The sequence below is a fragment of the Amphiura filiformis genome, chromosome 2 (assembly GCF_039555335.1).
Source record: "Amphiura filiformis chromosome 2, Afil_fr2py, whole genome shotgun sequence".
In the NCBI taxonomy this organism is placed as follows: Eukaryota; Metazoa; Echinodermata; class Ophiuroidea; order Amphilepidida; family Amphiuridae; genus Amphiura; species Amphiura filiformis.
Genome location: NC_092629.1, coordinates 71157175 through 71399097, shown reverse-complemented (window position 1 = coordinate 71399097; position 241923 = coordinate 71157175). Strand labels below are relative to the sequence as shown.

Below are 241923 nucleotides of genomic sequence, written 5' to 3'. Positions count from 1 at the left end.
AGGTAACATCCATATAAATGAGTCCAAGCAGGCTTGTGTTCTTGGTCCAATCCTACCTTTGCAACGGCTTACGAGCTTTTCTAAAATTGTTTAGCCTTCGATGCTCAAATTCATCCACAAGAATGACTTGTTAGAATGCGTGCCCGTTGGGTATTACGGTTGAATACTAGAGAGAATCTCGGCTATCATGAGAATTTCCTGCTTCACGAAAAGGTCAAACCTTTACCCCGTTACGGATGTTATACTCCGTTTATAATAAACCTCAAACTGCATGTGGAACAACCACGGAGTAGACGTTGTATTTACATTTGCTTGAAGTGTGCTGTAATTTGTCACTAATAGAGAGGATGTTTTATCGCCAATTTTGTTTGGGTCGTATATTAAGTATATAGAAACCAACGACGCTTGGATATGAGATTGCTGCCTCATTCATGCGCAAATACAATTGGTAGTTTATTAAAAAATTCCTCGATTAATTTTGGCAATATATTTAACACTATCGTATATTGCCTGGCACACAGTCCCACAGCGTTGTTGTTGATTGCGGATACTAAATCCTAGATAGAATCAATTCACGAGCAATGCCTTCTCGAGTATATCTGTACTAAATATCGGGGATAAGCAGCCCCATGTTAAAGAATAACCACCAGACATTTGGCAAAAAATCAATGGAATGCGTGAACAAGATTCTGGCTACATGCTCCTGACAGAACTGCACAGTTTGCAACTTTACTCATTAACTACTCGTAACTACTTTATGCATTTACATAGTAAAAAGCTCTCATATCTGATGCGATCAAGCAAAATGAGTCACTTGCCGGTATTATTGATTTTGTGAGCTCACAACCACTCTGTTTTGACATACATTTCCGCGTTTGAAACGTATTCTACCTAAAGGTGTTATTTATACATGATTTTCTTGAAAGACGACAAATACGTATTTTAGATTCTTTAAATAAAAAATTCCATTGTGTATATGTTTGAAATAACCGGATATCTGAGAAAGCGAAAATGTTATTTATTGCAGAACTGCTGCAGAGCAAACATATGCCCTCATAATTATGGGCAAGCATTGTTAAGGACCAACATTTGTAAGATACCTGATAAAAATACAAACTAAAGTGAAAATAAAAATGATTAATCAGTTATTGCCTCTTGCAAGCTTTTCGTACATGTAATATTACCATGCCTTACCATGCTTACACTACGCTTTATCAAAATGAAACCACAAGCATGTCGAGATCAAACAAGCCATACAAATGACGTATTGTTTGTATGCAACAATTTATAATGAACTACTAACATGCAACAGGTTTCGTCGCTGGGCAAAGTGCAGTGTGATTAGCTCTACTAATACGAACAGATGATTAATTTGTAAATGTCAAGTGCTTTAAGTTCGTAACATTTGTTTAATACTACTTGTAGTTGGTTGTATCTTTAGGCATGACGTTTATTGCGCACCACAACGCAGACACACACATTATGAAAATTAACCTAGCCATAATTTGTTTTATTTGTCTCAGAAAGTCATTGTTATCTATAATGTTACTTTTAGTTTATTTAGCCACAATGTGCATCCTTTTTGATAGGTGTAGCTATTTCATACGAAGAACTTTCACAGTGCGTCTGACAGGGGAAATTCCAAGAAAAAAATGTAATATAATTATTTTTGTTTAGTGAAACGGAATTTATAGTTTTGTTTGATTGCAAAAACAACATCATATCATTGGCAAGCTAATATTATGAGGACAATGAAAATGACTCCTTTTTTTTTTGAGAAAATAAGACGTTTAAAATTGATATTCCGCAAAAACCAACTTAAGCGGTGAGTTCCTTCGAAGGAGACAGATTTGGCCTAGAAAAAAAGCGACCTCGTGAAATGAGATGTGCCCGCTTTGAGAAAAGGGACTATAAACGCTTTCAATAGACAGAACGTATACTGTTGTTGTTTACAGAAAAAAACCTCCAAATTAAGTATTACAAATTTAATGGTTTTTAAACATTATGGATAAAATCAGCCGCTTCTTTTTTTTTATATATTAGTAAATTGTGATATTAGGCCTAAAAAATAAATACATAATTTGAGCTTAGAATTTCACCTGAGACGAGTATAAACCGTGTTAAGTCCACAAACTCATGTATCTGATTTCCCTGTATATTGCAATGCTATAGTTATTCAGTTGGATGAAATATTACAAAGCAAACGCATAGTAACAATACTGTGCGGGCTTTGTTCCCGAAATGAGAACAATAGTCTGCATATTGTTATGCAGCATTGTTATGGTAAATGATAGTACAACTCATTGTTGCTAATGTCAAACTTGTCAAAGTGATTGTGATTGTATGATCATGATGGTGAGAGCATGATAATAGCGTCCGCTTTATTTACTTACGTCATCAGCCAAACGGGGGGAGAACACGTACGCTTCAAACGGGGGAAGAACACGTAAGAGGTTGAACTTTACCCACACCATTTCTCATTTTTCAGGAGAAATACGCATAAAAAATTGCAACAAGTGTCAACTTGTAATGTAATAATTATTCTCTTCGAATAGAGATCAACTTGTTTTTGCAATAAACCTGCCCTTTAAAGGATTTTAATTTTTAGAGTCAGCCCAATTGCGCTGTATTGTAAACCAAGTAACTGTACCTGGGTCTATATTACCTTTAAATTCACAGAAAACCATGCCATTTAACACCAAGACGTAATCGGAATATTGGACAAAAGTGATGAAAACATTGTAAATTGAAGAACTATTATATCCTGAGCATGTATTATAAATAAAGATTCATTATTATGGATGTAATATACTGTAAAATTCAATAGAAATTATGAAGCCCCTCCCACTCCATCTGTGAAAACCTGTAATCTGTGACCTAAATTACCTTCGCTAACCGCCTAAAATGAAGCAACATTGAAAAGAAATGGGTTTACCAAAAATATAATAACTGTAAGATTTATCTAAAACGTTTCTTTAATGACATTTTCAAATATCTTCAAAACACACTCTATGTTAATTGTAAGTGAATTATATACCTAATAATGATACGTATTCTACTGTACATGAAGGCGATGTGTTGATGAGACGATTACCGTTCAAATTCGTTAATACGCTGATGTGCTTATTGTTAAGGTAGTTTAATTTTTTTAATTTACCCAGATATTTTTTGATTAAAAGAAAAATTAAAGTTTAACCAACTACGGTTAAAATTTGTTCAGGTCCGAGCAGCTAGTAAATAGGCACATATGCTTATTAACGAATTTTACGGTATATAATTTAGGGGTCGTCAGTAAGAAAAACTACGAAATTAATATTCAGAAATAAAATTCAGTGTGTTTCAACGTTGGAGTTATGACACAAGAAAGCGCTGCATAATTTTAAGAGACAGTGACACAATATTTTTTTATCATACTATACCTAATCATAATTATGGTATAACATATGGCTATCACTGAATTTTCAGAGACAGTGTGTGACGAAACTCATTTTGTAGATACTTTGTCGCAATTCTGTTTTCTAATTTGTTCAAAGGTACGTCTATTCATCTCATCATATAATTAAATCGGAGGTTTCCAATTATGCATCATATTGACAGTACTATCATGTTCCTAATAATAGTCCGAAGTAAGGCGTGGATGTATATTTACCCCCGTTTACTCCGTAAACATTGGCTCATAAAATACGTATTCAGTGTTATTACATGCAGAACAGCCGTGAATTGTCAAATATTTGGCTAGCTGTACGGTATTTAGATACGGACCAAATCAAACCAGTCTATATCAATGTTGCCCATAATTATACTAGTGTCCATACTTGTGATATATAGCGTGCATTGCACATTAATGCCCCCTTTAATAAGTACCTGGTTTTGTACTATAACATCATAATTAATTAATTCATTTATTTATTCATTTATTTATTTATTTATTTATTTATTTATTTATTTATTTATTTATTTATTTATTTATTTATTTATTTATTTATTTATTTATTTATTTATTTATTTATTTATTTATTTATTTATTTATTTATTTATTTATTTATTTATTTATTTATTCATTCATTCATTCATTCATTCATTCATTCATTCAATCAATCAATCATTCATTCATTCATTCATTCTTCGTTTATTCATTCATTCATCTATTCATTCATTCATCCATTAGATCATTTCATATTCGATTTGTAGTGTGATTAATTTCAATTCAGCTTTCAATCTAAATCAATATTTGGTTTGTATTAGCAGTATTGACAAAGTTGAAGCTTCACTAAAATACATGTAGCTAATTTATATACTGTCAGTACATAAATTACAGATTCAAGTAAAATGCCTTATTTTGTCTTTTGGCTTAACCACTAGCAGGCTATGTTTGCACATCTATGACAATGACAAAGGTACCAAAATCTGAATGTTGATGATTTTTTTTCGATCGGTCGGATGAGCAAATCACTGAATGGGCCTTTAATGCAATACTCTACCGAATTCAGCATCGAAGTGGTTACGTAATTCTCTTGGTTACCGGATCACGCTACTTTGGTATGCCTTCGAGTGCCATATACTTTATGTGGTGATCATTTCGATCGTGGTTCATTACTCTAGCGCGTGATCCCGTTGACATAGTAACATTACGTAACTTCGATACTGAATAGACTCGAGACTATGACACTTGTGGTTCCTTTGGTCTGGTTGAAGATAATCCATCAATATCGCTCAGCGGATTCAGCTCATCACATGTGCTTCCACTCATACAAAAAGATGCGCGAGATGAAGTGGAAACAGTATACTTAAATTGGACAGAGGCGCTAGACGATCAAGTTTCTTATACGCTGGTGAAGTTATGTAATGGACTAACTACTACCATAGCAATAGGTAAAAACAATTGTTGAATATACCGCGGTGCACTGGTACGTTCACGCGGTACCTATGCATTCAACCATATCACGCTGATCACTCGCACCTGTAAGATTAGTATCCTTGAAAAGACCGGTATTGTATTCAATCTATGATTGCAGACATACACAGGTGATGAGTGCAACCTGCTTGTAGTGCAGCGCGATTTATTTAAAATTGTTTTCACCTATTGCTATGGTAGTATGTCTTAAGAGTTGACTCTTGACGTCATATGTGGATTGTTTTCATGGCATTTCTCAATGGTTATATAAACACTGTACCTTTGTCTTTCAAACAACACATGTCAAAATTATATCACACTCATGATTACGTAACAGCATTAGCATAAAATCAATAGTCTAGAGTCACCTGCTGAAATTGAGTCGTTTTTGTTAAGGGAAATAAGAGGCTGAAATGTGGTATTGTTGTATTTTTTATATTTTTTCGGGATTAAAGTATGGAAAATGCTGCCTTTTGGAACAGTAATAGAACACAAACTACCAGTTCATTAAACCATGTTTGTTGGGCTGTAAAGGTTTTAATTTATTTAAAATGCGTGGTCAAATATGTCTTATTTTTGACAAAAACAAGGCTTTCTTTCTATAAAAATCTTGATATTGCCAAAAATAGCAAACGTGGAAATTTACGTTTTTTGCCAGTTATGTTGAATAATCTCCAAACATTATAACGGGAGTCTCCCTAGAAATTCTCTCTTATTCTACTATTGTTACATTTATACAAAAAGTAGTGGTACAGAGAAAGAGAGGCCGTCTTTTGAATAAGAAATTTATTTTTAAAACTTTTCTGTTCAGTTTAGGTTGAGATCATCCATAAAAATTCATATGTATATTTAAATTACAATTTTCATAGCATTTTGTAATACAGACTTGACATTTAATATGGAATATTTTTTCGTAAAATTCCAAGACTGGTCTGGAAGGGGTCTGCATAAACCGCACGGGGTAAATATTAGAGGTGTGTCGGGAGATGTTGTAAAGTAATTGTTTGACAGAAAATGTACTTTCCATTAGTTTACATAATGGAGCTCATAATGTACTGAATTAGCCTAAAATGGCGGGTTTAAGGATACTGAATTTGATTTTGAGGGATAAAATATCTGAATTTGAGGAACATTATTCTGATATTATCAAATTTATTGAGGTTTGAGGTGATATTTACTGAACCTAAATACAATAAGTGTTCGTCAGACCTGAAATGCCCTTGTAATCTACCAGTTTTAAAAGTGGGAGGAGCTTTTAAAAATATGGCTCTGAAAAGTGTTACGCACTCAGACATTTTGAATAGCCACCTGGGGCCAAATGTTATTAACTTACTGTACACAAAGAAACAGCGTGAGTTCATTGGACAACCAAAAATCCACGCAGTTGTTTTGTACTGTAAGTTTATAATATTTGACCTCAGGGGGGCCATTCAAACTTTCTGAGTATGTAAAACTCTTATGAGCCACATTTTAAGCTCCTCCCATGTTCAAATAATTGGTACATTGCAAGTGTATTTCAGCTGTGATGAATGCCAATTGTTGACGAAGTTTACGAAATACCATCACTTCAAACCTCTATAAATTTGATAATAACAGAACAATGTTGCATAAAGTCCGAAATTGTGTTCCCCACAAAGCTCAGATTCAGCCTCCCTAAATCCGCCATTTTTGGCAAATTCGCTACATTGTGAGCACCATAATGTAAACTTATGAAAAGCAAATTTTCTATCAAACAATTATTTTACATCGTCTCCCGATACACACCAATTAAATTTAGCCCGCGCGGTTAATGCAGACCCCTTACAGTCCAGTCTTGGAATGTTACGAAAAAATATTCCATATTAAATGTCAAGTCTGTATTTTAGGCCCTATTTACATGGAATTTTGCAATTTTCGTGCATTTCCAGCAGGTTGTATCGGTCATCCTTCCTACGCATGCGCAGATTGTTGTTTGATTTGCACCAGTTATTATCGCACTGAGTACCATGCAGCTCTCACACGTGACCAGTCATTATATTTTAATCTGTTTCATTTTGGAGATAATTAATGTCATTTGTAATAACTGCTTTTTCATTTTTGCAGAATAATTTTGCTTCCATTCAAACCCTATAGTTATTGAAGTTTCCAGACGTCCCATTTCCACCCAAGTTTAATGGCAAGTCTCATATTTTACCAAAAGCAAACTGAGGACTGGTGTTTATTCTTGCCCTAAAACTAGCCATATGCACCTTGTACTTTTGCTGTTCTCGGACATTTTAAACACGTGTCTTTGCTGTAATTTAAAAGGCAGTGGCAGTGTGGCAGTGTGCCTAGTCTATGGATTTTATGCTAATGCTGTTACGTAATCATGTGTGTGATATGATGTTGACATGTGTACAGTGTTTATGTAATCATTGAGAAATGCCATGAAAACAATCCACATATGATGTCACGAGTCAACTCTTAAAACATACTGACTGACCCTCGTATTATCTTCTATTTCATGAGAGTGTATTGTGATTGGTGAGGTGACTTGTGATGGAAGATATGTCAGTGTCAAAACACATTCAATCCATGATTGCAGACATACACAGGTGATGAGTGCAACCTGCTTGTAGTGCAGCGCGATTTATTCAAAATATTTTTGTCAATTTTGTCCTGGTATTTCGAGCCAGGGGCAACTGTCCCCAATATCGCCAGTGGTTGGTACGGCACTGTTGTTGCTACTTCCACTACTACTTCAACTAAAGCTATTCCAATATTTCCACATAATATAACTTCCGCTACGGCAACCAACACACCGCCGTTTCAAGGTCAGATACTGTGTAATAGGGTGGGGCAAAAACCACTTTGTTTCTCGGATCGACTTGGAACTCTAGGAGAATTTTACTAGGGTACATACTACTATTGTGCTGAAATGTCAGTAAGATCGGAGCATGTTTCGCCCAGGCAGTAGATTTTCACAAAATCCCTACTTATTTGCTATTTCTTACTGTATAACTCTATATGGAGAAATCAGTGGGGTTAACCTGGGAAAAGTAGGCATTCAGATGACATCAAAGCCACTGTTAAACACTTTGGGTAGTTTGTTTAGACCCTCTAGAACATAACCAAATAGCAAGCAATCTCCATCAATATTTAATTAAATACAATATATTTAGCAAAAATAATGGTAACCAATTAGAGACTGCATGCTATTTGGTGGAGTTCTAGAGGGTCCAAACAAACTACCCAAGGTATTTAATGTTGGCTATGAATGATGCCATCTGAATGCCTACTTTTCCCTGGTTGTTCCTACTGATTTCGCTATATAGAGTATACAGTAAGAAATAGCAAATAAGTATGGATTTTGTGAAAATCTACTGTCTGGGTGAAACATGCTTCGATCTTACTAATATTTCAGTACAATACTAGTATGTACCCCAGTAAAATTCTCCGAGAGTTCCAAGTCGATCTGAGAAAAAAAAAGTGTTTTTCGCCCCACCCTACTGTGTAACGACTCTTACAGCAAAAAAGACATCGGTATATATTTATAATATTACGATAATTATAGCTTCGAATGTTAATCAGCTGAAGTCATAACAAGGTTAAATAAGATCTAAATGTTACGCCATAATATGTTACTAAAGGCATTTCACTATGTTTTGATGTTCATATTTTCTTCTCTGCTATTATTTTATGGCTCCTCTTACATGTCATAATTAAACCATCAATATTTCATAATTATATAACTTGCATGGATATCGGTGAAGCGCATTATAGAGTGTCATGATTTGCAGGTTTTTGTGAGATAGATTGCGATTGATTTAAAGATATCGGAATAGCCTTAGAGAAGCTTCGTAGAGTTTGTCTTGGCTTTGAGATATTAGTTTAGATCTATCATTAGGTTTTGATTAGGGTTGACAGGCACTTTGGTGTTATTACTTTGTTAAAGGTTGTGATCAATACAACCGGACATTTCTATGTTTACATTTCTCGACAATTTTTATATTCGTTTGAAATGTCTTGCTGTAAGTAGCCATCAAAAAAACATACATTCCTTATAAATACAATTAAGCATCGATTTTTGAAGAAAAAATTTATATGAAAATGTGAACATTAAGTGAATGGTATACTTTTTGTACGTGAAGCGAAAATTAACCCCCCCCCCACATGTCCCCACATACACAACATGTGAGGACATGAATTAGATCGGTGCACCAAAACGAGTTTTGTCCCTCATAGAATAGAAACCATCATGTCTTTAAAAATCTGACAACCCGCCTTTAAGTAATAATTAAGACAGAGATCCTTTAGGCAAGTCTTAGATGTCTTTGTCCATTTCGTATTAATGAAAAAATGCTTGAAATGGCGCCTGTGGCAACATTTTTATAGACAGCGTTACCTGTTACGTAGTTGAATAAAATATCTGCGGTTTTACATTTATGTAACAAACCGACATCCTTAGCGCAAATTCCTGCACAACTGAGTTCGCGCAGTTTCGTAATGTAGCAGAGGACGAAGTTCGCAGTGATAAAAAAAACCGCGAAAACTTCAATATTATAATAATATGGACACGAATTTTGGGGTGTCAAAAGTAATATTTATACATAAAATAACCAAAATGAAATGTACTTCTAAATGTTTGAAGGATTAGCATCGGTGCCATTTTCACCCAATTTTATAGAATGGTACAACTTATGTATTAAAGGCACGATATTGGACGACAGTTCGCCATCACAGTTGAGTCCAAAGTAGATTTTTGATCAGAGGTGAAATCAACACAACTTTCAACGAAGCAGGGATATAACCAGTTCAAAACGGCTCATTGATACTCTTCGTGATGGCGGGTAGGATCGAATCCAGCAGCATCTCAGTGAGATCCACGGTATAAGATTTTTTCGAAAACTCCATGTTCATCTTGTGAACTTCGTCCTCTGCTACATTACGAAACTGCGCGAACTCAGTTGTGCAGGAGTTTGCGCTAAGGATTTCGGTTTGTTACATAAATGTAAAACCGCAGAATATCAGGTTTGAAGGTACTTTGATCAAAGTATACAAAAGAAGTTTTTAAATTTCGCAGTGCAATATTCAGAATTCGAACAAGTCAATCTATAAAATTTGAAAGCGTGGGTTCGATTTCCGAATAAGCCCTAGCTTATTTCCTTGTGAACAAATATAGACCATCGAAATATTTAAACCGAGATTATAAAAGAATAGACACTTAAAGCCTACTCAAGTAAAATAATAATATCACAATAGCAATGGATGTTAAAATTATGTTATCGTTGATTTAAGACAATAAATTGGTTAATAAAACATTGAGATAAAAAAAATCAGGTGGTGCCCGGGTTTGAACTGGAGCAAAAAAAAATCAGAATTGGATTAGAAGACCATCGCTTTAACCGTGTGTGGTCCGGAAAGAATAAAAGAATTTTGAAAAACTTGATTTCTTGGCGAATGGTGTAGAGAATTTCGGTATCACAGGAAATGCTAAGGTATATTTGAAAGTGAATGTGAGAAAGTAGTGCCAAAGTAAGTGATTCCCAGGTAGAGCTGTAACCGTGTTCAAAAATTCTGGATATCAGTATTGTTGCCAATAATTTTGGTTATGAAACACCGCGTGAAATGAAGTAAGAATGTTTGTTTATCATCAAACCAATGATTGACTGTAGGATTGGCGTCACTTTTTGAATTAATGAGTTGTTGAAATATTATACTTTGGACAGTAAATAAGATTCAGCATGATTTTAGATATATTTTGTACCCAGCTAATAATATCATAAAATAATAGCGTTATTACTCTAATCCGAAACTTAGCATAATCGTGACATTAGGTTAAATTTGAATTTATTGCTCTATTACTTCGGTTGACCAATGAGGTAGTTTGAGAGTATGTTTTCTTTACGAGTTTATGGAGCAACATACATCAATATGTATTGGATGGGTTATCAATGCCGTGTTTCTCCGTTGGCTAAACGTAATATTGTAAACCTCGATTAACATTTCGCCCGGACTGGGAGGTCAAAGCATCAGCAACACTGACTGAGCGAGATGGGTTCAAATGTGACACAATCTGGTCCATGGGGGACCAAAGGCGGTAAATCTAAAACTGAGATAAAGGTAAAAATATGGAGTAAAAACAATGGAATACATAAAGAAATAGACATCAAGTATGCTAGACATTTGGTGTTTTCAATAATTAATAGCCTACTCAAAGTATAATGTAATAATTACAGTAACTCAATTTTCAAAAATGCCTCCTTTGGCCCCATGGACCAGATCGAGTCACAAATAAGGTTTTCTTGAGAGGTCAAGTAGATGAGCATTATGCACTCTTAGCGAATGTTGACAATTGAATTTGGATGATACCCAATACAGTCGGTAATTTTTTTGATTTGGGAAACATTCAATTGTATATTGTGAATATTCCAGGGAGATACAGTATTAAGTACCTCAGCACCTTTAATGTATAGAAGCATGAACCTATAGACGAATCCAACGAGCCAAGTGATGGTCAGAATTCAGTCGGCCATCACTGGGTCCCGTTTGCACCAAACTGGTGTTGTTACTGCTCAATTGGGTGGATTAAATCCGCTTACAATTCGATGTTGAATTGTATTGTGTTGTAAACTTTCATCATTCTTTTGTCTACGTGTAACACGGGTGATGGAATTCAGTTTAATATCCCCACCAAGGCCATATCATTTCACATTTTAGGTGGCCATGGCTGCCATTGAGGTGTATGAATGCGTGAAATTGGATTCGTCTATACAGTATTCATGACCATCCGCGGGTTTATTATAGAAATGATTGAGTAACGCAAACGCGTTTTGGAGGGAATGTGGTCTAATAGTGTTTGCACTCAAATATTGAGATGAATAAAGCTAGCAAACAAGAGGAATGGTATGGGTTCTATGATGATAAATGCTATTAATGGCTTCCTTGACTTATTTTCTATAATGTACTGCTTAATCTTAATATTAAGATAGTAATTGAGAAGTACACAGTAGTTTGTACGTCTGTGAATACGTTGCTCCAATTTGTTTGAACTAAACTCCAGCATGTTCAATTATTTCGGTCACGATCTAGATCAGTTGTATTAATCTATTAAGCGTAATAGGTAGACAGTCCATACACGATTGCCTTACTGTGGTAAGTTACCTGGCCCATGATTAGTTTGAGTATTTCAATTCAGGTATTGCTTAATGCAGGTAATTTGTCTAATACAAGGGTCATTCAAAACGTTGTGTGTTAGGTCTTGTAACTCGGGCTCTGCAAGGGCAGCGTATCAAAACGTAACATGATAACACATTGATTGTTATCCTACTATAATAATAAGGTGAACTTATATCAACAAAATGTACACGAGCTCAAAACAAAAACTTTTGGCACACCTAGAGTACAAGTGCTAAATACCAAATTTTGAAATTCTACTGAAGATTCAAGCTCAATGTCACAACCAACAAACAATCAACTAAACCAAACAAATCAACATGAACAAAACAAAACGAACACTGAATGCATAAATAAATAATTTTTTCACTCCATGTACTAATCAAAATACTACCCCTCCCAACAAATCGGGAAGAAATTTTGCCCAAAAATCAGACACACGTCGAATAGCTATAAATTCACTGAAAAAAATAGTTGGTGTAATTTTAACAGCAAAACTAGTGTCAAAAATGGGTCCTTAGGTCGCCACCTAAAGGTTTCTAATTTACTCTTTTATGTGTGTAAGAAATTGATACTTCTTTTGGGTGTCATGTTCATTTTGACACATAGGGTGGCCACCTGATGACTCGTTATCAAAAAAAGGCATTACACTCAAATGGGGTGTTAAATTGGCTCTCTAAGGTGTCATATTTTTGTCAATATTATCGAATCCATAAGTACCAAACTGCAAGATTTCCAGACAGTTTAGATAATAAGCATAATAACATGATAACTAATCCAAAATCACTCGAAACATCCATTGCATCAAGTCTTTATTGACGGTAAGTTAAAATAGGGTTTATTATAGATTTCTCTGATTTTAGCTACTGTATGTATGTATTCTTTATATGTATAATATTAGCGGTATGATCCGAAGAAATGTTAAAGTTTCTGTTGATCATAATCCAAAATCGAATAATTTGTAATTGCTTCACCATACATGTTTCTGGATATAATCATTTTACATTTGGATTTTGCAATACATAAAAAAGCACAATTTCACGATACAGTATATTCAATTTCACTGATGATTTCCTTTTAGATTTTGGGATTTCAAAAAAATATCACTTTTCGTGCAATTATGTCAAAGCTGTTAGGGCACAGTATCTTCGTAATACCAAGGCGATATCGCTTTATTATCATACTGCTGGGGCTTGATGATCAAATCAAATCTTTTGTAATAGTACCCCTCGTAGCTATTGTTTATGAAAACCGTAGATTGAGCTGTGGATATCAAACGATGTAACACAAATACTCAATTACAAATGGAAGAATTTAATAATCACTCTCTTTTTCCATATAACTACGATGTGAAGTGAACAACCAGTTGCTTGAAATATATTAACAGGTTATTTTAAAATAACTTTTCAGCAGCGTTTTGAAAGCCTTTAAACAGATTGTTTTTGTGAACACTCCAATCATAGTTCCCCAAAATGCTTCATTTCACCAGCGCTTTCCCTTGCTGCTGTTAAGCCTTAAAATACTCTAAAAGTGGAGTTAGATTACCTTGAGTGGACTTGTTTTTTTTTCATCTAATTCGCTATTTTTATCTTTCCTAAAAATAGAAAGTACAAAGTCATGCCACTTTCTACTCTTATGCTATGTTACTTTCTCATATTTTCATTACGGTGCATTACTTTGGACTTGCCCAATTGTATGCATGGTGATCTTGAAGATAAAAGCAAATATATGCAATGATACGCTTGTGAATAATAGAACGTGTTTTTCATTCTTTGCTTTTATATTTTTATCTTGTCCTTTTCTGACATTTACAAGTTGACTTTGATTGAAATTGTATTTTAGTGACACCTGCTGCAAAAGGATTTATAAAATTATATAAACTTTTCATACGATGTAATCCAACAAGGCCAAAAGCGACAATTGTGTACACCGAATGTAAATGCTTAGCGCAATACATGCGCCACTTGCCAACTTGATCACGTATTTTATGTTTTGTTGCTAAAATTATTTTTGAGTGTCAACCGCACAAGAGCTGCCTCTAACATACTTGGAGTATATCACAAATATATCGTTTAAGATGATTGTATGTTATGTTATGTTATGTTATCTTATCTTATCTTATCTTATCTTATCTTATCTTATCTTATCTTATCTTATTTTATCTTATCTTATCTTATCTTATCTTATCTTATCTTATCTTATCTTATCTTAGATAAAATACATGCAGCTAAAGGATAATGAAATTCATGGAGCCAAACATGAAATGTCCACCATACAACTTGAATATTGGGATATATCGATGGCAAAGAAAAATGGCTCTCCAATAGGTGCTTGCTGGGTTTTGAAGTCCCTGTTCTCTAGTATAGGATATACACTGTGCATTTGGTGAGCTTTGACATATGACCGGTAATTATACACACATCATTATTGTACATACGCTTGCTGTCTCTGAGCATCCCATTGCCTTTTTAAACAGACCGTGTTGTAAACTATTTTTGTAGAGGATTTTGTAGGATTAGGTAGCGGTAATCGGTAGGATTAAAGCCAGTAAACATGATATTGAAGATGCAAGCGTCAACTACTTTAAAAGATGCCGGATTAAAAGGACGTTACAATAGAAAATAATATAATCACATGTTAACGAAGCAAATTCAAGCAATACAAATAAATAATAAAAAAACAAAGAAAATAAATCGTTTTCGGGCAGAAAAACCTCGTATGTATTTCCAAAAGTAATATGCAAAACCTCATTTATACGATGAGTCGGCCTCTGTTGCATAAACCTCATATAAAACGATTTTGTCGTTTCGTAAGACGCAAAAACCGTTCCAAAGTAACAGGATTTACATAGAAAATGGTGTTGAATATTAGGTCATTTACAGACACTTATGTAGTTCACACTTACAGAGGAAGTATCAGAAGCTGTGCTGGGGCATTTTCTGCAAGTTGACATGCGCACAAAAAATTGTTTTGCCATCTGATCTCAACCTCAGACCAAAACAAACCTTTGCTCCACCTCGGACTAGACTGGTGTCAAGGGTGGAAAAGGAATGGTCAAAATAGTGAAGCAAAATTAATCTTATTATATAACTATATTTTATAGCTTATATAAACGAACGAATTTGTTAAATATTTCATCATATTTAATATTTACCTTCAAACTGGTAAATATTATTCTGTGAGCGAAAGACCACCGCAATGTCAACGAGAAATCTTTATAACACTGATGTGTGGGAATAGATGTGGGTATATTTTTCGTGAGTAATCCTTTCACATAAGGCTAAGTTTTGAACAAAATAATCCAGACATGGAGTCTTTATTAACTTTAAGTAATTAAACAAGAGCACACTCGGGCTTGAATGTATGTTTTTATTTGCGAAGTATGATGTTATATCATCGGTCTGATTCGAGATAAATATTCATGTTGATCATAATCTAAAATGATATGCAAATACTTAACCCTATATGCTTCTGGATTTTCACTTTTGCTTTTCGCAGTTCATGAATAAAAACCAAAGCAATGCACATTTCCCGACACAATTGTGAATATTCAAATTCCTTAATAGATTCCCTTTGAGATGTAAATGCCCATTTTGGGATTTAAAAACATTACTTTCCATGCAAGTATGTTAAAGCTATTTAACACCAGGACGATGGCGTGATTATACTGCAGGTACTTGATGATCAAAATAAGTAAGTCTCGAAGCTTGAATATTGCGTTTGAAAACCGTAGATTAAGCTATGGATATCAAACAATTCATCACAAAGACGCTTGTCAGCTCGTTCCACCTTCTTTTCTGACTGCCTACCAATCTTCCCACTGTTTTCCTCCTCCTACGTGCTCTCTTGGGGCTTTCTTTTTCTACCTGGTCACTCTCTTTTTTATAAATTATATCAAATCTCTTTTTTTCTGCCTGTCAATTTGGAGCTGAAAAGAATGTGCTATATTGCTTCATACAAATTTTGCCCAGACTCTCCTTATCAATTTATCATCAAGGATATCGTACTTCACAAGAAAGACCATGGACTTTACTCAAATCAATTGTTAGTAGCTAAAACTGTCAAAATACGTTTAAAGTAGATTGATCACCGTATTTTAAATGTTGAACGGGTCATTAAAAGATTTTAGTTCGCAAAGTGTGTTTTTATTGTGACCATACGCACCTAGAATTTTATTATATCGTTTAAATGGGATTGTAATTTGATTTCATGTTATTTTTCCATCATCAGAATGACCTTGAATACATTATTCACACAATACAAACCAATAAATATATATTAGTTTGAGTAACGCGTATAATCTGATGTAATATTATCAGATAATTTTTAAAAAAATCAGTAAATCATTCCAAGAAAACCAACACCCCTTAAAATGATACTGACCTTGATTGGAATAATATTTGAAAAGCTCCGAAAACATTTCGCATGTATTCGCTTTAGAATTACTGCACTGCTTGTAATCACCTTAATTTGTATCAGCTATATCCCATACCAGAATATTCGAAAATTCATTAAAATTCAGATTTTTGCCGTAGTAATAAAGTGACCAAATAACAAATTTAAAAGATATCTTATAAAGACAAAATATTTCATCAAATGAGTGGGAATGAGACCATCAAATTCAGACACCATGGTTAACATACGCAGGCTTGCAATCGACACTGAAGAGTACCATTTACACTTAAAGAACGAGTTATTTCAATGTTTTATGAATATTATAGATTATGTAAGAAATTATATAATATTTTATAATCAAATTGGCATATATGTAATTATTCATCGTTTTGATAATGACAAAATAGTTTGCAAAAACATCTCGGCAAATTCCTTTTAAGAAACAATACAGTTTGAAGCGTGTCCTTCAACATCCTTTCTCATCTGATTCGCTATAGTTAGAATCAGTTGTATCTTTCCATAAATAGTAAGTACATGTCACTTTTTACTCTTACGATATATTATTTTCATAGCTTGTCATTACGCTATATTAGTTTTCACACTCATTGCAATTGTATGCATGTCGGTATTGAACATAAAAGCAAATAAATACAATGCATGTAAGTAATACTAATAGTAATGCAGTTTTTGACTGTCAAGGCTGTATTTTTTGATACATATCTAAGGGGGTGTGAAATATAGAGCCGGGGTAAAATGTGCTTGCCCGCCTGCCATTTTCTGGCTACCAAAATTCTTTATCCATCTTTGTCTGGATCCCAATTTACCAACCTTAAATGGTCTAGAAATATTATTGCGATCCGAACGTAGCTAGCAAGAAAAATTTGCATATTTAAGCATTTCCGTACTGTTTCCTAAACCTTTTAAGGGCGTTTATTTTAGAGGCACCCCATAAATGTGTTCCAGAAATTGCTTTTCCCCTCATCTTGGCTTGCCAAAAATTGCTTGCACCCCCCCCCCCCACAAACACACACACACACACACACACCCACCCCTCGTAAGTATAGTGGTTCTGCCAAAAAGCCCTGTCTTGTAACATTAAAATCCTGTCTACAAATCCACGCACTCACAAAATGCAACATTTTCACATTCTAGTAAGGATTAAGATCTAAGATTGTAATGCATTCATGCATGTAAAATTTTGAATGACAAGCCGAGGGAGTTTACCAATATGCATTCCTAACGCAATGCTGCTGGTAATCGGATATATCCCATTGAATTACGTGTGGACAAAGTGATTTTCGACCCTCTGAGGTAAACTACTGCTTCGTTTCTCTCACTTTTTCTCCACATATTCTTAGCATTACTGTCAAGGTAAATAGATCAAGCTAGTAAGCTACTTAGCCGGGTTGAAACATCAGTAGGAAAATTCGGACTATTAATGAATGCTGGCAAAACAAAATTCATGACATTTAACCATAACAAAGCTATCACAATTAAGACAAAAAGTGGAACAGATATTGAGGAAGTCACAGATTTCAAGTACTTAGGGGCATGGATGCAAGCTCAGAAAAGGATGTAAAAATACGAAAAGCAGCAGCCTGGAGAGCTTGTAATGGAACGGCCAAGATCTGGAACTTATCACTCTCAGCAAGATTCAAGCAACGCTTATTTACAGCAGTACTGCTCTTTGGGTGTGAGGCATTGACAGCCACTTCCAAACTGGCAAACGAGCTGGACGGCTGCTATACCAGACTCTTGAGGTCAATGCGCAATGTTAACTGGAAACGGCATATGACAAACAAAGAGCTGTACCTTCCAAAGCTATCAGACAAGACCAGAGAAAGAAAGACTCGGTTTGCTGGTCACAGCTATAGAAGCAAGACAGAAACTATATCTAAACTGGATTTCAAAGCATGGGAAAACTGAAACAAAGTAGGGCTGCCCTAACATATGTCGACATTCTGAAACAAGACACAGGACTTGAAACAACTGACATAGCAACAGCAATGCAAGCCAGGAAGTTAGGGAGGGCCATCACAGTTCGAGGACATCACTGGAAAGAAAAATATTGAGAATAGCTGCTCTATTACTTCGAGAAATTAACCTTTCAAATTGGGTAAAGATCATTTTGGATCACCCTGTAAATACTGTAAATAATAGCAGATACTGCACTTGTGTTGAATCTGCTTATTTACCGTTTTCTCTCTATTTTCCTCCTCCTACCTATTCTCTTGGGCTTTTTCTTTCTACCTGGTAAGTCTCCCTTTGATCCCTAGTATCATATTGCTGTCTCGATGCTTGTAAATTTTCAGATGAAAACAAGGACTGCTGTTTTCATCATGCACATTTTGTGCAGGTTCTCTTGATCTATTTTTACCATCAAGGTTACCGTACTTCTCAAGAAAGACCTCGGACTCTGCTCAAAGCAATTTTAGTGGCTAAAAGTCTCAAAACACATTTTGTATAGATCGACCACCGTATTTGAAATGTTGAAGGAGTCATTCAGAGATTTTGAGTTGCAATTATTGTGTTTTATTGTGACCCTAAATACACACGTAGAATTTGTTTCTGACTCATCATGTTATTAATATTTTTGACTGCGTGATCTTTGATACAATATTCAGATAAGATAATTTTGACAAATAATTCGGCAGCTTTTCCAAATGATATAATAAATTGGTCAGAGTAAAGACGATGCATGCACAATTAAACTTTCCAACATCATTCGTATCAGAATATCCCCACCATCGCGCAGTATATGTACCCATTTTTAATGGATAAACATCAAACCAAGGTATTTAATATGAGGTGACACACCTATATCACATCATTCGTAGATGAATAGAACTTGCATTGATGTTTGAGGAATTGGGACAATTTTCTGAGGCCTGTAACAGGTGCCATGGATGCCATCCCATGATTCCCAGTCGAACAATGAGAGGACATTCCTGAACCTCGTTGACTTGGGGATGATTTGAAATGACCGCCACTTCAGATTGTCATGATTGTTTGATATTTTTGGCCAACAATGTGGTAAAAGAGACACATGTAGCAGCCGACATAAGGTACCTTTTGCTGTAACGGGTCATATTTGCGGAGCGAATTAAGTAACATTGTGGTGGGAAATGATTAGCTTGATTTGTGAAATGACTGCGATGTGCTTGTAATCACCTTAAATGGGATTATAAGCTATTTCCCGAACCAGAATTCTCAAAAATTCATCAAAATTTTAGATTTTTGGACCAAGCACAGCCGTGGTAATAAAGTGAAAAAATGACAAACTTAAAAGCAATCAAAGACAAAATCTTACCTCGAATGAGAATAGAATAAGTGTGATAGCGCGAGTGAGACCATCAAAATCGGAGAGCATGGTTAACACACGCACGCTTGCTATTGACACTGAGGATGTCCATTTAAAGAATGAGCAATTTCAATGTTTTATGTACCTCTAGGAGACGCTTAGTTTGAAGCACGCTCCTAACAACAGAAAGTACATGCCACATTTTTAATTTTACGATATGTTATTTTCTCATCTTGTCATGATGCTATATAAGTTCTAAGTTTCATTGGAATTGTAAGCATGGTGATCTTGAACATGAAAGCAAATATAATACGCTTTTGGAGACATCAGCGTACTTTATCTAATAATAGTACGTGTTTATTATTCTCTACTCTTACACTCTCGTGTATTTTATTTTGTCCTTTTCTGACATTTACAAGTTGACTTTGATTGCAATTGTATTTAAGTGACACCTGCTGCAAAAGTATTTATAAAATTATATAAACTTATCATACAACGTAATCCAACAAGGCCAAAAGGGACAATTGTGTACACCGAATGTAAGACTTAGATTAGAGAACGTAGTAGTAAATGTAAACACGTCACATAAAGAAAGTCTACCCTTTTTGTGTGGTCGTAAGTCTTAATGTGATTGTTAATCAGACACAAGCAACAATCTGGCGACAGAGTGAAAAGAGTGGTATGAGAAACAACCCTTTTGGGGCTGGTGAATGGAACCCTAACTGAAATAAGACATTTAGATTGTTCACCGGAAGGGTACTGAACTGATGTTCATCATTGGTCTTTCAGAAGTTGTGTCATTTGAAAGAAACCCGTGTCAGGTTTCACAGAACCACATATATTTCATTCCAGTTTCTAGATGCTACCTGACGTGAGTTCTTTTAATAGTCTCTATCTGCTAGTATGAATAAAAAGATATTTATGTTTTGTTGTCTACACATCTCTTATGTTAAAAGCACTGAGGGATGGTGAATCGCAAAACCTCAAAACTGCGTTTGATAGCAAATATTTAATTTTAAGTTTAACAAATAATGCAGGAAATCGTAAGAATTTTTTTCATAAATACCGTATTAGTTATCAAGATTATCAAGTTTTATTATAAATTAAATAATAATATATATGCAAAATTTATTCGAATTATTTCGAATCAATAATTTAACTTCAAGGTAGATGCCGCCTTCCCTATAAGATTTACTAACACTATAAGATAACGAATTAAAGGAATTTATTTCATGGTGCAGCCAAACAGGAACACAGAAATGTCTACCATATAACTTGTATACGATGTCACAGACAATGGCTCTCCAGTAGGTACTTGCTAGGTGTCGAAATCAATCCATTGTTTGTGATGAGTGCGTGCACTCGTATAGGATATACAGTGTGTATTAAATGAAATATTCCATCTGCCAGGTAATCATACGTTCAGCAGCTTTTGTGCATACGCCTTTATGTCTCTGAGTCATCTCGTTGCCCTTTTTATCAGACCGTGATGTGAACTATGTTGGTAGTAGATTTTGTAGTATTAGGTAGCTACAATTTGAGTAACCTGAGAATTAGTCAAATTAAAGCCAGTAAACACGGGCTTGACAATGCAAGCGTGAGCCACTTATTTTAAGATGCAAGATTAAAAGGACGTTAAATGTAAAATGGCATTATACTATATAAAAATAACACTTTAAACAAAACAACTCAATCGTCATATGTAATTTCAAAGGTCAAATACAAAACCTCACCTATAACAAGTGAGCCTCAGTTGCATAAACCTCATTGAAACGATTTTGTCATTTTGCGTAAGCCGCAAAAGTAACAGGATTTACATAGAAATTGGTGTTGTATATGTGGTCATTTACAGACACAATTTAATTTAGTTTGAGCGCATACAAAGAAGGGCAATTAGAACCATACTTGGTTACAAATACATCTCATATTCAAAGGCAATACAACAGTGCAATATTAAAACGCTAGCAGACAGCATTGCCGAACCTTTGCCAATGGACTGAGTGACAGTCTAAGAACCAGTCATTTATTACCCCCCCCCCCACCAGAATCTCGGTCCATGGCAGAGGTTTGCGCAATGCTCAAGATCATACACAACTCAGGGCTAACACAAAACGCTTTAAACAGAGCCCTGTCCCTTGCTTTTATCTAAATTCAATTTTTTCATAATGTTTTTATCCTGCTGGCAGGTTCAACTTTTGACTTTTATTGCCTTTTAACCAAATCTTTGATTTTTACATTGTAATTGGCCTATTTTTTGTGCAAATTTCATATCATTGTGTCCTTGTAATAATATATTTTCCATGTGTCATGTTTATTCATATATACTACCATGTGCAATACTTGTGTAATTATAAATGTTTTAAATTTTGGGTGTTATTCTAAGTATCTTTAATTATAATTATTTGTAATATTTCTCAGTATTTTGGCCCTTGGCCACGAATGTGAAATAAATATATATGAAATGATAAATGAATGAATGTGTGCAAAAATTAAACTTTCCAAATCCATTCATATCAGTCAAATATCCTCTCCACTGCGCAGTTTCTGTCGAAAAAACTGTAACGGATAAAAATCTAGCCAAAGTAGTTAATATGAGGTGACACACCTATATCACATCATCCGTAGATAAATAGAACCTGCATTGATGCTTGAGGAATTGGGACAAATTTCTGAGGCCTGTAACAGGTGTCATGGACGCCATCCCATGATCCCTAGTCGCGGTAGAATCGTTAAGATTTAAGAGGGGTGAGCATGTTTTGTATCGGCGAATTTTACTTGGCTATTTGAGCCCAAAGAGAGCGATACATTTTCAATGCCCGATTATTGTAGGCCAAAATGAAGGACAAATTTGTTATTTGATGGGCCATTGTGCGCACAAAATTTTGCAATATTTCCCCAAAAGACAATTGTTTTATATTTTATTGTACTGAATTAGGATTTTTAGGGGCGACGACCCGTCCCCCATAGAAAACTTTAATAGTTTTAGCATCTGCAAGTGTAAACACGGCATGCAAAGAGAGTCTACCCTTTTTTGAGTGGTCGTAATTCTTAATGTGATTGTTAATCAGACGCAAGTCGTAATATGACGACAGAGTGAAAAGAGTGCTGTAAGAGACATGTCTTATGGGAGTGGTGAATACATTTATTTTACATTGTTCACAGGAAGAGTAGAAGATTACCATCGCCGTATTTTTGAACTGATGTTCATCGTAATGGTGTTTCAGATTTTTTGTCCTTTGAAAGAAACACAGGTTTAACATATACAGAACCGCCAATATTTCATTCTAGTTTTTACAGATGTTACCTGACGTAAGTTCTTTTAATGGTCTCTATCTGCCAGTTTGAATCAAGATATATTTATGTTTTGTTGTCTGCACATCTCTTCTGTTAAGAGCAGTGAGGAATTGTGTATCACAAAACCTCATAAATGCGTTTGATAGTAAGTATTTAAATTCAAATGAACTTGCTTTCTAAAAAGGCATTGTTTGGTAAATGTTTTTATTTTGTTGTTGTTGTTGTTTTGTTTTTGTTTTTGTTTTGTTTGGTTTTTTTTGGTTTTTTGTTTGTTTTTGTTTTTGTTTTTGTTTTTGTTTTTGTTTTTGTTTTTGTTTTTGTTTTGTTTTTGATTCATAAATATTAGTTATCAAGATTATCAAGTTTTATTATAAATAAATTATAATATATATGCAAAATTGGTTCGAATTATTTCAAATCAATAATTCGAATTATTTAACCCTTACTGAAAACTATAACATAACGAATTTATAGGAATTTATTCCAAATATTTCTAGCAACTTATATGCGATGGCTCCCCAATTTTGTCACGCTTTAATTAGTTAAGCTTGAAGGGAATAAAAAGCATCATCTTATACTATAATGAATTTAAACGTACTTTCAAAAATCAGGAAATACCATAAAAAATAAACTATTTCTGATCGTATTATGTAGATACGTTATTTACTGCATCCTGAGAATACGGTTCATTATTTATAAATATTTTCCGAGCATATAGAGATAAATTAGAAATGAATCTGAAGTGTCACTGACAATGTTTACTTAAGCATCACCACATCATCGCACTTTTTAAGGGAATTTGATACATTGCACTAGCCAAATGCTGAGTGCTTCAAAGGTGAAACATAAGAACAATTCTGTTGTAGGGCTTTCCTTTTCATTTAATGCTCTGCGTACTAGCCATAAGCTTCAACATAAAAAGGTTTGCAATATCAAGAGCTATATAACCACTGAGCCAATACTAGGCTTGTTTGTACTCATTTAAATGCATTTAAAACTCAAATCTAATCATTAATAAAACTAGAGTTTTATGTTATCTTCATCAGGGACTAATTAGGGTATGCAAAGAGGTTAGCCATCCCTTATTATCACTGATCAATATGAAATCATCGTAAATATCTATGGCGATGTTTACTTTATGTATAAGTCTACCTCTTTTAGCTAGGGAATTGATACATTACCACAGCCCAAATATTATCATGTCGCATTCCGTTTGATGCTGATTTAAAGTACTCTTTTCTAAACCTTTCTAATAAAGTCAAAAGATACTTATTAACACATAAAATACAGCATTCAATTAAAGGAAACTGCAATGGATTTAAAAGGCACTTTAAGAATTGAAGACGATAAGCACGTTTTTACCCATATTATATCAATAAGATGCTTTTAAAGTGGTGTTGAAAAAAGCTCATATTGAAAATATGGAAACGATATGAAGACCTAGCGATAGTGGCAAATCAAATAGTAAAATTATTTGCTTGGAAAAAGGTTAATTTGTATTTTGTTAATCATGAATAATCCATTACAATGACCAGGAAATACCACAAGCAAAGCAGACTTCAAAACTGAATTGTATAGTACGTTGACATTTATGTACAGAGAGCTCAATCTAAAGTAGAAAAAGGACTGCCATTTCAAATAATCCAAAAGAGCTAAAATTGTTTATTTGACATTATTTAAAGATAAGTCGTACTTTTACACATCAATTATGAATCGTAGTATTTCTAGGGTGGTTTTCTAATTTTACCAGAACCTCACCTTGAGAAAAATACAATGATATACTAGAATTAATCTGCTCTTCAGACGTTCAATTTTATATCATCCTAATAATGGAGTTGGAGTATTCTGTACAAGTTTTACAGAAGTATTTACACACAAAAAGCCGGATAAAATATTTGTATGCTTCTGTATCAATGAGAATCGCATTGAGATCTACTGGTGCACTGTCTATAAACAGTGGTGTATGAGACTGAAAATAGCAAAAACAAAATAGTATGAAATGGATTCTCTCCAAAATCTTTCTGATTTTTATAATGTAACTGGTATCTAAATAAACAGATGTCAGCAATATGGTGATGAAGTATTTGTCACTACTGTGTACATTATTTACCTGATTACACTTTATACATCATGCGCAGATATATTTGATCTTAAATACGCGAAATGTTGTTCCAAATTTACTTTGATTTCTACGTGGTTTGGGAAGGTAAACGGAATTGTTTCTCGCACGGCTGGTAATTATACGCAATTATATGGAGCCGTTTGGTGGGTTTAGTGTTTGAACGTTTTTGGGCGACAGGAATAAAATCTAGAGGGTAGCATCTATAATGATAAATCTCCCAAATTGTTATGTGTAACTCAATACATACAAACATTACTTACGTAAAGCCGTATTAAATTATTATTTTGGTTGTCGTCCCCTCCCTCCTCAATATCTGGCATTAGTCAGATTTTTTAGGTTTTGCTAAAACAATGTATGATTTTGGAATGCTTTTAAAAAACTTTACATATGAGCGCTCCCTCGCAAAAAAAGTCTCTACATTGTTGTATGCTTGTTTTTTTTCTTCAATAGTTATTAATTTAACGTCTATGGCAAGCCAAGGGGTCCAAAAGCGTGGAACAGCTACGCGTAGCTTCTTTCTCGTTACGAGCAGCTGTTTGACCAATCAAAATAGTCAAATTTAATCACGTGGTTGGGTCGTTACCTGCGCGTAGTATAGTTATAGGTATCCTCTTTCACAATTATTATCTTGTAATTAATTTACGGAATTAGCATAGATAACGAACGGGTAAATGAGGCCAAATCACAGCACGTGTCAAGAGAACATGTTGCTAATGCCTGGCTAAAATGACACAAAGCATATTTATTTAGTGTTTCCAAGTTTACACCGTGTTTAATAGCAAGTAACTTTATACTCGGGCTGTATTAGCGGTGCAGGGATATGAAGGTCAAACAACAACTACTACTGATGTAAAGCGCTGTGTAAAGATATTGCAGGGAAAGCGATATCACATGCCACTGTGTAAATATGGAGAGAGTAAAATGGGTCATCATTTTTTTCGGAACGGGGGGGGGGGTTGCTAAATTTGCAAAAAGTTGGCGTCAATAAAATTGCGGCCCTCACTATATCGGCATCAAAATGTTATGACCCCCGACTCCCACCACCGATACACCTTACCCCTAGACAGGCTAAAATTGTATTGAAATCAGTCTTTTTGATTACAATAAACACACTATCTGTAGTCATCTTGTGACTCCCTACATTTTGTCATTATCAATTTATTACCCCTCCCCTTATTTTTCTTTCCAAAAAGTATGACCCCTATATTTGGGATCCCTTCCGAAGAAGAAAATGATAGCCCCTAAATATAGAACAATCATCATTCTGTTCAGATATTACTTTAATAGCAACTATACCATTTTTTGCTGATATACTACAGATATTTTCATTTACAAAAATTAACAACGTAATATTTGTGAGAGAGGATGTTTACATCAGCTCCACGTGTTTAAAACCGCGAATCTGATTGGTTAATAAGCTGCACGTAACGAGAAAGAAGCTACGCGTAGCAGTTCCACGCTTTTGGACCCCTTGGCTTGCCATAAACGTCGTGTCCCAAATGCACAAGGCTATAGTGTTTTTAAAGACTTTTTTTTTTAATGATATTTAAAATGTGGACTTGAAAATGTGAAATTTTAATTTAAAATGAGATTGAATGCTGTGAATTTTCGAGAGTATTCTCCAGATAGGATCAAACACTTCCTAGCGACAGGTGAGTATCGGTAAATTTTCCCTTAAATTGAAAGGTAATGATTACTTCATCCCAAGAGGAGATAGTACTTCGGAAAGTCCGTCGTGCCTTACGTGACATCGAACCAGTTGTGATGTTAGGCAAATTACAACGATCGCATTATGAGTAGCCTGTAAGGTTTATTAATACTAATAGTGTATTTATTGTAAGCAAATTATATCAGGAAGGAAGGAGAACTTATACAATGGAAACTATTTCGAAAAAGGCCTTTGTTGTAAAACGTGGTTATGCTCCTGTGATATTAGGTCGATGCAAGTTAAGTGTAAGTAGGTAAGTAGGTAGAAGTTTCGCGAGCTCCATTTTTTGTTTTAAAGTAAATCAATTTTATGACACCATTAACAAAAGTAACCAACGATTTGATTTTAAAATCCAGAAGTTATTTACAAACATTATTTGCAAATATACATTGTATTGTACAACGCATATCGTCAGCCTGCTACGCTAAATGCCTAAGTCATTGTTTGTAATTTTGAGAACAAAGAACAAAATGTGGTTCAAACATGCATCAGTTACGTAATCATCCTAATTATTTCGGTTTATTCCCTTGTATCATTATCATTTGTTTTTGTGTAAAGATTGGTGAATAAATTATGTATAAATCCATGTTTAAACCATATTTTGTAATTTGTTCTCAAAATTACAAAAATGACTTAGGCAATTAGCGTAGCAGGCTGACGATATTCTTTCGTTCAAGTTTATTCCAGAGTTTATTTGGTTTGTAATCAATGTCATCCGTGATTGCTTGACCTACTTCCGTACGGTATTAACATTAACACGTTCGTCAATATGTGTGTAAAGCCCTCGTCGATGTCATGACTTTCATCACAAGACAAAAATAATCACTTTGCTAAAGTCCTCATGTAGCAATTGATGTTCTGTTTGCACTTTTATATCCTTAGTAAACTGTTTCTGTCATGCAAAATGACAGTACGGTGCTTTTAATAATTACACGCCTTACCAATTCGCTATCCTCGCTATGAATCAGTGTTCGGTCGACCCAAATCCTCTGGTTGTTTACAAAGACGTAACATTGTACAAAACAAAGAGGCCGGTGTTTGTATGCGTGAAACTACTTGTTTGAATAAATATATTAAAAGTTCATTGGAAAAAGAGCAAATTTGTAATGTTTTTTAAAAGTCAATTCATTGTAATCATCCGGAAATTCAGATGTTTCTAATGACGTTTTTCACAGGAACTGTTAACCAAACATTAATGATTGCTAACTAGGCTCTCGTAATTTTGCTTCATTTGGGAAAAAATACAGAAATACAGGTTTTTAGAAGAGAGTTTAATGGCAAATACAGGGTGTATCAAAATGATTGGTACCGGGCTATGTGACATTTTCAAAAATATATCAAAAATATGAAATTGCTAATTAATATAGTTTTTGTACTATAAATGGAAAGGGGCATATGTTAACTTATTGATCTATTAATCTGAAGTTGATAGGTTGATGCATCTGGGAGCTATTGCCATTTAAACGAAGATCGACGTAATCATGGTTTGACTTACACAACACAGGATGAATAGGTTCACTGGTTGAACCATTTATTGCATACATACTCTTCAATATCTCACCTCAGAATATACATAACATAAAATTGCTTTACACATGCTTTTAGAAAGATAGTGCCTAGAAGAAGCCCTATCTTGAAAGAACTTAACACCTGCGATGGGTCCATTCTGTAACTGCCCATATCAAATTGTGAAGCATTGCAAGTTATAGCATGTTTGCATGGGATACGCCTTGCTCTTAGAAGCTGTCTCCTAAATCTTCTCTGCACTTCTCCATAGCTTTGTGTTGACCAGTGATTCTTAACTATGAATGCATACTGAAGTGTGGAATACTGTGGAGCCATTCCAATAAATTTTACCAGGTCTAAACTAACCTACACTCTCTACAGTCTATAGCCATTCTGCCACACCATCTACTTTTAATACAATTTAAATTACCGCCCTGGATGGTGTTGATACACAAACTTCTTTCACCCCACCTAAATTATTCAAGTCAATAATATTACTCTCAAGCAATAATTATTGATTATAACATTTCTATATATTATGAATGAAGAAATAGGCAAGGAAAATATTAAATATTTCCATGATTTTCAACAATATCATCCTCACAAGGTATTTGCAGTAAAATAGAGCTTTGAAAATGGTGCGCTACTGATCCAGCGTTACGATGAAAAGTGTAAAAACACCTACTTTCCTTTAGAATCATGTAACTTCTGAATAGAATGTGCTATCTTTCTAATCTAAAATTCTTAGAGAAGATAAAACTACTATAAGTACAAATATTTAAATAATTAGCCCCAAACTGGCACAAAAAATAGTAAAAAAATTCGGCAAAAAATGAGAAGTCTTCGGTACCAATCATTTTGATACACCCTGTATCGTGTCGACGCTGTCAAGATTGTAAGCATTGTAGCCCCGCACTCACATTTCCCAGCTATACGGGTATGTGCCGCGGCGACGACCCCCTTTTTCAGAGCCGCTGGCCGTTCTTTAGACCCTCTGAATTCATTGTTTGCCCGCTCTGAAGCCCCAAAATTTTTCTAGCCGTTCCATAGACCCTCAGATCATCGATTTCCGCTCTCATCGGCATCTTGAGAGGCGTGTTTTCTGTCCTATTATTTCAAGCCCAAAAGCAGACCCAAAAGCTACTTTTGCGAGCCCAAAAACTTTAAAGGGAATTTTCCATTAATTTCTTCCCCATTGAAACACATTGTAAAGTGAACTTTGGGCGGGATTTGGGGCTCCTTTTAGAGTGGCAACACTGGTTGACTGTTTATAAACATTGCAGCACTGCCGGCCGAGTGCCTGCCGACCGCGATGCCTCCAGCTGGTGAACATTTAGCTAGAAATAAATGATTTTGAGATCTCTTTTGGGAATAAAATTGCCAAATATGAGGAAAAGTACCTTTTATTATGTACACATCCTTGCAGCTCTCCATAAACAATGAATTAAAAGGTAATTTACGATCTACTGGTCTAGTGAAATCGGGAGTGGAATGGCTGTCAAATTCTGCACACTTCACTCTATGATCAATCTAAGCATGGCAGTTCAATGTTGTCTAAATGTTTTTCTTTTCGATTCGGCACTGAAAAAAATAATTCTTGTGGGTTTGTTTTTTATGGTGGGCTGCTGCTATAATTATCAGTAGGCTAATAGCATAGATTGTAGGTCTACAGGGTCTAGTAATTTTTGATTTGAATGCTGTTTTGCTTTGTTGAGGTTTCCATCGTAATAGGCCAAACCAGACCTATTTTGCATTAATGGTTTTCCTGATTAATAATTTAATGCACAATTCGAAGTGAAATCGATTCCTTCAAAAATCTGTGGCAAAAACGCAACAAAATTGAACCCTGGTTTGGCCTGCGGGTTTAGTTTCCGAGATTTTTCGGATTTCGGCGGCCGATCAGTTCCCAAGACCCCCTTTTGGTCGGTCGATCAGTTCCCATGACCCCCCTTTTGGTCGATCAATCAGTTCCCAAGACCCCCTTTTTGACCGGCCGATCAGTTCCCTAGACCCTCCTTTTGGCTGTCCGATCAGTTCCTTAGACCTCAAGTTCGAAACTGGCGGTGGCACACCCTACCAAAAAAATTTGAGTGCCCCCCTCCCCAATTGTAGCCCCAATCGATTCGGTTAAATGATGGTGCTGCCTTCAGTGATAACAACGAATTCAAACAGGCTTGTTGCCGCAGAATGGCCAACAAATAATGCCCTTCATTATTGCTATATTTCCCTCAGGGTTGCTTTAAATGCCCGAGGTCGCGATATTAGTGTCAAGAAGTCTATTTGCAATTGCTTGAACAAAATAGCTGAAATTCTTGATTAGAGTAGCTTAGTACGCTGCATGAGTAGAGGACAAGTATAGGATTTTTATTCGATGGGTAGCCACTAACCAGTGTCAGCAGATGTGACAATGTATTGAAAGATTTTTTAGACTTATGAAGAGTTACGAAGCGCGTTTTTATAAGTCTAATAAATGTTACAGAAATTTCTGGAAATGGGGCAAAAATAAAATCCGGACACGTAAGCCCTATCTTCATTCTTTTTCAGATTTTTTTTTCGCATGTAAGATACTTGATTTTGACTGAAAAAATTGAACAATTTTTTTAATCTAAAAAAAATCAAACATTTATGTAAGATACTGAAAACCCCTTTCTGACAGTTTGCACTGTTATTATTTCAGCATTTCAGCATTATGGCTTTAGGTGGGAAGAAATGCTGTAATGTGAAAATAGACCACTCGGCTCAAATATCTGGGCACTAAGTAAGGAAAGCTGAAACTAGATATACCCTCACCTTTACAATAAAGGGCCCACTTGGTTTCAATATTAGATATAGTCAAGTGGTTGCATTCAATATTCCATTTGACATATCACTAGCCTTTGCTTGCCACTTCTGTGGTGACTAGTATGCACTGAATTTTCCTCCGCAAGGCGTATAATATTTTCTTTTCCTGTTTGATATTACTGTCACTCCCTGCAAACAAATTACCGGTAAGGCGACGAAAAAATAAAACCCTTTCCTACGGGCTCAACCGACCGAAATTTTACCAAAATTGGGCAATATTTTGTTTTCTGTACAAATGAATGTCGACCCAAAATTTAGTAACAATATTTTTTTTTATTTCCCCAAATTTGCAAAACATTTAAAGTTTTTGGTAATTTTCGGGTCATTTGAAAAAAAAAGGCCCGCCCGATCGACCGACACTACTTGAAAGTTCCGCCCGACCGTCGAAAATGGTTTTTTTCCGTCGACTAATATCCAATATATAAAAATGACAGCTTTGCCAAAATTTCTCAATGGTGGGTTTTCGGAATGGTAAACTTCAATGGTTCCTGGATGTCGTCTATGACATCATAGAAGATAGTGGCCGCGTCGTCGTCGAACACGCGTGTCGAGACGCGCGCGTGTATCGCGTTGTATAGCGTTGTAAAGCGAAAATTGAAATGTGTCACGAAGCTCACGGTTAAGCTGTACTCTATCAAGCTTAATTCACTCGGTCGGACATCCGGGAACATTGTCCCCTTCGTCCCCTTTGCACAAGCGCGCGCATAGCAACCAGCTCGAGAAAGGGGAACTGCACATGCGTACACTGGTTTTACAAGGCTATTTCCCCTTTGTGACGTCAGCCCGACCAAGAGAATCCCAACAGAGGTATAATACGAATTAGTTCTCTGATAACACGGTACACCATCATACCATTCACATTATCAATAATTGATCATCCTGGCTTCGACAATAATCTCCTTATATTGGTCCTATCTTCCCTTTTGTGTTTCATTTCAAGCGGAGAGGCCGTAGTGACTTTCCATGGGGGCATTTGAGTCGCTTTATTTCGTACACTTGTTAAGCCTTGCAAATTTATTTCCTATTAAAATATTTATATTTATTGTTTGTTTAACATATCAATCATGAGTTCAATTTCCCAATAGTGCTTTTTCTATATTTCAATATCTTGTGTGGATTATTTGTAATATTATGAATAATTTATTTGTTAAACTTCTAATCAACTTGGGGTTCTCATATTAATATTCTCTTCTATTTGCATTGGTAGCAGCATCCGTATTAGCTAGTATTTTCCTTTGTGGTTAGATCCGATTACTATTTTCGATTCTATTTACAACTCTCTGTTGTTAGCTTACTCATGTGCCATATTGTTCCATACCATAGTATATATTACTTTATTTACATTTGACCCATATTTTATTTATATATCACTGTGTCCATGAATGTTTGTACCTGAATGAACAAACTGACTTGATTTTATTTGTTGCAATACTTACCAGTATTTTGATTCTTAAGTATAATAATTCAATTCAATGACAGGTCAAATATTTTAATATTATTTTGTTTAATATGGACTGCTTCACTTATTTTATATTGTAATTAAACAATGGTATCGTTATTATGATTACGTCCGTAAACATATGACAGGAAAATAAAGCAAATCCACTAATTGCAAATGTATACATTTATTGACAAGTGTCTATTTCATTCGTCTAGATGTCCTGCTTATGGCATGTAACATAAGAGTTCAGAATCAAAAAGCGATATAGGCCTATCCATTTTTCTCGATTTAAGACATAAGCAAATATAACTCATCAATATAAAGAACATAATAAGATTATAATGTGCTTAAAAAAATATATACATTGAATTTTAGAGTGTCAATTTAAAGCTGGCATTTATGGTTATATACCACTAATAGGCCTGGGCGATACATGGAAATACGACGAGTAACTATTTGTTTGCATGGCATCTGAAAAGACTGCATTAAAATCGCTGGAATTCACCAAGTTATATAAAGTACTTAGGTGCTTCAGAATGGTATATTTTCTCTCATTATATGACATTTTTGTTGTAATAGTACCAAAATTCGAGGGCGCACTGCCATTTTAAGGTGTTTACGGTTCAGCGCGTTAAAACAAGAAAAGTCTCAGGTCAACCTATGTTGAGTATTTGATCATTTGGCATCTTAAATCATATAGTTTCACCTCATATTAGTGGCATTTAACTGTGAGAGTTCTGAATATGAGACAGTTCCACCCGAAATTAGCCATGTTCCCATTGAAACCCGTGTAATACATAATTAGTGGTATAGTGAAAGTGAAATAGTAGCAGTGAAAGAAGAATTACGCATCGCACACTAGCACAATTCTCGCGATTCACAATACAATGCGCCTCCAACGGTTGCTCTTGCTAGTCCAAACTTTGACCTCCAGGGTCGACATCGCCTTCATAACCACCATTGGGTTTGTACGCGAGTGTGATAATAATAATGCTGAAAACAGTTCCACAAAGGATTCCGTGTGATCAATTGATCGGAAATGGATCTACTACAATTATTGTAAACTTCTGTTTAGTGTACATACGCGTGTGCCATAATTATATTGACATTTAAACACACATTGACATGTTCCTGTGTTGTATTCGTATTACGCGGGCTTTGGATGTCGACATTTGCCCATGATGCACTGCGTATTTTGGCCTTTCCCCATCGACCGCTGGAGGTGCATCGTATTGTGAATCGACCGAATTAAACATGAATTTACAAATGGCAACATGACAAAAGGGATTTGTTTGGACGCTTCCCCTAAAGTAAATTCATACACTCCTAGCTAGTGAGAACCAATTAGAGCAAACATTAGTAAATTACTAGCCGTGCATAAATATTGCACAATTTCATGGGCGCACACTCCGCGTAGTACGCGGAGTGCTTTCGAACAGGCTCATTTTTCTTGCGGGTGGATGTGACAAGTTTGTTATAAACATATAAAAAAATCAAGGGATTATTTTTCTCGTGTATGGAATAGGTTCATTACAACAAGTTGCAATAGTGACAAACGTTAATGAGCTGTGAGCGAGTGACAAACCCTAATGAGCTCTGACATCATCACCTAATTTACATCTCGACGTAATTTAATAGTGTATTTACTATGCAAATAACCACTTTCCTTTAATACCCCACAGTGTATTAAGCTAAATAGCAATCCCAATTTTACGTGTTGAAGGCCACTCTCTCTATACCTCAGTAAACATCAAAAGAGAAGCTACCTATTTCTAGCGCACTTGTGTATAATATTTGTGTAATGGTTTGCCAAATATGGTTATTGTAGTGTTGTATTTATGAATATTGCATGGTACCTGAAGGTGAAATACGTCCAAATGGCGTCCAAATTTGGCTCGAATATACCTTATGGTGGATACTATCGAGTGAGTTTGATATTTTTATGAATGAACTGTAGTATGAATGGTAGGACGCCGTCATCCACATCCACATTCACTACGAAACAGTGAAAATTGATATTTTGGCCTAAATACATTTGTTTAGCAAGATTCGTCTTTCAAAAGGAAGGGATATGTGCAATTGGCCTACACCCTTGAGTGTGTGATTATTACGTAGTCAATTCACCACACACTGGTGAATGGGAGATGTCCTCCAACTTTTTCTAATGTAATAATTGCGTATTTCTTGTTGTTCGAAAATTGTACAAAATAATGCACTTGTACTGAGATGTTTGTGCGTCGAATGCGGGGTCGAACACCCTCCCCCTTAATTGGCTCGTGCATTTCACTCCCAAAGAGTGATACTCATTTATTAACCTATAGCCGAGTACCTTCTTGTGATTGCCATTGCAAATTTGCAAATACTGCGTTTTTACGTTAGGTTAAAGCTTTATATTGCGTCATTTTTGTATTGACTCCTGTCAGCACCTAAGCCCACACGTTCATTACAGCACTAAACCTTTCGTACTGAATAAACCTGTTGAACAAAAGCATTTTGCTTCAAAGCACAAATTGCTACAATCCTATTTCCGACGTATACCTCAAGCAATTATTGATAATTGATAGAAACACAGTTCCCTGGCGACATGAGGAACTGACGTGTATTATCTCTGCATCTATACAGTTGAACAAATGATTTTCTTCAGGATTAATTCTTTGCATCAAATGAATTGCATTTTGTGAAGGCCTTAGTTGTAAATGTAGTAACGCTACAGATACCTGGGAACTTTAATATGTCAAAATTCAATATTATTTGATAACTAATTGTGAAAAAAAAGCAGCATTGCAATTTGACAAAAATATTATAAATCTTTATGTATATTATTGGGAAGTAATGACAAGTTCCTTGTGTCGAACAACCAGGTAAATGTTTTGTTCTTAATACAAGCCTGAAAGTACTGCTCGTTTCTTATAATTTCTTCCTCGAGATGTCCTGTCTTGCCAAATAGAATCTTGTTAGAAGACCCACAGAGGCTCTGACAACAGACCATTTTGTTCTTTTATTTTGTATTATTTCTAGAATGTCATGAGTGATTGTTTGACATACTTCCATAACATTAAAACGTTCGTCAATATTTGTGAAAAGCCCTTATCGATGTCATGACTTCCATCGTAAGACATCCAAGTAATATCATGTTACCTTGCTGAAGTCCTCGTCAATTCCTGTTCTGTTGAATTGACTCATGATGTATTCCACTTAAAGAACCATTATATCCACAGCATATCCCCAGACTATGTTTCATTCATGTAAAGAAATGATAGTACGGTGCTTTTCATAATAACACGCCTTGCCAATTCGCTATCTTCGCTATCAATCAGTGTTTGGTCGACCCAAATCCTCTTGTTGTGTTCCAAGATGCATACAGTGTACGAAACAAAGAGGCCAATGTTTATATGCGTCAAACTACTAGTTGAAATAAATCTATTGATAGTTTATAGTCAAAAAGACCAAAAGGGTTTATTAAAGTCTATTCATTGAAACCTTTCGGAAATGCCAATTGATCTTCGCTTAATATAATTTACTTTTATTTTATTGACATTGTCATGGAAACTTTGAACCAAACCCAAGTGGTTTCAACGATTTTGCATTATGGTAAACAAATGCAGGTTTTTTTAGAAAGATGGTTTAATGGCAAATTCGTACCGGTGCTGTGAAAGATGTTTAGGGGACCTTGATTAGGAGCTACCTGACATCAAAGTTGTCCCTATATGGCCAGTTATCAAGTACTTCCTCCATCAATATATCTGTTCCCTAGGGGTCAATATTGGGCCCGCTTTTGTTCTCTGTCTTCTTCATTGATGACCTTGGTAATGAGTGTGAAAACCAACTTTACTTCTACGCAGATGATTCCACCTTGGTTTATGAGGTTACATCTAGAGACACCCCTGAGGTCGTATTACTGCTAGCCTGAGACCTGTAGAAAATGAGGGCAGACAGATGGAAGGTGACCTTCGAGCCATCTAAATATAAGGCAATGATAATATCAAGAAAGACGGATCCAACCAAGCTGACTCTTCTGTTTGGTACCACCAAACTAGCTGAGAAGGAGAAGCTGGAGACATTGAGAGTCACAGTCGACAGCAAGCTGACCTGGACGTCTCATCGAGAGCAAGACAGAAACTGGGAGCTGTGAGGAGAGTTGCAAATAAACTTGATGTCAGAGGCAGAGTATTTACAAGGCACAAGTTCGCAGTCTGATGGAATACGCCTTACTGTCTTGGATGAGTGCCAGCACCACCATTCTAGGATTACTAGACTCTATCTAGAGGAAAGCCCTTCGAATCAGAGGCGTGAGCGAAGAGGAGGATAGTACAGAGCTGAACATCACATCTCTCCATCAAAGACGTTAAGTGACTGCAGCAACATTCCTCTACAAAATGCACACCAGATTCTCCCACCAGATCTGAAGGCACTGCTACTACAGCCATTTGTAGTTAGAAGAGCTACCCGCTCCAGCTTATCCATGCCTTGCCATGCTCTCACAGTACCAGTTTCTAGAACCATATCTATTGGCAGGACCTTCATCCACACTGCAGTTCACGTTTGGAATAGCCTACCAGATGGAGTAGTCGGAGACATATCTGACAATAGCGCACTATCCTTCAAGAGCAGAGTGCATAAACACCTTCTTTTATGCGTCTGATGCTTTACTCTACACTTTTAATCTTGTTGTTCCTAGACTGCTGTGAACCTCTGGTTGGGCCATGTGGTTTTCTTTTATAGTGCCGAGGTGCCTATATAAGTTCTTGACCTGTGTCGCTTCTCATGGGCTATATTTCACGCTGGCATTTTATATAAAAGTATGCACTCTCGTAAATGGATTGATTAAAAGTACTGTAAGATATAAGAAAAGTAAATAATTTTATAACGGAAATTAGTAAACGAATCCAAAATATCAACACAAATTTGGTTTATAAATAACAATTATGGAGAAAATCACGAAAAAAAAGCCTCGAATTTTGACTTTTGCGTCTTTCTTGTATTCTAGCCACTCCATTCCATTTTTTTGATATCGGCTTTTTATATTTTTGTCAAAGGATGTTTATAACAACAGTTGATGAACTTCAAAATGACAGAAAAATTAATAATTATCAAATTCGAAATTCAAATTGCCATGTTGTAATAGACATAGCAAGACGTAAGCTAGAAATGTAAGCGTCACTAAAAAAATTATGAACCTCACATACACCTGAAAACTACCCGTATTTTTCTTAACAACAAAAGGCTATAACGACAACATGACAGAGCAGACACCTGCTCTGCTTCCTTATCAAAACCATCCATGGCTGCCTTATAACATTTCTTACTTTATTAAATGTCAGAATGTTCTTTAATGGCTGCCGTATAACTTTTGTTTTCTTGTCAGATGAAAGAATGTTATTCCGTGGCTGCCGTATAACATTTGTTTCTTTATCAGATAACATTTTTCTTTGCTTTCATGGTTCATACAACATATAGATTGCATCAACAAATGCTTTAAACATCGAACAATTTTTAAAATGTCGTATTATCACATCTAGATGGAAAGATTGTCATCACAAAACATTTCTACTTATGCAATTCATTTTCTACTGAATTACTCACCAAAAAAAGAAGAAAAACTAGTCTAGTATATACCAGGGTTTAATGTGCATCCCCTTGGACGCTGCCAATCCAACTTTTTTAGCTTCCTTTCATGGTCCTATAACACATTCAAGATGTTAACAAAAAATAATTGCCGGCACTCCGGCCATATTCGAAGTCAAAGGTCAACACAGTGGTCAAATTTCAAAGTTGCTCAAATCAGGTTAAAAGGCATGCCAAATTATTCCTCTCATTTCAAGGACTCCGCAAAAGAATAGTTTGACCTACTGTGACATGCCTTTCTCTTGATTTATAAGCAAAAAAAGTCAAATCTTGGAGTTTTAAGGTTTTTTAGCCACACAGGGGCCAACAATTAAAAATGCTCCGATTTCAACGAAAATGGTCTCAAATTTCTCGTCATGTAAAAACAAGTCAAATAATGAATCACTTTATTTACGAAGCACTTTAGACAGTGTAAATGATTCCTTATTTTGACCATTTGCCCTTGAATATGGCCGGAGTGCCGGGAATCATTTCTGTTAACATCTTGAATGTGTTATAGGACCATAAAAGGAAGATAAAAGGTCTGTTTGGTAGAGTCCTGGGGGATGCACATTAAACCCCGGTATATATTGTACTAAACGTAATTAACAATAATTATCTAATTAATCAATCGATCACTTGAGAAATCATTGTGAATTAAATGTTACAGATCAATGTAGTACGAATAATAATATACAGGGAAGGGTTATAATTCATAATCGAAGTAAAAGAGGATGCATTGAGTTTGTTTGAAATTGTTGATGTATTGCTTTTTTGATTTTGCACATCCCAAAGGAAACTCTTTTTATAGCAATGCAGCTATAAAAAGAGGTTCCTTCAAAATGTTTATAGGCAAAAAGCAGCCGGTTTGACCGAAATCATTTCTTAACTTTGTTCACGTCGTTTATGCTGTTACAATGCGAATCTGAAATAAATGACCTAAAAACAACAGATGACATCTAAATTGTAACAGTTTCTTCTGCGGTGACGTTTTTGTTAGATAGATAGATAGATAGATCGGACTTTATATCACCGCTGACATTGTGACCTGTTTTAAAGCTAAAGTTGATTATGACAGGGATAAATAGGGAAACAAATCGACTTGCTATCTTGTGAGTAGGTCGGTGGGTGCCCTAATTTACCTATTAATGAGATCATTTGATCGTGTTACCGGAAAAAACCCAACTTATTTCGCTTTTAGTGACGGCAAAAACAGGAAGATCTATATTAACTGTAATGTGCGCTTCACGTACAACATAATTAAATGAAACATAGTGTTTAGTTGATATAAGCGATTTAATCAAAATTAAAAACATGTATTGTCGGTATTTTTAAGAACTTAGTAATTAAAAGTTTAATATTATTGTCCCATTTTTATCAGAGTAAAATAGTTGCATATGATGTGATAGTTGCTTTGTTCTTTATATTTTGGCCAATCATGCGGAAAAAATAATACCAATGAAATTCATGATATAATCAATTCATACACTCTCAGATAGCGAGAACCAATCAGAGTAAACGTTAGAAAAATGCGAAACATGCATTGATTGTGTATACGTATGTATATGTATACCGCGCACTCCGCGTACTACGTGCAGTGCTTTCGGACGCGTTCATTTTTCTTGTGGGTTAATGCACTTATATTTGCTTGTATGTCCAACATTTTAAGTGCCAATTTTGTTATAAAAATAGCAACAATCATGTATTTCTTTCTCGTGTGTGAAATAGGTTAATAAATTCGTATCACTGGTTGCTCGAGAAATTGTACAAAATAATTCACTTGTACTGAGATGTTGATCCGTCTAATGCACTCCCCTACCTCCCCCCTTTCGGGGCTCGTGCTAGACGCATCAACATCTCAGTACGCGTGCATTATTTTGAACAATTTCACTCCCAACAAGTGATACACATTTATTAACCTATAAATATTAGCGACTGATTTTTCTATCATTATCATTCCGCATCATCTACGGTGCACACCGTCGACGTCCTATACGATAAATATAAATTTAATACTCCGTTGGTGAGCGACGGGCGAGTGGTAGTGAGCGACAGGCGAGTGGTATTTCACTGAACGCAAGAAAAGGAGTTCTATCTGATTGGCTAGCAATCGATCGCTTAGGTCGCTCAGTAGTCAACTACAAACTCATGCATTCAATTCGATTGAAATCGATTATTCTATTATTGACGAAGACAAAGAGCGTGATAGTGTGTCAATAATGTACATTGTATTGCACCTGGCTTTACCAGCATTCCTTTATAAAATAATTTTCTCAAAGAGTTGAATATTATCAAAATTTTTACCCAGGATTTCAAATTTTTACCCGCAAATTGCAGTTAAACATATCCACAGCAAAATACCGGTCCTCACTAATTAGTACATTTAATTTCCAGTTAGTACATTTAAACGAAACCTGTGATTTACGTGACAACAAATAAAATTTTCTTACAATAGAAATATCATATGGGATACTGATATAGTAGGCCGCAACCGCCACAACGTGGAGCTGCTACGCGTAGCTGACTTTTTGTTCCGTGGAGCCAAATTGACCAATCATGTTAGAGTTTTTCATTACTCGGAGGTAAAACTGACCAATCAAGTACGACTTACTCATTACGTGAAGCGAATTTAGTCATTAAGAATTTGCCAGACGAGCTTCACGTAGTTGCAAGATATCCTCGGTCACGATAGTTATGATTCAAAAAGTAATTTATGAAAAGTACGAACCGACTTATTATTAAGATGGACATGCACTCACAAGAAACTCATACAGTATTGTACACAACTATATAGCTAGGCAGAGTGGTGGTAAACCATGCACACAATTCAGGCTGATTTGTACATCTTGCGCGGCGTGGCCTGCGGAATTCGACCTTCAGCAAACCAGTTCGGATTTACTTTATATACTAGTAGTAGGCCATACATACTGTAGTTACGGTACTGCCCGTTTTCCTATACACAATACTCAGTGCGCTCACCATTGACGCGTGACCTAGTGTATGTTAGAAGTATTATGCCATTGCCTATATGACGTCACTGTGTAAAAAATAACCAGTCAATATTTAAAGTATTCTCTGAAATTCTAGAAAATATAGTTTTGTAACATTTCCTAAATTTTTAGCTAATTTAGGTGTTTGGAAATATTGGTACTTTTGTGTTTTAGGAAGGATATGTAAACGACAGATAACACCAAAAAATATGAACAAATTATTTCTAAACCGTGTTAAGTCTGCAAACCATTATGCTTCTCATTTTCAAGAACGCTGGTTAACAATAAGCAGACTATTGTCTCATTTCGTAAACAAAAGCCCAGACAGTATTGTTACCTTGCGTTCGCTTTATAATCATTCACCCAACTGAAACTATAATACCAGCTCATTGTTCATTGCACAGGTAAAACAGACACAAGTGCAGTGTGTATTTAACCAGAGAAGATCTGATGTAACATAGTTGAGCTGTTTTCATTGAGTGTTATCTTGGTTTAATAGCTTTTAATGGGGTTTAAGTCCTTCAAAGGTCGTGGTGAATTCTACTGTAGACATGACTGCATCATGATTATTTTAAAGTCAACAACATTCAACAATATGATCACCGTGATAGTATGACAGTATCAGTACCGTGGGTGTCAGTGATCCTGGCCTGACACAGTAGACAAACAAACAAACACGCCACACACATGGCACATGCATGCAAGGTAACATTGACTATACACTAATCAAACAATGGTATTGATCCTGTACAACTGTTTGTGGTTTATTTACATTCGATTCATTTAAAATCCACATAGTAAACATTAATTTTGGCAAGAGTTTTCTCTCTGGAACGATGATGCATCAACTGGCTCCGCGTAATGAAAAGATCTAACATGATTGGTCAATTTAGCTCCGCGAAGCGAAAAGTAAGCTACGCGTAGCAGCTCCACGTTGTGGCGGTTACGGCCAGCCATATACTGATCATGCGAAAATCGTAAAACATAGAATAGAAACAGTGTGGCCGGCTCTCAAAATCTCAAATTGTATGCATAGCCTGAGTCGCACGGCCTATCTCAAACAAAATAGCTCAAAATCACCATGCGTAGTTGTTGAAAAACGTGATGATTTATCGTACTACCACGGCAATTTTTAACACGAAGATATAGGGATGTCGACGGTGTGCGGTGTCAATCTCCCAATAAAAGTTGTACATCGATATGTAAAACATTCCATATCACTCGACAACCATTATGCCTAGGGCTAGCTTTCCGATATCTACCGATATTAATCACTAATGCAGTGTAAATATATATCCTATTGGGACAGTAGCTATTACATCCATATATTCTATATGATAGGAAAATAAAAATGGAGGTGAAGGAAGCTAAATAATGCCCCTCGGTCTGGATTTTACTATTTTACTACATTGGGAAATCATCTCTACATGCTTGTCAACAAAATCTGTAAGAGTTTTGACCTGATTATATTTCCAAATGTAGGGCAGCGTTATATCGTAGATATATCTTCAGCACTTTGGTGTAAAATCAATAGCTTTAGATATTCGCCGTAGAAGTGATGATGTAACAAGATTAACTACAATATCAATTCGCCAGCGAAGTGGTTAAATAACTCCTTGGTAACTGGATCACGTACCTTTTGGAATTGGTAGTACATGCCATATACATTGTGTTGCGATCATTTCGATCGTGGTGCAGTGAAAAGTGTGATTTAGTTGACATAGTGATAATCGGATTACACGTAGCACTTCGGTGGCGAATAGGTTAAAACAACTTTTGAATATATCACCCGGCACTACAAACAGGTTGCACTCATCCCCTGGTTCGTTCACGTGGTATCTCTGCTTTAAACCATATCATGCTGATCGCTCGCACCTTTAAGATTAGGATCTTTGAACAGAGCGGTATTGTATGTAATCTATGATTGCAGACATATACTGGGGATGAGTGCAACCTGCTTGTAGTGTAGGGCGATATGTTAAACAAAATTTTAACCTATTGCTATGGTTGTCAGTCCTGTTCTTATGATATCTGTCACATTAGGCAAAAATCGCTGTATACTTTGAAATTAAATGCACACAATCGTGGTTTTTATTGCTCTCAATTTTTGTCAAAACACCATAAAGTATGGCTTTGAGCTGAGAAACCCTCAGAAACATGAACAGTTAAACAAATATCATGCGCCCTTGACATTTCTATTCTCATCAAAAATCAAATTAATCTGTCAAATAATCCTCACTCAATCTCAAACCAGGCAATATCAACGCTAAAACGCGTTATATAGGGTTTATCAAAATGATTGGTATCCATCAGTTTCCAGTGATTATGGACAAGACTACCACAAGAAATGCAGCATGAGAACAGTCGTGTCAACAAACACCAAAAACTGATGGGTACCAAACATTTTGATACAGTATGTATGCGAATACATGACTGCGCAGATCTACGACTTTACTTGAGAGGTAATAACTCAAACGAAGATGACTGTACCAGATAACAACATATACTAACTTTTAACTACTGCTTCAAAAGCCAAAAGCAAGTATCTGCTGGTACTTTACGATACAGATACATCTCATTTAGAAAGAAAAAGAAAAAGGTACACCAACTTGACGTGGGGAAACAAGTAAAATACAGACTAGACGGTACGCAGATGGGATACAAAAACAGCAAAATTCGAAAGCCAAAAATGGCTGAAGAAGTGCTAAACCTGTAAAAACAACATAAATATATGGGAATACAAAAGTGCACTGTAACAAGTGATGAAAATCACTATGCACATAAACAGATGCAATAAATTAAACAACCAATGTAGGCACAAAAATAGGCAAAGTTCGATGACCAAAAATTGCCAATCCAGAGCCAACATAAGTGTCAGGAAAACAGTATAAAATTACACTGAAAGTGATGAAAATCACTGTGCATATAGCAGAAAAACAAAACCATACAGACAAAAAACGATGTTTTGAGCAGATAAACTGCTCTTCTTCAGGGACAGACAACAAAATATAAAAGCAAACAACAAAAACTACATGCTGTAGTTTAAAAACAAATTACTATAAATATGATAACTGTTTAGAAGTAGGCTATGTATACCATAATATACTTTTAGTAACACACATCATGACCTATTTTTGTTTTATACGGTACACACTCTGGATATTGAGCGCATGTGATGAAAGGGGCTTCGAGGCAAGGAAGCCGTATGAGACAAAAACAATAGGTACAAAGTAAGAAGCCAATAAATACTCAATGTAGAAGCTGAGACCTTTTATGAGATGGGACGGAACGGCCAGGCATCGCAAGGGAATCGGATTGAATAAGGTGCAAACAGGTCTGGCCAAAGGGAAAAATAATAAAGCATCAGTAGAAATTAAACAATGTTTACAAGTAATGTAGGGAGTTAGGCCTAACTGTTTATTTTTGGAATGGATAATATGAAATATTATTGTGCTGACTATAACAATCAAGTTGAAACTTTATCAAAGGAGTTTTACGGTTTATATTGTAGATATTTGAACTGTCTAACATCCAAATGGAACAAACAGCCCTCTTCATTCAAGAAGAAAGCAGTACCTGCGTAATTTAAAACAGAGTCTTCATTTTATTTTAAGGCCCAGAATGCAGAATAAATGAAGCATTTGAAATGTAATTGCAACAAAACATAGCGTTTATAAATTTTTCATGATTTCTTTTTTTTTTTTCGTTTCAGTATTTTAACATCAACGAATGATCGATTGCATGCTTCGTTCTGTCTGGAAATGGAATATCAATAACGATGTTTTGAAATTAAATACAACCTGTTCTATAAAATACAACCTGTTGCCTCCAGCATATCAAATCCGCTCGAGAAATGGTAAGCTTGGTAAACAGCCTGGTTGATGATGTAGGTAATTCGGCATAAGATTCCTAGGGGGAGTTCTAATTTCCTTTTAGATATGGAGCACCCAAAGGAATAAGCTCTTTCCTCACTATCAGACAACACGCGCAAAATTAGATTGCTAGATGGTGATGGCTACAATTATTATAATAGTGCTCTTATTAATTTAAATAAGGTCTGTGCACACGTAAAGTGTTTTTTGTGTTTTTTACAGCAAGGTCGTTGGAGACATTGGAACTTGATATATTACACACAGGTATCTCTTTGCACACTAATGTAATCATGGACGAAAGAGATAACAGACACTTTCCAAACAGTCAAAAAGTCTCAGTGTCACCCTATAATGAGGGTCGATTGTTCCATGAAATGCGACATGCGAAACTGCTACGCTCGTACCGCGTATTTTTACGTAAACGCGAAGACACGCAAAGCTCTATCGCGCATACGCGAAATCACGCAACGCTGGCGTGACTGTTAGACACGGCACGATGGAAAAATCGGTCCTCATGAATATTCACAGCATACAAAACACGGGGACTTTGACTGGTTGTGAATGGTCTGTAGTAGCCTGTGAATTAGTCATAAAGCGAAGTATTTTAGGTTAGCCTATACATGGAGTTCCAATAATATCACTAAAATGTCACACAAAAATCGGGTGGAAAGTAATTACATTTTATTTTGTATTGTTTATTATCTATCAAATTGTAATCTGTTGCATATTTAAAATGTGAATCGATCCAAATAGATTCGGATCGATTGGGACCTTAATCTTTTCCGTATTAGCGAGTGTATCGAAGTATATACGTCTAGCCCTCTTCTTTTGTTCCATTATCTATTGTATTTCTTTTGTTCAAAGTCTGGTCAACTGTCGATTATATCAAGTAATGTGGACAGGTCAAGATAATCTGGACAGGTCAAGATAATCTGGACAGGTCAAGATAATCTTGGTCAGGTCAAGATAATCTTGGTCAGGTCAATAAATTTTGAACAAGAGAAGTACATGTTCATATTTAGAAACACTGGCCACATTATTTGACTTTTGGACATTTCAACAAACTTAAAATGCATCTAAGTTTAATATATTTTACACGATCAGCATAAATTATTATGCAAGTTTATGCATATTAGATTTCAATGAAGATGGTAAACAATACTTGTGTGTATTGAATGACACCAAGAACACCTTTATTGAATAATGCAAATTAGTTTGTATTATGAGGACGAGGATGTCAATCTACCTTTGTCCCCCCTCTCCCAAATAACGCAGATTCCGACAAAGTAGGTAACAAAACAAGAGCCATGAGGTCTTACAAATTAAGTTCAACCAAGGATATTTTGCACCTAAAATGCAGTACATTACAGGCCACAAGACTAGATGTAGAAAAACTACAACAATCTGCGGCCTAACCCCAACCAAAAAAGGTCGAGGAAGGTACCCAGGAATATGCGTTGATTTGGTTCAGTACATTTGTTCTATAAGTATATTAAAGATAAATATAAATTCTATGGTGTTAAATGAGTTACCGCCATGTCTATTTACTATTTACATATTCATTATTAATATTACGAATATGTATAATCGAGTGGGACATGACCACAAGTGAATTGAATAGAATCTCCGGTTAAAATCAATGCTGTATTGATTTGATTAAATCACTTTCAATTGACACTAGATAAGACTCGTAGACTCAAACGCAGGACACACGGGAAGAATATTACACTGTCTCGGTGTGTTTTTATTTTTGGAAAACCCTAAACTTACACAAGATAATCATATCAGCTTTTCCAGTTTGTCTTTTGAAAATGAATAAACCATAACAACAAATTCGTTTATTTTGGCTCACTGTATATGTAAGATAAACGGTTCAAAACAGACCATTACCATAGATAATCGATGTCTTGTTGAGGTATGGTTCGCATGTTAGTCGCTCAGAAGGCCCGGCCCCTTCGGGGTCTCGCCTTCCGAGCGACTAACATGCTCACCATACCTCAACAAGACACCGATTATCTATGGTAATGGTCTGTTTCTCACCCTTTATCTACTACATAATGCGTTTCAAATTCCATGCACTTTTGTGATTAAGGTTCAGAACCAGTTTTAATATCATAGACTGACCTCAAAGAATAGGAAAAACTCCACGTGTCTCTGCAAAACAACAATCAGTTAAAGTACACTTGGTAGTTTTTCAATGTTCTGCAAAGGGCAACATGTTATATAAATAACGTATCTAAATGTCATTGCTAACTATTCTATTATTTGTGCATTATGATATAGTATGTTTGGGTAGCGTAAAATTGTTATTCTGACATTTAAATTTTGGTCTTTTATTTTCAAAGCATGATGACGTTGAGATTATTGATTACATCAATAGATTAGACAAACGCGATTTGCTATAAAGAGAGGCATTTGTTTCAAAAATGATTTTTTTTTAAATAAACACTCCAATACAGGATATCTCATGTATACCAAGGCCATGATTTATTTCAATCAATTGAATGCCTGAATAGTAAGAGTGGCCCAAGTCTATTTAGAAAATTTGTTTTTGTCATCTCAAATGAAACTGAAGATGATATTGTTTCTAAAGGAAATTATTAGAATATCATAATCAGATAGTTGGCTATGATAAGCTAGTGGTTTGCTTTAAAATAATTAGCATCTTTGATTTCGTTTGAAATGGCAAAGACAAAATTCCAAAATGGACTTGGGAATTCTTATACTCAAGTATTCAATTTTACTATTGTTGCTTCAGCCTTGGCCACGGTAACGGTAGCCATATTGGATTTTTACATAAAGTTTTTGATTTACATACTCTTTTAATCTGTTTTAGTGCGTATCATATTTTTTCCAGTGTGTATCATCTCTTTTTCAGTGTGTATCCCGGGTGTGTATCATCTGTTTTTCAACGTGTGTCATCTGTTCGTCAGTGTGTATCACCTGTTTTTTCAGCTTGTATCATCTGTTTGCCAGTGTGTATCATCATGTGTATAGATCTAGAATACGTCAAAGTACGCACCTCTTCCAAGAAAGGAATTTATGTTATATTCTTCTGTAGACTTGCTGAAGTCTGGTTTATGAAACAACACATCTGTAAATATTAGTGGAAACAGAGCGAATAAGTACGCAGGCCTGTTGTCCTGAAGAAATTGTGTGAAAGGTGAAAAGTCATGTCCTATGCTACTCCTTTTGAGAGTCAGTGTCAAATAACTACCATTTCGTGCACGACTCCGCAGGTGGCAGTCAGTGGACTCCTTTTGAGAGTCTGCTAGTTTACTCCACTTTGACAGTCACTTGACTCTATTCTGGCTATCAGTGCATTTAATATTTTTCAAGGGTTTGTATTCTGTCTCCAAGAACTGGAGAATCAGCGAAAAATGTCACACAAAAATCGGGTGGAAAGTAATTACATTTTATTTTGTATTGTTTATTATCTATCAAATTGTAATCTGTTGCATATTTAAAATGTGAATCGATCCAAATAGATTCGGATCGATTGGGACCTTAATCTTTTCCGTATTAGCGAGTGTATCGAAGTATAATGCGTTTCAAATTCCATGCACTTTTTGTGATTAAGGTTCAGAATCAGTTTTAATATCATAGACTGACCTCAAAGAATAGGAAAAACTCCACGTGTCTCTGCAAAACAACAATCAGTTAAAGTACACTTGGTAGTTTTTCAATGTTCTGCAAAGGGCAACATGTTATATAAATAACGTATCTAAATGTCATTGCTAACTATTCTATTATTTGTGCATTATGATATAGTATGTTTGGGTAGCGTAAAATTGTTATTCTGACATTTAAATTTTGGTCTTTTATTTTCAAAGCATGATGACGTTGAGATTATTGATTACATCAATAGATTAGACAAACGCGATTTGCTATAAAGAGAGGCATTTGTTTCAAAAATGATTTTTTTTTAAATAAACACTCCAATTCAGGATATCTCATGTATACCAAGGCCATGATTTATTTCAATCAATTGAATGCCTGAATAGTAAGAGTGGCCCAAGTCTATTTAGAAAATTTGTTTTTGTCATCTCAAATGAAACTGAAGATGATATTGTTTCTAAAGGAAATTATTAGAATATCATAATCAGATAGTTGGCTATGATAAGCTAGTGGTTTGCTTTAAAATAATTAGCATCTTTGATTTCGTTTGAAATGGCAAAGACAAAATTCCAAAATGGACTTGGGAATTCTTATACTCAAGTATTCAATTTTACTATTGTTGCTTCAGCCTTGGCCACGGTAACGGTAGCCATATTGGATTTTTACATAAAGTTTTTGATTTACATACTCTTTTAATCTGTTTTAGTGCGTATCATATTTTTTCCAGTGTGTATCATCTCTTTTTCAGTGTGTATCCCGGGTGTGTATCATCTGTTTTTCAACGTGTGTCATCTGTTCGTCAGTGTGTATCACCTGTTTTTTCAGCTTGTATCATCTGTTTGCCAGTGTGTATCATCATGTGTATAGATCTAGAATACGTCAAAGTACGCACCTCTTCCAAGAAAGGAATTTATGTTATATTCTTCTGTAGACTTGCTGAAGTCTGGTTTATGAAACAACACATCTGTAAATATTAGTGGAAACAGAGCGAATAAGTACGCAGGCCTGTTGTCCTGAAGAAATTGTGTGAAAGGTGAAAAGTCATGTCCTATGCTACTCCTTTTGAGAGTCAGTGTCAAATAACTACCATTTCGTGCACGACTCCGCAGGTGGCAGTCAGTGGACTCCTTTTGAGAGTCTGCTAGTTTACTCCACTTTGACAGTCACTTGACTCTATTCTGGCTATCAGTGCATTTAATATTTTTCAAGGGTTTGTATTCTGTCTCCAAGAACTGGAGAATCAGCGACCGTGGTTTTTTTTTCAGATTTTTGGATCGGTCGATAAGGGCAAGTCAATTTATTCTTTTTAGCCTTAAACTCTGACTCCATTTATAGAGTCACCCTGACTCTATTACAGGGTCACTCCACACAAAATAATGATATATACATATAAATGCACATTAACAGGACATAAAATTCCATTATGAATTCCAGTGGGCTATTAACTCAAATTTAACACAAAATTTCCAGTAATTTGATGTGAACACGGTGAATACGCTGACACTTGTACTGGTTAGGTGAAGCATTCCCTTGGTTTTAGATAGAAAGGTGCCTTTGACCCCCCCCCCCCATATGTCTAGAGCTAGGGTTACTGACTAGTGAGGCGAAAATATCATGGTTCAAACAATTAACAGATTAAAGTTACAAAATTTAAGCTTACTATTGCCACCGTCAGGTTAAAATTGGACTCCGCAGGTTGAGTCAATTGACTCCACAGGTAGAGTGAACTGATCTTGTGACAGTCAGCCGACTCCTTTTGAGGGGTAGTGCTTATTTACTCCACTTTGAGACTCACTACTACATTCTGGCTATCAGTGATGAAAGTAAACATAATATGTAGATTTCATTTTGGATCGCGCCATTAAAATGTCATTCTAGAAATAACCCCACACATCGATCATCCGCGAAATAACGTGATTTTATTATTAGTTATCATTCCTTTAGGGTATTTGTTACTATTTTAGAATATGTTATGAAATTCTTTTTTTCACCCTTGCTTTAATTATATATTCTAGTCATCCGAACTGTGAAAAGCAATGCATACATTGTGAATAATACGTTATATCGCTATGAGAATTTTGAGATTAAAGGAAAATTTAAATTCTGTTTTTAATTTACACAAACTGATGATGTAATTGAAAGAAAAAAAACTGTCTGTAGAATAAATCGGAGATAAGACAAAATATAATGTTTCCTTTAATAAGCTAATTCTCGAGTATTGACAAAATATCCGCCATAAACAATTTGGCGCCTTGCTGTATAAGATATATTTGCCTTCGGGATTTATTCTAAAGCGTGATGAGTTAATACAAATGTAGATGCTTCACCCGAGAGATTTTGAATATTTTTATCATTCTTTTAATGGCTGAACTTTTTTTTAGAAAAGTAGCTATGTTTATATTGAACTATCGGTTAACTTTCTGTATTATTATGGTGTTCATTAAGGGATCTGGAATGAGCGTTTTGAGCGTTTCGACAGTATTTTTGTGGGACATGAGAGCACATCAGACATATCGAATTGCATTCTGAATACGAAGAATGTCTTTCTGATATCAAATAATTTTCATTTTTGAAATTCACGATATAATACTAATTTTATGACAAATTATTAAAATTTGCTATTTATCACATATTTGATATATAACAGTCCTCGAAGTAAATTTTATAAATCTAATGACATATTCTTAAAGTGAATGTAGCTGGGAGGAAAAGCCGACGATCAATTGAAAATTTTGACCTTTCATATTGAAGATATGGATTTTTCCCCAAAAATACCTTAATTTTTTTGGTGTTTTGGGAAAAAATCCATATCTTCAATACGAAAGGTTAAAAAACAAAAATGTGTATTACGTTGCGAATTTCAAAAAATTATTTGATTTCAGAAGGACATTCTTCGTATTCAGAATGCGATTCGATATGTCTGATGTGCTCTAATGTCCCACAATAAATACTGTCCAAACGTTCATACCCCTTCCCTCAATGGCTAGACTTTTTTTAGAAAAGTAGCTATGTTTATATTGAATTATCGGTTAACTTTCTGTTTTATTATGGTGTTCATTAAAGGGCCCAATTCTTGGACAGGCTAAATCGTATGTGGCTAGAAGTCAGTGCAGCGGTGGCAAGTCACGGGGAGGGGGGGGGTCACTCCCATTGTGGCCTGTACACCATCCGCGATAATCAACTTTTGAAAATCACCCTAAACAAGGATTTAACCCTTGGCTAAAACAATACCCTAAACAGGTGTTTTCACACCCTAAACAGCGATTTTATTCCTTGCATCAAATTTCATACCCTAAATTTCATTTCCACGTATTAGCAATTGCAATTTTGCTATCCTTTTTTCCAATATTTCCTGTTTTTGACACCCTAAACGCGTTACGCGCATATCGTGCCTACCCACGAAAAACTACCCTTTTACGCGTTTTCATTATCGCGGATGGTGTACAGGCCACAATGGGAGTGACCCCCCGGGCGAGTCACCCTACCATATTCAAAATATTCAGATGCAAGATAATATCCCACCATGTAGTATGACTTTCTACAGTATAATATGAACACCTCATGCACGGAAGATCAGCCCTGAACGAATAGGCATTGTGAGTAATGCTACTCAATTAAATGGGCATAAAAATGTAAATATTCCAGATTTTGTCCAAGCCATTAAGCGTAGTCATAGCAGCTTGGCAACAATTCTCTAAAAAGTGGTGTAGGGTTTTAGATGCTAGATGTGTTAGATAATGACCACATGGCGAATTTATTTGATTTGTAAAAAAAATGCGTTGAAATTGGAGCATTTTAATTTTAATTTTTCTAAATCCCTGAAATGAGAGGAATAATATGGTTTGATTTGAGAAACTTTTAAATTTGACCACTATGTTGACCTTTGACCTTGAATATGGCCGGAGTGCCAGAAATTACTTTTGTTAACACCTTGAATGTGTTTTGGTCCATAAAATAAAATGGTTGGTTTGATATCCTACGAGATGCACATTAAACCCCGTATATACTGGACTATATGCATATTGCTTGTAACATACATTTATGTAAACATTACTTCAATTAGACTTGGAACACGGGGACACATTACCTCAAATTAGTCCATTCAAGAACCTATTAGTATTAGTTTGCTAAATCAATTACGACAAATGGGAAGTAATTAGTCTGCGAGAAATGTCTGCCGTGGTGTATGACATGCAGACTACTGATTTGACTAATTAGTGCAAATATTAGCAAGTCTATTGTAACGTAGTTTGTAATGGACTGATTTGCTGACTTGGGAAAATGGTCTTTCATTACTATGTCAATTGGCGTATATTTCAGATGCAAACTATATATGCATGTTTCTGGATTTGAGATATAGGCAAATATAACTTGTCAAATATAAATAAATAACATAATAAGAAAATATTTTTAATTATTTTTCAAAAAAAAAATACATTCGATTTTTTAAATTCGAGTGTGCAGATGTTGGTTAGGGTGGGGTGTAAAACACTTTTTTCCTCGGATCGACTTGGAACTCTCGGAGAATTTTACTAGGATACATACTACTATTATGCTAAAATACCAGTAAGATCGGAGTACGTTTCACCCAGGCAGTAGATTTTCACAAAATCCATACTTATTTACTATTTCTTACTGTGTAACTAGAGAAATCAGTAGAAACAACCTGAGAAAAGTAGGCATTGAGATGACATCATAGCCAGTATTAAACAATTAGGGTAGTATGTTTAGATCCTCCAGAACATCACCAAATAGCAAGCAGTCTCCAATTATTTTTGGCTAAAGACTTGTATTTAGTTAAATATTGAGGTTAAATATCCTCAGATCTACTGAGTCAAATTTCACAATCTTGGCCTTTTCAGGTAGATATGAACTGCAAAAGTACAAACAATACATGAGATATGATTTTAGATCAGGTCTGACTTCACCAGGGGTTAAAGGGTCATGTAACGCCTGATTTGTAGTAATTTTCAAGGTTGTGTGATTCTTTTGACCTCTGGTCCAAACATAGATAGCCGAACATCATATATCATTTATTTTTGGCAAAGCTGCCGTTCATATCTATGCAACAATACCATATTTTGGACATTTGACTGTGTGGAACTGGGGAAATGCTCCATAATGCTACCCCTACCTCTTAATAATAGCAACTCTAATAACATTTATATTTAACTTAAAAGGGCATTTCCTGATAAACAGCCTCAATTTCGTTCTGGTGCACCAGAACGAAATAACAACGTATTGTCTATGAAGCAGTGTAATACACATAATCATGCATAACTCGCAAACGCAAAATCGGAATCAACTGATATTTTGGGAATATGCTTTTTTCGTGGATATGTACTGAAAAATGTCATAAAAAGAGGATGCTAGGATCACGAAATACTCCTTAAAATACGTGTCTTTAGCACAAATAATGGTAACCAATTGGAGACTGCTTGCTATTTGAAGATGGTCTAGAGGGTCCAAACAAACTATCCAAAGTTTTTAATATTGGTTAGGATGGCATCTGAATGCCTACTTTTCCCAGAGATTGTGTCTGCTGTTTTCTCTTTATAGAGTAATACAGTAAGAACTAGAGTCAATAGATTCTGGGTACAAGCCGCCGGCCAGGAATAACATTAATAATGGGTAAATTTTGACCAATTTCAAAATTTGACCTTTGAACCTGTTTAGAATGTCGTAAGAATTTATTCCTGTTGAATTTAAACTCGATTGGACCAATTTTAAATTTGACCTTTGACCCCTATAACTTGATCCCTGGGTCACAAATGTCATTAAATGCATTTTTCTCGTGTTTAGAGTGTCATAAAGTCCCCCAATCCAATATGTCGGTGATTTAACCTTTGACCTCTATAGCGTGACCTCTGGGTCACGGATGGGGTCAACTGCACTTGTTTTGTGTTTAGGATGTCACAAGGATTATTCCTGGTGAATTTCAGCTCAATCGGAGCTTATTTGTAGATTTTGACTTTTGACCTTGAACTTTGACTTATGGAGTCGAGACTATCACAGACCTCCCCTACCATTAATGTTGCATCACTGTAGCAATAATGGGCCCTATCCGTCTTCCATAGGCTGAGATACAGCCAATTTGGCTCAATTTTAAGCATTTTATCGAGTGCCAAAAAAGACCTTAGATGACCTTTGACCCCAAATCTGTGACTCCCCAGTAGACATCAGTCAATGGCCATGCATGTGTGCAAGTGACTTCACCTAGCTATTTCACACATAGCAGATATGAATTTTTGAAGTTCTTTAGACTTTGATCGGAAATGACCCCTTAATGCCCTTTGACCCCTTATCTGTGAACACCCTATATGCACCGACCAAAGTCGAGTCACATGACTTCGCCATGTCACCATCGCATGTTGTTTGTAGAAGAAGATACGTTTTAAAGCGAAATCACGTTTTTGACCATTGTAGCTAGGTCAAAGGTCACAGCCAGGTCAAAGTCAAATGGAAGGTTTGGCCTAGCCCAGTGGTCATTTGGGTCAAGTATGGTTGAAATCTGTCAATCCCTGGCGGAGCTAGCTCGTTGTTTGACATTTTACACATTTTGACCTTTTGACCCCAAAGTAAACATTGTACAAGGAGGTCACCATTAACTTTTTGTTTTGTCTCACTAAGGTCTATCATATGCAACACTAAGATTTGACATATCTTGTTGTTCAAATTTTTTTTGTATTGCATACGGGGTTAAAGGTCAAGCAATGGTCAAGCTGTGAACACCCTGAATGCCCATGCCAGTACTGAGTAACATGCATTAATAAGGGCTTTAGCGCATTTTGTTCGTAGAAGAAGAGGCAGATTGCCAGAAAGAAAGAATTAGCGTAAAACAGAACAAGCCGACTTTGTCGTCGGCTTGTAAATAGCAAAAAGTAGGGATTTTGTGAAAATCTACTGCCTGGGTAAAACATGCTTCGATCTTACTGATATTTCAGCACAATACTAGTGTACCCCAGTAAAATTCTCCGAGAGTTCCAAGTTGATTTGAGAAAAAAAAGTGTTTTTCGCCCCACCTTAATGTTGGTGTTATTAACGCAAAAAATTAGAAAGTGACGTTTTATCGCGTTTTGAATGTGAACTCTTTATTGTTAGTATAATTGGGCTATTCCAGATGTATTCCGCACCCCCCCCCCCATGGAAGACATTTAAAAAAAATACAATTCCAGCTGGAATTGAGATGTGTCTAGAATTTCAGCAGTCATTTTTAACACAGATTCCGGCTGGAGGGTATGGAATACATTGAGATTAGGTGAAATTCCGGCTGCTAAAATTAAAAAAACCAAGAGTGGGGATTGTGAAAGGCCATGATGTGCCTATGGAAGACATTTATATTTCTTAATATTCCGGCTGGAAAATGGTCAAAAATGCTCCAATTCCGGCAGGATCTTCACTTATGATCGCCATCTCGTTTAACCTATGAATGACATTTACAATTTGCTTGAATTCTGGCTGGAAACTGAAAAAATGTTCTAATTCCAGCTGGAACCCTATGGAAGACATTTACATTTACTTGAATTCCGGCTGGCCATATTACCACAATTCCGGCAGGGTCTTCCATAGGGTTTTCCTGACATGTGAATTCCGGCTGTCAATTTAGCCCCAAGTTCCGGAAGTGTCTTCCATGGGGGGGGGGGGGTGCGGAATACATCTGGATTAGCCCATTATGAAGAAAATAATTTTGCTCAGAACAATCTTATCATAGAAATTGAATTTGACTATTGTGTCAAAATTGTTTTCTAGTTTTGAAGCTGCTTTTGGTTCTTTTTTAAAGGAAATTTTAAATAGATTGAAGATAGTAACTGATTTAAAGACTGACAATATTGAAATATTAAGTATTACCGTACGTAACAGCGACATTGAAGGTTACTCGCTTATAGAAAGACTTTCATGTGGCACACAAACACGAGTTCATTCCTCTTTGGTAATATCAAATTTTACGTAAATTCGTAATATCGTTTTCTAGACACTTTTACAACTTCCCTTGAATTTTGTGTAGTAAATTACCAAACGAAAATAAAAAATATACATATAAAAGAAAAGAGAAAGACAATCTCTTATTCTATTCTCGAAAGAGGTTGAGATGGACAGAATGAAATAAAACTGACAGTTCTGAAAAATCAAGTCGTTCTCGAGGTTAAGAAAAGCTAATTGCCATTTTGATTTGACAGCAATCACACTGAAATATCAAAGGTTTATAGACATGATAGAAGGAACTGTCAACTGATGACCGTAACACAACACACCATGGGTATTCCTGAAAGCTATATATTTATGCATTGACAATATTTGTATATGAATGATGGTTTAATTACAAAATGTTATTAACTGTAGTCATTGCTCGGTACTCAATCGTTGCTGTTATTATTGATTTATGTATTTTATTTTTATAATATTCATATAATAGCGCTTTTGTGTATTTTAATGGAGTATAATTATCTACCTCCTAAGTCAAAAAGTATGTGCAAATAAATAACAAATAGGATATATCTAGCTAATTTAATTGGATGGCAGCGGGTGTCTTTGAATCAGTTCGGTCCCAAAGTCAAAGAGGCGTGTCTTTCATCATCATCATCAGTCGGCTGCGGACATATCATGGTTGTTGGATAGCATGTAAAATGTTGTAATTTTGAAGAAAAGTTGAACAATGATGGCGCTATTTATCTTAAATCTTGTAGGCATCTTTACAAGGGGTAGACATTTGTATTCTAGTATCAAAACATCACAAAAAACTAACAAATGGCAAGGAAATTTTCAAAAATCTATTATCATGAAATGTAAGTAATAACTCATTTTAATTGGAATTTAAATTTAAACATATGTAAATATCGCCCTCAATTTGAACACAAATGTGCTTACTTGCTTAATGTAAAGTTTAAAAAAGATGAATAATTTGATATAGAAACGAACTCTATGTTTAAAATAGCTCAAATAATAATGTGTACAGTATATTAGTGTGAAAGCTGTTGGTATTGTTCAATTGTTGGTATTGATACTACTACCATAAACTTCAAGTGCTGGAGTGTTACAGTTTGCAGTCATATTATCTGTCTTAGGTGCGCTGATGAAAAGACCTAGATCTGCTGCTGCAGTTGCAGTCATAGTAAGCTGTAACTGGGCCCGGGCAGAATGGAATATTATATACCTCATATATAGATTCCTCTCATCTGATTGGTTAAAAGTGGAGTCATTAAAATAGCTGTGCCCCCTTTTTCTATCAAGATGACGTCATACAACAACTGTGCCCCGGGCACAGTTGATTCTATGCCCGGAAAATAATTGGATATTCGCAACCCCGAATACACAGATCGCTCGTATACATTGCGCACCCACTATACGGCCGGCGTTGATTACGAGTGTTGAGACTATCGCGGTCACAGTTCGCAATGAATTTGACCTCTCCTTGACGACGATCTTTCACCGGCCGCCGTGAGTGCAGTGATTGTTTACAATCTGTTACATGTCAAGGATTTATACCTGCCAAATGTCACTTTTTAGACAAATTACTACGACCTGGAGACTCGGCAGTGTGTGATGTTAGCACAGAAACGGTAGGGTTGTTTTAGATATGAAATCGGTAGATATCGGTCCAAATTCTGCACCCTTGCTCTTGCATGCACTGTGTGCAAAGCTTGTAGGCCTTGTCAGTCAGGAAATCTTTTAACCAATCAAATGAGAAGAATCTATATTATTCGGTATATAAAACAAATATTGACTGCTTAATATTCGGGGCACAGTTTAAAATTATAGGCCCTCGGTGATGTCAAAACCATGACTATGCCCTCAGCTTCGCTTCGGGCATAGTCATGGTTTTGACATCACCGAGGGCCTATAATTTTAAACTGTGCCCCTCATAGCAGTCAATATTTGTATATTATAACAGGGCAATATCATTAGCGAAATCCAGGTCTTTCAGCTTCCCAGCAGGACACCTCCTTGACCAACGTGGGTAGGTAACAGTTCCAGCGTCAATTCCAGAAGGGAATTTCTCCAGAAGGTAGTCTACCAGGACAATGAACAGGAATCGTGCAAACACATCACTCTGAAGCACTCCAGTTGTTACTTGTTACCATGACGGCACAGTTGGAGTCCTCGTAGAGCACCTGAATGGCAGTGACCACAACCTGTTGTATTCCATAATGCCGCAGCCCCGAAGACATGACGGATCTGTTATTGGAGTCTAAAGGCCTTTTTGAAGTCAACAAAAGCGATTGTCAAGGGAAGGTTGTACTCCTTGAAGTCTTCCATGATTCTCGTCAATATATGTATTAATTTGCTGAGCACAGTTGCGTCCTGATCTAAAGAGACTGGTTGCTTCTCAGTAAAGGATCAATGTGAGGTCGAATCCTGTTGAGAAGAATCCGCTTCTTGTACACTTTTGCAACAATAGACATAAGCGAAATACCACGGTAGTTTGTCATGGGAGAGAGAGGTCACCTTTCTTTGTTAGAGGAATGTTGACCTTTGTGACCCATTGACGTGGTGGTGTCAGCGTTGAGAATACTTCCATACAGAATTAGAGAATCATATCTAATGTCATCATCAATCATTCTATCCCCTCCTCCTTGAAGTGTTTCAACAGTTATAGCACAGTACAATGTTGCTGCCTTGTTGGTCTGCAATGGCTGCTATTGCTTCGACTACTTCTTCACTTGCGCATGTAAATTAAAGGTGGGTAACCTGATTGAAAATCTCATCCCCCACTTTACCTCATCAAAATTCTGATTTTAGTTGGTATCAGAAGAAAGCTCATATTTTTCTCATAAACATATTGAAATTTGGCGTTCCAAATCGGTGTATTTCCGAAGAAATCATCAAAAAACTGCCGAATTAGTCATATACCATAGTTTAAACTAATTCGGCATTTTTTATTGATATCTTGGGAAATACACTGAGTTGGAACTTCTAATTTCAATATGTTTATGAGGGCCTTTCACTTGAAATCAATATATTACATGATCATGATGATTATCATTAATAAAAACACTGTAGACTACCAATATCACACTGTATAAATGTCGGTAATTCCATTAGGAATTAGTGTCATTTACAAAAAACATTTACATTTTTTTGCATGAGTGCTTGAAAGGGATGACATTTTATGTTATACTTAAGTTTTAAAGAATTTGATTTTCCAAATATATCAGGTCACCTTCCTTTAAAGAAATTAGGAAGCAATTGTCGCTGAAATAAATAGATATATATCAAAATATAACAATGAAACACAAAAATTGAATTGAATTGAATTGAATTGAATTGAATTGAATTGAATTGAAAAACGATCATATTATGTATGGCACTTGTCCAGTTGTTCTTGTGAAAACCAATTTGTTAAGAATTGAAAGATGTTTTGCACAATTGAGAAGCCAGCATCCGAAGCTTTAACACATAATTCGCGATATATCCCAAGAGCAAACCCTTATACAGCAACGCATCGACTTATGTTATTTTTATGTCACGAGAAAATATATTTATTCGGTTTCCTCGTGTTAACTTCATCTGGCCTATGGTAGAGTTATTTTTAGGTATCTTTGTTGTAAATCAAAGAAAGCGATTTTTCTTATGCCCCAAGGTATCACGACTTGGATCACTCATGTATAGGATAAGGAAACTACACATCAATATATTTCCTGCTTACATCCTTGTCCACCTTAATAAAGTAGTTCTTTTCAACAAGGTTTACAGTATTACATTTTCGGATCAGTTTTCTCATCGGAAAAGAAAAAAGTGTTATTACCATGCTTACACATTCGATAATACAAATGTCGCACTGTTGCAAAGAAAGATTGTCTCCATTTTCGCCGAGGGATTTCAATCGATCCTTTACAGTCGGCCATCCTGCGTCGTATCTCTACTCTCTTTTGTGTCACTATGCTCAACTTAATCATCATCAACATAATGTGGCATTGATTTCCAGGGATTGATTATTGAATACAATCTTCTACCGTAACATGAAACGAATTCGTGTATTTCCCGGTGCAGGGGTTTCCATTAACCATATACATACTGATCAACATTAACCCAGTCACCTTATTAAAACGCTATTTTTTAATCATCTATTGACGTCACAACCGCTTGTTTCGCGGTAACGCCGCAAGCGTGTCGGTGAACCGCCCTTGTACGCGTGCAATGTATATTCTGTGGATATAACCTTACCCATGCTATTCGATACTGCGACCAGCAAAATACGCGCCTACGTCATTACTGAGGTGAACCAACGCTTATAGTTTCTTGCAATGACAATGTGACCACATTTGTTTTGGCTGTGCACCACATCATGAGTATTCCATAGACCCCGCTAGTTACCTTCATATAAAACAAACACAAACCAACATTCTAAAACACACCGGTTGAGGTATCACTTAAATAGAGGATTTAGGCCCCTTGGTATATATTCTTGCTCTTGACTTTCTCTTTACGTGTCTCCTTAAGTAATACTTAACCGTAATCGGCAATTCAAAAATTACCACGTTAAAGTTAAGCGCCGTCTCGAAATAAACATATCAGAATTCAATCAGACATCAATGTAAATATAATACCGTCTACGTGGGTTCGATCATAGGTATAATACCTATGGTCCCACAGATAAAAACAAAATTAAATTTAAAAAAAATCTATAAAAAAATGCATTCCGCATTAGGTTTTTAACTTATGGGAAGGGCTTTGAGGCGAACTATTAAATTAAGATATCCTTACTTCTGCATAAACAATCGTTTACATCAAGGTAAAGTGAGTACGCGTATCCACATCACAAGTGGCAGTGGCAGATGTATGCGCAACCTCGTGACTTGCTCTGAGTAGAATGAGCAAACTTTATGCGTTCCATGCACATTATTTAAATAGTACTTTCACGTGACAACTCATAGTGCGTGATACTCGATTACCATACATCGCAGATCTATATGTTAAATCATGGTTTTTTTCTGAATCGCTATGACCAGCGGGAATTACTGTGGTTGGAGTTTGAACAAGAATTTGCAATGACACGTGAGCACATTTGTTTTGTTGGCTGTGTACCACAGGTGTATTCCATAGACCCCACTATAATTGAAGACCGAATTAAAAAGACTAGTTTACGTCTGACATCAAAGCAAAGTCGCGACGTGATTGGTTGCTGACCTGCGCAGTACGGCATTATTAGCCTAGTTGACAGGACGTCATACACAATTTGAAAGTAGTCTTTTTAATTCGATTACAGTTAACTTCATATAAAATAAAAGCAAACCGACAGTTTAAAACACACCGGTTGAAATATCACTTAAATAGCGGATTTATGCTTTTGATTTGCTCTTAACGTGTCTCCTTGGGTACCACTTAACTAACCGTAATCGGCAATTCAAAAATTACCACAGGGAAAACTGCGTTGATAAAAGGTTAAGCGCCGTCTCGAAATAAACAGATCGGAATTAAATTGCTTAACATCAATGTAAATATAATACCGTCTATACGTGGGTTCAATTATTGTAAAATGAACAGCTTCATTAAACCAGAAAAGATGAGAAAGATAATGTTGATAAAATATATTTTCTTGAATCGATGAGGATCGAAGATGGTTGTTGATAGGAAAGGTTTCAAACAATTGCGCTTTAAGTTAAATCCCTTGTTGAATTATCAAACGCTCCCCTGAGCACTAGATTTGATGTAAATAGGTTACAGTCTAGCCGGAATGCTACTAGTGGTGTGTATCTTGAGACTTATATACTAAGTGGTACTAGGAATATTATGTAAATGTCTGTCATTAATTGTTCTTATTTAAAATTGGAAAACAAATAAGGCCGCGAAGTTACATCGCTGTACGTTATTTTACTTTAAAATAAGTTTCGTCGACGTAGTCGTCAGCATTCTAAAAGTCAATAATTACTTGAGCACAATCTATGTAGAGCAATCTATGTAAGCTAACGTTTTGTTTCATGTTGTATTTTGTTTGTGTTGTGTTGTGTTGTTGATGTAAATGTTTAATGCAGCCAGAGGATGAAGCTGCGTCTAGCGTCTTTTATCGCACTCCTGACAAAATACTACACACTGTTAGAAATATTTCCGTCAAAAACTGCTGGCAACTGGGCTGCAAGAAATTGTCCGTTTTGTATAGATGAAATGAGATGGGACAGGCTGGCTGTTAAATGAAAAAACGACAACTTATTTTTACGAAGAAATGTCTGCAAAACAGGGGTAGTAAAGAGGGCATCAGGAGCTCATGTAATATACAAATGGGGTAAAACTATTTTTCTCGAGGTACTGGCTACAGGTCTGTAGTTGCCCTATTTCCCCAATATAAACCATCAACCATGTAGTATGTGTTTTATTACACCGAACTGGGGATGAGGTTGTCATGTAGATGGAGTACACCGAACTGGGGATGAGGTTGTTATGTAGATGGAGAAAACTATCGCAAGGTGAAATAGGTTATGTCGTTTGCGATTGACCATAAAGTTTGCATGATTTGCTCATGAATATTTATGTGGTGTAAATAACATTATATACCAAAATTAAAGTCTCATGTTTCAAAGGCTATTGGGCCATTTCTGTTTTGTCACAGCCCACTCAAATGCAAAGCAGATAATGTCTATTCATGTACATGTATGTATACCGATTTTGGAAGTGGCTTGTGTGTGAGTGATACTCTAAACGCTGGCTTGGTTGGTAATTAATTACACTGTTCGAATTATTGGCTAAGCTTGAAACCTCTTTCGTGTCAGCAATTTATTTATTTATTGTGTGATTACTTAGCCCTCATATCTGAGTGCACGGTATTGCAGCTGCACTAATGGTTTTACTCATAATTCACTTTGCAAATAAACGTTCAATACAGATTTTCATATTAGGCTTGAATTGTAGTATACATATTGCAACACAGCCCGGCATGCCCCATCCATTTTGCATGCATACCCCGGGGGGGGGCACTTCAATATGAAATGGATATAGGTGTAGGGCTGGCACTTTCGCACTAAGAGGCATTCGGTGAGAGCAAAATGTAAAAAATATAGTGTCATTGGGTGAGAGCATGATTTTTGGCATTCGGTGAGAGCAAAATGTAAAAAATATGGGGTCATTGGGTGAGAACATGACCTTTTTTTAAATGGAATCTTTGGGTGAGAGTCGAAACAGCGCCACAAAAACCTCGAAAATCGAATTTCTAGTTCTAAATGGCTTCAAATTTCATTGTTTTTCAAGTAACAAAAACAGTAATAAATGAAAGTTGCTGTTCAAATTGAACTTGTAAGGGTCTTTGGGTGACAGATCAAATGGAAATATAGGGGGTCTTTGGGTGACAGAGCATGTGTTCGTAAAAAATATGGGGTCTTTGGGTGACAGCGATGCTGAAAAAGGGGTCTTAACAGCCCTACATACGCGTCACCTCCAAAGTTGGAGTGCCCTCCCCGGATGCATACACTAGATTTTCAGTATAACGCACTCTGCACACCAACCCATCCCCACCCAAAAGAAACACAAACATCCAACGCCTACACACGATCATACACGTACTCACACATGGGGAATGATCTAACCTGTTTCTTAAAGTTTTTACATTTTAACAAAACAAATTTAATAAAAATGTACATTTTCCACATCCCGGGTCACCTTGCAAAAAATCTTGCATTATTTGATTGATATAATATTTTTCAATCACATAAGATTATTGCGCATTGTAGAAAGTCGCTGAACATACATCCAACTCTAATAGGACCACATGGAAAGGTAATAATTCATATTCAATGATAAAGCAGTTACATTCTGGGTAATAGTCCAAGAACAACATCATGCCTACTGACGTCAAGTGACGACATCTCAGGTACTAGGTCTACTCGCAAAGGCTTATGGGATTTACAGTCTCCGAAAGACGCCATAATGTCCTGATATGGATATTATGCTAACTTTTAATGCTATTATCGATACGCACCAAACTTCTATCGTCGCATCCAAGATGATAATCTTTTCATCTCTGAATGCTACATGGTCAATTAAATATTCTCTCGAGTGTCTAATGGTACGACTCATATCTTGATATGATATCTTTGGGGAGATAGTCATTTCTTTATTCCATGTTGATATAACATTCTTGCACTAATGAGATAATGACATGTGAATGTTGTTTTCAAGATAAAAAATAGAACAATTAAATTGACGATCAGAGGCTATTTGTAGATAATTATGTGCTTCTTCAATTCCATTCAACATTTTCGTCCCGGGGAATATTTAGAGAATAAAGGTATTGTTTTTAGCCCCTGGAGTGCATCTATCGTCTCATATAACACGGTCGACATCATTATTTTAAGTAAAACAACGAGGCGAAGCCGAGTTGTTTTACGCCAAAAATAATGATGTCGCCCGTGTTATATGAGACGATAGATGTACGACAGCGGCTAAAAACAATACCTTTATTCTTATTCTTAAACACTTCAATTCAAATAAAAATATTATACAAGTTTTAATCAAATTAAAACTAGGGCTTAAAATCGATCAGTCCCGTTGTTGCTGTGCGCCTCCGATTGGTCCAAATAGCGAGTACGCGTATCGCGTCGACGCATACGCGCTGACCCGTGTCATATCGTGTCATATCACACGGGTAAAGCTGGGTAAGAACCAATAAGATTGCAGGAACGTTCTCAAGTGTTTAAGAATATTCAGTAGACAATGGTAGAAGTGATTGGATGCTGACCTTTTATGCACTATTATCTACAGTGCGCAAAATAAGGTACCAGTTATGTTCACCCCTGTATCTTAAACAAAGACAGATATGTCATTTTTGCATGACATTGCATGACAACTGCATCTTTTAGGTCAGTCGTTGAAATGTTCACTCTCATCCAATACAGCCCTCTCTTAATACTGTAAGGTCAAGTCTCTCGAGTGTGACTAATATCTTGAAATGAGATCTTTGGAGAGACATTTCTTTCTACGTTTTGATGAAGATATTGTGTTGCCATCATAAAACAACGACATGTTAATGTTAGTTTCCATATTTCAAATAACCAAAATCATTTATCAATCAAGTGCGTTTACGTATAAGTGTACATGTCAGACCAGCAAACAGCATCATGGCGGTGGCAGAACTGAAATCACTTTTAAGCATTTTAGTCTCAGGTAATTGTTTTTTGAAAACATGATATCGATATAATATTGACTTTTGAAGCCTGGCATAAGCAACCTACGGCTCGGGGCCGGATGCATCCCCCAGCGAATCTTGTGCAGCCCTCGAGACTATGAAGAAGTTTTTGGACCACATCGGAGACCACAGCTATAGCTTTCAGCAAAATTGTTGTTAGTTTCAGAATAATTAATAGTGGGGATGAGACGTCCAAAAGTTTCACAACTTCTGAAAGTATTACTTGCAATATTTGATGTAAAGTTCAGTCAAGCCCGTTTAGTATTTTGTTATTTCTGACCTGCATAGTTAAAAAGGTTCCGCACTATTGTAATTTTGACACTCTGTCGATACTAATAGAAATGTCCATCCGTATCCAAGACAATAATCTTTCCATATCTCAATACTGTATGGTCATGTCTAGTTCTCTCGAGTGTGCTAAAGGTACCACTTATATCTTGAGATGAAATCTTTAAGGAGACAGTCATTTCGGTATTTATAATATTCTTGCCATCATGCAACAATGATATGTTAATTGCACCGGGGTGGATTGGCAGAGTTTGAAATCCCTGAAGTATATTCATCCCAAGTAATAGCCTTCAAGAGATGTGAACTTTGAAATACTTTACTGATACTAATAGAAACGTCCATTTGCATCCAAAGCAATAATATCTCAACACTATTGTTGTTTATTCTCTAGAGTTTTCTTCCTCGTAAATCAAGTGACATTTATCCACGCATTTTTGCACTAGAATGATATTCTGCGCAAGGTCCTTGGTGGAGCAAATCTCATCAATTAATGGGCATTCCAGCATGTGTTATTTGGGGCTCAGTGCCACACTCACAGGTATAGAAACCACAGTTGCTCATATCTGCTTTGGGTACTTGTTGGATGGTGGCTAGCCTTTCCACCCACATCTTGTGTCTTGCTGCTTCTTTAGTGGTCAACGTGAGGAAGCTCTTTCTGGATTTTTGGGGTGTGGCTATATAATATACGGAATATCTTTCATATGCCGGCAAATTTTCTCGAGTGTGCTAAGTGTACGACTCGTATCTTGAAACTCCTTGGGAAGATAGCTATATTTGGTATACATGTAATATCATGGCCATCATGTTAAATATGCCATCCCACTTTTGCTTGAAGTTCTAGGAAGTAAATCAGGGTTAAAATTTACCCATGAAATTATGTCGGTCATCAAAGGAACAGATGCAAGTCAGTTCCTTTGTGGCGACCTGGCTAAGTGGGGATGCCCCTTTAATGCTGTTTTTTAAGCTGCAAATAACACAATTCAATTAACAATAAGTTGCATTTTGTATAAGTGCTGCAGGATGGCTTGGTAGAGTTTCAAACCGCTTTTAAATCTGTTCTTCCAATGGAATACTCGTCAGGAAACGTGATACATGTAGTATACTGACCTTATGTGTACTCTATACAGTGGACTTCGGTTGTATATATAAATGCGCATATATAAATGCGCACGTGACCAGATGGCCAGTGCCATGTTCGTGTTACCTCACTGTCAATCACTGAAATTGCGACCACAGTTCCAGGTGGTGGCCGCATTGCATTCTCTAAATTCAGTAAATTTTCATCGTCAACCGTGTAATTGAATGGGATTATTTTGAAATTTTAAAACGCTTGAAATATCACAAACAAATAGGCCTATGTTGATAAATAATATAAATACAAGCTAAAACCGTTGGGGTTCGATAATGAACCCCACACGGCTCGATCATGTCATCCGCCGCCTGCACAGTTCTGACCTTAAAGCCAATCATGTCCCCTTTCATACTTTCATGCCGTTGCGACAAGAGGCATGACTTATCAGCCATTCACAAGTCTTGATTGTGTCTGTTTGTCTACAATGCGCGTGTGTCACGCCGCTCGGCGGCAAGCAGCATGATAGTATGAAACCAGCACTACGTCATAGATATGGCCAATTGGCACGCCTATTTAGCACGGAAATTATGAAATATAAGTTTATAAATCAGCTATATCTAGCTTTTCCGTAGTTAATTTTTTTTCCGTGATGGAAAACGTTAATAAAGAGTTTATCTTTCGGGTCAAGTTATTTTACCCTTTGCAATCAATGCCACTATTTTGCAAAAGCAATTTTCCTTGCGACCTGTCATTTTCCCTATACTTTTGCACGGGGAGTTTATGTACATCCGGGTACCTTATATCGTTTAATACGGTATGGCGACTTGTAGATGTCACGTGCGCATTTATATATGCGCATTTATATATACAACCGAAGTCCACTGCTATATCTATTTTCTACTGAAAGGTTCAGTCTCAACAGTCGATCCTGTAGTAAATTCACTCGAGTTTGCTGATGAACGACTATTGAAATTAAATCTTTAGGAAGACGATCATTACTACATTTTAGTGTAGATATTTTCTTGCCATTGTGAAATAATCACACGTTGATGTTAGTTTTCATGCTCAAACTATTAACAACATTCATTTACCAATCAAGGGCATTTGCAGGTAATTGTATGCAAGAAATTACCCTTTTCAAGACATTTTTGTTCCAGGTGTTTAGGAGACGTTATTATAATGCTGACCATTTCTCTACTTCTATCGATACTAACAGAAACATACATTCTCATTCAAGACAATAATCTTTTCATATCTCAATACTGTATGGTCATGTCTAGTTCTCTCGAGTGTGCTAATGGTACGACTCGTATCTTGATATGAAATCTTTGGCATGCAGTCATTTTTGCATTTTATGATGATATATATATTCTTGTCATCATGAAATCATGGTATTGTGAATCTTAGTTTTCAGGTTCGTAAGCTACAAATAACCAAATTTAATAGCAATTAGGCTTATACGTATTTTGTAGTTAAATCCCTTAAGCATTTTTGTCCTAGGTAATCGGCAATAGTCTTCAGGACATGTAATAGTAAACTGACCTTCTATGCACTTTAAATATATCCTACTGAAAGGTTCGCTCTCATCCAAGGCAATAATCTTTTCATCTCTAAATTCTCTCGAGTGTGCTAATGGTACGACTAATATCTTGAAATGAAATCTGTGGGGAGACAGTTATTTTTATATTTCATATAGATATGTTCGAACCAATGTGTAACCAAGATATGTTATATTAACATGAACATTAGTAGTAGATATTATAAAATTGTTCTTCCAGAAAGGAGGTGACATTTCTGTTTGTCTAGTTATACATAAATAGGACCTACCCTCTATATACGAAGCAATGTTTAAAGTGTCATTTTGCAGGTAAATCCCTTGCACATTTTCGCTCCAGGTTATCGTCTTCAGTAAAGTACAGACCTTTTATGCGCTAATAATATCTCCTACTGAGAGGTTCGCTCTCATCCAAGGCAATAATCTTTTCATCTCTAAATTCTCTCGAGTGTGCTAATGGTACGGCTAATATCTTGAAATGAGATCTTTGGGGAGAGAGTCACTTTTGTATTTCATGTTGATATATTCTTACCATTGTGCAACCAAGATATGTTATACAATAACATGAGCTTTTAGTAGATACTTTAAATTGTTGTTTCGGTTTGTATAGTTATACATATTGTTTAATGTCATTTTTTGGAACCATCGACATGGCAACAGTGCCAAAATTATTTTGTTTGTCACCTAACACTCCTTCAGACCCACCTTTAGCATAATAGTCCATAAACAGCAGGTTTTTGTTTTTAATCAGTGGCTTGGCTAGATGGTGCAGTGCCCGAAATTTTCATTTCTATCTTTTAAAAGTTAAAATAGTAATGTACAAGTACAAAATTTTCTTTTAATCAAAGTATATATCATTCTGCAAGAGTTGGGAGCTCATGAATAATTCGTCGGTCGCAAAACATAGTGGCATGAAGGACAAAATACGTTTCCGAGAAAAAGTGTTTTAAGGATATGTTACTAATGACGGAGTCGACAGCCACCCGATTCCATTTGAAAATTGAAGTTTACTAGGAATAACTATTATATGACATAGCTAGCTCTAAACTTATACGTCACTATGTGAAACGGAAAATGTTTGAAAATTCACTCTACGCCACTATGTGTTGCGACCGACGAATTTAATAATGACCTATGGCAAAATATAATTTAGTTGATTTTTATCATTTATTAATATGACGACTTCATAGAGTACATTGATTAATTTCGTATTTCCAAGCTTAAATATTTATATCTAATTGTACTATATTTTGTGATTTGGCGTTCAGTTTAGTGTGATTTGTGATGTAAAATTTGACCTAAAATGGCGCCCAAAATTGACTTATTATTATCTTAGTAAATTTCAGTCATTTTAGGGGTTTAAAGCACCAACATTAATATGAAATAATTAAATGTATTATTTAATGGATAATCCATCACAACAGGTTGGATTATTGTCATATGAAACATTGATTAATTCACCTTTGCTAATTTATTGAACCCATTTAAAGCCAAATACAAAACGTTTTTAAAACGATAAGCAGGTTACATTTTTTTAGTCTTGGTAAAAACGTTTTAATAACATTAAATATCGGGTTATATACAGGTCTTGAAAACGTTTTAAAACGTTTTATATGAAAACACACTGCTAAAATATGTTTTCAAAAATGTTATTGAAAAATATTTTCTACAAATATTTTGTCAACACTTTAAAAATGTTAGAATGTTTGCAGTAAGTTATCAAAAATGTTTTTGAATGTTATGAAAATGTTTTGTACCCTTTATATACCCTTGATATAACCCGACATTTAAACCTTTCCTGGCATCCTTTTCTAACCTTTTGTGAATGTTGTCGAAAACGTTTTGTGTTTGCTGGGTATGGCACTTTTGAATAGAATATGGTAGCCTACATGTTACACAAATGTATCAACAAAGTAATTGTGTTTGATAAAATCTGATACGTGAGTTTTGAGTGCATTGTGCAGAAGAACTTGCCGCTAATGATATCATGTTTCTCAAAATCGTGCTATCTATTTGGATATCTACTTGTAGATGTTCCATATTGGACTAATATCTGCATCCCCTGTGGAAGACATGGCCTTAATCTTTCACACAGGGAATGTGAATTTCAAATGAGGTTACCTGGATGGGCGAGGATAATGTTGTTTTCGTTGAGGGTGACACAGCTAGAAATTACAATTTAGGTCCGACGTGGTGTGCATAATCATTCTTATCTTCACGTTACCCTCGGCGAATCCCGCGGATATAGGAGGGTCAGTTCACGGTAATCTCTATAGTGTTTGTTGACTTACCGAAGCAATGGAGGGTCTCAGTGTCATACGGGTAATTGGTTTAGGTAATCAAAACCTGCAATAGTCATAACAAGATAATCTTGTAGATTACTATAGAGATTACCGTGAACTGACCCTCCCTATATCCGCGAGATTCGCCGAGCGCGTCCGGGGAACGTGTGAAGCAAGCATTCCAGAAACCCCAGAAACAGCTTTGTATTAGAAAAAGAAATCAAAACACAAAACCGGTTGCCAGTACTACAGAAGACAAAATAACCAGCATATCAATGTCATATTTATCATCAAAAGTATAACTACCTCACTAAGGCTGCGATCACATAGAAGTATTCTGTATACGGTTTATGCTTGTTTGCTATCGTTTTTGGAGCAACATTGTTTCTTTATAAGCCTGCGGCGCAACCTTGAACAATATTGTCTTTGAGATAACGCCCGTAGACACCCCAGCCAGCCCCATACCTCATTTCGATTTTTAACATACCAATATTCTGCTTTTTACATGTATATTCTATGGGGTCGCATATTACCTCAAATATTTCTTCACTACGTTGAAAATACGTACTAAAGTGAATTATGATCAACAGAGAGCGCTATTACTGTACTAAAGTACGTGGTATTTTGACAACGGGGTACACCGTGCCACACGTATGCTGTAATACAGAATATCCATCCCAGCACATCATTTACCGTGCCAATACAACCGTATTGACACAATATATTACGTGTACATATGTGTGTATCGGGTGAAAATCAAGGGTCTTTCTTGGCTTTCTGGCAGTGAAAATCGCCTGAAAAAACCAGAAATATATGAAGAATACGCAAATTTTGGGGTCTTTTAGAGCTGAAATTATCAAAATCAAGGGTCTTTCGGAGCCCTATATTTTAGTCAAATATAGGGGGTCTTTCGGAGCTGCGAAATCCAAAAAAGGGGGTCTTGCCGGGGGAACATACCCGTATGGTCACTTGTGTTAAGTGCCCCCCTCCCCGGGCCCCCTTTCGGGTCTTGTACCGGCCCGATATGATGTACATTCACAGAATGACCTTTGCCGGTACGAAAAATCATCCCCCAACTTGGGGTCACCTTTTGATCTATAATTATTGTTAAATGGAGGTTTGAATCAGTGAACTGAACCGCCGCAAGAGACCATAATTTTGGTCCATAGCATTTTATGCGCAACGTAAAGTAAAGCTAAATTTACCTTGTGTTGTGTTACCCGTATCCCGCCCCATATATCACTTTGTTATTGGAAAGCCAATGGCAGTGTGTTGAATCAACAGATCACATTGCAGGTTACATTTCACGTGTTAATTCAACAATAAAAAGACTTTATTTCCCTCGTGACCATTTTGTTATGGTATGGATGACTGTTTAAACAACGAGGACAAAAAGCTTTTGGCAAGAGATGTTTCCATTATTGTTTCTGTCTGAAATGTCTTGTTCCACTACGTTGGTTTCGGTTGTAGTATCGTGATCAGGTGGCTATTGATATCCATAGCCTACAGTATTTTGTATTAAAGCCATTAATGTTCGATCTTTTAAAATGAGTTTGGTAATTTTTTTAAACCTAATTTATTTTGGCATATTTGATATGCTTACACATGTCCAAACTTACAGCAAATCACAGTGTATTTAGGACAACAGCTAGAGCAAGTTTGAATAACTTTAAATCCCACATAGAACACCATAGTTAAGCGACTATATAGTTAGTGAGTTTTCTTTCATTTTATCTCAGTAGTTTGGCTTACATCACCATTAATCTCTCCTAACAGGTGTAACTAATAATATTTTATAATTTGGCAAAGAATAACCAAATTAAAATCTGACCGAAATCGTAGTACATAAGAAAGAAGGACATTACAGGTCCGGTATATTACATCCCGTACCAAGGCAGGACTGTAACCGGACAGTGCAAAGAATTTTATATTGGTGAAACTGAACGCTCTTTGAAAACACGGTTTAAGGAACATAGGAAGCCCAGCAGTACAACATCAGAGGTCTAAAACCACATTCGCATCGAGTCTCCTGGACATTTCGTGGACTTAGGAAAAGTTCACATACTCGACAGGGACAGCAGGTGGAGTCAAATAAGCAGTTCACATCAAAGCTAACCAACAATCTCTCAACAAAGACGGTGGCCAGTTCAAACTCTCAGGAGTCTACGAGTCTGTTATCAGGTCAAAGGTCAAACAGATTACGACCTGATACAGTCACTCACTCGCTGATGAAAGATGGAGTACCATCTGAAAATTCCGAGGTATAACTTAATTCCTTGTGTTTGGATCAAAAGTTCAATCAAAATCATAATAAGCAATATGATGACTTGCATACTGCAGTTACTGCCCGTTTTCCTATACACAATACACAGTGCTCTCACCATTGACGGACGCGTGACCTCTACAAATAGTGTGTCATTTCGTAAACAAAGGCGTACATAGTATTGTTACCTTGCGTTTGCTTTATAATCGGTTACCCAACTGAAACTATAATACCAGCTGATTGCAATACCGCACAGGTAAAACAGAAACATGTGTAGTGTGGATTTAACCAGAGAAGATCTGATTTAATCAGTTGAGCTGTTTTCAATGAGTGTTATTTTGGTTTAATAGCTTTTAATGGGGTTTAAGTCCTGCAAAGGTCGTGGTGAATTGTACTGTAGACATGACTGCATCATGGGGCTAATATTAGGATCATCATACATGCCTTAACATACGTGGCTCAGTGCCTTACAACCTCGATCAGCAACAAAGAGGCAGCACGCATGGTCTGCTTTAACTTCAGGAGATGGTTCGACCGTGTTTGCTCGTCTTCTACTCAAACTTACAGCTCTTGGCTTCTGTGCAACGCTCCACGGCTGGTTAAAAGACTACCTCAACAGCTGTCAACAGTCGTTCATTGAAGGTTGTCTTGAATGGAAAGTGGGGTGAGGTTATCAATGCTGGAGTATATCAGGGCTCCATATTAGGACCATTGCTGTTTGTCTTATTCATCGATGACATCTCAGTAAACCAATACCAACCAATCTATCATGTATGCTGATTGCGCCACCATCACTATCATTCAGAATAACCAGGGAAGAGAGAAGCTCAGCTGCCGCTTCACTCAAGATCAAGAAGAGATTGTACCAGAGCCGTGACACTCGTATTCAATCCCTGTATAAAAAGTGAAGTCACTTTACGGCAGTTTGATTAACTCCGGTTGCTAAGGAGTTTGGTACACCTAGTAACGCCATAGTAATGCTTAGCCTAAAATGTACGTACATGTGCACCACAACGTTGTGCGTACTACTTCAATAGTGAAACAGACTTATCCCGTAGTTGATTGACCGTTGGTGGGGAGTTTGGTACACCAGATTTTTCCAAGATGATTATTCGGACCCTTTCCAGCAAAAATACAGCTTATTTAGCCAAAGTCAACATGGGGTCATCGCAGATAATATTTTCCTAGCATATTGAGCTAACTCCTCAGCTACTTGGTTTTTCACAATATGATAGTAATGGAAAGAAATGACCAAATGTTCGACGTTTTTCGCCATTTAATTTTTTTGGAAACGATTACGTAAACATGCATCACCTCTTCCACAGGTAATACACTCCTACACAGCGCATGCCATCACATGCATCCCGCATTGGCTCTGTGACTGACTTCATGTGCGCAAACGTGTGGCTTATCCTATAGTATATTATTACTCGAGAATCTTTGATTGTACTTTAACATGGAATGTCCTGTTTGGAGCAGCAAAATTTAAAACAACGACAATATCAAAGTCTGTCGGAGACGGACAGCGTACATTTTGAGCCTCACTTAGTAAACTGTAATAAAATATCTCTATAATAAGATGTGGGCGAGGTTTTTACATCATCGGTTGCAGGTATGGGATGTTTGTCTGTGTTTGAGATTTCTCCTCCTCAGACGTAAAGTTAGACAGCACTGGTATTTTTTGTTGAATTCTTTATAATGTAGTACAGGGCGCTATGGGTTGGGATTTTATATTTCTACATTAGTGGAACCAATCTTTTTGGCATCCTTAAACCGGAAATGATAAAAATTTGATTGGATCCATTTTTTCTATGCCCCCTGTGGTCCCCACGAGGGGTCGAAGGTCACAGTAATTTAAGACAAATTTCGATTGCATTTTGGAGATTTGGCTTCTGTGCATGAGATATTTGACATTTGACCTTATTTACTGTATAACTCCTGAACTAAGCACCCTAGTGCAATATGATAATTATTGACTTTTTTTATTCCTAACAATTTGAGGCATATTACATCATGATAGAACGGATATTAACTTTTGGCCCCATTATGACCCCTCGTGTGAAGTATAGGGGTTCATAGAAAAACTGAAACCAATTCTAATTTTATCCTTTGAGGTGTAAGGATGCCAAAAACATTGGTTCCACTAACGTTGGAAAACTAGATGCTAACTCAAAGATCACCCAATAGCGCCTATACTAATGTGGGTGTTTTCAGCACCACTGTCAACTTATCAAAACCTTTAACTTGTTAATCGTGAACTTTGCACCAGTTTACTATAAACCGTAATACATAACCCATGAAGTGTCATCATATGGTGCCATACGCGCAATTTACCGAGCTCGGGATAGCGACGTTTTCACGTATTTATTGTGGGACCTGAGAGCACATCAGACATATCGAGTTGCATTTTGAAAACGAGGAATGTCCTTCTGATATCAAATAATTTAGATTTTTTGAAATTCGCGATATAATACACATTTTATGGCAAATGATTATTATTTTTAAAATTTGACACTCCTTAAAGTAAATTGTATAAATCTAATGATATGTTCTTAAAGTGTATGTGTAGCTGCGTCCATCATATGAAAATTTTAAGATATAGATTTAAAAAATAGGTCTTTTGGGGGAAAAAATGAATATCTGCAATATGAAAGGTCAAAATTATCAACTGATGGCCGTTTTTTCATCAGTAAAAACAGTAATGTCAAGTAATCTACTTCCTTTATTTTTATTTTTTAATTTCAAACTCTAATCGTGACCCGCAGGTCAAATTGCTAGAATTGTACATTAAATACACCTAAACAGACACAATGCAATTTGCAGGCAGCAGCTTAATCAGCGCCAATATTGCAACATTGAAACAAACAAGTATACAAACATCCAATCCAACCCAACCACATCCCCCAGTAGGCAATGAGGATAAAGTGCATTGCCCAAGGACACGGACGAACTCACAACCTATGTATTGTGAGTCGGGCGCCTTATCCACTCGGCCACACGTACTTCTACGGAGCGATGCCCCTCTCAAAAACTTGGAGCCGACCCTGGCTGATGTTCAAGTATATATTTAAGACGTGGTCATTATATCCTTGTGACTTTTATCATCTTGCGTGTTCGCGTGATTTGCTCAAACAAACATACAATATTTCAACTGATAGTAACACAGAGGGCGGAAGACGGGTAAATTAATGACGAGATTCTTATTTAAATCAAATGATGGCGCTGCGTTTACGATATTGACGAATTGCGTGTTGTTTGGTTTCAATTTACATGTATAATATAAACGTTCTGCCCTCCCAAGTCAAGATGCAGTAGGCCCTACCTATATTTTTAATTAAATTATATTATATTATATTATATTATATTATATTATATTATATTATATTATATTATATTATATTATATTATATTATATTATATTATATTCCTGTCACTTCCGGGTTTTTTTTGGTATCAATGATTATGCGTTGGTTTACCTATTAATGGGGGTTTTAGGCATGCAATATTTGGATAATTTGCTGAAACAATTAGTAGAAGCAGATACTGAGAGGCTGTGAAATACAAATCAAGATGGTCACAAATAAATTAATGATGATCTTATCAAATATCGAATGCGGGGCACTATAAATTGAGCTATCTTGGAATTCCCCTGGACAAGGAACTTAACTGATTGATTGTCTCGATCGGTTACTCGTACAGACAGCTGATCCTGGCTGCAATAGTTATTCTAGATATAGGCTGACTAGGATTCTGCCCCATAGAGCTGCGCCCTTGAATGATGCGAAGTGGTTAATTTTTTTGGGCAACAGCCGTTAGCAAATTCCTGTAAAGTGTGCTGAGGCTAACATTGGGCTAATGATAGTCGATGTTTCCCGGCATATATTTTTTGTCGAGTGAAACTGAAAGGTGACTCTTTCTTATTATTTGGCTGTATTTCATATTACCTATACTGTTGGTGTAAGACCATGACATAACATGGGTTAATGCTTAGATTATCTTTAAAGATAATATGCAACAGGTTGAGAAAAGAGTTGAATTTGTTTTTATTAAAATGAAAAGAAATTTGCAACTTTTGCATCTCATTTTTCAGATAATTGACTTTCATAGAAAATAATGAACGTTTTGGCAAAAATGAAAAGGTGCTGCGGACGGGTGACGGGAAACTTGGAATAAACTGTCATTAGCCTTATAGGGTAGATGTTGGTGACAAACCCATAATCAAGTGTAGGATGCTGTTACGACGCCCTTTTTCAGCATTGTTGTCACTAAGACACCAAAGACCTTGTACACAATGGTTTTGTGTGACTCAAATAAGAACTGTTTGAGATTATTCTGAGAGCTCTGTTTTGAAGCTTGTGTATTTTCATTACATGTTCTTTAGAGGCTTTTCCTCACAACACTATTCCATACGACAAATAAGGTAAAATAAGCGAGCAATATAATTGGTACAATTATTTTTTGGTAAGAAGTGTTTGACCTTATTTAGAACGCCCAGGTTTCTGAAACATGTTTTACGAATATTATGTATATAGGGCTTCCATGTCAAATTTTCATCTATAGTAATGCCAAGAAATTTAAGATCAGAAACTCGAGATAAGTTACAACCATCTAATTTAATAGAACGATTAATTTGAGCATTTTTGCTTTGTGGGGGGTCCCAATTAGCTTTAAGTTTGTTTTTGAAGCATTTAGGGATAATTTATTGCACTTGAACCAATTACACACTTCTTGTAGCTCAGTATTCATTGTATCATAAAGTACGTTGACATCTTTATCAGAATGGAACACAGTTGTGTCGTCAGCACAAAGAATAAACGACAACAATTTTGATTTACAACAAAATAATGTCATTCATATATAATGAAAAGTAAGGGTCCCGGTATTGAACCCTGGGGTACACCGCACATCACATTTTCATATTGAGATGTTACATTATCATAATATACATACTGTTTTCTACTTGAGAGGTAATTTGTAAACCATTTATGAGATATTCCACGAAAGCCATAGTGATATAATTTATCCAACAAGATATTGTAGTCTATCGTATCGAATGCCTTCGACAAATCCATGAAAATACCCAAAGTGAACATATTATTGTCTATAGCCTCACTTGTATCTTTAACGAAATCTAGGACAGCCATGTACGTTTTAAGTAAAACAATTATAGCATCTGTTGTGAACAATTCGTTCCAAAATATTGGCAAACGTCAGTAAAACTGATACAGGTCTATAATTACCAAATACTTCAGACTGTCCTTTTTATAGATAGGCACAACTTTCGCTACTTTCATAGCATCGGAACTATTCCACTACTAAGAGAAAGGTTAAACAAAATTTTGAGGGGATATGAAATTTCCTTTGCAGTTGTTTTAACAAGATCAGATTTGATGTTATCATGTCCTGGGCTTTTCTTACTCCCCATTCTACCAATAATCTCAAGAATTTCTTCTTCATAGTCGTAAAAACATGTTGCACCAAATTGAGTATTTTTTAGATAAGAATTGTAATCTTTTCCAGAGTGCTTAATACTAGCTGATAAAGATGAGCCTATATTGGCAAAATATTTATTGAACTCGTCAGCAATATCATTTGAATCAGTTACAGTTCTATCAATAGTGATAAACTTCTTGGAAAGGGGCTTTTTTGAAGGCCTAAGAATAGAATTTAAAATCTTCCAGGTGTTTCTCATATTGTGCTTTTCCTTATCCAGTAAACTGCTGAAGTAATGTTGCTTTGCTAAACGAAGCGAAACATCAAGTTTATTCCTCGCTGTTGTATTTCTCAATGATAATCTCTCTAAGGGTCGGTTCATAGTGAATATTCGAAGGCGAATATTCGTTGTCGAATACTTTTTGTGACGTCAAAATATATACGGCAACGAATAAAATATGAAGACACGCCGAGTTGAATCGGATTAAATATCGCGCAGAGCGTGTTTATAGTGAATATACCGCATTTTGAGTATACCGTACACGATAATCCTTGTATATGTACCGATACACTTGCTGTTTATAGTGGGACATTGCGGTACAATTTCTACCCGGTTATCCGGATACTTGCCCACTATAAACACTAGCAGTATATGTATGTACGGTACATCGATATCCTTCTCAACCGAAGGATATTGTGGCGAGATATTCCCACTATAAACACACCAGTATAAATTGTGTGCGGTATTACCGGAAGTATGAGCTTCTTCATGATGCGCAGGACATTTGGAACGAATCTCACCCCCAAGAGTTATCAAAACAGAAGCTACATGTTCACCGCCATGATCATATTGTTGAATGGGCTGTTTATAGAGAGTTCCCGTGTTTTGGGTTACCCGCCATCTTGGAGGGAAACCTAAACTCCGTTTACAATTTTCAGAATACCAACACTCGCGCAATAATTAGCAAATGTTATTTTGTAGAATGTAGCACCCATAGGGTCATTGACCAAATCAAAGGAATGAGGAATACGGCGGTGCGAATCACGTTATAAACACTATTGTAGTCCGTTCCGCTTAAAAACACGGGAACTCTCTATAGCTCGCGCCACAATATTTACACATTCCCCGTGTGACCTCGGGGTCATTGCAAATGTACGATAATGTTAGTTGGTATATAATTTGTGCGGTAACTGTGTCTCACTATAAACAGCAAGGGTATCGGTATATATACAAGGATTATCGTATACGGTACACTCAAAATGCGGTATATTCACTATAAACACGCTCTTTGATAGCTGATAATGCCCAGCCATTCAGCAAGTGGCTAATAACTGACCTTGATAGGCTTGAATGAATACTGTCATCTGCTACAAAACCATCACACTCTAGGACCTGGTCACTCCATATGCTACAGGGAGCACAGTAGATATTTGAAGGTTTCTTTGTACAAATCCAAATATTTGGGTTGATGTTACGTACCTCAATGACAGTTTCGTGCTACGACTTAGCACTTTCTCAAATTGACTGACCAATTCCTGCACATCGTCGGCTGCTACCGGATGGAGCTGGCGTAGATGGCGCTGTTAGGACTTGGTCGTAAATATGCGGCAGAAAGTAATTCCCCTCGTCTCTGTTGAGTGTCTTGGCCCCCTCTTTCTAATCAAGATGGCTTCTTTTATGTGTCTCCTCTTCCTGTTCTGTTCTCTGTCTTTGATTTGGGACTCCTCCCAACCGATTACATGGTTATGATCGGGCACGTGATCTGTGATAGCAGATTTATTCTCCTCCCCCGTAACGGAGGCCTGTCTTTGCGCTCTGGTATAAGCTTTCTTGGAAGCTTTGTCGGCTTCTGTTTTGTGTTCTTTGAGCCGTGTACCAAAGAGTCTCGATGTTTCTCCAATATATGATTTATCACAGTTAAGGCAGGGAATTTCGTAAACACAGTCAGATGTTTGCTTCACATCCCGCTTGTCCTTAGGATGGACCAGTATATTACGAAGAGTCTGGTGTGGCTTAAACGCGGTGTTGATGCCGTGTTTTTAAAGACTCGCCTCACCCGTTGTGAGAGACCTTCTTTGTACGGAAGGACTACCATTCCCCTGGATTTAGTCTCTGATTGTTCTTTGCGTTGCGATTTGCTTTTGCCACATAATTTTAGGGCCTCTTTGATTTTGATTTCTTCCTGAATTTTGTCTTCATCTTCTGTGATAACTTTATCTTTACGGTCCATTAATGTTCTTATGACACTGAGCTTGTGCTGCAATGGGTGATGGGAGTTAAAATGTAAATACTGATCAGTATGGGTCTTTTTGCGATATACCAAAAGCAAAAGCTTCAAAAGTGAATTTGATATTGTCCGTCTTATCAATTTGATTGATATGCGTGGTTAGTTGTTCTGCTGTATCTTTTTTCACAATCTCGAGCACATCGTCCACATATCTCTTCCATAAACGTGGCTTGATATCTAAAGGGGCTGATGCTATTGCTTCTTGTTCCAGCCATTCCATATAAAGGTTGGCTACGATGGGACTGACGGGGGAACCCATCGCAGTACCGAATTTTTGTTGATAGATTTGACCGCGGAATGAAAAATAGGTGGTAGTAAGGGCAAATTCTAACACTTCCATAACGTCATCAACTGTTAACTTGGTTCGCTCACTCAATGTTTTGTCCTTAATCAACCGTTGTCTTATGATTTCAAGTGACTTGTCAATTGGCGTATTTGTGAACAATGACACAACGTCATGGGAAATGAATTCTTCGCCTTCTTCAACCATGATCTCTGCGAGGTCATCCGCTAGATCTTTAGAGTTTTTAACGTGATGTTGAGTTTGACCGACTAAGGGGCCGAAAATTCTAGCGAGCTCTTTAGATGTTTCGTACATTATGGACCCACAGTAATCCACGATTGGTCTAAGTGGGGTACCAGCTTTGTGGATTTTGGGGGTACAATACATGCGAGGTGTATTTGCGGCTGTAGGATAGAGTTTCCAATACTCTCTTTCAGTAATTTTATTGACCTTTTCCCAACCGGTGAGAATGCTTATAAGTTTTCTCTTATAGCGCGCGGTGGGGTCATTTTTAAGTTTCTCGTAGGTCTTATCGTCATTTAACATGATGGTAACTTTCTCCTCGTACTCCTCTTTGTCCAGCACCACTGTCGCTTTCCCCTTATCCGCTGGTAAGATCATGATTGACTCCTCTTTTTTGAGGTCTCTGAGAGCCTTTTTCTCAACTTTGGTGAGATTAGGTTTTGCATTATTTGTTGATTTGAGAACTCCTACAACCTCCGCTCGCAACTGGGCTGCATCGCTCGCACTCAAGCCCACGCAAGCTTCCTCGGTAGCCACGATGTAATCATTGACTAACGCATTGTTGTTTTACGGCGCAACTGCATAATTCAACCCCTTCGCGAGCAACTGGGTTTGGGGAGTGGTCAATTCATGCTTTGATTTATTTATCACCCATTTTTTAAGTTGTGTACCGCTCAAGTCTATACCATTGTTACTATTGCTACTCACATTTTTATCCAAATGGGTACTCTTGTGAAATTTTCCTGGCTTTTCTTGCAAGCGTTCTAACTTCCGGGTTTGCCGACATCTTGTTTTGGTGAACTCACTCTCGCGAGATTTCGCGATATGTTCATCTACGTGTTGTTTTACGTTGTCGGGGAAACTCGATTGTATTTCTAGATTGCACGTTGATATATCAGATTCCAAAGTGTGGATTTCGTTGTTGATAACTCTCAAACGTTCGCGTAAAAGATCCTTTTGGGCTTTATTCACAATATCCCGTGCCTTGTTGGTGTTGATGGGACACTTAAGGCGCAAACTGGGGGGAGTTAAATCCAAATCGCGACATCGTAGAGTAAAAACGCGATGGTTCCGATATCGGGCCAATTTCCTCTCAGAATTTTCGTAGTTTCTTACTTTCAAAACCGCTGATTGTCCGTAATCTTTCGAAGATCCGCAAATAAGTTCATCAGGATTGTTGGTAAAATAGATATTTGAAGGTTTCTTTGTACAAATCCAAATATTTGGGTTGATGTTACGTACCTCAATGACAGTTTCGTGCTACGACTTAGCACTTTCTCAAATTGACTGACCAATTCCTGCACATCGTCGGCTGCTAGCCGGATGGAGCTGGCGTAGATGGAGTCTAACAGCGCCATCTAGCGCCAGCTCCATGAGGTACGTAACATCAACCCAAATATTTGGATTTGTACAAAGAAACCTTCAAATATCTATTTTACCAACAATCCTGATGAACTTATTTGCGGATGGAGCACAGTACTTTAACAATGGAGTGAAAGACTCATTATTGATACGCGCATATTTTAAAAGTACAGCTCCTGTGCGTGTATAGCAGCAAGTAAGTGCAGATGGTATAAGAAAATGTTTAGGGTTGAGATCAGGTGAAAAATACAACAAATGAGCATGAAACTTTTATGTTCAGAAAGGTGTCTATTCAACATGATTTGAAAGGTGTATGGAAATTGCAAAGGGAAGCTGGTGATTTAATTTTTAACTCGAGATCTACTTGTCTATTTTTTAAACCTTTTTACAGAGGGTATGATAGAGGTAATAACGACAACTCTGCCAAATTACAGCTCAGTAGGTCAAGGTTTTTACCTGATCTTATTCATCTGAATATTTTGTGCCATTCTGAGCAGTGCTGCCCTTGGCCACTGGCAATTAAGCGCACGGAGTTTTTTCCCAAACACTTGGACTTGTCCCCTCCCATCAGAACAAACAAAATAAAACACACACAAAAACACTTTTTTTGCGGTCAAATATGCAAAATTTTAGGCAAATATTGTGATTTTTCACTTCCCCACTCACCATCTTCCCAGGCATGATATTGATTCTTTGTAAAAAAAAATATGGAAACCAGGGTAAAACCGTGCTAAAAAGCCCCAAATCAAGCAGAAAATAATTAAAATGCGTAAATATTAGCTATAAAAAGTAGGAATTCTTATTTAAGGAATCGGATAGCAACGTTTGCACAGTATTTTGTCTGGGACGTGAGAGTACATCAGACATATCGAATTGGATTCTGAATACGAGGAATGTCCTTTTGATTTAGATTTTTTGAAATTCGCGATATAATACAAATTTTATGACAAATGTTTAATATTTAAAACAGTCCTCGAAGTAAACTTTATGAATATAATGACATGTACTTAAAGTGCATGTAGCTGGGAGGAAAAGCCGTCCATCATTTAAAAATGTTGACCTTTCGTATTGAATATAAGAATTTTCCCCAAAAAAGACTTAAAAGGAATTTACACCTTTTGCTATACAGCCTGTCTGAAAAAAAAAAATGTGCAAGTGGAAAGTGCCATCTTTGGAAATTAGAAAATACTGTTGTGACATGATGCTTACATCAACCTCAAGGGAGCAGTCCTAGCTTTCGTTTTTCAAATTTCGTTTGTTTCATTCATTTTGGTTTCGGTAATCCAGAGATCTGCTTCACTGAACACAAATGTATGAAAACCCTTTTGTGCCACTTTTTAGACAATTGAATAGAATGTTATATCCAAATATCTGTACACAGTGCAGTTTTGTCCACGGCAAATTCACCGTGACCTTTTCAGCCATAAACCCGCTTAGTGAAGATTAAACCGAAATATGCAGTACTAAACCATTATATAGTAATCGATGGTCCAATGCACATTTCATACCACGTGATAATATTAATCCAATGCGCGATCGAATTGTCCGCTACGGTCGACTAATCCAATCAATAATGACGCTATTGAAATGTACGGGTGGAGCTCCACTGACTGAGTTTTGGGGATTTTTCACTGGTTTACTGTAATTTACTCATCAAGGCGCTCCACCGTTATTATAAGGATTATGCTAATAATTTAAAAATTGACATGTAGAAAATAAACCATACTTGATTGACAGAAAGTACTAAATTTGTACCTATTACGGTTTGGTGGCACTCCTCTTCCAAATGCGACCAAGTCAGGGCGGCCCGGTGAAGCAAAATGTGCATTGGATTAACACGGGAGTTTGGATAAGATGGTAGATTTCCTTTCTCATACAAATGCATGCTCCCCCGTTATTAAAGCTTGTACCGGATTAAAAATTCAGATATTTTGAAAAGAATAAGTAATTGCTTTTATGCTTTTTGATATATGACGCTAACTAGTTCATCTCCTATACCCACAGCACAGCGCTACTAGTATGGGTCAATTACCTATGTGAGTGCCCCTGTGTTGTGTGCATACATGTAGTTAACAATAACTGCATGATGATAGTACAGTTAATAAAAGAACATTCATTTGAAAGATTAGAAATGATTATGTAACAATTGCTCAGTATGTAATTGTATTGAAGCCGTTGGGCAACAAGATACATTGCTACAGGCGGCGCGGTCGCGTAGGAGGGGCCTCTAAGTGACCATGTACAAGAACAATTAATGTTAAGACCAAACTGTAAAATGTACTAAACTGTTGATTTCAAGCAATATCGGATTCAGCTGCTGCACACTCGGAAATATTATAATTTGTACTTATGATTTGATGAAAGTCGTCAATGGGTTTTAAATTTTTAGTGCAATATTTCGTTGACATGATTTTAATTTTACAAAAGAGTATGCGATATTTCTTTGTCTTTTAACATATCTTGAGTGACAAAGAGAACAGTATTTACCATGATATAATCATTGATATGTACGTGTATTTAATTTTACAGCAGAATGTGTAATAATTATTTATCTTTTAATCTGTTTTTAGTGGTAAAAGAGAACCATTATACATGTATCATGATAAAACAGTAAAAACAATAAAAACAATTTTACTCTTGATAAACAGAGTGGTTGGGATGGCTCATGCTGTGGAGTGGCCTGCACGATCACCAGACCTCACACCACTTGATTTGTTTCCTTTGTGGCAAAATCCAAGATCTTTGCACACGTATTACTGAATGCATTTGCAAGTATCCGGCGCAAAAGGATGGTACGCAACGCAATTGATGCAATGAGGACCAGGGCTGAAACCTGTATTCGCCGAGGAGGCAACCAGGTAGAGGACAAAGCAGCACAGTAAACTCACTTTAGAAGAACTAAAGACAAACCAAACAGCCTTTTAGGGCTACCTTTTATCCTAAAAAGAGAAATGACTTATGTTGTAAATAAAAAAAGGAAGCAAGAAACAACAAAGCAAGAAAGTAAGAAACATAATAAAACAAAAAGGCATAAATAACCAAGAAAAAATAAGTATTGCAAGTAAAGCAAAAGAAGTCTCATTCGGCATCCATTTTACCCACAAATTAATGACACTATTAACAAAATCCATATTCATGCATGGTTTGAAGTAGCGAAACCTTCTCCGTGGACAGAGTGAAAAACGGGTACATTTCTTTAAAAGAGCATATCTTCAAAAGTTGTGAGCCGATTGATATAATTGTTTTGGTTTATCATGTTTATCAAAACTAACGACTCAAGGTTTCTTTACATACCAAAATATATTTGATCAACTTTTCAGAAATAGGAGAAAAAGAGGGCGCAATGAGGGGCCTCTTTTTTTTGGGACACCCTGTACATTGAATATAATATTTGTACAAAACGCTGAGTTTTGCCAAAATTATACAATATAGAACTTAAATACATCATAATTATACAAAATGGTGTGCGTTGTAGTGTAGTATTTGTATGATAACAACGCGTCCGGCATAAAGGAAACAGCAGCTGAAACAGCTTTTTGGGTGTGGGTGGGGGTGGGTGGGGGTGGGTGTGTGTGTGTCTTTAAGATTTTGTTTGAGCTGCAGCATCTATTAAAGCATTAATGTACGATATTTTTTCAGAATATACCTTTATTTTTTTCAAAACCGATTTTTTTTTTTTTGGCATATTTGTAATATTTACACATGTTCCAACTTAAATCTATGAGCAAACTGTCAAATTCGCCCTATTTGTAGTAAAATGGGATGACTTTCTGTTGGTCCGACATATTATCATAATTTTTAGATTATGATAATATGTCGGAACGATCTCAAATCGTAGTCTCCTATGAAGCCAGTTTGGTTACGCTCCCTCCACATGTAGAGGGAGCGTAACCAAACTGACTGCGTAGGAGACTAATTATGCATACTGCAGTTACTCTCCGTTTTCCAGATCCCTTAAGGCTTTAAGTCAGTAGCTGTCAGTGCCGCCGAGAGCCATTACGGGCCAGGGGTATACATTAACGCACGGGCCCTTTGATCAGCGATAACGTTGCAATAGTTCATAGGTGTGTGTGTGTGTGTTTAGGTGGGGGGGCAACAACAGTGGCGTAAATCTTTGTGATATGGGGGAGGGAGGTTGGTGTACAGATTTTTTTGAACGCATGTTGAAGCGGAGCGAAAGTAGCGTGTTTATCTGCCAATTATCAAATATGAATATTCAAGGAGATAAATGCGCGCAAAGCGCGCACAAAGTTGCAATGTTGAATTTTCACTCTTTGAGCTGTCGTCAAATGTTGAATTTTCACTGTTGTTTGAGCTGCAGCATCTATTAAGTCAGTGCCGCCGAGACCAATTACGGGCCCGGGGGGGTGAATGAACGAACTGGCCCCGTTGATCAGCGATGACGTTGCAAAACTTCATAAGTGTGTGTAGGGGGGGGGGCAACAACAGTGGTGTAAATATCTTTGTGATATGGATGGGGGAGGGAGGTTGGTGTACAGATTTTTGAACACACGTTGAAGCAGAGATTAAGTTTCTCTGAATAACTTCCGCGAGAAGTGCAAAGAATTTGCCAATTTCAATGCCAATTTGAAGCTAAAATTATCAAGTATGAACCGTTGAATTTTACAAATTTGTATTTCAAAAGTAGCGACTTTTGCTCCCCGATTGAACTTATTGGAACACGCTCCGCGCGAAGTTAAACTTGAAATTTTAAGCTAAATTATCAAATCATGATCATTGAAGGCACAATACGCTCGAAGCGCGCGAAAATTTGCAATTTGTGTTCCCACGATTAAGCTGCACTCCCTGATTTCTCGAAGTCTTCATTATATCGAGGATGATGATCATTGGGGCAAAAGCAGAGAGTAACATAATTCAAGTGAAGTATTTATTAGAAAGTGTGGGTCAAAGGCTATCTTGTATTGTTAATGCACGCCTCTTTTCTTTTTCTTTTTTTTTTTTGAGCCCGCTACTTTTGTTTGCTTTTTACGGGCCGTAAAAAAATGATACCTTATAATGGACACGTAAAGGCAAAGAAAGGAGACAGTAGTGGACACATAAAAACAAATACAAGATACCATGGGACCGTAAAAGGAAGAAAAGAGACCTTAGTGAGCATGTAAAAAGGCTTAATAAGCAAAGAAATGATACCTTAATGGAACCGTAAATAGGAAAAAAAGAGACAACGAAGGGCCCGTAAAGCAAAGCAAGCAAGAGATTCCTTAGGCCTAATGGATAAGAAAAGATACCTTATTAGTTGGCCCGTATAGTAAAGTAAAAAAAATGATACCTTAATGACAAGGTTTCTTTTTTAAAACTTTTTACGGGCCCCTGATGTCCCTTTTCTTTGCTTTACGGGTCCATAGTATAAAGTATGTTTTCTTTACTTTTTTACCCCCCTTGTGGGCGGCACTGTATTCAATCGTGTGTTCATCTATGCAGTTGTCTGTGCTTGCAGTTCTGGCCGCACCAACACCTCTCAATAAACACATCATTTTATTCTCTCCCTCTCGAGTAGGCCAAGGAAGACAATTTTTCATCCTTGACCAGGATTTGAACCTGAGACCACAGGGTATCTCCCGCGCTCTTACCACTGAGCTATCAAGAAAGGCAATGGCATCAAAGTGTTATATCCTACTACATTTATAGGCTCAAGGGTCAAAATCTTATTGCTTCCAAATTAATTAGAGAAAACGGGGTGACCGAGAGTTACTTAGTACTCGAGATTGATTGTACATGTATAGGCCTACATAATTTTAATCTCGAGCACTACGGAACTCTTAATCAGCTCTTGGTATAGTCAGGCAAATTGTGAATATTAAAGGAAGGTTTTATTTCAAACTCTAATGGAAGGTTTTATTTCAAACTCTAATGGTGACCCGCAGGTCAAATTGCTAGAATTGTACATTAAACACACCTATATACAGACACAATGCAATTTGCAGGCAGCAGCTTACTCAGCGCCAATATTGCAACATTGAAACAAACAAATATCCAATCCAACCCAACCCAACCCAACCCTGCTCCCGTAGGCAATGAGGATAAAGTGCCTTGCCCAAGGACACAACACGTTGGCACGAGCGGGGCTCGAACTCGCGCGGGGCTCGAACTCGCAACCTATGGATTATGAGTCGGGCGCCTTATCCACTCGGCCACACGTGCTCCCAAAAATTACTGAAAAGTGTTACTGAAAAGCCTGCATACAGCATGCAACCTATGGGCAGTATCTATAAAATGTAAATTAAATTTGGAATCCAAAGCATGACTTGAATTCCAGTAAAGAAAATACCATAAGGAGTAATTCATATTGGGAGAAGAGCGCTACACACCGACATCGCCTGGCTAATAATTACTTGGTACAGCAGAGATACTAAAATAAATACCCGGGATCGATACACGTGAATGTGCTATGAACGATGTTGATATTCAGACGAAAATCTTTGGATACCGGGGTAGAAAATGATGAATATCTCCCGTAAATGATTTTGTATAAAGAAGCCAGATGTGGTTCCTTGCACTTGAATATACATGTTGAACAGATATGATAGTCGTTAGCTAGCGTCTTGAGGAAGACGCTTGCGTCTTGAACTCAAAAACTGACAGTAATTCTGATTTTATATGTGCCGAATTATATAGCGCAGTGTATAGGTCAATCGTGGAGGTAGTCTAAAAGCAGTGACCTATGGCGTACCATGCTAACTCACACCATAGATTTTTGATAATCTATGCTCACACACAGCGAGGTCAGTAGCCTTAGTCAGATGTCCTTCGGCCCATTATGCGTCTCAAAACTATTAAACAGGTCGGAACAAAATGGCCATGCGTTGCGGTGGATTCAACCTACCATGCCGATTTCTGCCATGAAGATATCGAGGCGATGACACTGTGCGCTAGAATAGCAGTCGTTAAAGCTATGTAAGCCGCCATTTCCATGCCGTCGCGTATTTTGGAACACTGTGTCAGCACGCACAACATACACGCATGCAGACGCCTCTTCAGCATACATGGACGCATCCTCAGCATACAATGGTGATTTATATAGCGGTAACAGGGTGCTGAAGTGCAACCACATTAGGAATCATGTGGAAAACTGTAATGGGAAAAGTCGGCACATAGACCAGCAAAGTTGACTCTCAGAGCCGTGATGCCAGCTTTTGACTGCCAAGTGGTTTTGTTGAAATCGACAAATCTCATCTCATGGAATCATAATTTGCAGAATACTCCTGGATCTATGGTGGGGTTCGTGGCCATATCCGTTGTACTTTTAAGTATAAGTTTAAGCATTTAAAAAGGCTCATTCAGTGATTTGCTCCCCGGGATTTGCTCATCCGGACAATCGTAAAAATCATCAAAATTCAGATTTTGGTACCTTTGTCATTGTCATAGATGTGCTAACATTAATAGCCTGCGAGTGGTTCAGCCGAAAGCCATGTATAAGACAAAATAAGACATTTTACACAAATCTGTAATTATAGATACTGACAGTATCTAAATTAGCTACATGTATTTGAATGGGGTTTCAACTTCGTCAGTACTGCAGTTTTCTTTGTTTTTTGCCAAATTTGTCATTTCAAAAATACCAAATGACAATTTGAATGACTTATCCTTCACTTTTAAACAATTTATAAACAATTTTATTTTTTTACACTTCCGCTGGGATCACTGAATGGGTCTTTAATCAACCATTATTTTATTGTTGTATATGTCAAGGGCTTTCAGAAATACTTGGGTGATGAATCTGAATATGGCTTTTTCTGTAGAGGGCGCTTTTCAAAATGGCCACCAAATTAACTACTTTTGACTATATCTTAGCTCCAGAGGCTCATAGAGATATAATTTTGGTGTCTATACATATGTTTTCTAAACTAATAGTATAGACTTAGAATATGAATAACTTTTCTATTGGGAGCGCTTTTCTAAATGACTGCCAAGTTGACTACTTTTGACTTTATATCAGCTCCAGAGGTTCATAGAGACCGGACGTTGGTGTCTAAACATACGTTCTCAGGTCAAGGAACACCCCCCCCCCAATACTAGTTTAGCTAATAGAATATGATTCTTTTCTATTGAGGACGCTTTTCAAAATGGCCGCCAAATTGACTACTTTTGACTTTATCTTAGCGTTAGAGGTTCATAGACCTGACGTTGGTGTCTAAACATATGTTTTCAGGGTCAGCCAAACCAGAAAAGAGCCACCTTATTCGGGAATTAGAGGAAACCCTCAAGCCTGATGACTATTGCTACCGGCATAAAGATGATTCAGCCTTCCTGATTGACGTCAGCAATCCGCAGAGTGCCTCTATCATCAGGACTATCAGTATATATTATCTGCTCTCAAAGTTTGCAGAAATAACCTCTTTGTATCATCACCATGGCAGATGTGATTATATCTTTGACATTTACCATGACGACCCATCGGTGAAAGATACAGAGAGGTTGAGGAGATGCAGCACAACTGCAACTCCAGTGGTACTGAGCTCAATTGAGCTATCTACACCAATTCCAAAGGACATATCAACGTTCTGGCCGTCAAGCCAATATAAGCTGTTGCTGGAAACACTAGTGTATGCATTCTTGTGTGATAGGTCAATGGAAATGCATAAAGAGCTAACTGTTCTTAGCCAGCTATGCAGTAACAGTGACAAATGGAAGTGCATAAAGATCCATAATGGAACAGAATATATAACATGCAGCACCTGCAGATTCAAGTTGGAGAGGCAGATTTCCGTATACCCATGCATTTCCTAGATTGTGTCCGAGCTGGTCACAAAACATGCGTTGCAATATCCAACGATACTGATGTAAAAGTTGCCCTGCTGTTTTATATGGCTACCTTTCTTCACGAGGGTCTTCAGGAACCGTGGGTAAGAGCAGGGAGAGGCAACACTACTCGTTTTGTCCCTCTCCACATTCTGTATGCCAGATTGGCCCTCAGATGTGCACATTGCTTCCTGCACTACATAGCCTCACAGGATGTGACATCACCAGTAAAATAGGCACAAATTAAGAAAGCAGCCCTCAACTGTGGTTTTCTTGCAAGGATTTGGCGCAACAACTCCAATAGGTCCTTCTTCTATCCAGCAGGCAGAACAGTACTTGGTGCAAGTCATAGATGCTGGAAACAAGTCCAGTAATTTTCTGCATCTCAGAGCACATCAGTTTCACTTCTCAAAGTCAGCTTCACAACAGAGTCTGCCACCAACATCAAAATGTTTGGAACCTCATATCTACCGTGCATTCTTCAATGCATATACCAACATGCATGTTCTGGGTAGGCAACTCAACGTCCAAACAGCAGATCTAGATCCACTAGACTATGGTTTTCTACATGAGAATGGAAACCTTCTTCCTTCGACATCATGGAGATCATTGGAGCCATGTTGGAGTGTGGTGTGTCATTGCGGCAAATGTGGTCGTGTAACTTGTCCTTGCCGTGCAACAATCGTAAAATGCAGTGTATTCTGCAAGTGTCAGAATACAGATAGCTGTAAAAATCTCCACAACTGACCTGATAGACAATATTATATGAACTATTATTCCAGGCAATTATTAAAGATAATCAAGTTCCTTACAAATCAGATGGTAAATTGGTACGGATTTTTTTTCAATCACAACCTAAGTTTAACTGCGTAATGCCTAATAATGACAGTTTTGGAGGCTCCTGAGAAACTCTGTCAACCAGACGAAACTGTCAGGTTAATAGTCATGTGAGCTTAGGTCTGATTTGAATAGTACACCATTTAAAATGCATTTTAAGCATGGGAAAAATCATGTAGATATTAAACTTAATGAATAAGATATTCTTAATGCTCCCATTGGACACTATTAGACCTTACAAACAAAGTATAGCCACCAAAACTATAATTCTTTGCTTATAAATAAAGTTATAAATAACAATGTTAATTTTTGGCGGCCATTTTGAAATTCAAGATGGCTGCCTCAAAGGAGGTGCCAGTGACTAAACAACTGGTTTTATTGGATTCCTTGGTAGTAAAAACATAGGTATAGACACCAAAATCGTGTCTCTACGCACTCCAGAAACTGAGATATTGTCAAAAGTAATAATTTTGGCGTCCATTTGGAAAAACGCCCTCTATAGAAAAAGTTACAGATCAATCACCCAAGTTTTTCTGAAAGCCCTTGACTTGTACAGCAATTAAATCATGGTTGACTGAGTACAACAGAGATGGCAACGAACTCCCCCATACAGCCTAGAGTAGAAGGTCCTACTTGCTTTTACCAATCGAAGGGGATAAGAATGTGATGTAGCATATCAAAAAAAAAAAAAGGGGGGGGACTTTGCAGGTGAAGTCAATTTTGTGTTCAATATTTCTGCTTTGAAAGCATTTTGCCACTTTTAAAATGACACCACATTTGCTAAAATGGAAAAGCATCCCAAATTCTTATTATTTTCTTTATTTTTTTTTCTGTCTACTTTAATCTACACTACGCAAAAAAAGTTTCTTTATGGTTAGGAAATTTACCCACTATTAAAATCTAGCGACTAATGTTGTACGTTTGCTAAATAATCGCATGCGGGTGATTGTCCTGTGCATTTTGACACCTCAATCACTACCCTACGACACTCATGAGAAAGGATATGAATGTTTAAGTAACACAAGGTCGAAAAATAAAAATTGCAAAAAGTTTTCAGCATAAAATTAGAACACAAAAAACAACAAACATGCAGATAACATTTTTGTTTAATTGCTGAGCACATGGCTTCCCTTACAGCAGCCACGCGGCGTCTCATGCTTCTAATGAGGCGTCGAATGTTACCTTGCTCAATCCCGTTCCACTCGTTGATAACGATGCGACGCAATCCCAGCAGTTGTATCTGCCTTTATATTCTTGTTGACTCGTCTCTTGAGTTGATCCCAAAGTTTATCCAAGGGGTTAAGATCAGGGCTTCTGGAAGGCCACTCAAGTGTCTCAATTCCTTCTGTTTCCAGGAATGCAGCTGTCCTGGCTGCAGTAATCATGACCTGTTTTGAATCCCTTTTCCAAACCCATCTCTCAAAACGTAAATGTCTTAGTACCCACTCACTCACCTTTGTCCTTGATCATTCATCTGCACAATAAGCAAAGGATTATCCAACATGCATCAAGGAAAATGTTTTAAATTCAAGTTGAATAGGCGGGAATAATGAAACCATCTTGGATCAGTGAATAAGCTCTAAAACCATTGAATAGGCTTCTTTGCCATTTTTATTTGTCGACCTCTCGGTACTTAAACATTCATATCTTTTCTCACGAGTGTCGTATGGTAGTGTGTCAAAATGCGCAAGAAAATCCCCTGCATGCGATTACTTAGCAAACGTACAAAATTAGCTAAAATTAGTTGCTAGATTTTAATAGTGGGTAAATTTCCTAACTATAAAGAAACTTTTTTTGCGTAGTTTAAAAGCACTTCGCCGCAAAGTCCCCCCTTCAGATGCGCTGCATCACATTACATTAAGTAATTACGTAATCTGATTTATCGGGTTATTTTGAAATGCGTGTCAAGAACCACGACTCTTGAGACCTAGTAAACCGAGTACGTAATATTTATATTCCATCGAATATATATATTGATATTTTATAAATGCGATATTTGTATTACAGTCAGGAATAACCGAACGATTGATTAAGCCATATTTTTATTTATTGGTTATTTATTCAGGAAATTCCATCAATACAAATATACTGGTCTCCCTGGAAAACATGATGTATTATATGATAATAAGAATATAGAAATAGATATTAAACTAGTTCTGTTTATCTATGTATTTAATCTTTCTTTACCCAGTGTAGCCTCTTCATTATATACTGATCTCCAAAAAGGTCCTGTATAAACATACAAGTACTAGGAACTGATTAAACAAACTGAATATACATGTACATAAAAATATGAAAACAAACATGTTGAAATTACAGAAATCTAGTACCATACAGAAATTGATACTATAATTAAAACTTATCTCCCAATATGGGGAATAAACCTTCAAACACATAACTGAGTATGATGCAAATTTACGTCTCCACCCCAACATACGAGGGCCGGTCAAAAAATTCGTAGAACTCGGTATGCTACTTTGTCGCACGGTATTGAATTTGGTCTCATTTGAAAGCTTGTTCCTTCAAAACATTACTGCAAAGATATTATATTTTTGCATCACTGTATATGGGCAGGACACTCTTCAGAAGAAGCCTACCTCCATGAATTCACAGGTACTACCAGAAGTGAATACAGGGTCATCATGGAAATTTCTCCCAACGGTGGTGAAAACTCAAATAAACTTTAACAGTGTACAGTTGTTGTAAATGGTAATGAAGTCCTTGGTATTCAACAGCAATGAAATGGTTCTTAGAGTTCAAGAATGGAATGAGCGTCCTTGAAGATCATCCAAGGTCCAAAAGACTTGTTGACGTCACCACTAATGATATACGCGCTAGTGGCATTGATAATGAATAAGAGCCAAATAAGAAAGATGAGATAGCCACAAGATATGACAACTCTGATGAATGTGTTTTCAATATCAATCCATTACCATTTGGATATTCCAGGGTGTCTTCTAGATGGGGCCCTGGAATCTTCATGTACAAAATTGATACCAGTTGACATATTCAGGTCCACACCTTCTATACACTTAGGATGAGGACCAAGGCAAGTTTAATCTGTATGTGGCTAAAGGTGATAAGGCATACATTAATCACTGGAATTATGAGTGAATTTAGTGGAAGCACCTGGATCTCACGCCCCTAAGAAGATCATTACTCGGTCACCGTAGAGCATCGCCGTTTCTGAGATCCAGGGATAGTCTTGATGACAGATCATCTGCCAAATGAAAGTACAATCATAGGCATATATCATACAATTTTGATAGCAAATTGATGAGACAAGCCATCATGTGAAGGAGGTTGATGGTAGGAATGTGGCTGTTCTCTGATTTTGTCCTGTACGCTATTCTTAGTTTGTCAAGCTGCCATTCACGACAGAGGGGTCAGTTAATTAAAGTAACCATATTGTGGTTCAGGCATGGCCTCCAGGTAGTGAAACCTATTTTAGAATTTTAAGTCCTACCTTCATAATATCAGGTTTGCTGGTGATCAATGCTGGTGAGCCTTCACTGAAGAGTGGCTCAAGGAGCTATCGGAAGACTTCCATTTTGTTGACATATAGAAGGTTTCAAGAAAAATTTCGACGGGTACATTAAGGTATGTAGTGACCATGCTCAAGAGAGAGATAGAAAGAATTTGGCTAGTACTCTTTCAAGTAGCTTGTTCTACGAACTTATTGACCGCCCCTCGTACATATACATATATACACATATCACACCCAACTCACTCACACACCCACTTTTAAAGGCCTGCAAACCGTGGACCTGTTTTAGACCAGAAAACACCAAACCATGGACCCCACATACACGAACCAAAATTTATCGCGCAACCGAGGACACCCACCGACACACCAGACTTTACATTCCAATTGTAGACCCCATGCGAACATGGACATTGGTTTATATGGCGAGAATTACAAGCTGCTTTGCATCCTGACTGATTCCGGTAACCGTGGGCATCCTCATTTGCTAGAGTGTCCCCATTTTGGCAATTAAAAATCAATGCCCAAGGTTGCAGGACCCCCCCCCCCCAAAAAAAATCCATAATATTCATTAAAAGTTCCATATTTTTGTCATCAAACATTAATTTCCACTTGTTTTGTTATTTATCTCCTTTTGTTTCTACATGGAATATTCTGGAATGCTAATGATTAAAGTGAACAAAAAATTCGAATCTAGTTAAATGTAGAATATTCTGGAAACTCATTGGAGAATGCTAGTTACCGCTAGAATGATCATGATTCCCCCAGATGTTTCTAGAACATACTATGACAGTAATCATGGTACAGTACAGAGAGTAATGATTCTGATTGGTGGTTTGTGTTGAGGCAATGTGCTATATTTAGAAATGATTTACACATATTTATGATTGTAATTGGATTGTGGTGATCTAATGAGATATTTTTAGAAATGCTGCAATACCGTAAAACAGCCGTCTCTCAACACGCGGTATTCAAAATTCCCGGGCGCCGAAATTGTCCAGTGCAATGACGTCCCAGTAAAAGCTGACAGCAATTGAGCATAAGTAACCATGACGTCATTGTACTTAGACGCGGCGCGGGAGTTTTGAATATCGCGTGTTGGAAGCCGGCTGTTTTTATTCGTTTTTATGGTCAATATGAGTTTGTTTTAAATAAAACCATGCGATTCGTGCTTGATAATTACTTTTCTAACATATAAGGCATAATGTTGTGATTGCCGGAGACATCCTTTAAGATGTTAAAGGTGGGTAACTTGATTGAAAATCTCATCCCCCACTTTATCTGATCAAAATGCTGATTTTGGTATCAGAAGAAAGCTCATATTTTTCTCATAAACATAAACATAATTATTGAAATTTGGCGTTCCAAATCGGTGTATTTCCGAAGAAATCTTCAAAAAACTGCCGAATTAGTCAAAACTATGGTATACCATAGTTTTGACTAATTTGGCAGTTTTTTGATGATATCTTGGAAAATACACTGAGTTGGAACTTCGAATTTCAATGTTTATGAGAAAAATAGGGCCTTTCACTTGAAATCAATATATTACATGATCATGATGATTATAGTCAATAAAAACACTGTAGACTACCAATATCACACTGCATAAATGTCGGTAATTCCGGCGGTAATTCCATTAGGAATTAGTCACATTTACAAAAAACATTTACATTTTCTTTTTGCATGAGTGCTTGAAAGGGATGACATTTTATGTTATACGTAAGTTTTAAAGAATTTGATTTTCCAAATATATCAGGTCACTTACTACTACTACTACTACTACTACTACTACTACTACTACTACTACTACTACTACTACTACTACTACTACTACTACTACTACTACTACTACTTCTACTTCTACTACTACTACTACTACTACTACTACTACTACTACTACTACTACTACTACTACTACTACTACTACTACTAATACTACTACTACTACTACTAATAATAATAATAATAATAATAATAATAATAATAATAATAAATACAATTTATAAAGCGCCATAAGATGGAAAACAAACCCAAAGCGCTGAACAAGATTAAAACAAACTATATAAATATACACTTAAATAAAATAAAATAAAAGATATCAAAAATGATATGTCTCTACTCCTTACATAGTTATGTTGTTTTTTTTACATAAACACATGTATACATGCAATATTGTAAATATTATTATCAACGCACCAAGGATCTAAAACACTGAATTATATTAGCAACCTAGAATAAAATAATTACATGGGTGTCACAATTTTATACATGGATTACATAAGTCTTGCCAATATCTGTGATATATAAGCTAAGTAGCTAAGTGTTTCTCAATTTCAGGGCAACATCATCAGCTTGCCAGGTGGCTGGATCTCTCTCAAGGAATATAGGGGATACTCAAGTTTGGTTTTGGTAGGGACATGTCTGAATCTGAAAGTGGACCCATATTTATACACATTTTCCAAGGTAATTTGACCATTTGGATTTTTTACCTGGTGCTCAATTTTCTGGCCAGATTTAATAAATTCTATGAAAAGTGTCGAAGTTGGTTTTTTTTTACAAATTTGAGTTCCAGTTAGATTGTAGGTGAAATTGTGGGTATTTTAAAGTCAAAAAAGTCAATAGTGACTACCAGACAGGACAAATAATAATAATCTCCCGTTAACCAAAAATAAAAGCACTAGAAGTCCGTACAACATTTCCGTAGACAGCTTAAACAAAATCTTATCTCCAAGTACAATTATGCCTTTCTCGAGCACTGTCATGTGTCATGTCTGTTAGTCATGTTTTGTTTGTTTATATTTGATGGTTTCATAACATTTTTTTTCGTCAGTGAAAGGCAATTCTCAGGCCCTATTGGCCTTCCTGCCTTTTCTGCCATATATATTTTTTGTCTTTTGTATTGATATATTTCTTGATGTTGTTACACAGCCGTGACGTTAGTCACGGCTGTGTCTTTTTTCTTACAGGATCTTCTTCTTCTTCTTTCTTTCTTTCTTCTGTCGACCTTTACATTTGCTCTAGCACTGACATGCGTACACCGATTTTGACCTAACTTGGTCATAATCATCAATGACCATGCCCCTACATGTCACATGAAATTCGTGGGGTCAAAGGTCAAGTAGGGGTCACAGGGGTCAAAAACGTGATTTCAACTCAAAATGCTACTTCTCCCACAAATTTCGTAGGACAGTAACGCCACTTGCACACATGCATTGTTATTACCCAATGTCTGTAAATCATACACAGATTTGAGGTCAAAGGTCATTAAGGGGTCACTTCCGGTAAAAAACGAAATTCCTTCAAAAAATTTTTCAGCTAAGAAAAACATAGGAGAGTGACGGTATGTGCACACATGAATTGTGTCTATCCAATGTATATGTGGTATTTTTTTATTTGAGGTCAAAGGTCATTAAGGGGTCACTTCCGGTATAAAACGAAAAAGCTTCAAAATGCTACTTCTCCCACAAATTACGTAGGACGGTGATGCAACTTGGGCACATGCATTGCTATTACACAGTGTCTATGAATCATACACAGATTTGAGGTCAAAGGTCATTAAGGGGTCACTTCCGGTATAAAACCAAATTCCTTCAAAAAAATTTATTAGCTAAGAAAAACATAGCAGAGTGACGGTATGTGCACACATGAATTATGTTTACCTAATGTATATGTGGTATTTTTTTACTTGAGGTCAAAGGTCATTAAGGGTCACTTCCGGTATAAAACAAAATTCCTTCAAAAATTTTTATTAGCTAAGAAAAACATAGGAGAGTGACGGTATGTGCACACACGAATTACGTTTACCTAATGTATATGTGACATTTTTTTTATTTGGGGTCAAAGGTCATTAAGGGATCACTTCCGGTCCAAGACAAAAAACATTCAAAATGTCGCTTCTGTCACAAATAACATGGCAGAGTGATACTGTGTGTACACATGCATTGACATAAGCCAATGCCTATGGGGTTTTCGTAGATTTTGGGGTCAACGGTCATTAAGGGGTCACAACACGGCTGTGTTCGTGGTCTTAGACCACAGCTAAGTCTAGTTAAATATTTATGTACCTTACATGGAAATAAATGAATGATTGAATGATTGGTGATGAAATGAAATATACAAGACTACTGCATTGTCTCCATCTCGATGTAACAATTTGGATGAGTACGATGTACATAATGCTTTGACACACGATCTACAGTAGCATATAGAAATGGATTGATTACCGAATTGATTGGTAAAGCAAATGCTGTTATCCATGGGATCCATTCAGGAGGGAGTTCCTTTACTCCAGTCTGTGCTAGAATGCCTAAGATGACAATGGGAAGCCAACACATGAGATCAGTCAATGCGATGGCACCCATCTTTATAGCCATTTTGAAATCAGTTTTAAGCAGTGCAAATCCAGATTTCCAGATATTTATGAATAGGAGTGTATAACATATTGCAATTACCAAGCATAACAGAAAATTGAGTCCAAGAAAAAGACCAATTGAGAAATAGTTCCCTATTTGTGTGCCAATTACTCTAAATGTTTCTTTTGAGAGCCGGACATAGGGTTGATCAAAGTTGTCATATATTGTTTTGTTTTCATACTCGCTTTGGTATATTTTACTTCTTACCAATGGTAACCCAATGCATGCATCAGAAAATTGATATAATCTATCATCATTGAAGACTGTTGGTACAATGCTTAATGCAAGAGCAATAGCCCAAGCAAATGTTGCTAGCAATACTTGTGTTCTTTTACCAAAAAGCTTACGTGTAATAAAGATTTTTCTAAATGCCCAAAGTCTATCCACTGCTATAATGGTTAAAAAAAGAAGGGATGCTTCACTTGATAAGACTGACAGAAATCCAGCTACTTTGCATAACACACTGTTTCTCCAAAGATTAGCATAGGAAGGAAAGTACTCATTATAGTATTGATCAACTGATGCAATAACTAACAAATAAAGACCCATAAGTAAGTCTGCTAGAGCTAAATTTGTGATGAAAACAATTTGCTTCACTTCTTTTTCATCTGCTGGTGTAGACTTTATCTTTTGACAACCCCAAATAAAAACTAATGTGTTCGCAAACAAAGCAGAAAAGCCAAATATCCATGTACAGCACTTTACTCCAGTAGAGGGAAGAAGCTGCTTACATGTCAAGTAAGGAGATTTTTCATTTCTTGGAACACATTGAGACTGGTTTGATGGTTCAAGAAAGCAACACGTGGCAGGGTTGTCAACACTAAGGTAGCTGTTATTCTGTAGAATCATTCCTGTGAAAGAAGTTTTGGTAACCTTTGTTAAATTATTCTCATGAAGGAGTAGATATTTAAATTTGGTTAAACCAAACAGGGATCTACTCTGAATTTGATTCAAATTATTATGACTAAGGTCAAGAATTGTCAATCCTGTCAAATTTGCAAACTGGTATGGATACAGTTTGTTAATTTTGTTTGCATTAAGTGCTAATAGCTGTAATGACATTCCTTTAGACAATTGCAGATCTTTGAATACACCTGATGGTAATGATTGAATGATATTGTTGCCCAGATTTAATACCTTTAACTTTGGCAACCCATAGAAAAGGTCAGTTTGAATCATATTGAGGCTGTTGTTACTCAGACCAAGCTCTTGCAATACTTGCAGATCTTTGAATATACCTGATGGTAATGATTCAATGCTATTGTTGCCTAGAGCTAATTTCTCTAACTTTGTCAACCCATTGAAAAGGTCAGTTTGAATCGTATTCAGTCTGTTGTTATTCAGCCAAAGCTCTTGTAATATTTGCAGATCTTTGAATACACCTGATGGTAATGAGTCAATGCTATTGTTGCCCAGATATAATCTCTCTAACTTTGTCAACCCATTGAAAAGGTCAATTTGAGTCATATTTAGTCTGTTGTTACTCAGACCAAGCTTTTGCAATAATTGCAGATCTCTGAATACACCTGATGGTAATGATTCAATGCTATTGTTGCCTAGATGTAAAACCTGTAACTTTGTCAACCCATAAAAAAGATTAGTTTGAATCATCTTCAGTTTGTTGTTATTCAGACCAAGCTCTTGCAATAACTGCAGATCTCTGAATACACCTGATGGTAATGATTCAATGCCATTGTTGCCCAGATGTAATACTTTTAACTTTGTCAACCCATAGAAAAGGTCTGTTTGGATCATATTCAGTTTGTTATTATTCAGACCAAGTACTTGCAATAACTGCAGATTTCTGAATACAGCTGATGGTAATGAGTCGATGCTATTGTACTGCAGACCTAATATCTGTAACTTTGTCAACCCATAGAAAAGGTCAGTTTGAGTTATATTCAGTCTGAGTCTGTTGTTATTCAGACTAAGTTGTTGCAATAATTGCAGATCTCTGAATACACCTGATGGTAATGATTCAATGCTATTGTTGCCCAGATTTAATGCCAGTAATTTTTTCAATCCATAGAAAAGGTCAGTTTGAGTCATATTTAGTCTGTTGTTATTCAGAGCAAGATGTTGCAATAATTGCTGATCTTTGAATACACCTGATGGTAATGATTTAATACTATTGTTGCCCAGATTTAATATCTGTAACTTTGTCAATCCATAGAAAAGGTCAATTTGAATCATCTTCAGTCTGTTGTTATTGAGACGAAGACTTTGCAATAATTTCAGATCTCTGAATACACCTGATGGTAAAGGTTCAATGCTATTGTAACCCAGATCTAATATTTGCAACTTTGTCAACCCATAAAAAAGATCAGTTTGAATCATCTTTAGTTTGTTGTTATTCAGACCAAGCTCTTGCAATAATTGCAGATCTTTGAATACACCTGATGGTAATGATTCAATGTTATTTTTGCCCAGATTTAGTACCTGTAACTTTGTCAACCCATAGAAAAGGTGAGTTTCAATCATTTTGAGGCTGTTGTTATTCAGACCAAGTATTTGCAATAATTGCAGATCTCTGAATACACCTGATGGTAATGAGTCAATGCTATTGTAATGCAGATTTAATAGCTGTAACTTTGTCAACCCATAGAAAAGGTCAGTTTGAATCATCTTCAATCTGTTGTTATTCAGACCGAGAGTTTGCAATAATTGCATATTTTTGAATATACCGGATGGTAATGATTCAATGCTATTGTAACTCATATCTAACAGTTGTAACTTTGTCAACGCATAGAACATTTCAGTTTGAATCTTCTTCAATCTGTTGTTATTCAGACCGAGCTGTTGCAATGATTGCAGATCTTTGAATACACCTGATGGTAATGATTCAATGTTATTTTTGCCCAGATTTAGTACCTGTAACTTTGTCAATCCATAGAAAAGGTCAGTTTGAATCATTTTGAGGCTGTTGTTATTCAGACCAAGTATTTGCAATAATTGCAGATCTCTGAATACACCTGATGGTAATGAGTCAATGCTATTGTACTGCAGACCTAACAGCTCTAACTTTGTCATCCCATAGAAAAGGTCAGTTTGAATCTTCTTCAATCTGTTGTTATTCAGACCGAGCTGTTGCAATAATTCCAGATCTTTGAACACACCTGATGGTAATGATTCAATGCTATTGTAACTCATATCTAACAGTTGTAACTTTGTCAACCCATAGAAAAGGTCAATTGGAATTATCTTCAGTTTGTTGTTATCAAGCCAAAGATGTTGAAATAAAGGCTGATTTCTGAATACTACTGATGGCAATAATTCAATGCTATTGTAAGACATGGCTAATAGCTCTATCTTTGTCAAATTCTTGAACAGATCAATATGTATTTTCTCTATCATATTATAACTTAAGATTAGGTGTTTTAAACTATGAAGGTGACTGAACGTGTTATTTGGAATGGACACTATGTCATTGTTTGATAGGACTAGTGATATCAATGTGGATATGTCTTCAAATATTGTTTGGTTGAGGAGAGAAAGTGTATTGTTGTCAAATGACATGTGAGTCAAATTCTTTGGAAGATCCATTGGAAAATGTGAGAAATTGTTTGAGGATAGGTCCAACAAAAGCAGTCCACTGGGGAGCTTTTCAATTTGGGATAAATGGGAATCAGTTATTGACAAGACTTGTAAACTTTCTATGTCCGAAAATATGCCTGGTTCTACTTCGCCGATAGTATTACCACCTAAATACAGTACTTGTACATTGACTAAACCCTCTAACCAACTATGTGAGATATATGCCAATTTATTTACATTTACGAGTAACCGTTTTAATGTATACAATTGTGAGAATGAGCCTGTTTCTATTCTTGAAATTGGGTTAAAAGACAAATCCAGTGTATGAATATTTTGTAAACCTTGAAAAATACCTGGTTCTATGGTGCTAATGTTATTATGACTCAGGAACAAAATGATAACATCCGTCAGATTGGAGAAGGTGTTTGGTTTCACTTGAGTAATGTGTCTATTGGAGAGGTCTATTGCCGTTGAATTCACGAGAATCATATCAGCAGGAGGTTGATACACGAGCAGGGTGTTTTTGTTGGCTGGTATATCGGGACAGTTGGTGAAATACAACTGAAAGTTTAGGGAACAAAAACAGCCAATCGGACATAGTGGGAATTCAGCTAAAAGTATGTCATCTGGGAGGCCAAGTTCAAATCCAGGTAATTCTTCTGGTTTGAAGTGTTTATCACCTGTTAAAGTTATCTTGAGAGATGGGTTGAGCTCTTCTAGTACAGAATATGGAAATGGATATAAATATGGAATTTGAAACATTTCATCAAAGATTTTGACATTTTCGCACTGATGGAAGGTAATATTTTGGGACTTACGGATATTAGCTGGATCAAGCAATAAATATCCATATGATTGTGAAATACCCTCCTGTATTTCCGTTATAGATGAGGCTCTCATGTTGATATGCATGGTGCTACAGTTAAAAACTATTGTGCATGGCTCTTGAGAGGATCCAATCCAACCAAAAGATTGATTGAAGCATTCTTCTCCTGCTTCCTGTAGCGTGAAGTAGTCATAAATAGACCATGAGGACAAATGAAGAACATTCACTGTTATTCCTTGGTGATTGGATGAGGATACAGTAAAGTTACAAGTTTCATTATCATTATCATGCGTTTGAATTGTAATTTGATCATTCTGCCGGAGAATGAAGTCCTGCTGTGGACATCTGATAGTATCCTGGGTCACCTCAGATGGTGTGACTTCTACACAGATCATTCCGAGCGTAAACAATACAAGGCACTGATATGACCGGACTGCCTTCATAATGGGAGCAATATGTCCTGAACACAAAACAGGAAATACAATTATTCAAATTTGAATCAGGAGAACCTGATATCAATCTACTCCCGCTTCCAGTACAGAACTAATTATCTTGAAATAAAACAATATTAAGTTTTGCCAGATGAAAGATAACTCAATCATATATTCCCTTAGTTTGACCTAGGAATACAAGTAAGTTCAAATTTTATGACTAAAATATTTATTTTAGGGTATTTGACAGACAATATTGATTACTTCCACCAAGTTTTATGAAATCTTCCGAAGCAATTTTCTTTAAACCCTGCAGTACATATTTTAGGCATTTGCGTAAATCATGCAAATTTTTCACAGATTCTATGTGACCTTTGACCCAATGAATGGGATCCAATAATTGGAGGTCCTCCTTGAATATTTATTTTGGAACAACATTTTGAATGACTGTGCAGTAAATATGCAGTATCCCAGAGGGGTGAAATCTAAAAATGGTTTGCCAAAATTGCTCCCTCCTTTCATCTGGGCAAAATATCTTTACCCTCCCCCCTCCCTGTTTCAATGTGTCGAAAAATCTTTGCTTCCCCTTAGTACATGTGGCAGTTTTTCAGGAATGCAGAAAAATTGTCTAATCATGTGATGCGAGTACAGAGAGCATGAAACTGCATATTGGAATGTTTTGCTACCATTGTTCTACACTTTCACGGCATAATACCGAAAAGGAGCCCGATAAAACTGCTCAGAAAGATTTTGAACCCACATTGCATCACAAAATAGGCCCCAAATGTATAGGGCCTATAATCATGAGTGCAACATTTCAGATGATCAACTACTATTTATGAAAACAGATAAATTACAGGGGTTTAAGCAGATCTACATTTAAAGTTTGTACTTGTTACATTCTCATAAGTTTACACACAAAGGTATCGTGTGTAAGCCAATGTAGACAACTTGGATGTGAAATATAAAAACAAGCAAACATGTTTGATATTGTTGTCGCACAAAATTGAATCACACAACAATACTACTTTTATGTTATATGTTTTATAACACAGCATCTGAAGGGACTATCCCATCATGCATTGTAATGGATCTGCTTGCTCCATAGCCATTGTATACAAACAAGATATTAGTAGGAACTGCTTAGATAGTGAGAGCTATGAATAGTTTTACAATACTCTAGAGCAGGCTTCCTCAAATAGATTTGTTGAAGCGCCACATGAAATTTAAACAAGAAATGTCTTTAAAAAAGACGGCGCAGTGAATGAAGAAAAAATGTTGGATTTCACATTCACTGAGAGGACCTTTGGCTTAAAAATGAGCTTTTAGAAACGACACTGTAAAAAGGAGAATGATGTTTGTTTCCTTTATTTTATTTTGTCTTAAAACCCACAATGAGGGCACAAATTAATTTATATGCTGAGTACTTAGTTCATTTCTTGGTATACTTAATAACATATGATGACATTTACTTAAAATGAAGAACATATTCTAATTATTCTCAAGTTATGCATCTGAGCCTTATACGGCGCTAGGAATGATTATAAACATAATACTGTGGTATGGGGTAATAGCAATTCCTCATTGATAGTGGATAGAAAAAATGTTGGATTTCACATTCACTGAGAGGACCTTTGGCTTAAAAATGAGCTTTTAGAAACGACACTGTAAAAAGGAGAATGATGTTTGTTTCCTTTATTTTATTTTGTCTTAAAACCCACAATGAGGGCACAAATTAATTTATATGCTGAGGACTTAGTACATTTCTTGGTATACGTAATAACATATGATGACATTTACTTAAAATGAAGAACATATTCTCAAGTTTGTACTTAACATAAATGAGTTAAAAGTTGTATGCATCTGAGCCTTTAATAAGGCCTAGGAATGATTATAAACATAATACTGTGGTATGGGGTAATAGCAATTCCTCATTGATAGCATGGATAGTGTCTAAGTCTGATGACGAGTCTTCAGGTTCATATTGTGGTTTGGATATACCATTGACTGACATCGGGTATGGCCATTGTTTTCAATTTTGCGATGAATAGTTATATCATTTTATGAACCAATTACAGGTAGGCCTATTTCTGGAAAGCATTAAGAACAGAGATTAAACTGACCAAAATTCGAAATCAATATTCAGGGTGTACTAGACGATATACAGTGTGTAAAAATGAACTTTTAAGGAACATGTGGTATATTTTTCTTTTCAGGAATATTTTCTCAATCTGAGGACCACAAAATCAAACAGAGCTTGAATTGAAAAAGCCAACCAGAAATATACTTTATTTCGGGTGCGATGTTTGCTTCTATGTATACAGGGTGATCAAAATTTACTTCATTAACAGACCTAATTATTTATTCAAAAGGTTTAATTAGTGCTAATTAGCTGCTTAAACTGCTTTCAGTCATAAATACTCATTCCAAACCAGAGAATACAATATCTCTTTGTCACTTTTAGACTACACTTGCAATTCTGATAATTGACTGTTTTACATAGACCCCTATGAGGGGTGTAAGTATTCATTTTGAAAATATCATTATCATTTCATTTGTTCAAGAAAAATGTCACGCCGTCAGTCTTTTGGGAGTCTCAACTTATAACCGTATGGTCCTTTACACTGCGCCATTAGGCCTATCAATTTAATACCCAGACCGAATAGGCTATTAGTAATAAATAAAGCAACTTGAAACAAAATGATGGAGAAATTATCACTTTCGTAAAAACAAAATAGTATGGTCCACAACACAGAAGTCCTAAACAAACTGTAGGCCGAAACAACGGCCGAAAATTGCATAAAACTAGCTGACATGTACCACAATATCAAAAACTGCATTTGGTACATTTTACAGGTTCACTTTACCATGCTTACAGCACGGTGTGTCAATTGCGGGAAAATCCGTCAAGGTGTCCCGAAAAATAATCATTTACAGTTGAGTCACGGTCACCGGCCATCTCGTTTGCATATCCATATTAAACTACAGCGCCTCTAATGACGTGCATGCACTGTTACTGTGCGACTGAACAACCTTTGTTTATTACTTTAGACAGATCAGCACGCTGTGATTGGATGTACTATGTAAATAAGTAAGTTGTTGTTGTAATGGTAACCCCGGGATGGTAACACACCATACTTTGGTAACACGAAACTTCACCCATCCCATCCACATGTAATGACACGTGATACAGTTTTTGAAAGCTAACTCCCCAGGCTAAATCCATATTCCTCCGCCGGCAAAAATATAGCCCATGATAAAATTAATCATAGTTATAATTATTTTCTTCAAATGTGGTTGTCGGGTTCAGTATACCACAATTAATACAACAATAAAACAATTCCCACCAGATAATTACTTGATATGTAGGCCTATACTTTCTCAATCTAAACCTGAGGTATAATATGATTTCAGATCTAAACCAAAATCAGTACCACTGACGTCATCTCTGTCTACCAACCAAGTTATCAAAATTTGTCTATGGCATATGCAAGGTATTCTACCGGGGCAATACACTAGGATAAATTATTACTTGTGCTGTGATAGTTGCCATCTGCGACGTGATTGGAAATTATGCACATTTACAAAAACATAGGCCTACGTTTAAACTGTTAAAATACATCACGCATTTTGACTATAAACTCATCTATACCATTTTACTAGAAATGTACTATCTCCAAGGACGCTACGACCAACTCAACGAACTCATGCATATGCAAACGAGCCCAATCCCATGCTGCTAAATCAGGGGTGTGAGAGTAGAAATTGACAGGACGCATGCTCAGCTAATGCTTGTAGCTAATATTCCTCATGCAAGGAGCCCAGGTTGAGTGTGTTGTTGAAAATCATTGCATTAAAAAACACTTCTTTCAATGAAATCGCATACAAAATCAATGGATACACAACCAAAATTCTACAAAAGTCAATCTTTATATTAATAAAGCTATCGATGTGTACGAAAAACTTCAGTGGTACAAAATGCCTTTCACATTCGAAAATTTCAGTATAGTAACACCCAGCCAATTCAGAATTAATGCAGCACTGCTGCAAAAAACCTGCAAAGCGCCACTCAATAGCTGTGAATTCGCTGGGGGAGTCAGAGGGGGGTTTCCCCCCCTGTGAAGCTATCGATTTTTTTAATTTGAGGTGCAAATGACGCAATTTGGTGCAACATTTTGTACTATTTTAGCCTGTCTTTACAAGGATAACATGGGAATCGCATTGTTTATTTATTTATTTTTAAATCTAAACGGCGCCGCGCGCCACTCGGGAAGCCACGGCGCGCCACATGTGGCGCGCGCGCCGCTGTTTGCGGAGCCCTGCTCTAGAGGGCAATATTTTTTCAAACAAAATTCGAAGTACTCCTGATTGAATTGAGTAATTGAAAATTGAATTGCTGTGTACAGTTATATTATTATACTGCAAAGCATGGGATAAACCTTTTGATTGCTGTGGTTTTAATAATATATAATATTACCTTTCAATGAAAAAATTGCAGGTTGTTTGATATATCCATCACAAGAACTGGAAAGGCTATTTGGATCCAAAGTATTTCAGTACAATAGTGTATGTTTACAATACCAATCTATATGTAATCTAACTGTCAAATCAACGCTAGGTTAATCTGTTAATGCACTGATAATAATTAAGATGGGTAACATTGGCACCAGATATGTCATCAAATCAAACAACGCAACTCAGTTTACAAGCATTACATTTCCTTCTGAAGCACATTATATTTCTTGTGGGGTGTACTTTTAATATTTAGAATCAAATCAGTTTCAACTTGCATGGTTTATCAAGCATACATAATACAAATTGTATGGTTAGGCAAGGCAAGGATACACTATACAATTAATATGTTCACCTTGCACCCACATAAAACTATTGTGAATAATAGGATAGTAATTTCACAGGGAATTCCCCTTCCATTCATTTCAGTTCCCCTCACAATAGAAAGTTCATTACCCCCGATCGCTACCACCTACACACATTTGTGAAATGAAGTGTTCAGTTGCAAAACAAGATATATGCCATGGTGTGCTGCCTTGTGTTAAATCATCAGTTTTGTTATTTAAAGTGTTATATGAGCACATTGCCTTTTCTTTTTTCTTGTTTGTCATATCTTTTTTTTTTATCTCTCTCTCCTCTCTCTCTTATAATTGTATTTCTGTGTCCACCAAATAACCCTATAATTATTATAAATTATTGATTACAAATATCATTGCATGAAATAACTATAAGTGTATGAAGCTGTATGACACGGTTCACAAACATTTTGAATGAAATGACTATTTATATACACAAGGCAGCCATTGGATGCATCGTAACTCTCCATTTCAGTACTGCATAGTGACTCGCAGGGAATCCCAATTCAACATATATAGTTCCTCATTGCACAATACCTGCTGTTATTAACACCCACAATGTGGGTCCCACATATATGCCACTTTTTTAACTTTTGGGGAAAAAAGGGCAAACAGCCAAATCGTTTGTTTTACAATAAATATGTAACACTTGTGACTTTATTTCATGAAAATAAAAAAATGTATTTTATTTGAATTTGTGGGCAATAAGATGACCCACTGCAAATTGGACAGTTAATTTGGTCCTTTGGCAGGTCATTGGATATCGTACGAGAGTGATTTTTGAGATATCTACGTATCACATCTTCCTGATTTAGACGATGTACATCAATTTTTTGGGGTCATGATTGAAGGTGCTCTTAGACTAGCCATTGTCAAGTGATTATATATAACATCAAGGACTTGACTAGCCTTGACTTTCATCAGAACAGCTGAAGACGGATAACTCTGGAGATCTGTTTCAAGAGTCACTGGTACGTCATCCCAACTGCCTCATAGCTATAGGACACAAGAGAGATAGATATATAGATAGGTCCATCTCTCACTCAAATATCCAATATTTTTTTACATTTTGCTCTCACCGAATGCCAAAAATCATGCATTCACCCAATGACCCTATATCTTTTATATTTTGCTCTCATCAAATGCCCCTTGCTATGAATGAGTCATATCAGTCCAACACTTAAATCCGTTTCATATTGAAGTGCCCCCCTTGGCACATAAGCAGACAAACTAAAAGACACAAACATACACTTTGTAGTAGTTTTTTAGTTGTCAGATTTTATTGCACAATTCGCAACCATGTTAATTATACCACAATATCATTAATAATTATTCTAATTTCAGTGAGTGATTGATAGGCCTAAAAGATATACAAAATAGTAATATACAATCTGAAGAAAAGAGCCAAAAAAAAGTAAATATGATGTTTTTAACCTAATTATATATGGACTGCTCAGTGCCAGAAGGGGGTGAGCGCAATTTACACACATATATTGTTCTCTTCTGCACACGGCTACTACACATGGCTGCTATTGCACTTACTTATTAACTTCTGGCACTGAGCAGTCGATATTATATTTTAAGCATTTTTCATCAAAAAGAATGTTGTAATTCAATAAAATATAATTGCAGCTCAATAAAATGATTTTATTTTGTTCCAACCATATTTGTATATTATATACCCCATGTGCTTATTAGGTCAACTGGACTATTCAATTTGAAATCCACACTACCCCTGTGGAAGATTTTGAAAATATCTTCCACAGGGAGAGTATGTTTTTCAAATGTAGTTGTTCAGGGTTAATCATTTTGAAATCCATACTCCCTTGTATTATTGCTTTACCTATTATCTTCCACAGTTGGAGTGAGTACTTCAAATAGAAGTTACCAAACTGTCTATTCTATTCAAAACTCATATTCCTTCTATGGAAGACTTAAGCTAAATCTTCCACAGGGGTAGTGTGGATTTGAATAACTGAATTTTTCAACTGAAAATATAACAGTTACGTTATAAATACAAAATGTGTTGGAATATGAAACAAAAAATAAACATATCAACCTCTATTTCTTTTAATAATAAGATAATGTAAACTAAATATAAAGTATGTGACCTTAAACATGCCACCCATAACATGTGACCTATTTAAGAATTTAAATAAGAGAAATAATACGGTAAATGTCTCATTTAAGACAAAACCATTAAGATATGCTAATTAGGGTCAGGGGTTACTAACCATAACCCTAACTCTAACCTCTGTAACATCTGACCTTAATTAGCATATCCTGATGGTTACCAGCAATACTATCATAATAAATTGTACTTAAACAACAAGGTGGCAAACAATGAAATTATCTCAACAGTAGTGGCTACACCAAGGAGGTGAGGTGGTATGAGGGGATTTTCCAAAAGCTTGGACATTATCCTCCTCCCAACCATAAAACCACAGAAAATTCATTTGTGGCAAAATATGACAAATTTTAGGCAAATATTATGATTTTTTTTCTTGCCAGATCTCACCAGATCTTGCCAGATCCCCACCCATCACGCTCCTCAAGCATGATTTTGATTCTTTGGCAATAAATTTGGAAAACAGGGTAAAATCAAGCTAAAAAGCCCCAAATCAGGCAGAAAATAAATGAAAATATGTAAATATTGGCTATAAAAGTAGGAATTTGTATCTAAATAGGGAAAATATCCTGCCTGCTCCCACAAAAAAATCCTGATGCCACCACTACTCATGAGTAAGAACATATCAGATAATGCTGTAATTTCATTATGAAAATAAAGTCTATTGATTAATTGATTGATAAATAATTATAATAATATTTCTTAAAAATGATCAATAAATAAGCATAATACTAGTGGCATGAAATTTCTTATAAACAATTTTCAAGTTATTATATAATAATAATAGTGAGTACTGTGAATATCAAATGCTAAATATCAAGAGATTTAAAGTTGGTTTGGCTAAAAATGGGCAAAAAAATAAAACTCCAAAGTCCTAACATCATGTATTGATAGCGCAAACGCAGTTGGGCACAGCACTTGCTAGTTGTGCTTTGCATAATGAGTGACTAACGTACACTTATGTGAATTATGCTAATGTGAGCTGGGACTTAATTGACATACGCAGTAACAAAAAACAAGTAATTTTCGCCTAATATAAGCCAAACAAACTTTGGTGCAAGAAGACTCTACATGTATGCAATAGCTGCCCTATAGACATTTGACAATTCCTGCATTCTATATTGTACCCATCTAAAAATATGACACCTGGCAGCTATTGCATAGATGGCTTTCGATATGGCCTCGATATGCAAAAAATTGAACAGGGCCTAGATTTCGTGCCAGTTTGCAGGAATCAAAATCCACCTGAGTTGCTTCACTTACTGCATGATTCAATGAAAGAAATTGATTCTCAAAACAAATAAATGTTACGATAATCGATTCTGTGATTCTAGTCAAATCTGAGGCCCTGTTGAAGAACTTGGTTGTGGCATTTTGAACATTTCACACAACTTCACAAAATATAATAAGCAAATATGCTTACCCATGATACCTAGTCTTGACCCGAAAAATGCCCCAACCCGATTTTAAATTGTGAAAATAAATATAAGCAAGATAATTAAAAAATATTTGTGGATAATAATTGTTGGAGTTAATCCTAACCTCACTGAGAGTTAGTGTAAGAAGCCAATAGCTGCCAGGTGTCATATATGCAGAAATAGTCAAATGTCTATACAGCAGCTATTGCCTTATTGAATTAACCCCTCAAATTCATGTCAGGGAGGTTCACCATTTAATTTTAAAATAGGAAAGATATAAGGCAATTCATATTATACAATCACAGAGCTATCATAACAGCAGGTGGTATAATACAAATTTGCTGATAAATATTTTTTGCATGATTCAAAATACAATGTCAATGTATGCACACAATGAATTGGACATGTTTTTTTTTCAGCGAAAGCTAAAAAACAATACAAATAAACACATAATGTGGTGACAATATGCAACCTTAGTATCACTAATTATATTATTATTCTTAACAGTTAGCTACAGGCGATTAAAAAAACCTTGATGAACTTTACAGATCAGTCAACTGAATAATTAGTTACATGTACTTGGAGGTTTAGTAATGGCTGCATCTATTATTGTCATGGGTCATATATATTTAAATCTTAATCCTAATCACCTAAGCTTACTGCTCTCAGAATACCACCATCAAAAAGTAATTTTATGATACATGCTTATTATACAAATGGTTTTGTTTTTACAATTATGTACAGATTATTATACACAGATGTACAGAATCTTGTTTAAAATGTACATTAGGCCCTCAAGTTGATTGCTTGATTGAGTTAGATGATTGGTTGATTGATTGATTGATTTGGTTGGTTAGCAATAATATGATTGACACCTGTTTCCATCAGGATGGCTCCTCTAATTAGTTTTCTCTTTGTCAGGATTTGCTGCAGGGCCACATTGGCCCCAGCCTAGGGGCTCCAATATACAAATATATAACTAGATCTGGCTACAGATCTGGACCTAGCCGGGGCCGGAAATGCCAGTCTTAAGGTTTGACCTTTGACCGCTAAACTTTGACCTTTGGGTCATAAATATTTAATTTATAAATTTGTGATCATCCTATAGACACTGGATATAGCCGATGCATATGTGCAAGTGACGTAGGATATAACATGTAGGAAGAAGAAGCATTTTGATAATTGTTGCCAGAAGAAGAAAGAAAGAAGCTGGTGGCTCGGCTAGGTAAAAAGAAATAAAGGAATGTTGGAACATTTAGTGAAACACTGGTTTGGAATGACAAATAGTTTACCGGGATGGGGTATAACACATGGATCCAGACAACCAGAGGGCCTTTAATTTTAGCCTAATCCAAGACCCTGAAAAGGGTAAATGGCTGGCCCTGGGCTTTGTTGAAAAAATCTTTTGATGAAAGAATTGGTCTGTTTTATCCTCGGTATTGGTTACTTTAGAATTTTGTTTTATTTGAGGTTTTATAATTGCAACAATCTGTTTCAAGTCATTTTTATCTGCTAACAAATTTTGCTGAGGGTTATTTTGGGGGGAACACTTAAAAAAAAGTTTTTTTCAACAAACATTTGTTAGATGATAAAAATCACTTGTAACTGATTGAATTACATAAACCTGCGCCTACCCCCTGAGAACTACCTGCTGATTGGCCAAAAAGAAGTTTTCATTATCAATTGGCCTAATCAGCAACATTGTTAGAATAATTTCACCATGCAAAAATTGGGGTGAATTATTTGCAAAGCTCCATTCTGATTGGTGATAAAAGTGAAAATATCATATAACTGACCAATCAGAGGCAATGTTTGATCGGCAGGTAGTGCTCAGGGGGTTAAAGATATCAAAACTAAGCTGTACTATATAATATAGCATTCCAAATCCAAATAAACATAGAACCCAAAAGATAAATACCGGTATATAATATACATTTTGCTAAAAAATTATACATAACATTACAAGAATAATAATTTTAGGCATAATGATTGCAAATGACTTTGATAAATTTACAAATAAATATTAACTTGATCCCTCTTTTCATTTCAGAACCCTAATACACATTTGCACAATAAACATGAGGTCCTGATCTCCAGGCATTCATTACCACATAATGGGCTATTCAGCATTTCATAATTTCAGTACTCGCTTCTTTGGTCCGTGTGCGCAAAAGAGTTAGACCGGGTCTAAAGTTAGACCTGGTCTTGGTGGAATTTAGTCCCATTACATTTGCTGAAGTTATTTTGTATTATTTTTGAACATTGCATTAAAGTCTTGAGAATTTGCTAGCCACTCTAGGAAGGAAGTAAGGGACCATTCCTGATGGAATTTAATTCCAGTTAGACCAGGTCTAACTTTAGACCTGGTCTAACTCTTTTATGCATACGAACCTTAGGGTCCTCCTCTTTCAGTACCCTTATCAGCCTATGTACGATGAACGCAATAAATTGGATCTACTGAATCCATCAAAAGCACCTCATTGCATTAGGAGTTGCCCCCTTTCAGTACCCCTATCAGCCTATGTACGATAAACGCAATGACCTGATAGCACCTCATTGCATCCATTTTGGTATGGTGATGTCGCTACTTAGTGTCCTCCTCCTTTAGTACCCTTATCAGCCTGTGTACAATGAATGCAATAACCTGATCAACTGGATCCATAGCACCTCGTTGCATCCATTTTGGTATGGTGACGCGAGCATGCTTGAAGCCTAACTTTTGCAAGATGTAGTCTACTCCAACAGGTTCTATCTGTTTGCCACCCCACGATAATAATCTGCAAAATCAAACAAGTATTATGTTAGTTATCACATATGATGTTTTTGTCTTGCGCTGCTCGCCATACCCCATATGTCTTTGTTTTCCCATTCTGACCCCAACTGCTGCCCATACCTACTACCAACCTTGACCACCAGCCTTACCCCTTGTGTCTTTGTTTATGTAGGTGGTGTCCCAAGCTGTTCGTAGGCTATTCTATATGTTATGAGTCCCGCCTATTACGTTACAATGTACAAGCTGATCGGAGTATAGATGGTATGAAAAAATCAATGTGGTCCAGAACTCTCCGCAGCTCAACTTACCTAACTGTGGGTTCAAGCTGCCATGTAGTACACTGAAATTCCCTCTTATCTCTCTCTCCTACTGAAGGGTTGACTTCCCCGGCAGAGCCATCAAGCTCCATAGGCTTAGGTGGTACTCGAGTGCTTGATCTGCTAGGAGCCAGAGCTGAAATACAATACATAACATTAACCTCATGAGAACTACCTGCCGATTGGCCAAATGAGAATATTGTGTCTAATTATGAACCAATCAAGGAGGGTATTAATAAGATCATCTGCAAATACAAGTTTCACCATAAATAGTTTAAAGCCTAGTCATAATTGGCAATTGAAATGAGCATTTCAAGTTATTAACCAATCAGAAATGCTGTTAGATGCCCAGTGGGGAATAAAGCAATATTGTAAGATGCAGGGATGATCTAAAAACAACTCTGAAAATATTTGAGGGAAGCGAGCAAATTGAGAGCTTTGCTTGAGGCATTAAAGGGTGTCTAGGGGCAGTATCCCCACAAAATTGTTTTTGAGATCACTTATCTTAGATGTATTCAAGACAGGGGAGGTCCCACAACTTGTCTTCAAAATTCTGATTTTACATGTTTGTAATATACTTTGATAAACTGATAAGAAAAGCAAGACCTAGTTAAGGACCCGGTACTCAATCTCGCCGATTAACTCATCGGCGTGCCCGGAACCCAAGCCTCAGACCCACCCAGATGCAACTATGCTGAGAAATAAAATACAGTTGCGATATACACTAACAAAATGTTAGCTATGTTCAATCACCCATTCATTGGCTTCATCGGCACAACTCCTGCATTTCTCGCAACCGGATTATAACACTTGACAACAATAGCGTAATAAATTACTCTCCTTGTGTGCATTGATGAACAGGTCTTAAATGTACATGTAAACATTTTTCATCTTTATGCATGAGATATCAAAGGAAAAAACACCTACCTTTCTCCTTGTAACTAATGTAATGTGTCACCAGGTCATGTAAGAATAGGATGAGTTCAATATCCATGGAAACATGAATGTGATCAGTAAAATGGGTCACAAATGTGACTGAAACTACTGGGTGTGGCGCACCTATTCATAGAAATATACAAAAAGAAAGTGTGTTAATATACATAAAATTGGTAAATGATATTAAAGATCTTCTATTTTGAAGCTTAGGCACAGTAACGATTGGTTCTCCAATGTACCTGGGCGCTTACTCAACTCTTTCACCTGGAGACATACACACCCTTGTTTGTAAATAAACGGTTCCAAAAAAGTAAGTCCCCCCCTAAGATATTTTAGTATAATCCAAAAACGGCTTAATCAATTCTCTTGTTTTAAAGCTTGACTGATTAGTTATGCATCAAGTGAGCGGGTTTTTGTTGCTACTTTTTAACATCTTCATTGCAAAATGCAGCCATTTATGAAATTTTTGGCCAAAAAAAAGTTGCATTTTTCTAAATAGACTTTTTATGCTTCAATTTGTGTTTGACAATTTTTTCCCATTAAGTGAGTAATTTAATCAAAAAGAAGCATGATTTAATTTAATTAAATTGAAGCCTTTCTGATTTAGGTGTCACACATTCAAAAACAGTTTTTTATGGTTCAGTGAATAAATTAAAATGAATGCTGCAGCTTATTAATGTCTTTCAATAATGAATAGACCTTCCTTCATGTGAGATGGCTTCCAAGCATCATTCTTCTCTGCTGTTGGTCAAGCTGGTTCCCCGCATGCTCCATGATTTGCTGCAAAGTCCCTATGCACAGGGAAACAATGCACACAAATATTCTCTCTCTCTCTCTCTACTAACCTTCAGGATACTGTGTGCGTAAATTCTGCTGGTGTTTGGATCGCATTTCCATTTGAAGTTTAGGGAGTGCAAAGATAGGTTCTGCTGCATGTTTACTCAAGGCAGATCTCCTGTCACCTACTGCCATACCACCTGCTAAGTACTGGTTGAACTCTGTCAAATTGAAATATAGTACAATGTTTATAATAACATGAGGACAGGGCCAGATTTAGTACAGGGCAGTGGGCCTGGGGCCAGGGTCCACGATCTAGTTGACCCAATTTTTGAGAAGAAAAATTATAATAATTTTAAAAAAAGGAAGTTGGAATAAGTTTTAATGTGCACCTTCCTTTGGCACAGTTTTTTTTCTTCCATTTTAGTATTAAAATTGCATATTTTGTGGCGCTTCTCATGCATTTGTCCTGGTAAAGTCGTTTTAGGAAGGGTGTCTGTTCATTTTCAGCCAAAATAACGAGGCTATGTATACAGGGTGCGTGCAGCCACCTCTATTTCAAATTCAAGGACCTTTCAAGGACTTTCAAGTACCCAAAAATTAATTTTCAAGTACCTTTGAACGGAACGACCCAGAGATAGGTGTGTGTAAAAAAGTGGAAAAATACCCAGTGGTCTAGTCGCAGCAGCCCAGTGCATACCTGCCAACTTTTGAAAACTAGAAATAGGAACACTTGAAGCAGAGTGAGCGAGCGCCACGACTATGGCCGGGGTCCAGGGGCGAAGCCCTGGTGGGGATTGAGGGGACGAAGCCCCCCGAAGCCAAAGTCAGAGGGTAAAAAGAACATTTCAAAGCTCCTGGCTTGTTCTACACTTTTAATAAAAAGTGCTTCCTTCTTTCAGAAAGCATGCTTTAAAGTTTCGAGTTTCCTATACTTTTATGCACAAGAGAAACTCTTAAAAAATGTTTTTTTGCTTTATTACATGACCAATATGGCTTACGTTGATATATGTGAAGCAGAAAAATAAAACAATAATTAACCATTTGTGCTTGCATCCACTGCCTCCCCCACCCCCACCAACTGGCACCCCATCCTGGGCCTTGATGGTCAGTGTGCTTTTGGTTAAAATTTCAGGACGACAAACATTTTAGCAGATTTAGCACCCCAAAAGAGACCATTTTTGACATAAAAACCTGTTTTGGACTTTTTTTGAAAAAATGCTTCCTTCATCCTAAAAAGTGGTTTTAAATATTCACTTTCCTATACTTTTGTACATGAGAGACATTCTTCAAAGTGTTTTCTTGGCCTAATAATATGGCCTACATGATTGAAATTGATATGTCTAATGCACAATATAAAAACAATGATTCATTAAATTTTTGACCCCCACCCCTCTTCGGGTATGTGGGAGGGGACCCACATGGGGGGGGGGGGTACTAATGAATGTGCCTGAAGAATACATTTTATGATAAGAGTAATTTGTAAAATTCAGTATGTTAAACATACAGAGTGATGTCACTACAAATTGGGACTAAAATAGTAGGCCTATCCCAAAGGAAATACATAGGCCTACACACACTCACTCACCCCCACCCAACCTCCCCCACCCCCATGTTCACAACGACGGCTACACAAAGCCAAAGGATACAGCTAAAAGGTTCATATCAAACCTTTGATCGAAGTTTGTTTCCATTTAGACTTAAGACTTGATATTAGAGTATACATATAGGCCTATACATCATCAGCATCATCAGTCCAGCATCATCTCAAATGTCATCGTTCATTAATGCACATGACATACTTCTTACTTGGGTAATATTAATTGAGGAAAAAGAGATGAGTTTTTGAACGCAAAACCGACACAATCATATAACATGCTGGTCTGATAATGGACTAAAATTCATCAATTTTGGGCATGAAAAGGTGTTCTCAATAAGATAAAAATTTGACCACATGCATGCTTAATGGGTACCTTAATCTAGTCGAGTCATCCAGTCAGGGTTCTAAGGAATTTTCATTTTAAAATTGGAAATATATGAGTCCAAAAAGAGTTTGTGTATAGCCTACAAAATGAAAAATATATAGGCCTAAGACAGATTTATTTCCAAACTTCTTTTCTTATATTTATTTGTAACATAATTTTTTATTGTTTCAGCACATTTTTTCTTTAAGGACTTTCCATAAATTTCAAGGACTTTTCAACAAAATTCCAGGACTTTCAAGGCCTTGAAAAGGCATTTTGATTTTCAAGTACTTTCAAGCACTTTTTTGGCTTTTCAAGGTTCTGCACGCACCCTGTGTATAAGAGACCCACTGGCTATTTTGGCTGTTTAACGTGAAGATTTATGGGGGATTAAATGTGGTAATAACAAAACCACATTATATCAAACTTGCTCTGTTGAATAACAAACAAAACCAATTTGGCTGATTCCATTAGGTGTGAGTTGGGAGATAAGAATACATTACAAATGCCAACAAATCAGTTTGAAAAAAAAAAATAACCAATTCCATTTTTGAGATCATATGTGGTTTTAAATACATTTTTCACTTTACGTTGGTCACACAGGTCATTCAAAATTACTTGCGAGCCCACCCTTGTTCTTAATGCTTTGTTTGCCAACCACAGGATTCAATATATAATTCCAAGTTCTAAGATATTACCTCAAATTATCAAGAGGCATCTCTAGAACCACTGAACCAATACTAGGCTTGTTTGTACTAATTTTAATGCATTTTTCATGCCGATTACAAATATTTACACATATTTACAAATTTTTGAATTTTTAATGAAAATTTAAAACTTGTCGTCTGCAGTTAACACCCTCATGGGTCTTTCTTTACCTTCAGGTGCTCTTATAGCACATGCATACTGGAAGCATTCATCCACACTACTAGCAGAGGGGAAGTGACTGCGATCATTACGGGTAACTCTGTATATAATCCCCATAGAGCCTTCTCCTCGCTGTGTCTGATTATGCCCCAGGCTGAAGAGCAAATCTTGTATCACAATCATGTCACCTGAATCTGAAAGATTGACAAATATTTACATGTAGATGATAAAATTGATTCGTTTTCTACCGGATGGGTCAGGTATGAAAAGAAAAAATACTTGTTACGTTTGTAGGACATGTGTTATTCTGATTATTTTATTAAACGTTTAACGCATCAGTGATGCGTGTGTTTAATGCTTAACACCCATCAATGTCAAGTTGAAATACGAGCTGTGTGCATGGTTGCATGCTGCATGTACAATATTGCTTACGATAACGTTTCTACGTATTTACGATATTAACCCCCGCAATACAATGCGAGAAACGTGCAGGTTGCCATTTGGAGTAATTTCAACAACCGCCTTTTTTGGATCACTAAATTTACCATTAATTTATGGAACTTTTCCAAGCTTTTATTAAAAATTTGAATTAATATTTAGTTAAAACCTACTTTTAAGGGATCTAGAATGGCGTTTATGGCGTTTCGACAGTATTTTTGTGGGACATGAGAGCACCTCAGACGATCGATTGCATGCATTCTGAATCTGAAGCATGTCTTTCTGATATCAAATAATTTTCATTTTTGAAATTCACAATATAATAAAAATTTTATGACAAATTATTAATTGATATTTTTCAAATTTTTGATATATAACAGTCCTCGAAATAAATTTTATAAATCTAATGATATATTCTTATAAAGTGTATGTAGCTGGGAGGAAAAGCCGACGATCAATTGAAAATTTTGACCTTTTATATTGAAGATATGGATTTTTTTCCCAAAAAGACCTTTTTTTTGTGTTTTGGTGAAAAAATCCATATCTTCAATACTAATGGTCAAAATTTTCAATTGATCCTCGGCTTTTCATCCCACCTACATACACTTTAAGTATAAATCATCAGATTTATAAAGTTTACTTCAAGTACTGTTAAATATCAAAAATATCAATTTTAATGATTTGCCATAAAATGTGTATTACATTGCGAATTTCAAAAAATCAAAATTATTTGATATCAGAAGGACATTCTTCGTATTCAGAATGCAATTCGATATGTCTGATGTGCTCTAATGTCCCACAATAAATACTGTCCAAACGTTCATACCCCTTCCCTTAACTACACTAGCATTAAATTATGGCAAAATATTTCAAGTATTAAGGGAACTAGGGCAATTCTCCGAGAGTAAGTTTTTACATGTTGAAAGAATAGCAGCGCCAATTTATGTGTGCTGTTCGGCATTGCTTTGTTTTTTAGCATCGAAGAATGGAAAATTGAAGGTTTTAAATGACTTGCGTGTACACGTCTACCGCAAATGCTAGCTGTTTAACGCATCATGCGTGCATTTAACGGTACATGCGTTTAACGTTCCAATGCCTATAGGACATCATTGATATTTTGGTTTGTTCCCTTACCTGATGGTCCTGGTTGGATCTCCAAAGCTTCCGTCTCAAACTGTATTTCTGGTTCTCGCAAGGTGAACAGAGCCCATGAGCTAGCACGGAAGTTGATGCCGTGGAAGCAAGCCAAAAGCGCCCTCTTTCCTTTCAGCATGAAGTGACCACCGAGGGTCATACCACCATCTTGTGACATTCTTGGTGAAGGGATGTGAGACTGGGCATTGGAGACTAGCTCAAAGACAGGTTGCCAATGCCGGTATTGGTTGCGATCACCTGAATCAAGAGAATGACATAAGAAGTTTTTTCCACAATTTTCTAACTTTGTTGAATAAGTTCATCAGGTTAGTGATTAAAAAAAAAAAAGGTATTTTGTTTGACAAACATAACATAACATAACAGGAAACTTTTGGTGCACTGTTCCTTATGACAAGCTCGTAGTACTTACAAAGTAAAAATAAAAACATCTTAAGGTACACAAAGCAACAGCCTTAAATAAATAATGTTATATATAGTGTACAAACCTTAAAGTCAAACAAAGTCATAAACAAAGGAAATCAGCAGAAACACATCATGGAAAAAGATAGGTCTTAATCAACTTTTTAAAACTTGCGATGGAAGAGGATCGTCTTATTGTGACCAAAAGTTTATTCCATTCCTGTGAAGCACATAAAGTAAATGTCCTGACGCCTGCTCTAATATTAGCCATACATATAATACATGTAGGGTAATCCAAACGAAGATAATCATTGACAGATCTGAGATTACGGGTTGGATGATAAATGTGGAGACAAGTGTTCAGATAATCTGGTGCTAAGTGGTATAGAGTCTTGTAGACGTAGAGGAGCAGTTTGTAAATATATAATATGCTGTAGGCCAGGAAGCCAATGAAAATCAGACAAGTGACTTGGGTACCCAAGTGAATATTTACTCACTACAATATTTTGTCCTTCACATTGGAGGTCTTAATCGGGTATGACTGATATGGTCATCTGATCAACTTTCCCGGGAGACGGGTTTCCGGTGTTGCTTAGTCTCTTTACCAGTCTTTAAAATTTCTCTTGATAGGATTTTCTCTTTGATTAGATATTTTTCTCTTGATAAGATATTTGCTATGTAAGTGCAACATCTATATGCAATGCATATTGTGCATAGACAAACAATAACATCTCCATGAGTGAAATTTTTCCCGATCATTGAAATGCTTGGTCTGATTGGATGTCAGAATCTTGGTACGTACCCAAATCAGACTGTGACCCCGAGTCACTAGTCGTCCTAGACGCAGAACTCGCTGAATTTAACACCCTCCTGCTGGCTGGTGTCACTGACTGCCATTGTGACAACATCTGCTTGCTACTCTGAAATTGCTGACTGAAGAATTCCTCCAAACGAGTCACCATCTTGATGAGGTCAGGGGTCGTAGTTCGACAGAGCATCAACTGGACTTGGTCCCACTGGAGGGTGCCATTAATGAACACACTGGTGGATCTATGGGGCAACACAGGAGTCATACATTTTACTTTTACAAACACTGCACAAAAAGTAAGTCCCCACTTGTTGGAGTGGTCAGATGTTAACCCCATGAGAACTACCTGCCGATTGGACCAATCAGCAACATTGTTAAAATAATTTCACCACACAAAAAAATTGGGGTGAATTATTTGCAAAGCTCCATTCTGATTAGTGATTAAAGTGAAGATATCATGTAATTGACCAATCAGAGGCAATGTTAGATCGGCAGGTAGTGCCCAGAGGGTTAAATGTTAACATTATATATGGGTTTGATTCCTGTGTCAGTGCATATACCATAAAGATTCGCCTAATGGCACTATAGGATCACTTGGCATATGTGGAATTTTAGGCACAATCTATGAGTGCCCTCCAGTAAAATTCCCACCAGCAAATATGGGCACAGAACCTTAATTCTTGTTGGGATATCAGAGTAAGGAGTTCTCTATTTACACTTTAAGGTAGCTTGAAATGGTACTTGTTAATTTTGTTTGTCGCAAGTTTTAATTGTACCACAATGGGCAGTTAAACTGTTCTTATGTTGTCATGATAAAGAGACCATCAAAATTAATAATTAAGAGAATTTTATTAGATGCAGTTTGATCATCACTTGTGCTTAAATAATTCCATATCGTCCAGATATCTTATTGATTTTGTTGTCTAATTGATGCTCATGGAATCTCACAATTCTTCTTAACCAGTACTGTCCAAATTAGTGAGTGAAGCATCAGAATATTGACTGCCTCTGATAAATACCCCTACAAAAAGTGTTCTCACCCCAACATACTAAATAGTAACTATGCTAGTAAAAAAGTTAATGGAATCTTCCATTCATCCCTAAAGGTGGTATCAAGATTTGTGATGATCTGATACAAAGTTTCCCTACAAGAAGTGTTCTCACCTTGATACGCTAAATGGTAACTGTGTTTGTCCAATTGTTAGTGGAATCTTCCATTCATCCCTGAAGGTAGTATCTAGATTTGTGAGGTGCAGCATAAGAATGCTTGATCCCATGTAATCAATGCGTGAAGTCACATCACCCAGCTTGACCCCAAGCTCATGTTGAGGCTCTTGAAGGGACTGGCTGGACTGATGAACTGGAAGGAGAGAAAAATAAAAATTCCTTTAAAAAAGGAATGGGGCGCCCAATGTGAGCTTGGACGTGATGGTGAATTCCATGGTGTGTAGATTTGGTATATTATAATGATTTTTCTAGGGAAGAGTAGAAGATGATCAAATGCAAGAGAAATGTGTTTGATTGGGGAAGGTGTATGACAGGACTGTTTTGGATGAAATAAATGGGAATGAAGCTTTTCGTGTCAATTTATGTATTATGTGGGGTGGGGATTTCTGTTTTTGGGACCTATATTGTAGTGAGGATATTGCTTTGGATATTGAATATTGTTGAATTTCGTTATGCAGGGGTATATGATGAATAGTGCTTGGACGTGATATGGTGAATTCCATGGTGTGTAGATTTGGTATTATAATGATTTTTCTAGGGAAGAGTAGGAAATGATCAAATGCAAGAGAAATGTGTTTGATTGGGGAAGGTGTATGAAAGGACCGTTTTGGTTGATATAAATGGGAATGATGCTTTCGTGTTAATTTGCGATTATGTGGGGTGGGGAAAATTCTGTTTTGGGACCTATTATAGTGAGGATATTGCTTTGGATATTGAATATTGTTGAATTTTCGTTATGCAGGGGTATATGATGAATAGTATAGAAGATACAAATAAGTAAGCTCCCCTGGCAAAATATGGGGGGGTTATCCCCACCCGGGATCTACGCCTATGTTGACCAATAGAAAACGTTAAGTTTTTTATATATGTATAACGCTCTGTGATACATATACATCATCTACTTGCTAATACACTGAAAATCAAATAGAGATGAAGGATAAACAGGAAGAGTCTTTCAAAAAGACACAGTTCACGAATCAGGTGTATAGTCATTTGTTGTAACTTTCCATTTTCATATCTAATCTACTCTGCACTAATCTTACAATAATTCGTGATTTGAGGCATAATGATACCTACATCCTGACTCTGACATCTCCTCAGCAAACAAACGTTCCAAGTCAATTATACCATGCAAATAATAACATTTGGCCTATTTGATTTGATTTGTTAGGGTTGTGACAATCTAATTAAGATAACATCTAATTAAGCAAACATTACTGGGTACTATGGACCACAAGAGTCTCATCCCAATGGCATAGTCCAATAACCTCAATTACATAATCATAGTGCAAAATTTGACCTCAAGTTGCAGAGTAGAGTTTGTATACCCAAAGGATGAATGTACAAATGTATTAGGGTTTAAGAACTGTTCCCATGATAGATGAGCATGTTGTGGATCCTAGTGTATGGTCAAATGTCACCGTCTATCGGGTTGTAAGACACACGGTAAACTGGTTGAAGGCATACAAAGGTCAAAGGTCTGGATTTATTAGGTGTTTTTATAAGTCCATTAAATTTGTATTTTAAACAAAGAATATACGCTCAACATTTTATCCCGTGCATATCAGAAAACAATAATAAAATAAAATCCAAACAAATTGTGGTTTTCTTTCTGAGTTGGGCATATGGGCATAATTTTAGCAAAACAATTATAAGTAAATCTAGCAAGAGTGAAATTAGAAGCTTTTCACAAAGTCATGCCTATATATGGGGCGGCCGCTTAAGGCGGGCGCCCCAAAAAGCCCAGAGATTTATATACTGTGCAATACACTAGTACTCGTCTGGCCACCAGTGATGCCAATGCTGTGCCTTAGGAGCACAATTGGGCTACTTGGCGACACTAGGAAATAGAAATTTGATCAAGTGCAATCGCTATTATTGCCGGTTTTGCATTTTACAAAAACATTTACACACCTAAATTCAGATTAAAATAAGCACACATTTGCATGATTTTGGCTAAAATTTGGATTGATCATGATTATAATTGTTCCATGCTGTTTTCTGTAATTTCTTGACCCGATTTTAGAAACCAATGGTTAAGATTTTTAAATACTTTTGCTCCAAGATTCAGGTCAGCAAGTTTTTATTAATATTATTATTAGTATTAGTATTTCATTATTAGAATTTAAATTAGCATAAATTTTAAGTAACTTTTATTACCATTATTTTCCAATATTGTATGTAAAACATTTGATAAAACACAAAATAATTTTCTTGTGTGAAATATGTGAATAAATTAAATTTGAACTGAATTGAATTGAAAGAACACAGCCAGGTAAAAGTTCTACTTAGCCATCAATCTATAATCATGTTATCATATTGAGTGTTGTATTGTTTTGCTAGCCAAGAATTTGAAGACTGACAATGTCAATTTAAATCAAAGGATTAAATACTTCAATTCAAGCTGTCAATTAATGGATTTACTCAGACATAACGGCATTATGGTAAACTATTAATCACCAGAAGCACTTGAAGTTGATATTCTACCCTCTCACTGGCGGTTAGTTATTAATATTCATCATTCAAAACAGGTACAATGGAAGTATTAAAGTCATTGAGAATTGTCAATATCATATGTACTTGAAAACCAGGGCAAGAAAAGAACTGAAGTAGCAGCGCATAATCAAGAGCATCGAGATGATCAGAGAGAGAATCTTCTCCGGTGTATTATATCTCAGCTGAATGGTAACTACAGTATCTTTTCTGGTATGCTACATCATTCACACCACAGATAGGAAAAAAGCATGAACTTCACTGCAATCTATTTTGGCTGTGACTAGTAAACCAAATACATACACTTCTACCAGGCTATAACTACAAGTAGAGAATATATACTGATTATATCTTAATACTTCTGATGAGGCATATGAAGTGAGCTGCATTTTGACATTACATTTATTAGTTTCATCATAAATGTACTTGTACAATAAGGTATGTTTTAATCTTTTTTCATGTATAAAGCCGGTAAACAAGGCCTTGTGAAGTCACAAAAATACCAGGCATAATAATGAAAAATATCATGTGAGAAAAATAAATAAATGCAGAACCATTTGGAATTGAGATTCTCTAGCCAGTTTTTGAATGTTTTTATATTTTATTGTAACTGCATATTGTAACAATTATAAAATCAACTTTTTAAAGAAAATGGGACGTAACACAGGCTTGAACAATGGAGACAAAATACATGTTAATAAAAATGCAATTTAATTGTAGGTCAAACCAGAAGAGACTTTATTTTTCATTCTTTCCAGAAAATCTTGAGTTGGGAAAAAAAGGGGGGAATACAAAATTAATTTGCTGTTTTAGCTGACATGGACATGCCAAGAAAAACAATTTTTTGGTTTCAGCTTATCATTTTTAAACCCATACTCTCCCTCTATATAGCTTTATTTCCCCACAACTGGAGTGAGTATTTCAAATGGAAGTTAACCAATTGGCTATTACATTTGAAACCCACATTCCCTCTGTGGAAGACTTTAGTTAAGTCTTCTATGGGGATGGAGGATTTCAAATGGAATAGCCCATAGTGATCATTTGGTAGGCTTATCATGGCAGCAGCCATTATAGCTATGTGGCGATTATATATACATGTTTATTAATTAGCCTGTGCTCACTGTTCATCATTTCTATTCCAACAGGTAGAATCAAGAAATAGCAATAAGCCTCCATCCAGCATCATGGATAAAAAGAAGCAGCCAAAGGTCCATCAATGCCAGTATTGCGACAAATCATTCACCACTGCCAGCGTAAAACGTACGCATGAAATGCGACACACCGGCGAAAAACCTCACAAGTGTCAATATTGCGACAAACGATTCATACAGATCGGCCAAAAGAAAATTCACGAACGGTTGCACACCGGGGAGAAACCGCACAAATGTGCGTACTGCGACAAGCAATTCACCGAGATCACACAGAAGAAAATGCATGAATACACACACAATAAAAGTGCCTCGCCGTACGTATGTCAGCTTTGTAATAAAACTTTTCCGGGTGGCTCACAGTTGAGACGACATGAAATGCAACACAATAAGAGTGACACTTATTCCAAATGTAAATACTGTGACAAAAGTATAAGTTCTCATTATATGAGTGATCATGAAAATTTGCACACAGGAGAACTGCCATTTGGTTGTCGTTTTTGTTATAAGCATTTTTATTCCGCCTCTTCTAGAACGTGTCATGAGAAGCTACACACCGGTCAGTATCGATGCCAGTTTTGTGATAAGGTATTTTGCCAACAGATCTCCGTACGTTATCATGAGTTGGTTCACACAGGAGAAAAACCTCACAAATGTTCCCTTTGCGAGAAGAGTTTCCGCCTGGCTACACAGCTGAAGGATCATCAGATAGTTCATACGGATGAAAGACTTTATGAATGCAAGTATTGTAAACGAGCATATCGATCAAGGACAGGTCTACGCAAACATGAGAAATATCGGTGTTTTCATAGAGACATGGAAAATTTGATGTGAGGACCTAGTAGGGATTCCAACAGGAAAAAAGCCTGGAAAAAATGTAGAAAGTGGGAAGCTCCTTCCCGGGAACTTTGGAAGTTAGAGGGAAATTAAGGTCCTTAAACAAAGAAATACATAAGAATTTGGAGGGAAATTTGTTTTTTGAAGGGAAATTTTGATCATCTTCCAGGGAAGTTTTAATTTTTTCCAGCCCTGGATTCCAAATGAATCAACACAGCTTTCAACAGCTGCACTCGATCAAACCGCGATCATATATCGCGTATTTCAAGCTACAACAAAAACGCACAACCTTGGATACAATGCAAACCAATCACAAGTGCGTTGGTATGGGTGGATTCACTTCTGTGTTACTCATGCACAATCGCACACGCTGTGACGCTGGCGTACATCACGCAGTGTACGCAAAAAAAACCCGTCACGCTATTGAAAGCTGCGTTCATTCAATTGGAATTCCTACTATAATGTGCCAAAGTGACTCTAGATTTATTTTGCTTTGTTTTTTGTGTAAAATGAGCAGAAATTTGCATACTTTTAAATTTAGATTGAACATGATAAGCAGTGTTCAATCCTGCAGGCAAGGGTAGCGCTAAGTTGCTTTTTGGGGTCCCGGACCCACCAAAATAGAGTTCGGACCCCCTGTTTTTAAATTTTCTGCGAGTTCAGGGGTCCCTGCACACACCCCAGTTTTTCAATCTAGCACTATTGCAGACATACTATTTATGCTGCATTTGTGCAACTCGGACTCACCAAACTCTACTCAGGATCCCCTACTTTTTCTGCAAGTTCGGGGTCCCTGCGGACACGGGAGTGTTTAGTTCTAGTGCTACCCCTGCCTGCAAGTCTACCACAGATGTGATAGATCAAGTAGGTTTGAATGATTTTAAGCACCACTTCCTTCTGTTTTCCGTCTAGAAACTCTCAGCATAATTTTGCTCAAAATTAGGGTCGTCATTAAAAAATAAAAACCCATGAAAAAAAAATCAGATTATTCAGATTAGAGTTTTCAGTTGATCCAATGAAAATCAAACTTTTTTCTGGGGGTGGGTGCCTTAGGTAGCCCAAATGGGCCTATGAATTAAGATTTTCCCTGCAACTGTTGACCATTTCCTGTCTAAAACTATAGAAACCAATGGTTAAGAAAAAAATTGAGAAAAATTTCAACATTTATTGTTTCCTGGCCCATTTAATACAGAAACATTATTATTATTATCTTTATTATTTTTGTTTTTATTTTTATTTTTTATTTTTATACTTCTTCTATTAATTAGTGTAATATTTTTTTATTGTACAGTATTTTTGTGGGACATGAGTGCACATCGCAGACACATAAAATTGCATTCTGAATACCAAGAATGTCCTTCTGATATAATATAATGTTGATTTTTTTTAAATTCAAGATATAATACAAATTTTAAGGCAAATTATCAAAAATTGATATTTTTGACATTTATTATAGTCCTTTAAAGTTATTATATGTACTTAGAGTGTATGTAGCTGGGAGAAAAAGCTGTCCATTATTTGAAAATTTTGCCTTTTCGTATTGAAGATATACAATTTAAAAAACCTTTAACATATTTTAGGTCTTTTGGGGACAAAATGTATTTTTAATAAGAAAGGTCAAATTTTTTATATGGGAGGGCTTTTTCACCAGCTACATACACTTTAAGTACATATCATTAGATTAATGTTTACTTTGAGGACTGTTAAATATCAAAAATTAAAAAAAATTATATAAATTCAGAATGCAATTTGGTTTGTCTGATGCGCTCTCAGGTCCCACAAATACTGTGCAAACATTGCTATCCGATTCCTTAAGTAACTTTTATTATCATTATTTTCCAATATGTATGCAAAACACTTTGAAAAAAAAAAAAGAAATATATGTGAATAAAATTTGAATTGAACTGAAAGAACACATAAAGTTTTATGTTTTAGCTAGCCATCAATCTATACCATATTCATATTAAGTGTTGTATTGTTTTGCCAGCCAAACATTTGAAGATTGACAAAATGTCAATTTAAATCAAAGCATTAAATACTTATCTTGAAGCTGTCAATTAAAACCTTAAACCTATTAAATGTTACAATAATTGATTTACTCAGACATAATGGCATTATGCTAAACTATTGATCACCAGATGCACTTGAAGTTGATATTCTACCCTTTCATTGGTGGCTAGATAATATTCAAAACCCCTGTCAAGTATGGAAGTAAGGGCCCACTGAAAATTGTCAACATCATCAGTACTTGAAATTCATGACAACAAAAAGGACTCCCAGCTGAATGATAACTACATGTATGCTGCATGCATCATTCACACCAAAGATAGGAAGAGAGAGAGAGAGCATCAAGTTGTGGCTGTGATTAGTAAAACCAAGTACAGTTTATTATACCAGGCTGATTATACTGAGTATATCTCTTCTGATGAGACATATAGACTAACTATTTTGTTAAGGTAAGTATTAAAACAGGTCAATATCCCAAGCATACTACTAATAATATATTATATTGGGGGGAAGACAAAAATGATGAACCAGTTGGAATTAATCCAGACTCTCTAATTTTTCGAATGTTTTAAAATTTTATTGTAATTGCATATTGTAACAATTATATAAGGCTGAGTAAAAATAAAAACACATGTCTCGTCCAGGAGGAGGGCTTTTTAAAATAAAAAATAGACCTACCGATATATGGCCCTGTATTTAACATAGGCCAAGTAAAAAACACATGTTTAGCATCCCTCCCCCTTCCTTTTACGAGGATTCTTAGATTTTATTTTTATTTTCTAAAATTTCAGTTATAACTTTTTGATGAAGAAGTTCTATAAGCCTTCTATAGTCTTACAAATGTATAAGAAACACTTCAGGAAAGTTTTGTGATCAGGAGAGGGGCCTGACCTACCAAAAAAATTAAATAAAAAAGGCCTCATCAAAGTGTATGCAAAAACGGTCCAAATAGGGGTTTTCCACCAATTTTCAAAAAAAAAGAAGCCCCTCCTCCTTCCTTATTTTTCACTAAACATGTATTTTTATATAGAATAATGCCTTTCATTATTTTATTGTTCTGGCAGGTAACCTCCTCTAAAGATCACAAAACCTTAGCTTCCAGCTGTGTTCCTTGTATATTACTAGCAAGGCTATAGAAAGCATCTCAATTTCATAGACAACTTTCTTAAAAAATTATAATTTAAAACAATAAAAATAAATTTAAAGCAGCCTTTCCAAAATAACAGGTGGCTAGCTTACACCCTGCACAGGGGAAGTGTGGATTTCAAATGGAATAGCCCATTGTGATCACTTGGTAGGCTTATCATGACAGCAACCATGGTCATGTGGCGCTTATATAAATACATGTTTATAAATGAGCCTACGCTCACTGTTCATCATTTCCATCCCAACAGGTAGAATCAAGAAATAGCAGTAAGCCTCTAGCATCATGGAGAAAAAGAAGCAGCCTAAAGTCCATCAGTGCCAGTACTGCGACAAATCATTCACCACTGCCAGCGTAAAACGTACACACGAAATGCGACACACCGGAGAAAAACCTCACAAGTGTCAGTATTGTGACAAACGATTCATTCAAATCGGCTGCAAGAAAATTCACGAACGGCTGCACACGGGCGAGAAACCGCACAAATGTGCGTACTGCGACAAGCAATTCATCCAGATAACGCAGAAGAAAATGCATGAGTTCATGCACAATATGAGTGCCTCACCGTACGTATGCAAGCTTTGTGACAAAACGTTTCAGTCTGGTTCAAGGTTGAAACAACATGAAATGCAACACAACAGCAACACTTATTCCAAATGTAGATACTGTGACAAAACTGTAAGTTCTAAGTACATGAGTGACCATGTAAACTTGCACACCGGAGAAATGCCATTTGGTTGTCGTTTTTGTGATAAGCATTTTTATTCTGCCTCTACCAGAAAGTCTCATGAGAAGCTACACACCGGTCAGCACCGATGCCAGTTTTGTGATAAGGTATTTCGCCAACCGAGCTCTGTACGCAAACATGAGCTGATTCATACTGGTGAAAAACCTCACAAATGTTCCCTTTGCGAGAAGAGTTTCCGCCTGGCTACACAGCTGAAGGATCATCAGATAGTTCATACGGATTATGAACAACTTTATGAATGCAAGTATTGTAAAAATGCATATCGATGGAAGACAGGTCGACGCAGACATGAGAAATATCAATGTTCTTATAGAGACATAGAAAAATTTGTGGAAGACTGAACTTCAATCTCACCATTTTTTTACAAACACAGCCTTATGTTGTATTTTGGCTCTCATCTTGGCAAAACTGAAATTGTTAGGTTTTGTTTGCAAATTTTCTCAAAGTATTATGTATTTAACTTTGATGAGCTGTGTTGGTTATGTATTTTGAAATTTTATGTATGGATATGTAAATTTGCCCATTTTAAGTTCATGATTGTGTATAATGTTTATTTTGATGTATTCTGTGTATTTAAAATATTTTGTTAAATTATTTTGATGTTATATTTTGATGTATATTTTAATGTGACCTCTGGGCATCAAGGAAGAACAGAGGATACCTTAAAACATCCACTGAATGAGTAACCCAGGCAAAAAAAAAGAAGAAAAAAAAATCTTTCTAGAGGGTGTATGAAATTCAAATGGAGCAGCTAATATGTTCATTTGATTTGAAATTCATACTTCCTCTGTGAAAGATATTTCCAAATCTTCCACTGCAGGGGAAGTGTGGATTTCAACTGGAATAGACCAGTTTTGAGCCTTGCTAATTTTGAACTAATTTGACTTTTTTTTTACATACACCTACAAATAAAAGAACACATTAATTTGCACATTTTTATTTTCACTCATTCACTATAGCGCATTGGGCATGTAAGCAGGGCTGTGACACTCGTATTCAATCCCCGTATAAAAAGTGAAGTCACTTCGCCGGAAGTTTGATTGACGGTTGCTATGCAATCCAGTGCGGGTTGCTATGCAATCCAGTGCATAGCCTAAAACTTACGTACTTGTGCACAGCTATGATGCGCGTTACTGCTTTATCGGTCCAAAGGACTTATTCTGTATTTGATTGACAGTTGTTAAGCATTCTAGTGCGCAAATTAGTCTTAGTTTCAGACCTGCAAGTACAGGTACGATTGTAACGCAATTTGAACATATGTTTATTTGTTTTAAACATATGTTCAAAAACCCTTTTCATCAAATTTTATGTTAGTAGAGAGAGCATTAGGGCCATATTTTACTTGTTTTATTTAATTTCCAGCTACTTTTATGTATGAAATATGCACATTTAGACCGCTACAGTACAAACGACAGTCCGTCTTGATCAAGTCTAACATCGTCAGGCTAAAATCTCCTCAATCTTGAATGACTGTCGAGGAAGTCCATTTCGAGCTATTTTTCCAAGATGGCGACCATCGACTGCCAATAACTCCTCAGCTATTTGGTTTTTCACAATATCATAGGAATGGAAAGAAACAACCAATTATTCGCCGTTTTTCGCCATTTAATTTTTTTTTTTTTTTTTTTGAAACAATGACGTAAACATGCATCACCTCTTCCACAGGTAATACACTCCTACACAGAGCATGCCATCACATGCATGATCGTGCATTGGGTGTGTGACTGACTTCATTTGCACAAACGTGTGGCTTATCCTATGGTATATTATTACTCGAGAATCCTTGCTTGAAAGTGTAAAAATAAATGTAGCATGAACATTGGGCTATTCCAGATGAAATCCATACACCCCCAATGGAAAATATGACCTTTCATATGACCTTTCATATTTCAAGTGGTTTACCTGAATGGTTGATTCCATCCGAAGTCTACACTCCCTGTATGGGAAACTAACGTTATGTCTTCCATAGGGGTGTATGGATTTCAACTAGAATAGCCCATTTGCAGATTATTCTACTCACTTGTGCTTTTCAAATCCTTTATCTGCACCTGGCCACCAATAACGCCCCCCTTAGACTCCAGTAAAGACTGTTTCAAGCTGGTAGACAAACTAAAGTCCCTGTGACTATTGCTGTCAATAGAAATGAAGCCTTGGCTCTGTAACATGTCAGTGGAGAACCTGTGCAGGAGACAAACAAAATCAAGATTAGACTCCATCGTTCAAAGTATGGTCTTGAGTTAGACCTATGTACATGTATGTACCAAAGAGGGTTAACTTTAGCCCTGTCTGGTCTAAAAAGCCTTAGGCTGTGTGTAAAGTTAGACCAAGTTTAACAGTAGTTAGGCTAAGGCTAGAGCCAGTCAGAGCTTTTATAATGCCAATATTCTGGTGTATTTTATTGTTTTTTAATCCATGTCTTTATCTTAATTACGCAACTGTCAACTTTGGCCTGTTGTATCAGCTACAGGGATGTCAATGTAAGTAGTTGTTGAAGGTTCAAAACCTCCAACAATTTGTTATAAAATCCGGAAAACCGGTCAAAAACCGGAACACTTGCATCCCTGCAACTGATTTGTCAAATATCTGTGTGTGAAGAATGTACTCATGATAACTTTATTATAATATAATAAACTTATGAACTAAAATAAATTTGTTTATAAAGTATACCTTCTTGCATATTATTAAAGTTTGTCTGGCTTATACATGTAAATTGGTGAAAATTATTGTTTTTTGTTACTGCGCGTGCGTCAATAAAGTCCCAACTCACGTCCGAGTAAATTCCCATAAACACGTGCCAGTCACGCATTACTTAACACACATCTGCTTCCAATTGTGTGCACGCCATTCTATATTAATACACGATGTTATGAGTCCTTAATGTTAGCAAGAAGTCCTCTGTTGTTTATTAGCAACCATGCATCACATTCGCGTTTTGGCAAATAAACATGTTCGAAAAGGTCTGATGCATCATGTACATTAATGACGTTATGAATTAATCATATGTGCCCATCCACCACAAACTGGTCGTAAAGTCGGCATTTTTCATTTTGAGATACAATCAAAAACAGTATATGGATTTCTATGTGAAATATATTAGGAATATGACCTTTGATGAACCATAACTTCACTTCCAGATGTCCGATGAAGCTGGTTGAGGTGTCATCTGCAATAAACAGAAAATGACCTAGGGCCGACTTTACTACCACTTCGTGGATGGTCACATATGATATAGCCCTCTTTGTAACCAATCAAAATAGTTCTTAAGAGGCTGATAATTCAGCTGGTAGTGCCCTGGGTTAAACTTGGTAATGGCAGTATAAGATGCAAGATTCTGAAAACATTACATCGTGCCGGGGAGGGGGAGGGGTACTCAAGTTTGGTTTTGGTAGGAGTGTGCCGGTGAGAATTTGAAAGTGGACCCATCAATATACCAATTTTCCAAGAAATTTGGACCCATCGATATACCAAAAGCCAACATTTTCAGTCAAATTTAACACAAATTGTCTTAGTTTTTATATACATACATAAACTGCTCAAATAAAGAAAGTCCGCAGTCATTTAACCTGTCCTACACCAAAACCTGATCTTGTTATGACAATTTAATTGATACGGTTGTTTGCAGAATCTTGTTAGCTCCAATTTGATACCAAATTTGCTACCAAACACTCAAAAGTGACAAAGATTGATACCAGTTTATGGCATTTGGTGCATTTTTAAAAGTTGCAAATCAACACTATACACGCGGTCGAAATTGCCTAGTGTGGTAATTTGGTAAATCTTGCTTGCCCACGATGGAACCCCGTCGACTATCCCAAGTGCGCGCTTTATTCAATTGTTAATTTAAAACGCATGGATTGCTACAGTGCTTTACTGATGAATACTAGGGCACGATGCGATCGATATGACCTAGCGGTTGTTTCGGGCTATGTCAATGGTCGCGCTCTGCTATTCACCTCTACAGGTCCGCGTGGTCCGTTTTTAATTTGCAACTTTTGAAAATGCATCAAATTTCATATACTGGCATCAATCTCTCTGAATTTAGAGTGTTTGGTAGCAAATTTGGTATCAAATTGGAGCTAACAAGATGCTGCACAAGACCTTATCAATTAAATTGTCATAACAAGATCAAGTTTTGGTGTAGGACAGGTTACATGACTGCGGACTTTCTTTATTTGAGCAGTTTATTACAACATTTATAAAGCGCCTTACCTTTTCAAAACAGTTACAAAGCGCAGTTATAGTTATAGCTTTTCCCCAAGTTTAAGGTAAATTTGAGTAAATTTTGGCTTAAGTGAGGCAAAATTGGGCTATTGAGAAAAGGGCCCATCCAAATACCAATTTTGGCCTAGCAAAGGGGTCACCAAAAGGCCAAAAATGCTACCCATGATTGCAGCACATCCCTGTTTTTGTAACCCCCCCCCCCGGGCTTTGTGTATGTCAGTTCTGGGTTACTTGCTCAAAAGTACAACAAACAGAACACAATGGTATACTTACACAGTGGTTCCCATGACATTGCTCATATTCATGTTGATTTCCAGTTTGGAGAAGTTGATAGCCACAAATACCAATGTCTGCCAAGCAGGTGACTTGACTGATGACGTTGTGCCTGTACTCAGTGACGGTTGTAGATCAACCAACTTTGGAGCCCCATTTCTTCTTGAGCTTGTTGAGTCTGGTAGTGATTTGCCTACGCCTATGTATAAGAAATAATTGACTTATTTTATTATATTTTACAACCAGACATATATACATGTTCATTTACAAACTTACACCAAATTATTGTTGAGGCAAATTTTATGTTCAATATTTAGGAGCATATCATACTGGCAGTTAATGCAGTATGCAATTCAAAAATCGCTAGTAAAACTCTGGTGGCATTTTCACAATCGCTACCAGTGTGCAATCGCTGCAAGCGTCGGAGTGTTAAAGCTGCGTTGAAGTCCACTGGCTTCCAATTTGGTAGTTGGCCATGCTAGTGACTTATCGACTAGATATCAGAAATTGCTTTGCCGATCAGCATTGGAAGTGATGTCATAAAAAATGTTTCGCTCTCAGCCAGCTGTATGATATGTCCTTTAAAAATGAGCAACTTATAGTTGATAATTAGTAAACTGATTATTTTTACAAAACATGCTAGCTTGTCATAATAAACGTGTTGGTGCAACTTTCTTTTAATTTCAATTTATTCTGAATTAGGAATGTAACAACCCATAAACTCTGTGAAATGTGCCTCAATGTCTCATTCCTCTTACCAGAAGTGCTTGAGGTAGCATGGCTGCCCCTTGACGATATAACACTGCCTGCACTTTTACTCCCTCTAACTCCTGGTAGGTCACCTACTGTTGGGCTTCCGGCTGGTGAATGCTGCGAGTATATGCTGAATAGACTGGGCGAGGGCGGTGTGTACGGGAAACCGCCTTTGCTGGTTCGGCGTTGCTGTTGGGATGATTTGCGTGCCATTTGTTGTGACCAGGATGACGGCATTTCACTCTCTGTGTCGGACGAGGAGCTACTTGACACATCTGTTGGAAACAAGAAGGACAAAATATTAATGGTTATTTGTCTATTCATTTAAACGGACCAATATCCGGCCGGTTAACCGTGTAAAAGTTATGTAAGAAATGGTATTGGAGTGTTCCTGGACCTACAGCTAAATGCTAGGATCATTCGTGGTTGACATTTTAATACCAGGCCTTAGGGAAGGCTAGCAGGTCTGTCAATCTATGCATGCCGTACTTGAATGAGATGGGATTAGACCTGGTCAAGTCTCTACACAGATACCTGATGACAGCTGTTCTTCAGTGGGTGCTGTTGTGCCCTCATCCCCAAGGAATAGTCTTCTGACAATCTTCTTACGATACCAGGCCTTGGGGAAGGCTAGCAGTTCTGTTAATCTACGCATATCATACTTGAATGATGCAGATCCCATATCAGCCACAACTGTTGATGGAAGATGGAAGAGAAAAATAAAATGTGATGTTACAACTTAAGGTTTGAAACTTGAACTGGACAGCGGAAACGTAAGTTGATTATTGTGATAAATTAGATAGAATCCTGAGAAGTACAATGGCTAAATGCCTTAATAATAAGTACTTTTACCCCTTTAATAAGTACTTTTACCCCACAGTCATGTTAAACATCAAGCGTGTGGATCGGATTCCAAATGAAACCATCTACAACCTGACCAACCCCACTCCACTGGTTGCCAGAGTCAAGATTCATCAACTCAAATTTCTCGGCCATATACTGCGTCTTGAAGATGGTGAGCCTGTGAAAGAATATTGCGCTTTATATTCCACCACATGGGAAGAGGAAACCGGGACGGCCGCGCACACTGTACTTACAGTATGTCCAGCACCTCCTGGGAGATACTGAAGGGATCCTGCAGCCAAACAAAATTGTTTCGCTTGCCCAAGATCGCATTAGTTGGAGAAAGCTTGTAGTCGCCTGCTCCGCAGCCGACTGATGATGATGATACCCCTCTCATTAAATGAAGGGTGCCACATATACCCTAAATGTAGAAACACTAATATGCTATTCACCATATAGACATACATACATGTATTGCGGTGGTTAATAATAATAAAAAATGTGAATTTTTGCAATTTTTCGAAAATTTGGGGGTGGGACTTTACTCGAAGGTGGGACTATACTCGCGTCAGTACGCTAACTTCTTAATTGAGAGTCTGTGATGTCCTGAAATGTGATGATGATGTTGTGCTGTGCCCAGCAGTATCATCACCCCCCCCCTCCACCAGCATTCCCTGATAAGAAGGGACCCATTAACAATGTAGGCCTATACTTCATTTTAACTTACTTGAGAACTGATTCAGAGTCTGTGATGTCCTGGAAGGTGATGATGATGTTGTGCTGTGCCCAGCAGTATCATCACTCCCTCCACCAGCACCCCCTGACCCTGCATCTGAACTAGACGAGGTAATGACCTTTCGAGATCGTGACAAGTTCATGGTGACAAATTCTACTTTGAGAGAGAGGGCATCTTTCCTTGATGGGAGGCTCCATTCTCCATCTTCCTCTGCATCTCCTGGAAGATGAAATATTGAAAGAGGTATATTTGGCATTCTTAAACACTTGAGAACGTTCCTGCAATCTTATTGGTTCTTACCCAGCTTTACCTGTGTGATATGACACGATTTTTAAGCCCGAGGTAATTCATTGCAAAATGTAGATTTAATTTGATTAAAATTTGTATGATATTTTTATTTGAATTGAAGTGTTTAAGAATGAGAATAAAGGTATTGTTTTTAGCAGCTGTTGTGCATCTATCGTCTCATATAACACGGGCGACATCATTATTTTTGGCGTAAAACAACTCGGCTTCGCCTCGTTGTTTTACTTAAAATAATGATGTCGCCTGTGTTATATGAGACGATAGATGCACTCCAGGGGCTAAAAACAATACCTTCATTCTCTAAATATTGTATTATACCATCCATGATGTCATGTCATACAATCATGGATCACTGTGTCTTTATATCATGACCGATTTCAACGAATGAGGTCTTAATTTTGAGCAGTTGCCTGCTTGTTCTAATGACATATCTGTCTTTGTTTAGGATATACAAGGGTGAAAATAACTGGTTCCTTTTATTCTTTTGCTGTTGTCTGTACTTTACTTTCACATCTTTCAAAAACATAACCACATTTTAAAAATAGACAATGGGCTATTCCAGTTGAAATCTATACAACCCCTGTGGAAGATTTGGGAAATGTCCTCCACAGGAGGAGTATGTTTTTTAAATGTAATTGGTCAAGGTTAATCATTTTGAAACCCATACTCCCCCTATGGCTTGTGGAAGATATGAATTGCTTGTGGAAGATATGAATTGCTCAATTCATATCTTCCACAACTGGCGTGAGTATTTCAAATGGAAGTTACCCAATTGTCTATTCTATTCAAAACTCATACTCCCTCTGTGGATGATTTGAGCTAAATCTTCCACAGGGGTAGTAGGGATTTTTAAATGGAATAGCCCAATTACAACTTTGTGTCTTTGTAAATTACAAACATAATAGACACATTTCAGTTCTGATTTACCCAAAGGGAAAGAGAGACTAGACTCAATGTGGAGTGACTCAAAATAGTCAGCCCTCTGCATAATGCTATGGTTAATTTGCCATGTTGAAATGCCATACTTGGGACCAACAAATTTATCCACAAAAGCCCAAATAATCGAAACAGTATATTATTAAAGGCAGAATGTGAACGGTTACGAATTTAGAAACAAATTTAAGTTTGCCGATCGCACTGTGAAATAATGCCGAGGTACTCTATTTTGCCCTCAATGAACGACACACAACATTGCGGAGTCAAGACTTGGTAAGTCTGATCTTCTTGGATTTACCTGTAAAACTACCGACTTCCTCCATGAGTCGCTCTCGTTTCTGATGTCCTCCATAGGGATGAAACACAAAGAGAGAGAAATCTGACATGACTATAGAGATGCTTAGTCCAACCAGCTCTGGGTCTTGGATGCAATGACCAGCCAGGCTGGCAAGGTCACTAGGGATGGAGGCAGCACCAGATGTATGCCGCAAACGACGTAGTCCTGCAGGAGTCAAAAATAATAATCAAAACGGTGAATGACTAAAACTATCTATGGGAGCATATCCAGGGCTAGGGGTATCACTCCCTCCCTAAAAATATTTTGCTCTTTTTATGATGAAATATCATCATCCAATTCTGGAAATGTAAAATAAAAAATATTATTACCATTTTTTTTACACTTCTGGAATTTTTTTATATGGCAAAATTTCCAGATATCCGGAAAACTTGCATCCCTGACTAACCTTTCTGCACCTCACTGCTGGTAACTCCTTCAGACTGTAGCTCCTGGCTTGTGCCCTTAGAAGAGAATGCCAGCTCAAACGACGGCAATCTTAGTAGACACTCTACCTTTGATGTAGGTAAACAACTAAAGCAGATCACAGACGGCTGCACGCAGACATACACTACCACATCAACAGGAAACGTGGAGACGTCCATTGTAGACGAGGACACAAGGGAGTTGGCTGAGATCTCCATGTCGTAGTTGGAGTTGGTTTCTTCGGCTTCTGTCGTTTAATTTTGGGTTGAACAGATAAAAAAAAGAAAAAGAAATATGAATGTAATGGCTATTACACCATGCTAAATTAAATCATACCTCATAACAGGGATGCACATGTACCTTAACATCTGGAAGTGCAGGATTAAAAGTTTTTTTCAGAAGGCAAAATGTCAACATGGGTGCAATATGGGTCAAATGTACCAAAAAATGCCTTAATAAATCTCATCCAGATCTTGCAATTGAGGTATTTCTTGTCACCCATTGCTGCACTGAATAGCAAATCAGTACAGGGAAGAAATGCATTGTGGGAAGTGTAAGATATCTTAGCTGGTTGTCACTTTTATAGGCATGTACTTACCATCAGACGTAGCCGAGTTGAAACCTGGAACTGACGCTGGTACAGATTCCAAAGCCTGCTCTAAAAAGTCCAATAATGCAGGGGCAACAACAATTTCCTGTATGATATGATAAATGTAGAAATAATTAATGAAAATATTCATGTAATTATGTCTTATATACAGGCTGTATCAAACTGATACCCGCCTGTTTCCAATTTTGTGATTTTTAAAATTAATCATCAAGCAAACAGGTGATGACAATTTTGCTTAAAATAGTAAGGTTGCTTATATAGACTCATGTTGAATAACAACTTGGGATGGAAAATGAAAACAAATCAAAGTAAAGATCTTAAATCCCACTTTGTGGTAGGCAAATTTCTGGATTGGTAACCATGAATGGCCTGCTATGTCATCTGGTTCTAATTCCCTGATTCAGTAGCACAGTGCCATAGGGACAGAGGGAGACAGTTCCCCCTCAATCAAAATGGCCAATGCACTCTCAATCAATTCAAGATTGGTGCCCCAATCAAATTACTCAGGCTAGGCCACTGCAGCTTTAATTGGAAAATTTTGATTGGCTCTTAGGTTCTACAATATCACTCCCTACATTTCATCTTCAAAGGGAACAACCCAAAAGATTGATGATGATGTCCTATATAGTATAAACATATCGTCATTGGGCAGGAAAAACCTCCTATATGTGGTGGCCCTTGAAAATGTTTAAATCAAAACTGCCAAGAAGGAACATAGGAGGTTTTGCGTTAAACATGTTCACGGGCCACAAGTACATATGAGTTTTTTCCTGCCCAACGACAATAATAGTTTTGTTTCATAGCTGACCCCCTTCCACAACGCCTGGAATGAAACCAGAGGTGGGTCAAAATAACATTTGTGGTGCCATCAACTGGCTAAATGAGTCTGATGTTGATCAAAACTAAAATTCATTTTTCATTACATGTGCCATTCTCAGAGCTTTATTTTGCTGAAAATCCAATCATAAGTATACTCATGGTTCCCGATATACGGCCATTGTAGTGCTGCTCAGGACAATAAAATACAAAGGAAGTTGAATAATATTACTGGTTTTATCTCAAAATCAATATTCCCAATATCCCATTCATTTTGCTTGATATCATATTTACATTTTTTAAATAGCACACATAAAATATAATCCACATTTCTAATGGAACTCTCCCCGAATGGTTTATAAGATGTCCATCAACCTTTTAGGTTGTTCCCTTACATTAGCTGACGATGTAGCAATTGCCTTGTCCACGTATGTGTAGACAACAGCTTGCTTGGCCTTCTGGTTCTACTGCCCTAGTTTTGATTGGCTCTTCCATCTTAAAGTATCCCTCCCTACATTTCAGTTTCTTACCTTAGCTGATGTAGTAAACAATGTCCAAGTGTAGACAACAGCTTGCTTCGGCTTCTGGCTCTAAACTGCCCTAGTTTGATTGGCTCTTCCACTCTTAAGTATCACTCCCTACATTTCAGTTTCTTACCTTAGCTGATGTAGTAAACATTGCCCATGTGTAGACAACAGCTTGCTTCGGCTTCTGGCTCTAAACTGCCCTAGTTTGATTGGCTCTTCCACTCTTAAGTATCACTCCCTACATTTCAGTTTCTTACCTTAGCTGATGTAGTAAACATTGCCCAAGTGTAGACAACAGCTTGCTTGGCCTTCTGGTTCTTTTTGTGTCTCTGCTGTGCTCTCATTGGCCGAATCAGACTGGCTCTTCCCAGTTGCAGTATCACTCCCTCCTTCAGCAGTGCTTCCAGACCCTTGTGATGATGTGGATATATAGTGTGTCTGTTCAATAGGATGATTTTAAGAAGATAAAATTTAAAACAAAGAATACCAAACAAATAAATACATGTATACAATTAAACAAAACTATAATAGGCATGCAGGAAAATTAAATAAAAGAAAACATAAAAATAAATAAATAAATACACACATACATACCCCCCACACCGCCCCCACTCCGTGAATTACAAATGCTTCCGAGGACCTGAAAAAAAATGACGAAATTTTTACAAGTCCAAATGTGTGTGTGTCCTCGGTGTGTCGGTGGGTTGTTATGTCATGTGCTAAAGAGGTCGGTAATACCGAATAAATTCGATTCCGGTTAACACTACGAGGACATTAAGCTATAGGGGTGGTAGTAGGGTATAATACCTCATTTTTCACCGTTTAACAAGGTTTGCGTAGCGAGGACGCATGTTTAGGTCCTCGGTAAAAAATGTCCTCGGTGTGTCGGTGTGTTGTTATGTCAGAGTCCTCGGAAGTATTTGTAATGCAAACGCACACACACCCACCCAGCCCGTTAACCGCCAACCGCAGACATTGTGTATTAATCCAACCGCGCACGCATGTATGCAAATAAATAAAAAGGATCAGCACCATTGCCTCCCCCAACACACATAGAGAACCCTACCTTGACATCAACAGCTGGCAAATAAAAGACAGACAGGTTTGGTGATGGTACAGGTTCATTTGGTTTCTTTGCAGGCCCTACACCTCCACCAGATGACCCAGGCCCCCCCCTCACACACACACACACATAGCCCTACCTTGACATCAACAGCTGGCAAATAAAAGACAGACAGGTTTGGTGATGGTACAGGTTCATTTGGTTTCTTTGCAGGACCTACACCTCCACCAGATGACCCAGGGCCCCCCCCCCCCACACACACACACACATAGCCCTACCTTGACATCAACAGCTGGCAAATAAAAGACAGACAGGTTTGGTGATGGTACAGGTTCATTTGGTTTCTTTGCAGGCCCTACACCTCCACCAGATGACCCAGGGCCCCCCCCTCACACACACACACACATAGCCCTACCTTGACATCAACAGCTGGCAAATAAAAGACAGACAGGTTTGGTGATGGTACAGGTTCATTTGGTTTCTTTGCAGGCCCTACACCTCCACCAGATGACCCAGGCCCCCCCCCTCACACACACACACACACATAGCCCTACCTTGACATCAACAGCTGGCAAATAAAAGACAGACAGGTTTGGTGATGGTACAGGTTCATTTGGTTTCTTTGCAGGACCTACACCTCCACCAGATGACCCAGGCCCCCCCTCACACACACACACACACACCCCGCCCTACCTTGACATCAACAGCTAGCAAATAAAAGACAGACAGGTTTGGTGATGGTACAGGTTCATTTGGTTTCTTTGCAGGACCTACACCTCCACCAGATGACCCAGCCCCCCCCCCCTCACACACACACACACATAGCCCTACCTTGACATCAACAGCTGGCAAATAAAAGACAGACAGGTTTGGTGATGGTACAGGTTCACTTGGTTTCTTTGCAGGACCGCCACCTCCACCAGATGACCCAGACCCCCCCCCCTCTCACACACACACATAGCCCTACCTTGACATCAACAGCTGGCAAATAAAAGACAGAGAGGTTTGGTGATGGCACAGGTTCACTTGGTTTCTTTGCAGGACCTCCACCTCCACCAGATGACCCTGACGATATCCTTGTGGAACGTCCAAAGATGACGTCCTCCAAGGAACGGCGTCCATCTCTCTTTTTATCCCTGTGTATAATACATAGAATAAAGGGTAACCATTTAGCCTAGATGTAACCATAGCTACCATCCATCTCTCTTTTTGGGCGAGAAATGCGGAGCATTTCTCGCCCTTTGCGCTGGGTTTTGACATACATATTGGTCACAGCGTTGCAGAAAATATTCGTGCTGTCTATATACTCGGGAAATTACAGAGGCGATAGTGTTCATGAAAATTTGTAATTATTACTTCATTTTGATATCTAATCAGTGCTATAATGTCATTTTAGGCAGCAATGTGTTTGTATTAAAAGAAATAATAAAACCTGTTGTTGTAGAACTAGAATTACTTGTATGCAAATCCGAAAGTTGCAACAGATTATTTTCATTTCTTTGTTTGTCAAGCATGATTGCCAGTTTTTACGTAACGTTGGGCGCAAGGTACATTTTGTACCACTAGGGCGTAAACAGATTAATTTACCGTGCCAACTGATAGTCGGTCACCAAATTAACTATTCACACACCGATTTTATTTGTCAACCTCACAGTCAATTAATTTATGTCAACATGCTGTCCTTTTTCGCCAGATAAGAGCTAGCTGTCTAATTCGGAGATCGTCTTTGTTTGCTAAAGATATTTAAGGGAACAAACCAAAATATCGATGACGTCCTATAAACGAATTCGTTTAGGGGAGGGGGTAAAATACTCGATTACGTTTGTACAAAAACATCGGTCTGAAGAATGTGTCATTATTATTATTATGTCAAAACTTTTAACATTTCATTATTACGTTTCTGGTAGGGAGGGAGGGGGTCGGCTGAGAAACGAAACTAGTTACGTTTATAGGACGTCATCGATCTTTTGGTTTGTTCCCATACTGGGTACTAGCATTGGTTTGAATTACTTTATGAACTTTTTACGGTGAAAATATATACAAGACCTGATATTCGATTTGTAAGAAAACAAGAGAATGTTTGGCCGTTTCAACGAATGAAAACGAGTGAGAATTTCAAAAGTTATGGTTTGAAGGAAATATGACATTAAAAGTTATATGCCAGGCCTATAATTATTTCCACAGCATATCAACGAATAAAATCTATGGTTTATAATCAGGCTTTCTTACATTTGCAGACCTCCTGGAGACCAGCACAGCATGAGATGCGAGTGTATTGATATTACATGATTAAAACATAGACCCTATTTCCAGGGTCTATGATTAAAACCTTTATGGACGTAAAAGTCAAAGTAACAATATCCTATATCCTGTATCGTTTTATGGATAAAAATGACTCAAAATGTCATTAATGAAATAATTGATTTCTTAAACATCAGTTTTGTTTTTGAATGGAAAAATCCGATTCAATTTCAGGGCCTATCTATGATATGGCCATAATTTATACATGTAGGCCCGTTGAACAATATACCCCCATTTGACATGTATTATAAATAGGTAGGTAAACAAATGAATTATTGTATAATTCTATCAATTATAACTGATAAAATGACTAAAGTGAATCCACCTTTTTTTATTTGATCATGTTGATTTTTAAATAATTATTATGGCATTCAACAAAATGATTGAAGAGAAAACACACAATGCAGACTATAGAATTCATAGCTTCGCGGAGTATCGGACTAACAACCAACACATTCAAAAAGTTTAAAAGTTAAGATTGGAGCATGGAAGTAAGAGACATTCTTACTTCCATGATTGGAGTGAGCAGTATTTATAATTTTATAATGTGTTAGAGTAAGTATACATTGCTAATTAATATAAAATTAATGTGCATGTATAAGGCAGAATGGCAGTTTTTAGCCAATTAGCTAAAAACTGCAGTGTATTTCTTAATATTAATAATGAGCTAAGGGTAGCCTAAAAGGCAGAAAAGCACAAAAGACAGAACAATGTGGAGTAATGAATTAAAGAGTTGACAGGAAGTTATAGGAGTTAATGTTTGGTTTGCTTTTTCTGTGTGCATGTTCTCATCATTGATGGTTTGGTGGACTGTCATGAAACATGATGGATCCTAAAAAAGCGTGATACTGAAAATGCCTTCCACCCAAACTAATTACAAGACCTCTTCTGCATTGAAGCTGGCTTTCCCTTTTAAAGGAATTTTTATTGAGATCGCATGCAAACATTGAACATCTCATTTACATAATAATGAACTCATGTCTGTGAGCCCATTTTAATGGCCATTATCTTATTTACATAATGGTTTTGGATTCAATGTTTAATTGGCTTAGTCCTCTAAATATTTTACCGTAAAGTCCTATGGTGGAGGGCTTTTTTGTTGTGTAGTCCTACAAAGGTGGGGTGACTAAAAAGTAGCCTGCTGGTACATGTTTTACCGTACAGTCCTATGGTCCGGGCCTATGGTGTAGGGTTTTTTTAAATTTTTTTGTCCTAATTTGATTGCTCTCCTTGGTCTCTTCGTCATTTAGATAACTTCCAACACCAACATTCCTAGTTTAATTCTTTCAATCAAAATTTCACTCCTCTGCTAATGATGACAAGTGAAAATCGAAGTAATACTGCAATATGGAACTACACCTTTATCTTGACAGTTCATTGGCTCGCCCTATTCCTTTTAAAGGAATTTTTATTATCAGCTGCAGGTAAAACCACAAATTTCACTCAGAGCACAAATTAATTCGTTCTCAGCTTGCAAGATTTATTACACAAGCTTAGTGCTTCCACTGTGCAAAGCAAAATGGCAATTTCTATACTTTAATTATTTTAATTAATGTTGACTTAATTTGTTCAAACAATATACTGAAAAAGGTTGCAAACTTGTTTAACTTGAAAATAAATACTTGTTGATTTTGGATCATTTCATTAAAAAAATCTTACTTTTTATATCCCAGTCAAATCACATCTTTAGTTACTAGGATATGCCTCTAAACCAGTTTTGTGATAAAATCGTGAAAAGAAGACCTTCCTTTAGTGCACATTGCAATTTCTTCACAGAATGTGCTATTCGTCTAAATTACAATTCTTATCAAACCTGGCATTCTCAGCAATTTGAACATGTAAACAAAATTGCCAACAAATTACAGCAATATGATTAAAACAATTCACAAAAATTGAAAACAGTCAGAGAGCAATCACTTTGATACAGCCTGTACTTAAGCATGGGCATCGCCAATGCTTTCCATATCACGTATCATGGCCAAAAACATTATTAGTTATTAGGTGAGGTTTGGGGTGATACGGATTATATCTGGTCGAGGAGTCTGTCTGATACAAACTCCGAGACAAGATGTAATCTGTATCACCCTAAACCGAACCTAATAACGATTTTATCATACTGTATAAATAATCTCACATAACGAAAAAAAAAAAATTCACAGGCGTAATTCTTAGCTGGAACAATTTTATTGAATGCTTTATGCCCAATATTTATTGGTCTTGCTATGAGTTTTAACATATTGGACTCGACTACGTCTTGTCCAATATGTTAAAACTCATAGCTCGACCGATAAATATGGGCTAAATCGATCCAATTTTATATCAAACTCGTCTACACGATAATTTACGTAAAGTAGGCCTAATTCTCCAATACAGCTTGAGAGCTCAACCAGCATGGTCATCTTCCATACCAACTCAACTCTGCTGAGACCACTGCTTTTTGCTGCAAATTTCGTTCAGAAAAGCTCTCTGTATTATTTGGAGTGGCAAATTTCAGTGAAATCTGTGTTTCAATACGGACACACCGGCTTTGTAGCCGATTATTGAAGTGCCATGATTGTTATGAAACAAGTTTATCATGCAGGGCCGCGCATGCGTATGTCCTTACTATCTTGATATGGTGCGTCGACACGTGCATGTGACGTACTAACTACGAATGCGCTGTTTTCTACTGACCTGATACAGCACATTGGGGTGCACTAAAGGGTGTGATAAGAGAAATAAGTCAGTTAATTGGGGGCGTTTATCCAATGAAAACACAGGAAACTACTTGATGGTATGATAAATGACATTATTATGTTTTCAGGTTTATTAGGAGTTAAGAAAACCTAATAATGATAATATTGGATGGCTTATTTCGCATGATACCATAACATATCGGATTCGTCATTCGATATATTTATGACTCATCCGATATGTTATGGTATCATGCTCAGCCATCCAATATTATATCAATATCGGTTGTATCACTATGTTAATTGTTCAAGCTTCCTTAAGGGATGGGGTATGAACGTTTGGACAGTATTTATTGTGGGACATTAGAGCACATCAGACATATAGAATTGCATTCTGAATACGAAGAATGTCCTTCTGATATCAAATAATTGTGATGTTTTGAAATTCGCAATGTAATACACATTTTATGGCAAATGATTAAAAATTGATATTTTTGATATTAAATAGTACTCGAAGTTAACTTTATATTGAAGATATGGATTTTTTTCCCAAAACACCAAAAAAAAAATAAGGTCTTTTTGGAAAAAAAATCCATATCTTCAATATGAATGGTCAAAATTTTCAATTGATCGTCGGCTTTTCCTCCCAGCTACATACACTTTAAGAATATATCATTAGATTTATAAAATTTACTTGAGAACTGTTATATATCAAAATGTGAAAAATATCAAATTTTAATAATTTGTCATAAAATTTGTATTATATCGTGAATTTCAAAAATGAAAATTATTTGATATCAGAAAGACATTCTTCGTATTCAGAATGCAATTTGATATGTCTGATGTGCTCTCATGTCCCACAAAAATACTGTCGAAATGCTCAAAACGCTCATTCTAGATCCCTTAAGGTTCAAAACAATTAACTTTAGCACACAAAATATGACCTTCAAAAATCGCTCAATTTTGAGATTATCACAATGAAATTACTTACGGTAGGACATGAGAGTATGCTTTACACAAATATTATTTCACATGCTAACAAATTTAGTTTACTTGGCTATACATGTATAGTCAAATAAGTTAAATGTTTGCTTCAAAACTTCCAAATAACATCGTACATGTATACGTAAGTTGCCATGTTGAATTTGTCACTTCGGGGTCACTTTCAGGGTCACAAATTACTGGGAGAAAATTTCAGTTGCCATATGCATGTTGAATGCTATACATAGTAGGCACATTGTTGAAAGCTTAAAAACATTGCATCAAGATATCATCGTAAGGTGCGATATCGCCCATGCTTAGCCTGTACTTACCCAGCGACATTCGCTTCTTGCTCCATCTGGGCCTGTTTGTTGCTTTGGCAGTGGAACACTAGCTTGCCACTGTCAATTTTGATCTTAATATCCAGCTCCAAGTCCAGAGTCTGATCTATCTTGATGGAGTGAGCCGGAGATGCTGACGCTTGATCCACAGAGGTTTCAAGCCGTCGTCCATGGAGAGTGGAGTTGCTACTGTGGCTGCTCATAGTTTCATCGGTGGCAGAGCTGAGCCATGTTTTCTTCCTAGAAGCAAGTTGAAAAGAAATATGGGGTTGATAATAGAAAACTGACAGGTCACAAGATTTTGCCATCGTAACCACAGAATACCATCCACACCGGTCAATACATGTGTCAGGGCAAAGATTGGAATATTCCAATTGATATCTATACACCCCCTGAAGACATGACCTTAATCTCCAACAAAGGGAGTGTATTGTGCAAATGTTCTTTTGTACAAATCCAAATGTATTTCGGTATAAAGATCTTAAACATACCTCAATGACGTTTCGTACTACGTACAACGTAGTACTTTCTCAAATTGACTGATCAACTCTCACACTCCTCGCCTGTTTCCTGCTGGAACTCGCGTTGGTGGCGTTTTGGAGTGGAGTAATTGGTCATAAATGTGGGGTAGGAAGTGGTTGCCCTCGTCTCGGTTGAAAGTGTTGGCCCCCTTTTGCCGGATCATGATGGCTTCCTTAATGTGTCTTCGTTTTCGGTTTTGTTCTTTGTCTCTGATTTTTGCGTCTTCCCAACCAGCAGGAAACAGACGAGGAGTGTGAGAGTTGATCATTCAATTTGAGAAAGTACTATGGTGTAGTACGAAACGTCATTGAGGTATGTTTAAGATCTTTATACCGAAATACATTTGGATTTGTACAAAAGAACAATTGCAAAATATGAATTATGAACAATCCTGATGAATTTATTAAAGGGGGTGTAGATTTCAAATGGAGTCACCCATTCAGGTAACCCCTATTTGAAATTCACACTCCCTATGTGGAAGATTAAGTTCATATCTTCCATAGAGGGTGTATGGATTTCAACGGGATTAGCCCTTTGGGCCTGAGTAGGCATGAGAAAAATAGGGATCTGACACTCATTCCAGCAGTAGGTAAGGCTATACAAGACACCACTACCCTGTCATTACATATACTGGAACACTACCAGCTACTCATTGCACCTGATTCTCATGGCATTTGAGTGTTGTATACGCTACTGAAAAAATGATGGCATATAGTATGCATTGCTGAATGTGTTCTGGGGTGCTGGACTTGATAGTCGCTAACACCCCTTCTTCTTCTGGTACTGATACTCTAGGTGCACTTGGGTTGATTTGTACAGACTACAGGCACAAAATGCTCCACTTGAACAGCATAGAGGCTATTATATACAGGTGCATAATTTTTTTCCACAATAAAAACACTAAGTCTTGAACATATTGTCAGATTTAAGGGCCTTCCTGATTCAGCTTACTTAAACTGAATAAATTGCATTATTTTACCTTGTTGGTGGAGTGTATGTCATTGGATCTATGTCATGATCTGAGTTCTCACTCCCACTGTCTGTCGCACCCGATATCGTGGCCGACCGCATCAACAATCGTCCCCTGCGCATGTGCATCGTCTCCAGTTCCCTACTCAAATTGGTGGGATCATTTATGGACGCATTCAAGTCCATGTGGTAGCCTGATCGGAACGAGGGCGGTGTTGATCGTGGATCGGTGCCACCGAAGAAGTAAGGTACATCGCTGATTGGGCTAGGCGTGCTGCCTGGTGGGATGTTGAATGTAACATGAGACATGTGAGGACTGTCGGTGGCGGTGGTGAGAGATCTAGCACGACTCCATTCTGCGGGTGACGGTGGCTCCGGTGGGACATCTTGGTCATAGGCATACATGCTGAAATCAATTACACATCAATATCAAATATTTTTGCCTTTCATGATAATTTTAATTTATCTAACGTTTCACAAGATAGAATTTCACAAAAAATATAAACACAAAATATATTCACGGCAGTATTAAAACTTCGGTCGAAGTTTTGCCACAAGTTTAAAAAATAACGGTTAGTTCATGAAAAAGAAGAAGTGAAATTTAGCAAAACGCGACGAGGTTTATTTGCCCGTAAGAGAGCTCTATTGTTCCGCTATTGTATCCGCTATTGTATCCACTATTGTATTCTATTCATAAAAGCTACTGCAAGAATCGCGGCAATCCCTGATATTGCTGATGTCTACCTCCGGCTTTACGCATTTATTAACAACCAAAACTATCCTATACTCTTACATTTATAGTCTTATTCTCACCTTTTATATAATATTCAGAAATTGCAATTATAAAAACTACTAACTTTTCAAGTGAAAATATATATTCCATCGAAAATATATCAGACTTAATTGTATACATAGAAATCTATTATACCCAACCCATAAGTGCCCAATGCACCCAAATATCCCCGCAAATATCTAATACACGATTTTATTCATTCATTTTGGGCTTTAAACACTCAGAAGTCGTACAAAATGGCAACATCATCAGCATGATCAAACCCTCTATGACTTGTTCACAAGTTGATGCTTTACAAATTACCCTCACTTGACCAAACACGCATAATACATGATCGAAACACCCAGCAGAGTTTTACATAAGATTATGTGGCTTGTCTTAACGATTCAAAAGATTCCACTTTCTTACCCACTGACACTAGCTAATTTGCATGGCAGAAATCTATAGTGCGGACACTCTTCAGTCGCAAAGCAACAAAATTCGTGCTATTTTGGCGTTCTTGCAAAAGAAATCTCGTGAATCGAGTGCCCTCTCAACAATATCCCTAGATGTTTGCCAATAATGACACACTCTAGAAACGCCAACATAAATCACCAAACAGCTTCATTTTAAGAATTATTTCAGTATCCAAATCAATATGAACAGGAAGAGTATGGTCTACACATTCCAGGAAAATGTTTTATTTGTTTCTTCCGCCATTCTATATTTCCCTAAAATTATCACATTTTTTCTCCAAAATCCTATGTAAATGATTCTCCACGCCACGCAGAAATTATGTGCGATAAATCATACAAATTTGCCACAATTTTACATCACTTTAGACAGTATTGCAATATCTTGATGATTTTAGGCATTTTGAACGGCAACTTGAGTATTTTCAGAAATCAAATATCGCGCCAAGGGGATGACACTCTTATTCACGCATTCATTTACAATGCAAACTTGTATTGAATCCCGGTGGTTTGCGACCAATGAAATGTCCGCACCCCTGGATTTATTAATCCCTGGTATGAATTATGTATTAGATTTGTCAAGGCAATAACCACGATCCGTTTTGTAATAATATAAAAGCGCTTGCAATAGAATCCCGCTGAGTTCAATGAACTGCGCCCTGAAACCGATGGAGAAGTGCCCCATAAAGAAGCTATCCCATTGACCTCTATTAACAGGTCAGTGAGCTCTCCATACACAAATGAACAAGTACAATAGGACAAGGCCAGCACCTATTACCTGCTTAGTAACATGTTATTTTGAAGTCTTGAAGATTAGTAATCGTCTGTGCATATGAACTGCGCATTTATGATGCAAAATATTAGTTCTATATAATATAAAATTACAAATACTGGTATTATGATATACAAAATGACTAATAAAATCATGTCATCATGGCGTCATGTCAAAGGTTCATTATATCCCGTATGTTTGTCTAAATTCATATATATATTTGAAAACAATTTCTACACCAATTTAATATGTACCCTGGTGGAACCTTGCTTTTTTAATTTTCATTTCTTTTATGTAACAAATTCAGGTTTTTCCATTGCGCGGGGCCGCCGGGCAATACAAATTTAGGCTAAACGCGGAATTAAGAATAGGCGGTTCTAGTACATACAGCGCCTGACTCTACCTGAGGACCTAGCCTAAGTCCCATGGGCTCCAAGAGTGGCTCTCCAACACACATGAACAAATACAATGACGGGTCGCCATTGCTCTCCATACACAAATGATCAAATACAATGGCGAGTCCGACTGCCATGCAATGAGCCAAATGAGCAGACCCTCTCAAGGGTCTGCTCTGTGATACCACACTGATCATACTGATCTTTATGTTATTACAGCGAGGCCCACATACAATGTTCAACACAAAGTGAACGATGTTATAACTTGGAGGGCTAACAAACCAACACCGCCAAATTCGACTGACGTGTGTACAACGTGGGATGCTATGAGGAAATTGAATACTCGTTGTCTGATCATGCATGTGTGTTTATGGTTCGGATAGCGGTTACTTAGCAACTCTCGTTCCGCCTTGGGTTTATTGAATACACTCTATATAAAGTCATCAATATGTCGTTTCCAGTCCTTGGCTGAACTATTGGGTTCAGCTATTAATTTTTTAATAATTCTGTTACCCCATAGCATTAAAAAACTAGTATTTTGATAATTAAAATAGCTGGATGCGGTATGCAGCTGACTGGGGTGGTTACGGGTCGTTAAAACCACTAGAACCACAAACCGTGAAATATGGATATCCAACTAGTTTGCCCCGCAGGGCTACAAAGAACCGCTAACCGCAAAATATGGATATCCAACTAGTTTGCCCCGCAGGGCTACAAAGAACCGCTAACCGCGAAATATGGATATCCAACTAGTTTGCCCCTAGGAGCTTCAAAAAACCACTCACCCCGAAATATGGATATCCAACTAGTTTGCCCCGCAGGGCTACAAAGCACCATTAACCGCGAAATATGGATATCCAACTAGTTCACCTCGCATGGCTACAAAGAACCACTTAGCGCGCAATATTTTTTACCTCAAAAAAAGAATTCTATCTATCTTGCGGACGCATCCGAGAAAGAGTTTACAATTCTTTTCCAGGAATCTCTATCAGCCATCAGATTTGGGAGGTCATTAATTTCTTGATTGACGCCCCTTGCCACACAGTCGATGTAGTTGAATGGTCTTCTTCCTCTACATGTTCGTGGAAGCCTCATACAGATGACATCTGAAATTATTTGGTCTTTTCGACGGTAGCAGTGGCCTGCAAATCTGGCTCGCCGTTGAGCAACGATGGAGGACACCTGTGGAACACCATCATAGATGTCTGCTTTGGTTTTATGTTCACGCCAGGATATATTTGAACCCTCATCAACAGCCGGGTGTAGGTACCATCAAGACGGTCCTGAAGATCTTTCTTCATTGTCCAGGTCTCACTTCCATATAAGAGGATACTCTCTATGCAGGCTCTAAAGAAGGCAAGCTTGGTATTTCTTGATATGTTGGACTGCCAGATGGTGTGCAGTTTGTTGCAAGCTTTCCATGCTTGAGCTTTGCGAGTCAGAAAGTCTTTCTTGCTGTCGGCAACAAATGAACCAAGATATTTAAAGTCCGACACCTCCTTGAGTTGTGTGCCATCCCGAGAAAGGATTGGAGTTGGGTTCTTATCTCCATTAATACACATATATTCTGTCTTCTTGGAATTGAGAAAGAGGCCAACTTTGGCGGAAGCATCTTCTAAAGATGACAGAAGATCTTGGGCATCTTGTGATAACGTAGCTGTTAAAGCGATGTCGTCTGCGTAGTCAAGATCGGTTAAATACTTGTTCTTCTCTCTGCTCGGCTTATTGGGCATGATGTCAATCCCTTTGGACTTGTCAGTGTCTATCGACTGTCTGAGGAGATAGTCTACCACTATCACAAAAAGGTAAGGGCCAAGGTGTCACCCTGCAGGATTCCAGCAGTAGAGAGAAACTCTTCAGTTGGTCCATCACCTGTTTGTACAAAACTTGAAGGATTATCATACATTATTGCAATAGCATTCACAATCTCCTGAGGGATCCCATAATTACGAAGAATATGCAGCATGGCCTTCCGGTTAACACTGTCGAAAGCTTTTGAGAAGTCAACAAACACAATATATGCCTGCTTCTTTGAGATTTTAAGCTCTTCTATTATCCTTCTAAGGGCTAGAATCTGTGGTGTGGTTGATCTACCCTTGCGAAAACCATTTTGGTTACGTCTGAGAATAGGATCTAGATGAGGAGAAATCCTGTTGAGCAGCATAGTGTTATACAGCTTGGCAGCAAGTGCTGACAGTGTGATACCTCTATAATTTGATGGTTGTGAAAGATCCCCTTTCTTCGGGAGAGGTATAATTGTGGATCTTGACAAGGCTTTTGGCTTATTTCCCTTCATGGTTTCATTACAGAAATCAAGCAGTTGCTGATGGAAGAGTGGGTTTTTCCAAACAATGGCTGGTATGTTGTCAGGACCAGGTGTTTTTGACTTGTTGAGCTTGCTCAGACCTTTTGCAGTTCCTCCATAGTAAATGGACCAGTGTGTATTGGGAGATCGTCAGAGACATTGCTGTTAAAGAACGTATCTTCAAGGTTTACGTCTTGCTCTGGTTTCCCTAGTAAGTTGGAAAAGTGTAGAAACCAGTTGTCACGACGCTCTTCAGATGTATTGCCTTTCACTCTAACCACAGGAGCAGATTTGGTGTCAGTTATCTCCCGGAGGAGTTCCCAAGAAGCTGCATGTTTATATTCATGATGGAGTTTGTCAAGTTCCTCTGTCTTCTTTTGAATAGAGGACTCCAGAGTTTCTGTGTGTAAAAAGAATTAATATCTACCAAAAAACGTTTCAAAAGCGTAAAAAAGCGCCAAAGTTTAAAAATCTTTCCTGTGTGGCTTTTCACCCTTTTTAAACTTGGTCCCATTTAGTAAAGTAGTATTAACATGAAGAATGAGTCCTAATTTTTACATGCAACAATGTACTCTTATAGGTTTAAGAGTTAAGACTGTTCGAAAGCGGTGCAATATGACGTTGGCTACCGTATGTATTATCAAAAACATTTCAAGGTTTATGTTTTATTATATTGCGTGATCATAAAGAGTAGTAGAGTATTATATATACTTAGCAAATTGACTGTGTGTCAACCTGCTACATATAGGCCCTACATCTGTACATAAGGCGCAGAATCGCACATGACGATGAAGAATTTAACAAAGTGAGTATTTGCTACAAAATACATTATAACGTCTATACTGGAAAAAAACTTCAATTACGCATACGAACATTAATTCATTTGCTCTACAAAATAAACATTGACAACTAAGAAAACCAACAAGTAGCCTATAGATGACTTCAGTATGGGTCTTTAAAACTTTCATAAATGGGACCAAGTTTAAAAAAGGGTGAAAAGCCACACAGGAAAGATTTTTTAAACTTTGGCCGCTTTTTACGTTTTGAAACGTTTTTTGGTAGATAAATATAATGCTAACAATATTTGCACATTTTTTAACTTGTCTATTATATAATATTGTAGACACTAGAACCATTTATTAATTAATAGGAGGACCAAAAATGAAGAATGAAACATTGGTAGATTCAAAAGTTGCACACCAATTGATTCTGCACATGACAATAACTTTATTCAAGAGGAACCTGCCAAGAATTGTACATCAGAAGAGACTGATCCAAAGTCCAAGTCTTGGATAATGAACCCCGATGGTTTGAGAGGCCATCCACATCAGGGCCAACCAACCATCTCTGAACAAAGACGGAGGGCACTACAAGTTCAAAGGTCTATGATTATAACCTCACACTTCAAGAGTGCTGAATCCCGACAATCCATCCTTGAGGCCATTACGGTCACCTTCATTTCTAAATCGACCATCACTTTGGTTATCAAGTCATGTTTTAAGAACTGCTACATACTGTGCCGACTGTATGGGGGGTGACGATACTTGTGCATATGTTTAATCAGTCTGCTAATAATGTAAAAAGACAGTATCATCCATTGCTTACCAAAGTAGATACTTTGTTTTCACTTGGTAGGGTCAGTGATACTTACAACTTTCGCCCTTGTTTAGGTGGAGTCCTGAATTCACTGCCAACAATGGTTGAAGCTCTTGATTGCCGCGTCAGGGGTTTCTGTCCACCAACAAGCTTGTCCCGTAAAGAAGCCTATGTGTGGATAATTAAAGAGGTGCATTGCAAGTCTTGTTACTGTAATAATGTATACAAAGATCTTGGAAAAACAATCCGACCTGACCTATTGGAGAAAGCCAACTAAGTGAACTTAACTTGGTTTCATTGTGATGAAGACATTCTGCTTTGAGATTGTTTGCCGGATACTTGATACTGACATATCTTAACTCCCTGCATTCTGACCTCTATGGCTAATTGATATACCTTAACTCCCTGCATTCTAACCTATGGCTAAATCATCTTAACTCCCTGCATCCTAACATATGGCTAACTGATATATCTTAACTCCCTGCATTCTAAACTCTATGGCTAATTGATACCTTAACTCCCTGCATTCTAAACTCTATGGCTAATTGATATCTTAACTCCCTGCATCCTAACCTATGGCTGAATCATCTTAACTCCCTGCATTCTAACCTCTATGGCTAACTAACATATCTTAACTCCCTGCATTCTAACCTCTATGGCTAACTAACATATCTTAACTACCTACATTCTAGACATACCTTAACTCCCTGCATCCTAACCTATGGCTAACTGACATATCTTAACTCCCTGCATTCTAACCTCAATACCTATTTGACATATCTTAACTCCCTGCATTCAAACCTCTATGGCTATAATTTGGTTTACCTCAAGTTTGGTAGTGACGTCAATGCTGTTTCGCGGTTGTGCCATAAGCATGTCGACAAGCCGCCCCTGTCTGCAGCGCTCAGCGCATTTAACTGTCTGTGCGATTCGATACTGCGGCGAGCGAAACACGCATACGTCACTACCAAACTTGAGGTGAACCAAAGTATAATTGGCATACCTTAACTCCCTGCATTCTTAGTTTCTTCCTTATATCTCTTCTGAAGTCATTAAATACAGCCGCCTCTAGTTGTCGTAATCGTTCTGTCTCCTCTGCTATAGTCACAGTCTTTGCTCCAAGAGTCCTGTCAAAATATATTATGCATAATATTAAAGAGCATGGTAGACACAACATATCTATGATTATTTGAATACTTAGAATGTTTATGTGACCCACTATTATACAACCCAGAACAGGTCACCAGACATGTTTTTGAATTCTCCAACCTTTTCTGGAAGGAAATTAATTCCTGGATAAAAAATGATCTTCATCTTTTCATAAATCTTACTTTCAAAATAGTTTGTTTTGGTTTGCTTAACGAGGAATTTGATTGTTTCAAAAATTTAATTATTCTTTTGGCCAAGCGCTACATTTATAGGTGCCGGGTCGAGGAAAAGCCTTTCAGCATTTTTGTGTTTACATCGTGGGTAAAAACTTTTGAGAAGTCAGAGAGGTTTATTGCTATTAGAAATAATAAGTTTGCTAAGCACAGAAAAAATGGAAGCCTTTGATAATTTGATTTTGGAGTTGTAACCTTTTACTTTATTACTTCAGGAACTGCACTTTTAATAATTATTTTTTGGGTTTTTTTATGTGTTGTGTTATTTTGTTGCAAGGTACATGTACATTGTATGTTGTATGAATTATGAAACTCTTGATTTGTAATTATATTTTATGAATACAGTCTATAGTTAAAGTTTGTTTCCTTTATATTATAAAGTGCTTTACTGATTACATGTATGTATCTTGCTTGTTATGTGTGTAGGGTTTGATGGTTTATTTTGTATGTTTTTCCCCCCATCAAACCCAAGTACAGGGAATAAAATACGAAAGAAAGAAAAAAAATGTTTTTGAATTATAGGCTAGTAAAGATGATAATAAATAAACCTAACAAGTTTCAAATTTCATGGTATTTAACTGTGGGACTAAGTGGACTTCTAAATCCTTGAAAGTACTTATTAAAACAAGGATTATTTAATCAATAATTAACAGTGAACATATCCTTAATAATACCCAGGACAATTATAATATATACATCAGGTGTCACTGCAATTGGAACAGATATAATAATTCCTAATAGTCAATCGCTTGGAAAGTAAAAATTGAACTCACAGTAAGGCAATACAAATTGAATGTAAGATTCAATGGCTGCAAAATAATTTGTTTTGTATCGTATAAAGCAATTATTGCATGCCTATAATGTTGGGGCAATGGTATAAATATATTATTTACGTATTACCATTGCAAGCTCAGCCATTAAATATTTTGGACACTATCCAACCATGGCCACACACGTTCAATTGATTTTTGTCTTACTGCGGGAGGACTCCTATTAAAGCACCCGCAACTGCAGTCAATAGCTATAATGCATTCTTATTCCTCATTTGCAGGTGTACATAACACACCATCTCTTACACAAATACAACATTACAATAGCATGCGCATGACACAAAACAATAAAAACAATAGCAACAAATGGACAAAAGACTAACAATAACAGAAATGGGTCATTCCATTTGAAATCCACACTCCCCTAGTATACGATTTAACTAGAGTCTTCCACAGAGGGAGCGATGATTTCAAATAGAATAAACAATACATGGATTTAGGGTTTCTCTACCGGAAGTCAATTTGTGCTGAATTCCTCCATACAATGCAAAAGGCATATTGCATAACAAAATTAAAGACACAGTTCAGAGGTTAATCAACCTCCTGTGTTATGCAATATCACACCTATTGCATTGTTAGGAAGAGTTTCGACACATATTGACTTCTGGTAAAGGTAAAGGAGACGATCCTGTATAAACATGATCGGAGTGCCCATCTCTCTTTCAATGGCGATTGGGCCAGACTCCTCCATGTAATGTTGCTATAGGGGGATCGCTACACCTCCTCCACAGCGAATCTGTTACCTACCCAGCATTTAAGAATGCTGGTACCCATGCATATATACACCTGGGTGGAGAGGAGTAATCGAGATGAAGTGCCTTACTCATCAAGGGCACAACACGATGGTGTCGCTGGGGCTTGAACCCGCAACCTTCTGATTACGAGTCGAAGCCTGTTGCGCTCGGCCACAGTGCTCCTTCTGGTAAAGAAACAAAAAAACCCTGTATTGGGTAATTTCCATCTGACATACCCACTCCAGTTGTGTGAGAGATATATATAAGTAACACCAGATACAGATGGAGTATGGATTTCAAAATAATTAACCCTATTACATTCCATTTCAAAAACATACTCCCTATGCAGCAGCCTTTTCTTAAATCCTCCACAGGGATAGTGTGGATTTCAAATGGAATGGACCAATGGTGAAATACTTACAAAAGATCATCTAACACACTGGCCTGTTCATTCATGGCATTCAAATACATTAATAGCTCCTCAGAGTACCTATGCCTCATTGATTGGAATGTGCATGAGTTTGGTGAACACAGACAGGCAAGACGGAAGGACGGATGAGTACACAGAGACAGAGAAGATTGGGTGAGACAGGCAAGACATGCAGACAAGACAAAACATACAAACAAATGAACAGAATGGAAGTATAAGCTGTGGTTTATAATTAAGCAGTGTTTTAGAAAGAAATTGAGATTTAACCTTCATATGAATCAAATTGCCTGTCCTAATTTTGACCTCCAAATCATTAACCAGACTTTTACAGCCTATTGAGGGTTCAAATTGTGGGCAGAGTGTAATTGTGATCACCATAAGTGTATACTGCATGCTTTTGCAGGAGCAGCATTTTTTGTTTTACGAAGCCATTCATTTACCAAAGATTGTAAAGTTTTATTGGAATATTCAGAAAGTTGATTTATATACTATAATTGTTGCAAACAAATTCACAATAATAAATAAAAAAATTATTATTAAATTTAGATATCGTAAATAATGCATATCCTAATTTCAATGTGAGTGAAAGAGCATCATAAGTGCCACTTATGTTTGTTTTGGACAAAATTCCTGATTTCTTGTTCAGTGCAAGACCATCGCAAGTGTTACTCTTACGGTCTTGCACTCAACCCTCATTTTTTGTTCAATGCAAAACCATTGTAATTAGTGCCACTTACGATGGTTTTGAACTGAATAAAAATATAAACACACATAAAATGCACTATGATATCTTATTTTATTAATTAAAGAATAGTTATTCAATTTTAGCACTTGATATAAACTTGTGAGTTTCAAATATATTTTCAAAATTCATCAACTTTCAAAATTCACCAAAAATGTCACTTACGATGGTCTTGCACTCTGCCCATGAAATATGTGTTGCGTTATCTCGCACTTGTAAGTCTGATATAATCAAAAGTCAATTTAGCACATATTAATAAATAAATATTCCAGGTTGTAAGAAAGTACCAGTCAATTTGAGCATACTAACTAGCAACTATCCTATGCCTCTAACACATAGTGTGCACAAGTCACATATTGTGAAGGCCCTATGTATTAAGTGTATTCTTTGGTTCACCTCAAGTTCGGTAGTAACATCAATGCATATCTGCAGTTAAGCTACAAGCATGCCAGCAAACCAACCTTGCATCATTAACATTATGCACGCGATTCAATACCGCAACCAGCAAAATACATACGTCAATACCAAACTTGAGGCAAATCAATATATGGTAAGAAACCCTGGCATTATAGATGGTAAATAGGTTCTAAATCATAGTGATCTAGCATAAACCAACTGTATCTCACATCATAAACCAACTGTATCTCACATCATAAGCTTACCTCAGGTCGCTCACTACTTTAGCCTGCTCATTCATCTCCTGCATTATCAGTTTGGTCTGTCGTTTAGATTCCTGTTTTGCGACATGTAACGATGTCGGACGCTTCAATCTGGCAATCGCTGGTGTCTCCTGCAAGTCAATAATAAGATGATGATATCACTAGGATCCACAACATGTTCAACTATCAGGGCACAGTTCTTTAACCCCAATACATTTGTACATTCATTGAATTACCTTAGAAAATCTGGGTACAAAAACTCATACTCTGCAACTTGAGGTCAAATTTTGCTCTATGAGTGTTTAATTGAGGTTATTGAACTATGCCATTGGGATGAGGCCATTGTGGTCCATAGTGTATTATGATAAAAGAGGATACCATGACTATGCAAACAACTGAAAAGAAAGAACAATATCTACTTGACGTGGGAAAACAAGTGAAATGGATAATAAGCAGAGGGGGATAAGTAATAACAAATAGGCACAGAAAGATTGATGGCCAAAAATCAAAAGAATACCTTGAATATGCAAACAATTGAAAACGAAAGAGCAATACTAACTTGACGTGGGGAAGGTAGTGAAACACAGACAATATGCTGAGGGAGACAATAAATAACAAATAGGCACAGGGGTAGGTAAAGTTTGGTGGAGAGAATACCTTGAATACAAAGAAGATATCTTACAAGGCATTTCTTCCATTTCAATTTTCTGCACGGCTGTTTGATGTATATAGAATTGGCTTCATTATTAACTATATGCAAACTATAGATGGCGCTATTTATCCTAAATCATATTTCTTTATTTGCAAGGGTTAGGTGATTAATACCGCCATTAAAACAGCTGGAATAGGTGAAACAAGCAACAAGGAAATTTTATAAACATATTTTATCAAACAATAAAAGGAATTATTTCTATTAAAAGCTTGAAAGGGTAATTTCCAGTAACTAAATAGCGCCACCAATTTTGTCATTAATTTTATATCCGAAAAAGCTTTAAAAAATACTATAAAAGTGAATAATTTTGTAAAAGAGGGGAAATTAAAGTTGAGAACGATTCAAAAGCATCTGTATACATTAGCACGATATCCCTTTTAGCTGTTTAAGCCTAAAATGTGGTTATACATGATGTTTTGCTTGAAAAACTAATAAATGAGCCCATCAAACAACCGTGTCTGTACGGATTTGCTATGCAACATGGGTCGATAGGGACAGAAAGTCCCCTATAGGTTGACCCTATTCTCAACATGAAAACAAAGGGAACCTGTACAGAGTAAAAGGAGTGTCATTTGATGAAATATTATATTTATTTAAGAAATCTTCTTTGCCTTCAATAGGCAATGGAATATGTGCCCATCCACCACAAACTGGTCGTAAAGTCGGCATTTTCCATTTTGAGATACAATCAAAAACATTATATGGATTTCTATGTAAAATATAGTAAGAATTTGACCTTTGATGAACCATAACTTCACTTCCAGATGTCCGATGAAGCTGGTTAAGGTGTCATTTTAAAGCTGAAACTGCATTCTTTCAAAATCGGCAATAAACAGAAAATGATCTAGAGCCGACTTTACTACCACTTTGTGGTGGTTGGTCACATATGGAAGCTACAATGGCAGTTGGAGTTCTTGTGACAACACTTTTGCAATGGATTATGGGAAGGGGTTATATCATCCTCTGGACTACAAATGCACTAAGCTATTCAACATTTTTGGTACCCCTGAAACCCTATGTGGTTGAAGCCAAAAATACATCATGTTGAAGCGCATATCATCACTGCACACAGTTGAAAACTTGAGAATGCACAGTGACGACATGTGTTTAAGACCCAGTCCACCCTAGTATATTTTCGTCATCGTGTCGTAATTACCCGATTATGACACGATTATGATACATGAATGATGAGAGCGTCCACACGGTCAGCATCTCGTCATCGCGTCGTAATAAATTCACGCTACGGTAACTACGAAGCCCATTGAGTAAACATAAATACAACAACAAAATGCGTACACACGGGTAATTTTCATCATTAATTACGACACGATCATGCTAGAAACCGGCCCAATGATGGAAATTTTCATCAATATGCGAATGATGACACGATTGTAGTATGCCGACGACATTGAGTGGACACACGGTACTAATATTATAATACGATTATGACACGATTGTAATCGACGGGAAAAAACAAACTCGTGTGGACCGGGCCTTAGACAATGACGTAGCCTCTGTTTCACTTGCTAATTGGCTTTTGGAATTATTTAAATGAGCTTATTATTACCTCTAAGATTGGTTGAATAGTGCTTTCTTCCTGTGAGTCCATAACTGAATTCAAGTCTGCAATATCTTCGTCATTCCCTGCTAGTGAGGTCAGGGTATTGGCCAAAGCCGACAGCTGATGACCGATGGAAGGGTCAACTTGGACATCAAAGCCTTCCATTCTCCATAGGAAGTTGAGTAGCCACTTGCCGGCTAACATCTGACCACCATCTACGATAATTTAAGAAAGGAAATGATGTGGAATCTGAACTACCATAACAGATTACTACAAAAAAGAGCAGTTTTTGAGAAAATTGCCTGGATTGATTTTACTTTACTGCCTCAAGGCATATGGACTATATTTTTTGTTTTGCGAATAACATCATATATGGTTTGATCACAAGGCTTTACCCCTCAGGCTACCCCCAGGGATAGAATGGGGATAAAGGGGTACAGCTGCCCCCCATGAGAAGTGTTTCCTCCTCTCTCTCTTTACACTCATGTTTACAACGGTTGCAATCTCTTGAGAAAGTAGCGGAAAACAAAGGTGCTCACAGGTAGTCTGGTCAATGGTAACAAAAATGAAGGACAATGGACTGGCTGGAAATTTATGCATGAGTGATACATGTATAATATCTAACTTACCAGTTCGTTCAGGACTTGTTGTTTTAGAACACACTTCATACGTTCCTTGAGGAACAACACCTGCAACAGAAAAATGGTATAAGAAAGCATTGAAATGTGCTATTCTAATTGAAATCCATACACCCCCTATGGAAGATACAACCGTAATCTCCCACACAGTGTATGTAGATTTCAAATGCAGGCACCCATTCAGGTAACACATTTGAAATTCACACTTTCTGTGTGGAAGATTAAGGTCATCTCTTCTATAGGGTGTGTATGGACTTCAACTTGAATAATCCAATACAGAAATTACATAATGGTACATCAAGATAGCTCCCGGCGATATCTCAATCAATAAGGTCAGACTCTGGTGTGTGAGGGTACAAGTTCGAGCCCTGGCAGTGTCATTTGTTTGGTCTCCTGAAAAAATAGAACTTGTCAGTTCCCTCAGATTGTTTTGTCCAAACATGAGCGGCAGCAGGTAGCGCCGATACCGCGGGGTGCAGCGCCGAGATGAGAAGAGGCATGTAGCGCTGACAGCGAGGCGCCTGCTGTTCGGTGTCTCAGAACTCAGATTGCTTGTGGAGATGGTAGTAGTAGCAGCATACCATGAAATCATGGCATGTTGCCTATGGGTATCGATGCTAAGTCAGGTGCCGTGTGAGCAAACTAAAAAATAGCACAAATAGCACGAGCGTACACAAAAGAAACTTCGCACGTAAGATGAGCGATGTCGCCAGGTCTGAATGCTGTACCGGCATCAGCTGAATTTGAGTACACTTAGAAGGCACAGGCATGGAAAATTCCAATCTGTATGTTTATTAATCTATGAGTAGCAGTATGCATTCATCACAGACTCACATGCCTCCAGTTCCATCACCTAGTGATGTAGCAAATCGCAGGCAGAATGTCTGGAATGACCCTGCTCATACACAAACACATCCCACACACACACATGAGACACCATACTTACAGGCATTCATCAAAGACTCATATGACTCTGGTCTCCAATCATCTAGTGATGTAGCAAAGTCTTCAGCAAATCGCAGACAGAACGTGCGGAAGGACCCCCTGCTGACCAATGCATTGCTGTAGCAGGCTGTGATTTGCGAGCTCTCTAGAGTACATACTAGTGATGAATGGAAGTCTGGCTCTGGGGCCGTGCCTGCTGCAGCAGATACATTCTGTAAAAATAAGTAAACTGAGTCAATGCTGGGCATACACTTCAACATAAAAGTCTCATTTTCTCAAAATATCAATAGCTATCTCAAGAACCACTGAACTAATACTGGGTTTGTTTGTAGTTTGTACTAATTTTAATGCATTTTTCATGCTGATTCCAAATATGGTCATGAAAATGTTCAATACTGATATTTTTGAAGTTAAAGACTTTGTAATAACCATCCAATTTTCACTGTCAGATAGTATTATTTCAAAGCATTGGAATAGGGATAGGAATAGAATTGAATTTTGGCCATTTTTCATTTCAATTCAATGAATTAAATCGAAATGTTTTTATTCTTTCATTTCAATTCAATGCATTCAATCAAAATGTTTTTATTCTTTCATTTCAATTCAAGAGGTTCATTATATATGTTAAGAAATGAGGTACATTCTACACTGTTGTGCAGAACTATCTCATTTTGGAAAATGGATCTCATTTTGAAAATCATCTCAAATTGGATAGAATTGAGACCCAATTTGAGAATGAATTTGAGCACCAATATGAGATCCATAATCACCCAATTGGTGCTAAATACATTGGTGCTACCAAATGTTTGTCATTTCATGGTCAAAGAAGTTGGGGATCATCAAAATTGTATTATTCACAGAGCAAGGCCTAATTAATCCAATTTAATAGCTGAAGTAGTATTGGGAATTTTGTGCTTGCACTTGCAGATCAGGTTTCTCTGCCAAGAAGACAAGGTCAATTATACTATGAAACATCTTATTGTTGATACATCAAATTTATGTATCCCAATTTAAATATTAGGGTTTTGCTTCAGTTTTCACTGCATGAATATTTCCACATTACTTTATAGCTGTTGTTCTTTTCAGTTTTTGTAGCAAACAACCTGAAACCAACTATCCTCCTGTAAGTCCTTTGTTAGTGATTGAGTAAATTTGTGATTTTCCGAGCGATTTTATGAGTATTCAGATTTTAAGTTTGGGAGATATTCTGATGTTATAATTTGAAAAACATTCTCTTGATTTTTTTGCTTTGGAAAGGAACAAGAAAACATTTTTAGATTAACTTTGCCTTATGGTCACCTTGTGTATACACAAAAGACCATGACCAGCAATTAAACTCATACATGTACTTGACCATGAGAAGTCTAGACACTGGTTCCATACAGTACCATACTTCATCAACTATAATAGTTAGTAACTTAGCACCCAATAAAACCTAATTGGGTGAATTATATCTCAATTTGTCACTCAAATTGGATCTCATATTGGATCTCAAATTGCTGCTCAAATCTATTCAATTTGAGACGATTACAAATATGAGATCCATTTTCCAAAATGAGATACTTTTGAATATCAGTGCTAGCGGTACCTCTTTTCTTATTATAACTGACGTACCGCTTGTCTTGAGTCACTGAAATTCCAGTGTAGTAACTGGATTCCGTGCCCCTATAATATATATAACTTTTGTTACCAGTGTGTTATTATTTTTTGAGAAAAATGCAAAAATAATCACAAATTTATCAAGGGGTGTAGTACCACCTTAAACCAGAGAGGAATTGATGATATTGCATCAAAATGATTTTATAAAATAAGAATTGAATCTGAATTGAATTGAAATTCATTTTCTGAATCAAAATAACACTACTGGCAGAGTTTTGATTTTCTTACTAACCTGGAAAGCAGGATTAATTGGCATACATATCCCTAGTTCTTCTAAAGTCAGTTGCAAGAATATGGAGCTGGATATAGGACTTGTTACCGATGGTTGTCTTGGTAAGGAATGACGCGGCAGGATGACAGAGCCTCTTGCCTCTTGCTGTAAGGCTGTTGCTTGCTGCTCAAACCATTGGTCATAGGCAGTTTGGTAGCAGAGCCATACTAGTACAGCTGAAAAACAAGTAATCATTAAAGTGAGGTTCTCCTTTAGATGTGGTAATAAACTGGCAAACATGAAAGCAATACGATAAAGACAAGAACGGACTGTCTGATGGTGCTCACTCTCAACAGTGTGTTCACCTCCAACAGCTTCCCCCATGTGTTTTATTGGGGCTAATGTATAAATTAGGGATTCAATCATGTTTCACCGTTGTTCATCACCGATTAACAACGATGCATCCGCGTCGTCTGAGTGGTTTACTTCGCCGAGCGAAGTAAAGCACGCAGACGTGCCGGACGCGAGTTGTTAATAGGTGATGAACAACGGTGAAACATGATTGAATCCCTTTCAACAACGAAACAGGCTAAAGATGTCCAATTCACATGATTCTTTCATTCGGAATGTCCGTTTGTCATTGCCGTTCAACTTTACAAAAAGATCGCGGCATTTCTCTGTTGATATCAGCAATAAAACTAAAGAATAAAGCGGTAATATTTAGCTGCTACCGCCAACATAAGAGAGTTCATGTTTACGCATATGTTCCAGGCATGACAAAGTATCTGGCGCTCATGCGTATCCCGTATAAGCGTAACCTTGCGTTCAGCGTATACGCTACTGAACTGTGGATTCATCACGGATTAACAACGGTTGGCTCCTGTACAATGGTATAGGAAGAGTTGTTGAAACAGGGATGCATGTTGGCAATTGCTTAATTTCCTGAACATCGGTTGAGCATTTTTTTTAAAGCGCAATGCAATGATGGAAGTTTGTCTGGAGAATAAGCTAGGGGTTATCACTCCCTCCCTAAAAATATATTTTTGCTCTTTTTTTATAACGAAATATCGTCATCCATTCCCAATTCCTTTCTTTTTTTCTTTTTTTAATTTCCGGAATGCTTTTTCTTATGGTCAAATTTCCAAAAAACTTGCATTCCGTAAAAAGTCACTCACCTTTATCCACAGCGGTTGGCTGGACATAGAGAATAGGTCTAGTAAGGGCAATGAGGAAGGCTTCCTTTTCCCCTAGCGATGAAGACATCTCATCCTTAAGAGCATTCCTGAGAGCAATACGAGTCTTGAAATAGGCCAATTGATGGAGCTCAGGCTCAATCTCAGCAAACATAGGGTTCCTTACTAATGTCCCTAGGCAGATGTTGAGATCTATGTGAGCTTTGGCAAACAGCTTGGACTTTGACATACCTGCAATGGCATATATAAAATATATTATAGAATTGGGCGGAATAATCATTTTCAGTTTCAGTTTTATTATTGATATTCACCAAACAACAAGGTATAATCAATTTACCTAATAGACAAAACAATGTAGATATCTAAAGCTACAGCTATACAAAAAAACATTTATACCAATTTGTAAGAAAGATTGAGAAATATTCTCCGCAAGGTCGAATTATTGCCGACTTCAGTTTGTTTGGACCAGATCTGGTCGCATATCGAATTATTGCCGACTTAGCTTCAGTCTGATTGGACCAGATCTGGTCGCATACCATAAAGATTCGCCTAATGGCGCGCTTAAGATCATTTGCCTTGTGGTCAATTTCATGTGGAAATAGAGAGCTCCCTTCTCTGAAATCCAAACAAAAATGAAGGTTCTGTGTCCTTATTTGATGGTGGGTATTTTACGGGAGGGCACTTTTAGGTTGTACTTAAAATTCCAGTTATGTCAAGTTAAGTACTAAGCACCATTGGGCGAATCTTCATGCAACTGACGTGCTTTAATCAAAGAGATTAGACCCAAGGAGTAACAACTCTGCCATGTTTGCATGCCACTCATGCAGGGCAAAATAGTGTAATTTGGTTTGAAGCAAGTACTTGTTTGCGCTCTGCATCTAATGCATTATGCTACACACGCAACTTGCCAACACAAATTATCCTTTGATATCAGGTTTTTGGCAATAAATGACAGCGGAACACTATTTTGGTATTCCTGCATGAGAAACCAAGATGGCTGATTTATGATAGGGTTACACATGGAGCAATTCAAAGTCAGTACTCTTTGATTCACACCTTGGTGGCTTTGACCTAAATTCAAGGACACATTATTTAGGTGTAAAGGATACTGCTGTAGAGTGTATGCAATAAACCAACTGAAACGGTATAACAATTGAAATGACTGCCAAGGTTAAAACCAAAGAGTACTGACTTTGAACTGCTCCATGTGTAACCCTATGATAAATCTGGAGGACAGTTCTACGAAAGCTTAAGATGACAGAGGGACAAATCTCTAGATCGATTCCACAATTCTGTCCTCAATAAGGTACCATGAGGCAATATGCATAATACATTAAAACATGTGATAGTTATGACTTACTAGTTCCTTTCTTTCTTGCTTCTGAGTTGGTATATCTGGGTTTATTAGATAACTCAAAATCAACCAAACCTGTCTCCAACCTTACTGCACAAGCAGATGGTGTGGTGGCAGTAATTTGTATTCCCTGTAAATGAGAAAGAAATTACTGTAAAAGTAGACATTTTCACGCTACATTTATTTTTGTGTTTTTCGCGTTCCAAGCTGCTACCGCGAAAATAAGAACACGCGAAAATATTCCTTTTATAGGTCAATGTAAGGAAATTTCAAAACAAGGGAAACAGTTCAAAATTGGCAAAGCACAAAAAATTAATCACACACAAATTTCCACTTTATACTCAAATCTTACAAATAAAATAATAGAATTATAGTATTATGCACTATCCTGATATTGTTTGAGGTATTAGATGTGATTGAGAAACATGCATGGAATTCCATAACTAGGGAGTGCATGGTGGTCAATATCTTTTTGATGTCTTGAAAGTATCCACAGCTAGAGAGGAGTTAAGAGTTCCTGGGACCAAAGGGCTCATCCCATTGCCGCCCATTCCAAGTTGAGGGCACTTGCAGTATACTGAAAGAACTGACAACAGGATATAGTATAACCTGGGCTTGATAATCCTAACACCATCAAGACTGCATGTGCAGGTCGTAAGAAAATCTGATGCAGTTCACGCCAGGTGAGCATTAATTAAATGCTGATGTCAGACCATCATATCCCTTCCACAACCATCATTGCGAATGGTATCAATTGTACTATAGCAGAGACTGCCTTTTGGAATTTGAAGGACAGCATTAAATAGCTCTTCTGGAGCTTTCAAGAAGAGGTATTTTTTAACAATGTACGGAGAGAATGTCAACTAAGGAGAGCTAAAAATCACTCTCCTATATCCGATTTAAGGAGAGCAGTAGAGAACGATTGCTCTCGCTCTCCTCAAAAGGCAGTCCCTGTACAGTGATTCTTTGTTTTTCCATGCATTTACCTTCATTCTAGCTTGAAGAGAGAATATCAAAGTGCTGTCATTGGTAGGCAGTGAGAATTCCTGACTGGCGGCTTCTTTGGTAGCAACTAGCTCATCCACCATTTGACTCAAATCCTACAAATAAAATAATAGAATTATAGTATTATGCACTATCCTGATCTGGACTATTAATTGGGAGCGCTTGTGCCAATAACTTGCTCCCTACCATTACGTGAGGGAACAGCTTAACCTTTCATTGTTTTTAAGTGTATTACCGGGCATGCGACCTGCATGGACATTAACAAATATGTCAAATTTTGCAACTCTAGGTCTGAACAAGTTATCCCACCACGAGATCATCTACTGCTCTTCTTCTTCATAAGGTTTCTTTTTGTAGGATTACGGCATTCAAGCCATCTTTTTCAACCGCTTTGTATTTTTGTGGAATCAGCTTCCCCTAGTACTAGGTTTTCTGTATCTTTTTTCTATTTTTAAAACTAATGTGGTTAAAATAAATAGTATTATAGATTAAGAATGAAATTTATGTATTTTCTTATGTATTTCATTGTTTTTTAATCCATATTTTTGCCTTTTTATCTCAATTTCAAATATGCCGCCTTTTTTCCCCACAGACCAGATTGTGTCACATATCATTGTTGAGCAGGAAAAACCTCTGTATGTGTCATTGGCCCATGAACATGTTTAAAGCAAAAACTCCTATGTAACCTGTTGGCTGTTTTGTTTTAGACATGTTCAGGGGCCACAAGCACATAGGAGGTTTTTCCTGCCCAACAACGATATTAGAAATAACACTGATAGAACACCTACCTGGATGAGTACTTTCTGTACTGTTATCAAATGATTAACCAGGTCAGTAGACACACTATGTTTGAATGCTTCTAACTCTGCTGTAGTCTCCAGTTGACTGACTTTACGTAGTTCACCAGTACTGGAACCCTTGTCGCCAGTGTGGACAGCTTTATACTGACCAGAGAAATGCATGCTGGGTAACTTGATTTCAGGGGAGGAGTCAAGGTCACCTACATGCAGCTGAAAGAGAAAGAGAAAACACTAATGTAAATTGATTATTAAAGGTTATTAGCCTTTTCGAAGTATGGCATAGTGCATACACAAAAGGAGGGCAGTCTTCAAGCTGGGTAAAACCCGGTAAATTCAAACAACTTTACGGCCCACTTCGTGCAGCGCCATCCTATTGTGTACGCCATATCTCAAAAAGGCTAATTAATCTAAGGTCAGGGTTACATTGGGCATTAGATTATGGTCAGTGATCTTACTTTGTAAAAATCATGGGGTTTAAGTATTTTAAATGTTCATATCAGGGACAATTGTCTGAAGAGGCAAAGACAGAAAAATTGGCAAAACTTTGGTCTTCTTCTATAAAACCGTACCTCTTTCATGTTTGGGAGTTACCCTTAGCCTACATCAGTTATGGCGTAAAGAAAGTTTGTTGAACCTGTATTTGACTTTAAATACAATATGGCTTCAAGAAAATACGGCTTCAGATAACGGACTGGTCAAAAGATCATCTATGGAAAAGCTCAAATCACTTCTCATGTTGGCAGAATTCAAATTGGTGACAGAGCATTAAGCTGCTGCACCGGCACTGTGGATCTGCCTCCATATAACATCAGGGAGGCACGCTCAATCACAAGCTTCAAGAAACTCTTAAAATCTCACTATTATGCTTATTAATTTTGTGCTTTGTTTATTATTCTGTATGTTCTTGACATTTGATTCACTGCTATGCGCCTTGATCTTTATGTAAAAGGCGCTATATAAATCTTGTATATATGTATGTATGTATTCATGCAAGCATCACAAAGCTTTGACATACCTGAAGATGATATTTCAATGTCGGACAACGAATTATTACAGGCCTCCCAAAACTGTGAGTCATCTAAAACTTCAGTTCCGACAAACGAGACAAAGCAGAGAGACAATCAACGATTTGTGGTCAAAACAGAAGAAGAGGTTACGGATGAGGCAAAAAAGTCTATACCAGCCCAAACAAGAAAGAAAGCTGCAAATTTGTTCGAGGAATAGCGGACATGGAGGAACCGTCGGACAGAAGATGATGAAAACATAGCCAGATGAGTCCTACCCTCCTGACCATGACTAAAGATGAAATGGACTTCTGTCTCTACCGATTTATATGTGAGGCAAGAAAGACTGATGGGACTGAATACCCAGGCAAAACAACCTATGAGATTGCTACCAGTCTGCACAAATATCTGGAAATGAATAATATACACCACAAATTGTTGTCCGATGTAGACTTTAAACAGGTCCAGATGACGCTGGACTCAGAAATGAAAGGAAAGGCCTATGATGGTGTCAATAAACCCATCAAGCAAGCACAAGCAATTGAACCCGAAGTAGAAGATCAACTATGGGAGAGTGATGTTCTCAGGTCTAATAACCCCATGCAGATTTTAGAGACAATCATTTTTTTTTGCTGCAATAAACTTTGTTACAAGAGGCCATACTGAAATATGAAACATCACCTATGGCCAAGTGACACTTGAAACCGAGTCAGATGGATCCCGAAAACTCAAATATCGCCAGACTGCATCTGTCAAAAACAGTAGAGTCCTACCCTCCTGACCATGACTAAAGATGAAATGGACTTCGGTCTCTGCCGATTTATATGCGAGGCAAGAAAGACTGATGGGACTGAATACCCAGGCAAAACAACCTATGAGATTGCTACCAGTCTGCAGAAATATCTGGAAATGAATAATATACACCACAAATTGTTGTCCGATGTGGACTTTAAACAGTTACAACATGCCGTACTGAAATGCGAAACATCACCTATGACCAAGTGACACTTGAAACCGAGTCAGATGGAGCCCGAAACCTCTGATATCGCCAGATTGCATCTGTCAAAAACAGAAGAGTGCTACCCTCCTGACCATGACTAAAGATGAAATGGACTTCTGTCTCTGCCGATTTATATGCAAGGCAAGAAAGACTGATGGGACTGAATACCCAGGCAAAACAACCTATGAGATTGCTACCAGTCTGCAGAAATATCTGGAAATGAATAATATACACCACAAATTGTTGTCCGATGTGGACTTTAAACAGTTACAACATGCCGTACTGAAATGCGAAACATCACCTATGACCAAGTGACACTTGAAACCGAATCAGATGGAGCCAGAAAACTCCGATATCGCCAGATTGCATCTGTTTTCATATTAAACACTGTAGTAAGCAATGCGGATGTCTTCAAAATCAAAAAGTTGCTGTAAATTTTAATTACTTACCCTATCATAGTCAAAGTTTACATTTTCTGAGAGGACATTTGATGAGGAATCTAAATATGGCCTTACTTTTTCTGTATGGGTTAGGGGTAAAATGTTTCAGTTCAAAATATGTTGAATTGTAAAACAATTTGAACATATTTTCAGACACCCTGTATTCCGAGATTACCAAACAGCTGTGATTTTTTTTCTTCCAAAGTCAGTAGGGTCCCCCTAACCTCTAACCAAATCAATGTTGTTTACTTTCAGATTATAATTACAAGTTTACAAGCAATGCATCAAGTGACCCATTTTTTATTTGGAATTTTTTTATTCCACCCTGTATAACTTCAAGGTCACCCTGTACAATGAGTTGAAATGTGTATATTTAAATTGCTTTTGCCTTCAGCTTTCCAAAAATGTATACTTTTGCTAGTTTAGGGTTGATAGTTGTGGAGATATTCTAATTTGAAACTTGATTGGTGTAAAAATTCATAATATTTGTGATGTAACGCTAAGGGTGGCGAGTTCAAAACACACGGCCATATATATCCTGTTAGAATCGAAAGCTCAGGTCCCTAAAAACTTTGAAACTTTACTAAACATGTAATTTTCTGGGTGAAATTTAAAAAACAATAATTGTATTTTTTTTCAATAACCCAACTGATGATACCTGGTAGAGTAAACGTCCAGTCGGAGTAAATTGTATCGCCTCAATGACCACCAGGGTGTGGCAAGCGATAGGAGTGGAGGGCATCTTTACTGGCCGCTCTTTGGGGCAGACAGGTATCACCCAAATGTACCAAGCTAATGTGCCTGACAAATTAGTGAAATAAGTTATAGTGGACATCGTAGTAAAGGCTTAGATGCCTACAAAGTCACAAGTAAAGCGCAGAGACATTGGTTTCTAGTATTTTACAATGTAGGGATATATCTAATTGTTCAACTTTAATATTTACCAATGAAAATATTACAGAATTTAGAGGAGTTGCTTGAAACAGTATAAAAGTCTGTGCATGTGGGTGGGTGTGGGGGAGAGTAAAGCAGGCCTGTAACCAGGGGACCAGGTCAGGTGTGTCTCCTGTCCCCAATCGATAAAAAGGTACAATTAAATTGTACCCAAGAAGCTCAAACTTAAATAAAAGTTATAACAAGAGTTAACAAAGGGACTATTTCAGTTTTGTGTTCAATTGTTGAAAAGAGCCTACAAAAGACTTATTTTAGATGGGTTAAATCCACTTTTGGCTATATGGAATAAAAGGTTAACAGTTTGGAAATTCTGCACCCTCTGAAAATCCAGCATATGGACCCGGTGGTAAGGGGTAGTGGTGTGGTGTGGTGTGGTGTGGGTTGTTTGTTTATCATGTCTTTTTCTTCTAGCAGTAACAGTTGATGTCATACAACAATAACATGAATAACAAAAGTCACCTTGTTCGCCATCGTGTTGTGAATGATTTTCACTCATTATTTTCGTTTCTTTTCACATCACAGGATCATGTAAGAAATTCACAAGTCTGATGTCAGTGAAGAGCAGAGCAAGTCATCAGATAAACCTATAGCCCTACAAACCAAGAGCGCCCTAACCAAGTAACATCAGCACAGAAGAATGTGTTCAATATACACAGTTTACCTAACTGAAACGTCCAAGTAAACATGGTGTCCCGAAGTGGCAACATTGGTGTTAATGTACTTGTTATTGACTTGATAATTGCATAAATGTTTATTTCAAGTGGTGTATTCATCTGTTGTTGGTAATTGATTTTCTTATTATGTATACTTCAAGTAGTGTAGTAATCTATTGTTTATTATATATTGTCGTTCTGTGTATTATATTTTACTCACTCTCTCAGTGTTTCTGGAGGTTTGCTCAAAGTTATAAAAGGGCAGTGTGCACGTTTTATCTAGATTCTTTTGTTTAGCATACACATTATCTAGTTTCTTTTGTACTGTGCTGGTTTACATAATCTGTGCACGCTGACTTAAGGTAACCTCGCTGAAGAGTGATTCGTGAAATATAATGCACTGGACAACAATGGATAACAAACAATGGAGTGATGCACTAGAAGAGTAATATATGTTTAATATGGGAATGAGATTGCTCACCTGAGAGATGAATTTCAGTGAGTGGTGTGGCATGACGACAGCAAACCTTACAGGTTCACCAGGTGTTATGCAGGCAGTAATTTCTTGAACCTGAAAACAAAGAATAAGATAAGAACTAGAAACACCCCAATTTGAGTTGAGTGGTGTGGCATGACGACAGCAAACCTTACAGGTTCACCAGGTGTTATGCAGGCAGTAATTTCTTGAACCTGAAAACAAAGAATAAGATAAGAACTAGAAACACCCCAATTTGAGTGAGTGGTGTGGCATGATGACAGCAAACCTTTCAGGTTCACCAGGTGTTATGCAGGCAGTAATTTCTTGAACCTGAAAACAAAGAATAAGATAAGGACTAGAAACACCCCAATTTGAGTGAGTGGTGTGGCATGATGACAGCAAACCTTACAGGTTCACCAGGTGTTATGCAGGCAGTAATTTCTTGAACCTGAAAACAAAGAATAAGATAAGAACTAGAAACACCCCAATTTGAGTTGAGTGGTGTGGCGATGACATAAAACCTTACAGGTTCACCAGGTGTTATGCAGGCAGTAATTTCTTGAACCTGAAAACAAAGAATAAGATAAGAACTAGAAACACCCCAATTTGAGTGAGTGGTGTGGCATGATGACAGCAAACCTTTCAGGTTCACCAGGTGTTATGCAGGCAGTAATTTCTTGAACCTGAAAACAAAGAATAAGATAAGGACTAGAAACACCCCAATTTGAGTGAGTGGTGTGGCATGATGACAGCAAACCTTACAGGTTCACCAGGTGTTATGCAGGCAGTAATTTCTTGAACCTGAAAACAAAGAATAAGATAAGAACTAGAAACACCCCAATTTGAGTGAGTGGTGTGGCATGACGACAAGAAACCTTACAGGTTCACCAGGTGTTATGCAGGCAGTAATTTCTTGAACCTGAAAACAAAAATTAAGATAACTAGAAATTACTCAAAACGTGCTACGCATTATCATACTCATGATGACTTAGATCTTCTATATGGCCTGATAGGCAACACCCGAAATCATGCAATTGTCCAATCAGATCTTGTGTCTGCAATCTAGACCACACCAGTAAGAATTCTTAAATTGCTGCTTTGGCCTGGTTAGTTCAGATCAGACCACATAAGTTGATAAATATAAAGTTCAAAGTTTCAAGATATTTTCTAAAAATATCAAAAGCTCTTACAAGAACCACTGAACCAATATTTTTTATACACATTTTCGGTGCATTTTTCATATTGATTCCAAACATGATCATTAAAAATGCACAATTCTGAATTTTTTTAATTTTTAACGAAATTTTGAAACTTGTCGTCTGCAGTCAACAACCGTCTGCAGAGAGGAATAACTTACCAAATATTGCACTTTGAGAGATGCCAACAGCGTTGATTGCAAACAGATATTTTTCAATTTGAGGGCAGCAGACAGTTGAAGTTCCTGACTTTCTGATGGCTCCTCTGTTGGTATAGGTGCATCAGGGGTAAGCATGGTTGGTTGATGGGTATCATCCAGTGTACCTGATTTATCTGCATCTCCTGGCCTGCAAACAGTACATTTATTTATATACACACACTCTTAGAATCATATAGTCAATCAGAAAAGCAGTTAAAAAAATATGGCTTTGTATCACAAGTTGGGACTCCCAAAAGTTGTGACATTTTTCTTGAAAAATTGAAATGATGATGATAGTTTCAAAATGAAAATAAATACTTACACCCTTCATATTAGTCTTATTTTAAAGCTTAGTTCTTTCATTTTAATTTGCCAAAACCATGATTTTATCACCCTGTATACATAGAAGCAAGCATCGCACCCTATATAAATTATATATTTTCTGGTGGGCCTTTTCAAGCTGTTTGACTTTGTGGTCCACAGATTTAAAAAATATGCCTGAAAAGAAATAGGCACTTCCAAACTATACCGCATGTTCATTAAAAAGTTAATTGTTACACCCAGACCTGAAGCCAATATTCAGTATATCTTCTAATACACCCTGAATATTGGCTTCAGGTCTGGGTCAGTGTAATCTCTGTTCTTTATGCTTTCCAGCAATGCATACTTTTACTTACCTGTAACTGGTACATAGAATGGTATAACCATTCATCTCAAAATTGATGTTTTCAGCTATGAAAAAGTATGTCATGAAATAGGGGCCCACCTTTTAACACATGGCCATATGTGGAGCGCATAAGTATTGTATAAATGCACTCGCTCATAGTTTTGCGTACTAAGCACTGCGTGTTAGCATCTTGCAGGATTGATTTATTATTCCTGGAGGTAGGTGCATTGATATATGATATTGATCAAATACTCCAACATTTTTAGTATTTCATTATTGTTATTTCAACAACTCTTCCTATACATATACCTTTGTTGAGGAGCCAAACGTTGTTAATCGTTGATGAATCCACACTTTTCCAGTCATGTGTGACGCGAACGCAAGTTAACGAAAGCATGCACGCCTTACGCGTAAAATTTGTCATGCCTGGAACCCCAGCCTGGAACTTGGTTTACATGTCGAAGAGATAGCGGCTAAACATTGCATTTTATTTTGTAGTTTCATTGCTCAGTGATATCAACAGAGAAATCACCAACCTTCTTGTAGGCTTAAGGTTGAGTGGCAAAGACTAACTGACATTCCTCATGAAATAATCATGTGAATTAGACGATCTTTAGCTTATACGAGTGGATATTCACACGTAGTGGTAGATAAAATGACTAGTGAAAATGTTCCAGGTGAGCGAAAAATAGTGTAGTGTTGAAGTTAAAACTTTAATTCATATGATCTTTAGCTTGTTTTCCTTGTTGAAAGGGATTCAATCATGTTTCACCGTTGTTCATCACAGTTTAACAACTCGCCCCTGGAGCGTCTGCATGGTTTACTTCGCTCGCACTAGCTGCCCCTTCGCGAAGTAAACCATGCAGACAGGGTGGACGCATTGTTGTTCAACGGTGATGAACAACGGTGAAACATGATTGAATCCTAAATGCATGCAGATCACAACTTCCTTACTTACTTCTGTTTCTCATACCAGACTTGTAGCTGTGCCATCCTGGTAGCAAACTTCTTGCTACTATGTATCACAATACTATGCAGTTTAGCTGGACTCAATGGTATACTGAGATCTATTCCTCCTATACCAACTGTTAGGGAGAGCTTGCGCAGAATATCTCGAGCTTCTTCAGCACTACTGGCTTGGGGTTTGTCTATCTTCAGTGTTACAATCGGGCTGAAAGGAATTCATGAAGAAAAGTCTTATAAACTTTATAATAACAATTATATATACATGGCTTGCTTGAAAAATATGTTCTAATCTGATAGCAGAAAGGCAAGTAAAGTGAGTGAAATATTTATACTTAAATGAAGAGCTTGGAGCATGGACCCACACACACAAACATATCATAATCCAAACGTGAACTTCTGTGATATTTCACCACGAACCATGGACCTGGTATTGCACATGTGATAGAGGACGCTACCCTATATGCAAAGTTATGCTGTAGCACCCTCTGCTACTGTCTTATGACCGTGGGTGTCCACGTTTCGCAGTGTGTGGATTTTCACTACACAAGTGTGGACTCAAAGTCCACTTTTGTACATGAAGGTGAAAACAAACACCCACATGCACCCTTACTTACACATTGCTCTGTCCTCCTTTCTCAGACACAACCACCAACACTTCTTCACAGGAAACAGCTGAGGATGATTCCACCAAAATCTTTCCAAAATGTTTACCTGAAAAATAGAAATATCTATATTATATATAGTATTTAGGCACCAGAACCAAATTTGTTTGATCTTTGGATCGACCGTTGATGCTGCTGAGATGCTTGTTATTAATGAACTAATACCTAATCAATGAGAATAATTGCTAAATTTATATTGGTCAATATCAGTACATACTAAGATTCACAATTAACAATAGTCAATTAATTGATTTCATAAATAATAAGGATAGACCAAGCATCAATGGTAGAACCAAAGATCAAATTAATTTGTTACTATACCTTATCAACTATACTACCTCAGTACTACAAAAACTACCCACAAAGCAAGCCCAAGCATCCCACATAATGCTATTGGCATTGCGCAATTATCCAAGTACAACTCTCAAAAATGCTGGACAGGTCAGAGCAACAGTCATGGCTTGCTATCCCCGGTCTTGTCCTTCGCATCCGAGGGGTCTGTGGTTCAAAACAGGACCAAAGAAAACAACTTCTCTCTTCATGTTTTTTCTTTCTTCCTTAATACACCAGAAGGCCAAAAACTGAGCCCCATTTTAGTAGCACATCCCTGTACTGCTGTCTGTACCTACCTGTTTTTGTCAGACTCTGCTTATTGTTGAAACTGGCAACAACCTGGTTGACTTCAGCCTCAACTTGGATACCAGCCAGCTGTCCCATAATGCATAGCTCCCCTAGGGTGACAGACCCTAAGATAGACACCTGGATATCACCCCTGTCCCCGTAATCGCTGCCCTCTCCTCCACTGTCTACCTCGTCTGTGCCCGCATCAGAAACATTACTGTGGAGACAAAAAGTTATCATGCAAGAGTCACATACGGTTGAAACTTTAGTAGTACATATAGGTAATATATTGATATAAAATTGATCGATTGAGCCCATATTTATTGGTCGAAGCTATGAGTTTTAAAATATTGGGACGAGGCGTAGTCGAGTCCAATATTTTAAAGCTCATAGCGAGACAAATAAATATTGGGTGTAAGCATCCAATTTTATCATTATTATGTGTTGGATCCAATATTTTTACACACTTGGATTCATCAAAACATAATAATGACTGATATTGACACATAGATATTGCAGTAGATAATCATTGGCTGAATTAATTTGCTTTGAAAATTGATGATCAAGAAAAGTAAATTCACCTTTTCGGTAAATCCCATAAGCCTTTGCGGGAAGACCTGTAATGTCATCATGCTGATGTGCACATCTTTCCTGTGCACTTCACAGCTTTTAAATGTGCAAAAACAGTGTTCACTAAATGATGTGCACATCACTGTGACGTCAAAAGACGACATCTCGAGTCTACCCGCTTAAGGGATTTACTAAAAAGGTATTAATTAGCAAAATAAAAAATCCACTTCTTTCTCAGTTCGCAACATCAGCTCTAATCATAACAAAACAGAATACAACATTTGACAGTCTTGCTCACCATTCTATAGAGGTCTGTCCCATCACAGTTCTTCCCTGTAACTCGTTCTCAACATTGAATACTGGATTAATGAGTACCCTGGTAGTGTCAATGTTGACAGGTTCAGCTACCCCAGAATATAAGTTAATCAGATGGAACATCGTCTGCCAGCACTTTGGCATGCCTTCATCCTGTGGTTGGAGAATCAGAAAATTTGGTAGATACATATCATTGTTGGGCAGGAAAAACTTCCTATGTGTCATTGGCCCCTGAACATGTTTAAATTAAAGCAAAACCCCTTATGTAATGGTTGGCAGTTTTGTTTTAAACATGATCAGGGGCTACAAACACAAGTTGTATATTCATTGGGCTATTCCAGTTAAAATCCATACCCCTAAGGAAGACATCACCTTAAAATCCCCCACACACATAAGGTGACTTTCAAATGAGGTTACCTGAATGGATGGCTCCATTTGAAATCCACACCCCCTGTGTGGGAGATTAAGGCCATGTCTTCCAAAGGGGGTGTATGGAGTTTAAATGGAATAGCCCATTTTCAAAAACTGAAATTATTTTCACAGGAAAATGAGGGGTCATTGAATCATATCTGTAGAGGACAGATGCTACTTAGGACCACAAAATATCAGAAACTGGGGCAAAGGCTGAAAAATGGCCTAAAATTGTAATTTGTGTCCAAAATAGTGCGACTTCTGGTAATTTTTTTGTTCTGACTAGAAACTTTGGTGGGGGGATGCCTCTCCCCTGGTGGTTCTACCACTGGTTAGCAAATAGATGCATCCCCTTGATTGCGTCCCGTATGCATAAACTATACAGACAGACTATTCACCAACAGTCAAAGTTCCAATGCTTTGCATGCTGTGAATTCTCACATATTCATGAGGGCTGATCATTCGATAGTGTGTGTCTAACAATCACACCAGCATTGCTTGCCTTTTGCATAAAAGTGATAAGAGCATTGTGTGTCTTTACGGTTACGCGAAATACCGTAAAAATATGCGATATGTACACAGCAGTTACGTCTTTCGCACTTCATGGAATGATCGGCCCTCATTATCGGGTGATGCTGAAAATGTTTGTGGTTATTAGTCTTCAGACACATATGATCCATCTTACCTGTGAGCTTCCAATGGATGCAGAACAAGCATCAATATGATCGGATCCAGGACCTCGAATTGGAGATCCATCTGGACTATCCATGGGTCCTAGAGGCATACCATCTGCACCTTCCACGTCATCAAACGATCTTGTGCTACACATCGGGTCTGATTTCATATCTTCCATTGATTTACTTTGCTTGAGTTGTATCATTTTGGAAACCCCTGCTAACTGGCTGGCAACCCGGAGAAACGGCATCTCCACTACTTGCATTATTTTACCACATCGCGCTATTATGCATATGGACATACCAGCTGTGAGATCTTCTTGCTTTTCCAAGCCGCCAGGAATGCTGCCTTTGATATCCGTCGGTGAGATTTTCTCTTCCAGATTCCCTTGACTAGGAGACATTTCTTTGACCGACACTTTGAAGCCAATATCCTCACAAGAAAATGCTGGGAAAGTACTGCTTAAACGTCCACTACCCTCACGCTTTGCACGCTTCTCTTTACTCCTTGATGACTTAGAAGACATCTCAGCAATATTCACCTTCAGTTGATTCAAGTGAAACGTCACCGACACCTCGCCAAATTTTTTAGCAAATTTCAATGGCTTTGGAGGCTTTTTTGTTATCCCAAGGTATTTCAGTAAAGACCTAAACAGCACATCTGCATCTCCTAATTGTGTGGCACTAGTGGTTGCCACGATGACACTCTGTCTTGATTTCGCAAGTTGAGCTTGTCCCATCCTGCCATCTTGACTACCACCAGGTCGAAGTTGCCTATAACCAGACGGCGTCACATCACCTACTACTTTATCATCCCCATCCTGATATAACAAGTCTTCCAGGCTAGCCACACTAGGTTTGCTCTTCCTTGCCGACTGCTGCGAATCCAAAGAATCAACCTTGGTCTTCTCTTCATCTCGGAGTATCGAAGTCCGCACCGTACCAGTTGTACCGATGCTCCCATCCGTGTGGGACCTGACTCTTGTTTCTGGTACAGTATCTTCAGGAGATAAGTATGTTCCCCTCTCTAACGAAGAACTTGGGCGGTCCAACAATGACGCAGTCCTGCTGACGTTTGGTTTTGGACGACCGGAGAACTCATCATACATGCTGTACCCGGTACCATAGCGGCTTGTGTAAACTTGTTGTACAGCATCCATCTCGTCTGAATGTCCCGTGCCGGTAAGCGGATTCCGCTCCTTTTTAGTGATCTTAAACTCCACATCCGGCATGTGTGCCTTCCATTCCGTCTCCTCCTCACGTCCCTGCCTTGCAGCTGGAATCTGCTTTGGCTGGTCTGTTCTCCACGATGTCACAGCGGTCGCCATCTCCGGGTTGATGAGCGAGAGGTTCACCTTCCATTGCCGGACAAGGGTGTGAACGCCTTGCTCCAGAACCTTCAGTTCCGGCAGATTGTGGAAGCTGATGAGTCTTTCAATGTGTCTCCAGTTTGTACTCTTTAGGTAATGCCAGAGTGTGGTCATTAGTTGACACGACAGGTCTTGCTGCACTGCTTTGGTTACAATACCCCAACGGTCATATTTGCCCTGTGAACAAATGGGGAAAACATGTTATAGCAAATGTTTACCAATTCTTATACAGAACATTACTTTTGAACCAGGCAGCACTACTCTGGTAATAGAGTTAAATATACACAAAGACCAGATGGAAAATGTCTTGTGCTTTCACCAGCGAGATCATCAGTTGATTGCCACCTGTCTTGGGGAGTTTCGGCCCTCTTATAATCAAGACTCCCTCGAGGTGGGGGGCGGCAGTGAAAGAAACACCACCTCCCGCTGGTGAGCTACTAAATAAAACTAAAACTCTGCTTCTAGCATCTGTTGCTAAATAAACAATCTGCTTCTCAGAAAATGAAACCGGCACAGGCCAGCTAACCAAAATAGAAGATCAAGCACCAGTTAGCACCCATACTATGTCAGCATGACAAAGCAAGACGCTTTGCCCATATGGGGATACGCCATCACCGTCAAAAGGGGGATCTGTGTATATGTACCCCCAGATGACCAAACTAGTCTGTAGTAAGCAGACGGGATAAGGCGCCTCTACCCCTACCATGCAGCTGGAATCACTTAACCCTAGCTAACTGGAGTGATATTCTATTTACTTCCCTGACATGTTACTTCTTTTTACCATAGCTATCTTCATTTTTCATCATTGCCATTCTTCATTATTGCCATAAAAGTTTAATGTCATTTCATCTAATCATCACAAGGTCTAACACATTATATTGGGCTATTCCATTTAAAATCCACACTACCGCTGTGGAAGATTTAGCTAAAATCTTTCACAGAGGGAGTATAAGTTTTGAATAGAATAGATAATTGGGCAACTTCCATTTGAAATACTCACACCAGTTGTGGAAAATATAGGTAAAGCCATAATACAGGGGGAGTATGGGTTTCAAAATGACCAATTACATTTGTAAAACATACTCCCCCTGTGGAAGATATTTCCAAAATCTTCCACAAGGGTAGTGTGGATTTCAACTGGAATAGCCCATTTGGTTTATTAAGCACCATTTCCATGCAGTTTCTGACAGATGCCATTCAATATAATAGGATGTGTGAAATTGTATTACAAAAATAAACATACATTGCCAGTCGTACAGAATATCACTAGCTAGTTCATTTAATGCATCACTTGAAGTATCTATTGATCAATATTGCCGTATTGTCCACAGGATTGCACACTCTGTGACCAAAGTTATTGGTTTTTGATGTTATGGAATTAATTGCACTTTAAAAGTCCTGCTTGACCAAATTTGACTCCCTCTAATGAAAATCAAATAGCAGTTAAAGGATAATGCTAAGCTGCTTCCTTTATAAAAGTTTGATGTGATTTTGACAGTCAAGGTTGCAATAGAACATATGGTTTTGAAGGAAACTGATGGAAGGTTGGGCATGCAATGATGGAAAAATTAAAATCACTACATAGTACATATGACGGATCAGCATCCTTCAGAAACTGGGAATGGCTAATAACCATCTATGTCCATTTAGTCCAATCATCATTTAGGTGGGGCATCCAAACATTCCCGCAACGTCTTTCAGAAAGCGAAAAAGAAACCCGCCATGTAAAACAAAAATAAATAATAATGTGAATAATTTGGCAAATGCAGGGAAGGGTAACCCCCAGATGCTGGCCATGCATATCGTCGCTGGGCGGGAAAACCTCATATGTAATTCCAAAGGTCAAATGCAAAACCTCATATGTAAAAAGTAGGCCCCAATTACAAATCCTCATATGTGCAATTTTGCTCAAATTCTATTTGTATGTGTCAACTTAAAGAAAATGTCCCTACATACCTTATGGGGCTTCCCTTTTAACTGTAAAGTGCATAATTGTCTGTAAATAACCAAAAGAGCAACACCATGTTCTATGTAAATCCTATTAATTTTTTTACCATTTTTTGTGTTTCCTACAAAACAGCAAAATCGTTACATATGAGATTTTGTAATTGGTGCCCAATTTTTACTTTTGAGGTTTTGCATTTGACCTTCAGAATTACATGAGGTTTTTCCCGCCCAGTGATGATATAGGAAGTAATAACCTACCTTCGGTGGGACTATCTGAGCATGAGACATGTCATGAGCATCAGCTAATATACAAGCCATAATAGCACCCAGTGATGATATAGGAAGTAATAACCTACCTTAGGTGGGACTATCTGAGCATGAGACATGTCATGGGCATCAGCTAATATACAAGCCATAATAGCACCCAGTGATGATATAGGAAGTAATAACCTACCTTAGGTGGGACTATCTGAGCATGAGACATGTCATGAGCATCAGCTAATATACAAGCCATAATAGCACCCAGTGATGATATAGGAAGTAATAACCTACCTTAGGTGGGACTATCTGAGCATGAGACATGTCATGGGCATCAGCTAATATACAAGCCATAATAGCACCCAGTGATGATATAGGAAGTAATAACCTACCTTAGGTGGGACTATCTGAGCATGAGACATGTCATGAGCATCAGCTAATATACAAGCCATAATAGCACCCAGTGATGATATAGGAAGTAATAACCTACCTTAGGTGGGACTATCTGAGCATGAGACATGTCATGGGCATCAGCTAATATACAAGCCATAATAGCACCCAGTGATGATATATGAAGTAATAACCTACCTTAGGTGGGACTATCTGAGCATGAGACATGTCATGAGCATCAGCTAATATACAAGCCATAATAGCACATAGTCTGTTATGTGTAGCGTTGGTGGCTTGAGTAAGATGACTGGTGAAGCCATCAGCTGATTCCAACCAGGCATCTATGGTAGGTACGGCAGCACTCAGCATATTGATGTTACACCTGGTGAGATAGTGACATACATTGATACTGTGTGGTCTTTCCTAACTCAACTCCCTAAGGAAAATTTTAACCCCTAAAATAAAATTCCAACCCTTACCCCCCCCCCCCCCCCAGTAGTGTAAAAGTGGCCTGGTAAACACACAATGTTATATTTACTTTTAGCTAAATTAGTGTAAAATTTAAACATTTTGTATGCTTTGCCTACATTTGTAATGGGTAAAACAATCCAAAATGATGCCCTTTGATAACTGATAATGATACACCATTAAACATGCAAAATACTTGGATCCTGCACCCCCCTACCAAAAAAAACAACCTTTTTACAAAGGCCACACTACATTGATACCTTGTTTTATACACTCAGTGGCAGAGGTAGTGTATTTTACAACCAACCTGTAAGGAAATACTTCAAAACTGGTGGTTGACAGCCAGGGCCCTTGTAAACCCAGGGATTAGGTCTGGTTTCTTTTGTTAGGAACAATAGAACAAAGGTTAAACTGTTGGTTCTGCCAGGGCGCCAGTGGTCGACAGGTAGTTTGGTTTTGAGCCATCCTTAACATACTTACATGTCAATTGGTACTTCTTTCTCACTTGATCTCCTCGGTGCTGGCACGTGAAACCACACAGCCTTGATGGTAGCAAACCCGTCAGTCGTCTTCCCATGTCTCTTGGGAGACAAACATAATGCACTTCTCGACCCTCTTGCAGATGCAGAGGCAGAAGGCCACAGATCGGGTTCATCTGGTCCGTCCTGCATGACGCTCTGGGAGGATCTTGTAGGTCGTACCCTCTGTGTGTCTGTTACAGTGATATCAGGACATGTTGCAGGAATCTTTTCTTGACTTGGTGTTTTGAGAGAACACACTGTTGGAGATGTCTCTTGCATTAACCTGTAAATTTGGATGCAATAATGTTTGTTTTATTTATTCATTTTCATTTTACAGCTTTAGCAGAAGTGTAACCTATGTACAAACCAGATGCATTGAGACAGCCAAGAGTACACATCCTAATCTTTATAATACTGACTGCAATATACATGTATAATATGGTATAACTCTCTGTACACAGGAACGATGTCACCAACGTTTTAACATCTTTCTCCCCCCCCCTGAAAATATGCACAACTTGATGTTTCTGCCCCAACTTGGGATGGGCGATAGTGAATTTGCACTATTCGTGCCGAATAAGGCATCAAAGTGCGCTACTCCTCTTTTCGCCAAACGGCAAGAGTTTCTAGAATGCTGCTAAAATAAGAAAACTTTTAATGCTTTTAATGGTATGTTGAAGTAATGAAGTTGCGATTATATGTTTGAATTTTCACAATGACAACAATAAGTCCTCGTGGCCGAGCGGTCTTAAGGCGTTGTTGATATGATATGTCGATACTGTATAAATGATAGCGGCGCAGTGCAGCGTGGGTTCGAGCCCCGCCTCTGCCGCACTTAATTTCCTTTTTTTTTTAAATTTCATATTATGTTAGGGAAATGTGGCTGTGAGGATGTATGTATGGCGAAGAGTGGTGTGAAAGTGCGCAGAATAAATTTCTCCATCTATTGACTACTTTATTTTGTAATTTAGTTTAGTGTCTTTAAGATATTGCTTTTGATTTGAGTGTTCGGATACTTTTTTGGGGCAGTATATCTAAAGCAAAGAAAACCAAATGGGCTTTTCCAGTTGAAATCCATACACCCCCTATGGAAGACATTGACCTTAATCACCTACACAGGGGGTGTAGATTTCAAATAGAGCCACCCATTCACATATCCCCATTTGAAATTCACACTCCCTGTGTGGAAGATTCAGATCACATCTTCAATATGGGGTGTATGGATTTCAATTGGAATAACACACACCTGTTAAGTCTCCAATTCCTTGAGGTCTGATGACAGAATGAAATCTGTGTCTCCTCAATTCCAAACTCCATCAATATCCATCCAGGACTAACCAACTCTTCCTCCGGCGGTACTCCTTCCTCTATGTCACAGTATCTCTCCATCATCTGCTCCACGTTAAACATCACTCTCGTCTGCGGTTCCATGATGGCAGTTACCGCCAACCGATGAGCTTCTTGCTTCTTGCTCGTCTCCGGTAGACTCCGCAGTTGACAGTGGATCCTGTTCGCTTGCACTCTTGCAAGAACTGACGATTGTACTTGGTTCGGATTGGATGAATCTGGTTGGTCCAGTTGCTCCATACTGCTTCTAGGTCTTGGGTTCGAGCCCAGTAAGCTTGCATTGGTCATAAGTGGAATTAGTGGAGTGATGGTTTTAAGGAGGATTTGGGTTTGTAAAGCGCTGATGCATGTGATGAGGAGTGATGGGTTCCTGCCGATGGATTTGTTGGTAGGATTGCCTACGGTCAGGTTCTTACCGGCTTGAAGGAATAGTATGCTTATCTGGAAACAAATGTTCAAAATCAGTTAATAGTATGCTTACATATATGTATAAATACCTACCTACATACATACATACACACATTAGCCATTTATAATGTGCCATTTCATTTAGACCATGACGCAGCAAACAACAATATGAAAAACACAGTAATGCAATATGACACAAAATATATACAAGTCAGCAGAATGCGTGAGAACATATTCTGTGGACACAAATGTGATTTGACAGAATTCTTGAATGATGTAAGCTAGTGAGTTGGCAGTGCGAATGACAATGGGCAGGTTATTCCACAATGAAGCTTATAGTAGGGATGACCAATGAACCATCAACTTGATTAGAACACTCCCATAGACATGCAGGGAGCTCAACTGTGCACTGCTTGCACAGACATTTCTAAATTGAGCTCATTCTTTTATTTTTCATAATTTTTCTGTAAAAATTGGAGATGTTAATGCCAATTAGGTTTTGTAACTATCCTGCAAATTACAGCAACATAACTTATTTGGTTTTTCTGTAAGTGTGAGTCAAAATTGGTCCATCGCCACAGTGCGCTTTAATTGCCAGTGGCTAAGTACAGCACTGCTCAGAATGGCACAAAATATTCAGATTAATAAGATCAGGTGAAAACCTTGACCTACTGAGCTGTAATTTGGCAGAGTTGTCATTATTACCTCTATCATACCCTCTGTAAAAAGGTTTAAAAAATGGACAAGTAGATCTCTAGTTAAAAATTGAATCACCAACTTCCCTTTGGAATTTCCATATACCTTTCGAGTCATGTTAAATAGACACCTTTCTGAACATAAATGTAAAGTTTCGTGCTCATTTGATGTATTTTTCACCTGATCTCAACCCTAAACATTTTCTTATATTTATACCATCTACACTGACTTGCTGCTATACACGCGCCTAATCAATAATGAGTCTTTCACTCCATTGTTAAAGTACTGTGCTCCTGTAGCATTATGGAGTAACCAGGTCCTAGAGTGTGATGGTTTTGTAGCAGATGACAGTATTCATTCAAGCCTATCAAGGTCAGTTATTAGCCACTTGCTGAATGGCTGGGCATTATCAGTATCAAAGAGATACCTTATGCAGCTGCCAATCACAGTAGAGGTTAAACATTTTGTTAAAACCCCAGAAGTGATATCAGGACAAAGCTGTGCATGTTGGTACTTGATTGTTTGGATTCCTATGTTGAAAATCCCTTGTAGTACATTAGTATTTTTCTTATGTGTAGTGTATATTGTTGTGGAAAAAAAGTTCACCTGGACTTTTGATTTTGTGCCATTTCAGCCATTTGGATGATTTTTGGCAAATGTTTTCTAAAAGCATGATTTCAGTGCTTAGTGTTTGAAGAAATAATTTATGCTATTGACTAGTAAAGTGCCATTTCATAAGAAACCCCTTTGATACTTTCACAATATGTTTGTTTCATGTTTGCATATTATATTAAAATAAAGAAATATAAAAAGGTAAATATATGCTTATACCAATTTTGCTCACATTGATATTTTTAGACTTTGTCAATTTCTTTTGTTCCAATGACCGGTCAGAATGGGAAACTTTGAAAATTCATAATTCATAATTGTAGCAATAGGGGCAACATGAAATTTTGATGGTCATCCCTACTTATAGGGAATAAAATGTTCAAATCACTCAATCGATCAATCGATCAATCAATCAATCAACCAACCAATCCTGATGGATTTGTTGGTATGATTGCCTATAGACGAATCCGACGAGCCAAGTGATGGTCAGGATTTAGTCAGCCATATAGCTGGGGGCCATCCGCGCCAAACTAGCTTAATTCGTTTGGATTGCGATCCAAGACGTCTACTATTGGGAGCGTGTAGCACTTGAGCCGCGTCACGGGAACGGGAAATGCTGCACGAATATGATACTGGCGTCGCATAAAATGGATGGATGGCCCCAGCTATGGCCGTCAGTGAGGTGTAGGAATGCGGCTCGTCGGATTCGCCTATAGCCAGGTTCTTACTGCCTTGAAGGAATTGTATGCTTATCTAGACTAGAAACACATATTCAAACCAATCAATCAATCATTCATTCATTCATTCATTCGATCAATCAATCAATCATCCACTACATATTCCGTACCTTTGGTATTGCAACATCAATGGTAATTGTACTCTCTTTGGTAGCACCTTTCTTGTAATCTGTCTCTGTGCTGGCCGCATTCTGTATAATACTATTTTTACATGATGTCTCTACGCCCCCAACACATTTGGTATGTAGTACGTCAATAATGCCCTCAGGTCGCTGTTGGCTGAGCATGGATTCAAGGACATCTACATATCTGGATTGATGAGAAATAACATTAGTAGCATCAAGCCTGTTGGGAGTAGCCTTTCTTTTCCTTGCTAAATTATTCTTTAATTCTGTTCCTTCTTTTATCTCCATAAATGCTAGAGGACCAAGTATTCCCTAGTTTTGTATTTGTGACACGATCTGGACCATGGAGGCGAAAGGCGGCACATTTGAAATTGAGATAAAGGTAACAATATAGAGTAAAAAAAAACATAAGAAAATACACAAAATTCCATAACTTTAGAACCAACTATGCTAGACCTTCTGTATTTTCAGTATAATTATGATAGCCTAATGTTTGTATACGGTGATAATTATAGTACCTCAATTTTCAAAAATGCCTCCTTTGGCCTCCACGGACCAGATCATGTCACATTTAAGTTACATTTTATAGTTGGTCTTGTCAAGGGAAAAATGTGAGTGAGCCGAATTTGGCCCACAGGCTGCCTGTTGAGTACCCCTGTTTTGATCAGTAAGAGAAAATATATGATATCTTACCTAGTTGAAGCTTCTAAGAGCATAGGAGTAACCAGCACTTGCAGAGTTCCTTGAACTTTAACTAGACATGAGGTCTCACTGATAGCCTTCTGACTGCTGACTATGTCTGTAAAGACCAAAGGGGAAAAAAGGAAAGAAAATCAACACCTCACACGGATACAAACTATCTACAGTATATAACTGTATGCTGAGATCAGAGAAACCAACTGGCAACTCTAGTAGAAGAGAATCTAGAAACATTGATCTCAACACCTCTCACACCACTATACCCACTGTGAAGGAGCCAGTTGAGCTTGAAATTTAAAAAAATGGAACACATGAAAACAAACTCCACGCTTGATTGCTGTTGCCCAACAAGCTGATGAGCACAAATTGTGTAGTGATGTGGTTAAAAACTCTATAACTATTGTTCTTTATAAAAATAACGTCTGACACAAGGACTTGAGCATGTTAGCCAGTTGTATGGACAAATTCCGACAATTCTTATCTTTTGCAGAATTTTTAGAGAGAAAGACGATTTCTTCTTTTCCTCTGATTGATGTTTTGATCAAGACATTTTTTATATAATAGGGCCCTTGCGCAGTAGGTCAATAGGTCAAACTAAGTGAAATCAGTCAAGTGTGGTGGAGGCAGTGCTGTACGGTGCGACCATTTTAGGCGCATTGGCGACTAGATTTTTGCTGATGGCGACTAAATATTCAATCCCTGGCGCCAATGGCGACCAACTGCTGGAGCTTTTAATCGCCAAAAACAAAACATGTATGTAATGTAGCATTCAAGAGTACGAATGTATGCTATGAATATGCATTTATCATGATGTCTCAATGGGGACTTCTTGGAAAACATAGAGGCCTACACTGTACATGCTGCGTATGAAGTATGTAGCGTTCAATGGGAATGTGTAGATCAGAGTACAGCAGCTATGAACATTCAACACACGTGGCTGTTCAGTTTACGTTGGCACAAAATTTGGGCGCCTAAATTTATAATGTTAGGAGCCATTGGCTCCTCAATCAGTTTTTGCACCGTACAGCACTGGGTGGAGGACAAGCAAACTAAGTTTTCTGCACTGTTTCAATGCAAAGTCATGCTCTGAGACAGGAAAACTTGTCTCTAAAACAAAATTTCATCATTAAAATTGTACATTTTTGCTGACAAAATAAAGAAATAATTCTGAACAAATCCTCAAGTGAAAAATTAATATGAAGTGGACATTTTCAGGGCCAGTTTGTCATGAACCTGAGTTTTCCCCATTGCTCAGTGCAGTGAACAGTACTTTGTTTGTCCTCCAGCAAAATTGCCAAGGCATGGATCAAAACAGGAAGTTGTAGGCTGTGTAAGCACTCTATACAATCAAACTCATCAAAAAGCAAACAAAAAGTTAAAGGAGATAACCGAAAGACAAAAAAGGCTAGATATTAGGCCATCCCTTAATTTCAAAACAGACAGACAATAAGAAAAGAAGTCAGGAAAATAAACAATACAATCAATCATATGTAAAAATTAACTTAAATTTCAAATCTTTTTACTAAATAACTCACCAAATTTTGATCCGCCAAATGCAGCCTGCTCAAACAAAACCTCTTCATCCCAAGACTTTGGTCTTCCATTCAACTCCTCCTCATTATCCGACAGAATGACATCACTACCCTCACTCCCCGTCTCCCATCTCATTGTGTCTGCACCATGAAGACTCACCATTGGTGGACAAAGTCCTGCTTGCAACACACTGAACTGGGGTAGCGATATGTTGCCTTTGTTAAGGACAGCTGTCGGTGAGTCCTGTGCATTAAACGGCGGATGCACTGGTGTTGGCGTAACCCAAGCTTCGCAAGATGTCTGTGTGACAAGGTTACGGTATGGAGCTGTGTTGCAACGTGCAACAGTCTCTTGGTACAAGTTAGGATGTTTTGTTTCGGGCATCCGTGTGAGTGCTTCTTCTGAAGATGCGGCGGATAGGTAAGATGGAGATGAAGATGATTTGATATGAGGTTTGCTTGGCGGAGGTTTGTCGGGAGAATCAACTGTTTGCGATGAAAATGACGATAATGTTTCTCCTGTTGCAACTGTGCCTACTGAAACTGGAGATTGTGGTGACTGTGAGCCAAGAGTCTGCTGGGAGTTAGTAGGCTGTGGTGGAAAATATCGCTTTATTGTGCTAACTCGAACGGTTTCATCGGGGGAAAACTCATCATCGTCTGCAGAAAAGTATTCGCTATCTGCTATGCTTCCTGAGGAAAGAGAATCGGCATGATATGCAACAATGGGAATCGAATCTGGAGTGTCAAATTCTGTTTCAAGTGATGCCTGTTGCGAAGTTTGCACTGACGATGCTTCCGAAGAATACATGCGACCTTGTGGGTATTTCACAGCATCTGCGCTCATGTTACGAGAGTGCGTCATCGTCGTTGATGACCCCCATTGTGTCATTGTCTCGACTGGCAAGCTATGGCAGCTACCAACCCACGGACTAACATGACTAGATTTACTTGTAGTTGGCACTGAACCTACGGTTATGGAAGAACCTCTCCTATCAATTATGGTCGGTTCGGACGCAAGGCTCGCTCCCACCGTGCTGGCGCTTTCTGTGTGAACTTGTGCAGCAATCAGCTGGGAATCCTGCACTGATGGAGTACTGCTGGAATCCATTTGCACCTGATCGTCAGGGCTTGGCGCTTCATCTGGCGAAGCAACCTCTTCAGCTTCGGCTGGTTGGACTTCACCTATCTGAGTGGGAGCTGTGACAAATGCATTCGTAAACTTGAATTCCTTTGATGGTGATTCTGCCGGTGATCGGTCGCACACGGCAAACACCCACTGCCCCTTTTGCAGTATGCTTTTACCATAGTCGTTTTCGGTGTCATGGATAGATGATAACCCGGTAGCTCTTCCATTGGGGCTTTCTTGCAGGTTGAGGAATTGCCTGTTGGTACTCTTTGAGCTGAAGAACAAGCAGCCACCAAGGCATCCACATTTTATTTCTGTCTGTTCTTCCCGAAGTGGACCAGCATTAGGCCATAAGAACCACAGCCTGTAAGCAAAGGAGCAAACATAGATAAATTTAATGGTAGAAAAAAATGCACAAAATGAAAAACATCTTTCCTCAGTATACCAATCCCACATGTCCAGCCATATTGTTTTCTGTTTACTTTCAAATTATTTTCCAACAAATTTGAATCCAAAATAATTGTGTAAAAAATATTTGCATGATTTAAAGTTTGAATCAGTCAAAATATACCACATGCATTTTGGGAACTATTTTCTTCCGCAGGGTTAGCACCAAACTTTCACTAATCGAGCTATGTAACATCAAATATGGATTTGTTTAAAAAGAATTCTGAACTAAAGTAGATTAGAAATTTCATTTAAATGATCACAGCTGCCTTACACTGTGTGATAAACGCCGGCATGCGTGTAACACGGAAGTGAATCCAACCATGCCAACTCACTCCTGGTAAGTTAATGTTTTTATTCAGCATCCAAGGTTATGTGTTGGCATTCAACACATTGTATTTTGAAAATTGATTTTTGTTTTTTTAGTTTTTTGCCTAAAGTGCAATGCAAATTTACCTCTGGCTACGCCGGTCATGCACCTTCAGAAAGAAGGCCTGTGCTTTCTGCATTATTTTACGATCCAAGAAACTTGCTGAGTCCACATGTAGAGGTCCAAAGCACATGCTACCACATTCCAACCATGGTATCACAGCTTCCTCATCATTCCTAGAACGGATTCCTTTCCCTGTTTTGTGCGCTACATACTGATGAACTTTGACCTTTTCAATGGCTATGCTGACCCCGTCATCTACTAGTTGACTATGTAGATTGCAAGTTGCCACACGCATTAAATTAACCTAAAAAAGTTAAAACAAAATAAAAAGGTCATTTTTTAGTGCATGTACAAACCCATATAATTATGATTTATTCTGTTCTCAAAATACTTCATCAACAAGTTATGCCCTGATAAATATATAGACATTTTACGACTGATAGAAAGTGTTTGTTTTGTTCTTTTTTTGGTTGGTTAGTTTGTTTTCTATGTACCACATAGCTCATTTTCTTTTAAAATAAAGCATAGCACTTAGGTTTTTTACCAAATGTGTCTGAAACAGGGTTTTTTTTGGCCTAACCAATGTTAGGTCAATGCTTTGAGGTTAAATTTATGTTCAAAGTTATCAAAAGATGCAGTAATATTTCACAACCGAAAGAAACCCTTATTAAAAAAATATATTTTTAAACACTGCAATGGATGAACATTCTTTGAAGAAATGGTAGACATTCTTTTTTTGTGATGTGTTTATGGGCAGAGTTTTGCAAAATTATAGCAAAATAACAAAAACACACATACCTCTATCCTTGTAGCACAACCAGATTCCACCAGCAAAAGTTCCACCATCTTGACACTAACCCTCACCATGCGGTACTTGAGGTCGTCTTCTGTGGGACATATCTTGGGATAGCATGGTTCCTTGACTCGACATAAAGTCTGTGGCAACATATGCACACATGTATCTGATGTGCAGGGGTTAGTCAAGTCATCTAAGGGGTCAACAGCAAGATGAACAAAGAGTTGCACGAAATTGACGAGTGACAGCACCTGCAATATAAAGTGAAATGTCTATAGTAAACTGTGTAGAGTGAATTTTGTACATCAATAAAATTAAGTGGAGGAAGTCAAGTTATACAGTGTTGATGTCCTTGTTGCGTTTTTAAAACTTGCACCAAATCCGATAATGGGGATAAGGCTTCTGTAAGAGTAGACTACCCCGTAGTCCACTTGCCCATTGTGCATACTTATCTGGATATTGTATTTAAGCTTAAAACTCTGATTTAATTAATGTGTGCACAATTGATAGATTTTCACATCTGTTCTTTTCAGTCACCCTACTCCCTCTGTTTGTTAGCTTCCCAAGTGGACTACTGACTTTGGATTGCGGTCAGAGATGCTTAACACGGCTGTCTATGAGCTTCTATGGATGAGATTGTCGGAAATCTGGCCTACTAAAATTGGCCATGATGTAATGCATCTTTAAATGGATCTGGCTTGTGATTGGTCGCCCGATCTCGTTATGGTTTAAATCCTCCGGTACCTGTCATTACCATTAATAACTACATGGTACATAAGTATGTGGCCTACCCCGCCTTTGTGTTGTGTAATTGCATGAACGCGTCAATAAGTGCATGAACGCGTCAATAAGTGCATGAACGCGTCTTGTATTTGCTTGCGGTTAAATTTGATTGATAAACAAGTATGATTGACAGTGTGAGTGCTAGGGACTTTGCCCGTTCAAAATCCCGTTTAAAATTGAAAGTCCATAGTCTATTTTTAACATGGAATTTCGCGATTAATAAACTGGCAGATTCTAAAATCAGAATTGTTCAGTATTGAAGTGCCAATACAATTATGACATTATGATATGTTGCATTCAATAATATAAGCCTATGTACACTTTACTTTTACTGTCTCTAATATAATTATAATAAACTTTTTCATAACAATTTTATACTAGTATTTTGATGTAATTAATACCAGTATAATTTCGAGTTCAACTGAATGCTTTCATCATGATTAACATCAAAAATAGACTATGGCATAGTCTACTGTAAGAGTGAAAATGTCCGCGCTGCATTTATTTTCACGGTTTTCACGTTACAAGCTGCTACCGCAAAAATTACAACGCGCGAATATATTCATTTAGTGTATAGGTCAGTGTAAGGAAATTTAGAATTGTGAATTTAAAAACAATCGAAACAGTTCAAAATTGGCAAAGTGGGAAAATTAATCACACAAAAAATTCCACTTTTCAGTATTGAAGATTGGTGTGGTCATAATGCTCTCCCTTCAAAGCATATTAATAGACCAGTCCCTTAATCTTCCAGTCCCCACTGCAAACTGTTGCAACTTGCAAGTACCCCAAAACTTCAATGCAGTAACCTTTTGTTTACCCGAGCCGATAAATGCTCACTGAGAAGTTATTCATTAGTAGAACACCAGCGCTGTCCTCTTCAGAGCCTTATTTCACTCTTTTTATGATGAGCACTCCATTGTAAATTCCTCTTTGTGAAGCAAGTGCCACACCATTGTAACGGTCGACCCGGGCTGATGTAACGCAACAGGCAGGACTAGGTGTAGAGCTATGAAAAGTGTTATTGAGGAATAGGTCATTGGTAGAACATCCACACTGTCAACATCGAAGCCTATTTTCACAGTATAGTGGGCACTGAGGTCTCTGGACTAGGACCCAGACTTCGGCGGGTTAAACCGGTTTTATGAATGCAATTTTATCGCAGCAAAATCAGCATAATTTAATATAACTTAGCAGAAAAGATGTTTCATTGATTCTCACCTTTTCTGGACTTACTGTGAGTGCAGAAAAATATGATAACTTACCTGTGGCAAAGTCAGTCTACCACTGACAACCCCAACCTGTAGCTCAATCAGCCAGGCATACTCCAATGTGTAGGAGTCTATTGGTGAACTTACCTGTGGCAAAGTTAGTCTACCACTGACAACCCCAACCTGTAACTCAATCAGCCAGGCATACTCTAATGTGTAGGAGTCTATTGGTGAACTTACCTGTGGCAAAGTCAGTCTACCACTGACAACCCCAACCTGTAACTCAATCAGCCAGGCATACTCTAATGTGTAGGAGTCTATTGGTGAACTTACCTGTGGCAAAGTCAGTCTACCACTGACAACCCCAACCTGTAACTCAATCAGCCAGGCATACTCTAATGTGTAGGAGTCTATTGGTGAACTTACCTGTGGCAAAGTCAGTCTACCACTGACAACTCCAACCTGTAACTCAATCAGCCAGGCATACTCTAATGTGTAGGAGTCTATTGGTGAACTTACCTGTGGCAAAGTCAGTCTACCACTGACAACTCCAACCTGTAGCTCAATCAGCCAGGCATACTCCAATGTGTAGGAGCCTATTGGTGAACTTACCTGTGGCAAAGTTAGTCTACCACTGACAACCCCAACCTGTAACTCAATCAGCCAGGCATACTCTAATGTGTAGGAGTCTATTGGTGAACTTACCTGTGGCAAAGTCAGTCTACCACTGACAACCCCAACCTGTAACTCAATCAGCCAGGCATACTCCAATGTGTAGGAGTCTATTGGTAGACCTTCATCAGAGAACATAGCATGAGCCCTAAGTTGTAGACCAGACAGTCCTAAATGGCCTGCATTCAGATGGGATTCTTCAGGTGGTCTCTGTTGGTATAATGAGAGCAAGATTAGGGTGAGCCACATGGGATGGGATTCTCACTATAATGGGCTATTCCACTTAAAAACCATACACCCCTATATGGAAGACATGACTTTAATCTCCCACAGAGGGGTGTAGATTTCAAATGAAGTCACCCATGCAGGTAGCTCCATTTGATATTCACACTCCCTTTGAGAAATATTAAGATCATGTCTTCCACAGGTCGTGTATGGATTTATACTGGAATAGCCCAATAGATGAAGCCATAACTACAAAAATGGAGGCCCTCACCAGCTACAGGGTCTGTGGATAACACAGACGATGCCATTTCTTACCAACCCAAAACACAGACCCTCCAAATCTGTAGATAGTTTGCCCTCCACTTCCTATACATGCTTCCCTGGGTCAGACCAGACTGCATCCAACAATCAATGCAGCTTTCAGCTGCGCAGTGATATTTGAAGAAGCTTCATTGATGATTTTAACTATACTTGCAAACCCCAGATACCAATGTAGTAACAGGAGACAGCAGGAGTTGTAATGTGGCCTCTTTATAATCCCCTCGTTTAGTTGAAAATAATTGCTCTGCTGCTCTCAAATAGTATGAATACTCGCCCATCTGTACCCCCCCCCCCCCCACACACACACACACCCATGTGTAATCGCCTCCAAACATGGGCGCCATTTAGGACTATGCCGTCTGAATCCGTACTCAATTAACACACCAAGGACGTTTTCTGCCATTTTTTTGTGTACTTCAAGTTTTGTGTGTATGGAATTTTATTTACCTAGCAACTACCGGACATTATATCTCATGTATGATACAGTCTGTCTACTCTGAAGTACAAAGTACTGACGCAGACGCGCACATTGTGCCGACTTTGAAGACACGCATACCTGCAGCAGAGATGCAGCACTAGGCACTGTTAACGCGCTGTATACGCGCGCGTTTTCACTTTGTACTTCAGAGTGGACAAACTGTAGAGGACATATTTCGCAAATACATTACACATACAACTGCGGTCATTTGCAGACATCCTTGAACTGTGGAAGGTTTCCCACTGCAGAATGGTCCACGATTTGAAAGTAAAAATCGAGTATGTGTCCTCGATCGTTTAATGGCAACCACCTACACACCCCCACACACAAACAAATGCACCCCCTCTTACCTTTAAAGCATCAGATACCAATATAGTAACAGGAGACAGCAGCAGTTGCAATGTGGTCTCTTTGTAGCCTTTGTTTAGTTCAAAACACAATTGTTCTAGCATAGCAATAGGGCAGCCGGTTTCTGCATCACCACAATACTGAAATGAAAAATCATGAAGTTATGGTGTGTCGGTCTGAGTTTGTCCTGTACCTTAACCCCATTTGAAATTCACACTCCCTTCTTCTTCTTCACAATCCTGGAACCTAGGATTGATTGCAGAGATGGTCCCCCTTTTCTTTTCGAATAGCTCTGACACTTTATGTGCACAGGGTTTGACTCTTACATGGGACCAATGGCTTTACGTGACTTCTGAACCCCTAGACGTCACACATACCTGCACATGCTAAGCAGTGTATGGTGGTGAGAAGAAATTCTACCATTTTATTCTGTCACAGTAAAGTAAATGAACATAATTCTTGTTTATGGATGCACCATTAGATGTTCAGGTGGGGTAGGAAGTTTTTGAAAAAAACAACTTCACCCACTACATGAGCAAAAAAACTTTTCCCACCAACACTAAAAAAAAGAAACTTTCCCCACCTAACTGACAGTGTATAAATGCATAAAAAAAAAACTTTGCCGCCTTAGCTGGTGTAAAAAATTTTTTACCCGACCCCAACTTCCTACCCCCCTTTGAAGTCTAATGATGCACTTCTTAGAAGATTTAAAGGTCATGTCTTCACGGCGAATATAGATTTCAACTGGACTAGCCCAGTATAAGTAAATAAGAATAATGTATAAATTGAGTTTTAAAGCATTACACTGTGTACTCACCATAGGCAGATAAGCTTTAAGGCCTTCAACATTGAGTGATGCTGTTACCTGTAGAGGGCGTAGTGACATGGCGTTAAGTAGGTACTCTTTCTGGCCCTCCTCAAAGTCATGAGGTAATGACAATGGTGCGTCAAAAAAGTCTGTCGTTCTGTCATGGATACCAAGGTAGTTCTCCTGTCAATGATAAAATTATTTTGTAACACATCATATTCAAAACCCATCAGGGTTCCATAATTCAAAATTTAGATTTGAACTGATGATGATCCCATCTCTGCCCTCATGAAATATAACTTAAAAGTGCAATTTGCTCCAGATATTTTTTGCTTTTAATTCATTTATTTCAATTTTACTGCATCAGTAGATCGATACCCAGTAGCAATTAATGCTACTAATGACTTCCCACGAAAAAAGTGGATTTGCATTCAGTTAATCTCTGTTACCCGATTGAAATTAATTAACTATTTCAAATAAAGATTGGAAAAGTTCAGAAAACTAGGTGCAGAAAGTGGTAATTATTTAGCATACTAGGGGTTCAAAATAGTGGACAAGAAAATGCATCATGGTACCCTTTTGATTGAGAATACAGCCCAGGCCCCCAACTCAACACAAAAGTTGACAACCATGAGAGTTACCAAATCTTTCAAAGGCCCCCTTTGCAATGATTTTTCATCAAATTTACCCCCGTTTTTTCATACAAAATCGAGGACAAAATTTGCCAAAAACAACCCCTTTTTTGTGGTTATCAATGACCAGAATTTCAAACACCCCTTTTTAATGATTAGAATTTCAAACATAAAATTTCTGGATTTTCTTAAGTACCCCTTTTATCCAAATTTCGCTGACAGTGCAAATTAAATACCCCTATTTTGCTGATTTCACTGTCAATTTTCAAGGACAGTGCAAATTAAATACCCCCTATTTTACCAATTTCACAGTCCTTGCTACTGGTAAAAAAAATTACCCCTTTTCCGCGCAATTTGGGAGCTCTCATGGTTGTCAACTTTTGTGTTGAGTTGGGGGGCTGGGAATACAGCTTATTTAGACAATGTCATCATGGGGTCAACAGGAAAAATATTTTCCTAACGAGTAACATTATGAAGACCTCGCAATATGCAAAAGAAAGAAAAGTACAAATGTTCGTCATTTTTCAGTACTCAAAGGCGTGCCGCAAGGTTCGTGAAAAGTGACTACGGATGCACGAGCAGTGTTACTACAATGCTTCAAGAACTTGGGTGGGACACCCTAGAAACCCGCAGGACTCATGATAAACTCATTACCATTTTTAAGGAAACACACGGACTCATCCCAAGTAATATTAGTCATCTCCAGGTCAGCAAATTCCCTTCTGGCAACATACGCACCCATTCATCTCATAATCTCAACTACAATATTCCCCAATCAAATGAAGACTGCTACAGGAAATCACTTTATCCATGCACCATCCCCCAATGGAATGCGCTCCCCCCGGACGTAAAGACAGCAGCTACTGTGCAGAGCTTCAAAACCAAGCTGCAAGACGACACCAGCACCAGAAATTAGCAATGCATGGTGCGGAACCTGCACGTCAACAGCCGCTTCCGGGGCGTTTTGTGCAGAAACCACATCAAGATCAACATCAAGACAACAAAATTACTTCACGGCAGTAAACATCATTCTCTTACACAACACACACCCTATACTCTTGATCATGTCTCTCATGCAGATTTGTGTTCAGGCTAAATAGTTGCTTTTGTGTTAGAGTTTAATAAACTGGATCATCCATAAACAAACGGCAGCTGTCTTCGGAATACTTTGATTTAAAATGGTCTATGATATACAGCTACATCAGACCCAAGCCTGATGGCTTTAATATTCTTCCAAAGGACACAGTTCTCTCAATTCTAAATGCACCATGGGGGAGAGACTAAATGCAATTTATAGGTGATGCAACTAAATTCCCAACTTTTTCCAGGACAATAAACCAGCAAGTCAACACACCCGGAATTGAACCCAGGACATCATGTACCCTCTCCTACAATTACATCTATCACCATGATCCTACACCCTACCTTAAGTGCCAGAACACACTTGACCACCGTCCCGTAAGCCATGATGACCGCAGGTCCAACATCCACTTCAACATTCAACATATCTGGTGTCAATTCTGATGGTATGGGTAACCCAGATGACTTCATCCATCCGCCATATGAACTCTTTGGACCCAGGAAGGTGTGACTCGTACCGGTACCTGTTGATGTCTTCTTGACCAGGACAGTCGGGACGTCTTCGTCCAGTGGGACAGGATGATAGGTGTATGTAACGCTTACCACCACGTAGGGCGCCCCTGCACATTCTGTCCACCCATCTCTGAATTTCAAATATTAGAGGAGAGGGAAGGAACACAAATTAATCACTCTTGCTTATAAGCCTATAAATAGTATTTATCTTCAGTCCACTTACTAGATGCTTTAGCAGACTAGTCTAGCCCTTCTAAACATCTTCTGATGGAGAAGCACTCAGGATCGAAGGTACATACCCTGATAACTTGTATTTATGTGACACAATTTGGCTTGCTTAAACCTAATAGTGCGTGCTCTATCTTCAGTCCATGATTTACTTGATTCTTTAACACCCAAGTCTAACCCTTCTAAGCAACTCTTTGCTGAGTAGCACTCAAGAAGGTATATACCCTGATAACACATATACAGGTAACACAACTTCTAAGTTCCCCCTAATACTGTTAATAATGTAAAAATGTAAAAAGATATGTATAGCCCTATTTGTTTTACCCCTGTGGACCAATTTCTAGCGTCATACATCATTGCGTTCAGTCACAATGGTTAATTATGTATGAAAAGAGGCCGTTTTAAAAGTTGCACCTGAGCCCATAGCAGTCAGGTGTTCTGTAATTAGGGATTCAATCATGTTTCACCGTTGTTCATCACTGATTAACAGCGATGGGTCTGCGTCGTCTGCGTGGTTTATTTCGCGAGGGAAGCTTTAGCTTTAGCAACGAAAACAAGCTAAATATCGTCCAATTCACACGATTATTTCATGAGGAATGACCAGTTTAGTCATTGCCACTAAACACAAGAAGGTCGATGCTTTCCTGTTGATAGCAGCAAAAGAACTACAGAGCAGTATTTATCCGCTTCCCCCAAAATAATGAAAACAACAACATGTTGCGCACACAAGTTCCAGGTATGGCAAATTTCTGACGCGGTTCGCGTACACACGCTTCCATTAACTTGTGTTCGCGTATACGCTACTGGCAAATTGTGGATTCATCACGGATTAACAACGATTGGCGCCTGTACAAAGGTACGGGAAAAGTTGTTGAACAAACACATGAATAGGCCTTGCCTGCTGAATTGTTTGAGAGTTGACTCCTATGGACTTAGATGCAACTTTTAACACAGTTTAAAACGGTCTTTTTTTTACATAATGAACCATTGTGATTGAACGCAATGACGTGTGACGCTATAATTTGTTCCATAGGTGTAAAACAAATAAGGCTACACATGTCTTTTTACAAGTTTGCATTTCGTCAAATATTTTTCGATTTATTTGAAAGAGTATTTAGGGGGAACTTAGAACTTGTGCTATGAGCTCAGGTGCAACTTTTAAAACGCTCTCTTTTCTTACATAATTAGCCATTGTGACTGAACGCAATGATGTGTGACGATATAAATTGGCCCACAGAGGTAAAACAAACAGGGCTATATATATCTTTTTACATTTTTACATTTCTTAAAATATTTTTCGACTTATTTAAAAAAGTATTAGGGGGAACTTAGAAGTTGTGTTCCCTGTATACACCCAGCCTTTACTTACCCTGTGGTAGCTTTCTGCCATCCTGGTTTGCTCAAGCCTAAGAGCGCCTTATCCTCTGTCCATTTACTTGATGCTTTAGCAGACCTATCTAACCCTTCTAAGCAACTCCTTGCTGAGTAGCACTCAGGAAGGTGTATCAGCCCATTAATGCTATCAGCCTGCAATCAAACACAGAAAAGAAAAATCTCTGGATTTATATGGCACAATGCACATTATAGTCTATATATCTACCTCAAGTACCTGGCACTAACTTTGAAGTTCAGGTTACAGTCGGGTTACAGTTGGGTTACAGTCAGTCTACTCTGAAGTACAAAGTACCGATGCGGACACACACATTGTGCCGACTTTGAAGGCATGCACACCTCAGCAGAGACGCAGCACTGCACACTGTTTGCGCACTGTATACGCGAGCGTTGTCACTTTGTACTTCAGAGTGGACAAACTGTAGCGTGGTTTCATGCGTGTACATATGCAGCACGTTGATCGCACACATAAAAGTATGCATACGCACCAAGTAACGCTATAGCTAACGCAGAACACGCTGAACTTCAAAGCTGGTGCCGGTGACTCAAGGTAGATAAATAGACTATACATAATTCTGTTAGACAACATACAACTCATTTAGTATCATTCTGTGATGCAGCTCACAGCACCATAATCAACCTACATATAGAATAACCATCACAGCCAGGATCAACTCCCCAAGTTTTGTATGGATTACAACTGGACAATTAAATCAAACTTGATTTCGCTAGTCCTCAGGTTTGCTTGTCCTAAAGTTCACTATAATCCTAAGGTTCGCTAGTCCTAAGGTTCTTAAGTCATAAGATTCCCCACTCATACGGTTCGGTAATACCAAGGTTCACTAGTCCTTAGGTTTGCTAGTCAAAAGGTTCCTTAGTCCCAGATTCTCTAGTCCTAAGATTCACTAGTCCTAAGATTCGCTAGTCCTCAGGTTCGCTAGTCCTCAGGTTTGTTAGTCCTCTGGTACACTTGTCCTAAGGTCCGCTAGTATTCTGGTTCACTATAATAGTCCTAAGGTTTGCTAGGTGTAAGGTTTGCTAGTCCTCTAGTCTGAAAATTTGCTAGTACACTAACCCTAACCATTACTTTTGGACTAGTGACCTCTTTTTATATTTTGGACTAGCAAACTTTATTTTCAGACTAGCAAACCTTTATCTAGATAAACAAACCTTATTTTCAGCTTAGCAAACCTCATGACTAGAGCAAGTCCACGGTAGGATAGGATACATTAAGAATATAAGCTTACCTTAAGTAGTACCCTGACAGGGACCGTCTCTGGTAGGTAGTCAGAAAATGGCAGAACTATGGAGAGATCCAATTCATGACCCACAAAAGCCACAAATACTGAAATGGAAATGAAAAATTTATAAAATGTTATATTTACTTGTGAAACTGTATTTATTTAATTTTACTGTTCCAGCAAATGGATACTCAGCTAGCAATATGTAAAAAACAAAGTTGTTTGCTTGCCCTATTTTGAAATTCATGAATAAAGTTTTACTGTACAAAAGGATACAGAGAAATTTAAGAAATACAGACAATCTGACAACCGTCTGAAAAGTTAGTCTTAGTCTTAGTAAAAAAACTTTCTTTCCTGAAGGCAGTATGTCAACAATGCCCATAAAAGTTGCTTTTTGCCTCGTAAAAATACCGCATTTGTTATCATTTTCTGCCGTTCCTTTTCTTCTATGAAGGCACCAGATGAATCAACCTTCTTTTTACGCACTACTAACCAATCAAGGGTCATGGGAAGTTTGATTGACAATGCCGTCATATGCAAACTAGCCTTATTTATTCAGTCTCACATTATAGCATTAATTTAAGTGGAACAGCAAGGCAACACATCAAGTTGTTCCATGCAAAACTAATGCTATTTCCTTTGTTATATCAGGAGATAGAGACACTGCTGGGTCTCAAAAAAACAATACATTTTTTTCTCATTCTTAAACAAATCATGTTTACATGTAATTTACTTCCATTTTTGACGGCCATTATTATCAAGTTCAACAAGTCGCTCCAATGCACAAAACTGGGGAATGAGTTCTTCACACGCGGACACAAAATATTACACCGCTCAGACGTGGGAGATCGCTATGCGCATACCATCTTACACGCAATGCAAATGATACACACAACTACACAGTTCAATATGCATCCAGGTGTGCTCTACTGTCTCATATAACACTGGCAAGATATAGTGACATTCATTGCTAAAACAACAACTGTTTAAGAATGAGTAAATCAGCATTGTTTCATTTACAATGACACACACGAAAAAAACTTTCCCATTTCATGTACAATGACATCTTACCATTTTGTTGATGCTGTGAAGAACAGTCAATCCAGTTATACTCATTGGCAGGCATGATCAGCTCAAACTCCTTCAGAATTATGTTAATGTGCATTGTGTATGGGACAAAAGTGTACAGCTCCTGACGACATTTGCTGGACCAATCAGACATCAGATCTGAAGAAAAGAGTCAAATATTGCCACATTACTCCTTTAAGAATGTTGACATGCAATTTGTACAGGACTAAAGTATACAGCTCCTGAAGACCTTTTGACAGATAAATGAAGATATCAGATCTGATATAATTCATAGTCAGTGGCTATGGTTTAGCTTTGTTAGCGCTGAATTTCATTGGTTTCTGCATGCCGTCTATCATACTATAGAAGAAAGCATTTGTGTCGTCACAGAAGACACTTGTCGAAGCTTACGATAACTTAATTGTTGCTAAATAATACAGTGTTTTGTTATTAAAATAATATTTAACTGACTAAGAATGAGAATAAATGATTGGAATTTTTCTTTGCTATCCTCTACCATGTAATAGATGACAGGCAGGTCCAATATTTTTATCGTAGTGGACACACAGTAGAGGAGAGTAAAAGCAAAATTCCTTTTGTTTATTCTCTAAATAGGGATTACACATGTACTTACCAGATATGAAAAACTTGTGTCCAAATATGAGGTACCATACGGCTTTACTGAATGTCAGTTTCACCTCCCAGTTTTGATGATGATTCCAACGCCTTGGATAATGCACTATAATCTCAAACTGTAACGTCTCACTTTCCACAAAGGACCTATACTCCATACTCGTTGATGACTCCACATGCAGCAGCTGTCCTGTGACTATACTCTGGAAGCCATCTGGGCCAACAAGAAGTGGTGTGCTTACTTCAATATAGGATCCAGCACCTATATCTATATGGACTGCTTGTGTTTCCTACGATAAAACAAAACAATTATTACACCCAGTTTGAGTGGTATAGTATAGGCATTTGCATTGACTATTTTTAAATGCCTTTCTAATTATTACTCATTTCTGGAGTTATATTTTATTTTATTCAAGTATTGCATCAACAACATAGCGATATCACTGCAAAAGATTCTTAATATTGAAGAGTTCATAGGCATACTGAGACGGGGCGGCAAGAGGCAGCAAGTTGCCTCTCCTGGCTCGAAATACTGGGACAAAATTTACCCAAAGTTGCAATGTTAATCTTCATTTGCCCTGGTTTTAGGCCACAATTGTCCCAATTTGGACCCATTTTAGTGTTAAAATTACAACGTTAAAATTGTCCCGGTAAAGTCGTTTAAGTAACGAGTCAGCAAGACAACTTGGAAATTTTGCCCCTTGGCTCAGTGGCCCAGACACGCCCCTGGAAGATTTCAGATCTAAAAGTCAATAAACCCAATTTTCAAACTTTTTGATTCAAGGCCACTAACATCTACTATTATCTATTCCAACTTTGATGACACCTCTGTCACTTTCATAGAGGTAGGAGAGCAATATTCTAAGCATATTAATGCTGTATTGATTTCAGATTTATATGCTCCATTGCATTAGCACCCACGAACCTCCTCTCACTGTGAATGGAATTTGTCCAGTGTGACGTCACTAGGTGTCACCATAGCTGGAATGTATAATAGCTTTAAATTTAAATTGACTCAAAGCCCTATTTTATTAAAAAAATCATTATTATCTTCTTTATATTTTACGAGTTACATTTGCCTATCCCAAATTGAGAAAAATTGATATATCGGTTTTGCATCTCTTCATATCCCTTTACAAGGTAAAAACAAGTGTAACTTAATACAACTTGTCACTAGCAATACAAGTTTCATGGTTCTTGACTTGCGTGGTTCTTAACACTAACACTTTGACCACTATAAATAAAAAAAATATGCAAATAACCTCATTTTCATAATAACAAATATGCAAATTATATCCCCAAAAATATTTTTGAACCAAATATTTGAAAAAAACAAATTGAAAATAAAATATTTGAAAAAAATTAGCTCCTTATCATAATAAAAACTATTTCTCATAATTTACCTTGTTTTGAGTGACGAGAATATCGATGGTAGCTACAGCTAAGATGTTGAGTCTGAAATTGAGACTTGAGAACTGCCTCTTGTCTCCTGGTAATGGTTTGGGGGAGATGTCATGTGTCTTGTACTCTTGTGGGAAGAAGAACCTATGTAATGCATCTCTGTCATATGTAAGCAAAAAGAACAAAGAAAAACATACATTTATTGTAAGAAGTGTTCCGTATCAATGTGGTTCGGACACAGTTCTCACACTTGCATTTGTACAATTCCAAAATTTGTTTATGACTACTTGTAGGATTGTAGGTCATTCTTAAGTTCCTAGCTGCAATCTTACTGGTTCTTAGCCGTGTCATATGTGATGATATAACACGGTTCAATAAGTGCGAGTTGACACGATACGTATACGGCGTATACTATACGCGCTATATGAACCAATGGGAGGTGCATAGCAACAACGGGACTGATCGATTCTAAGCCCTAAATAATTCCTTGTAAATTTCAGCAACGGTTTGTATGGACCTAAACAGGGTCAGAAAGTAGTAGAATATATCCTATACATACATGTACATTATTAGCCCACGGCCTATAACCTATATATGTGTACCATACCCCCATGTGACATCTAGCACCCAGTATGGCAGTGATTGATATTTTACATTGCCATCTATATCCCCATAAATACACCACCATTATTTCTCATTGTTGTTTAGCAGCCTGTGGCCATATGTGTACCTTACACCCATCTAGTACTCAGTACGGCAGTGAATGAAAGATTTTCTACATCGTCATCTATTTGTTGCCATATTGAATATGTCATACCTTAGTTACAGGTTCACACTTGGTTTGCACACCTGTTATCAACCCATTGACTTTGTGTTGTGATCATTTTGATTGAGGTTCCAACAGATAGCGTGAACCAGTCAACCTGGCAACAATGATTTTTAATATCACACTACGTACACCTGCAAATACTCTCATAAATACGCCACCATTATTTCTTACCGTTGCCTATCAGCCCATGGCCCATAACTAACATGTGTGCCTTTCCCACAAGTGACATCTAATGCCCAGTATGGCGGTGGAAGATCTTCAGCATTGCCATCGGTTCCCATGGGAGCGACTCCTGCCTCGTCTTGATAGTAATGCATGTACACCGTATTGGTTTGTAACACGGCAAAACCCTCACCCATGTAACGTGGAGGCCTGCAAATCAATACATAAAATTACTGAATAAATGCAAAATACAGATGTATACTTCTAGAAATAGTATATGACAAGAGCTGTTTTATTAAAGTCGTACAGTAATTTTGCAATCATGCACTTCACGTACAGTCAGGCACTAGCACCCTTCAACAATTTATCCTGCTGCCACTCAGATACATCAGCATCATTTCAACTAGAGCCCAATTAAGAACACCACCTCTTTACACATAGATTGCAATCACAGCTCTCTCTTATACGCTTAGGTGGATGTGGCAACTGGAGTAAAGCCCAAGTGCACACCATGCCTGTAGCGATTCAAATTCACCACCTCAAGCTACCTTGCGATATTGAATTACATAACGCCTCTACACCTTCTCTATGTACAGGGTGTATCAAAATGATTGGTACCGAAGACTTCTCATTTTTTGCCGAATTTTTTTACTATTTTTTGTGCCAGTTTGGGGTTAATTGTTTAAATATTTGTAATTATAGTAGTTTTATCTTCTCTAAGAATTTTAGATCATAAAGATAGCACATTCTATTCAGAAGTTACATGATTCTAAAGGAAAGTAGGTGTTTTTACACTTTTCATCGTAACGCTGGATCAGTAGCGCACCATTTTCAAAGCACTATTTTACCTTGTGAGGATGATATGTTGAAAATCATGGAAATGTTTAATATGTTCCTTGCCTATTTCTTCATTCATAATATATATTAATGTAATAATCAATATGTATTGCTTGAGAGTAATATTAGTGACTTGAATAATTTAGGTGGGGTGAAAGAAGTTTGTGTATCAACACCATCCAGGGCGTTAATTTAAATCGTATTTTTGAGATTACTAAGTAGATGGTGTGGCAGAATGGCTATAGACAGTGTAGACAGTGTAGGTTTAGTTTAGACCTGGTAAAAGTTATTGGAATGGCTCCACAGTATTCCACACTTCTGTGTGCATTCATAGTTAAGAATCACTGGTCGACACGAAGCTATGGAGAAGTGCAGATAAGATTTAGGAGACAGTTTCTAAGAGCAAGGCGTATCCCATGCAAACATGCTATAACTTGCAATGCTTCAAAATTTGATATGGGCAGTTACAGAATGGACCCATCCCAGTTGTTAAGTTATTTCAAGATAGGGCTTCACCTCACTGCCAGAGTCGTAAGGCAGGGACTTCAGGAACTATCTTTCTAAAAGCACGTGTAAAGCAATTTTATGTTATGTATACTGAGGTGAGATAATGAAGAGTATGTATGCAATAAATGGTTCAAGCAGTGAACCTATTCATCTTGTGTTGTGTAAGTCAAACCACGATTACGTCGATCTTCGTTTAAATGACAATAGCTCCCAGATGCACGAACCTATCAACTTCAGATTAATAGATCAATAAGTTAACATATGCCCCTTTCTATTTATAGTACAAAAACTATATTAATTAGCAATTTTATATTTTTAATATATTTTTGAAGATGTCACATAGCCCGGTACCAATCATTTTGATACACCCTGTAAAAGCATCATGAAATTGTTTGGATTGGTGAGCTTGCTTTAAGTTTGATAAAGATCCATGCAATGCATCGTCTTTAAATATTGGCATGTGTGAATGCTCACGATTTTGAAGATGCGTCCTATGAAATACGCTTGACATCATGAACTTGCTGAGACTAAAAATACTATAACATGACTTTTGATAAACATGCTAGTACTATAAAACCAAATATTCTAGGTAGGCAGGTGTACTGTAAAAGTGGTTATTTTTGCATGTGTAATGTTTCATGTTTCGCCGATTTTTAACCATTTCACTTGTTTTAAAATTCGCAATTTTGAGTCTTCTTACATAGACCTATACATAAAAAGAACATATTCGCATGTTTTTATTTTTTGTGGCAGCTGCATTGAGTGTGAAAATTAATGTACCGCAAAAATTTCCACTTTTACAGTATTTCCTACACTTACTCATCAACAACTCCTTCATATTTTGGACTTGGTGCAAACATGACCTTTAACCCCTCTCCATCACATTTGACCTCATGGGTATAACAGTCATAGGGTGTCTGTGTTGCCAAGGTTGTGTACACTGCATGGGCATCTTCCATACTGATGATAAGAACCGTTGGCGTTAGGTGGTTTCCAAATACAACTCTTCCCTGCGAGGGGAGGAATACAAATAACATTATATGAGATAAAGGTAGCCAGTGTATATGTGACCATCCACCACAACTTGGCGACTTCAGGGCTCAGTTGTGCTGGATGGTCACATATATAGTAGTCGGAGAAGGTTTCTATGTGGCCATGGTTGTATACAATGCATGGGCACATTCATAATCAAGACAAAAACTATATGTGCTAGGTGGTTTCCAAAAAAACACCTCTTTCCTGGGTGGGGGTATTACATCATGTGAGATATAATATTTTAAGTAAAATGTAAGGTTCCTTAAATTTGGTGTACTTTTAGCATCCATCACATATTATGTGAGTGATGTCAGCCTTGTCCAGATTATAATAAACCCTTGACGGCCTAAGAATAGCCTAAAATGAATCTTACCTGTTTTACTTGTTTTACAGCGCGCAAACCTACGCACATTGACCCAATACTTACACTATATATTTCCACTTTGATCACGCTGAAAAAGTCTCTCCAACTAAACCCACTCTCCTTATTGCCACTCATCTGACTGGTGCCACTACCAGCCGTGCCAGTTGTACCAGTTCCTGTGCCACTGCTGCCACCTCTGCTACTGCCAGTCCCGGTTGTTCCGGGGCCTCCCGTCGATGTCCCTGTACCGGTGGTGCTTGCGGGTTGTGATCCTGCAATGCCAAAACTTGGTTCCCTGGAATAACAAGAATTACCGTATATATTTGGAAAAATAATATATGAAGTGGTTTTGAACTACAAATGGGCTATTCCAGTTGAAATCCATACACCCTCTATGGAAGACATGACCTTAATCTTCTACACAGGGAGTGTGAATTTCAAATGTGGTAACCTAAATGAGTGGCTCCATTTGAAATCTGCATTCCATGTGTAGGAGATTAAGGTCATGCCTTCCACAGTGGGTGTATGGATTTCAACAGGAATAGCCTAATCTTTCCTTCCCATCATGCCTTAAACAAATCTCCTATAAAATATCAAAATGACATATTATGTCATTTTGAAAAGAATTAAGACAATTGCTTTGACTGTGTTTTGAGATAATGAGCTTGCAATATGCCTAATTGGTGAAGAGATTCATCAGATTTGTAAATAATTATATTAATTATATTTTTCATCTTACAAAACCAAAATATTTTGACACTGACCTGACAGTTTCATACATCATGGCCGACATATCAATCTGGAGTTGAAAAATTTGGTTTTGTAAGTTGAAAACTACAATATGCATAAATGTGACATGATCAAGCGGAATGAGTCACATGTCGGCAATTTTCAATTAGAAGTTTTTTACATAATTTTCTGGCAGTTTACGAATGCAGACATCTGGTTACTGAGTTATGAGCAATTTATTAATGGCTAAAAACAATATAAAACAAAAGAATTTGTACATTATTTTTGCCAATATCACAAAAACAATAATAGCGACATCCGACTCATTCCCCTTGATCATGTCACAAATGACTTTGTTGATATTCCATGATCAATGACCATCCTAATATGCAAATATAGCAATAATCCACATGTGATTTACAAAATTTCACCAATGCACCATGGGATGATATTCTGGTGTGCATCTTACTTTGTAACACTGCATTTATCCGCTCCAGTCAGACCACTCCCACTAGCGCTTCCTACAATACCACCACCACTGCCACTACTTGTGAATGAGCTTGATTCTGGGATGAGTGTTGGGTCCAATCCAAATGCTTTTTGTATGCTGTTGTACAGTGATGAGCGATTGAAGCAGTGGTACTCAAACCCATACAGAGTGATGTTTAGCCTGGTTACTAGCTCATGTGGGGAAATTTCTGTGAGAAAACAGACAAAGAGCAATTGCATTTTTGCTATGATCGAAGATAAAAATACTAGTTTGCGTCTGACGTCAAACTCAAGATTTGTTTACGAGTTGTTGTGATGATCAAAATTTCTGAACACAGCGGTAATTACAGCATGTCTTATGTTGATGTTGCACCTTTAAACATACAAACCATCTGAAAAGTTAGGTGATAGTAATCATGGTAATAGGAAACTTTCTTTCCTGAAGGCATCATGTCAACAATACCTGGAAAACTTTCTTTTTGCCTTGCAAAAGTACTGTAATTTTTCAACAGTTTCTGTGATTCCTTTTCCCTAATGAAAGCTCCAGATGAATCAACCTTCCTTTTACGTGCTAACCAATCAAGGGTCGTAGGGAGTTTAATTGACAGTGACATCAGATGCAAACTTGTCATTTTAATTCAGTTTCAGATTATACATGTGACATAATCTGATCCAATCAGACCAAACACAGTGCAATAATTAAATTTAGATTTAGATAGAAATTTAGGCAACAACTGGAATTTTGTAGTTCTCTACTTGCGCAAAATCCTCCACTTTGACTTTGTCAGACGACGAGGTATGACACACCACCATCAATCAGATGACTGATGAAAGCAACTTGAGTTACAAAATTTTAGTCCAGTATAATATTTAATCTCAAAAATAACATTTTAAACTACTGGATGAATAATCTACACCAAGATGTTGGGTGACAACCCTCTTTCTTTTTTCTTTCCCTAAGGGAACAAACCAAAAGATCGATGACGTCCTATGAACTTAACTAGTTTCGTTTCTCAGCCGACCCCCTCCCTCCCTGCCAGAAACTTAATAAAGAAATGTTGAAAATTTTGACATAATAATAATAATGACACATTCTTCAAACCAATGTTTTTGTACAAACGTAATCGAGTATTTTTACCCCCTCCCCCCTAAACGAAGCTAGTTTTGTTTATAGGACGTCATCAATCTTTTGGTTTGTTCCCTAAATCTGTGGCGTATTGTATATTTGTTATTACCTTGAAGTTCTTTGAGCGGATGAAATCGTCTCCACCACCTAAATATAAGAAGCCCGTCCTGCACTCTGTAGTAAACAAAAGTTATAAAGAACATTATTAAACAAAACTAGTATATAATATTACAATATACAGGGACATGCAGCTCTAGATGTTCTGTACAAAAGTGTTTGCCTAACTGATCAATCAGACCTATATTGGTAAATGATAATTATAAATTATTTTGTTCATAAAACAGCTCCAGGAATTCTTTCTTTAAAAGTGTTGATAATAATAAATTAAAGGAAATTTGGGAATAACTATCAAATACCCGTACCCTAACACTACCTAACCCCAGCACTAAATCCTAACTCTAAAACGCAAGGCATGGAGAGTATTCTATTTAGTTATTTCTTTATGCATCCTTTGGCCTATATCTCAGTGCTGTCTGCTAGCATATAGATGAGACCTGTTCTCATAAAATGAGCAGATAGTTGCCAGGGAATAATATGAGATATGGTTCACTAAACATACCAAAAAACCAAAGAATTCCTCTCTGAAATAATGACTTTTTTCGGAAAATAATCAGAATGCCATCAAATACAGCAACTTTGTTCTACTGCATGTATGCTACGATAATAATATTGGACTATTCTAGTTGAAATCCATACACCCCCTCAGGAAGACATGATCTTAATCTTCCACACAGGGAGTGTGAATTTCATTTCAAATGGGTTACCTATGGGCAACTCCATTTGAAATATACACTCTCTGTGTGGGAGATTAAGGTCAAATATCCAAAAGATAAATTAATACTTACCTTACAGAGAAGTCTGGAGTAATGAAAGCCACGTCACGAAACATAAGTTTGCCAGACAACACTGAAAAGGATATGGATCCTGGAAATAAAGAAAGAAGGGTAAGCATAAATGATATGCTCATGGATAAACTGAAGGACAATTAATATGTTGTTCTAACCTGGTCAACTGATCCCAAGGCTGTAGAGTATAACCAATAGAGAGCACATTCAAACGTGTGCTTTCTTTAGGATTTGCAAATCAAAAACATAACATTGTTTTTAGTTATTCCAAGGGATGCACACCATACCTCATGGATCTTTTTCTTAGTTTGTATATTGATATTATCATATTCTTAGTCAGTGGCTATGGTTTAGCTTGTTAGCGCTGAATTTCATTGGTGTCTGCATGCCGTCTATCACACGGTAGACGGCAGCAATCGCATCGTCACAGAAGACACTTGTCGAATCCAGAGTATGTAGCGCGTCCTATAATATGTGTTAAAACAAGATCACAGATCGCGGATTGCTAAATAAAACAGTGTTTGGTTATTAAAATAATATGTAACTGCATGACTAAGAATGAGAATAAGCGATAGGAATTTTTGTTTTTACTATCCTCTACCTTGTGATAGACGACAGGCAGGTCCAATATTTTTTATTGTAGTGGATACTACTCAAAATATTGGACCTGCCTGTCGTGTATCACACCGTAGAGGAAAGTAAAAACAAAAATTCCTGTTGTTTATTCTCTAATTGATCTATATCAATGAGAAATGAAACCTGACCATTTAAGCCTCTAACTTTTCCCACAACAGCAATTTGAAATTGAGGGTGGTCGGCATAAAAATGGGTCATCACGCAAAAGTCAGATTTTAGGGGTCATATCTCCCAAACTACACCTCTTATACATGTAACACTGAGTGATAGTATGCTATTCTTTTTTTTTTATGGGTGTACATTTCAAATGTGCACATATTTTAAGACATCATCCTCTAAACATAATTATAGGGCCTACAAAATTGGGGAAAATGTCATTTTAACCATATTTCGAGGGAGGGACATCTCTTCTCGGAAACTAACATGGACCACTCACCTACATGAATGTAGCCTTCTTTCACAAATCTGTTGGCAACCTTAGTGGTAATAAAACCCCACACTCTGGTGTGATAAAAACTTAAGAACAGCATCCATACCACACAGAAGAACACACAAAGCACAGGGAAGAGAAAGATGTCAGCAAATTCTTGGAATTTATCCATAAAACTGGTCCCTCCTCCTCCTCCTCCACCAGTTGTGATGGTGGATATTGTGGTGGTTGCATAACTTATGTTGGCTGCCATGGTGGGATGTCGTGCAGTGTCAGGTGACTTTAATATAACAAGCTCCTGTATTACATTGCAATGTGTCCTGAAAATGATAATGAAATGGGGTAATTAATGAATTTATGAAGATACTACGTAAAGATAGTAAGTAAAAAAGGAAAAGAAAAACTATGAACAAGGGTTTAAATTGAGTGTTTGTTAAAATCCCTATCACATAAAGTATTCGGATTTTGTCCAAAACAACTTTAATTGACCCTTTGCAAGGTTCCTCTATCTTACTACCAAAACAAGCTTCTCCCTGCAAATGCATGCGCACGAAGTGCATTTTGGTGTTTTGGTGTTAATATCAATGTGGCTGAGGGCTTTGCAAAGAGTGTATACAGTGACTCAAACATGCTATTGAAAGGCTTTGCGAGTAGAATCTTGTTTTTGAGATTGACTGAATCTAGTCTATACTAGGCATCAGGTAAATCCAGGAATCGCATTCACCGGAATCGCATGCAGACTGCAGGTACCATTGAACCATGACATGTGTTGCAATATGGATGGTGGAGGCTGATACTCTAGCTGAAATTCTTGTAGAGCGCCATGTGTCGAAGATTGGGGGGAAAATAGAACAAAAGACAGTCCGTATTGCGTACGGTACATTGTCTGCAGTTTATTCATGACTTCAGCAATTTGACCTTGATGTCCATAAATCTTATTTGTCAGGTTTTTTTCACTGTGTTCATTCAATTTTTAAAAGTGATTTGGTAGAGATTTGGTAGTGATTTGGTAGAGGTTTGGTAGAGATTTGCATCTCATGAATGCACTCTCATAAATTATAAACTGCCCAGTGTTTTATATAATAGCTTGTGTCTGAGGCTGTGGGATGTATAACAGCGTGTGCGACTGTGCATGCATAACATTGAAGTGAATCCAACTATGCCAAATTTGACTCTTGCTGCTGTATGATGCAAAATGTGACTTCCATATCTCTGTTTTCCCCATCGAAACATCATGTCAAGGCATTGTGGGAAATTCCCAGACCTTTTGCCGGAAATGTGCAAGGCATTGTGGGACATTACCAGGCCTGTACACATTGTGCACTATTTTTTCGGGTTGCCAGATAAAAATGATGTTCGGAAAAGAATTGCCCCGTGAGCAGGCTTCCTGTTAGTGTGCGTCATTGCGTCCAGTATTTTGCGTCCATGTCACATGCATGTGGACACAGACAAAACTTCGAAGTTTAATCATTAATTGATGATAAAAACAAGAAATTTTTATTCTTTTATATTTTTAAGATAATAAAAGCCCCAAAATGTTGGCCCACCTGCTAAGAATTGAAGTAAATTCTGCAATACATGTATGTGTAAATGCAACGTCAGGAAACGATCGCTGTTTGATGGGGAAGCCCTGATTGATTTGTTTACAAGCAAGCATGCTGGACTGACGACATGCCGCTAACGTGTGGTTAATGTTTATTTAATTATTTATCACAACCTGACAATATTCAGTTTTTAATGTTTTAAGTTTATTTTCTCATAAATAATCTACGTTTCCTTTATTAGTATTATTGTTACGATGAATAAATGCAATTTTAAAGACAAAATCCAAATGATAACCTTTTTTTGTATTATTTGTGGCAGCGCATGTTTTAGCTTCATAGCATCAACAACACGTTAATTTTTTTTAAAAGAAATGCGGAAGTAAAAGTACAAAAATTTGCTAAAGATTGACAGACTTTGCGCATGTTTTTGCAGTTGTTTCGGACCAAAAATGAGAAAAATTATCATAGCGAATGCAGATGGAATATCACGGCGAAAATGCACTTTTATTTTATTTTAATCAACATTTGATGAGGTGTAGACCCGGGGTATGTGTGTATCGTGAATTTCAGATGGACGCACAAAAATCTGTCTGGACGCAAGTTTTTGCAAACTTGTCAGCAAACTTGCGTCACTACGGACGCACATTTTTAAAACCTTAACGGGAACCCTGCCCTTGAGACCACTGCACTATCACCCAACTAGTGCCGGCCATGAGTTGTTTTATTTGGCAAAAGGGAATAATCCATAATTGTGCCTGTCATACTTCAAAAAGGCTAATGTCATGTCAATTAGGAGTTATTAAACTTAAAGGCGAGTTTTATTTCTTTGGAATCCCTCAGGGAATTACTGCAATAACAAACTCACTCATGGGCCATACATATCATGTATGGTAGTGCTTTTCAGTACCGTACCCAGTTTTCCATCCATGGTGACTGTAGGAACCCATGGATTCGATTAAGGGTGTGAGTGAGTCCCGGGAATTCGAGTCCCGCCCGATAATTTAAAAAAAAAAAAAAAAATTAAAAAATAAATTTTTTGTTCAAAGTTTTTTTTGGGTTTTGTAGTGTCTCTGGACCTAGACCTAAATGCTAGGATCATGGTTGACCTAAAAAAAAAATTGAATTTTGCACATTGTTTTGTGTTTTTAATATGAAAATTGATACATAGTTTTCATGTCATACTCTATTAATGATATCAAAATGCATTACATGAAAACTATATTTATTTATTTATTTATTTATTTTTTGTTTGCAATTTGGTACCGGTTACCCGCGCCGAAAAATACGCCGGGTACCGGGCACAAAATTACCGAAAATCACACCCTTAGATTTGATTCACATATTTGATGCTAGAGTACCTTGCTATCATTCAGCATTGACATTTTTTGCAACAGATGTTATTTGTTCATTGTGTTGAAATGTTGAAATTTGGATGAAAGAAGAGCAATGTTTGTTAATTTTAAAGATATTAACCAATCAATTAAACCTGGATGCTAACAATTCTGCCGACATGTCATTTAAGCAACTTTTTCGGGCACTATGCCCGTCGTGATCGGCACGGCATTGTACTTCTGAATTTCCATTGCTTTACATGGTGTCACTCTTCACCGATCCTGCGATTCGGACGCGTTTTGAGATAGCTTCAAGTTCTATCATCCTACCTAGATCATCACGTCACATCCATCGTCGGTTATCAATGGCCTGGATTGGGGATAGACTTTTCAATCAACATTGATTATTACACAGTCAAGAATAGGCACCGTCATTTTTGTATTATGATCCCTCCCAGTCTCCCAAAACATCAAAAGCGTTGCACTTTTACTTATTTAAGACTGTCCTTTTTCATATAAGGCAGACAAAGTAGGGCCAAGCTAAATAGAAATGGTCAAATTTTGGCAAAATATCTCTCTGTGTAATCCTATGCAAGTCCATTCGTCGAATTATGGAAATTGACCTCAATCAGTGTCCGAAATAAGGAAAATATAGAGGTTGTCCCGAGGACAACCAGAGCATAAATTCTGCTTGTCCTCAAAACATTGGTTGTCCCCAAAATGTGTCATATATTTAAGAGGTAAAATATCGTGGTTGTCCAGAGGATAAGTACATATCTCAATATGGTTGTCCCCAGTGATTTTTGGACAAGAGGATAAGTGCTTATTTCGAACACTGACCTCAATCAATGACGTCATGGACGTAGATGACCTGAATTCAGAAATATTGGGTTTTTGTACGTACAAAATTTAATCTAAAATGTTTTACAATAATTAAAACAAATATAAAAAATATATTAGTATATTGTATAAATTAATTATTTAGTATTTTTAATGTCATGATCAACATGCAACATTATGACAATATTAAGAAAATTAATAATAATTACGTCAATCTTTCCGATATGTCAGAGGTCAAAGTGTCCCAAAACACGTTAGAGGTTAGAATGGCGATTGGTCTAGTGCCGTAGAGTCATATGGGCCTGGGGCATATGGGCACGTATTTTTCACTGAAATTTCTCCGTAATGAGAATTCATTTTATTTTGTGAAGTAGCTGGATATATTAATGACTTTCTCTGGAACACCTGTGAATACCTGGAAATACACTATATGTCAGTAAACTTAATGGCGAGCGGTCCGAATTTTGAGCCATACAAGTTTACGTGGCGCGTGGTGAACTAATGCACATGTACATGTACGGTGAGCAAATTTGTGGCTTGATCCCGGGGCGGGGGCTTGCCTTGATTTCTCGAGCAAGTTATGCATGCATTTTGAAGTTGATTTCGATTGTTGTGCATTGTACATTTGTACCCGGATCACTGTGTATGCTCTGTGTTGGGCAGTCCACTCGCATTGACTCGTATATTCTGTCGGTCCGTGCCACGTCACTTCCGGTTGATGATGCGACTCAAATTTGAGTGAAAACAAGTCCTTGGTTCGATTTTTTCTTGATGATTTCTGTCATTGGTGTTGTGTATATTTCGATCACAAATAGTCAGTGGAATCAAACAAGTTTCTAAGTTTTCAGAGTGGAAGTTACTTACTTGATTTATCGTTTTATATAATGACAAACCGACAATTAAAGTAGGTATGCTAGGTGAATTCAAATTTGCCATCAAACTGCATCATTTTACATATCAAATTAAAGCCCTTGAGTAAAGAAAGCCAAAACTGAAAACATTTTTGTCATAGCACTTTCCGTAACAAAGTTACGTCTTGTCAAAGATTGACTTTCATCAAAAAGATTCTGCTAGCAAAATTCCCCAAAACGGCATTTAGGGGTGTTTCTAGATCTTAGTCTCATGGCGATAGCAGCTTTTTTTAATGGAACTGCTATCAAAATCCCTCTACAATTCCATGTGCGACTTGATTATCACCCTAAAAATCATATATTTGGGTCACGTGAAGTATAGCAAACATATTTATGTAGGTTTCCTTCACCGACCTATTCTCGAAAAAAATTGAAATTTCTATGTAAATATGCATTGTGTTTGGGCCCCGGTCTCGGCGAATTTCGCTGACTAGCAAATGTGTTAACTAAGGTTTGCCTGGGATACCTAATTAAAGTACAGACCATGGTCGAGTGTAGACTAATTCCAATCAGCCGTCTACACTTCGCATGTACTGTGTATGCTTCGTAGTGACGACTGATTATCTTACAGCCAATAGCATGACGGACTTCTGAAAACTATTCAATGCGACTTCAGTTGTGCGCCGTAGCGCGACTGACTAGCGGCGCCCACGTACTGCGTCGCTGTACCGCGCCGCTGTGACAAAATCGCGCTCTGAACTTCTAAAAACAACAATCTCGGTCAAAAGGTCAATTTGGACACAACTGCGCATGCTCTATGCCACAGGAATCCTGTTGCAAAATCCGTCACTTTTTTTTCCATGTAGTTTTCTCAGTCGTCAATCCAGACGGTCACGGTTGACGACTGAGCTGAGGGCAGCAGTCTAGGTCGAGTGTTGTTTTTTCCGAAATTGACAATCACCACTCCAGTCTGGAGTGACTAGTCTCCTTCACAGCCGGTTTCTGTCGTTCATTACAAACCGTGAGCCACGTGAAGCTTGGGCCCAAGACTAGAAGCTGGACCGACAGAATACATATCTGACGTGTACGACAGATCTGCCGAATTCAGCAGGCCTGTCGGCGTCGATGCTAATGAAACAACGTTCAAACAAAACACGTATTCTTACCCAAATATCACATTGCTGCTTTGAAATTGGAAATAATATTTTCCTCCATGTACCTGACAAACACTGGTATTGATCACATAACTTCTACATTGTTCTGCACTCTGCAGGAATGTTTTGAATGTTCGGAAACTCCCACTTTTGTCATGTTTGTGTACAAATCCTGTGTCGCCGATCAATCGATGACCAATTATTGAAACAATCTCGGTCAAAAGGTCAATTTGGACACAACTGTGCATGCTCTATGCCACAGGAATCCTGTTGCAAAATCCGTCACTTTTTTTCCATGTAGTTTTCTCAGTCGTCAATCCAGACGGTCACGGTTGACGACTGAGCTGAGGGCAGCAGTCTAGGTCGAGTGTTGTTTTTTCCGAAATTGACGATCACCACTCCAGTCTAGAGTGACTAGTCTCCTTCACAGCCGGTTTCTGTCGTTCATTACAAACCGTGAGCCACGTGAAGCTTGGGCCCAATACTAGAAGCTGGACCGACAGAATACATATCTGACGTGTACGACAGATCTGCCGAATTCAGCAGGCCTGTCGGCGTCGATGCTAATGAAACAACGTTCAAACAAAACACGTATTCTTACCCAAATATCACATTGCTGCTTTGAAATTGGAAATAATATTTTCCTCCATGTACCTGACAAACACTGGTATTGATCACATAACTTCTACATTGTTCTGCACTCTGCAGGCATGTTTTGAATGTTCGGAAACTCCCACTGCACTTTTGTCATGTTTGTGTACAAATCCTGTGTCGCCGATCAATCGATGACCAATTATTGACAGTAATGACAGAAGGCTGACATACTTTTCTACGGAATCCAACACGCGCCGTATGCATGGTGTGCTGAACGTAATAATTATATTTTGTGGGGCCTGAGGAGCTCCGCGAGTCAGGGAGGTAAATAAGGATAATTTACTGGGAGGGCAATTTAATTTATTTTTGCCCTCAAATTAGGGAAAATAATTTACTGGGTGGGCAGCGATAATTAATTTCAACCAGGCCTTTGGATTTTCGGAAATGTGGACCTGGTTTTGCATGGAAATTGACTTTGATGTAAAAAGTGGACTTTACCCTCCCCCTAAATGTATCTTATAGCATATTCATGTTGCGACTTTCAAGAAAAATTGTAGGCCCCTATATCGTATTATATTTCACTTTGGGCATTTAAAAATCTTACACCAATTATCACTCACCATTTACTCCTATCAGAATCTTGGGAAATATCCATCAAGTCAGTAGTAGAAAATACTGACAAACAGTGCGAAATTGGGCTAAAATACCCCCCCCCCCCCAAACGGGCTGAAAATCAATAAAATTGCGTAAATTTTGGCCAAAAATATCCAGGAAATCTGGATAAATCCTTGTCCTAGGCAGGGAAACAGCAGTAAAGTTAGATGGGAAGGGTAATGTTTTTATTTGGTATTTACAGTGAAATAATGTTTTGACTTTTACTCTCTCTGTAACTTCTTATCACAGACACACATCACTCACAGATTAAAGAAATATACATTTTTGTTTGGACGAGTGACATTTTCTAAAATGTATTGAAATTATTTGATAAGAAATGATGAAAATATGTTAAAAACATGAACAAAACTATTTCTAAAATTTATTAAAAAAATTATTGACAAACCAGTATCCAGGTAATTACTAGTAATTTCAATGTTTACAAGTATTTCCCAGTAATTTCCGGTATCAGAGATGGCACTTTTCTTTCTCATGCCTGAATTCCTTCTTTTATTAAGTCAAAATGCATGCACTTTTAATTATCTTTAACCTATTTTCGCCAGCCCATACGCGGGCTGGTATCTATTTCTGAGATTGGGTTTGTATGCTCAAGAGATTAACTTTATTGGTAATGGTAAGAATTATTTTATTTTACTTTTTGAGGTGGAATGTTTTAAAATTATTGTTATTCGATTTGTAAGGAAAGGTAAGTATGTTTTGCCGTTTCAACGAATGAAAACGAGTGAGTATTACCAAAGTTATGTTTGAACTAATTATGACTCTAAAAGTTCTGGGTATAGGCCTAAATCATGTATGTACATGATCCACCAGTGGAGCTTCTGCGACCCCTAAGCAGAACTTCCGATAGTGGATTATCTGCGCACGGTGGACGCAAGGAATCCACAGTCGGATTTTCGGCGCACGTGCACTGAAAATCCGGAAGTTCTGCGTAGGGGTCGCAGACTTTCGGCTTAGAAACTTAGACTTAGAAAGTAAGAAATATCTTAATACTAATTACGGCGTGCCCGTCCGTCCGTCCGTCCGTCCGTCCTCTGTCCGCGCGCTATCGCGTTCGCGTCCTCGCGTTTCGCGTTCACGCGGTGCACTATCGCGTGCTCGCGGTGCGCTATCGCGGAGTATCAACGGGAGTGTGCGCGGAGTACAGTGCGTGCATCGGAAAAGTGTAACTGACAGGTGCATCTCATCGGACCAAAAATTATAGGCCTTATTTTCAACACATATTTCAATACCGAACACGTGCACACACCAAACACGTGCATATAGGCCTACTTCAGCAGAACATGACTATTTCCGGAATCCTCCGGAATGGTTATCATAAAAATTATCCGTTGTGGTAAGGCCTATAACCGTTTTTGCATTCACGTTCCTCGCGATTGATTTCATTACTTAGGCCTACCGAACTACCGAAGTAAGCATCGCACCTATAAAACAAACAGAGTTGATTAAGTTGTGTCAAGTTGGGTCTTGATCATTGAGAGACGCGTTTCATAGTAGTTTAAAAAGTCAGGGCAGGTATATGGGTAACGGGTTTGGGTAATTAGAAATAGGCCTATCACGAGAAGCGACCGACCCGAGAACCGCGAAATCTAGTTATATATATTTTTAGAGTCAGAACGGTGGAGTTTTTCTGCGCACGGTCGCAGGGAATCCACAGTCGGACTTTCGGCGCACGTGCGCAGAAACTCCCCTCTGCGCACGGTCGCAGGGAATCCACTAACGGATTTTCGGCGCACGATTTAATCATCTCATGAATTGTTATGATTTAATATTATTAAATGGTAGAAAGTAAGAAATATTATATTAGGGCCTATATGTTTAGAGTCAGTTCTGCGCATCAATGATGTTTAAAAAACATAACTTAGAAAGTAAGAAATATTATATATATATTTAGAGTCAGAACGGTGGAGTGTTTTTGCGCACGGTCGCAGGGAATCCACGGACGGATTTTTGGCGCACGTGCGCAGAAACTCCCCTCCGAATATAGCTCCGGTGGAGTAATTCTGCGCACGGTCGCAGGGAATCCACTAACGGATTTTCGGCGGAGGGGATTCTGCGCACGTGCGCCGAAAATCCGTCCGTGGATTCCCTGCGACCGTGCGCAGAATTACTCCACCGGAACTATATACGGAGGGGATTTTCAGTGCACGTGCGCCGAAAATCCGACTGTGGATTCCTTGCATCCACCGTGCGCAGATAATCCACTCTCGGAAGTTCTGCGTAGGGGTCGCAGAAGCTCCACTGGTGGATAGCTTACATAACTCATCCTAAACGGTAACAATAATAGTTAATATACAGCATCATATGGTCAGCAGAAGAAAATTACATCACCTATGATGTCATATCAGTGTCCTTGACCAGGGGTCCTTACTCCTTGACCACTGAACAGCGTGATATCATGTTGATAACATATCTATAGAATCAAAATCTTCATCATATCACAGATTCTCAACAATCTGTGATCATATGGACCATATTGATGTGAAAGTAGTTATCTATCACATCCTGTGTCGTTTTATGGATAAAAATGACTCAAAATGTTATTGATGAAATGGTGCTATCATAAACATCAGTTTTGTCTTTTCAACAGGAAAAATCCGATGCAAAATACAGTTTTTAGGGCCTAGCTATATACTATGGGCATAATTTATGCATGCAGGCCTATACTATTGAACAATGTAACTCATTTGTTATGCACTTATAGATAAATAAATTGTCTTACTTTATTAACTTAATAACTTCTTTATTATAAATAAAATGACACATAACTTATGTGAAGTCACTTTCTATCTTTTTATTTGATTCATAAAATTACATTCAACAAAATGATTGAAGAGAAAACACACAAGGCACTAGGCAGACTGTTATAGAATGGAATAGGTAAGATGCCATGTCCATAGCTTCGCAGGAGTTTCCGACTAGCAATCAACATGATCAGCACATTCAGAAAAACCCAGTTTAAGGGGTGTGTAAATGTTTTAAAAAATTGTCCAGAAACGAGAGAAATTTGCCATGTTTGCTGTGAATTTCTGCCTAGCAATATTGATCATAGGTTCAAAATTGATGGTGCATATCAATGACCAAACTCTCTAGTTTTATATTTGAGCCTGATCACTTGTGTAAGGTCTTAGGAAATTATGTAAATAGGCCTGTATATATAATGTTCCACATCGGCTCACGCACTTTTTCACTCAGTCGAGATTTCATAACCTTCCCTCAGGCCGATCTCCGTGTCATTTGGCTAGAATATGTTGGATACTCCCTAAAAAGAATTATGATACTTATTTGGGTCTTCGGACCTCAACATATGCCTTAATATATTTTGTCTAGGCAGACAATGTCATGTGATTTTGCAGGGTCAGAAACGACAATGTCTGCATGCTATTTTGTCAATCAAAATTCGCAAATTTCCCCACTTTTAAAACGAAAAAGACTTCTCTGGTAATGGTCACAGCGAGGAAAATCAAATTTGCGTGCATTCATAACCTACTTCATGCTCAAATCTTTCAATTAAGTGGCGAGTTCTGCTGATATATGTCATATCTACAGAATTCGCGTAACGGAAATTTTGAGCATGAATTCATTCATTAAACCCTTACCTTTTCAACTTCTCCTCACAAAATTGGACACAGCCCAACACAAGCCTTGCACTATGGTTATATTCATATTTCCGATTGGTATCTTCTGTTAGATATATTCCATATTTTGCTGGCAAATGTTCCTCCCAATACTTCGTAAATGGCACCAACTGTCAGTATAACAAGTTATTCAATCTCAATTTCATCATTTCAAGGGTTCTCATTGTAGGTTGTCGATGTACGCTTAATGTTACTGAACTTAGTATCTGGTGGTGATACTAAAAAAAGATTAGAAATATTTGCTTATAGCATTGCGACTGACACAGCGACTAATCGCGCGGGACCGTCGTTTTCTATACAGTTTATTGTGATATGTGCCAAGGAACAATGGGAAAGCGTGCATCGCTTTGAAGATCTATTCAAGTATAAACCGCCCGATCTAAATCAGTGAGTGAGTAGGACAGAGATGCTAGTTTAAAACGACAGTAAAATTCCGTATTTCATCATGTATAATTATTTTGTGAGTTTTTAGTGACGAGTTATTAATAGAGTTAGAGCAGAGTGGGGGTATTTGGGGATAGGAGTGTGTTTGTCGATGGACTGTGGATTTGTTGATGTGGGTGCTGCGGGGTATGAAAGGTCAAACTTTTCAATTGATCGTCGGCTTTTCATCCCACCTAAATACACATTAAGTATAAATCATCAGATTTATAAAGTTTACTTCAAGTACTGTTAAATATCAAAAATATCAATTTTTAATGATTTGTCATAAAATGTGTATTACATTGCGAATTTCAAAAAATCAAAATTATTTGATATCAGAATGACATTCTTCGTATTTCGAATGCAATTCGATATGTCTGATGTGCTCTCATGTCCCACAATAAATACTGTCCAAACGTTCATACCCCTTCCCTTAAGGAAACTCTTTTCACAGAAATTAATTTACCTAGCACTAAACCAATTCTGATAAGTACTGTGTATAGAACACCAACTGCTACTATTGATTATCAAGATAAACGTAATGATACTTTCCAGAAATGTAACAACTTATGATGAAGTGTATAGCCTAGGAGATTTTAACTCAGATATAGCTAAGACTTGTTATTCTAATAAAAATTCCTTTAAAAGGAATAGGGTGGGCAAATGAAAAATTGTCAAGAGAAATGAAAGAATGAGTAAGTCAAGTTCACAATTAAAAACAGGAAAATATGACACAACATCGATTTCCAATAGGGAATAACACAAAACGTATAAACAAAGTTAAAAGAGTTTTTAACTTTATACGTTTATACGTTTGTTATTCCCCCATTGGAGGTTGTGTCATATTTTCCCTGATTTTAATCTGATCTATTGCTTATCCTTTGTTCTCTGCTGGTCAGTTGGAACAGATTTTCCCTGTTTTTATATTAACCTTTCACATCATAACACAAGACGTTTTATGTTAACATTTTATATAAAACATGGTTATAAAACTTGATAATAGTTATTTAAAACATTTTCGTAATCATACCTAGAGTTTTTTTTATCTGTAGATCATCAGATAGAAAGACTTCTGCTCATCTTCTCTGGTGAGACAACAGGGCTGGGGTATCTTTCCATATCAAAGTTTAAAAATCTGTCATATCAATTTCCTCAATATGTTGTATTGCAACTTATGAGGGGAAATGTTTGATTTTACAATATTTCGATATTATTTTTTAACTTTGTAACTTTATTATGATTAACATAACTGTATTTCAAAGCGTCAAACTATATCATTATTTTGTCCCAACAAAAATAATCCAGGGAATAAAATATTCATTCATATGTTTATATTTATTTTATTCAACTTGGGCCATTTCTACTGGTGCACATGCATTCTAATAATTTGTCTATAATACCTAATACAAGCACTATTTGTCACAAGATTTGAAAAGTAAATAGCCTATGTACACACTGAACACAATGCACATACAAGCTGTATTTAATCTGTGATTTAAGTATAGTCCTCTTGCTCTATGAAAAAGGGATGTTTATCCAGGACCAATTTAATACTAGTACAAATGTAATTATCCCCTTCAGCCAAATTCACTCCAGGCTAGACTAGGGCACCCCAATTATAAACCACAGTAGACAAGCCAAAAGATAGAAAATTGTTATGTAATAATGGTATTATGGGATATTTTTACACCATTTTGATAGCTCTATAATTGGGCATCAGCAGGGGGTAATTGGATAAATTTGTGGGTTTGATAGTAATTCCTTTTGGTAGAGCAACCAGAGTATAGGCCTACATGCCGAAGCTGTCAGTATAAAATGATATATATGACCTTCACGATGCTATTAATTTAGCCCAAAGATTAGGAAAACTAGCAAAACTGGTGAACTGGTACTGTTCAAATAAAAACATCTGCAAATCTTGCTGCAATTTCCAAATAGTATTTCTAGCTATTTCTATTACTTAAATAATTATTTTTGTTATTTCTTTTAATACAAACACATTACTGCCTATGACGACTTTATCGTATTACTTACATATCAAAATCAAGTAATAATTACAAAACTCGCCGTAAACTATCACCTCTGTGGGTGTTTGGGATATAACCGGCACGAATATTTTCTCAACACTGCGGCATGTGAAAAAGTAGGTCAATAGTCAGAGAATACAGGGTGGGTGCGGCACGCCGCACCCACCCAAAAAGGTATTTACTCTGGAAAATAATTCAAATATGAAGCAGTTGTATATGAATATACAAGGATAACACCCACGAGTAAAACAAAAATTGGCCTGATATTTGTATCTAAGCTAGAAAATGTAATTTCATCAGGAGTTCACAGTTTAGGTCTGAGTGACTATTCGTTGACGTAGTTCGTAAACATAAGCAAATAAAACTAGCTTCAAGAAATGTTAAGACTAGATGTTTTAAACAATTTAATAATGCTGGTTTTATTAATACTATTCAAAACATTGATTGGAATCAAATTGAAGATATTGATGATGTTAATGTTGCACATAGCACATGGCAATTACTTTTTATTGAAGCATGTGATAAGCATGCACCTTTTAAAGATAGTGATTTTCAAAAACTAAGTAAGGATAGAGACTAGTATTTTGATAAAGCACACAAAACAAACATTGCCAAAACATGGCAAAAAACTTTAAGGAATAAAGTTAACAATATGAGATATTGCCTCTGCCTTTGATAAAGATCCTGCTAGGCTCAAAAGCTCAGGGCCCCTAAAACTTTAAAATATGAGATATTATTCTAAAAAGAATTATTGTAATGAAGCTGTTGTTAATAACATGAATGATAATAAAAAGCTGTGGAAAAGTATCAAGAAAATTATTCCAAGTTGTAAATCATCCACTGCGCCTAACATTAATTCTAATAATGATGTTCCAAATGCAAAGTATACAGCAGACATATTTAACAAGTATTTTACATCAATAGTACATGGTGTTACGTAGAATTATCATAAGTCAGTGCAAAATTTGCTACACTAGTGGAACCAAGGTTATTTTGATTCCTTATACCCTATAGTACATGGTGTTACGTAGAATTATCATAAGTCAGTGCAAAATTTGCTACACTAGTGGAACCAAGGTTATTTTGCTAACCACTAAGAACATAATTAGGATCATTTTCCGCACCTAACAAGCTCGACAACTGACTCGGGAGCTATTGCAATGTCTGACAGGATATGTACTGGAATGTTATCTGCATCACTCGACCATCCTAGCTTGAACGGGTCTGGAATATTTGGATTTACTCCAAACATATGCTTGCATTTATGCGCCCGCAGAATGTGTTGATGCCACGCACTTGAAGTTGAAGGAATTTTATCAATCCTCCCTGGTTGGCTGGTCTTATGGGAAGAGGTGACAACAGAAGGAAACTCTTGCTGAAACCAATAAATCCGTCTTGGGACATCAAAAGCAGCAGCGCTTCCGGGATTTCATTGTTTAACAGGATGCGACACATGTGGACATATCAGAGGTATAGGCAAAAGACTGCTTTCAAGGCCTTCTCTGAAGCAACACCTGAAGAACTCACAGCACTGAGTCAACTTGGTGATGCAGAAATGCCTTCTCAAAGTGTTGTTTCACGCTGTGAGAGGTTTTTGTGCAGACTCATGGGCACAAAAAAGACCTACAGGCCAACACAGCTGAACAACTGAGATGGAAACGCTTCAAGAGCCAACCAGGGGGATTGATAAAATCCCTGCAACTTCTGGTGCGTGGTATCAACACATTCCTGTCGATGGCGGAACATTATTCATGTTGCTTTTCACATGCAGACGTGTTAGAGTGACTATGAAGGTTGCCGTGTCATATTTGATAATTATGGAAGAGAAAACTCAATCAAAGATATAATCAGACGTCGCAAGTTAGGAGTCCAATCATCAGCGAGAGCCTACATTGTTGCTGACACAACCCCCATCCATGACTCAAAACTATTTTTGGCTATAACAATAAAACTAAGGACTCCGTCACAATCTACCTGGCAAACAAAGTTTTGCAGCCATCGACAGGTGTTAGTACACAAGAGGAAGCAGACACTCTAACATGCTACATGCAGCATATATCTCTGAAGCTGGAAAGAATGTCCATATCATGACCCAAGATACAGATGTTATGGTCCTTGCTCTTCGAAGACTCACGGTTCTTGGTCTTCAGACAACCATACTTATGGGAAGAGGTGACAACAGAAGGAAAATCTTGCTGAAACCAATACATATCCGTCTTGGGACATCAAAAGCAGCAGCGCTTCCAGGATTTCATTGTTTAACAGGATGCGACACATGTAGACATATCAGAGGTATAGGCAAGAAGGCTGCTTTCAAGGTCTTCACTGAAGCAACACCTGAAGAACTCACAGCACTGAGTCAACTTGGTGATGCAGAAATGCCTTCTCAAAGTGTTGTTTCAGGCTGTGAGAGGTTTTATGCAGGCTCATGGGCACAAAAACGACCTACAGGCCAACACAGCTGAAAAACTGAGACGGAAATGCTTCAAGAGCCAACCAGGGGATTGATAAAATCCTCCAACTTCTGTGCGTGGCATCAACACATTCTGCGGGCGCATATGCAGAATATTTGGAGTCAAGACCTTGTGGTACATCCAAATATTCCAGACCCATTCAAGCTAGGATGGTCGAGTGATGCAGATAACATTCCAGTACCTATCCTGTCAGACATTGCAATAGCTCCCGAGTCTGTTGTCGAGCTTGTTAGGTGCAGATGTGGAATAAGCAAATGCTCCAGAAGATGTTCCTGCAGACGACACTATCTGAGCTGACTTGTACAGAAGCATGTGCTTGTGGAGCAGATGAAGAGTGTACCAATACAGCTCTGTGCACCAAACTGAGGAACTTGAAAATACTGATAACATAGATGATGAGTATTGATGACAACTAGGCATTTAGATGCCTCAAGGTCAACTCTATCATAAATGTCTAAAGTTGAATTACAATATATTTCAACTTTTAAAAACATGATTTTCTGCATTTCATTGCATATAAAATGCTGAAAAATTAATCATAGCCAATTTTAAACACTTTGGCGGCCATTTTGAAAGGTGAAATGCTCCTATATGCTCCTTAAACAATGTTGTTGCACTACTTTAAGATGTTTAGAATCATTTGAATATCCATATCTGACAGAAATGAGATACATGTATTTTACTCTCGATGATAGTAATTGCCAAAAGCGGTATGCCATATTTTAATAAAAGGCAGCCATTTTGGATTTAGAGGCCATCTTGGATTGGAGAAAATGGACCAAATTAAGTTTTTAGTTCTCAGTGGATTCTCAGAAACATAAGTAGCGAAAATAATCAAGAAAAAGGAAAGAAATCAATGTCCTTATAGCTGGCAGACCATTTTAGACAAATTGGCGGCCATTTTGGATTTGGCAGCCATCTTGGATTCTAGAAAATGATCCTAATCATGTTCTTAGTGGATTTTGACAATCAAAAGTATAGATAATCATTAAGAAAAATATGACTTTGTGCGCTTTCGGGACAAATACGGCTTAAAAAAGGCTAAAAATAGTGGCCATTTTGAATTTCAAAATGGCCGCCGAAGCTACATTCGAAAAAAATGGAACCAACTCAGGTTTGGTTCGTAGGGGTATTCAGAAGCTAAAAAGCATTGGTTCCACTAGTGTAGCAAATTTTGCACTGGGTTACGTAACACCATGTACTACAATTGGTAATGAACTGGGAAGAAAATTTGATACCACTGCAAATGTAAATTGTACATGTAAGGGGACAACCCAAAAGCTAACCGCCTCCCCACTCCCCTCTAACGTAAGTGTCAAATATTGACAATTCCAACCCGTATTCATTGGGCACAGGACCGTCCTTATGGTCGATGGGGTTGTGGAGGGTGCGACATTGCTAGGATATTGATCACGTTTAAGAAACAATAATAAATTTCAAATATTTTTATTCATAAAAAATTAGGATTTGCTGGATTTTCAAATAAAAATGAATCAGCTGCTTTAAAAAAATGAACTTACAAGTTGCACGTTGCGAGTACTGCACTCTATATTTATTTGAAATCATTTTCAAGCAACCACTGTAAAATGTCAATATCGTACTTCAGAAAGTACGAAAATTTTACAATTACATATTAAGTCCTTAAAAAAATATCAACTTTGACCGATGTTTTAACTACTTCTTTACCAACTTAATCGGATTTTTTACCCCCTCCCTCCCTAACGAAAGGACTATAGGGCTTCATCGAACTTTTGGGTTGTTCCCTAATTCTATATGCTCTCAACAATGTAATTCATCATCTACATTTAAATTCCTGGAAATTGGTCCTGAGTTTGTTTTTGATCAGATACGCAATATGAAGATTGATAATTCAACTGGTCTAGATGAATTTAATGTCAAGCTACTCAAATTAGCTGGACCTTACATTTCAAATTGTCTTGCATATTAAATTTGTAATATATCTTGCAGTAAGTCTATTTTCCCTATCTATGAAAAAAAGCAAAAGTACAGTCATGGACAAAAGTTTGGAGTATTTTTATTCTTTTGCATAGCCCTGTTTTTAAGTGCAGAATTTTTACCATCAATGACCCTTTAGCCATGCAAAATGGATCACGGGTGTCTGGCAATGGCTTAGGTACCATTCCATACATTCCATATCACACAATACGTAATGTAGGCAATGGCTTCTTATGCCTGACCAACGAAACTTCGGGCATCCTTTTCGCAGTTATTTTAGCGATATGATCCATAAGGTTACGTCGGCATTTGCATTACCGTGTGACGAAACCAGCTTTACTTTGTTGCATCTGTCTGTTTTATACGATATTTCTGATCATGGAGTGCGAGTTGAGCGCAGATTTATACGTCCTCGTCATTGACTTACGTAATCGCGGCTACAAACAGAAGGATATTTGGTGCCGCTTTAGGAATTACATAAGGTGCAGTTTCTAAAATTCTAGAGACGTCATGAGACTGGAACTACTACACCGAGACCAAGGTCAGGTCGGCCCCGAAAGACAACCGCCAGGGAAGACCGAACTCTCCTGAGACTTTGCCGCAATTGCCGCACGAAGCCTGCATTTCGGCTACGAACAGAATGGCTGAGGTCCATAAACGGGCCTGTTACCAGGAAACTTGTGAACAATAAACTGGTTAGTGCAGGTTTTCCCGCAATACGACCAATAAGAAAACCAATACTTCTACAAAGACATCAGCAAATAGGAATTTGACTGGCGTAATGTGATCTTCAGTGACAAGGCTTGGTTACTCCTCTACAGACAAGATGGCCATTCAAGGTCCGAAGACAGGTTGGTGAAGCCCTGTATGTTCTGGATACAGTTATGCTTCCGTTTGTAGGAAGAGACTTCGGCAACAATTTCGTGATCCAAGATGACAAGACCACGGTGCATAAAGCCCTACGCGTGAGGGAATTCCTTGAAAATGGGAATGTAGAACACCTGGACTGGTCCGGTTTGAGCTCAGATATGAACCCTATAGAGAACGTATGGGCAGAAACATTCCGCATGTTAGGTAACATGGACAACCAACCAATCACCCTGCAGGTACTTAGATACGCCCTCATTGCTTGCTAGCGAGATATTCCACAAGGAACCTTGGAAAACCTGGTCGAGGGAATGTCTAGACTATGCCATAGTCGAGTTTTGATAAATAAAAATGTTATTAATCATGATGAACGCATTCAGTTGAACTCGAAATTATACTGATATTTAGTACATCAAAATACTAGTATAAAATGGTTATGAAAAAGTTTAGGCTATATAATTATATTTGTGACAGTAAAAGTAAAGTATAGGCCCTACGTAGGCTTATATTATTGAATGCAACATATCATAATGGCATAATTATAATGACACTTCAATACTGAACAATTCTAATTTTAGAATCTGCCAGTTTATTATCCGAAAAACCGACTATGGACTTTCACTTTTAAGCAGAACTTTACCCCGGGACTCTCACACTGTCAATCATACTTGTTTATCAATAAAATCTAACCACAAGACTGAGCATGGTGGTACAATACGCGCTAGATGCATACGTTCATCCACCAGCACAAACGCGCCGCATTCCCTAGATAGTTGTGTACCATGTATAGTTATAATGGTACCAGTACGCGTCGGGAGGATTTAAACAATAACGAGATCTGGGCGACCAATCACAAGCCAGATTCATTTTTAAAGATGCATTACATCATCACCAATTTTAGTTAGGCCAGAAATTGGCCTAACTCTCAAGGCAAAGTCAGTAGTCCACTTGGGAAGCTAACAAACAGAGGGCGTACGGTGACTGAAAAGATCAGTTGTGAAAATCTATCAATTGTGCACTCATTAATTAAATCAGAGTTTTAAGGGGTTGTTTGGAATGACAGGTGAGTCAGGGGTCAAAAACAAAATTTTTACCTTTTTGACCTCAGCACATGTGTATGTATGATTTGCCATACAAAAATTAAAAAAACAATACCTCAAAGTATCATTTTTTAATGTTTTTTGTCATAATCACGCTTTTCTACAAATTTCATCTGTTTGTACCGGGGGCGTGTCTGTTGCCAGGTAGGCCTACATGACAGCATAGACACACGTTACAACCTTGAATAATAATACAGAATGACGTTATATTCTTCTTAACCTATCTTAGAACTGCCTATTATTTCAATTGTTATACTGTTCTGGTTGGTTTATTGCATATACTGTATAGAAATTATGCAATATGACGTCGAGCATGACAGAGTCATCTTCATTCAAATAAAATTCAGGTACCCGTAAGGTACCACGGAGCAATTCGCACGATAATACAATAAAACAGATGAAAGGTATGAATGGTTGTGGAATCGAATTGCAGACCTGTCCCTCTGTCACCTTAGAACTGCATCTCGTAGGCAATGGTAGGTAATAAACCAACCGGAACGATATAACAATTGAAATAACAGCATGTCTTGGTCTCAATTCAAGATGTGCAATTTGGACACACCTACTCGTTGGCTGATTTATACTTCAACAGTTCCTCAAAGTGATATCAGAAAAGCCACTATCTCATTGTTCATTGGCCCGCAGTATGCGCTCGCCTTGGGGCACTCAACTTTAGAATTGATGGGTATATGTGCCTACATTTTGTACAAGCGTCGCGAAGTAGGCGCATATCAGTACAAAACGTTGGGGTTTTTTTTTTATAAAAAAAGGGTCAATTATGTACAATCAAAATGAAAAAGGGGTCATTGGGTATAATATTTTGAAAACTGAAGGTGCCTGGTCATCGGGTATAGTCGGCTTCAAAAGAGGGGCATATATTGACAGGCACATACCGTCACCTCTAAAGTTGATGCCCCCCGGGTGCTCGCATTATATTTTGTTCATGGCTCGGCTTTTAAAACACCCACACATCACAATAAGGCTATTGAAAAGTGTATAGAATAGCTAATGATAGACTGGTCCCTGCGATTAGTCGCGGACCCGAGCGACAATATAGTAAACACATCGAGTTTATAACACAAGTGACAGTAGTCGTGAATTATGGAGGGTTTCATTGAACTTCTACCAGCAAAATATGGAATAATACTTACACAAGACACCAATCGAGATGATGATACCAGCCATAATGGAAGGCTTGTATTTGACCTTCTTATGAATCCAATTTCGTGGCGAGAAGTTAAAAAGGTAATGTATATTTCAAGAAATTTGGGTTCAAAAATTCCGTATCAGCTCGTATCATCAATTCCGTAAATATGGCGTATAGAGGCACAACTTGACAATAAACTGAACTATTTAAACGTAAAGGACGCACTGGATACACATAAATTTGTGTTTCCTTGCTGGCGGAATAGTTGTAAAACTCTTTTATGTCAAAAAAGTTGGACAATTTATGAATTATGATTGGCAAAATAGCGAAAGGAAATAGACTTTTCCAACCATGTAAAACTACACTGGGTTGTTGACATGGTCGACATACATTAAGACATACGCATGTTCCTAAAGTAGGAGGTAAGTACTATAATTAATTGTTTAAAGTGCTCAACATACCAGCAAAAAGTCATAGGGTCATCAGAGTACAGGGACTTTGTGAAATACTGGGTACAAAAATAAAGTGCGTGAGCCGATATGCAACATCAAATATAAAAGCCGATTTACATAATTTCCCATGACCTTACAGAAGTGATCGTGCTCAAATATAAAACTATAGAGTTTGGTCCTTGATATGCACCATCAATTGTGTACTTGTGATCAATATTGCTAGGCAAACAATCACAGCAAACATGCCAAAATCCTCCCATTTCTCCTCCATTTACACACATATAAACCCATCCCTTAAGCTTAAATGTAATAGCCAGAGTAGTGCACAATTGGCAAGTGGACTACGGAGAAGTCTAGGGAATGTCACGTACATGACCTTGAGCTGGCAAGGGGTTGACACACCAAATATTGAGTTGTATTTTCTCAAGCAAGAGACTTATCTGAACATGTCATAGTGAGAGTTTAAGTTTTTGTTTAACCAATAAAGTTTGCTAGTGTCTTATCCCAGTGTCGAGGAGCTGAAAATTACCTTTTACCAGCATTTTGGCACTTTTTGCCAATTCTTTCCATCTATGCTGGTTTTTCTCCAAATGGGTACTATATTTGTCCCTTTTGGA

The 241923-nt window shown here is 37.4% G+C and overlaps 3 protein-coding genes and 1 long non-coding RNA gene across 4 annotated transcripts; 1 reads left to right on the top strand and 3 right to left on the bottom strand.

The window, feature by feature from the left end:
- Positions 1-81018: 81018 nt before the first annotated feature.
- Positions 81019-81915, bottom strand: LOC140142598 (uncharacterized). The gene has a single exon (XM_072164597.1). The coding sequence runs from the start codon at positions 81913-81915 to the stop codon at positions 81019-81021; it is 897 nt and encodes a 298-aa protein (XP_072020698.1).
- Positions 81916-100033: 18118 nt separating this feature from the next.
- LOC140142588 (uncharacterized) lies at positions 100034-110350 on the bottom strand. Its single transcript, XM_072164587.1, has 2 exons — positions 109661-110350; positions 100034-105212 (listed from the first exon to the last, which is right to left on the bottom strand). Exon 2 carries the CDS (start codon positions 105193-105195, stop codon positions 100102-100104), a length of 5094 nt encoding a protein of 1697 aa, XP_072020688.1. The 5' UTR covers positions 105196-105212; positions 109661-110350; the 3' UTR covers positions 100034-100101.
- Positions 110351-115872: 5522 nt separating this feature from the next.
- LOC140142579 (bridge-like lipid transfer protein family member 1) lies at positions 115873-226125 on the bottom strand. The gene is made up of 67 exons (XM_072164575.1): positions 225969-226125; positions 220243-220556; positions 219171-219249; positions 218375-218439; positions 217120-217348; positions 215985-216216; positions 215342-215532; positions 213188-213388; positions 212190-212346; positions 210788-211076; positions 210157-210312; positions 209092-209189; positions 207822-207979; positions 206057-206354; positions 204009-204182; positions 203194-203331; positions 201202-202029; positions 199159-199407; positions 198384-198664; positions 196355-197844; positions 194814-194919; positions 194106-194304; positions 191445-191986; positions 190158-190481; positions 189404-189591; positions 188918-189015; positions 185256-186791; positions 184143-184312; positions 183283-183491; positions 182606-182702; positions 181984-182196; positions 180320-180506; positions 179799-179881; positions 179372-179483; positions 178966-179055; positions 174422-174643; positions 173615-173728; positions 172635-172758; positions 171257-171505; positions 170103-170317; positions 168213-168423; positions 167258-167317; positions 166635-166843; positions 164359-164486; positions 160582-160705; positions 159634-159746; positions 153276-153671; positions 151766-152014; positions 146447-146615; positions 146311-146411; positions 144674-144854; positions 143062-143158; positions 142447-142710; positions 142002-142205; positions 140453-140680; positions 139417-139575; positions 138888-139157; positions 138130-138328; positions 135656-135813; positions 125196-125391; positions 124026-124273; positions 122804-123061; positions 121243-121425; positions 118469-118621; positions 117615-117746; positions 116679-116823; positions 115873-116374 (listed from the first exon to the last, which is right to left on the bottom strand). Exons 2-67 carry the CDS (start codon positions 220487-220489, stop codon positions 116182-116184), a joined length of 15666 nt encoding a protein of 5221 aa, XP_072020676.1. The 5' UTR covers positions 220490-220556; positions 225969-226125; the 3' UTR covers positions 115873-116181.
- On the top strand, positions 131620-134910 carry LOC140146572 (uncharacterized). The gene is made up of 2 exons (XR_011858264.1): positions 131620-132192; positions 133138-134910. It is a non-coding gene; the product is annotated as an uncharacterized lncRNA (long non-coding RNA).
- Positions 226126-241923: the final 15798 nt, after the last annotated feature.

Bases quoted from the DNA above. Each gene is read 5' to 3' on its own strand.
- LOC140142598 (XM_072164597.1), bottom strand. From the start codon at position 81,915: ATGATCTTACCAGCGGATAAGGGGAAAGCGACAGTGGTGCTGGACAAA.
- LOC140142588 (XM_072164587.1), bottom strand. From the start codon at position 105,195: ATGAAGGCAGTCCGGTCATATCAGTGCCTTGTATTGTTTACGCTCGGA.
- LOC140142579 (XM_072164575.1), bottom strand. From the start codon at position 220,489: ATGGCAGCCAACATAAGTTATGCAACCACCACAATATCCACCATCACA. The intron at 215,533-215,984 runs GTAAGTATTGGG...CTCCCCTCGCAG, and splicing joins TCAAAGTGGAAATATATAGT to GGAAGAGTTGTATTTGGAAA. The intron at 191,987-194,105 runs GTACGGAATATG...ATTTGTTTCCAG, and splicing joins TTGATGTTGCAATACCAAAG to ATAAGCATACTATTCCTTCA.